Here is a 288,358-nt window from a genome sequence, read left to right as displayed (position 1 = left end):
TTGTGTTGCACTTCCTTCCGTGTGCATGGTGTTTCTCCTCTTCACTATGAAGTGTATCGCTTTTTTACCAAAGGAAGAGCTGAGTCAGGTGGCTCTTGTCTTTCTGGTTGCTGTCCTTTACAGAGAGCATATGCAAAAGCTATGGCAAACAGCCCACAGTTGCTTTGTTTGCACTGTTGCCGGATGTCTGAAATGAAAGAAAATCAAAATACGTTGCTTAGGTCACATCAGCTTTGCTCTTTCATCGAGAGGAGCATGTTTTGTGTCTCTCTTGAGAGGTTGCCATTCTCCTTGTGTGAATGGCAATGTACTCCTTTGCCAGAAGGTAGCTGGCCAGGTCAAGTGCATCACTTGTCAGCCCATAATCCAGTAAGTAAAAAAATATATAAGCCAAAAAAAAAAAAAAGTAGTCTCTGTGCCACCATTTATGGGTCTGCAGAGCCTGTTGAGTGTCATTTCTTGTATACAGAGCCACCTTCACACCAAATGGTTCCTTGACTGTTGTTTTTTTCCCCCCATGGTCGAGGTTGCGCTTTTTGCAGTGAAGGCTTATGTCACTGTGTGTCCAACACCAACACAATCAGAACACTGTACTCCATCACATTGACTATATTCATTTAATATATTGATACATTATTACTATGAATAATACAATCCACATTCAAAATGCAAAAGCTGTGTTGGGATATGATGATGATCCCTTTGTTGCCATGGGTGCTTTCTTTGGATACTGCTCCTGAACACAATAGAAAACAAAGGTGTGATATCCAATGGCTTCACTATCGGATACATCTGCTCTGCCACCCAGCAGAGGGCAACACCTGACAGGACGTGGCCCTTTCTCCTTGCATTTAGTGCAAGTAGGATGGGTGGCAATGACCATAGAGAGCTTCATACGCTTCAGACAACGTGGGTTACATTGGGCTGAGCTACATGGAGGTGGCTTCCCTGGATTCAAGCCCTAAACCGGAAGCTGAGAAATGGAATGTAAGCTTGTAAGGTTAGTGGTCATGTACAATTCTTGTCTCCCGACCACTGCTGCGAAAACCCATGTGGTGCAACATAATTAGCTTAAGTCTGACAGACGAAAGGGACCTGCAGATTGGCTGTATGGTGCACACCGATGGAGCCATGGGGCAACAATGGCTCGCCCTAGAGAAGCAGGAGCCCGCATGACTGGAGGCCGAGGTCAGGCTCCTTGAGATGGTCCACATGGATGTAGGAGTGGCATCCAAACTCACCTCCCGACATCAGCTGATGGGGAGGGTGGACAAATGTTGGGGAAGAGTCAAGGTGAATAGAACTGGACTATATTTTTCAGCATCCCACAGGTTGGACATCACCACAACCAGGACACAGGTTGTGATGATGAACTAGCAAAGTTCACTCACCTAATGATGTTGCAGACTGTACTAGTAGACGGGTGTTTGTCAACTGTACAGGACAGTGTGTGCTGTAGTAAGGCCTTCACTTGCACTGCACCTGCACTACACTACACTACTTTGGCAGGTGTCCGAGATAGGTTACCTTGTTGGCACAAATATAACACTGTGTACAAGTGTGAGAAGAAAAGCGCGTCTGAGAAGGCAAAGATAAATTTACAGAGCGCAAATGAGGTTTGTTTGCTTGAGTAAATTTCTCAAAAATATCAATATAGCAGATAAAAAGTTTCACTTTTCAAGTTTCACTTATTGATGGCATCTGCTTCTCTCAAACGGTGTGTTTTAAATGTTTTTTTTTTGCATGTGAAAGTGAAAGTTTCCGGAATGGTAACATGACAGTGACTGAGAATTCTTCACTGGAGTTCTGGGTCACGAAGACACTTTTCTTTTACTGGTGGATTGCTACATTTTGTTCCATTGCTGACGTGACAGTGTTTTGTTTTATAGCTTTACAATCCAGCCACATGATGAAGCGAAAGATACAACTTTCCAAAATGCTGTCGGAACATCACCCAACACAATGAGAGGAGGAGGACCGCAGGTGAGCTCCAGGCTGCAACTCAACGTCTTCACTTTGCTGAGAAAAGACATCGTGGAGTCTTGCCAAACCCTGGCTGCCCGCCAGCAGAATGAAAACCCAGAAATTAGAAAGCCATTAGCATTTTCACAGTAATTAGATTTGCAGAAATCCTCTTTTTGTGATTTGATGTGCATATTGTTTTATTAAATATAATTACATTTAGCAGCATGCAACCGGGTTGTTGCATTGCAAGACCTACCTTACTGAAAGCTCCAACCAGGAGACTCATGACAAGGTAAAGGTTTCTGTCACGCTGTGCTGCTTTTATTGTGAAGGTCCTACTTCCTGTGTCTTTTCATTATCTACTGTGCACAGGAGGGTATGGCTCCCTCTGATCAGGATTTTCCAGCATGAATTTGCTCTGCTGGTTCCACCGATGCACCTAATGGCTGGTCAGTGAAGCCACTCTTACTGGAGTGGCTGAAGGTACCTGCCGGTGACTCCATTGTTCTGCCACAGTGGAACTTGGAAATGCATGACTGGGAGGAACGTTCTCTGAAAGGGTGTTTGTTTTTGGATAGTTGTGCTTGTCAATTTCACCATAGCAAACACCAAGTTTGTAGTGGCTAAAAAAAAAAGGAATCCAGGTCATGAATTTGAAACTCTGGTCCCGTGCAGACCAGGGTTAGACACCCAACTCTTCAGTGAACTTAAAGTAGGACATGGATGGTTTGTGTTGCCTGTCTGTATTATAGTTGTTTGATGTCAGTGTGAATTTAAATAGCCCCACGGCAGTCGGTAGAAACTCTATTAGAGTTTTAGCATGTTGCTAGGATTCATATTTACTTGCAACTTTTAAAAAACAATTTCCCTCAAAGATATGAATGTCCTAATTAGTAGTAAATTGCAGCAGTTTGTTTTTATTTTGATCAAATGTACCTGAGGCTCTTGTATCAGAAAACAAACATAATAGATCAATTTAATGCTAACATTTAATGAGCTCCACCGAGGAAGGTGCTTTGGTGCTTTCTGACTTGTCTGTCAGCAGAATTTAGAACAAATTTGCCAGGTTTTTTTGTGGCTCCAGGGAAGAATCAATTACATATAAAATGTGGATTCAGTGTTTGTCCATAAGCAAAACTATTCTAAATGCTCATATTGATACATTTTTCACACTCATAGTCCAACCATAACGGTGGGACTGTGAGGAGAATACTAGAAGAAAACGGGTTTAATGCATGTCATAATTTTGAAATGAAGAACTTTCATTGGTTAACTAAAACCCAGAAATAATAAAGGGAAAAAATGCTTAATGCCGCAGCAAAAAAATATATTTTTTGCTAACTTTAAAACCCAGGCGTGAGAACCAGGTCACACACTGAGGAAGACTGTGATGAGAGTTCGAGCCAGGAGAGAAATGCTGATGCAGACATTAGCTGTCTGGGATCATTAGATTTGGGTGTGAGCTCAAGCTTCCCATGAGCTGATGACTGGCTGGTGGGTCAGTGTTGTTCTTGACATGACCGGATTAAATAATTCTAAACTTCTACGTCATCAATACACAATTTGTCAGATCAGGAAAGAGGAGTCTGGTGAGCTGCGTTTGATCATGGCAGAGCTACACAGGGATCAAACTGAACTCTGCTGACCAACTCGGATGTGAGACTTTCAGTGAGTTCCAGCCAATGTCTTGCTTAGCAACTGGGATCAGATTCAGAAACGCAAATGTTTGGAAGTGCACGAGGCCAACCCTGTTTCACACCTCTGAGAGACATCAAGTGATTTGAACTTTTGGTATCCTTTCAATGGCTTCCGGTTTCAAGGTCTGTGATCAGATTCAGGCACAGGTCCCGGACACTAGTTGCCGTCACACAGGAAAACGTTTCCAGTGGTACGTGGTCCTCTATGTCTCAGTGGTGATCAATAGCGCCTGCATCTTGTTTTCAATGGGACTGACGTCAGCTCCTATAGGAGGAGGAATCCACATGCGGCCATTCCTCAGTGAGCTGCAGTGTCCTTCATTTAAGGATGCAGGAAGGATGGCAAAACAGATCTATGATTCACAATTAAATCTGACTCTGAATGTGGTCTGGACTATAATCTCATAGTCGGTGTATAGTTTGACGTGTCGGTTCAGGTTTGTGGGTTTCTGCAAGAGTGCAAGCATGACATGCAGCAGACAAATCCACTTTTGAAATTCAGACAGGAACGAAAGATGGATGGAGAAGATCGAAAGGGTGTTTCATTTTCACTCAGAATCTCTTTCCAAGCTCAAGTGGAGGCTTACACCTGCTCTGTGCCACTTCTGCCGAAATGTCACGATGTTTTCCAATTATAGCTGCTCCTATTTAGTGAAAAATGCATTAAGTGGGGGACAAATCTCCAGCAGTCTGAAGACGCACGTTTGTGTTTCCACAAGCACATTTTTAATTAGCAGTGAGACGTCCGCGGACAGATTAAATGAGGTGATTCTCTGATCTTCGATGTGCCACAGTCTCACAGGTCCAGCTCCTGAGACCGAAGTCGAAGTGAAGGAGGTGAGGAAGTCGAGGGAGGGTGTGGGAGCGATAACACACCAAAGCAAAGTCAGAGATTCTTTTGGTGTTGACTCTTAGTTTAAGCCAAACTACACATATGCTGACGCTGGAGCACAGGTGCCGCCCAGGTACCTGATAACATTTGAAACAAAAGTCAGTCCAGTTGATGTAAGTCAGAACCCTACCAACCTGAAACAGATACTGGTCTGGTGAAGCCAATACTACGCTCAGAATCACAATATATACACTTCAAATCATGTCCTCCTCGTGACGAGTGTGGAGATGATACAGTTGACTGAAAACAGTGCAACATCAATTGTCATTTATCCTTTATTAAATAATAATAATAATAATAACATTACAAAAAGAAATATTTCTGTACAAAGTCTACAAACGACAGTTGAGTTTTCTGGCCAGTGCCGGGTGTGGTCGTCTCTGTCCACTGAAACAGAAGAGGTAATACTATCTGGACTTGCAGCTGTCAAGCAGGAACGAAAAAGTTCACATTTTTGTGTGTAAATCTGTGGTCATCGGTACACAAGTGTGTAATTCCCAATCTTTGAAAAATAAGCATCTGGGAGTAGTGATGCAAGAACCAGATAAAAACTGCAGGAGATTAAGAGAACGTAGACATGATGAGAGCTCCAAGGCACTTGGAAAACATTCCAATGAAAACACAGTTGAACGCACAGAAACTCTTGCGCCTCTTTTTCTCCAATATACACCTGTCCCGTGTCTCTGTTCCCAAAACAGGCCTCTTGGTTTTGACATGCATCTTGTTGAATGGTAAGAAAGGCAAAAAAAAAATCCATATCATATTCCAAGCAGGTTTCCACCCTCATTTTTTGTCCCAGGACGGAGTGGACTGTAGGTTCATGACATCAGTGCCTCTTCGGACTGACGGAGACATCCGTCTACTCTGGTTATGTTTACATGCACAAAGACTTGTGGTTGGTTGAGTAGAACACTGTGTGTTACCATTCCTCCAAAATCAATAATTTGACCCACATACAGAAGTTCCTGTAACGTTCCAAAAAAAGAAATTGTTAGTGACTACATCCTTGAAACTTTGGTTTTATCGATTTTAAAGCTACATCACTTCTGAAGAAACCAGAATATGATTCCTTTTAACCGTGTCTCTAATAACTGAAAGACGGTTTCATTCTGCAGGTTCAGGTTTTCATATTGTGTAAAGAAAGACGACATTATGTGATGTCAACAGACCAAACCGATGCTAATAAACACACTTCTTTGACAAAAACATGTCACCAGACTTCTGCATGTGAACATAACCATTTCCTTCCTCTCACTCTCTTCTCGTGTGTGTGTGTGTGTGTGTGTGTGTGTCCCGGTCCTGAAGCACTGGCCTCTCTCCATGGCTGTCCTCCGATACAGCATTACGCTGCAGTTAGCTTAAGGCTCAATTGTGTGTGTCCAAGAAAGTTGACGGTGCACTTATCCAGTCTCTCACTTCCTCCTCTCCCGTTTCGTCCTCCATGATCTGACTCTCTTTGGCAATCCATAGGTTGCAATAAAACAATCACTGACGTTTTGTTCACACAGTGTCTGTCCATCATTTGGGCATCATACCGTCTGGAAAGCAAAATATATCGATTTATAAATACCAAATACAAACTCTAGAATCTAAAGCACGGCTCCAATAAATCCTGTTAGATTTTCGATCTGATCCGCTCTCTGTCCTTTCTCTGATAATCTGTCGTGTAAAACATTAAGACTATGGAGTCCAACACAATGCTAACAAAAAAGAACCAAAATAGCAGAAAGAACACAAAGCTGGCTTCGTGCTCCGCCCTTCAGCCTCTGGTCTAAAACAGAACTAAAACAGTCACTGATACTCTTCTATGCCACTGGTTTCACAAAGCAGACAAAAACTACCGAAACTCATATGGAAACAAAGCCAAGAAAGAAAGTAAATGTTGTTGTCCCTCTTTAGAAATCTAGACTCGTCTGGGTTTAGTGGGGTGCATTCACTTGATATGTGTTGATCTCCGACTGAAGACCCACTCTGGTGATCCTCGCTGGATCTGCATGCTTCTTCTGAGGTGACTCAGGTCCCACTGCCCAAAGATGAATCCACAGCTGCGCCCCGGACAGTGTTGCGTGGCCTTGATGTTCAGATTGTCATGTCACATCCCACAGCTGGCAGGTTTATGGTCATTGGTTCGTTTCCTCATTCATTCACGTGGTTCTAGCTTCAAGCAGGCTCTCTCCTACAGGCAGAGGAGAAATGGAGTCTGGGAGATGTGACTGAGGATTCCCCAAACTTAGGCCTCGTGGCACATGAGAAGGTGGGGGACCTCCGCTTTGATTGTTACCCCTTTGGACATCAAAACAAGTGCGTAGCAGGATACTAGCTATGGAAACAAGTGCTTCTTTGTCACGAACAGAACTATCTCCCTCACGCCTCTGAGCAGCACCTCTGCTGGTTGATCTTGACTTTATGCTTGATCCCGTCATACAGCTCAAAGTTGTAGTTCTCCAGCGTGGTGGAGGATCGCGAGGAAAGTCCGCTGTAGGAGCACGTGCAGTAGAGCAGCAGTCCAGCACAGACAGCACCCAGCAGGACGCCCAGAGAGCTCATCACAATGATGGTGAGCAGGATGGGGTCCAGCGTGTAGAGCCAGGCGTTGTCCTTGTCCTTTTCTGACACCAGCGTGACAGACGGAGGGTCCATGTCTGACGAGGAAGGAGTGGAGGACGGCCACCCTGGAAGCAGATACCCTGCAGATGAGAGGGAGAGAACTCATGACATCAAAAGTCAAGACCTCCAGCTCTAAAGCATCATGCTAATCCGACCCACTTGAATCTAATAAAAGTGAGGAGTAGACAAACAGGACACAGTCCAGGTACTTGTCAGGCACAGCAACTATGTGTGAAACTTCATCTTCAGAAAAACTGATAGCAGAAATGAGTACTGACGTGTCATGTGGAAGAGGAGGTGAAGAGGTTTCGAGAATGTCGAGAATAAAACATCTGAGATCACTTCAGTGGTGTCAGAACAACGCTGTCATTCCTCTCTGATTTTATTAAGACTGTTGTTATGTTTAGCTGGAGAAGAATTACATGCTGATCTGACGCTGCTGAACCACTGAGCTAATGCGTGAGGAGGGAAGGTATGTTGGCAAGTAGCACGTCTTCTTTGAACTTTAAAAAAATGTGTACATGAAAGAGACCTGAATGTCTGAACTGCAGCCAAATGTACTGTATGTCCAAAATAAAAGCAGCTCAGGTTTGTTTGCAACCAAATAACAGCCATTAAAGAGGAAATCAGAATTCACCTTCAGTCCAAAGTCACAGACCTCCATCACACAAGTGTATTTATTGACAAACCAATCACGCCAAAAAAGGCGATTTTGAAGACATTCATTTGCTTAATGTCCCCATTATTGGAAAGAATGAAGTGTCAAAATGAGGACAGGCATTTCTCAGCACGGCCTGATGAAAGAAAACCCATTTGGTTGCGAAGAAAAACTCTAACCTGAGGGCAGCTGGGCCGATCCATTTGGACAGCACACTGTATTACCTCCTTCTAACAATAGAAATTAATTCTACATTCATTATTTTCCCCCAGAAAAAAAAGATTGTGTTGATAATTGAAGCACAGCACCACTGCACAGCAAAAGTCGGCTGCCTTTTCCGTGGTTTGTCATTCAGTTAATGACAAACATCTTTCAGGCAATGATTAAACACATATTGGAAGCCAGTATATTATGTTGATGTTGTTTTTACAGATTAAACAACACATTTATAAACACATTAGATGAATTCCGAATTCTCCATTCTTGGCATTGCTTTAGTTTGGATGGACCCAACCTCTTTGATTCTGTCAGAACACAGTCATTTATCAAAATAGCTCAACAAAACTCACCTTCGTTCAAAGACGGTTTGTTGAAAACTGGATCTTTTCCAAAATCCATTGGTCTGGGATCTGTGAAAGAGGAGGAAACAACACAAAATGAAACACACATTCAACTCAGAAAAGCAGTTAGCTCAGAGCCACAGGCAGAAACATCACAATCTTGACTACAGTTGCTTCATGGTATATCAACAAGACAATCGAAAACAAGACCAGACAACCAAGTTGATCAGTACAGACAACTAGTCATGTTCCGGTAGAGGCACGAAGGTGAAGAAAATAACCAAGTCTTGAACCGCACTTCACTCAGTAACCCTGAAGACCGCAGCGATGGATGGTGTTGGATGCTTGACTCTTCTCCAATTTCAATATCAGCAACGGGGGCGGGGGAATAACTGAGCGGAAGATAATCATTTATTGCAAAGCCAACGGTCTATTATGCGGAAAAACTGCAATAGATATTTAAATGATAAGAGGTGAAAAAGTAATTTAGGAGCTATGAAAAGTGATACAGAGACTCATTTCCTGAGTAAGATAATGCCATTTTCTTCCTTTCAGACAATTATGACATGTGATTAGACCTCACCGAACAAACTTCCAGGATGACTTCATCAAACATTAGTAAGAAAACGTTCAGAACGTGAAGGAAATGAGAAACCTGAAAACCAGATATCTTCTTTATCGGATTAAACATCAGGTCATTTAAGGGTGATTTGACTCAATCATTTGGCTCATCTTTTTGCTCTTGTTTTTAAATGCTATATTTCAGTGCACTAGTAATAACTTCGTATCACTCTTCTCAATGTTTAACTTCTTGTTTGTTTAGTATCACGAAAAGCCAGTTTATTGCATTGCTTTTACATCTTTATAAGATTCCTCCGCAGCCATGAGGCCAACCATGACGGCTGGTTCAGAGACAGCAGCTCGGACACAAACACAGGAAGCAGGAGTTGGAAGTGACAGAGCTGATGATGGTGACAAGGAAGGACACGATTAGAAACCAGTGCATCAGGGGGACCGCTCACGTTGGAAGGTTTGGAGACCAAGTTAGGGAGGCCAGACTCAGACGGAGAGGAGAGACAGGGAGCCAGTTGGACGAATACTGCCAGGCATTAGAAGGAGATGAAGACAACTATGAAGAGTGAGACTAAGAGGAAAGGGAAGCTATGTTCAGTTGGAGGTGCTGAAAGCAGAAGAACAATTCTGCTGACTTAAAAACAAAGAAACAAAAAACCCTCCAGGATTAGATGTATTATTGTATCATGAACTTCAAGATAGAGATTGGGCCCAATATTCATGAAGTAATTCAAGCTATTTTGCACTTCACATGTCCTCTGTCCTGTTGCTCAACAATCACACTCCAGCCCACTCCAGGTCCTGTTCTCCTCCAAACTTATTCTCACAGACAGGTTTGCCCATGTTTTCTTAACTAACAACATGTAACAAATGTCTTGTTCCGATATACAACTCAGTGCTGTCCATATGAATGACATGTTTGAAGGACATAATTCCCATTAAACCATTAAATTTCTACTTTTTAATGACCCGTCATCACCTTAGACTTTTCAAAGGACACACCTTCAAAGAACAGCGAGACAAAATACATGGGTTTGAATCATTTGTAATGAGCTCACCTGGGGTTGTTGCATTTCTAATAAAGATCTAATCTAATAAAATCAGTGCCAAGCTGTAATTTTTGCGTTTAATCTGCTACAAGAGATTGATCAGTTACAGCTGCACGGTATCAGTTACAGGTAAGGCACCAATTCATGGAAGGACTTTGACAGAAAAATGCCCTTTTTAAGAGAAGGCAGAGAGCAAAAGAGCAGACTGGAATTCCAGACGTTTGCAGGACCTTCACACTTCCCCACTAACTCTTGAGCTACTGTAAGTCACAAAAAGTCAACTGAAATGCCTTCAGTGCATTACAGGCGGTTAATTCACAAACAGAGAGAAAAAGTGGAGTCAGCCAGATGGAAAAAGGAACATATTTTGGGATGAGTGTTGAACACTAATGATCCTGGCTTGGCTCCTGCAGGCCCAGATCCTGAGAAGACTCATCACACTGGTTTGAAAGGAGATTAAATCTCCCTGCAGCCCCATTTTATCTCCACTTTCCAATTAGTAAAGAGAAGAGTAAAGGGCTCAATTTTCGAAGACAGATATGGCTCTCTGGCACTGTACAGTGTTGGGGGCCGCAGGACCTGTTCGAGTGCTTCCACCCGTAATATTTCTCCGGGAAACAGGAGGAGGGAGGGGGAAAAATGAGCTCCAGAAATGCTTACTGCAGGCTTTTGTGAATGCAATGGGCTCCATTAACTAATTAGAAATATTAAATGGCTTCAAAGTAGTCTGTGATGGAGTGGGCCGAGCCGGGCTTGATTTAGAAGCAGCCAGCACTTGCCAGCTTTTTCACCAAATCTTGCAACAAAAAAAAAAGAGAGGTGGTATTAGAGAGATTGTTTGAACAAACTGCTGCAGCAGCACAACATAAATACAGCCGTAGATCAAAAGTACCGTCGGATTTCGGACACACATTGATCGGCTCATGTGGCGCACGGCTGCAAGAAGCAGTCACCAGAGAGATAAATCAGAAAACTATCAATTGTAGCTGATATTGGCGGTCCGGGTGAAGGATGGGAGTGAAGGATGCCTGAAATATTTGTTGAGCAAAGCACGGCGCAGCGTTTTACCAGACTATGTTGAACACCATGAAGTGATGATGAGTGGCTGGCGTGTTGACTGATATTAGAAGAGCGTCCTCACAGAGCCCTTTACAGACCAGTTCACTCATAGAACGCTTTGTCTGCTCATGTGGGCTCACTTATTAACTCTGTCAAGGAGATCAGGAATTGTCTGTCTGTTGGCAAACAGTGACATTTTCAGTGGTAGAGCCAGTTCCAGAGAGTGCAGCCACCAGCTGTTGCCCCGTGGGGCTCAATGGTATTGAATGATGTCATTGATATCAACAGTCAAAAAAGACACGAAATTATCTGTAGCAAGTAAATGTTAGCTAGAGCTGGCAGTGTCCTTGTATTCTGATGGGGTTTTTCACTACTCTAGCACACAGTACCACACCCATTTCAGATGTAAACAAACGGCAAACGCCGAGCCCTACCATGTAACTGTCAATTGAAAAGCAGTCAGCTGCTATGCCAGGCGAAGGCCCTTGGCTCGTGGGTTGGTCTCACGAACAATGAGTGTAACATGCTGCAGTTCCTACTTCATTTCACAAATGGCTTCAGCTACACCAGAAGAAGAGTTGTGGGATTTAATCCCCAAGAGAAATAGTGTTGAGTATTTGGGACAGACTGCGATTCCTTCTTGCACTTAGCCAGGATGGACTTTTTTTTTTTGCAAAGTTCATTTTAGGTCTTCAGTTATATGTAATCCACTTTGTAAAAAATGTCACAGTCCAACATCAGCATTTTTTTTTATTCTAAGGAAAAAAAACAAACAAATTGTTGTTAGACCATTCCTGTTCACCATTCAATAAAAGTGGCTAAACAATACGACCATTTGAATAGCGCCGATCATGATGCAGAGTTAACCATCAAATATATTCACTGAGCAGATGTGTGGGGTCAAAGTATCTTTCAGTCTCGGCAAAATATTCCTTGGGTGCTTCCTCCTAGAGCTCCATCTATCCTCATAGCCAACCTCCCTTGCTCGGAGGCTTTTTCTTGCAGTAATAGTAAACGCTCTATCTTTGGAAAGTACAGAAAATCTTTTTATTCTCTCTTCACTTCTTGCATCTCTCTCAATCTCTGGGTGCTCTCTTTGGCGTGTTTAATGGGCCTTTCTCCAAGGAGAGGATTCAGCCGCCTTTGCTCCTGCTCCTTCTTTTCTCTCTCATGTCTCCATCTGTGTTTTGGTCCCACTGGATGTGCATTTACTCCATGAAGGGAGAGAAGAGAATTATAAACAAAATGGAGGGAAGGCAGCGCACAGCACTCGCTAGTGTTTTTTCCATCATGGACATTGCTCTACTTAAGACTATACAGAATATACAGAAGAACACTAGAATACACAATATTTGTATAGCCTTTGGGCTTCTGAAGGACAGGTAGCTACCTCATGAGGTGAGAGACTGATTTTCTGAGACATAAACCAGATTCAACTGCACCTCAGGAGAGTTTATTAAATAGATATTGACATGCGTTGATGACGTTTGAGAAGCATTTGATTAACTGGGTACAGTAAATTTCAAATATATTTAGATAAAATAGACTAGCTGCTACTCTTTTTCTTGCCGTCTGAAGCCCGCGGCTTAAACAACAACATGTCTAATGGCTAAGATAACACTGTCAAAAAAGCTTTATGCTACCAAGATATTGAGCCTCGTAACATCAGACAATGAAATTCCAAGCGTTTGAGCTACATTGATGCACTAAGTCTGCTGTTATAGCCTTGTGTACTCCCTGCCACTGCTAGGTTGCTCCTGCAGCCCCGACTCCACAGCCCTCGCCTCTACCTCAGTGATGCATCTATCATTGCAAATCTTTAATCCAGTACACTGAATCCACTGGCCTTTCTGTTTCATAGTCAGCACCGACACACCTGCAGCCCCAGTGGGGCTTGTGTACTTTCAAAAATGCTTTTTTCGCCAAAAATGTAGTGGGTGTGGCTTATGTTCAGGTGAGCTCAATAGTCCGGAAACTATGGTATAACTATGGTATTTTCTTATGTTTTATTATGTTGCTTGGATTTAATAAAATGAACATTCCAGAATCAGGTGTGGAAATATTAACTTTAAGTTCATAAAGAATACACATTTCACCCAAGCATTAAGATAATATCATTTCCAGTTCAAGATAGTGAACGTTTGTCAGTGGAAGTACTGCATCTGCATCCCTTCATCAGTGACCTCAAACACGAATGTGCTGTGGCTCAGTGCAGCGTGGCGTGAAACCTCAGTGGCTAATATGAACCAGCCTCAGCAATTGTGTAACTGATAAATCAAAGGTGGATTTACTCGCATGAAACTTGGAAGCAGTAATGAAAGACAAGTATTTGATGTTTGATGGCTTCTATTCAACATTCAAGACAGGATTCACATAAACCAAATTAAGACTATCTCAGTATTTAATCCAGGTGAAAAAGTATTTCCACATTTGTAACAAAGAAAAAAAGGCACAGGTGAATACATAATGGGTGATAATGTTGAGACCCATTGATGCATGAACAGAGTCAGAGACAACTTGGCATATCCAGCATTGAATCAGCATGTTAGGACTTTAAGATTCCTCCAGTGAGGCCATGCTTGGAACATAACTCATGATTATATTCATTCAAGGATGACGTCTTGTACTCTTCCCACTTGTGTTTCAGGAGGTGCAAAGGGATATGTTCTTGCACTTTTCACCACATAACCACACAATGTAATGGTTTTGGAGCAAGCTGTGTAGGACCCCCAAAAAGTGCTGTGTTTTCAACAAAATAAAGGTTACAGTCAGAGAATGTGACAACAACAGTAAGTCATTTTGGCATTTAACTTTCACAGGAAAATTAAGGTGCGACAGCAGTGTGAATTAGTTTTTACGACAGAGCCAGGGGTGTTTGACTGAAGTCAGAATATGAGATTATTATGTTGAGCAAACTCTCATGAAAGGTCCTGGTCCACTCAACGACTTTCCAAGTGTTTTGTGTATGGAGTAGGCACCAACCACGTGGCCGCTGTCCACACATGACCAGTGTCTGAGTCTGATGTGGAGGCGTTCAAGCATCAATCATGAGAACTCTGGGTCTGAGCTTCCTCCTCAGGCTGTTGTTGTGAGATGGGGTGAAGTGTTCACTTAGCTAAGACATGCTCACCGTAGGACCTCTGCTCCGGCACGTGTTAGGACGCCTCCCCCGTGAGATCTTTCACAGTTGGTCACCCCAGGTGCAGGATTCTGGAGGGCATGTGGTCTAGGCCTTTTCACCGCTGCCCCTGTCAACCAACCCCAGTAAATCGGTCTAAAACCAGGGTGCAGAGTCCTGTCCCAACCCAACTAACACACAGCTTCATCAGGTGTTTGAAGACTGTCATCAGCTGACTGTCAGTCCTACTTCAGCTGAGACCTGATTGGTTTAACTGTGAGCACTTGATAGGTAGGAACAAAAACCTCGGACACCCCAGGTCTAAACTGACTGCTGCTCTGTGTGTTCCTCTTTAGGTGCTAAAATGTGATTATGAAAAGGTAAACAAAAAGGTCACTGTATAAATCGAACTTCAAACAAGAAAAAAACCTTCGACGACGAACCAGATATTGTTATGCAGTGCCACAGAAAATGTGTATTTACAGTCAACTAGAGATCTCTGCTTAGCTTCAGACAGCAAGTCTAATGTGTGTTGAACAGACACAGATGTAAAGTTTGAACGCTAACAGACACAATTATTGGATAATGAAGCGGGGCCAGGCAGCGCAACAATTTAACTCTATTTAGACACAGCTGTGCTGTAACTCATTCCGGAGGTCGAGAGGTAACATCTTTGGTCAAAAGAAGAAGGAAAAAAAGGACACATCCGTGTGTTATTTGTTTTCATCTTGACTGTAAATTCAATAAAAAGTCATGAGGAGATTATTTTTAGGAGCAAGGCGAGATGTCTCATCTCCTGTTTCCTTCTGTAAAGCAGACAGTGAACATCACAAGTCTTCACTCAAACCCAGCAAACAACAAACAAGCTGAAGCTCAGCTGCCACTGTAGGACTGGCAGCTGTAATTATTTTTCAAGATGCCTGTCAATCTCAGTGGCTTAGTAGAACAGCTTCTCGCAGTCCTGAATATCCCTATACAAGCAACATCCGACTTATGACCGGGATCGGTTCTGACCATCCGGTCGTGAGTCAGATTGGACGCAAGTCGAATGCCATTCAAAATAGCCGTCGCGAGGGTTATAGGTACCACTGTCGTAGTAGACCACTGTGCGAGAGTGACACGCTGGGATACTGTGCTGCCGTAACTGTCGTACGATGCTGGGCTGCTACGTGCTGCGGTGCCAGACACTGAATGAAAACAAATGTAAGTAGGTACGGGTGGACGTAAGTTGAGCAGGTCGGAAGTCTGATGTTTATTTACTTTAGTCAGGTAAACACACCTGACCGATAGAAATCAGACCATGTCCCACCCACATCTCAGACAAGCACCTCCCACTCCGATGTTTGCTTTCATAGGTCACATCTTTCGTGTATGACTGTTCCAGCATGTAAAGCCAAAGATACTCTGAGTTCCGACAAACACCCCCAGGTTGTGACATTGCCCGGTGCCAATTGTGTGCCAGTTAAAAGGTAGACATCTGAGCTAAACATTTACTCTAATGCTGCTGTCTCAGCTCATCGCAACCAAATACAGTAGGACTCTAATGCTTTTACTGGGTCTGACATGCTGTGACAAAAATAATTTCTTTCACCAAGTCCTCCTACTTACTTACGACAATAGTATCAATGCAACCAGACATAAATAGATTCTTGTGAATTAGCATGTCGAATTTGATTTGTGGTTCAAAAGTAAAATTGACTTCACTGCAGTGAAGTCAACTATAGCACTGAAAACACCTGACAAGAAAGTAGTCCATGTTGGATTTGGTTTCGTGTTGAATTCAGGTAGGTATAAGGCATCTTCTAATCTCTCCAACACATTCTGTCATTTTGGACGTCAGAGACATGTATTTTATCTTTGGTCTTCCAGCTTCACTGTGACTTTGTCAGCCAGAGTCACAGATATCTCATCACCCGTCATCTTTAACTCCTAACCATGCTGTTCTTGGCTCTGCAGTCAGGTTTCCTCAGCCTACAGTACATCACAGTGTCGGACACGAAACATTCACACACTTGCACCACAGTTTTCCATAACCAACTAAAATACAAACAAAAACTGAATCGGAAAATACATTCGCCCGTCAGTTTGATACTTCCTGCCAAAGAAGAAGTTCACTCAAGGTGCATTGGCAACAGTAAGTGCAGGTTCTTGTCAGCATACCAGCCGATCATCTCTGAATGCAAACAAGTTGTGAAAAACATCACCCTTCAACCAGTTTTCAACACGGGGATTCAAAGCCGTCATCTTTCTCCGCTCTGGTGGCGAGCATGGGTTCAAAAAATGGCCCGCTGACGTGGCATGGGGGGTTCTGGTTGGGTTGGTGAATGAGATAAGAGTTTTGGTGAAACTGATGCAGGTTGCGGTGGTAGGTCACTGAATGGTGGCTACTGCTGTTCTTCTTGGAGGTCCGGTGGTACCGGTGGCAGCACATTACCACCACCACAATGACTGAAAGCAGCAAGAAAAGGGCGCCTCCTCCAGCCAACAGATAGTACCAGTAGGTGGGGATGGTCTGCACTGTCACTGTGTCTACTGTAGGTTTCAATCCAGACATGGCACCCCCTGGAGGGCAGGAGGACATGTTACACTCTGGAAAATCGGCAGAGGGAGGGAGGCAGGCATTCAGGCCACACGGAAGCAGTAAAGCGGTTTGTTGTTAATTGACCACTCGCTGAACTGCCAACATGGTCAGACCATTCCATTTCTCTTAATACATCAACTTGACCTTATCCTCTGTTACCGAGACACGTTCATGTCTAATGCAAGCTTTTACCGGCACCATTATTTCTTCATTAAAAGACTTTTTTTTAATGCGGTTACAGAGTGGAGTTGGTTATTGGAGCACTAAATACACACCCTGAAACTTTGGCTAAACATGGGGTGTTACGTGATAACATAATTGCTGCTGTAATTACCGGGGAACTACATTAACAGGGAAGCACGGGACGTTTGTTTGCGTCTATTAAGTGTTTCCATCTGACTGGCTGGCTTCTTGGCAAAGCTTGGAAATACATCATCCACTCAGGAAGCAGCAATACCAGAGCAAATTACACAATTAATTGTCACAAATCTTGGTGGAGTGATGGAAGGTCAGTCAAGCCTCACCGTCAATTGCTGGACTGAACTAATAAGTTCATGATTCAATATTCTGGACAAGATAGTTAAGCCTTCTGAGTGCAGTGAACATGGTCACGACAGCAAGTACAAAAAAAAAGGGGGAAAAGAGTGTCCTGTTTAGTCAGTTATTTAAATCATTATCTTTAAACCTTGCTTTTGGTACCAATGGGCCCTGAAGGAGATTGTGTCAAATGGAAGTAATGCTAAAAGCTAAAACCAGCCAATGAGCAGTAGTAGTGTAGTAGTCGACCAGGGACCAGGAAGTTCACGTAAAAAGTCCACGTAAAAAGACACAGACGATTAAAAAAAGGTCAAAATAAAAACAGATTCTCTGTGACTCCAGGACACATGGAGAATAGCATACATTCAACGACCATATCTTACACTTCCAGTCCTTAAAAATCCAGGAAGCAAAATGGTTAACCAAGACTGATCAAGAATGAATATGGTCAGAAAAACTGTGACAACAGGTCTCGGAGATGGCTCTGGTCATTTTGAACATGTGAAGCTAATTCAGATGAGCTCCATCCAGGACATCCATGTCAACTGGCCTTTTCAGTCCGTTGAAATAGTGTCACGTTTTATCATAATTTGTCATTAAATTTGTCATTTGACACAGAAAGATGTTGGTGGTCGCTCACTTCACTCAACACTGACCTCAGATGACCATTACATCGCATGAGGAAAAAACAATATTCACTCGAGAAATTAAAGTATTAGAAATTTATAATGGCAGTCTACTCAATTTTTAAATTTGATGATGTGATGAGTTATGTTTGTGCCCGTATAAATTTAATTAACTTGAAAAGAAAATGTTTTTCCACATTCTTTTCATGACAATATTTGGGATAAAATTGACTGAATTTATGGGTGCCCAACAACTTTTTTTTCTGCCAGTATGCAACTGATATTTTGCCTCTAATGTTAAGATGACAAAATAAAATCAATCTCAAAGGGAAAAAGACATAACATTTTGTTTTTTTTTAAAATTTGCCTCAACATGGAGTCAGTGAATGGTCAATCAGTGGACAGTGAGCAGGAAAATAACAATCACACATTGAACCAAGGGCCATGCAAACAAATGCAAAGCTTGTGTTAGGGAGCGTTTATGTGCCAAACACTGACATGGGCTCTGGCTTGGTGGACAAATACATAATAATAAAGAATGATATGTGTCTGTACTTGGGCTGACGAGAAAGTGAGGTAGCGGACTACTACTACTGCCATGATGTCCTTAATGCTGCTCTAGTTTAAACTCATGCTGTGACTGAAACCTGCTGACAGAGGAAGATATGCAAAAAGCAAAGAAGGAAAAAGTCAATTTCAGGAAAAAACAAAGAGGAAAAGCAGCAATAGCAAGCAAGAATCTGACGGGCAAGAATAAGAAGAGAGCAGACATGCTGTAAAGACGAGATTCTGGGCTTCAATAAAACCCTATAAGCTTAAATGTGGTCTATTTAAGTGCAGATACACAGTTTAAGGGTATTAATACAGTCTATGAAGTTTCTTTTTAGGTAGCCGACAATGAGCCCTCCCACCAGTGGATTAAGACTTGGATGAATTTCAGAAATGTTCAGCTAAGTTGCTTTTTTTGGGGCATCTAAAAGGGTATAAGGCTGGGAACTTTCAGAAGATCAATGGTTCAAAATTGAACATGAAAGTGTTCAGAGGAAGCTTGTTAAGACTTCCCAAATTAGCAGAGCTATCCCACATATTCCCAGTGCCTCTCATGTTTGTGAGTGTGTTCTATGTTGGTTTTCCTCCACAAGCTCTCTGCCAAGCCGAGATAGATGAAGAGCTACTGCCCTCAATAACTCTTCTAAACAACAGTGCAACGTACAAGTCCAAAAAACTCTGGAAAGTCAAAGCAATGTCAATCACGTAAACAAACATTCATGATATTATTCAACAAATTCTATTCAGTTTTTGCTTGTTAGAGGAGCCCTGACATGTTTACCGTTACCGTTGACTATTTTGAGTCTCATGGCGGTGATGGGCTCATGAAGCAGTGGTGTGATATTGGGAGCTCAGTTGGTGGAGCTCTCGCTTTAGTAATGCTTCATCACAATGGAGGACACTGCTTCATGAAGCTTCTTCGCCCCACCACTAGCTAAAGGTGTGCACTGCATGAGTGAGCCACATCATCTCAGTTAAGGAAGAAAGACAGTCGGGTCCATAATGCATTACCTATACCAGTGGTGCAAGATGGCAAGATGGAGCACATCGTCCTCCATAAATCCATGTTCAACATCACTGTTTCAAAAGATACATGCATCGGGACGATGGTATTGGTCTGGAATACTGCACTTTAAAAGTGAGAGACTATTAAGGAGCCTTCCTCTTTTGTCCTCATAGGAAAGGGAAACAGCTTTTGGGCACAAGCTGAACGCACCATTAAAACCTCAGGGAATGTTATAATTACAGTCGTTGCATCACTTATTTCTATCAGGATCCAGGTCATTATCTCAAAGTCAGGAGACAGATACTTTCTGTGAAATGTTTCATTTGCCAACAACACTATGAGCAATAGTAGAGAAAGATGATGAGAAAATGATTTTGAAAATAGTGAGGGAAAAATCAGGCACGGCCTTTTGTGAGAACTTCAAAACATCACAGTCACCAATAAGGTGTGCTTTCGGTGTGAGAACAGGGTGGATGCATGTAGTGTCATTTCACTCAGCAGGAGTGACAGCAAGCGAAAAAACAATACAACAGAAATATGCTGAAATGACACAAAAATAAATGTGTATTCTCAACCTGTTCTAAATAAATGAAGTGGCCAGCTCACAAAAACATTGGACATGTTTTATATTGTATCAGTGCAGCCTAAAATGATGAGGGACATCGACCAACAAATCACAGTGTACTTTTAAAACATCTTGATATCATAACTATATCCAATCATAACATCATCATTAGTTATATCGTGACAAACTCTCGTAGAAGAGTGATTTTCAAAATATCTAAGGGAAGGTCTTCTCCATGCCTCAATACCACCCCGCTGCGGTTAGATGACAATGTGCCTCTTTAAAGTAGACGTTCAGTGTATTGCTTTTCAGTCAGGCTGATAGATATCTTGAAAGATGGACCAAAGGAAAAAAAAAATGTGCAAAGACTGTCAATATTATTGATGTGATATGGTGGTGGAAAAGCACCGACCTTCTTAACGTGTATTAGCCCGTGACTAATGTATCTGTTCATCTGTTCTCACTCGCACAGAACAGCAAAGACATATTTGAATATATGAAGAGGCCCGGAGCGAAAAAATCCAGCTCATGAATTCAAATATCCTGAGTCACAAACAAAATCAGCGTGCCTGCCAGCACTTCTGGTCTCCACCCCGACTTAAGAGCAACAGATCCAGCAGCCATGCCTGACTACGCTCTTCTATCTGTGTTTGGGCCGTCCTGTTTGTGGATAAAAAGGCTGGACGGTGATCAAGCCTACACTTCATTCAGGTGGGATCAGCAGCTTGCTGAGCAGACTAATGGAGCGAGAAACAGGGAAAAGAAGTGTAGAGCGACAAGAGAGTGAAGGGAGATGAAAGCCGAGCAAAGGAAGGAGGAGAATTTAGACGAGGTCAGAGAGGAGAGGAACCAGTAAGGACACGTTCATTGTATGGTGCTGCACTTATTGGAAAACTTCACCAAAGCTTTATAGTCCCAACCTTCTACTACCAGTGTTGTATTGTATGTATACAGAGCTTCCTTGAATTAAAATGTACACAGCTGATATCATATCCTGCCTGGGCTGATTTTGGATGAAGCTCTTCAGCCTCGCCACTGACTCACAAGTGTGAGGTTTTCTCACTTCAGGGTTCAGCCAAACCCTCCAGTTCAGGGTCACGCTCCTTTTTTTTTTTTTTTTTTTTTTTTGATATGCTACTGACATCAGCGCTGCGCATGAGCTCCTCTGACAAAAAGTAAACGGATCAACATGAAAAAGGACTACAGACAACTGCGTAACAGGGTTGTGAGCCAATGTTTCATCGCAGCCTTGACTCACTTACAATAATAAACCATCTGGGTGCCACACAAATTCTATCAGTTCAGATGAGAAAGAAACAATAGGCCGTGTGGGGTCATCTGTGAGAAAATGAACTGCAAACCGTAGTGTATTTAACACAGAATATACTAGATAGAAAAGCATGCTGTTCAACGCCTACTCAATATCCAGTATCTCCCAGTAACATCAACAGTTTAGTGCAATGGAGGTAGACCTTATACAGTATTAAAGTGTTTGTCAGACTGCGTCATAAATATTGTAACACAAAATTAATTCATTTATTATTTATATATGGCCCCATGGTGAGCAATAATGCAAGAGAAGTATGAAGGTTGGGTGGTGTTTTGGCGACAATAGCTATGACAGTCTTTTAAAAACCTCACTCATGTCGACAGTTTGTGTACCTGTCTCTGCCTGGAGAGGCCAGTGTCACTACTCAGCTTCACACTATAACGTAGAAAGTCCAGAAATGTTATCTGTAACGCGACCATGAGCATCAGCCCAGCATGCAGTCATGCTGGAACAGTGCAGAGCATTCAATTCCCATCAAGGTGCAGTGATATACACACTGCACACACGCAGGTCCTTCCTTTCAAGCCTTTTGTCGGCCCTTTTTTAAATTTCTGCCACTACTGGGTTGGGTAAGAGCTCCAGGGTGAGAGGAGTATGCACAGAGAGGGGTTCACTCAGGGCAGTGCTGTGAGCTGAGCTGAGCCAGAAGCAGGAAGCACAGACATTTGGCACAGGAAGGAGAAGGAGAAGCAGGAAGTAAAACTTACTGGTTATGCCAGGAGTTAAGGCGGGGAAAGGTTCTGGAGAGAGAACAGAGGAAGAGAATGTCAGTGGAGGCGCTTAGGATGAAGACAGCCGCTCTACATATTCTAGTGATGGAAAGCCTTCATTCCAACCTCTGGTATTTTTAAGCTGTTTCTATGCTGTTAAAGTGCTCATTATTTTGAAAAAGAAAACCCAGACATTGACAGGGAAATAATAAAACAATAGCATGCTTAAGGTTGGTGAGGTAAAAAGTTCCATGAATCTTTCAGGATGACAGGTATTTTCACAAAAAGGCGAGGAAATAAAGGCGGCCGACAGGGAAGAGACAGGAAATATGCCCTCGCCTAATATCTTTCTCTCAGTGTGAAACTGTCACTTCTCAATTGCCCTCACTTTGTTCATCGCACATTCTGTCCATCTTTCCTGCGGCTGCTCTTTATTTAGTTGTCTCTTTCCTAGGTGAGACGTACCACGATAATGGAGGCTGACAGATGGGAGAGATAGGATGGAAGACAGACTGATGCATAAAAGAAGAGAAATCCTGCCATTATTTTGATGTTAATAGCTGCAAGCAAAGACCTAAAATAAAACTAGAAAACAAGAGCTAAATGAGTAATAAAAGTAAGTATTCAAGAGAGAAAATGTGGCACATTTCTTGCGCAGGAGAGTTGAAGAGCTGGAAAAAGATATAAGACATACGTGTACACTGCTCCAACTTGACACTGCTGCTCATGTGGATGTTGTCTATTCGGATATGGCCTCTGGTCGGGTGCTCAAAAAAGCCCTCGAAGACCACCTGCAGGGACAGAAGGTGAGCCGCTTTAAACTATGGGAATGATTTCAACAGGCACGCAATTCGTCTTGCAAGCTAGGGTTGTGTAATTCAAGTGTCATATATTAGTGCTATAATATGAAATACCAGTACAACATTGTTTACCTGAAACTCTTTAGGGCTTTGAGGCAGCACGGTGCGACCTTCTCTCCAATGCGGCCCCTGGTCTCCTTTCAAAGTCCAGAGCAGAGCCTCCTCCTGGTCGCTGTCCCTCAGCAGAACCCTCAGGCTCCCCTGAGCCTCCCCTTGAAGCTGGTAGAAGAAGAGAAGGCACAGGGGGCCTTCCTCAGGACCCACTTCTGGACTCAGTAGCCGGGCTCTCTTCCGCTGTGTGTGCACACCTGCGTCCAGGTGGAGGTAGTTCCCTGAGTTGTCTGGGAAGACAGAACCAGACAGAGATGCATAAGACTTCCCCGGTAGTCTGAAAGCCTTATATGAGGACACATTCCACGTGGTCAGTACAAGAACTTTAACAGGATACAGGTGATGTATAGTAGAGTGCAGTGTGACGCAGCGCTGCAGCAGTATGTGAAGTTTAAAGCCTAAGGCATTACCACACTCATACTGTGGATGGAGTCTGGCCACAAATCAGACTGCCATTTCATCATGGTGGCTAATGCTTATGGATTCAAATGAATAAACACACACAAACACACACGCACACACACAGTACTACTTAACAGTGCTAATCTCTCGAAAGGCTGACACCTCAATCTGTTCCTTTCCCCTGTTTTGCAAGTCGTCAGCTAAACCGTCACATTCGTGCAAATAAATGTGTGAGTGCAGGTACGTGCTTGTGTGTGGATGAAAGTTTTCCATGAGATTCAGTTACATATTTGTCCGGAATGTGATGTGTCTCAGCAGCAACAGTAATGTCACTAAATACACACACTAAACAACAAAGCAAGAGCACACATTATAACTTTGATATATTTCAAAAATTCAAAACATAATTGAACAACGAAAACGCTCCATCTGGCAGTGTCAGCATCTTTGTATGTTTACGATTGTGTTTTGACTTCTGCAACACCACAACGTTATAAGCGGCAGTCTGGGTAGACTTTGGACAGGCCATGCCATTAACATCCATGTGCCTGAAGGAGTTTATCAAAACTATGTTTCTCATTCAACCTTCAAGTTTCAGTTCGACTTTTACTCATGTTACTTGTGAACAAGTAAACCAGTGGCATGTTGACATGTAAGATCAACGTTGATTAGGATATCCTATATCTCCACAAAAAGCAACACACAAATGTACAAATGTATGAATATGCAACACAAAATAGGCATGTTTATGAGCAAATGCACTGGCTCCACAGGGAGCCACTATGGTGCACATCTCTCAACTCACCATTACAATCATGACTTCACAGTGATACTGGTAAGTGCTTCCGATGGCAACATAATTCATCCATCTTGGTGTAGAGCACCGTTTCTTTCTACGAGCCGGTCCAGACACGAATAACCTCAGACCTCAGGTCTTCCTGAGAACCGGCCTTCTCTGGATTGACTTGTTTATCTCAGCACCAGCACATCCACCATCTCTTCCCGTCCTCCTCCCTCAACCAAAACCGATCCATCTGATTTCTCAGCACTTCACACGTAATGAATAATGGATTTGGGTTAAGGTAACTGTGTTTCTTCACTTGGAGGCAATGAACCAGGGGAGAACCTAAATCACACTTGCTCATTAAGATCCGTTAGAAAAAGTTGCAGTGTTTTTCCGTCTCTCTGCGTTTGATCTTGGCGAACGTACAAAGGGAGGGAATTAATTAACAACTCTCCATGGGAGGGAGAGGCGGCGATGTGGGATTGGCTCTGAGCGAGAGCGAGAGAGGGAGAGAGAGTGTGTGCCTGTGTGTGGGACGTAGTTATCTGATTATGTTTACAGCTTTCCTTTAGTTCTGATCTGCCGCGATACAATAGATAATTAAGCTTGGCAGAATAAGCACACCTCTCCCTGTCAATGCTCCTGACAAAAGCAGGTGATGCAACGAGGGGGGTTCAGAAATCTTGAGCGCATGCAACATTGGCCACCAACTCCAACCAACAAACTCTGTCGTGCGTTCAAGTGCCATTTGTGTGCATCAAACTTCAACATCCCTCTACATGCCCCTGTTCCTGCTTGATGTGTGGGTCAACAATCTGAGAATAAATGAATAAGATACTGTTCCGTTTGCAGGGCTGGGACCGTCAACACAGCTAGATACGTGTTTCAACAGTAATGGCAAACGTTATTTAGTAGTAGTAGTAGTAATAACAGTAGTAGCAGTAGTAGAGGTGGTGGTAGAGGTTTATTTCAATCCCACACCTAACACACAACAGCAACTCAACTTAATCTGAGGGATTGAAAAGAGCAGAGAGAAGAACAGTTCTTGTCATTCCTGACCCTTTTTATAGGTATTTTATCTTCCCAGACAGATTGTCAGCTGTAGGTGTTTCTTAATAAAGAAACATCATAATAACTTTATCATAATAAAAAGTAAAATTTTTATTAATTTGCACATCTAGTCGGTCAAATGAAGAGATGGACCAGGTGAAGATGGCAGCAGACTGGAGAGATTTTTACTTGTCTTTATTAAAAACTAGCGTTTTTATTGTCACCAATTCCATAAATGTCAAAACTTTGCTTTCCTTCTTGACTGAGTCTGTTTTTTATTTTACTTTTGGGGGGGTTATTTGTGGGGTTCATTCATTTATTCATTCAGTTTATTCAAGACAAAATGATTCCAGATTTTAGTCAACACTTTACCTGTGAAACATATGTCTCTAGAATGAAAAGTATTACCAAAACGTTTTGATAAATCTTGACTAAATTACATCGAGTTTTCATTTGACTAAAACTAGACTGAACTGTTCTGATTTTTAGTGGACTAAAACATGACTGACAAAAATGTGAATGACTACATGTGGCTAAGACGAAGAATTAGCTTTGGCACAAGACTAAGACGAAATAGAAAAATGGGTGGTAAAATTAACACTAGTTGAGAACCTTGAATTTGATCACGTCCTGCTGGAATTTCACCAAAATGGGTCGTGGTCTTGTACCCACATTGGGCCTTTGGCCAAGTGGACAACAAATTGCTTTTTGTACCCCACTTTTCCACGATGAGGTTCTTTGTACAGAGCCTGAGATCATCAGCTTCCATGTCTTCGGGGAATGAATATATCATCATATTCCATGGCTTCCAAGCAGGCAATTCTCTCCTCAGATCAGTTCATTATCTCCAAATTATTCATTCTATTTGTTTGTGGACACATTGATATCAACCAGCCTTCATTGTTGACTCGTTTCAGATTTTCTCTTTTTCCATTTTCCATCCATTTTGTTTCCGTTTTTTGCCTTTGTGTTGGTATTCCCCACCCTTTGTTTCTCCTCTGACCCCTTCAACTTAACATTTCCTCTTGCTGACTTGATCTGAAAGTGCACACCCTTTACTTCCATATTCTTGCTTCTTTTTTCTGGGGTTTCTTCTTTCATTTCCTCATTTGGGCATCAAATCTTCTATTTTTGCCATGATAAACGTATCTCAGACTCCCCTGCTGAACACTCAAAGGGTGCTTCCGGCAGACTTACTTCCGGGTCTGCGTCCGGCACTGCGCTCAGCAGCGCGGTGCTTTTTCAGCATAATTGTGATGATTCCTGATTCTCTGATCAGCCATTTCTTTTCTTCAGAGTTTCAAGCAGTCTCTCTGACCACAGGTTTTAAAAATGGTTGTGTCAGACCTTTGTTTTTAGCGAAGTACACGCTGAATTACATTCAGGGGCTCTGGCTGTGACCATCTCTGGTCTGGTGCCTTTAATGTGCGATGAAAACATTGGTGGTCTTTACTTTGCTTTTACGTCTTATGAACATTAAAACAATGTAAATCAAACAAAACAAGACTGAAATATTCTTGCACTGCAGTACGACAGAGTTAACATACTAAATATGCTATTCCAGTGAATTCACATTTGACAAAAAAAAACTTGCATTCAGATGTGGGAAACTTATGTGAAAATGTGAATCATTGTGGACCACATGGAAGAGTCTGGGAAACATTTATTTTGGGGAGAACATAATTTGGTGTGGTAACCCTTTGTTGGTTGTGCTTGATACATTCTCTCTTCTCTGAGGTTTGTGCTGGTAGAACTTTCCCATTGAGTCAGCCCAAGTACTCTCAGAGCATGCACAGTTTGATCTACATATGCGATTGTCTTGACATGGCGCCATGCTATGTTGTTGTAGAGCTAGTCTTAATGTCATGTCGCTGTCTCACGCAGAGTAGGGAATGCTGCTAAGTCAATTTCACACAAGTACACTTTCATTCTTTACTCCACGCTCACACAAGCTTAATGTTAACACACACATATACACACACACGCAGCGGAAACATGCTTCTTCCTTCCGTCCTGTCTGTTTATATTGGAGCTACTCAACCATAAACCGGTCCACTTCACTAGTTTCATAAGAACCTTGGTATGTAGCAAGGTCGTGTGTGTGTGTGTGTGTGTGTGTGTGCACACGGGCAGACACTCACACCAAAGGTTGTGTGTGTTACTGGGTGTACAAAGCTTCGGATGAAGCTCGGGAGCACAGACAGCAATTCTGTCAAAGCCATCATCCTTCTTTTGTGAGTGCTCTGAGAGTATGTGTTTAGTAGACACGTACAGTAGACCTGTGTGCGAGGTATGAAACAGACAGCGCTCCTCTGGCTGTCTTATTAAGGATGAACAGATGTCGGGGATAAAACAACAGACAGGTCAGCGAGAGAAAAGTGATTACAGTGATGGAGTGGAAGAGTAAAAGGACATGACAATTAAGAAGTACCCACGAGTGGAAGCTAATAAGTCGCCAATCCCTTCATTGAGGGCTATCACAGCGAAAGACAAATCAAAAGTGCCGAAGAACAAAGCAGTGCAGATGCAGCACCCGAGGAAAGACATAATGAATGGGACAGAGGATTCTGTGAAGCGTCCGAGTAGAAACAGTCGAGCCACAATCTAGGTTACAGAAAGTGAGAATGTTCATTAAGATAAAAACTCTATTAAGTCACTGTAGATCCCAGCGAAATCCTTGCATCATGGTTGCTGTCAGTGTTTCCCCGAGCACTGAGAAATGTAAAATGCCACCAACGGAGCATTAACATGGCAGTTTAATCATCCACAAAAATCGGAACTGCCTTGGAAATAAAAACGTAATGGCTTACTTGGGAACCAGATGTTGTTTTCAAGTGAAAGTGGAATATTTTGAAAATAACAGTTGTGTTGACCCCCTGTCTGTGTGGTGCTGGTCACGATACCAATAGTTACTTTAGGTCCCATTAACCTTGACATGGTGTGGAAGTTGGTGAGTGGCAGAGATGGTGAATGACTAGGTGAGTGAGAAGAGCGAGTGTGAGAGGTGAATCCATGTAAAATGATTGAAATCTGCTCTTCACCTTGCAGCTCATCCGCTCCAACCTGCAAGGTTTTAAAGTCAGCCACAGAACAGTCAGAAGCTGAGGAGGTTATGTTGCTCTCCACTCGGACAAAATGAACTTTATTATATGTAGAAGTCTTGGTGAACGCCAACAGCAATTCTTTTACTGCACTTCATGTTAAACTTCTGTAAGTTGCCTGCACTCCTGGGTACAGCAAGACAGCTCTGGGGTTTGTTTATTCTTTCTATTATAAAGAATAAAGTCTCAATCTGTCAAGTGCACTGACTAAAGTTAAGCTTCTGAGCAGACATATGCACAGATCCAATAAAGTCTTAGCAACAAGTGTCAATGTTGAGAGCTTTTTGTATTAAAATACATTTAAAAAGTGATTGAAACAAAGTCCCTCCACAGCAGTCTTCCAGCAAGCTGACTTCTATGGAAGTTCATCATGCAATTCTCATGTCATGTCAAGTGGCTGTGAGGATGTGACACCTGACTGCTGAGAAGATTTCAGACAAAATGGAGCAACCTTGTTCACTTACACATCACGTACAACAAGAATTAAACATTGACGTGTAATTAAACACGAGTCAAACTTCAGGATACATGGGGACCTACACACAGCTATGTTTTTCTGGATCCCTGATACCAGCAGCAATACACACATATGTCAGATGAATGCAAGGAAGTGGGCCAGTGTGAATGATGACAAATGAGTCAGCAATATGGCGAGTGTGTGTAAGTGGGCAGGACAGAATGTGTTTCCACAAAGAGCTGTAGATTGATGATGACAAAGACTGCATGCCTCACCAATAACAAATCCAGTAGTTGTCAGAGGTGGTACTCACTGTCTGATCCCAGAGCCAGATCCAGTCTGGTCTCGTGTGTTCCTGGTCCAGTGGACATGCTGTTGCCTGTGTGCAGGGACCAACTCACACCTGACTGTGGATCCCCGGACCAGCCACACAGACTCTGCTCGAAATCACACACAGCCGACAGCGATGGAGTAGTGGCTGCAACACACAGAGACATGAGTTTGAACACCTTTGCTAGCTTCAAATGTCTCATCATTCCTTCATGGTGAATCAAGGAGCAGCAACTGATTCAGAACGGCATCACTTTGAAGGTTCTACCTGCTTTGGTGCTCACTAATGTTAGACTGAAGAGAGGCAAGCAACAAAACGACAGAGCAGAGTTAAGGACGAAGGAAATGAATGGTCGGGGAAATGAACGGAAAATAGCACAATGTGCAGAACGGAAAATAGAGGGCTACAATGTGCTTTAGATCTGGAGGAGCCATTCCATCCGAGTGATGTAGACACAAATGGATCAGCCTTAAACCACATCACGTCACACCAACTGCTCCAGTGCTTCTTGCCCGTGAGATCATGTTCCCGATATAAATGTGTATATGTGTGAGTAGGTGAGACCCACTGGCTGTGAAAACTCATTTCCACGCCAACAGATCTTCCTGTGGGACTCCTGAATCTCGAGACTTCAAAAAATCGGGGGGCCAGTGACGCCTGATGACATCATGGGTCGCTTCTTTTGAAGGTCAAGACGGGACTGTGCATAGGTTTTGGGAGACAACGGTTTACCAGGATTTTATATGTGCTGGAATAATAGTTGAAGAAAAAAAAAACACTCACCAAGCGCACAATATAATAGAGGATGCATACAGAGGATTGCATTTTCTTCTATGTGGCGCCACAAACACAATTCTTAAACTAAATAGCCCATCTTCCTCAGCATCAACAAGTAGCAGCTGCAGACTATGAACCCCGACAGTGTTCTGAGGTGGGTGTGAGGGTAGAGAGGTTTACCAGGTCTCATTGCAGCAGTGGACTGTTCCATTCTTGGCAGGGTAGGGGTCGCTGTGTCTGGGACTGTGGTGGTTTCTGAAAAGGAGCACAAATTTAAATTCAATGTAAGCTATGAGTAGCAATGATGTCTGAGCAAAATGCTCATCTTGGACTCAGCCAGTGAACGCAGTTGTAGTGCAGGACGTTTGCCAATGAGGAAAGTGAGGAGGTGAGATGGTGCTGCGCCACTCACATGACCAGGCTGACACTCACCTGCCAGCACAAACTCTTTCTAAGGTGATACAAACTGCACTCGCAGTGAGCGTGGAGCAGAGCGGTGTGTGTTCATAGATCCCAGTAGAAGCATTCTGCCTATAAGACAGCAGCATGACTTCCTTGACTGCAGAGGCAGTGAAAAAGTGGTCCACATAATGGAGCAGAAGAGTGTCTGGTTTTCTTGAAACCACAAACTTCTCATCAAATTACCATCAGACTCCATCCAGATGTCTCCATCTACTTCATCTTTTTTGGAACACACGATCTGAGTATCATGCGTTAACTCCACTGGTGCGTGTCTTTCACCACAACACCAAGCCCTTCTTAAAACCCCTATAATCACGTTTCGCTCATGTGTTTACCCGGCCGTCACGGCTGCCGACCTTTCTGCAACAGGCCCTCTGTTGTTTTTCATACTCATCTCTGTTCTGAGCCCCTTACGCGATTTCCTGAAGCGCCAAACCACCAGCGGAGTAAATATGCAGCTACTTGTGAGTTACAGCCCTTTTGGTTGTTCTTGATGTTTCCGCGGCCCAGCGGATGATTTGTGTGGGCGCGTGTGTGGTTTCGTCTGAATTTTTTAACCCCATCTGACCTTTGCTAATCAGCCTCAGGTCACTCCAGCGTTTACGTATTCATCCAGTGTGGATAGTACTGACTTGTTTACACAGTGTATTTTCACCCAGTTGTTCCAGAGTAGCACTCAACTGTGAACAAAAAGCTCACTTACTAACTAGACAAACAAAAAAACACCTGGTAAAAGTGGACAGCTCACTATCTGCTGACTATCATGAGCGTCTTGAATTGAGCTCCTCTACCACCATGGCCAGCCTGCCACGTGGCAGAAAGGAAAGAGAGATGAGAGAGAGGGACAGTGAGTGCGGAACACTGCCTGTTTAGCTGCGCAGAATATTTTCCAAACGTGTTCTTCTCACCTTTCCTGCTTATCCGCTCTGATCCAATTTCATTTTCCATCTCATCTTCTCTCAGGTTCAACACTGATGCCATATAGGTCAAACCTCTTAATGGGTCTTAAAAAGACATAATGGGTATAGCAGTGTAGGCCACAAGCACGCACACGTTTAATATGTAACACAACCAGGAATAAATGAATATTCATTTCAGATCAACAGAATCGGCCTGTCCAAAATATTCCACACTTGAAGACAACTTGTGAGGAAAAATAACAACAAGTATCTGACAAAATCACTGCTGGTTTACATTTCAACACTACACAATGTAGGTGTGGGATGAAAATTAACAACTCTGATGGCCACCCCGCCTGATCCACAGAGAGTATTGTTCAGTCACATAATGGCACTCACAAATACACACACATATCGGCAGTGTAACTGACTGCAGGACTCATTGGAAGCTGCTGACTTAGCAAGATGCAGAGGAAACATCGAGGCGAAAAGTGTTCAATTATGGAAAGAGCTGTGGGTATAAATCTACCTCGGTCAGCCTAAATAATGACTAGTGACAGCGTGTGTGTGTGTGTTTGTGTGCGTCCAGTTAAAAGGAATATTACGGAGAAGATGCGTAATTTTATACCATTACATGAAAAGATCTGCAGACGATTTTAAGTATGAACACTGAGCACTTAAGCTCGACTTCCACTTCAAGTCAGTAGCCTGTATTTTTAAGATAGTTTGGGCATTTAAGTTCAAGTTTAAAAAAAAGATATACTTTCTTTTCTTCCTCAAAAGCTTGATAAAAATGAACTTTGAACTGACATGAAAATTTTCCCATGTCAATTCACTTGACTATGTCCACACAAACTTGTATTGATGTTGATGTTTATGTGAAAAAAACAACAACAAAAACATTTGCGGTGAGTGAAAGACTCAAGCAAGCCAATAAACAATGAGAAAACAGTGGTTGTGATATAGGAGTTGGATGTGTACAGGTGCAGTGTCTCTTTCACATGTGTAAGAGGAAGACATTTCTTGCTAAAGTTGACCTCGATCTATTAGGTGATGCAGAAGGGGAATGGATAATTGGGACCTAAAGAAAATAAAGGCCATTGTACAGAGGGAGCAGATGCCTGTCGTTAAAAAGCAATCCCAGCTGGACGTGTGTGTTCCAGAACAAAGCAGCGAGGGCCACCATCCACTCACTCACAATAAAGACTTCCTTTATAGCAGCTAACTACTGATTGTAATTAGCATAGCACATTACAAAGCAGCACATGCCACGCCGCTCTAATCGTCGCCTCCAGTGTTAAGTCAAGTACGACGACAAGCACAATGGATAAAAAGAGACGCTTGTGTCCCCACGGCACACAACTTCAGCAGTGAGCTCCAACAGGAAAAACAGTCGTGTATGAATCACTAGAGCAGCGGAAGAAGCACTGCTCTCATTGGAGGATTTCAGCCAGCAGATCTCACTCTCAGCACAGACGTACAGACTGATAGAAGGGCACTCTATTCTTCTTTCATCCTACATGTGCACACATACAACAGGTAAAATGGATTTCAGTTGAATAAGAAAAAGAAAGTCTGTAACCCATTACTGACAGCGAACCTGGAAGGTGCCCACCCGCACACAGATGCAAACACACAATTCTTAATGTTTGGCTGGCAGCCCAGAACAGTAGAACACCTTTAGAACGTTCTCGAAGAGTAAACAACGGAATCATTCAGGGTCCCACTGAGACGACAGATGCTTGTGTGTGTTTGTGTTCGCATGTGTCCAGGTAACACACCATCAACTTTGTTTACACACTCCCAAATTACTTACCTCCTGCCATTTATCTTACTATATTACTGCCAACAGGATGTAGGCAGCTTTTTTTTTTTACACTTCACTTAACCAGCCTAGTGGCGGTTTGATCATGAGGACTAAATAGTATTGACAACAAATGTTTGGGAGTGATAAAGGCGAAAAAATGATCTGTGACAACAGATGGTTATGATGATATTATTGTTCTCTTGTATTTAATATACTGAAGTCTCTTTACAATGTCTTCTGTAATAAAGATCAAGATTGCCGGTGCACATGTTTTCCTGCACCAGAGGGTAGCAACACCACAGCGCCTTCTCCATTATCAAGCGTGTGTGTCAGTGTCAAACTCATGATGTAGCCCGGCCCAGGACTCTTGCAGGGAGGCTCGACACCAGCGACCACCACCATGTTGTTCTTAGCAGGTTGTGTGTTGCTTGCATGCATGTGTGTATATGTATATGTGTGTTGTTGGCAGGCAGACACGCACAACCACGGAGGGATAGAGATGAAAGTGAAGCAGATGTTCCCGTGCCTCCATCATTTAAAACACGAACAAAAACATGGCGACTTGGCAGGGCTCACTTCGCGGGATGATTCCAATGAGCCCAGCAATCGTGCTCTGGCTTTTGATAAATGCTCATGCTGTAATTATACGCTAAACTGCATTATTACTGTACGTGCTGCCTATTCAACACCTCATATCGGTCATTCTATATTTTATTAAGAGATTGTTTTTGCCTAATGAGGAAATTGTTTCCCCACTCGGGTCAGAGACATGTATTTTTCTGTGTCTGTAACTACTCTACATGCAATGAGCTGCTGAACTTGCTTTTAGTCACATGCCTGACATGTGCTGCGCTGCCTCTGCTCATACCTCATCTGACCCTTTCTGTTAAAGGTTCAGGCCTAGCAGTGGATTCTCCATGTCTGGTAGAGGTCCTCATCCAAGACTGAGAGGATCCATGACAGCTTCCTTGCTTATGCACATTGACTGATTCTAACCGATTCACCCACAGAAATCAAATCATTGAAAAATCTGCTCCATGTTAGTTATAACCACCTCTATTACACCCCTCTCTGCTTCTGTGCCTCTAACTGGAACCTCACCCTGCTTCACTCATGAAGGAACTACTCATATGGAGATTGCATCAATGTGCCAGGAGATAAAGTGTCATCCCCACCTGTGGTCAGAAGTGAACCTAGCACATGTCACCATGTCTGTCCCCTTACCAGGTTGCCAGGAGAAGAGTAGCACCTGAAGTGGACCCTAGCTTTATCAATTCAGTATCAGTTTTTGTTGATATATTGAAATATATAGTTAATGTAGGCTACGAAAAACAGCCTGAATAACCGACAGTGTTTGATAGTTTCTGCACTTCCCGCTAACTGGACCGTTGATAAATAATGTAGGGTGACTTCACAGAGATCTCGCCCAGTGGAACGCAGCTTAGACATTATTTTAAGGCCGCTGGTTTAGAGAAAGATGGGATTTAGAGAGCGGAACTAAGAAACCTCATAGGATTTAATCCGAATGGAGGTCATAGATGACTGTATCTTCCTATTGCAGTGTGTGTACGAGTGTTGTGGAGGTCTGTTTGAGTTCAGTGTGTGCTTGTTGTCTTGTGTAAACAGCTGTGTTCGGTGGACCAAAACCGATGCGTTCCATTGAATATTTTATCTCCCGTTAAAAACGCAACACTTTCTAGCAGGGGGACACAAACGGCTGTGTATTTGAGAAAGAAATAAAGCACAGTGTCTCTGAATTAAGTGCTTTTCCTGAGCGACAGCACCGTCTTAAGTGGCCAGATGCACAGATTAACTGGCTATGTCAACGTACTCATCTAAACGAAACATGGTGGGGGCTATTGTTTAAAATTAAAATCGTTCTACAGGATACAGGACATGATTTTTTTCTTTTTCGTGTGGGTGCAGGAGCAAGTGCTGGAGTCTTCATGCAAAGAAAGGCTACACAGTTGTCATGGCAAGAGCAGGGATTACACCCAGGAGGCAAACATCTGTCGTGCAGACCTAGACAATTGCTGCGAAAGCCAGGAAGTCGGCCTGCTCCCTCACAGACTGACGGTGCTACTTTCTAATGAGACATTAAGGTAATGCTGGAGGAAGACTTCTGACTGACCACACCGCAAGTCTAAACCTGGCTGTCCAGTGTTTTTCATACCGCAGCCAGATGATGAAACCTTCTTCATTTTCCTGCCCAGTGGTCACCCTTCACCCATGTATTATTTTTGCACTACTTTGCATGTAGTTCAGAGAGACATCTTCATGGTTAAGTCATCATCAGCACCTGTGAGTAAGAGTAACCTCTCTCTAACCCATCAGCACCTTCCTCCTGGCTTGTTCCGACATATTTAGGATACATGGTCCCTTTGGGTTCCCTCGGTCTCTCCACTCCTGCATCATGCAGCCAGAAGCCCAGCCACCCTTGGGATCAGTTCGCCGTCACTTGCAGTTCCTGCCTTCACCTGTCACATCTCTCCATTTAACTTGGGGACTGAGCTCTTGTGGCACCTGAGCAGCTGTGAGCAGTCGCTCATAGTTCCATTTCTAACTCTTCTGCTTTCGTCACAATAAGAGAAACATATCACAAATAATGTGTCACTTATGAGTTTAACCCGTGTCACGACGCGTGTAATCCAGAAAAAAAGTGCCTTTCTTTCGCAGCAGCTGTAGCAGTCGTGCAAACAGCAATACCTTCCACATAACTTCATGATAAAAAGGCAAATTAGTCGGCCATTATGAGTACGTTGAAAGGAGCACTAAAAGAAAGGAGCACCAGCAGAATTCAACTCACATATCAAAACCTAATAAACATGAGTTACAGTGTTTTCTATTTTGCAGACTCGTTATTAAATTAAAGCGTGTGAGGGAAAAAAAGCCCCCAACCTCAATGAGAAAGGTCCCGCTGTTTATTTTTCACACACTTGAGAATTTATGCTTCACATCCTTAGAACTCAACACAAGTCATAAACACGGTCCCATGTTGACAATAGCTCCTTTTATTACTGCACTTATGTGGCAGAGGAGAATAATTTGGTGGCCGCAGCTACCAGACTGAGAGCCATGCTTTAATTAACAAGACCCACATTATTAAGTCTTTATGATAAACAATAATATCGACAAATAACCATGTCAGGGCCCAGAGGAAAGGCGGCTTCTTTTCTTTTTTTTTTTTTTTTTTTTTAGCTCCCGTATGTGCATGCTCCACAACATGCTATACACACACAGATGGTGACTTGTATGAAAAGTCCCATGACCTAGACATGTTAATCCCAATCCAGACAACCTCCTCTAGGGAAAGGTGATTAACTTTAACCCCAGTTTCATGACGGAAAGTGTCATTGCGCTGGGACTGCCCCTGTTGTTCGGGAAAGTAAACAGTCACTGCACAATCCTTAGTATCTTAGTAGCTTGATGTTTCCCACACGGCTTCCTTCCATTCCTCAACTTCCCTCCTTGTCGCAGAGTTTGATATCTGGCCAGATGACCCTGAGGTTATGAGTCTGATTTACTTTGTCCATCCTGACACTCGAGTCCATCCTCACTAAAGCATTTGTTTCAATGGCAAAATGCCTTTGATTTTCTCAAGGCCAAACATTAAAGAGAGCGCTGCAAATTGCCCTTAATTCGTACCTAGTCTAGGAGGTCAAACATTTTTTTCTGCGCTGCCTACAATGTCAGTAGCTCAAACAAGAAAAGCGTCTTTTGGAGAAAGGTATGTAATGGTTGACAAAAGATATATATATATATATATATATATATATATATATATATATATATATATATATATATTTTATTTATTTTTTTTACCATTGTCGTCACAACAAATGCACAATAGCTTCTTGATATAGTTCTGTACAGTCAGTTAAAGAGAAAAAAAGAAAATATCATGACTGAGGTGCTGTACTCATGAGGGAGTTGGGTTGGGACATAAACATAAGCATCTGCGAACATTTTGTTACTGGTTAAAGCTTTACTACTGCCAATGCAATGTACCATGATTGAAATGCATTTATATAGTGTGTGTGTAGAATGCATAGAGTCAAGCAGACACACATCCTCATGAAGTACCTGGTAAGCTGAATGGGGCTCATTCAAACACTACTGTCATGGTAAGTTGCATACAGAAATGTTTGGCTCTTAATCCCAGCCGTGATGATTTTTAACTAAAAGGTGTCTTGGCTGTTTTTCTAGCATGCAGTCCCATGCTTTCATGCTTACCTGGCAGGTCGCAGCCGAGCACTTCCATCCTCATCCCGATCCCAGCTGGGGACCACCTCTCCGGAAAGACTCTGATGAACTGGGTTGTTATCTCGTCGAACCTCCGTACCTCTGGGGTGTCGTAGTGACTGTTGCCTTCAAAGATCTGGAAAGTAGGTGGAGAGAAAGATCAACATTTACATATATGGAGAACAAGCCCCAGGGTTTATCACAAACAACTGCATTGCAAGTTTTGGATGATTTGAGACTAAACTTTTGAATGTGAAAGTACGTATCTTGAATTCTTTTAAAAACACTGCGTCGTGCACATCCTTATATCTCATCTGTGTTAATGTCATCAACATTAACATCATTTTTTGTACTTATTATAAATAAAGGTGCAAGTTTGCAGCCATTGTGGCTGAGGGATGCACAATGCACTCTGCTTTTGTGTTCCTTGTTGCCAAAATCAGACATACGGCATGCTGGGAAAAAATTCCTGCCAACAGGGCAACATCAGTTGGAGGGCCAATTTGCCATATCTAATCTATAATCTGCCATGATATATCTTTATCTATCTTCATTTACATCATTCTCCATGGGGGGTGTGAAGTTAATACGTACTTGGGATTTTGGAGCGCAATGCTATGACAGCGCTGTCCACACGCTGTGCTCCAATTTTATTTGTTGTGTCACTGTTTTACTGCAAATACCCCACATGACGACATCAGTGTTTAACATAGAAAAATGAATTCTCACCGCAGTAAAATATCTGTCAAAATGTCAGGCCTGTCAGCCAAAAGCAAGAAAAGAAATCATACAACAACAGAACCGGCATTGATTCCCAGCACAGCGTGACATGTGTCATAAAAATAACAACACAGAGTGTGTGTTCTTTGATTTCCAAATACATTTGTCAGACTGCTTGAAGCAAAAACAGATGTTTTTGTTTCACAAGCTGAGCAGTGACTAGAGCAGAGGGTGTGGAGAATAATGTGACAGTTGTGAGTATTGGTTTCATTAAGTGAACTGTATGTTTCCCCTCTCTGTTTGGTGAACTTTGGAGTCTGTCGTTTTCCCCTGGATGCTAATTTAAAAAGACACTTGAAGGAGAGAGAGTGGGATTTTGCCATCAGGAGAACAGCCAGGCACTCAACAGTACTATTAGAGCGTTTAAGACACAGTCTCGGAGAGGGGAGTTTGAAGTGGTCCATCTCACAGCGTGTTAGACTGCCGGCCTCAGAGCACTGCTGCTGAGTGGTGGTGCAGGAAAGACGTTTTTAATTAAAACCCATGAGAGACAAGTGGAGGATGACTGAGCGGGAGAGTGAGAGACACAAGACATGGTTGGAGACAGAAGAAGCAAGAATTAGGAGAGGCTTGATTCAAATGAATTATTATCAGAGTGGAGCCGCTAATAAAATGGACCTTTCTCCGGAACACGACATGAGAGAGAAGCGGAGCGAGAGAATGGATGGCTGGAGAGGGAAGTGGTTGAAAGACAGCTATAAATACACTACAAATGAGAGTGCAGAGGCTGAGAGCCTGCGTGTGTCATCACCGATCACACGTGTTCCTACTCACCTTAGCAAGGCCGGTTTTGCTGTCTGTGATGAAGGTCCAGTCTCTGCCTGTCAAGCTGTGTGCCAGTTTGTACTTCCTGACAAAAGCTCTGTTCTCCGCGCTGCTGCTTCCTTCCAGTCCTCGAGCTCCCTGCGTGATGATCCCACGCACCATTTTGGGCACACCAAGATCCACCTGCAACAAGTCAAGTCAAGGATTGAAGATTATTCTGGGTTTTGGCCATCTACCTATTTGCAACGTTGGGGTTTTGCACATCTGACAGTGTTTAAAAATCACCTGCAGCCATTCCTCTCCAGCTATCGGTTGTGTTGGATTAGGGAACCATCCTGAGCGACTGGCCACCAGCCTCGCAGCGCCCATTGAACCATGGATGTCCCTCATAGAGGATGCAGAGATCTGAGAGTCCGGTAGCTGCCCTGACAGCATTCCCTGAAGTTCTGAGCAAGGGGCATCTGAAGTAGGAGAAAAGACGTCAACACTGCAGTCATCCATCCTGCAAAGTTTCACCAGATATTGAACCGTACTATCAAAAATGAGTCTTTCATTGCAATGAACAAAATTATTTGTTGGTCAAAATCATTCACAGTCCTAAGGTGCAATTTTCAACCTGGTGTAGCCTTACATTTTTGGACTCATTTTATCTGTCAGTGTCGCAGTGCATGTCAGAGACCAAACACTTGAAGATACAGAGTCGTCGACGTTTTGTGTGAGGATGAAACAGAAGGATCCTGAGAGAAATATCATCATAACTAAGGACAGACAGATTGGGGTGAGAGTTTTTATACCCATCAATTCAATAGATCTCAAAAATCTACTTGGCTTCCTTGTTTCTCTGTCAGCTCACTTCCCGATTGGCTCCATTCTTTTCCACGTCACACAAGAATTTTTCGGTCGGAAATATTGAACATTTTTAACCATTATCCCAGACGGTTACTTTGATAAAGTCATTCTTAACACACTCCTGGCATGAGGATTCTCTCATCGCATAGTTACAATAAGAGTTACAATAATGAGGAGTTTACCATCCTTGGCTGGGTAGGACCAAATCCGTGACAAAAACAGCCTGATTTTCGTTACGTGTGTCCCCTAGTCAACTAGCCAGAACACTGTCTGCAACCAAGCATGATGGTCACCTCAGATTTGACCAGATTTGAACAGGAAAGAGGCAAGTAAAGGAGGAGCATGAGGCATGCAGTAGATTTGGAATTAAAGGACAAGATGTGGATAGAGAGCGACAAAAGGTCAGAGAAGATCTGCATGAGAATAATACGATTGAGGAAAATAAAAAGGACGGCGAGAAGATTGACAATGAAGGGTGAGGATGATTGATGGCGACATTCTCTCCGTCTCTGGGTGGAGATGAATGTTTAATGCTGCGAAGTTTGCAAGTGCAGCTCGCCGCGGTAAATAATGAATAAACAATAAACAACGACGGCTAGAGACATAGTGGATGAGCTCGACCGGGCCCTGGAACGGGCTTGAAAACCGATTAGACAGAGGAAAATTCTATTATTACGTTGTTCCTTCTTTTTGGTGAATGTGTATTTTCAACATTACAAAGCGCCGCAGAACGCTGTTGGACTTCTAAACACAAGTGCAGCAGTGGTTTCATCGACCAAGATCAAAGTGAAATGGGAAATTGATCCAGCATCTGCTTTGTATGTATGGATATGATGAATAGTCATGGTGTACAACATGCACTTTTTCACATGCTCCCATAGAGATTTTCCCCCCCAACAGTAAGTAGGGCTGTATTCCAGTCTCGTGCTCAACTATCGCTGTTGCAGACACACACAGGCTTCGACACAAACTATGGCTGTGAAAAATGATACTGAGAAAAGAAAGAATGATTGATAGGTCCCGCTGGGCTGAAATAAAAAGAGATTACAGATTGAAGAAAGGTGCAAGAGTGAACAGTTAAATGACACACCAGCGGGAAGATGCAGGAGAAGGAAGGAGAAGTGATGGTCAGAGAGAGAACAAGCACAGTGATGGACGCTTACAGGGAACGAGGACGATGAGGAAAAGAGAAAAAAAAAGAGTAAAAGGAGATTGAATGTGATGCAGAGAGACATAAAATGTGATTTAAGATCATGACATGTCACGAGCTGACTTCTTTATGTTGCCTTTATGGTCTGGTGTTGGGGAATTATCACGTTCCCGTGGGCAGAGTGTTTATGTGTGTGTTTGCCAATATACTTGGCTGCAGGAGAAGAGAGCATGCTGCATCATACATTTCTGGCCTGATGAATTTAAGCTTCACCCTCCTTTACATATTACAGTGTTTTAGGTTGCTAGTTCACAAAATATATGACCTTTATTGGTTTTATTTAATGACATTTACATCACAGGACCACTAAGGTTTCTAACCAGTATGGCGGTGGGCCAAAAACCAAGTGATGTCTCTGTTGTGTGGATATTTTTCAGTGACATAGATTGAACTATGCTTTTAATATTCAGATCTCCGCCAAAGAAATTTATTTTGAGACTGAATTTGAATCCAAAAATCTGTCGCAGCACTCCAGTATGGCGGCGGCATTGAGTCATAACTCGGATGATCTTTCTTTAGTCAAGCAATGCGTTTACTCAGCGTGTTCACTGAGAATCCACCTCAGCATTGCTCGCTCACCAGTTGCTTTAAAGGTTAATAGGTCAGGATGGACTTCAGGACTCACTTGCGCCAGCCATTGCCATGTAAATGACTTAACACAATGACAATCGATTAAACCTTCAGTCGAGCTGACTGACTGTTGCACGCTGGGTTCATCAGTAAAAAGTGATGAACCCACTATGCGTGAGTGAGAAATGCTCGCCTTGTGAACAGCAGAGATTTGAAACTGGCTTTCTCAGGTGACCAAGCTCATGGTTCAAAAACATGGTAGGTTTGCCGAAATAGTTAAGTAGTTAAATGACTCGGCTTTTTGACACCCCTTTCTTTCTACTGCAAATCACAGTGACTTATTTCCCTCCTCACTTACTTTTGTCTCCTCTGTCTTTTCCCCAGCAACTGTGCCCACGAACTCATCCATTGTTTTGGCGCGATTCTAATTTGTTTGCTCACAGAAATAGCTGTCGTAGATAAGAGCATATCTGTCCCTCTCAATGGCCGCTACAGTGGCAGCAGAGAGAGGCTCTAACCTAATAATGGTACAGTGAGGCAGGTGAGGCGGACACACACACACTCACACACACACACAGATTGATTGAAACACTCTCTTTTACCATTTCTGTGACACACAAACAAGCACAAAGACAGACGGTCTAATTAAGTTTTATCTATTTATAGTATTGAGCTGATTATGCGGGTTAAAATCGTGTTTGTTTGCCTGAGCTGCAGATGAAAGCTGAGAGCCAGCTACACACTGATGTAATCACCCACACATCTCACGCCAGTATTATTCTATTAGGATCTGTGTGTGTGGGTGTATGGGAGAGGCTGAGAGGGAGGATATGTATATGAAAGATAGAGGTCAAGGGTCTATGAGGATGGAAGAGTGGGTGTGTTGCATGAACGCAGGATGCAAGTTAGAACAGAAGCTAGTTTGAAAAAGGTCAAAAGCCCAGATGTGATGACATGACATGTCTACTGTATTGGTTAGAGTCACACCTGTTGATCAACTTTAAGCTACATCTGAAATACTGTCTTGGACTGACATGGACTCAAGAAACAATAAGAGAGTCACTCCTGGAATGATGTGAGTAATCCTGACACTGTGGACTTACAGATGGGATCCCTCTAGAACCATCTTTCTTACCTGTAATTTGACAGCCATACAGCTCAAAGCGCAGTGCAATGCCATTCTTCCATGCCTGGGGTCTGATGCGGACGAACCGGGCGAGGACGGGCTGTGGAATGCGATTAAGCACCACCTCTGTGGCATCAGTGTTGGCCAGGAAAATCTGTGAGGGGAGTGAACAGATGAAACTTACATTTCAAATGACAGTGCCAGTCTAGGCTCTATAGTGATCTCCCTTTGATGTCATTCGTGGTCAGGCTTTCAGCTAGGAGGGCGTCTGGGCAAAACATGAAAAAAGTTGACGCCCGATTCCGACAGTAGCTTGGCCACCAGATGCCGCCGTATACCAACGTAATCTGGCAGCCAAGCTACGTCGCAAATCGGGCATCAATTTTTTGATGTCGCTCTACTAGCTAAAAGCCTGGACTCCCGTTCAGGCACCATCAATGAGCAAACTACAGATGTTACACTTATTTTGACAGATCTTCGAAAATGTTTCCTCGCTGTCCAACGGAAGCGGTTTCCATCATTGACAAATCAAATGAAGCATCTCATGGATAGTGTGATACTGAGTGTGTTAACCACACCGACAGAGACCAAGACATTATTGAGACTGGAGAGGAACGAGACAAAACTGAGATGTATGGGGATCAAGACCAAGACAAGACTAGGACAAGACTCTGATAAATATCACAGAAAAAAACAACAAAACTGAGCAACAAGCCAGAATCCAAAATTCCAATTATGCTCACCCATCATGACAGTTTTTACTGGACTGGTCTTGAATAGAGATCCTTAAGTCCGCCCAGTCCAAGACCGAGACAACACAAAGTACATGCACTCCATTCAAGACGAGACAGAGACCCTAAAGTGGTCTTGAGACCGGTCTCGAGACCAAGACCAGTCTCATGTACTGGTGATCGTAAAACTAAATAATAAAACTGATCTAGCCTCAGAAACATGGAGAATATTTATTGGCCTGTATCTGTACAGGCTTTTTGTTTTAGGTCCAGTCAAGACTCAGAGGATAATCATCGCCTCACATGGCTGAGTACTGCTAACTTGCAGTCAGAAAAACACAAACATTTGCAACTATTTATGAATTAGATGCTGATATAGCACACTAAAAATACTGATTCAGTATCATGCTATCAAGTTCTGCAAGTTTCAGCGAATCAACATTTTTCGTTTCTACTAACTGGAAAGTTATAGTTCAAACTCAAGTCAAACAAAGACTGGCAAACCTTATCAAGAGCTTCTGAGAGCCACTTGTAGGGACGAAATGTAGTTCATGTGGCCCAGTTCTCACGCAGGCTAGAAGTGGTTCAAGAACATACATATCGAGTGGAACGAGCTCAAAGGTTGTCAGACGCGGTCCAAGTGCGCAGTAAATTGTGTGAAAGTGTGAAGAAGTGCATCCTTTTCTCACGTTTTCTCAAACCAGCCGCGCACACCGCACTCACTAAGGAAGGCAGAAATCTTTTCCGGCTTGTGTAAAGGGAGCAAAAGAAAACACACCATAGGCCCTGGAATACAGGGACACAGTTCTCACCCACCTTGTGCTCAAATCCATCATGTTCAAATGCAGAATTCAAAAGGGACGAAAGTGTCCTAAGCGTTTTTTGTCTTTCGGCATCTCGACCAAATCTGTCTTTCTGACACGCTGCCTGTCTGTCATGTCTGCAAACACAGATGGGACTTTTTCCTCTTCTGTCAGTGGCTTCTTTAAACGCTCTCTCGCCCTGCCTCTACAGCATAACACACGCCTGTAAATTAAAAAGAAATATCCCTCATTTTGTTTCATCCAACAGCTCAAAGGCAGATTTCCCTTGTTGTCCTCATGCTTTCTATTATGTTCCACCCGCTCTGGAAACACAACGTAGTGTGTCCATTATAGAGAGAAACAAAACTCATTCACCAGCGCCAAAGGCCCCGCAATTACTTGCTTGGGTAATCATTTATAGACATTTGTTTTGGGTGTTTGTGTGTGTGTATCTTCGTGCATGTGTGGTGGCGCAATTTCAGATGTTTTTTTTTTTTTTTTAACTTGTTCCAAACCATTAAATCACAGGAGCCTTTAGGGGTGAAAAAACATGGATGAAGGCTCTTTTTGACCTGCAGGAACAGGAGACAAGCTGGGAATTGAACCCATGTCTCAGAGGGTGTACGGTACAAAGTCAGACCCAGTGAACTTGTGCCCTTTCAACAGCCTCAATCCCAGTTAAATGATCGGATTGCAATTACAAGTCTATGCATGTGTGTGTGTGTGTGAGTGAGAGAGTGTAGCAGTGTAAAAGTGTAATTATGTAGTCTCACTCCAAGGATTTGGGACTGCAATTTGGGACTGCTGGTGGCTTTGTGATTTCCCTGGGTGAGCACTGTAACATTTTCTCAGCATGTGTACATTCAACCTCAGTGTAACCCCACAGCCCACGCCCCCAAACACACATGGAGCAAAAGAATAGCGTAAACAGGGATTTGATGGGCTCAATCTCACTCTATTCAACAAAAACAAGTCGATTGTTGCTCTCCTGCTTGCAAGCAAGGATCACGAGGCATTTTAATATAACCAAATTAAGTCTAGACAGAACAAGCATGAATTCACACTGGTTCTAATGCAGGGATTATCTTGCTTTGATGACAGATAGGAAGCATCAAAACTAAATAAGGCCTGTGTGCTAATGATTGATGGGCTTCACTATCGGCAGCAATGAAATATTTACATCTTTGTTGCTGGTTTCCCAGCATGACACCACTCATGTGGAAATGCGACCCTCAAGGAGGTCTTAAACTACTAAATTTACCTTTAACGGTCGCCTAAAAGTGTCCGGAGCAATCGGCTAATGGACGTGTGAGTTTCATGCTGCATGTGAAAAGATGACACCAGAAGAAGTGAACAGATGCTGGCACCTATAGTCTGAGCTTTTTTTTTTTTTTTTGTCCTTCCTGTTTTTTTATGATGCAAAACTCCCTCAAACAAGGATTCCCCTTCTCAAACTGGCTTGAATCCACAAGTGTAGTGGACTCACGACATGTGCGCTTGTGTGTGGAAGGCCCTCAGCCTGCAAAGACGAGTGCAGACATGCTCAATTATTTAAACGTCCATGATGGTGTGCTTTGTGAGTGTATGTGTGTTCGCGAGGTTATAAAATAGTAAAACACCCCCATCTCCTCTCATTTCATCACAGAGGGGCACACGCTGACCTGCAGAGGTGACTGCCTGCACGTCTGCAGTAAACAGAGTTCATCAACTCAGCAACAACTGTGTCCACTTTTCCTCCAGCATTTCCATCTTCATTTGTAAAATTGTCTTTTGTTGACCTCATTCCCGGTCCTGACAACCTCTCACTTTATTTTCTTTTCCCGCGTCCTCCATCATTTACACGCGTTGCTTTTGGGACCCGTGATTCACCTACAGGGATTAGTGGTTAACACCCGTCTGCTATCCTCATTATTCCTCCTCTCTTCCATTCATCCTTCTTTCTTTTATTCATCGTTTCCCACTGAAAACTCCTTGTCCCCTCTGCCTGTGCCGCTCGCTCTCTTTCTCCCCCTTTGTTGGTTCTCGCATCGCCCACACCCTTGCTATTCTTCAAAATCATCTCAGCTCTCTTCTGTTCCATTTCCATTCCTTTCTGTGTCTCTCCATCTATTATCCTGAAGGCTGGAACAGGGGTTGGGGGCTTTTGGTCTTGGCCACCATCCAGAGTTAAAATGATTGCAGATCTCCTCACCATAATTCAAGTGCGACCTCATTGGGACAACTTGGAACGCAGACTGCTCTGTTGCTGAGGCAGCTCTCAACAAAGTATTTCTTAAATCTAATATACAAACTAGAAAGGCACTCAAGAAAGTGCACTCCACCACCAAGCTGCTCTTTTCAAACAAGAAAACGTTCATGAAAAATCTTAAGTCTTACTGTTTACCAAACTAAGTTAATTGTCTACAGTAAGTTTTCAGTCAAGTGATAGTTCCATGTGTCCATTCGAGGCCAGCGGAAATCTTACATTTTAATATTGTTTGTCATTCACATTATTTCTTTGAAGCCTGTCACTGGTCCACGCCTATCAACAGTATAGCAGTAGTGACAGGATCAAGGCAACCCATGGCTTTGCGTTGCAGTGATGGCCGGCTTGGTGACACCTGGATTTCTAAGGTCGGCTTACACATGGCTTTAAGATCTGTTACCGATGTCCACTGTATATCCCACTTGTGTCACCACTCCCTGATGCAGACATGATTTTATGTTTTCATATTGGTAAAATAAACGGACAGATGCAGCCGACTGACTTATTCTCACCTATCTTCCATAAATATCCATTCAGGTCTTTCACGCCTCAGATATGCAGAAGATGTACAATATTTGGGGCACAGTTTGGGTGACTACAGCTGGCAACAACATCAGGGCATCTGTCTTGCAACAGATAAAGTGACTTCATAAAACAAATCACATATGGCACAAGGCACATAAGCTCACACCCAGATCTTTGTAAGTATTGTTTTAGGACGGGAAAGACACGATAAACATCTGGATTCATGTTGCTGCATCTGTCTAGAAACCAAAAACGGTGTATATTCGGCATTTCCATGAGCAAAAACAGGGTAAACTGACTTTGGTTCAAGTGGATTCGATTAAGTTTTGTCCTCTTAGTACAAAAGACAAATTCACTAACTCCCAAATCTTATAGTCAAGGCCATAAACTGTGCATTTTTTTCTTTCTCAGAAATATATGTGGGGAGGGAGAAATAGACGGATGATGGAGAGTCATGGGAGGATAGAAAGGAGAAACACAGAGTGGAACGATAGGGTGAATGAAGATGTTAAGAGAGTGAGTGAGAGAGAAGACCAGAGGGGAGGATTTGATAGATGAAGAGATTTTGAGGAGACTACTGGAGAAGGAGCGAGTGAATGAAAATGTCAAGAGGAAACATGAGAGTTCAGAGAGGTTCAACTAGTTCCACGACAAAGAATGCACCCATTTCAAATGTTCACGCTGTTAGACAATATCTGAACATAATGACGAGGAAGATGAAGCAGGGCATAAGTAGATTGAATAAAATGAGTATAGGAAGCATCTTTAATGTAGCACAAGAACATAGCCAATTGATCGGTATTGATTTTGAGGGTTGCTGCTATTAGCTTCCCCTCCATCATAAATCACATCAAGATAAACGGAGTCATCCAAGTGACAAGGCCGATGCTGACTGGTGTCGGAGCAATTTCACATGCCAGGATGCTGACACCGCCATAAATTCAATGACCATGTATTCCCCAGTTTGTCTGTTTCTTCTTCCTCTTGATTCTGTTTGTCCTGTTAGGCCTTGAGCTTCATCTCCACTGAAAATGCCCCGTGATGCTGAAGGTTGCGTGTTCAGCATGCCAATATCAGTGACAATATGATGTATGGTTTGGGATCAAACTGACAGACTGAAATCTGATTACTGAGCAGAGGACGGACCAAGGGGCAACAGCATATCAAAGGCTCTGTGCTATTTGGTGAAGTGCTTCATGTGCGGCTGTTTTATTCACAAATAAGCCAGAAATATTACAAACCATCACAAGGGACACTAAATTGCTTTGCTGACATTTTCAAAGTACTGTATTAGACAGCAAATTATATGGTTCTCAGCAAGATATAATTTTCTGTCTATAAAAGACAGAAAATTATAGAATTAGGTCGATAAATGTTGAAATATATTTTACATCTCAGCCCGTCTCATCAAAATAAAGATATTGTAACAAACTCATGTTGCTTAATTCAAGTGTTTATTGTTGCTCTTATTTCAAGCACGATTAGATTCGACCAAGTCCCTTCACCTTCACCTTCACCTTCTTCTGCCGCTTATCCGGGGTCGGGTCGCGGAGGCAGCATTCGGAGCAAGGAAGCCCAAACTTCCCGGTCCGCACAAACCTCCTCCAGCTCCTCCCGGGGGATCCCGAGGCGTTCCCAGGCCAGACCGGAGACATAATCTCTCCAGCGAGTCCTGGGTCTTCCCCGGGGTCTCCTCCCGGTAGGACATGCCCGGAACACCTCCCCAGGGAGGCGTCCAGGGGGCATCCGGATCAGATGTCCGAGCCACCTCAGCTGGTTCCTCTCGATGTGGAGGAGCAGCGGCTCCACCCCGAGCTCCTCCCGGATGACCGAACTCCTCACCCTATCTCTAAGGGTGCGCCCAGCCACCCTGCGGAGGAAACTCATCTCAGCCGCTTGTATCCGCGATCTCATCCTTTCGGTCACTACCCAAAGCTCGTGACCATAGGTGAGGGTGGGAACGTAGATCGATCGGTAAATCGAGAGCTTCGTCTTGTGAGTCAGCTCTCTCTTCACCACGACGGTCCGATACAGCGACCGCATCACTGCTGCCGCTGCACCAACCCGTCTATCAATCTCACGCTCCCCTTTTCCCTCACTCGAGAACAAGACCCCGAGATACTTAAACTCCGCCACTTGAGGCAAGAGCTCTCCACCAACCTGGAGAGAGCAAACCACCGTGTTCCGGTCGAGAACCATGGCCTCAGACTTGGAGGTGCTGATCCTCATCCCGGCCGCTTCACACTCGGCTGCAAACCGACCCAGCGCATGCTGAAGGTGATGTTGTCGGGCGGTGGAAAGAATACTTCGAGGGTCTCCTCAATTCCGTCGTCACGTCTTCCACTCAGGAAGCGGGGACTGAGGACTCGGATGGCTCTCTCATCACCCGGGCCGAAGTCACCGAGGTTGTTCGTAAGCTCCTCGGTGGTAGGGCCCCGGGAGTGGATGAGATCCGTCCGGAGTATCTGAAATCCCTGGATGTTGTAGGGCTGTCGTGGCTGACACGTCTCTGCAACATCGCGTGGCAGTCGAGGACAGTGCCTCTGGATTGGCAGACCGGGGTGGTGGTCCCCCTGTTTAAGAAGGGGGACCGGAGGGTGTGTTCCAACTATAGGGGGATCACACTCCTCAGCCTCCCTGGAAAGGTCTATTCCAGGGTACTAGAGAGGAGACTTCGGCCAATAGTCGAACCTCAGATCCAGGAGGAACAGTGTGGTTTTCGTCCCGGTCGTGGAACACTGGACCAGCTCTATACCCTCCGCCGGGTGCTCGAGGGTTCATGGGAGTTCGACCAAGTCCCATCATACTGAAATGTATTTATTTATTAACGAAAAGATACAATCAAGGCAAAATCATCCAAAAAACATTCTTTTATGATCAAATTTACTATATTACACTCATTGTTGGACTGTCAAAAGTGACATTCAATTTAAAACTTTTGACCAAAATGCCTAGATAATCCAGCCTTAATTCAAGAAAGTCTAGTCAGGTGAAAGTATCTTGCTGCATGGGCAGATAATGTCACTTGTTTCGAATTTGCAGTGCAGTTCATAAGCATACATATCCGGCAGGCCATTTCGTCAACTTTTCCTTGACTCCTTTATTTATTTATTTTAACATTGGTGTTGCAGTTAACACACCATAAATCACCTGTTCACACCATGGGCCCAGGAGCAGACAGGTCTGAGGGTGACTCAGCCCATGCTGTACCACCTGATACCTGCACCCTCCCTGCTCTGCTCTCAGCCCAGCTGGTTCTCCTGACATACACACCCTTCTGCTGGCTGCTCCACTTTACTTCGGTAAGAGCTCCGACCTTTTGAACCAGATTGTCCCTCATATTCACCTGCATCTTTCTTTCTTTAGATTGAGCTCAAACGCTGTGTCATTGTAGGTTGTAGGGGCAGAAGACAATGTAATCATGAGCATCATTAGAAACTATTCTATGATGTGATGTGAATCACATCATTAATTTCTCAGCAGAAATGAATCAAAATCTGTGTCGAAACCTAAATTAAATGACCTGTAACAAGATGCTGCAGTTGAACTTGAACAATGGAAAGTATGATCTACTGCAGGATCTCATCTGGGTGCAGGTTCCATTCCTCCTCCCCATGTAACTCTTGAATATTTGCTGAATCTAAAGCTGTGGTGTCTCTGCCATGAATTATTGTTCAACGCATATTTCCCAGAAGAAATCCAGATGGTTAATCTCCAGCTCATGTGTCACGCCGAAAGCTTTGACAGGCATTTCTACGTCTATATCTGTAGGTGCGCAAATGTTGGTGTACACTAAGTCAGAAGGGTTAACTGCAGAAATCATAGCTCATCATGGAACACATGAGGTCGCTATCGGCGGTAGACCAGATGGAAAAAATAGATCCTGCCACTGGAATGCTCCTCGGCTTTAACTTAAAAAAAAAAACATTTTTATGCCATCTGTTTAATTTCTACACAAACTCAGGTCTGTAGCAAAGTCATTGATAACACATTCCTTCACACCACACAGTGTAGAAATATATCCAAGTAGGTGGAACAATAGCAAGGACCAGAACAGATGTGGAACGCAGCAGTGTAGATGGAGTTTCACGCATGATGTAAGCAGAAGTGAGCTGGTTCTGGCTCACAGTTAAACCCTCAAATTAAGCCAACGGGAAGGCGGCGGACCAGCTGCAAATGCAGACTCAGGTTGGGGTTTGGGCTTGTGGTCAACTCCAGCCGCATATATTCCATCTCATGTTTCCCTCAGATTCTGCCACGTGCATGTGTGTGTGTGTCTGCAAAGTTGGGTATATATGTGTGTGAGCATGTGTCAGAAACTCTACCTTGTGGTTCTTTCCGTGTCTGTAGACCATCCAATCCTCTCCATTGGTGCTAACTTCAAGCTTAAAAGTGGTGACGTAGTAAGACTTCTGAGTTTCCTTGGAAATGGCCCCCTGTGTAGCAATGCCTGTGACCACCTTCAACGTGTAGAGGTCCACCTGGAAGCAGGAAGATGTGCTGTCACCACATGATACAGTCAAATGGAAGTAGATCTACAAACATGCACATTTTGTTTCTATTTGAGGCAAAGCTCTAATGCCACAAGAGCCTTTCATCCTTAGTGCTGATACCTGTATGTCACCCCAGGCAAAAAAACACACTTTGACAGACTGCCATCTTAAAGCCAACAGATATGACAAGAACCCATGTTAACCACAAATTTCTTCATTACACTAGCATACTTTTTTTTCCTTTTTTTCCAAGACCACTGCTGGGCTAAGCGGCCACAATCTCTAACAGTAATGAGATGTTGATGATGGGTTCCAGGAGTTTGGACTGCAAGAGCTTCAAGACAAGACTTTGCAAAATTATGATTTTAAAGGGACAAATAAATTCTACTCCGAGATTATTTTTGGGAAGCACATTCAACCAACATCTTCACGAAGACATTTTCTATTATTTTTCTAATTTTTAATGTCATTTAATTTTAACACAGAAGATTTTTTGTGGAACAAAGTGTGTAAAAACAAATTTGAAAATGTCACATTAAATCACCATGTCTGATCACATACTTCCTTCCTTTCAGTGGATGACAGTATCCATCTTCTAACATTTGTTTTATTGTCCTATCTCCAAATATTTCAAATACATCTTCTAAATGAACACCAGAGATCCACAAGTGTATTTCTGAACCCCGCTCTTCCACAGTCCTTCCCTCCTCTGCTTCTTCTCTGCAGATCGATAGTAATGACCCGGGGCTCATTTTAATTTCCTCCCATACAATAGCAATAATCACCTCTCCAGCCTTATTGTGGTTGCTACACTACGTGTTCAGCATGCTGCAAGCTGTGTGCATCATGTGCTTGGTGGTGGGCTTCAAGAAGAAACACATTGACTGCGGGTTTGAGGCATGGATCATCAGTTACACAAAAAATAATCAGAGAAAAAGGTTTGTAGATGCTAAGTGTTTGTGTGAGCTGGTGCCATCTGAAATACAGGAGCTTCATGCTGTTTGAGATGTAAAACATGTCTGCACTTTGGGAAACCAGATGAAGATGAAAACGATTCTACTGTGGGCCATAACATTTTTATTCTCCTCCAGCAGCGCTGCCGAGCACAGTAGATTAATCAGGACTTGTTGTGTGTGCATTTTCCCCACAGGGTGAATGTGCAGCACACAAGTGGAGGTAAATGCTGCGTTTGTAATCTGTCAGAGAGACAGGTGTTTCAGATTACTTCCAACATACAAAGGCAGGCACACAGACACGCGCATGCTTAGGGCCAGACAGAGATCCACCTAGACAACTAATCGATAGTCCGGAACCGAGCGCAGGAACAGATGAGAGGAGAAGGAGGGGTGCGGCGTGAGGAGGGGGGAGATGGGCGACCGGGGGAACAAATGAGCGAGAGGCGTAGAGAGAGAGAGAACGAGATGGTGGCTAAGTGAACCTTCTCTGCGAAGACTCATCAATCACATGGCTGTTGAAATAGCAGAGCCACCAGCATTCACACTATTAATCCGCACTGCAGCCAGCCGGGCCTCGCTGGACCTCACGACTGCCACTTTTGTCAAAAAAGTTTCTCACTGTACTTGACACTCAGGTAATGTCGCGATATCGAGATAAACAGAAGTTATAGAAGTGTTCTATAAAAAAATATTTTCTTTTCAAAGAGACACATAAAGCTGCCCAGACATGAGAGTCAGATCAGGTTGGTACATGGATGTCAACTTGATCAAAAACAGCATACGCCACCACTCTTGATCCGAACAAAATTTCGTTTCCAACAAGCCACATGGGGTCGTTTCATTCTGAAGGACGTGTTTACATGAAGCATTTTCACACTGAGTGGTCCAGGTAACAGGGACGGAGAAACAAATCTCGCCCAACCCCAACAAAAACAAACTAAAAAAATATTGCAAAGAACACATAAATAAATATAAAGATAGACATTACTGAACAAGACTCATTTAATAAATAACAGCAGACAATAGCAAAAACATTATTTACCAACAAACTAACTACATTTCTATACAGCATAAGCTTCCTCCACACACAAGGAAATAGAAGCAAAATTGTGGGTATGAATTCATAATAACATAGCTGAAGCGAGCCTCATTTGAACGACAGCTAAGTACTAGCTTGAATCTTAAGAGCAGTACCATTTTGTGCATCACAAGACCCTCCCTCCGTTAACACCGTTCCAGGGCTGTGCACAGCCTCGCCGCCCGCTTCCCTTTTTCTTCCCTTTATTTTTTGTTTTATTTAGCTCTTGCCGCCTCCAAAAAATGCTGACCCGCCCACATGCTCTGCTCACCCATAGCTAGAATCACCACTGCGTGAGGGAGGTCAGTGGGGTGGGCGGTGAGATGCCATGAGTGGCTACGGCCACCATTGGCCACCATCACTTTTTCAGAAGTATCTTGTCTTCCTGCTGTGACAATATCTGGATAGATAACATCAATTGAAAAGACATTGGGGCAGTTTCTTTTTCGTCACATTCTGGACCCATTTTCCCCTGGAACCCGATCCAATAACAAAGCAGAAGGCCTTCCAGCAGTTCATCATTTAGCAGAAAGTTATCCAGCGGTTTCTGTCTGATCTGATTCTGTCCTTTTGTATACTGAAATACACTTGGAAGTTACGATATGTCATTTTGGTGAAATAGGTTTTGTCAATAAAATGAGATGTCTTTTTTGAGCACCCCAATATTAAACCATGGCGACCCCCGTTTTCACCACGCGGCTGGGCATAGGTTCCCATTTAAGGAGTAGAGGAGATGACATGATAGTGTACTGTAAATAATAAGTTCATGCGTGTCATTAAAATACTGGTCATTTGGAGTGACGCCAATTTTTTTTTTAACCTGCCCCAAAAAGTGGGCCTGACTGCATGAACTCACAACTACACGTGCGCTAAAGAGAAACCAGTTGGCATTTATGCACGCACACACAACACACACACGCTCCTGTTGAGGTGTTAATACAGGGAAACAGCTGAGGGCCTCTGTGGAACGCAGTGACCGGAGCGCAACACTGGCCTCTGTAGAAAGTAGCTTGATAGAAGTACAGTAAAAGCTGAGTGACATTCGGCTGTGGAGCAAATTTTAAGACAACATTAATCGGGCCACAAAGCTCGAGCTCAAACCGAGCCGATTGCTAAGGATTCAGCAGAATGGATGGAAAACAAACAGGAGAGAAGACTTCTCCGAATTGATTCACATAAATCCATTCCTGAGTGTCAGCAAATTTCGCCTGTCAACTGCAGCGGAGGTAAGAGGGGAAGGAAATGAAACAAGAATGATGGGACTTTGGCTCCGTGCTACCTCTTGGCCACCGTCCCTTCCTGTGTATAATGGGCCAGCTTTCGGACATGGAGTCGCTCTGAAACATCGCAGTTCAGATTGAGTTGCACATCTGCCTTTGTTGTCCGGACCAAGATAAGTGGAGTCAGTGAGATTCCCTGCAGACCGAAACTAATCCAATGTGTCTGGTTCTTGTTTTCCGAGGGTCGTTCTTCAGCTGTTTCTTCCTAAGTACATTTTTATTAAATACATTTCATCTGTTTTTCTTTTTTATGACAACCGCTAATTTTGACATCTGCATCTACCTTCTTTAAGTCTTCTACAGCTGCGGCCGTTAATGGTCCCAACAGCCGCTAATACTAGACCTGCTCGAACAACTGCACTCACATATGCTTTTAACTTCTTAAAAACTGCGGCTAGAACTATTAGCACTACAACTGCAACTGCTTCTACAACAATCCCAGCATGAACTGCTACTCTATGCTACACTTCTACTACCCCAAAACTCAACCTCTGCTTTTTGAGTCATAAACACCAGAGAGAATTAAATGACTCGCCACCACTCACACAAATGCCACCTACTTCTGCTTTCTAGAGAGTGATGAACACTGAATTGCCAGTGCTATTACCTAGATTATGGGGTAGGTGTATCATGTTTGTTTCTTAAAAAAGATTAACACAATGTTTTCCGAAAAACTTCAGTCAGAAATGGGCTTCTCTTCACCTCACGTGTGTGTTGTAGAGGCGCCGTAAAACTTGTCCGATTGAGCTCAACGCAGAAAATAATATTCTAAATTTACATTATATTCATTCAGTAAATGTATGTGTAATTTTGGGTGTAAAAAAAATAGAATATGGGTGAAAATTACTGCACGCTGAGATATGCACTCTCTTCAGTGCCTTTCCACATACTTATCCAAATACTTTAAAAAGAACTGAGGCCACAATACAACTCATTCTAATTAACCTCTTATGGCCATCTTAGAATCCTAACCATGACTAACAGTGAAACATATCATAGATATTGCTGCAAACTTGCATGGAAAAATGTACCACATAGCACTGACAGAGCACATAAAATAGTTACCACTACAAATCCACTTCCTGTCTCCCGGGTGTGTGGACCTCATGTTACCTTTCCCCCAGACAACTTCATAACTCATGCTTGCCAAGCACAAAGTTGGCACAGTGATGGAGTAGAGGAAACAATGCCTTACAGAGGCATCTAGCTGCTAAACCTTGATATCACTTCACCGCCTACTCTCTCCCGAACACACTCCCACTGTATATATACTACCGCTCCACCACACACTGAAACAAAAGTGTCAGCACAAGAAGACACATGCTGTTAGAATAACAATGCAGAGTAGCTGTTCTTTACTTAAGGCACTTGGTATTAAAGGTGCTCTTTAGTTCTATATTCGGACCAACCAACAACACTGCAGGCAAACACTGAGCGCGGCATTGAACATACCTGTATGTACTCTTTCTGGCTGTCATCATTGGGGGTCCAGCCATTGTCGTTGTAGTTGAGCCGCGCCTGCTGAGGCGGCCAGCGTCCGTCATAGAAACTGGATGAAGCCGTGATCTGGTTATCGGTAATCTTCCCTGACTCCATGCCAAATGCATTACTGCAGTGGAAAACTGCAAGATGACAAGATTTCATCCCATCATGAATTAAAATGCAGGTATGTCAAATGCATGTCAAACCTTCTTCAGCAACACTAAGTCGATACTTGCCCTCACTGACTTCCTTGTGCGTCATGTTGTATCTGGCTGAAAAGCCGTCTTTGGCCACAGCCATGTCGGTGTGAAAGGACAGAGACAGGATCCCAGTGGAGGACTGGATCTCCGGAGGGACCATTGTGCCGCAGTATCGCCCGATCAGTGGACCAACTGTAAATGACACACCATCAAACAAAATTACCTTCTGAGTGCAGTTTACTTTTTCATTACTGGCTGATTAAATACACTGTATTAGTGGCAAGTTATATTTCTGTCTCTCATTCACTGCCTCCTCCACATCCTGGAGTGCTCACCTTTCCCCCCCGTGTCATAAATAACTCCGCCTCTGCACTGCTCATCATTTTATACAGCACACTATAGTCGAAGAACACGGATAAATCGAGGGGTCTTTGTGGTTCCTCTGCTGTCTTCTAGACTAATGTGGCAATGTCAACACAAACAGATGAGCGTGATCCAGGGCCCTCCAGTGAGTGAGATGGAGAAAAAGGGAAAAGGTGGGAGCAAAGGCTCATTTTGTAACTCCCTGAATCCACTCGCACGTATAAAAACACACATGTGGAGGAGGCAGAGGATGAGAAGAAGCCAGCAATCGATCAGTGCTATCGATTTTCTTCTCCCCTTTTGGAATGGGTGGGCCTTTGAAATAGGGCACTTGAGCAAGTAACAGTAATAACTCTTTTATGGAAAGTGGCAAGAGAACAGTAGAATGGGAATAGAACAGGATAAAAGAGAACAGAGGCTTTGAAAGTTGCCTTGTTGTCGTGTTTTCTTCTCGTGCAATCAGATTTCATGTCCTCAGAGTAGCTTCATAGCAAAACAATATTTTAAATGTTCTTTCTTATCGAGTTATACTGAGTGAAAGTTTTACAGAGAAGCACCGACGCATTCAGAGCAACAGAATTGTATGGCAATAATATCACAATTGACATTGTTACTGCATTTATTTATTTAGTTTTTGCCACTCCCTTCAGACACACTAATCTGAGGAGCACGGCACTTCTCACCGGTTGTTACAGAGGGAGTCATAATGCGACGAGCACTCAAGAGGTTCAATCCGCAGAATAACTCCTGTATGGAGCGTGACTATCTATCTAAATGCAAGAACATAGATTCTTCACATTTCAATGTACAGAAAGTCCTTTCTCTGCTAACACTGCGTCATTATATCGTGCATCGAAGTCAGGTCAGTGCTCTGTTCTCTTTCTACAAATAGATGCCGTTGTTGTGTTGACTTCATCATGAGATTTATGTTTCCTACGGAGAACGAAGACTAGTTTGTCTACTGAAGCATCACAGTTCCTTAGGCATGGGACATTTGAGGACATATTTGCTTCAAACCACCGCACTAACAGATAAAAGCATGCCAATGCATTTGTCAAATCTTTGTTCCTCTTGTCTTCTTAAAATGTTTTCTGTACTTCCAATGTGATGCTACAGATTTCAGCCACACTGGAAACAGCCCACGGCTTGGTCTCACCCTCAGCTGATATCCACAGCTTCTCTTTTCTTCCTCCATGGAGGTATTTGTAACTCAAATTTATCCTACACTACTGTAGTTTTTCAAGTATCTCAGATATATCGTCACCCTCTGACCTCTTCTTTTTTCCCTCCCTTCTCTTGCCAAGTGCTATTTCACTTTCCCCCATGAACATTTATGTTGTTTCTCCACTGTAAGTGCCAACACTCTGCCTGGAAGCTACACCTTCATCTACCAACGAGGAGCTTCAAAACACCTGCTAGCCCATTTCAGTCAATACAGTGATGACCACGCTGGAGTCAAAAAACACTATTTCGACAGAAAGAAACCAAACAATATTCTGCAAAGACAGCCATATCAGAGTGTTTCGTATCAGCAAGTATTTCACGATATGAGCACAGATGAAATATTCTCTCACCTCCTGGCAGCCCGTCCCAGACTTCCAGCCAATCATACTTGCAGTCTCCTTCAGCACCAGGCAAAGGATCGTTCTCCAGGTCAAAGGTGAGAAAAGTGAGCGTAACATCCATGCTGGAAGGTACGACGATGATGAAGGAGCACTCCAGGTTGTGGGGGTACTTGTCTGGGAAGCCTGGAGACTCGATGAGACCGGTGGAGCTCGTGAAGTTGCGGGAACAGTCTGAACCTGAGAAAGGAAGATGGCGACGAGTGAAGTTATTTATAGTTATTTCAATTTAAAAAGTGTTTCATTTATATCAGACCGCCTTGTCTGTAGCATTTATATTTTCTAAATGATATTTTTGAGGTCACTATTTATTCCATTTTATTATTCTGATGATAAACAAAGGGAATTCATGTGGATTAAATAAAATACTGAATAACAATTGGAACAATGGATCATGAGCTAAGTATTTTTTTCTAATGTCTTGAAACATATACCAGCACAGTTCATAAATGGTAATAAACCTACGATTATGCCAATAAGTGTGATAAAGGAGAGGGCGATTTGCTGAGAGCTTCATCGGAGGATGGGCTAACATTTACGAGGGGCTTTGACTCACACTGGTGTGTATGCACAGTGATCCGTGGGTGAAGTAAAGCTCTCCATTTCTGAACTGTAATGCCATCTCTATTAATACTCTCACACAGATAATGGGGTGTCGTAGCTCCAACTGGACCATTATTCCAGTTCAGTCAGCCATGTGTCGTCAAACTCCAGACTGTCACACACTCACACACACACACAAACGGTCTAAGCCTCTTATGGCTACCCATTTCCCTCCAGTCTGTTTGGGTGCAGACAACTGTGCTTGTGAGACGAAGACAGTCTGTCACACGTTAAGAGAAAGTAACTCAGGCATGCAAAGTGCACTTAAAGTGAGTGTCTCACGACTGAAGACCTGTTTACTGACTGATCAACTGCGTGAACACACTGTATCTTAAACCTTCATGAAATCAATGTGATAAAGGCTACAGTTCAAAGATCATGCTGGAGATGATGTGATGTACTGTGGGACAACATTTCAGTCAAATCAAATGTACAAAACAAAATGACTTCTGTGGCTGTTGGACTGTTACAGACGAGACGTAATCCAGAACGTGTGATCCAACTAGAAATTATAAAATTGCTGCCTTCTATGGAAACTACAGTCAAACACCAGAAGGCTGAGTTGCGCTGCGGCAGTCTGTGTTGCATCTTCATTTCTATTGGATTATTCATAATGAAATGTCTGCAGATTTAGTCGGCAAAAAAAAAAAACATTCTTGTATTTCAGCACTGAGTCTGTAATTCCTGGCTGGAGTTTGGACAAACAATGTCAGAATGACTTTTGTGAAGCACAAAGGATGGGTTATTTTTTTGTTTTGTTTTAGGGACATGATGTGTTTGTGTTTTCTTTGACCCCAACTCTTTACTCACTTTACTCACTACTGATGATGAACCATTTCCTCATGCACTCTCACGCGACACACACACACAAGCACATGCCCACACACTGCTCGCTGAGTCCGGCCCCCTGCTGTTCCAATACCGCGTATCCATGTAACAGTGACAATTGTGTGTGTGCGTGTGCACGACCCGTACAATCGCCTGACCAGTTCTGTTGCCGCCAGCACTTTTATTCCTTTCTCATTACTTCATGTTCATGAACATTGGCAAAACACTTCTGCCCTCCTTTCTCCTGCCCTCTGTCACACATTCCCCCTCACACCCCCTTTCAATGTCTGTTGTCACCCACCAGCTATGTTTTTATTCATTTCCTGACCAAAAATAAAAATATTAATGATTGGATACAACTAAATACCTTTTATCATGTCATGTAAAGGCTAATAAATATTTAGCACTTTGTGACAGCATGTTTATATTTCGATCACAGAAGTAGTGATACACATTCAAAACTAAAGGCATAGTAATACGACACAACAGGAACTAATTCAGAAGTGATACACCTGAATTTCAAGTCTTTAAATCTTAAATACGGTTGTCGTAAATACTGAAGTCAAATGGTTGCATGTTTGATCAAATATTAAAATATTGAGTCAAAAAAACAAAAACATTGTCATTCCAAAATTAAAATAACACTCAAAATAATTCATTCGTCAGTCAAAGTGAGGCAGTAACTCAAAATAAAACAAAATGGAATCACAAAATATTCATCTTAAATCAAAACAGAGGCCCAAAAATTCAGAGGCAAGAAAGTAAAAACAGACAGATTAGGTATCAACATTCAGAGGAGAGATGGCTAACAGGCAAATTTGTGAGTGTCCCGCTGGACTAGCACTCGGTGCCTGACCTGTAATTTGCACTTTTCATTTCATGACTAAACTACACCCCTCGCACACACAGGCGCAGCAGGCACGACACAGAACACCCCAGAGTCACACACGTCAGGCCCACACAGATGGACGCTACACAAAACCACATCACTGTTTTTCCATTTGCGGCGGCAGCGCCTCATGGTCGAGTTATGGTGAAACTCCTACGTCTGAGACTGTTGCTGGCTCACAGCAGGGATTTCCCCTCCTGATGAACTATTCATCCCATTTCCCACTGACAGTGGAAATTAAACCGTGAATAAGATGATGTCATTGAGGGAAATATAGTCACAGGTTTGACAGGAAGGTGAAAATGTGCTGCATTAAGACATCAGATCACACAGTTGAAGGTGTCTTATAGACATTTAAGGGGAATGAAACATGCGCCAGGATTATCAGGCCTTTGTTGATGATAACGCTCTGTAATGTGACATAATATCTAATGTCAGCCAGGAAAAGCCTTGAGGCACCAGTGAGAACGTAAACAACAGAGCTTATTGGACGGACTTCTTCTGCCTAACTTGGTCGTTGTGTAGGGCAAAGATAGATCCAGGAAACGATGAGAGACGGCCCAGACATTAGGGTCAAAGGTCGACAGGAATATGTCTCCAGAAAAACAATCTTGTATTATTCAAAGTGGCAGAAATGGTTTTGTGCGTGAGGCTTTACGTGTCTGGGAGCAACCGTCTAGTCTGCATGAGTGCCCTTACAGTATGAGTGTGTGCGTGTGTGTGTGCGTGTGTGTGTCAGACGGCTGGATTCTGGGTCACAATAACAGCTGGGGGCACCCTGCCTAGACGGCATCATTTGATTGGCGCCCACATTATGATGCCTGCCTTCCTATTGGCTGCTGTTTCATTCAGGATCCATAGTAACAGAGTGATAAACAACAACAAGAGCGGCGTGTTTTTGTTTTCGCTGTAATTATGTCATTCCAACAGGCTTTTTTCACATGGGATGGATGGAACGCTAAAGTAAAATCAGGACGAGCCTGTTGGGCGTTTGTGAAGCTGCTGTTTCCAGACGGACGAGACTGTTAATCTGTGCAGGGCCAGTAGTTAGAAGGGCATGAGGGTAGGGGGTGGCTAGGGTGGTCATCCTGCCCCCCCCCATAGACAAACATACTTACAGCAGACAGGGATTAGGACAGACCCTCAGTGAAAACATTCTGTTGATGGGATCAAACATCAGTGCTTCACTCGGGCTGGGCATCGAGCCAGTGTGAAGGACCATTGTTTTGACTCTGGACTCCCAACAAATCTGGAGTCCGAGTCTTTTAGAGGCAAAATGTTTGTTGCTGTTGATGTTTTAAACCAGATCGCAGACCAGATGACTTCCCCATGAATTTTAATTCAATTTTACTCTTAATAAACTTAGTGTGAATTTCTCACAGGGTTGATTTCAACTAGTGTATAAAGATCAAAGCCATGTAAAGAAAGCCAATCCCAATTTGTGCTCCAACTTCCTGGATAGCATTATACTCTTAGCAGAACACTAACACCCTAAGTGCTACAAATGGGCCTGTTATCAGCACCAGAGATGGGTGAGCACACGTTTACATCCACATATGGTACGCTGCGTGTGGAAGCAGCTGCCTAGAAACCTGCTTACAATTTGATTCAATAATTTAGGGAACGTGTTCGCACCTGGCATTATCACAGCAGTTGTTTCAAGAATCAGAGGCCCTTGTGGACTCAAGTTGAACTTGGATGTCAGTGACTGATTTAAGATGGTTAACAAAAAGAAGAAAATGTCATACTTAAAAGCAGATTCTGATCATTTATTCTACTGTTGTATCAACATATTGAAACAACATATTCTAAGTTCTTAAATCTGGCCATTTGTAATTATTGTAATTATTTGTTTGTTTATTTGCTTCAGTAATTCAGTTAAATTGAAAGATCTGCCTGTGTTTCCTAGGTTTCAGGGAAGAACACAGGCAAATGTTTTCAGTCCTCATGGTTGACCAGCTCTTCCTACGACTGTTACTCAGTTACTTTCAGGTCACTTCCCTCAGTTAGGAACCTTCTGAAGCAAAATAAATTAAAGAGGCAATCTGACTACAACCAATGATTTTGGGATGCAGCGGTGAGTCTCCAGAGAAGAATCTCTATTGGTCCACTTTGTGACCAATGAGATAATGTTTAGCTCGTGCTTGTTACTCATTGCCATCACACCGGGCTGCTGTTGACTGTTGCCACGCAGGACACAACCTAGGCTGGGATGCTAACTGTAGCTTTGTTGTTGAATTTTCAACATTTGCTCTAGGCGGCATGTATGACTGATTCTAAGACAAGTCTCTTATAATCCGTTGTGTCTCACATTGGCTGACAACTCTTCCTCCCTCTCTTCCCTCAAGCTTTGCCTCATGAGGTGTGAACACAGACACCCTTGTTTTTTTTTTTTGTTTTGTTTTTTTTGACTCTGTTGGGTCGAAAGAGTCACACATGCAGGAGTCATCCCAACGGGCCGGTGCCAGAAAGTGAGAACCAGCAACCACGTGTGTTGCGTTAGTAACCTCAGCCCTCTGTGTGTCCGCGTCTGTGTTTGTGTGTTTCAGCGCTTAGGACTCAATTAAGCAGGCATGTATGGAATGCTTTCAGAAGGAATAGAGGGAGATGGCTGAGGGGTCCGACACGCTGTCTCACTCGCCCTTGATCATGATTGGTCTTGCTTTTGGCTGACCCAGAGCGGCGTGACGGCGAGCTGTGTCTAATACACACTCAGACACAAAGTGCCATGAAGAGGAGTGATGTCTCGCATGGACTGTCCAGAGAGGTCTCCGGGGGCCAGTACTGGACTGAGGTCTGGTCACCTCATGAAGCATGCTGAGACCTCTGAGAGGCTTGCACAGATACTAAAGAGAATATAATTACCTTTAACACCTCATACTGTAAGTTCACGGTGAATTTGTCATAATGGACGGATGATTATGAATTATGTATAAGGCTACTGATGAAATTGAGGTCACTGGGTCTGTCATAGTTCAAGAGGCAGACTGGGCTTCAGCGCTGTACTCTAATGTAACTTAAAGAAACACTGTAGGGAATTGTCATTTTCGTGATGAGTACCTCCGGGATTCGCCCCGACATATATTCAAGACACTTACTCCCATTGCCTCTTCTATCACTTGGTATGGCAGGGTCTTTTGACAAGCGTGCAGTACGCCAAGTACCCCGCACTTCATTTTTATCATGTTGATGGGAATACATTCTTCAGGGCAGACCTTTGTTTGGTGAAAAACAAATGGTAAAAATAGCAACATTACTCTACCTGTTTTGAAGATTTCATAGCGCAGCGAGAAACCTGCCCCCTGGTGAGCGTAGTCAGAAACAAACTTGATGTGAAGTGAAGGGCCAGATGATATAATCGGTGCCGGAGCAATGTTGCTGCAGTGCTTCCCCAGTAAGTCAGCTGACTCCGAGTTCCCATCATGGATCTCTACATAGTCGTACCTGGAGTAGGAACAAAAACATTATTCTTCAGACAGTCAGGTTTCTCCACCAGCAGCCACTAGCCACTAAGTATCAGTTGTATCAACATAATGACAAAACAATAGCTTTCATATTCATGTCTGCAACAAGGGTTCAGTTATTATTTTGAAAGCCACTGCAACACATGATTAGATAAAAAAAATATTTCATAACTATCCAACCCAACTGGATAATATCGATATCAGGAGAAATCTGTTTACAAAGTACAGTATGTAAATCATGACCTACAAGGATTAATGGCAGCATGTAGAGCTAATGAATGTAGGTATTTATACTGGGAAATCAGCTTAAATTGCCCATCATAGACTGAGCTGTTTGAAAGTGTGAAATACAATTTTACAGAAGGGCCGTTCTGCCTCTGACATGAGACCAGACTAACATATACGGGTGTTTAAATCTCATATTTTTGTTAGTTTTTAACCTCGGCTGATCTTATTTGTTCCCCATTGCTATCTGTAACTGCGTGATGTTTTTCATAACCTTCAGTAAAGGGACTTAAACTGAACCTATGAATGGCCACTGGTGTACAGAGCAAAGCAAAAGCCTTTGAAGTGCTGGATGAGCTCTTCATTTTGAGGAAAGGTTTAATGAGGGAAAAAGTGAGTCAAGTTCACGTCACTGCTCAGGTCTAATTTAATAATCTTTGCAACAAGACCCGGTTGCCTTTAAAGAGGAATTCCCATTTCCACATTTCAGCACTGATTAATGTCTCTTCTGCATTTCCTCGTTCCTTTTTCCGTTGAACCCGTGTCACTGACTATCAACAAGCTGCTGAGCTGAACACGACCACTGGCATTATTTTCATGCTGTTGTACAAAGCTTCCCAAATACAAAGAGGCCCACGTCTGTTCATGAGCCTGACTTAACCATCTATTTTTATTTCCACTTCTTCTGATGTTTTTGTGACCACACTTCTCTCCATCTGTTTCCTGACCCACAGCAGGACTGTTGCCTCTCTGTCTGGTTACCAAAAAGACACCTGCCCCCTTTAAAAATAGCCTAAAAAAACTAAAACTAACTGAAGCTACCAGGATACCACTCCCAGATTTCTGCAAACCTCTTTGGTCCCTCTGTTCACGTATGTGGAGATTACATTTTAGCCTTTCAGCAACATAGTATTTTGCTTTAGGGACAATGTGCACATCATCCTGTAGTTATCCAGCAACATCAGAGCCATCTCAGTGAGAAAAAAGAAGGAAGGAACACGAGCACATACACAGACACGAGATTCCTCAATGATGGGCTAGAACATTCTGGTCATCTTTTGAGAATGACTCAGTGTACATGCAGTATGACATATGACACGGAAATCTGGCATAAGTTGTAATAGAATTATTATTAATTATTATTATCATTGTGAAGACTAATTGTCCAAAAACAAGATCATTCTTCTTTGCAAAAACAACTTTCCCCACACGACAAGTTTAGTTTTTACTCCTCCTACCACACCAAATTGCAAAAAGCAAAAGTCGGACACAAAACACCCGGGACTGAAGAGGTTCTGATCTGCAACTGACTTGAGCGGTCATCATGGCGTGCTAATCGATCACGTCATGTTCACAGCTGCTGCAAAGCCTTTCATGTGTCTCTGGAGTAATCCAATGAACATTTAACAATCAATTGTAAATTACAGTGGGGTTACTACGCGTAGTAGCTCAGTCAATTCACAACAAGCAGAGCTTAATAGTTTAGGTCAGAATGAAATGACATGCATGATGGGACGTGGGGAAAACAAGCAGTTCACATAAGGAAACTCACATGTCGAGTTCCATCATTTCCAGGAACTCGACAGTTACGAAACTGTCACTCGTGTCAAAGTTTCCCCCCCCAAGTCTTTGTCTGTTTGGCCAGTTTCTTCCTACCTCTTTTGTCGAAATGGCATTAGCTAAACGCAAGACATGAATGGAGTTTCCTGTTTTCTATATGTGACATCCACTCGACATCTGAACTATGATTCTTTCCCCCAAAGACTTCCCTTTAAGCCATGGTGCACCAGTAGATCATAGATGTGACCTTCACATGGTTTCTGATTTTAATGTCATTTGGTTATGGGCGCCAGATCCCACAGGATCATGAGATCTATGTGGTCGCTCCTCGAGCTCAAATGGATTTCTGTACATAATGAAGCAGTCCCTTCACTAGCAAATCAAGTCCTGAAAACTCTCTGGTCTTCAGGAGAACTGAAGGCAGATGGTGTCAACAGGTCATCATGCAAAAAAGCAGGTAATCACGCTTCACCCCAACACCCCGGGAAACGTCCTTAGAACCAAATACAGACATGGAAGCATTTCTTTTACTGCGACACCAACAAATACTTTTGATGGTGGAGGAGGGTTAGAACCAGTCTTCATTGATGTATGTTTTTAGAGCTCATTATGGCAGAAGCCCAAAGTGTGGGGGCAAAATGATGCTCCGGCAGACAGATGATCAGAATTTGGTTGAGATCACATACAGAATATATTAATCTATTCAAGTAAAAGTGCTGATGGGAAACCACAACATCATTTATTTAAGGTTTTCAAAACGCTCCTCAGACATATCATTCCCACGAGGACGGTCTAATTTATGACTTACATCTTCCAGTTCGGTCTTGTCATCATAGATCAAATGTGTTTTGACAGAATATCGCATTCTATGTTGCACAGAAAGTTCCAAACAAACAACTGCAGCTAAGCATCAACAATGTCAGTATCAATTTCCAGAGCTGAGTTGCTGCACTTGAGAATGTTGGTGTGCGGACATGGGGTCAGACCTATGCTAAAGTGACTGCTACACAGAGCGGATGTGGTCAGCTGGGGAACATGACACTGCAGTCGCCGGTCCAGGTCCTCTCTGTGGAGGGACGGTGACAGGTGCTCACCCCTCCGCCCCCCTCCCATGGTTAGAGAGCAGAGAGACCTGCACACTCACACACATTCCCACCGGCCATGCACTGACTAGAGCTAGAGGCGCGTTTGAGGATCAACAATCCGTTTATGTGTGGGAGGTGCAGAGAACCTAACAAACTGTTTAATCCCGTCTCCACTCCCGCCTCATCTCCCTCGTCTCTTCCCCAATATACTTCACACAGCCAATCGGTATGGCAAAGACCTGCCATGGGGAATGACAAGAAGTAGGAGTTTCTCCCACCCTTCCCTCTTAAATCCACTTGTTAACAAGTGGAGTACAAGATTTCTTTTCCATGCTTCCGGGAAGGAAATGATGAAAACACAAGTCTTGGTTAGAGTCTGGGCGATGGGGGTGCCTTTGAAAACAGGATTGTTAGCACAGTCCTGTGTGATTTATGGGTGTTTGGTGTTGTTTTAGGAGCGAGAAAAGTCTCCTGTCTGTCTGACGTGAACCCCGGAGAGGGGCTGACTACGGAGAGCGTGTGCCTCCTCCCCCTTGCACTGCTGTCTTAATTGCCTTTCACACATTTCTCTCTCTCCCCTGTTGACGTCTTACACCTGGACACTTCTTTCAAAGTCGGTGAGCCCACGTGGACGCCTGTGACTCTCTCACACACATGCATGAACCAAAGGATTTTTGACTGGAAATAAAACCTGGTTAGATGGAGAATACTTATAAAACATTATAAATGTCACAATTTTTCCCCTCACAACCATCATTGTTTTCAAGTTGATGACCATTTCCCCCTTTTTGATTAAGAAGGTTATTTCACAAAACTGACCGCAAGTGTGTCTATTTGAATGTCCAACGTAAATATATATACTAGGGTCTACATGCTATTAAAAGAAGCAAGAGGCATGTATATTTTTAAAGAGTGAATTGTCGATTCTCACAGGTTTTAGTGCACTCAAACCACTAGTGATTTTGCCAGTAAACTGATTCTCAGGGTGGAACATGTCTTTCATAGACTGTCAGAGGTCAGGCGGGTCAGGCTTTGGAAGGGTCACCACAAATTTGTCCAAGCACTGCAGGGGGTGTTTTTTAACCCTCCAGCTGGTTGCAGCAGAGAAGCCAGCTCTCTTCCTCTGCATCTGCTTTCAGGTTCAGCCATGGCACTGCACAACTCATGACACCAAACTGAAGCATGATAGAATATTAGAATTAATACTATTATACTATACATATATTATACTATACTATACTATTTTACTCTGTCTGATCTGCCCAGCATCCCGCGTCCAGCCACCTTATCCCCTCGAATTTTATTATCTACAATTCAAATTGTGGCATTTTTATGTCAGATCTTTGGTAAGTTTGACACACACACCTACACACACATTGATGTTTTTATGTTTTGTGGGTGTTTCCCCAGCCTCTCACCCTAAATGTAACCATCCAAAACGAATGGCTAACCTTAACCAGGACTCTGAACCAAACTTAAACCTATTGTGACCCAGTTATTTTGAAGTTTTAATCCACAAACTGAGAACTCACCTCATGGGGACAGGCACATGTTCCCACACAGAGGTGTGTTCCCAAGAATTGGTCCCCACAAGTGCAGCTATAGAACTTGACACACACACGCACACCTACTCAGGAACACACACAATCAGTGCAGAAGCCTTTGGGGAACTGGGGGTGAGCGCATGGAAAAGAGAAAATCAGATACATGTACATCAACCTCAGATTATTAGACCACATATGGAAACTGAAAAGAGGCTGACCAGTTGTATTTTTTGAAGTGATGAATGAAATAGCAGAAAAACGTATTCTTTTACTGTCCAGACACGAAACCACGCGTTTGACCAAAGCAGTCAAAAAGAGCAGGTGGAAATGATAAAAAGCAACAAAAGACATGAGGGCCTCATAGGTGTGGCAGAAGGAGACAATCGCAGATGGAAGAGGGGGACAGTGCACGCACAGAGGACGGGTCATAGATGGGGTCCAGTGGAACTGGAAGGGTGGCATGAATTATGTGGAGAGAAGGGGTAGAGCCTGGAGGACAGAGAGGAAGAGGCAGAGAGAAGGGAAGCTGTCAGGATGATTTCAGCCTGCCCTCAGCAGACCCTGACGCTGCACTTTTCACCAAGCAGCTGTGAAGAGCCAGTATGTGCCTGCGTGTGCACGAGCACATGCATGCTCTTTCCAAAGCCTCCAAATAGAGATCTTGTTTTCACTGGCACAGCAGTGTGCTGCGCGAAGAAGGCAAGGTGAAGTGGACAACACACAGCCCCCCTTGACCTTATCAACGCTCTGAATGACTTGACAGCAGAATGACTTAAACGTGAACACTGGTCGGTGAATAACCAATACTGCCCCGTACTTTCAAAATCACAACTAGTTTGAACCCACTTTGCAGAGCGCTAGATGGAATGAATGAACTATGACACGGTGACATCTTTTCCACTGCAGAAACCAGTTTTTCCTTCAGTACTTTTTTTCAAATTGAAAAAGGTTTCTCAAAGACAACTAAGGAAAGGAAACAATTTGAGTCTCAAAATATCTGTGACTGACTATTCAAAATGAATGAATAGTTAACTGAATGGTTTTGACGACAAATGCCAGTTCAAATGGATGAATCCCACTAAAAGGGCTCATTGAGAACAAGTGAAACATATTAATCCAATTGTATTTTCATCATCAAATGTGTAAATTTCTATGTAGCTTGCTCCACACATCCTTGTCTCAAACCGACATATACAGTACATCTCCTGTTTGCACTTGGCCTGTGCATGTGACAGTAAACAATCTGACAAGTATGACGCGTTAATACCATGAAAATGAAAGGGAAAGTTATGACTGATGTGCTCTTGTTCGTTAGAAGAGAGCAGGACTTGTCTATGTTCCTGTATGACTCTTCATAAAAAACCTTGCTCGCGCTCTCGGCCGCCATCGATTTGGTCCGCACAGCCGGGAAGTGCCCGGCAAACTGTGCTGCATTATAGATTACAGATTACCATCTTAAATAGCAATCAGGGCCCTGATAGATAAGAATTTATCATCCGAGTTACACAATAAACCTCAGCCGGTGTCCTGGGACACAGTGGATGCTGCAGAAAACCTTTCATAAGTTGTTGTTGTCAGGTTTCTCATTTTACGAAAGAGTGACATGTTCTTGTTCTTAACTAATAATGTTTGTCAACGGTGCTCAAAGTCAGGATTCCACTTGTGCATAAAAGGTCCATTTGGCACATTCAGTATGAAAATGTGTACAATTTTTTTTTTATAGTAGTCTCCTCACAATTCATTCATGTACCTTGTTGAGATACAACTCAATGATGATATGTGGATTATTTTGGAATATTCTAGATTTGACATGTGAAACAAAGAAATGCACACAGTGTTTTACTAAACCTAAAAAAAAAAAGCTAAAATATATTGAGATTTTCTTGGGTCATAAACTCAAGAGCCATGACAGGCAGCTGACTGTCTTCAAGCCCAAAAGAGATGCAGTGAGTCTGGCGCGCGGGTGGTTTGAATCAAGTTTGTCGCTGACAATCATGAGGTGACATACGTCTGCCGTCCAAAAACACTCCCACCCTCTGCTCCCTCGCCTTGGCCCCTGTGCCCCCTGACCCAGCAGATCAGTTTCAATCTTCCCTTACACACACACACACACAGACACACACATATCCAGACACACATACTTTCGGCGTTGGGTGGCTACAGACCTAAATAGCTCAATACTTGAGGACACTTGTAAATAACAACCTATTAGCTGGATATGCAGCTAGCATGACACTTACATTGCTCATCAACTCAAAAGGAGGTGGAGGAGGACAGTAGCAGTTGCAATCTAGGATTGAAAAGCATGGGAAAAGGAGCAAAGAAAGATTTTTTTTTCCCCAGCCATACAACTTGTAGACTGGTGAAATATTAATGTTCTGCTAAAGTAATGCCTGTAATTCCAAGGAAACTGAGCAGACACACTGTCACATCTATGATTCATGTGAGCGAAATGTTGCTAACAGGAGAACATGTTGAAAACAGTGTTTCTTTGGTTGGTTTCAGTTTCAGTGTCATTTAAACGGTTTGTTTCAGACATTTAGTATTGAATTTTTTAAACAATATTTTGTAAACTTATCAATTATTAATGTCAGTCACCGGCTCACTAAAACACACCGAACTATTCATTTATTTCTGCTCAACTTATTCCCCAGAGGAGGGACACCCTGGACGGCTGGACAACTGGACAAGTCACACAGGTAGACAACCACACCCGAAACCATTACAACTTGTTTTCCATGTAACTTTTGAAGCATCAAATCCTGCCACTTACACCACGGAGTAGAAGGCATTCATCTCCATTTGAGCCCAAATTGGTCTCCTAGCTCTGGAGCAGCATGATTCCATTACATCCCAGCATGCCTGTTTACCCTTCTGTCTCACTTATCTGTCCCTCCGCGTTCCAATTCACGCAGCTAAAGCTGAATTCCTCTCCACCACCCAAAAGCGTGTGAACCCACTGTCATCCAAGAGTGTGAAAGTATCCTGGAACAGTCAATGTGTTGTAATTAAACTTTGATAATTAGAGATGAGGGACGACAGAAGGTCTCGCTGTGATTATTATGGGCTAGCAAGCGCCAAGGAAACAGACGGAGAGAGGTTTGAGCGAACACAGTCGGGCAGAGACTGGAAGTTGTTTTTCCCAAACTTCTTCTTTCCACTTTACCTGCAGTCCAGTTTTTCGATCTCAAAGTGGGGGTTGAAATTGAGGACGATGCGTTGGGAGGGTTCTGGCGCTGTGATGACCCAGCGACAGTTCTGGTGAGGCGGATACTCCAGCGGGTACCCGGGGGTGGTGATGTAGCCGGCATCACTGGCATCCAATATTCCGCCGCAGGGCTCTGACGCTGAGGTACAAAGAGATAAATTCATATTAGGAATACATTATCATGAAATTAAAATGGTTAGCTGCCAGAATATCAAAAGCAACAGGTGGTCGAGTAGTTTACAGGGTCATCTGTGGACAAACGCAATGTTTTTCATGACTATATGTTGAGTCTTGGTATTTGACTGTTTTTGGCCAGTTTTGTTTAGTATATTCAGTGAGTCTGATTTTCAATGACTGGTTATTCAATTTTTTCTGACATTTATCCACGCTCTTTAAGAACATACTTTACTGAATTTACTGAACAGAATCTATCAATCACAACTCAAATAAAGCTTTGAGCCGTACAGCGGTTATAATTTGACACTCATATTACTACAATGAATGTGAAAAAGTGTCACACTTTTTGTTTTCTGTAAGGCTCTATGTAAGCGACCTGTCCAGTTTCCGAGATGCCACCTCAACTAAAAGGCTGTCTTACTCAAATTGCGCAAGAATAACTGTCAGTGAAAGTGAAATGATTTACATGGCGTCCATGTTTTGGGGCAAACAGAGATAAGAGTGGTGTTTGCAGTTACAGGAAGTCATCAACAAAGAAGTGTGTGTGAGAGAGAGTGGACACGAGGTCAAAGGTCACTGCAGCATCACCACCGTACAATGGCGATTCTGTGTGCGCGTAGCTCCTGTACACACTCACTGGGAGATGGAGCTCTCCAGATGCACAGTTATTGCCAGCGAGCGGATCCACTTGTCAGCAGTCGAATGTCTGTGTCGTGTCATAAACAACGCTGACCATTGAGGGCCGCAGATGGACCAGGACACGGACAGCTAACTCATATTTATCTGTGACACCAGACAGCATAACACGTCCCATGTACTCAACGGCACTGTTTCAGATCCATGGCAGCCATTGTGCAGCATTTGATTGACTGTGTCGAAGATGTGTGTGAACTGAACTTCCTCTTTGTCCAGGATGTGGAAGATATATGTTCAACTTCTTCATGAACAGGCGAGCTGCTTTTGTTAAGCTGCTTTTTTTTTCATTCATTAAAAAGAGCAGCAGTAAGAGCTGAAACCGTCAGGAAAACACAATAGCTTCTTGACTTTTAAATACTTAACAATTCAGTTGAAGTTGAAGCAGTGGCTTGTTTTCCACTCTGGTAAGTGCCAGGTGTCCCGACGTGAATCATAGCTCTGGTGATCAAGACAGACTTTGAAACTGAACAACCGAACTTCAGAGCTCATGCTACTCAAGGATTAATGTAAGAATGTGTGAATCTACTTGTCAACAAACCGCTTGCCAGTTGTGATTTGTTATTTATTGCTGCTCTGCTGAGAAGGGTGACACAGCCAACTCAAACAACTCAGCAAAATACAACATATTTCAATGCTATTAATAGGTTTGCTACTGTAAACTAACACTCTGCAAGTTTCATGTAAGCCTGGCATTAACACTTTTTTTTCTGGACAAGGGCTTTAAAATAAATTCTCACAAAGTGCAGCAGATGTTTGGGCACCTCACCGTGATCCAAACACAGGAATCTTAATCTGGCAACTGCTCCAAACCTGCGATCAGCTCCATCACATGCAGTGTGTCACAAGTAGTCTTGGCCATTGCCTCTCTGTTTCCAGTCTCCCTAGAGACATAAAGTCATCGGGGAGTTGAGTTTCATGGCCTGTGTAACCCAGCCAAACGTATTTCATCTCAGCACCACCTGGATTTGTGTTTAACCACTCAGGAATCTCACAGCAGCATCAGCCAAACCCTGCTTTTAGCACACAACACAGCGAGCTGTAAGTTCAAAATGTGCATGAGCACAGCGGACGTTAACTGGGCATATAAATATGGCTTGCAGAATGGTGTTTAAATATTAGTGAATATCATAGCCGTAAACAAGGAGACAAGAGAATGAATTCTTTTAAAACATAATGAGGGATGGACTGGCCTCCTGGCGTACTGAGGAACTGGCCTGTGGCCCGACCCGTCCTCATGAACATTGGTAATGCAAATGATGAGGACTATATGGAAACATACACTTGGAAGTGTCATGGATATTATTATTACTGCAGAGATTGTTTTTTCATGGAGAATTTTATGCCGTTAGAAATTTACGCAAAAATAGTTGTGACAGTATAATTGAAATCCTCATATGATGCTCAATTATTTTTCATGCATACAGCGTACAGGGACCTTAGTTAGTATTCACCACCAGAGAGATGAAATGCAGAGTACAGGGAACATGTCTGAGCAAATGTCAAGGTTAAGAAACAAGAGAACATAAGACAGAACGTGGCTGAGCCTGAAACACCTAGATGAATGATTTTGAATTCACTCTTTGAACTGGACATACAATGATACTTAACATCAATGTTTCAAAGATTCTACTTCATAAAAACACTTGAGCATTCCGACTAAATGTCCGCTTCTCAATGTCGATCTTGAAGAGGGCCATACATTTTGACTTTGTTACACCACAGCAGCATGTGTGCACTGATCTGCAGCGTCACAACAAAACCACTCTGCTTCCCCCCTCTGGTTTAGACATCACTGGTTTCAGACCACATGCACACAGACACATAGCAGCAGGATAAGCAGCAGTAAATGGTGCTAAGCAGCCAAGCAGGGATTCTAAGACAGGTCACTGCATTATTTATGGCTCTCTGCCACGTTTAGTATTGCATCCTGATAACACCTATTCAGCAACTTTTCCTTCCACGCACAAACGGAAGACAGATGAACTCAGAGAAATGTGGAACCTGCAGAACGCACATACATCTCTTTTTTTTCTTACTTCGCTTCAATGGGAAACCACATAAATCATCAGGGATTTTTTTTTTTTTTGGGCTTGAAATGCAAATTTTCCCACCTCGTTCCTCAGATTTCTGCTAAATTCCTCCTTCTGAATTCATGTCCCAGTCCACAAACATTTTAATAATGTGCTGGACCATACGCTGCCTTCACTTCCACTGGCCACAGTCCATAATGGAATCATTAGTGGTTCACTAAACGTGTGCATGTGTGGAAGTGAGAATGTGCATCTCAGCCTGCGAACCAGAAGGCTTGTAAAGAGTGAGGCTTCTCTGTGGCAGACCGGCATATTAGCCACAGACCTCACTGCTCCAAATGATGCCGTGAAGCACAGGAATATGGCTGTAAGCGGACACTGGCGTTGTCTGCGTATGTGCTTCGCTAACATCATCAGGTATGGTCAGAAAATGAAGGCCTAACCTAGAATGTTTTCCATGTTCAGTTTGACTGAAAGATCACGATTCTCTCGCTCTCACACAGCAGCATAAGCGGCACATGCCGCCCGGATGCTCACCAGGATTAAAGGTTTGTTTTCCTGGTTCTGGAAATGGAGAGGACATTGACCAAACCTGCCCATGGACTATGTGCTCCTAACCAGTGAAGAATGGATGAAGCATTATCAAGAGAAAAACACAATTCTCATCAACAAGCACAAGCTTTGTCAGGAAGAATTTCCCGCCATGTTCTGCTCTTAAAGCCCACTTATTCCCACAACTGATTTCCACCAAACTCTATATCTCAAATGTATCATGGGTGATTTGAAAATTTGCCTGTTTAGATAAATAAACGCATAAAGCATTATTATAATCAAATCACAGCAGCCTCTTATGGAAACATGAGGTGCTTGGATGACACAGCCCTGCTTTACAACTGTTCAAAGTAGGATCAAAGCACTCTCAACAACGCTGCCAAATAAGATCCCATGTATGACCAGATTCAAAGAAAAATGAATTGCCAGTGTGCGATAGCAACATTCATCCATTTTCACCTCATCCCATGAATCATTTGGCGCAGCAAAACTCGACTTAGTGAAGCATGAAAATTGTAACCAGGACGTAACAATAGTGGACCCTGAGGCCTTCAACTAAAAACCATATTTCAGTCTGATATACAGCTCACAATGGCGTAAGGCACCAAAAAATTGGAACCTTGACGCCAACAGTCTAAATGTCAAATCTGGATGAATGTCTTGGATTTAGGTTTTAGTCATAAAACCGTGCAAACCTTATCTTAAAATAGAAATAGAGGAGACTGCAGAAGCGAGCAGAAGAGGGTGGAAAGAAGTGCAAACCTGTGCCAAAACATCTGTCTCTCATCATCTAAAAAGAGAAAGTCAGCAGATTCAGACTGAAAACGCAAACTCAGGTTAGGCTTTGCCTCGCTGCAGGTCTTGAATGTGAAATATACAAAATTAATGGCATCTATTTGTTGAACAGTGGAACCCACTGCAAAAAGAAACTGGCATCTTCATTCCCGTAATCGTGAGAGTAAATCCACTTGAGCTGAAGCTATTCATCCATGTTTGCATAAAGATACCATGAATGGACTCAGACTAACAAGAGGTTTGAATGGAGATGTTGATCTTTTGAAAGCAAGCAAAGGGAAGAAGAAGAAATCATCGGATTGGCAGACAGCAAGGAGAAAACGACAGACAGTAACAAAACAGTGAGTGGCAGAAACAGTAAAGAGATTTCCCACCATAGCCGAGAGGGACGAAAAGAAGGTAAGGGAGGTCTCCCTAATCGGAGCGAGGGAAAACACTGGCTCGGGGAGGTGTGGAGAAAGAAACAGAGCGTGCTATTATAGGAGAGGTGAAGTGCCATGAAAGAGGAAAAACAACAAGATGATTCAGCGTGAACAGAGAGAGAAAGAGGAAAACAACCTGTGGCTCAGCACGGCTCTGCTCAATTCTTGGGGGACTGCTGAGGACACAGAGGGCTGAGACACACACAGACACACACTCGAGGAGGTGATGGCAAAAACACTTCTCCACCAATTCACCCTTCTTCACAGGACACATGCTATAATGCTCCCTTCCTCGTACTGCTGCAGTCATTAGCAGTAGCCAATGACGACGCTATAATACTAACAGTTTTCTAATGGCATGAAAAATGTAATTACAACATCCCAATGGATGGACACTAATTGTCCTTTTACTAAACAAGAAAAAGGGACAGCACTGGAAGAGAGAAAACGTGCTGAAGGTTAATCGGCCAGATGCTTATTTGCTCTCATCAAAACAGTTTGTTGATGTCAGCAATCAATGCAAGTTTTGCATTGGTACCTGAACGACCCACATCTCATGACGGCATCTTACAACTCAGACTTCAATGGCTACACAAAACAGAAAACCTACAAGAATAGAAGAGTCAAGAACGAAAAAAAAAAATGATAAAATGTATGGCTTCATTTGCCATTACTTCAGCATGAACAGCCAAAGGTTTGATTCATATTTCATATAAGTTTGTTTCATTCATATCACTTTCTCTCCAGAGTTCATGTCCATGACTGGCCACCCTTTGATCAGGCACCAGTTCATGGAGGCGCCAGTGAGAAAATCAGTTGGAACCTTGTGGTTTCAATTTTTCTTTTCTTTTTCTGTTTTCATTTTTTCCCAATACAGTTCAAGAAATGTATTGGGCCAAACCACTTGCATCCTGATATCGTGGCTGGCCAACACCCACACCAGACCTTTGGGTAAGACTAATACATATATGACGTTTGGAAACCTGTGATTAGGGCCAATGTTTTTAAAAGCCATTTTTTGTTGGTTCTGAGCTCAACCATTATTTTCAGAAATAATCAATAGGCTGAGCTCATGGCCTATTAATCTTAATGGGTTTTATCTCATATGTTTAACTTATCCTCTCTTCCCTCTTTGACATCATTGTTTCTGAAACGTAAATGGCTCAATTCATTGATGTTGAATTGAATCTGGCACAAAAAAAATGACTTTGACCGCTTCTTTAAAAGACAAAAACCACTTAACATTTTTTCATGATGAAACCTCATTCTACAGATCACGTGAAAGCCATCAATAGCAACAGAACCTCTTGTTTGCACTGTACCCACGGCCACATGAAAGTGAAGCGTCCAGCCCGTCTGTGAATATGTATCACTGAAGGATGAGTTTTCTACAGGTGACTGCACTCAACTGCTCCTTCACACTCTGCTGCCTTGCTCTCATTTCACAAATGCCCTCTCATGATCTCGCTCGCTCTCTCGCTTGCATTCTACTTCTTGAGCTCCATGATCCTTTCATCTGTGATACCATTGCTCACTTTTCTTCTGTTTAATCAAATTATCCAGCTCTTCAATTAAAACAAAGTGCCACAGCACTAAAGTGAAAAGGCATATGTTACTGGAAGTGACACAGGCAGGTACAGACCGTTGACTACATAGATGCCTGCACTCTTAATTTTCTTTATGTACTTGACTTTCAGAATCTAATCACAAACACAAATGAATGGACATAAAACAAGGAGAAATTAAGAATTACTGGGAAAGTGGATTAACTGTTTGTGGTCTGACCAAAATAAATAGATAAATATATTTTTAAAAATAACCATTCTTGGGTCATAATACTGAATCCAGTGGATGTTTACTATGGTATTCTTAGTTTTTATATCCTTTGAAAAATCAGGATCCAATGATAGTGCACACCATAGATTTCTGCAGGAAGTTCAAGTTGAAAAGGGGTTGTAACCCTGTGAATTAAATGTTTCCACCATCATGTCTCCGGAGCGCTGTCGTCCACTGAAGTAGAGACGTGAGATGAGCCACCTGTTTGCATTCCATTTGTTTTTTTAAACCATTGTAGATACATACAGGAGGAGGTTTCATGATGCATTCGCATTATAGTGAAGCTAAGAACTGATCACATCAACAACAATATGATATGGCGCTAGTAGTTATTATTATTAGTTCAGAAGAAAATATGCATACATCAGAAAAATATACATATTTTTTTAAATAAGTTTTGTAATGTACAAACGTTTGAATTTTTTTTTTAAATTTCACTTCACTTCGGTTTTATTTTTTTTCAAGTTTCCCTTTCATATTTTGTCACTTTCTTTTCCTCCCTTCTTTCTTTCTTTTGGCACAACAGCGCCTAAACAGTCACAGCCCTTGCTGACGCTTGTCATTCTCTCTAAGATCACAACACATATCGATGAGACCTTATGTAAATAGAGGCCAAACTTTACAGCCACACCGCATCATGATTGAACTCCGCATTGGGCTGCGTTTCAAAGTTGGTAGCGTCCAAGGCACTTTTAACTGCTGACTTGGCTTTTATTTTGCGAAACAGTGAGTCATGCACTTGTGATACTTTTCTAAGCACTGTTGACTCTTTCCAAAAAAAAGGAAGTAGCACTAAAAGTACTGAGGAGAGGATGGTGCTACAGGAACCCCCTTGTTCCTATACACCTGTGGGCCCACCGGCAGCCCACCTCTGTGTCGCCTTGAAACAGTTTCATCATCAAGCACATAGCGGCAGCGCATCTATAGAGGCAGACAGCCAGTCTTGAGTGGCCAATTATGTCCGTTTATCTCGCTTCCAGGCGCAGCTGTGATCAAACAGAATGAAGAAAGAGGATCAAACAGCGAGGCAGAAAAAAATCATTCTTCCGTTTCGTTTGCTGCTTCTTCTCGCAGCTTCTGTGCCTACTTCTGTCTCGGCAACTTCCTCCTTCCCCCTGCTTCACCCCCTTTCTCTTTCTAAGCAGCCACACATTACCAGCAGAGTTCCTTCCCATTAACCATTCACTGTGAGTAAAAGCCTCATTCTGCTCATACCACATGTAAACTTAGGTGTGTCTTTTTAAGTCCATATTAAAAACAAGAGTTCACATCACCAGTTCAAGCTATTTGAACTTGTTGGTGGGAGAACCAACTTTTTCAGACTGTTTTTCCACGGTTACACAGATGAAAGAAATGTAAAATCCAGCGAAGGAAAAAATAAAATCAACGAGTAATAGAGTGTAGTAAGTGATTAGGGATCAGACTCTGTTGGCACACCGCCGTGACTGATCTGATTTCAATTCAAGTTCGGAATACAAGATCAGTTCTTGCTTGTTCAACAGAAACTGTAGCAATCCTCTGGTGAGGCAGCCCTTTGAAAGTGCACAGTGAATAAGCCTCACACACACAAAAATGGCTTTTACAAAGCACGACAACGCTTCTCTTTATCAGCCTCACCACTCAAATTTTAGGCCGATGACATTGCTCAGAGTTGATGGCTACAGTCATGAGTGCTGCACCTATATTTTCTCTCTCATTTGGGAGATTTAACAGTTCAAGGAATTACTTGAAGAATTTACTTGGCTGACTGCTTATATGAGTGGCTTCAAAATTAAGATAATTTTTAATAAAGCTGCAACTTTTATTTTCTTATTAAAAACTATATATATATATATATATATATATATATATATATATATATATATATATATATATATATATATATATATATATATATATAAAATTTGCCCGACTTGACCGCTCAATCCAAGTCATGAGGACTGTGTTAAAGCCTTTCGCGCACTCCTACTACATACAGTACGAGTGCGCGTTCTGGTCTTGAAAAAATAAAAACTCACCGTCATCCAGGTGAATTTTCCCGGATTTTGGCATCAAACGTACGGTCAGTTCCAAGGTTTGGGCGAGTGACATCTAGAAACTTTTGCTGACAATTATAGCTAAAACGTAATGTTTTAGAATACACAAAGAGTGTGCATTAAAAAGCTTCAATGTGACGAAAAAAAAGTAGAGTAATAGTTTGCGCAACTTTGGAAACGAAAGAGTTGCGAGGACCGGGACAGAGCGCGCGCCTTCCGCCGCGGCAGCGGAGCCCGGAGACGAGGGGCTGCGGAGGTCACTCTCACGGCTGCAACTTCATTCATGCCACCTATTGTGAAGTCGATGTCTTGTGCTAGCGGCGTGTTAGAGAGTCACCACAGTCTTACTCAAATAAAATACGGTTATTCGCACATTTACAAATTGTATTGCAGGTGTCTGATCATTTTGTGCCAACAGTGCACTTTAACTTAACTCCGTGGAGTGTGTAAACAACGACATCGGAGTTGAGCGGGCGTATATTTATTTGTGCTTCTGTTCACACAACATGTTTTATGGCAAGCCGTCTTTGTAAGGACGCATTAGAAAGGCGACTTTGAATGTGCGACTCGGGTGAAAGGAAAAGTTTCACACCCGAGTCTAAACATCACTTTGACACCTAGACGTAAGTGAGAAAGTGTCGGACTCACCTCCTTCCTCCGCTTTGAGGCGAGAGGGTAAAAGAACGAGCAGTAAACATCGACAAAGCCATGATGACAGTAAATCCATCTTCCCCGCTTCGGCCGTGGATCACAGTCGTCTCCTCCTTGTCACGGTTTATTTGGTCTTTTTAGAAATAAACGTTGGCTCCAAAGTCTTTGCCTCTTTCAAACGGGATGCGATTTTGGTACCAAATCCAACCGTGTCCGTGCAGTTGGCAACTTGTGTGCATCGGTTACGTGTCAGCTCTTTTACCTAAAATAAAATGCGATTAAAAAACTACAAACATCCGACAGCCGCGTGAGAGCGCGGAGTCCAACTCGCAAACGAAGGAGAAGTCAAAACCAGTCCGGGATGTCTAGAGACTCAAAGAGGCTGATGCCATCACTTAGAAGTTGCAGCAAATATGGCAAAGGTCTGGGGTGACGCGGGGTCCCCTCGAATGTCTTCATAAATAAAACGCTCTAGAAACACCAGGGTAATATTCCACGCATCTCCGTTATAAAAGTCCTGAGCGCTTCGGCTGTTGCGCTCGCGTGCGTAAAACCACTCCGGAGTACAGAAGCGTGGATGTGCTGCGCTCTCCTCCGGACTGAGTGACCGCACTTCCACGCGCTCCTCTCTCTCTCTCTCTCTCCCTCCGCTGGCTTCAGCAGTCGGCTCCGTCCTCTCAGACCTCCGCCGGGTTTGTGACAAGCAGCACGACCACTCACTCAGTCCTCTGCCGCGCTGAGCGCGCACACAGCTGCGTGCACGTGGATCGGATTACAGTAGGCACCTCGGCCCGCCTCCGCATCACCCCTCATGATTCAACTGCACTTCCATCCTCCGTTCCTTCCCCACTCTCCACTGGCCTCTTCATTTACCCCCTCAAATCGTTATGACATTAAAAAAAAAATCCAAACGTTTGATTCAGTTACTTTTTAAAGCAGTCCCTGTTACTTCCACGTGGTGGCGCCAAAAGAAATCAAGGGGTTTTGAGTCTCGCTAATGACCAGCAGATCGATCATGTCTGGACTAGAGACCGTTGGGTTTTGTTGGTGAACTCAGAGAGACAGCTCTTATTGCACGGGTGTAGTGCATAGTAGCTCCTGGAGACGGGTGTCAGTTCCTGTTGAACTGGTCCACCTCCAGCTGGAGGGTCAGGTTTAGTGTGCATGCATGTGCACAGATATGGAAATCTAACTACAAACCATCCATGGCTAACCATGCTTTAGATGAAATCCAGAAGTCACGTGGAACTTGAGTTATATGTAAGATGGCTCTCCTTATGACAATAAAAAGTCAAATGAGTCATGGTGTGCTTTTGTTGTAGTTTGGTGTTTTGTCCATCTAGCTACTGTTTCCTCTCCTCTCTGTCTCCATGAGCTTCACTAATGACTCACAGCTGGCACCAATCTGCCTGTGCGACACTCGGCTTTTAAATCCACCTGGTTCCTGTGACGTGTGCCAGGTCGTCAAGATTCCAGACTGGTATTGGTGCTCGCCGGTTCCTCCTAGCTGTCACTGAACTTGGCATATTGACCCTTTGGACATGGCTTTGCATTTTGCACTGTGCTGGAGTTGGTTCTTTGTTTAGCTGTGTGTGTTTTGTTTCCAGATTCCAGCAGTTTTCTGCTGCCTCTGTTTGCTTGTTTTCTCCCTGGTTGGATGTCCTTGCATTGGCTTTTGGATATTGAGATGGCAGACTTTGTATTAAATGATGTGTGAACTTTTGAACTGCTTGTCTGTCTGCAGAATACTACCTGGGTTCTGCTTTTGCTTCCTCACCTAATAGACTTGTAGTTTTAGATATTCTGTGTGTTTGGTTGTTCCATTTCTGTGAGAATGAAGAGTTATTCTGTCCAGCAGAACAGTGGGCCGTTTTTTTTTTCACAGACACTCAAAGTGTGCTTTAGTGTAAAGCACAAGGGCTTTGTTTCAAATATTTTTGAGGAAGCCACTGTTCAACATGAGCCACGAACCTGACTAATAATGAATAGTGAGCCAGGTTTAATCCAGAGCTGGTAGCAACCGAGCCTCGCCACCCCAAAGCGATTATGGTACGAGAGACATTTTACTCATGATGAGCAAGTAAGTAATCCGAGTGTTGCTCAAGAACACATCACAGCAGTGATACAACACTGACACCTGAAACAAAATACTCATGGACTGTACATAATAATAATAATATAAATAATAATATAACATTTGCTTGTTCTGCTTGTTTGTGCTGATGCTTCCATACTAATGCAAATACAGAACCATGCTTATTGGCACTTAAAAAGCAACGTGTTACAGTATTGTTGCAACATGCACCACTTTAAATGCACTGCTCAAGGACACTCCGCTGACTCACCCCTAAACCCACCAGGTCCCCAAGTTAGTATTCACGCTATTAAACAGGCATTAAAGAAGCGACCGCAAACAGTTCTAAATTGCTAGAGGACATTCCCAGCACACATCTCTGCATTACTGTATGTCACTGAGACAAAGATTTGTCTTTCTCGAACATAGGCATATATTAAGTTGGCCAGACTTTTGTGGATAAACACAGTGACTTATTGAGCTACTCAGTACATACATGCTCAGAACAAACTGAGGGAAAGTTTTCATCATGTTTCTGTCATTTCTATAGCAGCCTAAAAGCATTAGACTAATCTAGCTAAGAAAATTCTCCACTTCAAATTGAAGGGATAAAAAGGTTTTTCTAAATCTCTGAAATGAGCATGAAGAGCTCTTGGTGTGCGGGTTGATGGCGGAGGGCAGGGGGCGGCAGGCAGCTCAGTGGTGCGCACAAGGCTGTGTCACACATAGAAAGAGGTTGGATGGCAAATAGCCGGGGGATAATGTCAATGGTCATACATTGACCAACGCGTTCTCAGTCCAAACTCATCAATGATGAAGCTGCTGGATCTGTCATAGTTGCTCTGTATGTCATAGGCAGGCAGCAGTGTCGTCAGGCTACAGTTGACCGGCAGTTAATACATGGATTCATGAGCAACAAACTCTTCAAATGGGGATGTTTTTAGACAATTTTAGCATCACAAACGCACAAAAAGAAAAAGTGACACAGCAGGATGTGTCCCAACTGACACATACAATTTGTAGTACGACGTAATGTCCTCTATATAGCATGGACCATTTTGAGCTATTATTTACCCAAAAGTGATGTTGGTACTCTTGGCTCCTGCGCTGCTTCTCAGGACCCACCCAGCACAAACACACACTCACACACAGATGCACAGTCCGACCATAATGACACAGCTCAAGCGGCCACTCAGTAAAAATAATGTTGGACGTCGAGGTATCTTGTGGGAGGAAAACCATTTCAAAAAGTCTCTTTGAAGAAAATCACGAGTGTGTTTTCACGTCAAGTGACAATTTATAGCTCCCTTTGATGTTTTCTGACATGAGCTATCAAAGGAGCAGAAAGTTTGTAAACACTGACATGTGCCTGTTTATTCCGACAAATAGGCAGCGATCGAAATGTTGTGCAATTACCAGCAGGCAGATGACACACTGGGGCAGGGCAGAGAGTATTAAGTTCTTTTTCCGTGACAGGTCTGCATATGTGGGCGGGTTCCTGGGTCACACTAGCTGTAGACCTCTGTAACCTGTCCCCCTCTTGCTCCTCTCTTCTTACCTTTCACTGGCCTGAGCCCACTTTGACACATGTAGAAACACACGTCCAGCAGAGGCTTGTATGAACCATGTCAGCTCAAACTCTACAACAAGTCTTCATCTCGTCATTTGATTTGTCTGTCCTTTGATATTTTGTCCTTATACCAGCCACATAACTGTGTTACGTTCAAAAGCCTTCAAATCATAGTTGCATTTCTTCACAAATATAGATCACTTTTAAAGATGAAAAAACGCTCACTCAAGACTAATCTTCATTGATGCCTTTTAATCTCACATTGTCTGCTTAATTGCAATAGAATAAAGGATTCTTAATGAGGAGGGTCACATGACAACTTTGACCTCTGAGTTAAATAAACCAGGCTCTCGTTCTCTCCTTCATCGTCGTGCGTGTTTTGTGTCCACAGCGATCTGAACTCTGAGCAAATCATAGGGATTTTTAGATTTCCCACTTGAGAGTTGGGAGTCAGCACACATGGAGCGTTATAGCTGGACAGAAACAGGAACTTGAATCTGGTGCCGAATAAAAGCAGGTGGAAAAGTGAGCTTTGCTCTGCGCCAGGGGAAACATGCCTGGCAGCTGCTGACAAGAAGACTCTCTCCTCACCTGCTCTCTACCTGCGCCCACAAATGTTTATGTTTTTCTTCTACAGGAATCCATATCACTGTATGCATTAAACTTATAAGATGTACTGTAGTTCCTGTTCCTTGCACTATTATTACTAGTCTTGTGCATCCGCGTGCACTGTGGAGGCTAAATAATGTCAGTACACCAAAGTAATTAAGGGGTGAAATGTTAGCGTCCCGCAGAGGTTTCTCTCGCTCCCTCTGATCACTGCTTGGTCACAGCTTCCATCCGTCTCAGAAGCTAATGGTACACTGAGAATGTTGCGACCTCAGTGGCTCCAGCAGTGCTGTGTCCATCAATCTCTCCTCACTTCTTTGCATCTGAGCCAAATGTTTGCCAGTGCACTGGCTAAGTGATTTTAAGTGCAAAGTTATCACTACAGAATCAGCTGCCTTGATGCCGCAAAATCTATTCTGTTTCTCCATGTGTTATCTGAGAATTATCTCAAGTGTTGGTGAGAAGAAACGCCACCTGAGCGTAGAAGTGTGAAAGACTGATGTTCTCCCATTTTTGAGTAATTCATTTTAAAAAATAGCTTTGACAAAGATTGCTTTATCCCACAGATCTCTTGAAGTTATTACTCCTGACGTGAAGAGAAGAGAATCCTCACCACAAAGGATTGACGACATAGACACCCTGTGTAAATACAGCCACCGATGGACTTCTAGATACGAGGTTTTGACCAGTAAAAAGAAAAACTCCTCAAAACATTGTGTCAGTCGGAAGTGTAACTTCACGTGGTTTCGACGTTACTCTTATGGAAGTGATGAATCTCAGCAACCATCTTGCCAAGATGACACGTCGGTCAGTTTTTTTTTGTTTTGCCAAAAGGATTGTTTAAGCTGCTTTGAATCCAGTGATTGATATTGGTGATCAAATATGAAATTTTCTCTGGTGGGGTAATTCCACCGACGGCTGATGACATCTGATACGTTTATTTCCTTCATTTAATAAAAAAAAATCATGTCACTCACATTGTTGTCTGGGGTATGATATATACACAATGTCAATGAAATATTTACGAGTTAGCCCGCTGCGTGATGCTTGTCCAGTGATGTCACAATACAGAGACAATGTCATTTTGCTCAACAATTTATGACAAGATTTATATTGTACAGTCAAGCAGCGAATACATATTGGCATTAAAGTGCAAGTGAACATGTTATTTATGTTACGCAAACATAGTTGCAACGTGGAATGCAATACAAGATATACAACAGATAAACAAGCAAATACGACAATAATATATGAACATGACACTAACTGAGTTTCATATTTAGTTACATGCATGTGTTGTGACGGATGAGCGAACCTCTAAATGTTTTATTCACATTTTGTCATACCCCAAACATCAGCGGTGAGCTGCAACAGATGGGTTCTGCAGTTCTAACGTATCGTAACGTATCGTAACGTATCAGTATGGTTGCCATTTTGTAAAGTTTAACTTGTTATAACTTTGAAGCACAAACTTTTCAAATCTTATTTTGATGCAAAGCAACTCTATCAGTGAATGAAAATTCAATAGAGAAAAAATGCTCAATAGCGCCCCTTTAGTAGAGTTGCAATAGGCAGCACGGCTGCTTTGTGACCGCAGGACCACAGATTTGAATGCAGCAACAGCAACTTCAAGCTTGGAGTTATTTTCTGGAGAGGTTTTCTCCTGTGGCAGAAGCGTATCTGCTGTGTAATGTCATTTCTGTGCAAATTGGAAATGAAAGTAAACATTTTAATAGCCACAGTAAAGGGGATATTATGCGTGACACTACATTAATTAAGAGCAATATAGGCGTGTCTGTGTGGTCATGTGATGGTGCTTTTGTTTCCACCAAGCAGGAAGTTAACAGCATCAATGACAAACTGTATTTTCCAAACGTTTACAGCAGCCTGGCAATTCTCCCTTCCACCTCGATCTAAACTTCCACCAGAGAGTGATGGGACCACATTTATACAGGCAGTGGCGCACGCATCACCTGTAGGCTGATCATATTTATCTGGAATGAGGCCGATATTTCAAACCCTCCCTGGCAACACTCAGCGATGCAAATACCCGCACGCTCGCCCGCGGCCCCATCAATAAGCTATATTAGCGAACAGGTCTTGCGGGTCGCTACAGTAAATTAGTGTGTCAACAGCAAACACAGGCTGCAGTGACATCCTCATTTCCAGAGACAGCAGAGCTCAGCGCCACACACATTAGAGCGTACAGATATAGACACACAGCTTTGCTGAGATTTGCACTTGCACACTGACGCAGACGCGCTCCCACGTACATGAAAATGCAAGACAGTGCGTGTCGTTCACCAGTTCAATGTGTGTTCTTTGACACTAGCTTGAGTTATATTTACATTCTTATCACACAAAGTGAATTCACAGCATGTTCAGCGTCCAGCTTGATTAGTGCTGTGTGGGTGAACTACTAAGTGATGGTTATCACAGTACAGCCTGTGGAGTCGGCGGGGAGTCCACTCAGCTATTAGCAAAGAAACACAGGCGATAGAGCAATACGCTCTATGCACACACACACACACACTGAGCACATTGATAGAAGCGGCGCAGAGAGACCACACTGTCAGCGACTCACTTTTCTGTTCTGATTTCTTTCATTTCAGTTTGCTCTATCTAAATCTCAGCTTCCTGTTCATATCGCTCCTCACATTTTCTTTCATTTCTCTTCCTTCCTTGCCCCTCCTCTCCACCAACTCCCCCATGATTCTCTCACGTGCAGCTGAAGATAAGGATGTCCTCTCTGGGTGTTCGACCCAGCTGGTGGCACAGCAGCACCAGCGAGAAGTTTAGGGTTTCTCAGTGGGGAAGCGACAAGAGCCGCAAAGATGTCAACTGGATGATAAGTAACCCTGTAACTGAGCTCTGTTTCTCACTGAGGGAATCCGGCTGGAGTTAGAAGTACGTTTGAAGACTAATGATGATGCTCTTGCACGGAAGGGTGTCGCAGGATACAGTCAAAGGTATCATTCAAATAAAGATGATGCAGAAGCAGGGTTGGCCCTGTCATTGTCATTGACATTGTAGCACATTACATAAGAGGAAAGATGTCACTATCAGGACACATCATCATCGTGCCCCATGAGTAATTTTTGTCATAGTTCGGTTTTTAGGTGCTTTTATTTTGTTACTTCCTGTGTTCCGTGCCTTGTTTTAATGTTTTTCATCTCACTCTTTTTAGCCTAATGGCAGCGCAGCTGGAGCTCATTCCACTGATTACTCCGGCATGGATATCTTCTCCTGAGTTCCAGTCTGCTTTGCCAGATGGTCACTTCCTGTCTGACGGTAAAACTCTCCCTCGCAACCCTCCGATCTCTTGTATTTCCAAATCTGATTCTTGTTAACACGTATGGTGATTTTTAGTTGTTGTTTCTCATTTCATTCTTGGAGTTCCATTGATCGCGTGTGAGTGTTATTTTGTACCCGCCTTTTCTGTTTCTCCACGTTATTGTGTTCCTCGTGTGTGTGTGTGTGTGTGTGTGTAGAACCATTCGGAAGAGGATTAAGGCCAGTGAAGAAATAAAAAAATGGCTTATTCTCACTTTAAAGAGAGAATTCTGACTTTAAACTCTGAATTCTGATTTTAAAGTGAGATTTCTGTCTTTTTCTCAGAATTCTCACTTTATTCTGACTTTAAGAATTCTCACTTTAAAGTAAGAATTCTGAAAAAAAAGTCAGAATTATCATTATTATTATGATATTTTATCACTCTTCCCTACGTGCGTGTCATCCTCGCTCCACTTCTGGTGTCGACATCTTCTTTTGATCCTTATTGTTTTTGTGATTTATTTGTGTTGTTTGTATTAAACTATTGTTGAACTTTACTCTCGCTGTCCGAGTCTTCTGTAAACCAGCATCGATTTGCAATGGGGTCCGACTCCTTTCGCGATCATGACAATTTTACACCTAGTAATTACAGGCTTGTATCTTTCTCCATAATGAGCGGGAAGCTTGACTCAGCAACCCCCTCAGTCTACTCTTGGAAACCATCCACTCAGCTCAGGCCAGGAACATGCAAGTGTTGCATTGGATGTTACTGGACAGCAGTTTATGAAGCTTCAGGAAACGGTGTCCTCATTTTCAGAGGCCAAAGATGGCACTATCTGCTGTTAAATCTTTGGCTTTGAACAACTATTTCAATGTCACATCATTGCTCCGATTACTAGGACACCATTGTGTGAAATCTCATCAATCCATCACTACTGGACGGGCGACAACTGAAGCACGACGCCATCACCGAGCAACATATATTCTGGTTTCACAAGGTTCATCTTGTTGTGGATATAAATCACAAATCACAAAAGTTAATTTGAAGGGTCGTTTAGTTAACAGGAAGTCCCAAGTCAAACTGCACAGTGTAACCTGCACGCTACATGTATAAAAACAGTTGATAACAAGAATGGTGTGGGGATGAAGTACATAAACTGACCAGCGACTTCGATGCAGAAAACATGAACGCTTGCTGCATCCAAGAAAGAGCATGACATTTTAACGTAGTCGTAATAATTCAGTTGATCTGGAAAATCAATGATTGTTCCCAGAATTTCTTATGCAATCGTCCTCTGTGTGTTTCTGCTACAATTGGCTCACAGTTCTGCCATGAAATGCTGCTTGACCTGCTCTGCCTCTCCCTGGAGACTTTCACTTGTAAAATAAATACATTTTGTAATAAATTTTAAACACTTTATTCAGATGTCTAAACAAACCGAGCTGTGTCTGGCTTGCATGTGTAACTTTCCTCTCTGTGACTTCCTTCCTTCATTTTCTTCTTCTTCTGGTGTCCAATATTTCTATGCCCCCCTCTTCCCTCTGCATTATCCTTTGTTAGCAAGCCTTTCTCCTGTGATCTTGCCTGTGAAATAGTTCCAAAATGTGCTCTGAATTCATTTTATTCTCTCATAATCTACTTTGGTTTCTCATCTGGACCCATAAGGAACACACTCTAATGTCAGAGATTCCCTTCCCTTTGAGCTCACTGTAGCGCTTGCTTCTATCATAAACTACTGACCTTATAACAGACATACTTGACAAAAGATTTTCACCATCTCGAAAAGGTTCTGCAAGAAGCAGTCCGTGATTGGCTCAGGTTGATAATGAGCGCATGTCATACGCATGCTGAGTTTTGTTGAAGAGAAACAAAACACAGAGCTGTTTATGTCTCGCTCATTGGCCTGTCCCTGGCTGTACAGAAAGTGAGGGGTCACTGGTCACAAGTACTGTGACATCAACAAAATTCCAGTTCTTGATTCAAAAAACAACTGCTCTCAACACAGTTTTGTTGACCTACCTGATGACAAGGCTACTGACCATAGCTGATGGTCATATGTCATTACAACATATAGACAAGAGACAGTGAGACTTGAGTATCATTCAACATGGATGCTGACAGTGTTTGAAGAATGTGGCAAATGACAATGTCTCCATGAGGTTTGAGCAGCCATGCTGGCTAGTCTTATTTTCAAACATATTAAATGATCAATATCTAAACTCAAGACCAGCCACGTTGCACACTTTAAGTGGGGTTCCAAAGCACACTTCAATATGGAAGTCGAACATGTAGTCGACGTGTGTCTTCCAAGAAGAAAGAAAATGATCCACAGTTGTTCCTTTTGACGTTGTTTATTGAGATCCTTCTTCGTGACAAGATAATTGTGCAGTATTCCAAACAAAACTAGAATGCTTCTCTGGCTTCCATGACACTATAACTTCAACACGCACACGTCACGTCGCGTACGCCTTCTTGAGCCAATGAGAAGAGCAGTCACACCAACCAGTAGACACTCATGTAAGACAAACTTAACATTGCGCACCACTCATTCACTGTGAATAACACAGAGAATGACTCCAACAACAGTAATGAATTGTCAATTGTATCAATCAATTGTAAGAAAACTAAGTTATGCTAAGAAAAAACAAATTAAAAAGCACCTTCTTCCGCACCAGAACATGAAGTAAGTATGGTGGAGAAACCACTGAGGATAAGGCGAGAGTGGAGGAAAGGATATCTGAGAAATGGATAGAATCAGACAGACAGAGTCGATTCTTAATCCTCAATCTGCACTTGCACCTGCAGTAAAAGGGAAGCTTTCTGGAGGACTTCTATACGCACATTCTGATCAGAGGGGAGAAAATCATTTGGAGGAGGCATCGAAGAATGGTGAATGGCTTGGATTTTATGGAGCGTTTCTTTGCTAACTCAGCACCCAAAGTGCTTTACATCCATTCATGCACATTGATGGCTGGAAGCTGCAATGCAGAAGTGTCTCTGGAACCTGAACATACACCTGTTTGTAAAGATCGAGGTGTTTCAGGAACCCACACAAAACCAACGAAAGCAATGCTATAAGAGAGTATGGTGCATTAAAAAGGCTGTGCTGCTGCAACATAAGACAGTGCAGTTGGTTGGAGACATTGAGTGATCCGGCCTCTAGTTCGAACTGCTGTTAAGTACGAGAGTGGTCAGGCACGGGCATTTTCTAAACCCTCACAGAGGCCCTCAGAGTTGTTGGTGAGTGATTTGTCTCACCGTCAACAGCGTTTGCAATGGTTGCTCAATGTGTTCAAAAAGTAGTGACCATTTCCTGGTTCCATTTAACAAACAATGGTGAACATATTATCTTATTGGTGCATCATATTATCATGGGAAAGCTTGTGTTCTTACATCATCTGATGGACTGCATTGTAAACGTGGTTTCTTCAGTAACGCTTTCTTAGGATTGTGTCATCTGTCACTGTCTGACACAACAATGTAGATTACAGTGACAAAGGAGTCGATGATGCATCAGTCCTCCATTGTTCTGACCGCTATTCAATTTCCTAGGAAGACCACTCTCTATTCTGAGGCACCAAGAGAGACATTCCATCATAAGAACTGAGTGTTCTGTGGGAAACGGACGCACAATCACATGAGCTCTTCTCTGCTATGCATGAGCCTTTATCGTTGATAATGAGTACAGTCTTGTGTATGCTGGTATTGTTGAACAGACACAAAAGACAGACCTGTTTATGCTCGAGTCACTCGACTGTAACTCTCAGGGTACAGAAAGCAACGGGTCACGAGCGTTGCCACTCACATGCAACACTTTCGATGACAGGATGCAGGGCATCTTCACATCCTTCTTTGTGTCACAACATTATCAATAAAGAGCCTGAGGCGGGAGTGTGTGACTGGCTCTGTGTGTTGGGGTAGCGCTGCCCACAGGCTGCGGTGACGCTGCTTTTCTTTCCTTGTTGTCTTTCAGATGACACAAACTGATAGGATTATCAGTGTCAGCTCAATCATGAACACACACACACACACCAACACACACATGCTCTGTAATCAGCCTGCTGGGGCGTAAGACGACACTATCAGTGGTCAGTTTCCTGACCCGACCTTATCAGATTCAAAAAGACAAGGCTGTCCCCGCAGATCTGTTTAGATGTTAGTAATATGCCTCCTGTTGCCAATCGCATGGTCGATACCTTTGTGTCTATTATCAGCAGATACACTGGTCTGCAAACTGCTGTAGCATCTGATCTGTGGTCGCTCACGCTCATCTGCCTCACTCTCAGACATTCAGTTCCACAGTATGACATACATTAAATGGGTTTCCTAGTTTATAACAATGACAAATCGGCTAAATCAAACAAATAACGCTATTCTCTCAAACTTTCCATCTGAACGCACTAATAATGCATTATAGAAGAGACCTTACTATGAAGTAAATATAGATGGATATTATTTTTGAACTATTCTACGGACATGTATGTTGAATTAACTTCTAATATTTTGAATTTAGACTGGTCTCCTGTTAACTCGATGGAGTTGGGATGGTGCTGGAGTCCAAGACTGTGAGGAGCGAGACTGAGTCATGACCTAGAGCAAACTGAATCCAGAACCTTTTAGGCTGCTAGTCATTGTAAATCCAAATAAACTGAAATCAGATCCCTTCTAAGTTAGCTCATTTACTAACCACCCTGGACGTCCATTTTAGCATGATGAGACCCCTGTGACATGAGCTCCACACTGGTCATGAAGGGAGCATTCAGGTGGAGATTTTGGTGGAGAAAAGAAACCACAGCAGCAGTGGTCAGAGTCTAGCATGACATGACTGAGTCCGAAAGCTGACTGAAATAAAACAATTCTTCAACATGGGAAAGAAAACATGACTGAGCTGAAACTGCAGGGGACACGGGTTGAAATGGAAACTTGTTAATTCAACTTTGATTCTAGTAATAAATAGCTTAAAGCAAAGCTGTGGCGGTTGCAAGTGGACCACACTACTTGCTATAAAAAAATCAACTAAACTGGTTGCTACTCCTGTCATGTCTTCATGAGCAGAAAGTCACTTTTGATTTCAAGCTGTGCCTCATCCTGTTTTCATGTGATTTCAGATCTAACAGATGCATCCTAAACTTGTTTTTATTCCTCATCCTGGAGCACTCCTTCTCTCCTCCTCCTGTCGGCCTTTATCCACTGACATTTGGGCAGCAGAAAGTCTGTCTTGATCTGCAGCTCTCTCCTTTGACTCTGTGGACGGAAGCTGACTGAGATCAGTTGTTGTGTCATCAGGGGAAAACAATGCACAATTACAGATTGCAAACAGAGCCTGATATCACAGACAATAGAGTTTCATTAGAGAATTAAAGCCGAGATAATGGGGGACAGATAAGACTCATCTAGCCATTTTAGCCCGGAGAGCTTATTGTTTTGTTTCCATTCATTGCCAGGCACAAGTCAGAGACAGGAAATACGCTGTGTGAGTGTATGAAGACCTGAAGCCTAAAACTATGGAGAAATACTTGAAATGTCACAAGGTTGTCAAAGCAACTCTGAATACCATGCTGTTGTTTTGTACAGATGTCTTGGACAGTGGTTGATGCTCTCATATTTTAGTTTCACAGACGTGCTGGTGAGGCGCTTATTAATCTGCGCTTTAGTTCCACAGCTGAAGCAGCCACAGTGATGGGCTGCTACCACCCATCACAAAAATGGTCGGGTGTTAAGAACGCGGTCAGCCATTAGACACATGAACACAGATCTTACCCTGCACAGGCTAAAAAATCCTGTGTCTGGAATATACTGCACACACAAGCACGCACACACGCGGCGCTCCAGATGAGTCTGTTCTGTTCACAAAGCTCATTTCTGAGCTCTCCCATAGTTCACGCCGTATGGCTGACATTTTCGGCTCCTATAGGGGACTGAATTGGAAAAATATTTTGACCTTTATGCAACCATACTTATAGGATTGGGAGGATGGAGTGATGAAGAGAACCAGGAAATGGAAAGAAATTGCCAGAGATTTCATATGAGCAGGAACGGTTCAGGAAGCAGAGCACAGGTGGATGGGATTGAGGGGAATATTGGCTGAGGTTAAGTTAAGATTGAAATATAACGGCAGAGAAGCTCTTCAGGGGTTTACTCCCCTCACTAATGTATAAAACATAAGCAGGATTTTTAACTTCAAAATATAGATGTAGAAAGCAGAAAATATCAGTCAAACATGCTTCAAATGTTTTACTGAGAACACAGACTGGTAAATAGTTCTAGGTCCAGTTGAGTACTGCAGCGATACATGATCAATAAGAACTGCTCTTATCTGTTGTTGAAGATGATTTAGCTCAGTTTAACGTGTTCTGAAATACATGTTTACACCATCAAGAAAAAAGATATTTTGAATATTAGCATTGACGCAAAAACATCAATAAAATGTAACTATACTTCATGTACTATATATATATATATATATATATATATATATATATATATATATATATATATATATATATATATATATATATATATATATAGGGTGTTTTTGCATCAACGCTAAAGTGCATGGATGGAGATGGCTGGACTCATGGGACTTTCATTTTTGTCTGGATCAGAGGCGATTAGCTGTGAGACAACTATTTGCAGTGACTTGTTGCCAACACTTCTAACTCAGTCCCTCATCTGGAGATTTATATAAAGTCCTTTCTATTAGACATGATCATAAAAGCAGTTGTATTTGAATGCACATTTATGGGAGAATACGGAGCAGTGGATCAGAAGAGGAGGGTGATATAATAACCAGAGTGTCTTCCAGGGAAAAATCCTGTCCGGCCTGCCTTGCAGAGATAGAGGCACATGTGACTGGGTTAAGGATTTAGGGAGAAATGGGTTGAAGAAATCCTCCATTCTCACTTTGCGTTTGTGGTGAGGACAGTTGGACGGTCGGGCGGATGTACAGATGGATGGAAGTGCCTCAAGGAAATCATGACTCCCCAAAGCAGGTAGATGGAGCACCTGGAGCCTTCAGATTAGCATAGTCATCTACCTGCAACAAATAATCAGGTTGTGTCAGTGAGGATTCATACAGTGTGTGGGTGTGTGTGTGCACGCGTGTGCCTCTAAAAGGTGTGTGTCAACTGTGTGTGTGTGTGGAAGGGAAATGAGGGGCGGCGACTGAAATTGGATTTGGAGCTGATGTGTCAATAAGATGGTTGACCGCATCCAGCCCCCGCTGCCCAACACACACACACACACACACACACACCCACACACACCCCCACACACACACAACAGAGGATGCTAATTGATTGAGGAACTCTGGCTTCTGGACAGCGTCTGAGATGGGTCGCAGACATGTGGAGGTCAACAGCTGCTTCATTTCCCAGATCGGTTAAAGTGTGTTAACAGACACCAAACACACACACACACGCAGACACGCGATGCTGGTCATGAGTGCGGACAATGCTGAGAAGAAAACATGTGCAATGACCATCCCAGCATATGAAAACACCCCTGTCAGGTCAGTGAATCATTAGGTCACACAAATAAGATGCTGAATTGATTTAGTTAATTCCTGCAAACTACACACGGACTGTGTCGTTCAATGTTCAGCAAAGGCCCATTTATCTGTGCGCCACATTGACAAGGGCATTTTTATTAAACCAGAATGAAAAAAAGCCATCTGATTTGATAAAAATCTAGAAAGGAATTCCTGCTTTTACTCATAATGGACAGATCAAAGAGTCTCCGACATCTTCGTCTCTAAAAAGGTCTTGCTGGAGTCCTTTTGTCTCTATACTGTAACGCCATTCTGCGCTCTCAGAATCCTTTGTGTTTCCATTGTTGAGAAAAACTGAGAATTTATTTGCGTCAGTGGGCATCGGTGCTGATGGAAGGAGTCTAGAGTTGTAACTCATTCTCGAGTGCTTTCTTCTAATCCAGCCTTTCTTTATTGCTGTGGACGGTCTTGAAACAAAGCTCATGATTGATACAAAGGATTTAATGAAGCATCATGCCTCTGACACGCACACACCTTTTGTGTGCTGCTCTGTCTTTTTAGGGCCCTTCTCCCAGCGCTGTGTTTTATGACGCCATCATAAAACCAGACAAGAGGCAAATGGTCATTGAAGAAGTGCCACTGTTGCACATGTTTGCGGTCACAGAGTCATTACAGTGCTCAGTCAGTGAGATGGTTATCAGGCTCAATGCTCTCACACATGCGAGCAAGGTTGGATTTTAAACAAAAGTCAACCATTATTCTGATTGACTGAATTATTTTGGTCAAAATCATTGACTCCTGGTGGGATTGACCAGCGACTGAGCTCGTAAGACGACCTGCGTGCATCTTAAGGTCTTATCTTTTGTTGGAGCCCCCCGCTGCGTCCCCACGCCATTAGGACTAATGGGATGTGACTCCTTGTAACTCTGCATGCATAGAAGCTGAGAGACTCAAACAATGAAAGTGAATTGTTCAACCCTACAGAACTTTGGGTTTACACGGAAAAGAGTAGCTTCAGTTGTGGATGGGCTGGATCCAAAGTGTATTTTGTTGGGGACCAAAAAACACTGTGCTGTTGGATCATTGTGAACAGCACGCGTCAGACCTCTGGACAACACGTATTTGGCAGCTGGTCTTTCCCCTTGTGTCAGGCTTCTGCTGCTGTCCGTTTTGGGGCCCTTTTATCTTTATTCTTAAATCCTTGAGCAAAAGAAGTTACTCACTGATCAAATGCATTTTGATGTCTCTTTATTTGAGTTCCTGTGAGAATCGTACACTGTACTGCACTGTTGGTGCTCACAAACCCCTCCGACTCCTTTTACTGCAGCACGGAGCGGCTCCTCCCACTTGTTGGAGGTAACCCCTTCAAGTATTGATCTGTTTTTTTTTTTTTTTTTTTTAATTGTTATCTGGCTTATTTGTTTAAGTTTTCTAGAAAAACACTCTGATGCCCGTTCCACCATGAAATCACATGCATCAGGAGCTCCAAAGTTTGGGCATGCGTAAGATGCAGTCATGACCTTCCGAGGCAAATCTATAGCTGTGGAAAACAGATTGTGAACAATCCATGCAAACGCTCAGTAAAAGGTGTCCAACAGTGAATGAGGACTCCACTGAGTTAGGAGGTCTGCTCTCGCCTGTAGTTGCACTCTCAACTGGGTTCGACCAAAATGCATTCATCATAATTGAATTGCTTTGAAATAGAATGATTCGGAATGAAATGAGTGAAATGGAAACGGGGGGGTCGGAGGGGAGCAGACCTCCACAGGTGATGAAAAGCGAGCGCGTGGCACTTAATGCATTGTTAAGCTAATTTCCTAAATGCCTCCTGTGGAGACGCATTGTTTCATTTCATTATCAAACAGCAGTGACGCAGGGCTTTTTCAATGACACACTAATTGTTGTAATGGTCTGTTCCCTACCTCGGTCTGCTCTCTCTGCTCCACTTTCATAACCTCTCCTCCTGTATTTTAATGACCCGCTCACATCTTTTGTCTTCTTCCACTCGCACAGGAGCACAGATCTGTGAGTGACAGTTTAATGAGAAGTGCTTTTCCATTAAACAGACGAAAGGAGCGAATGCATCAATTAACACCCACTTACAAACAACGCACACACGTGCACACGCGCACGTCTTTGGATTTTAAGATTCACCGAAACTTAGAAGCACATCAGGAAAACAACGCCATCAATGAAACCAGTCTCGAATTCATCTGCTCATGACAATACCGTCTGCGATTGTATTGCCGCCATGAAAACAAAACACATTGTTTTGTCTCAATAATAACAGGCAGGAGGAGGATAAAAAAATGGACCAAGTCTCATATTTTCAGATTCCAGGAAAACAAGTCATTACCGAAGACACAGGTATGTGGATAGGTATAGATAGCTGTGTACTTTATTGTTGTCCAAGAGACATTCACACTCACTGAACTCCATTAACAACACAACACCCGTCAATCTGAAATATGTGCATCAAATCTCTGTCAAGATGAGCTTTAAATGTTGCTACCAACACAGGGGGCAGAACACACTGTTGTACTGGACATAGTTGGTTAGAGACATCATGGAGCCAACTGCATGAAAACAATTAAATGCATGAGGTTTATGAAGAACACAAACCACGTTCTGAACACATCTCATTTTTGCTGCACTTTCAAAAGTGAACATGTTCAGTAATGCAAAGACTGTGACCAGTGAACCACAAACCTATGGCCTATGATATGTTTCTGGTCGACACATCGATGACTACAAAACATGACAGCAAAATATCCATGATAATTTGAAGCCCTTTTACTAACTTTATTAATTCATTTTACTACGCGGGTCAAGGAGGGGTTGAGGCCCACTCATGGAGGCACATTAAAATCAGCATCCAGATGATACTCTTGACAATAAAGCTTCAATTTCACCAGCATTGACCGTGAACCATGCATAAAAAAAAATTTTGCACAAAATGTAACAGCAGTCAAAAAGTTCATTATTGTAGGAGTCCAACAAGTCAGTTGCTATTGACTTGTACTGGATGTCAGTTGCTATGTATAACCTCATATGTGGCTATCCTTACGGACGATCAGAAAGTCACCATGAATGAAAAGCATGGCCGTTTGAACAATTGTTTTTATCAGCAATCCGGAGTGTCCTGATAAAAGGGATCAACGCTCTGGCAAAAGGTTATGCTCAGACACCATGTTTACCTGTGATGCTGCAGGTGGCAAGAGCAGCTGTTTGACTGCTGCACTGCGTGGCGTGAGGAGGAGGGCTGTTGTACAAACTTGCGAGCTCCGCACGGCTGGTCAGAAAATTATCGCCATAACTCAAATAGATGCATTTGGGCAGTGGGACTATTTTTCTCAAGAATTTAAGAATGAAGAAAGAGAAAGGGCTCCAGAAGGGACACTTTTTCCCTGGCAGGGAGGTGTATGGTATAGTATAGGTGTATCTGTACATGTCCCTGGTCCTCCAACATCATTGCTGTCTTTCAACACCATCGAGACTTGCTCTCATTTCAGCAAGACAATCACACACTTGCATGTTTCCACACGCGTTGTCTCCAGATTCGCTGCCCACTGAACACTTGTGGGAGTACCTCTGACAACGCCTCTCACATCGGCCACAGATTCGCAATCTTGGGGAACTGGAAACTGCCTCACAACGAGAGTGGAATGCAATGCCCCAGAACATTATGCAGACACTGATGGAGAGACCTTGCTGCTGATGGTGGTCGTTTAGACCATATTGTCCTTTGATTGCCAGCTGCTGGAAATCTGTGGCAGGTCGAACAATGCCAGATCGAGAACAATTCAAAATCTCCAGCAACATGGTTCATGATGAAGTGGAATAATGTGCCAGTCCCAAGTCATGTGAAATGGAAAGGGAAGAGGCAGGCAACAACAAACTGGATCAGATGCCCAAACAGAAGAGTAGAAGGAAGAGTCTGGAGACGGTTGGAGAACTGGAAGCGCAGAGCAGTAGATGTGAAGACTGAGGGCTAAATTCCTATCATAAGACTCAAACTCAACCCTCAATCCTCGTAGCCCTCAAAACCAAGTGTTAAGGCCTATTTTCAGACGTAGAAAAGGTATGTCCCTTAAATGCCAAACACTGGCTTCATTAATCTCTGGCTATGCGTAATGTACTGAATATACTGTGGTATATATGAGTGTTGAATAATACTGCTGAGTGCTGTATATGGTTTTCACTGGCAAAAATATCTGGCATGACAGCCATTTTGTTTTGCAAGCACAGTTACACACCTTACGTTATAGATATGTAACTTTTATTATTATTATTATTATTATTATTATTATTATTATTATTATTATTATTATTATTATTTGTCAAAATCTATACTTCAACATACATTTACCACTAATTTGATTTTCTAATAGTTTGTTTTGTAACTTTACCACCTGCTGAGACACCTGTGAAGCAGTGTAGTATAATTACATAAGAACAATTTGGCCCACAGTCTGATAAAACTCAGTTGTTGTTTTTTTTTGAAGAATTAAACCTTTACATTGAAGAAAACTGGAGGCAGAAATGTGGAAAAAAAGTCAAAGAAAATCCAACTTGGGAACGCTGCATGGTTGAAATCCTGAAGAACATGCACTCACATCCTATCATGCTGCTGCTAGCTCTTTAAAAAGCTCTGCTCATTGTTGGCCTTCTATAGCAGTGGTCCGTGGTACCGGGCCGCAAAAGAAATAATTAATTAAACAATTAATTATTTCCATTTTGTGTATTAGCTGAGTATGGAGGATCTTTTATTTTGAAAAACCTTTTATTTTGAAAAATAACCAGATTCTCTCAGTTAGGCCTCGGTCACTTGAGAGCCAAAATGTAACCCACAAGCTCGCCAAGTAGGAAACAGCCATTTCTTTGCGAAGGTAAAGGGCCTCAGACAGAAGAGACAGAAGAGCCTGTGACTTCCAAGAAGAAGAAAGTTTTAAACAAACAATACCGTGAGTCGTACTTGAAATTTGGATTTATCGCGGCTGTCAACTGCCACTCCTCGATGGAACCTTCTCGTTGCATAGAAAAAAGCTCAGGACTCCCGTTGATTTAACAATATGGCGATACATTTTTTTTCACGCACTTTAGATTTGGTTTTGTGGTGTATCTGTATATTGTTTTGAAGGCATGTTTAAATGGTTCAAAGTAACAACTTCCCTGGGCCACATTGTCAAGAGTTGACCGGTCCGCAGTGAAAAGGTTGAGGGCCACTGCTCTCTATAGAGCACTCTATAGAGCCCATGTGTTCAGCCATAAGCCACGAAGGTCCATGCTTTTTGAAACAGTTGTGGAATACATCATGAATTACTATTTTGTTTGCTCAACCTTTGAGGTGTCCTGAAGTCATGATGTCAAAGGTGCCGTCTCAGGTTGAGGTTACACTACAAGAAGCCTGGAAAGATATGAACTGGGATTTACATTCTAGAATCAGTGTAATTACGGAGTGTGCCTGACGTGTGTATGTGGTGTACTCTTGAAGATGGTAGTGATATATGAACTCACAGCTGGGCGTAATTGGTGCACGACCTGCATGAATGAGAGTCTATCACTGTCTTCAGTCTGTCACTGGCTTCTTTCATGAGGACCGCTCAGGGAGCAGGATGCATGTGTAACTGAGACGTGTGCGCGACTGTTGCGGGTGTGAGAAGCTGACAAAGGCATCACTCAAACTGCAGGGCAAGCTAGTGCTCTTCTGTGTGCGGGCCGAGAGGAAGCAATCACGAGGAGCCATGGAGAACTTCCTCTTGAGCAGCCCACGGCCTGTTTATTCAACAGGGCTCTCGTTCTGTGTGTTTGTTGTGTTGGACGCATGTCTGAGTGTTTCGCATCCTGTAACCAAGATCTGTGAGAGAGACAGGCGGAGGTGAGGTGCTGAGGTCACTGAAAACATCTGAGAGAAGAGCAGGAGAGCTGGACGCTGCAGCAGATGTGCAAAGGTCAAGTGGTCGAAAGGAGAAGGAAGTGGGGCGTGACAAACAAGCCACCATCAGTGAGGGGCGCTATCTGCTGTTTCCTCTATTGTGATGATTGACCACGTTGATGTGGAGACAATAGATGACAACTTGATTGAGTCAGAGTGCGGATAACAGGAACAGGATCCCTGCGACTGGATTCTGCATTCGAATCATTTCTCAGCTCAACTGATTTAGAATAGTTTGTTTTGGGGAACTGAGATTTTAAAGACATAAATCTGTGCTAGTGACTAAGTTGTCAGGGCTCTCAGTGATCTCAGCTTGTGGTTTCAGATTGGCAGGTTTGCGACAGGGTGCGTTAACGGTTGGATGATGTAACTGTGTGCAAGGCTTTGGTTTAGTTCATCAAAGTTTATAAATAGTGACAGGGTTTGGCAATTTGCATAACTCTGTGGAGCTGTGAATTTAGTAAAGATAAATAAATAAATAACAATAAAGCAAAAAAAAAGCCTTTTTTAGACTTGTTGAATATATGTTTAACTGAATAACAAAGCTATATATAAAATATATACATAGAATGTTAGGATAATCTTCACATATATCGAGTAAATCGACACTATTCCATCCTGTTATGAAAGTCGAATTGCACATTTGAAGGACATTAAAGAACTTGAAGCCACTTAAAAAAAAATATTCAACCTTTCTCAAGCTATCGACATTGCGAGTCTTGTTTTATGTCCACCTGAGGCCACAGTAGTCTCAGACCACTGGTGGAGCCGTTCACACTGAACACTATTTCTGAGCTACATGAGCAACCTGCATGAACTGACTCAGCCAAAATAGACGTATATTGAGGAATGCGTTTCTTTCACTTTACTTTTAAAATCGCACTCTGTTGCTGCTTTCTCGATGTCTTCATCAGCGTTCTGAACTTGTGGCGCGACGGTTGGTCACTCTGCAAGGAGACATTTAGCTCCATGCTTACTGAAATGGAATGTCAAAAAGTCATCCTAGAATCTGAAAGTTATGCCTTGTTCAATGGCACTGAAACCCAATTGGTTGAAAATTCTCAGCGTTTGAGTTGTTTTGTTTTCTCTGTTTAAGTGTGTGCACACATTAATTCTGACATTCTGCCTGTTTTCAGAGTTATAAAGAAATAAAGACACAGTACTTTGCGCTCTCCCTGAGCCAGTCTGACCAGGTGAGCCCATCTGGTACTCACTACTTGCTCTATGTTCCATTCTACTGAATATACAGCAGTGTCATTCAGTGGACATGCGTAACAAATACCCTGTCTGGCATGTGAATGTGCGGAATGGTTAAAACTCTGAACTAATTCTGCATACTTGCTATGCACTTCAGCTACAGAGCTGAACACAAGCTCCACCGGCCCTGTCATATTGATGTCATCATCTTTAGCTAAACTAGTCACTTCTAGAATCTTGCTGGTAAGAAATAGACCGTTAAAAACTGGACCAGTGTGACGGTGGATCTCAAATTTGTAGAAGAAGAACACAGCGGATGAAGACCAGACGACCAGTGCAGCGTTGAATTATACATTCGCATGACTCCCCTAATATGTATATGACACCATCTTCCATTCTGTGTTTACTCTCAGAGGTCTGTGACCTCAGCAGACGTTTATATTGGGAGGTCTGTAAGTAAAACGCTGTGCCCTGTTCAGTAGCAGGGAAAATTCCTGATGCCCAGGAGCACCACTCCCAAACAATTATATTCAGTTGTGAAATCATTGTTGTGTTTTTGCAGTCATTAATAACCAGTTGTTTTGAACATCAAATTATTATCTATTGCAAAACGCATCACAACAAAAAACAAAATAGCGTCACAGTTTCAGTTTCTAATACCATTATACATAAAGCATTAGATACGAAAATAACTTCTTATGTGAAACCCATTTGAAGGGGACTTTGATGACTCTTTGCTTCAGTTTGCTTGCCTTGTGTATACAGTCAGAGGTCTGAAACACGAGGCCCAGCCATTTGCAGCCTGCCAGCTGCAACTCTGTGGCCCACCACTGTCCAACTGTAGCAGCAGTGCAAACCCAATAGGACCCTATTTTTTATTGTCACCCACAAGTTTGGCAGACGGACTCTTAGCTTTAATGATACTAGTCTGCACTGAGAAAACTAGAAATCACTCAAATGTCATTGGAAGAAGAATAGTAGAAAATTTGTTGAGATTCCATCAATAGAGAGGTGGAAAAAACAAGGACGACATAAATACTGAAGGGTGGTGCGGCCTTGCAGCCCTGCAGCAGGTACCTCAAGACAAGCTTGTTGACCAACACTGTATCCATGACAGGTCTGGCACGATGATCGAGAAGTCAATACATCAGATTAAAAAAAATGAAAAATGAGCTAGATCATTTTGCCAGTCTCGATTAATTGCCATGTGCATGCCTGCATGTTTGATTCCCACGTCTGTGACTCTGAACTGCCGTAGCAGCCTGTGTTAGTGCTCCACCAACGCCCGCTGACATGCTACTGTAAAAATGAGCAAAATAATCACGTGCGCTTCACCAAGAATTTGTCTGTTTGTATGGAGTTCTATGGCCCTGTCCACACGGCCGCTGAGTTGGCTGGGTCCGCAACAGTTCCACGTCAGACCGGCCCTCCATCCACTCACATTCAAAATGCATCTATCTAAGGCAGGGGACAAAAACATGGAGGTGCCATGTCACCATCCAGAGACCTGAACTACAGCTTCCTCAACACTCACTGTCAATGTCCTGTCTGTCGCCCCAAAACGCATCACGTCACGGAGTAGTGCTTGTTTTTTTTTGTTTTTATTTTGCTGTTTACTCATAATCAGTTCTTGTAAAGTTCAGCAGGATAAAAGCGCTTCAACTGACACACAATGCTGCTGACAGGTTCACACATTGAAAGAACCATAATCTGTCATCTGTAATAAATTGTTGAAAACTGTTTTTGTGTAGTGAGTCAGTAGTAGCACACAATGCTTATGGATCACAATTTGCTTCACCCACTGACATCACAGGCAGACAGGTCAAAGATACAGAACATCTCTCTGTCTCTATGTTTGTTCAGGCAGTCTTCAAACACAGAAGCATTCTTTAGTCATTTTGGATAGAGACTCATGAACATTGCTGCTGCCAGCACATGGACTGGCAAAGGACGGTTCTAAGAAGGAAACGAAGAAGGAGAATGCTCTATGAAGTTAAAAGGTTCTTGTGCAGAATGAGTTCTTGGTGTGTTTGCGATCACATCAGCCATATCCCAGTCGCCTCAGTTGGACAGCCCCCGCTGTGCATACAGTCTGTACACTAATTCATTCATCTAAAGACTCCGCTGAAAACAGTCTTGCTTTCTTCATCACATGCGCAAGTGCAGGTGTGGATCTGGCCCGGCTCCATGGAAAAAGCTGTGGATGACATATTAAGCAGATCTGACCTTTTGTTTTATGGGTAATTTCAAAGCCCAGTGCAAGCACCAGCACCTACTGGTGCTTATGAATGTTTGCTGGAAAAATACTTATTGACATCTCTCTGACATCATCCGGGGTATTTTCTGGGATTGGCGATCTTTTTTTTTTTTTTTTTTTTTCCAGAGAAACAGATGTCTTTGTGTCACATTAGCGCTGGTTTCTGCCCGGGAAGTGTCCATAAATCATGAGAATTGCTCATTGTTTTTGTTATTATTATTCATTTTGGGAATTGAAACCTTACTTGTGACGGAAAATGTCAGAGCAGTTTAAGGAAAATGAGCTTTTGTGAACGTAAACGAAGGCTGACAGTAAAGTGAACCTCTGTGTAGATTAGAAACAGCTGAGGGAGATTAGCCATAGTAGCTGGAGGAGAATGGCGTGTTGCTGTGTGCGTGTGTGTGTGTGTGATCAGTATTCTGATTATTAATGTGGAGTTGCTATGATACAGTGAAGCCAGCTGCGGTGCCAGAGCTGCGCTCAACCTTTGTTGCCCTTCCTCATTTGTTAAACACACAGAAATGCATGCAAACAAGACTACACACACACAAACAACACACACACACACACACCAGATCAGACTCAGTGTAATTCATCCCGGCAAGACAAACACAAGCGCATCACCCTTTGCATACCCCGGCTTGTTTAGCATCAGTGCGCTGCAGTGGTCTTTGTAAAGTGGCTTCCTCACCTCCCACGCAGCGCACAAGAGCTCCAAGCATCTAAAGCAAGAGTTCACGCCATGAAACCCAACAAACCGCAAAACAATAATCAGTGTTTATGTCTTACAGAATGTTACTTACACTACGATTCGGACAGATGAAAAGCAAAAAGGAATCTCCCGGTGGCATTGTGTGTTTGGAGCGAACAGGCATATTGCCGTTTTGGTCAAGAGTCTGCCACATCGATGACTGTCAGCACATCATTCTTACCAGACATGGCAGCCAACAGGCTTCACTGTCAGTATGATGTCATTTCATTCACTTACGAAGCCACAAAAATGGGTCAATTCCTTTATTGTAATTTTTCAGCGATGTTGAGTTGCCCTCTAACCCTTGGGTTTAACTGTGGGATGATGTTTTTGAATCACCCGAGTCATGTTCAGAGTCAAACCGGTCTGGGCTGGTACTGTTAACCTGTCATCACGTGAGGCCTCTCTTTCAACTGAGCCTCTCGCTGTCACTCTCACTTCCTGTCCCACTGTGGGACGGTCAATGTGAGCAGCAGGTGAACTGCAGGCATCAGTCCACCCGCCGTTCCTGATATTTACATCAAACGACTAACACTTCCTGCTGAAAGACCGACTGGTCCATCCTCTGCCAGAGCTGTTTACCAGCTCAGGATCCATCGCTGTGACCAGTCAATAAATACCTTCATTATAATGTGGATTTGTTTTTCATCAGCAGCACTTTTCAAACACAGATATTAATGTAGAAAAACACCCGGTGAGTGCAGTCAGTGCAGTCAGAGTAGTGATGCATCAGAGGAGCGAGTTCTTACACTTAAATAGAATTTGTCTGAAAAAAAATGTGTAGTGTCAATAACTTCTTCAATGTTATAAAAGACACCCTGCAGTTGAAGAGTTAATGCAAATTTGAGCAGCTCCCAGTCCAGCTGCTCCGTTTGAAACCGTATCCCTCATTGAAAACAGTTACTTTTAAAGAAAGATGGAGGAACGTCAACCACTCAGGTTATGGGCTAAATCCGGGGTCAGGGACCTTTTGGCTGAGATATATGTTGGATTTTCCCCACTGTGGGACAATAAAGGACACAGACAGATTGCACTAAACAAAGTGCTTTCCTTGCTCTCCAGTGGCACCTACAGGGTTTTCACGATCTGAGCTGCTCATACATCATAGCTAATCGATCGATAACTTAATAATGCTTGACTTTTATGTCAAAAAACGAATCTACATCAGGATTCCTCTTGCCTCCTGTCTTTGGCACTCCATCAATGGGAAAGGTCAAATAAATCTAGTGGCACAGGGATTTGATGCCAGTTAAGTTTTTGGTGTGTAGACTCCTCAACTGGCTCTTGGAAGATTGAACACCATCTCTCTGGCATCTGAACTCTTGTGTGAAGATGTGAAGAACCATAGAGATGCAATTGGACTTACCCTTCAAACACTTCACGCTCAAGAACCCATCTGCTCGAGAGGGCATGGACTCTCGTCCATTCTGAAGTGTCCCAGCATGAAGGCGTGGGCTTGCTAACAACCCCCCGTCCGACTTGGAGGCGGTATATTGAGGCTCTTCTTTGTCCGGGTGGTTAGATTGTGATGAGTCGATGAGTCTCTCAGGGTGTAAGGAGGATGGGGTGTGAGAATGGTGCAGCATCCTCAGTCATGAGACTGTATCCTTCCATCAGGATAAAGAAAATGCTGATTTCCCACATTTCCCTGTCGCTCTATACCTCTCCTCCGCTGCCCTCTTTGGCTTCAGTCACTGTCCACATCAGCGTTGAGACACAGGTACTTGCCTCCTGGGAGATAAATGGATCAGCCTCAGTGCCCATCACTGACAGGATCAGCTCACTCAAGAGATTCACAGCTGTTTACCGACTGGTACAATGAGACCATAAGTCTCAAAATAAGTTCATAGAAGATTTGCCAAATGCACCTAGGTGGACAACAGAAAGTCAACAGTGCTCACAATGTCCATCCCATACGATTGTATAATACCAAAAATGTTTAAAGAACATGTTTGCAAACATGCTTAAACAAATAAAGAGGACTGAAAACAAATAATTCTTCACTGCTCGACACGTTTTAGGTCTGATTCACAGTGGTGCTCTCTGACGTGATGAACAGACTCTGGTTTTCTAAATCTACCCGGGAAGTCTCATCAGCCTCAGAGAAACTTTCCACCAGATATTTCCCATTTAATGAGAATTCCAGACTCCAATTCCACAATTCCATTAGGGGGAATTTCTTTGGCTTCTCTGGCCAGAAGGATCATTTTCCAGCATGACGCTAGTCTTACCACTGCCAAGGAACTTGTAGGCTTACTGTTCGGTTGAAAGTCTCGCTATAAAAGTATTTGTCACGTCTGCAAAAAAAGAAAATGAGCACTCAATAGGAAAAGCCTGAAAAATCGAAGCCTTCTCCGACCCGCAGCAGAGGGTCTAGTGAAGACACCCCATCTGGACACACACAGACCCTCGCACCTTCGTAGTTCATGATCTCTCAGCTCTGGGGTGCAATGTTGACCATCCAGAGACCTGTATGCGCATGAACGCACACACTGCGTCTGGGAATGTTTAGGGTAAATGGTCAGGAGTTGAGCCACATCTCCAGGGTTGTGAGTGTGTGGCCCCTATCTACATATGTGTGTGTGTCCCAATGGATCCACAAAACTTGCTCCTGTTATCGTACACACGCCAGAGTGACCAGCAACAGGAAAGAGGAAATGACAGTATTTGGAGTGTGACATTTAAGCCCACTTGTAGGAGTGTGTGGCTGTATTTCTCTGTCCGTCTGCAAGTTTTCATGGGTCAATGAATTGTCTGAACCAGAAAAAGACCAACTCCTTTCATTGGTTCCTGTGTAGCTTCATTCATTTTATTCAGTGTTGCATGCAATCAGTCAAGAAACAGATTCTTCTCGGACTCTGTTACAATTGGGCACAATCTTAAATGTTAATGTTATGAAACTGGAAACTGTCCGTGTGTAAGTATCTCCGCAGGAGCTCACATCCATACCGTCGAAGAACTCCTTCCACATGCTGACACTCACCTGCACACAATTGGAATGAATGCAACTCATGAGGAAAGAAAAGCAGCTCACAATAAAATGAATCACAGCATCCCAGTCGAGGGACGTCGCTTAGTTTTATCGTCACGTATTGGAAAAACAGACATGCATCAGTTCGGTTCAAAGCTCCTCTAATGTAATTCTTTTTTTTGTTTTTTTGTGAGGCAGAGGATACATATAACTTGATGAATGCACTTATTTAAAATGTTGTGCTGCAGAGCTACTCAATGAGTGAGTGAGATTCAATTACTTAAAAATGTCCATTAGATTTAGATAACCTTCTTTGTATGAGCGTTTTTGTCATTCACATATTTGTGATATTAATATGAAGTGGTAACAAAGAAAGCAATGGCTGCAGCTTTAGCCAAAGATGAATATAATGTCAACGAAAGCAGTTTTCTGGCACAACAACAAAACGTATTGGCTCTGCAGAAGACGAATCCCAAAACAAATACCATGGTATATAAAGTCATGAGTGGGAGCTTGTACAACAAAATCCACCTCTCCAGCATTCAACTTTTGCACTTTTGACTTTAAATGCAAATGATCTGTGGTGTGTAGGCGAGAACCGGCAACTACATAACAAAATGTTTACCCTTACTGAAATCAAGATTTCAAGTTTGACACTAAAATAGTGTATATTTTGGGAATTGCAGACAGAAGAAGAGACATTTTAAGGGAACTGTAAATAAGGGAGCGCGGTCTTGTTTGATGATGTGCAGCCGAAAGTGAACACAGAGCAGAGAAACAAACACGTATTCATCTGCTTCCCCATTGGGTTCAATTATATATGTTAGCATTAGTGACCTGCTTACAGTTCAATAAATGAATTAAAACACTGCTAGAATTGGCTATTATTTTTGAGTTTCTTGCTATTTTTGCTTTTATTCAGGTTGCAATGGGGCGAAATATTCCCTATACATTTCCGGAAAGCTTCCAGTAAATTTCCATGTGAAGTTAAGCTTGGGAATTTTGGGAAATATCCCACATTGGAAACTTTCCATGGGAGTCATAAGAAGACATTCACAAAATATATTTTTGACAGATATTTCAACAGATTTACTTGTAAGTAGAACAGCACATATTCTTCTTACTTATTACATGGATGAACTAAAACAGGAATGTTGGGTTCAATATTCCCCATCTTCCAACCCCACTCACTCAAAAGTGCATCCACCCATCCAAAAACCTCCACCGAAGTCCCATTCAAGGATGAAGAGAGCCACTGTCCCTCCAAAATGTTCCATTACACATGGAAATCTTCCTTAAAGCAATCCTCTGCTCATCCTGGGTCTGATCAACATCCAACAGCATGTTCACTTCCTCACCATCCAACACTGAGTCTGAGTCACGCACAAAGAGACATCGGCTTGCTGGGATGCCAACCAGCTCAAACAGTGACCATTTGCAGTCAGAGGCTGCTGGTGATGGTTTATATTTTTCCACATCATGTACTGAAAAGTTGTTATCATACCTACATTTTGTTTACAAAACTCCCAGTTTATTCTCATAAAACCCTGAAATTCCCGTGGTAAGTTTCCATTTTTGAAAATCCCTGGAATCCTGAAACCTTAGCCTTTATTCTGCAGATGCAAAGAATGATTGTTCCTGTAAAAGAATTAAATCAAAGAGTAAAAACGGGTATAACAAGTAATTACCAGGTATTACCGGGTAGTAAAGTAGGATGACAACAGTGAAGCTCAGAGGCATGCAGTCAATGATGCGTGACCAAGTCCTGATCGGTTCAGGGAGAGCAGACTTACTTTGGCAACTCCATCTTCAACATGCTTCATTCAGTCAAGGTCTCTGTGTTTGTGTTTGGTTTGAGACACTTTGGGCAGACTCACCTCTGGGTCCCATCTTCCTAAAGATTCCGAGAATGCTCTCAGAGAGCTCCTAACTTAACAGCAAATACAGAAGCGTATTGGTACAGACAGACAGCTTGCTGCCATGTTGTTGAGCTGCTTGTCTCTCCACCAAAAGAAACCCTTCAGCAGGATTCTACTCACAAACTTGTTTGCTGTCACACCTTCAGGCTCCGGAACCTTCAAAACGATATGTAAAACTGCTTCTGAACATTTTCTGTTTGTCTTTAGATGTCAGCGTGTGATGTCTTACACGTGTGCAGTTCCAGACCTGCATCACTGGTCTCTGCCGTCCTGCTGCTCCTGCGTGGCAGAGTTTGTCTCAACAGAACAATCTGGAACACTTCGGGAATGTTAACAGGACCATTACACCTACAAATCTCCAAGTGTGTGTGTGTGTGTGTGTGTGTGTGTGTGTGTGTGTGTGTGTTCTCCAGGGGAGGAGAGACAAAACTGCATGTTGAGCAGAGAAAGAGAGACGCGTGTGTGTGTGTGTGCGAGTGGAATGGATGTCACATGTGCAGGGAAACTCCCTCTGTGGAAATGTTTTAGGCAGCTAATAAACTCTGGTGGTTGATAGGACGAAACTCTATCCAGACCAGGTGAAAGCCATTTCTCACGCTTGAGCGTTGTAACGTGTGTGAGCGATGGTGTGTTGCAGATCATCTCTCGGCATAAACACTTGCACACACGTACAGTTTATGAGAGCAAACGCTTGTAAATGTGTCTGGGTAAAAGCTTTGCGTGAACATAGACACTTTCCACGTCGGTACATAGGAGACCTGCTGAAACAATCTCTCAAATACCCAGGTCACTCTTCCCTTCTGCAAATTGTGTAAGTCAATGAAATATTATCCTCCATAATTGGACACATGGCAAAGCGCTCCCCATCCACACGCTGCCTGCTGTCGGAGGCGAGATAAAGCCGGGGATATTGAATACGAAGGGTGGCTCAGTGTTACTTTGACAAATGAAGTTTGGTTAATGAAATTGATTTGAGGCCAGTAAAATGGTGTGATTGTGTTACCGGGAAATGAACTAAAAATAAATCACCAACTTCCACTTCCGTTTCAAAACACTCTTGAGCGAGACTCTTTTCAGTGGAGCATCTGTGTCTGCAGAGTCAAAGGAGTCAGTCTTGGCTGCTGCTGATATTGGGCAACACACAGTATTGATTCTGACTTCATGCACACAAGCATGTACACACTCACACAACACTGGAGAATTCACTGGCTACTGAAAGTAGGAATTCAGATCCCCACACTCTTCCTGCACATCACTGTACAGCAGAGATTTGGAATCAGGTGTGATGTCATTCACCTTCATGAGGTGTGTGCTGGTTGACGTGAGGAAGGATCCAGGGATTTCTTTAAACATCTAAAATGATCCGTTCTGTGCCCTGAGATTGACCCGTTCTGTTCATGTGAGACGATCGTGTTGCCCAGACCGGCAGCTGACTCATAGCTAAAATTCACTTTGGAATATTTTGGAAGATGGAACCTTTCTCACATGCCTTCCTCCGAACTGCCGCAGGTAACAATGGCATGTTCCGACATGCAAATAAAGGTAAAATACACCAAGCTAGATGAATATAATGTCGGCTTTTTGAAGTCATACTGTGTGTGTGTGAGTTCAAAATAAGACTGGATTTAAATGCTATAAAAGGAAAGTCATAGGAGCAAGCTGTGATTGAAGTTTTGTCTGTCCCAGAAATAGGTCGATTTAAAGTATTGCTCCTCATGTAAACACGTTCAGGGGACATGGGTTGTGTTAGTGAGCAAGGATATAGTTCACTTGTCAGTTCTCCTGATTCCCACGTGTCTGGACTGTGTCTTTGCTCAGTGTTTGTGTAACTGTAAGTGTGTTGGTGAAGAGCACTGTGACTTCACAGACACAGTGAAAGAGTGGAAGAGCAGTTAGTGAAGCGCAGCCCACCTTCTCATCATCCTCCTGTCCCACTTCCTCCAGCGGTTTGTCCTGCTGCCCCGTTTGATCCCATTCCCACACAGCACTTACTGCTGACCATCCTCTCACTCAATTCAATGCATCAACCTCATGTTCTTCATCTCTTTCTGTGTCCGGCGACTGACAGGACTCTGGACTTGTTTAACTGAGGCGAGGCCCTGGGGCAAGCCCAGAGCCTGCTGGAGAGACCATGTCTCATGGTTCACTTGTCACACCTCAGCATTCCCCAGTAGGTGGACAATGTTATTCTTTTGGAATCTAAACTCTCATGCTTATAAAGTATCCTTTTGTCATTTCAAAATTATATAAAGATTAAGTGTGCAAAATGGCAGCTTTGCTTGAAACACTTTTACACGTTTACATTAAATGATGCTACAATCCACGGATTTTAGGAATGTCAAACACAGGTTCCTCTCCATCAAACTCTTTGAAGAGTGTAGTTAAACACAGAGAAAATCCATGTGGCAGTGTTTACAGCGTGGTGCGTCCCATGATCCTAAATGCGTCTGGACATCACAAATAGCTCATGGTGTTGCAGATTGTTTCATTTTAATCTGGCAGATTTCAAATACATTTTTGACTTGAATCGACCCTCCAGCGTTGTTGAATTGAAAATGTTGTAGATCTAGTGTGCACGTGCGTGCGTACGTGCATGTGTCCGGTGTATGCAAGATGAATGAGTGTCTAATGCTGTTGGGCCTCGTGGATTAGTTCCATATCAATTTGCATGAGAGAAAAGTCCTACTTGCCCTCCATCTCAACCAGACGTGGCTTGGCAAAGGAGACGAGGCTTTGTTGCTGGTTTTACTTTAATTCACCCAAAAGTCTCCTCACACTGAGGCCCACGCTGAGGGCTTTATTCAAGATCAACATAAAGATTGTCAACACAAACACACTGTCAACTCCAAAACTTGGGTTTTCCATGACGCCAGTACTTTTCTTTGGCGGTGAAGCAAAAGGAGAATTACATGAGAATGAGATGAGATTATTCAAACAGCATTAAGTGAGAGCCCAGACTCCTCATCAGTCCCCATCAAACAAGCCCCTCACTTCAGGCATCACTTTACGGAAAACATAGGTCAAGTTACATTTCAATTTCAGTGCAGGTGCATCTTAAAGCACCTTCTTTGGTGTTAGTGTGGTCCTGGCCACGCTTTGCACACATGGGTTGATGACAGTCAAGGCTGAAATAGGACATTCCAAACCATCCATTTGCAAAAAATGTCATGATTGACTTCCTGTCTGCCCTTATTTTTCATATCTTTCTTGCTTCTGTCAGAGCTCTGCACCTCATTGATCACTGTTTGTTGTTTGAAGAGTCCACCAGACTTTGAGATCAATGCCAAAACGTTTGATGATGTGATCTTATTGTTTCTACTTGCTCATGTCATTCTGGTGTTTCAGATAGCCTTGCATTTTGTCTGCCTTCTGTCCTCATCACCTGTGTGTAGTTTTGTGTTTGTTACACAGAAGCCAAGATTTATGAGCTAATTTGAATGAGCTCTAGTCCATTCATTTTGATCTTACGTTGGTTTCACTTGGGCATCGCCCATTTTAGTTAGGGACTTCTCAGCCTGTCTTCTGTTCAGGATTATTTTACTGTGAGTTTGGACTTTGTCTTTTGTCTTATCGTATCTCTGCTTCTGCTCTGGATGTTCAAAAGCACAAACATAGACTGCTGCTCTATGGCAAATGAAGGTGGACCAGGCAGGAAGGATGAAACTCCCCCAGATTGTTCAGACAAGCCGAGGGCCGAGGTAATGTGCTCAGAAGACGACGAGAGCATCATCCTCATTGAACTTAGCACCAAATACCAAGACCTTCTGGGGAGAAGGGATGGCAGGCATTGGAATGACAGGGAAGGAGAGAAAAGCCTGTGAGAGGCAGCAGAAAGAGCCTCTTGAAATGGAGCAGGAGGGAGGAGTTGAGCTGGAAGCCAGGAGGAGGAGATGGGCAGTGACTTAGCCAACACTGCCAACCCACCACCGGGAGGGTGTTGTAGATAAGGGTCCAAACACCCAGTGAACGATGGCTTCCACCAGATGACATCAAACCCTCCTGGACAGGGCTACGTTCCCTAAGGGTGAATGAAGGTGAAGCATTGCAGGGTGTATTTCTTTGGAATTACAAAGGCAATAAACAAAAAATCTGTTTGGATCTTGGACTTGGTCTCAGCCAATGTTCCCTCTCATTTTTTTTTGTGTCTGCGCAAACACAAACTTGGTCACCATGGAGGTGTGTCGCCCAATACAATAAGCTCAGTTTAGAGGGAAATAACGTCATCACTCAGTACACTCGGACATCTTCCCAGTGAAAGTTAATTCTTGAGTCTTGAGTTGTGACCCTGAAGGAAAAAAACATTACAAAATCACACGTTGCAAATGATGCATCTCCTCTTACTCTGTCACAATGAAAATTCTGGTTTTGGAATTTAACTACTCGTTCCAGTTCATCTTTTCTGGGGCTTTTTTCTTTTCATAAATCAATCAAAACTCAAACAGTCTCTCCTGGTTCATCTGCCAAACCAGGCTTAATGAGCCATTCTGTTCATGGCAGATTCCCACAGAGCAAAAGAACTGCAACACGTTGTTTTGTTTGTTTTTCACTGAAGAATAAAGACGGTAAATGTTCGACCAAAGAGTAATTCGGCCTAAATCATGAATTATTTCCCTTCACTTTGATCATAACATTGATCGTTGTATGGCTTTGAACATAAATGGAAAGCAAAAAGTACACACACGCGCGCACACACAAGAGTCTGGGAACAAACCCAATTGGCCGCAGAGAAAACAACAGCTAATCCTCATCCTGTCGCACTTGTTATCCGTTTAAATTCTTTTATCCATGTTTAACGCTTCCGTAAATCTCACACTCACCCTGTAAATCACCACTGTTCCTGCGCTGATCATCTGACCTCACTCGCACTGGACTCACGTCAAAGAGCTCAGAGCTTCTCAGTGACCACCAGGATCTGAATCGTGGTTGTATATTGTGATGATGACTGAAGGCCCAGGGAGGCAGATGGAGAGTGAGACAGTTGGTGTTTCTGACCTGCTGAACTGCGTCTTAGTCTCTCCACTGTCCTTCCACAGCCACGCTGCCTTCCAGAGGATGAGCAGGACTTTGCAGGGAAGTCTGTCCACCGGCTCAAGATGCCAGCACATGGCACCAGGAGATCAGGCCGTGGATCTGGGAGCCAGACTGGGCCATCTGGGGAGCTGGTGCCTCTAGAAAGTCATCCTGGACTCTTGACCTGCTCTGCCCGGACTGACTCCTCATGTGCCAGCTTTCATCAGCCATTTTCAAATGCTGAAAAAGATGCTACTGTTTATGTCATTTTCCCATCCAATATTTCTAAAGCAACAAATCAGAACAGATCCCACACAGTTACAATCGTATTCATCATTTCAAACTGAAATAAATTGAACTGAATATTTTGAACTGAAATCATATTTTTTTTCAAAATTGAGGTTCAACTTTGATTGATTTTAAACCACGTCAATAATTCTCGTTTTAAAGGTAATGATAAATAAAGCCAGCAATTTTATCTTGTTTTTGCACTATACATTAGTTACCAAACAAACTCATGGTGACTCCCCCGCTTGAGTGGAAGTTTTCTCGCGCACTACTTCTCTGTGCACGTCACATTTGGTTCTTTTTACTTCACCCGGGTTCAACATACACTTTTGCTTCTTCTTAGTTAGTGTGTAATTGTGTAACCATTACAAAGCTTCACTGCTTAAGAAATGTAGCTTTTGTTCTAATGGATTGGAGTTCTACTCAGTTATCTAAAAAGTCTCTTGTTGTCTGTTTGATTGTTCAGCCAGACAGGCAGCAACCTGCAGGACCACTCTTTCTGTCGAGAAAAAAAAAGACTTAGTGTGATATTATGAATTTTTACTGAATCACAAAGTCCAGAATCAGACGTCTCTGTGGAGAAAAGCGCTCACTGACATTTGGGTGATATTGGGAAGTCAAAGTGGCTTCGCCTTTCAACATATGAGTGAGAACCTTGTTAAGTCTGGCAAACACCGAATGAGCTTCAAATGTAAAAACGAACCTTTGCAGCTTCTCGCTGAGAGGTGTCCTCTCGCAAGATACATTGTGGACCTGCATCATTTTTCACCGGGATGTGATGTTTATTATGTGGGAGCGCCACAGCTGGAGCAGCACACGTCCGGGTTATTGTTCATAACAATTCCATTTCAAGTGGAAAGACGACTTTCAAAACTATGAGCCTATTTAAACACAGTTATTGGTTTCTTGGGTTCAATTCCTCACATTAATATGCTTATTCCATCTCACTGAAGTCATGGCCGTTTTTCTCAGTTGCTTTGGTACATTTCTCAGAGCAGAATCAAAACTCTCCAAACTACTTGTACGACCGTCACATCATGAACTGGTTTTGTGCAACCATGCAAATTATTTGATTCAATTTTCACATTATCTTCATTATTATCAGTGTTGGTCAATGCTTTTTTCCCAATTATTTATTTTTATTTCCAAGTATAGTTACAATGGCACAAATGTATATAATAATCATGATGTAAAACAAGGAAGAAATTGGCATCAGTATCCTGAGACATGAGGAATAGAGCTGACGACTGAAACACAATAAACATGTTTATCCCGTCCTGCAGCGTATATCTAAATGCATAGACATTTGTCAAGAGCAAATTCAATTGAATAATAGTAAAATGGAAAAATTGGAAGTATTGATACAATAAATGCTGAATTAAATTTGAGCAAACCAGATTACTGTACAATCAAATGGTGCATAAAAAACAGATCAAACCATGAACCCCGAGCAATAAAAATGTAAAATTAAAAAAAAATTAGAATACAATAGAATACAAATACAGTTACAGCCATATCAAAGTACGTCATAATCTGTCCGTCAGTCAAACAATTTTGCCGTTTATCTTTATATTATTTTGCATTATTATGATTATTATTATTATTATTTTTTTGTAAAATGACTGATTCTGGCTAAAGCTAAATAGAATGTCATTCAGTGTTACAACTCGAGCACTCCACTAATATATGTAGGAACATTAAGTACTGTAGTAATCTGTTAGAATTGGGGAGAAGGGCCTATGTAATTTGTCCAAGAACTATAAGAATCTCTCCCCAGATGCTTGAGATCTGCATGCAATGACATTTGACACATGTCGGTGCAGTCTGGCTGGAGGAACACACTGTCTCCTCAACCACTTGTACTGGAATCATTTACAATGTGTGTTTACTGACTGAGAGCAGACCTCTGTCCACTCCTCCTGAGACATGGTTCCACCCAAGTCAGAATTCCAGCACCTATGTTGACTGAAATGTTGAGTTGCCTCACCATACAGTTCTTTGCATTAGTCACGTCACCAGAGGGAAATGTGGGAAGCACAGACCAGCCAACGATGAAGCAGTTTTCTGTGTTCAAAGGGCATCTTGTGAACTGTTAACTGGCATGTACACAGAGAGTTGACCCTGAACACAACGCAGTGCCACAATGTCAGACAATGCTGGGCTGGTCAGCAGCCAGCGAGAGGAAGAGAGGTGAGGCGGTGTGGTGGAGGAGTGGGGAGACAAAACAGAGGAAGAGAACACAGCATTCCTTCTTGACGTGTGAAGAGCCACACCCGCTGCCCATGCTCCTAGTCATGGGCTTGCAACGTCGCAGGCTGCTTCCTATACTTCATACAACATAACAGTATTCCACTCACAGTTTACAGTGTTCAGGGCGTACACTTTTTCCAGTGATGCTGCTCGATTTTATTCTTTGCATTGCTACATTTTTTTCCGCATACAGGACCACCACACTGGCCGACAAGGACAATAATGACAAAATAAAATTAGTTTTGATGATAGACAAGTCCATCACGTTTGTGCTACAGTACTTGGCTTCAGTACACACAACACTGTAACATGTCACTGCAGTCATTTATAGCCTGGTGGAACAAGCCCTCGTTCACCAAAATAGGCTTGAAACTCAAACCAAAAATTATGGTTTGCTCCCTGTGGTGTCAGTGGTTAGCACCAAATGTCTGCAGCTACTGTGTTTTATCTCAGCTCAGTCGTCATTAAAAAAGTGCTGCCCCACCACTGACACACACACACACCTGCAGCCCCACGAGCATCCGAGGAGACACACTGACACGACAACCACGACCACCACGTACTCTGCACAACCTGCTGAGTGCAGAGGAGGAATGAGGGAAGCAGCTGCCACGGCCGTAGTGAGTACAGCAGACTGGGAAGACAGGAAATGTGTCTTACACACACTTGATAGGATCCACAGGATGTGAACCTTCAATCTGTGAGTCCACTTTTATATTTTCATTTTCAACTCCGTCAGTTTGTGAGACTAAATGGGACAGTGGCAAAAGCATATAGAACTTTGTCAACAACACGCTAGGATGATATGCACAAATGCAAAATAAATATGACAAACGGTGTGAAGCATATGAAAAATGAATACATAAAATGCCATTTCAGGAGTCTAACGTGCCTTAAGTTGGTTTCACCAGGCTGGGACTCTTTGGGAGGGAGTCCAGCATGCTGACAGCTTGGTGGACAAAGCTGTCCCTCAGTCTACTAGTCCTGGCCCAGATGCTCCACAGCAGAGCTGGACAATATTGCAAAACATATATAATAATATAGATTTATGTATATAGCTTTTTAGAATGCTGTTCACAAAGTGCTTTACAGGCAAAACAGCGAAGAACGTCTGTACTTGTTTGACCATGAAAGTGGACAGCTAGGTCAGTGAGCGAGAACTAAGGAAATGTTTGGAGGATATGACATAAATGCATAAATGCAATTGTGTTTGGGATCTACATGGGCAGACTGTTTCAGCGTTGAGGAGCCCTGACAGAAAAGGCTGTCGCCTCTAGAGTTAAGTCTTAGGAACAACTAGTAGAGACCCACCTGAGGATCTGAGGGTCCCGGGTGGCTCGTATGGGGTCAACAGTTCTACAGTTTAGTCGAGGGCCAGTCCAAGACAGTTGACAATAAAATCTTGAAGTAGATTCTAAAGAGGGTATGAAGCCAGTGCAGAGAAACTACTTCTGGAGTGATGCGCTGTTAGAGCCAGTTAGAAGCGTTCTGAACCAGCAGGGGGCGTGATAGAGAAAAGGAAATAACGTATTGTCCCATCCACTTGGTGACATCATCAAGACATGACATAAATTCTATGATTTGAGAAGTCACTATTTTTTAAGTTTAGAGGTGGCTCTGAAGTTACTCAGATCATTGGTCTTGATTGTGTTATTTTTCTTCATATTATTTGATATCAATTATTCTCGATATTTTTTAACAGTGTTTATATAATGATCTAAACTCTATTGAAGCAGCTGTCTTTACAATTATAGAACTTATTTTTAGCTTTACAGATATGTTTTGATCCGCTTGCTTTCAAACCCGCAGCCGTCCTCACCCTGTCCATCCCTTCATGTCGACGGCCAAGATGCTCAACTTTATTTTTGACGTGTATGGCTCATTTGGTCATTATGAGGTGTCTTTCTGGATTTTTCTGTTTAAAAACCCACACATGAGATTTCATCCATAAAAAGCAATTGGAATTGGCATTCTGAAGGCATAGTGGCTTAACATGCCAACTTCTGGAGACCAAAAAATGGCGTGTCCAATTGATAAACTAGCTGACATATTTCTGCGCCCAGCCGCAGCCCCACACCTCGGCCTCTTGGCAGCAAGTGTGGTAGATATCCTGCAGGGAGGGGAGAGAAACCCCCATGATTCTCTCTGCTGCTCTTACTAGTCGCTGGACCTTTTAGCAGCAGGACACAGTGCAGGCACCATACCACAGTGATGCAGTTGTTGAGGATGCTTAGTAGAAGGTGGTCATGCTGGGAGCTGGGGCTCTGGCTCTCTCCAGGTTGTGGAGGAAGTAGACACCCCGTTGGGCTTTGTGAAGCCATGTTCCTTGACCAGGAGAGATGTGCACTGCAACATACAGTGAGGACTGGATATGAAGATCTAAAAAAAGAAGGAAAGAAGAAAAAGTGAGTGAATTAAATTAGTTTAGCAAAATCCTTAATATGAACACTGTTCTGTTTTTCAACAATGACATTTTTATTTCTTTTTTCTTGCCTCAAAATCTTTCAAGAACAAGTGGACCATCAACAGTAGTGCTCACTCTAGCCCTGGTCATGACTCCTGTGCCTCCTGTGAAGTGGACGGTGACGTGGACTGACTGGCAGCTACAGTTGCTGAATGAATATGGCGATGTTTCTCTGGTTTGTTGGCGAGCGTGGTTGTTTGTGACCCACACCTGCATGACAAGCCTAAAACAGTCCAGCTGAGGAGGAGGAAACAATGACCATGACAGTACTGAATGAAGATTGCAGTGATCTGGCAGCAGCCAGGACCATCGTCAAACAACGTGTGCGCGCAGACGAAGCCGAGTCAGACTGTCACACGGCTAATAATAGCGACACACACGTCCCCACTCTGGCTCACACTGCGCATTCCTAATTACAAAGGCAACCATCGCTTATCAAAGCTGCTATTAATAACCGCTAATAATTGCAGAATGACAGGCGATGCAGTTGAGGCCAGAGGCTACACACATCACTCGGCGAGCGCCGGGGCGAGCTAGAAAAACTCTTACAGCACCATGAAGAAAAACCGACTGTCCTCCAAATCCACCGCTGCACCAGAAAAAAGACTGATACATACGTAAAACCTGTCACACAAATAGCTCCATAAAATGTTTAGAGCCAACTCACCTCCTCAGAGAACCGAAATCTCCAACAGTCACTACCAACAGTACCACCATATGTCACATTTGAAAGTTATGCCTTTTTCTAAATGAATGTGTCTGTGTTCAGCAGAAGCTGCGTCTTTTTTTTTTGTTTTGTTTATGAACACCTACTTTTATGTTTTTTTTCTATCTCGCCAAGCTCAACCCTTATTTGTTGAATTACATTGCCCCGCCCCCTGAAATATAAACATTAAAAAGCTATCTTTCATATGATTGAAAACGTTTAAGACTATATAAATGTCATGGCTCTCACCAACGATCGCCCTGGTGGCAGCGGCTCCTCCAAGGCGGTCAGTTTTAACAATATCCATGGTTATCTGCCCTTAATCTTTGGTATTTTTCACCATTTTTGTGAGAGTTTGCCACTTCCTGATTCACATGCCGGAGGTGGTGTTTCATTGATAAAGAACATTGAAGTGGTTTGACTCAAACTGTGGAACTAGTTGGTGCGATTGCACTTTTGATCTGATGTACCTGACTCAATTATGTTTACATTAATTTAGTGGATGCTTTCGTCCAAAATGTTTTACCCCCATTTTCCACTGGGTACATTACTGCCACTGCAGCGCAGTTATTCAAAAACCAATGAATTGTTGTCAGTCAACTTCCACTCCTAACAGAGCTGCACACTGTTGCGCTGCTTCAAATCGGAAAGGATTCTCAGCACACAGCGCCAAGTTCCACCATGTGGTTCGACCCAGCAACATCTTATTACTTACCAGCAGACATGCGGTGCACTGAGAACTGTGATATCAATCATTATTTAATCATTGATCATAGTTTTGAGATCAGAGGACAAATGAGGGGGCTAAGAAAAACCACAGTATTGGGGAAAAAAGTGAAATATAAACTGTTCTTGAAGCTAAATCTCAAAGCAAGTTTGGTCCACTCTAGAAATAAGATCGCTCTAGTACCTTACCTATCAGAGCTCCAGTACACACTGACAAAATCAACATAAAATAGAGATTCAAAAGAAGTGTCATTAATGGAGGGACTAGAGCGACTGGTGGAACAATAATGCCTCTGAAAAAAAGCAAGAGCTGAGACAGTTTTGCAGACAAAACTGAAATGCAGGTAAGGTTCATGCAATGAGATGAAATGAGAAGAGTATTTATTAAAATCTGTCAGGATCACCATGAGAGGAGCGATATGGTGCTGACTGGGAGCAGACTGCCACTAAAGGAGTAAACAAACAACCAAAGGAAGTTGCTGGAGGGAGAAATGGACAGAGTGACTGTACACATGAGCTCTTTATACTGAAACTAAAAGATCAAAAACTGGGGAAAAAAAGAGGCCCCAGAAGCAAAACAAGTGATGGATTCAGTGTACAAAATGGAGTAAACATCAGTGGAGACTAAAAGACTTCAGCAGTTGCAGGAATTAGAAAAATATAGTATATCAGACCATTTGACGTTTTTTTTTTTAAATCTAAAAATGATGTTTCCTGATCAGATGAGGTACGAATCAACTCAAAACCGCTTAAATGTGTTGTAAGTGAATGAACAATGGATTTTAAAGAAACCACAATTTCTAATGAATCTTCTCACACAAATGCTCTGCCAATACCTCGCCTCTAATATCAATTGTAACCTTCTGTGGAACCTCACGAAGAAGAAGTGAGAAACCATTTTCTTAAAATTAGACATTTACCTTTGCTTCACAAGACATAGACTAAACAGCTGTTTATATTTCTTTCATGGGACTTTTTAAAAACTTTTCGATTTCAGTTTTTACAATGATGTGGTCACAGAAGAGCAACCGTCACATCTATCTGTCAGATAGTGAAATACCAAGCCACTGCAAAAGCCTGCCATAAAATAAGCACGAGAGAGAGAAAGCCAAGAGGAGAGGGGCGGGTTTTGATCCACATATCACCTGCCAATTCTTTTGAACAGTACGTTGCAGTACGTTTCACATGAATCCCATTAATTGGTTGCAGTCAGTGACTATAGGGGATTTTCAACAAACCACACCCTTTAGTGACTTTGTGCAATGGTATACAATGGATGACCTCACTGGAAAAGTAGGTCCACAGAGGTTGGTAAATAAATTGCTCTGATCTTTACCAAACCACTCAAAACACCACTCAATTATTATGATTATGATGAAAAAATCCCATGGATGTTTTCTTCTCAGCTCTGAGAGGGAAACCTCGGATAAGTCTGATACCAGAGAAGTCACCAAAAATGTCCTTCTTGCAATCATCATGTTCACACTTGCACGGAACAGTTGGCGATAGCAGGTGCCCTTCATGTGCAACAGTCAGGAGTTAAAAATCCATAAACATCTCCTCTTGCTGTCCTGCCTGCATTAGACGCCAACTGAGGCCCACTGTGGTCCCCATCCAAAAACCTCACTGCTGTACTGCTGCTGGACGCGGAGCAAACCTCGGCAGCGACTCTGGAGAACTTCAGGAGGTGCAGCCGATGCTGGTGCGGGACGTACGAATGAAGTCCTGACAGATAGATCGTCCCGCTGGCCTCCACGTCTCATGATGACCAGCGCCTCCACCAGCCCAGCTTCCAGTTCGGTTCTTATTACAGTGAGCAATTTGACCCAAGTGTCCGACCACGGAGGAACTCAAACTTTAATCAGGGCTCCTCATCTCCTCCCTCTAATTGATAATTAGTCTCCACTAATTTGAGGCCAGCAACTATCTCTTATCACAAAGGTACAATTTATCAGCTTCTTAAATGATGGTTCCAATGAGGTTTGCAAAGTGAACGGTTCACCTTGCAGCTGGGGAGGAAATGATTTCTGCGGCCTCACGTTTAATTAACCTGAGCAGAGGCTCCTGGAAGAAGCAGCAGGCAGACACAGACAAGTTTGAGCTAAAAGACCGTTTTAATGTAAAAACAGGAAAATACAGGAATACAAAAGTTGTTTTTTTCTCCAACAACCTCTCCAATGACTGTGCACGTCTGTCAGCGATCGCACCTGAACTTGTCTGGATGTTTATTGTAACGCAACTCCCACTATTGCTTTGCCTTGTGGTGTCCTCTGTGGTGTCCCGTCCACTCCGCCCAACACATCACCTGCAACTGGCATGATTCAACTATCAACCAGAACTTTACATTTAAAAAACAGTCTGCTATTTGGAGACATTTCAGAGAGTTACTCTACCTGACACCTTACTCCACATTGTTTTTTCGTTTGCCAAGGGCAATTTCCTTTCATACATATCTCCTGCATTGTGGTTCCAAAATTCCAGAAATGTTCACCCATATGTTGGAGATCTATGGCTGCTGGTTGTATACTGCGCAGTTGGCCGGAACAAGGTGTTGCTGACGTATGCTTGATTCAGACGGTATATTCAGGCCAATTGAGTGACACATTATACACAGTAGAAAAGAAAAAAAAAAAGATCATTTCAGTTCATTTGCATTCAAAGTCTTGTCAGATGAAAGGATACAACATTTTCATTGAATCATTTTATATTTGATCGCTTCGAAACAAGTTGTGAGTGTGGAGGTAAATGATAACGCCTCTTTGACAAAACATTTGATTCATGCTCAGATAACTGAGGAATGAATGTGTCTTCAGGTTGGAATACTGACAAACAGATGCCCACACTAAATCACTGCCTCACACTCTTCCTTCATACACTGATCTCCAGAATTGCGCAACTTAAAACTCTGGATACGTACCTTCAGTTTGTGCAACATATAGACAGACAGAACCAAACAGGTCGCCTGAGTAGACAAGTGTGAAATCTCAATACTGTTTTGCAGATTCATGTCCTTGGTATTGTTAAGTGCGATTGTACCTACGTAAGGAGTCTGCCAACAAAAAAGTACATCTAAATGATGAACAGATGTAACATTCATGTGTCACTGTTTGCATCCATGACACCGATGTGTTCATACCTTCAGACACTCTGGTCCATTCACTACATTCCTCAGGCTCTCTTTCAGTCCACACTTGATCGTTCGTTTCCTCACATTTTGTCTGGACGTTTCCAACTAAGGGGGCCTCTCATTTGAAAATACCCAAGCTCAAGTTTAAGGCTTTATTTGTAGGATACTGAAACTGGGTGCAGTTCAATATGCTCTAAGATAGAGTCGACCTAACCACCTATTGTTAAGGTTTTATTTTGAATTTGGCTGATAAAAAAATAAAAAATAAAAAATCTGCTTATGAAGTACTTTAACATAGGAGATTTAATTTGGAGTATCATGAATCTCTTACTACAAAAAAAATCAAAGGTGTATAATAAAAGATCTTCATCGTGAATACCCCTTAATTTACATGTTTCTTTCCATCACTAGTTATTACATTCTGTGCCGCTCATTCATTGTCACAGTCCTTCCTTCCTGTCACGTTCCAGTCTAAATTCTCAATTAACAGTGAAACCCCAGCTAATGTCATTTTTCCAGTCAAATGACTCTCCAGTTCTCTTCAGCTGCTTTTTATCCCCACAAATGATGAGCTCAAACATGAGCAGGACCCTCATGAAAAGTCATCTTCAACCTGGGTGAACGCAATCGGCGGAGCTGCGAGCTGCTGAAGGCGGAAATGCTAAGCTTAACTTTAACTCTGGGTTACTCTCAGCTGGGGCTTCAGTAAGTGGCTAAATGGATGTAGACGGTGGAGTAGATCTGAGGAGAGTACTCCACTCTTCTATCCTGGACACCCACACCAGTGAGGGCGGAGGCTTCTCCATCCCAACTACTGCACATGTCCCACACACAAAGAAGAGGCAGCTACAGCCAGAAATAAAGCAGCGAAAATACCAGAAATCCATCAGGACGAAGCCGAATCCTACACAGTTTCAGCACTTAATCACAGTCAGATTTAAAAATAAAATAAAAGGACATTAACTGCAGTGACAGGTGCAAGAGGGGCTTGAATAAACAGCCCTGGAAAAACCGCATCAGTTTGGATAAATTGAGATATTTGGAAGAAGTAAGTAAAAAACTGTATTAACGTGTATTGTACTCTTAAAAACCTAAAACAGACACCACTCAAACTGATTATAGTTTGGAAAATATACATTCAGGCGTATGATTTCAGATGGAAGAAACAAAAAGCTTGTACAAAGTGAATAAAACACGATCATATAAAAAATGTTAAATGCGGCTCAAGGTAATATTGAAAATAAAAGATACAAAGACACTCAGTCATGTAGGTTTGTGATTCTGAGAAATGCACAGTTTAACTGTACAGTCATTGAATCTAAGCTCAACAAGGCAACTGTTCATGTCACAGGGGGAAAAGTGCAGAAATAGTTTCACCGTTCAGAAGGCTGGAAACTACATTGACCTCACTCAAATCTCTAATAAGTGAAAAGGTAGGATCCTGCGGGGCTGAAGCTCGACGGCAACTTAGCCACTTCACATATATTGCTAAAAACAAAGGCACTCTACAATGATCGGCCACAATATCAAACCACAGGTAAGGCTCCAAATTTGGTCAGGCAAAGGAAGAAGCAGCATGTGAGGAACTGGTTCTTCTATTTCGCTGCAGTCATGGCATTCTTCTGCCGTGGGTTGGTTTGGTGATGCTGCCCCCTCTGCTCGCCACTGTAGACGTAGTGATCCTGATGAGCCATGTGACTGTGAACACAGGAATATGATGCTCACATGAGTCTTTACTCCTCACTTTGTTTTCTTCACTCCTCATTTTACCTGAGGCCAAATCCATCCTACCTGTAACCTCCTCCACCCGCCGCCCCACGTGTCATTGTGTCGTACCGAAGACCGCGGAGGGGCGTGGTGGGAGATGGGGGCACGTCTTGCCGCAGGGGCCCCCGCTGCTGCGAGCTGAGAACAGACAGGCAGAGGTCAAGAAGCGTGAGAGGGCTGGAGGCAATCTCGGCATCAATGCTTTGCTGAAAAATCGGGCTCTTTGGGAAGCTGACCGAAACACTTCTCACCTCTGATGAGGATAATACCCAGGCTCAAGTGCCCGATGCTCCCCAGGTCGAGGATACGGCTGGGTGGGTTGGTAGCTGGGGAATGAAGCAGGCTGGGAGCTTGCTGATGGGTAAGTCGGGGCATTGGTGTATCCTTGAGGAGGCTGTGGAGCGCCAGCGTACAGTCCAGACCACTGCGGCACGGGGTAGTCACTCGGCTCCATCGGGCCTCGTCTGGAAGACAAGTATGTAACATTCATTCATTCATTTAACAGACAATTTTCTTAAATTCTCATTTCATGTCAGGTGATAGAACGAGTCTTCTCTGGATTGGTGAAGGGTGCGGTTTTATTTCACCTTACTTTTCCCTCCAGATGTACAAGGACAGTGAGACATCACTGAGGTGTGCTGCAGGTGTGACCACGGAATTCAAGGTGAGAGCTGGAGTACACCAGGGCTCAGCTCTCCTTCAAGAACACTTGTTTTGCTACAGCCTGACAAAAGGAGCCGGACAGTAGAGATGAGTGGGAGGAAAAGCTGGTGAAGTGAAAGTATGGGCTGGGGAGGAGAAGAATGCAGCACTGCAGAAAAAAAAAGGCAGAGTACATGTGTGTAGAGGTAGAGATCACTGTCACGTGTAATAGCTACAGTGAAAAGGATGCTCTATACCAAGGGTCACCAACCTTTTAGCACCCGCGAGCTACTGCAAGGGCACTGTGCGACCTGAAGGGCTACTATCGGTTCAGTACACACTTCTGAAATCAGCAAATACTTGTCTCATTGCTGAGTTTTTACAATAATGACCAATGGTATGACAAAAAATAAAAAATAAAAAATCAAACATAATAAGATGGTTATTACATGAAAACTGTAATTATTTTTAGTTGTTTCTTTTTTTTTTACGGCCCATGGGCTACTCCCTTGGTCTCGGCACCTGCTCTAAAGGACACAGGTAAGACCTGCCATGATGTATGGATTATACACGAGGTCAGGAAGAGGAGTTGAAAGTTTAAATTGGGAATGACTAGGAAGGATTAGAAACCAGTGCATCCGAGGGACAGCTCACCTAGAAGTTTGGGGACAAAGTTAAGGAGGCCAGACTCAACAGGGTTGGACACAAGGAGTTGAGAGAGATTTTGGACAATGAATGCTCGAAGAGAGAGGTGTGAGTAGGGAGGGTGCACGAGGCAGGTTAAGAGGAAGACTTTTTTGTATGATGATTCATAGTACGGTATATTCTACCAGTTTATTCTGAAGTGTTGTCAGTGCTACTGTGGCTTGCATGTTATATGTTATCATATAAACACCTTCTGTCTCCTTGTAGTGCTGAGTACACAGTCACATCAACAACACCATCAGAGTAAAACATAAAACCCTTGTGTTGATTTGTATACAGCCGAGCAACTTTGTGGATGAACGGTTCAGTGTGAACTGTCTCCCGTTGGGAGGACTGAGGACTGCAAAAGTGGCCCACAGAGCAGCGAGGGCAGAGGTGTGAAGTGGCACGGTGGGGGGGAGAAACGGACTTTGGGCAAACTTTGGTCAACTTCATCATTAGAATGAACCCCTTGATTGTACGCTAGACGTCTTGCAAGAACAGAGATATAATCTGTCATACAGTTTCACACATCACCTCACGATTCTTTTATCTTCTGGCTATTACACTTGCTGAGACACTGTTTCTCTAAGTCACAACACAGTGCAGATGACATCACTAAATCCCTCCCAGGAGTCAAGGTCTTCACCAGGCAAGTTCACACACAATTTGTTAGGATTTATTTCCCCTTCGTGCTGGTTAGAGAGGGTCAGTTGAGCTCCACTTGGCCACAACTTAATGCTTCATCAGAGTCCTATGCACTCAGACACAGCAGAAAACATCGCTCAGCTCTATACAACTCATTTCACCGCTACACTGACCAGGCCCTCCACGTTGAAGGGACAGCACCAGAGTGACAGCGATCACTGTGGTCACATGACAAGAAGGGGTGAATAGACATTGATTTTGCGATGAATGCCAATGAATACTTACTTGAATGGAGACACGACAACGAAATGCTCCGACAAACATATTGATAATGACTCAAAGTGTCTCTAATCTGTGGAACGTATTTCCTCACAACAGAATAACCTGAAGTCACAGTGGCCAACATGGTGTCATGAAATTGAAATCATATAATTCTATCGGTACTCATATGGAAGAAGGCAAACTTATACCGTATTTGAGTAACCAGATCACAGGAGAAAAACCCACAGAACAGGCACAAATTGTTATATCTCCCCCGGCATATGTTGTGGCATAGTAGATCAACATGACAGAAAAGTAAATGAAAATTCCAGAATGCAGCAAACAAACAGTATATCTTTATTTAGAAAGCTGCGCTCTATTATTCTGGTGACTCAGAAGTAAACGGCTAAAATATTCATGAAAAGCTGCTGAAAACAATTTGTTTTGGACGGCAGCGGAGACAGCGCCAAAGATCACACAGCAACAGAACATGAGTGGCGTGTGACTGTTTTTAGATGGCGAGGGGCTTGGTTCACTCACACGCACATCCATGACTGTAAGCATGAGTCATCCACAGCGCACACATGATGAGGTTTTCAATTTTATCTTTGCATTTGATTCCTTCACATTTCCGTCTAAAATAATCGACCTGTCTGCGCGCTATCATTCAAAAGCGACTTCAGACTGGAGAGTGCGGAGCGCCTCATCACAGGGCTTCCTGGCTATAATGTTGATATATACACAATCATGTGGGCAGACGTGAATCAAGTGAGTTTGTTCGTAAACATTCTAGCATGCCTGCTCAGAGTCAGGGCGCTGGTGGTCTGCATGCTGACGTCTGGGCGAGTCAATTTGGGTGGTCAGCTGCGGACTGTCTTCCTAACTACATAGCCGTCATGTTTGGGATGTCTGCTTGTTGCCTTGCTGGCTCAGTGGGAGCACACGCACTTCACTTTCAACTCATCTGTCAACTTCTGTCTGCCGCTTTTGACAGCTTCAGCCAGTCCAATAGAGAGCGGAATCAGCTGCTGATCACTGCGGTTTGTTAGCTTCTCTTCTGCTGGGGACTAGACCTCTCTCACTCCTGAAGTTTTACGAGTCTGGGCTGACTGTTCATGGACAGGCTTGTATTTGTGTGTCCATCAGGGTTGACCCGGCCCTGATTATGTCAGCAGCATGGACAGAGTGTTGGGCATGTGCCAAGAATAGAGACCGAGCGAAGCGCTGCTTGAGGAAGAGCAGCGGGTGCATCAGAAAAAGCAAAGCGTTCCCAGCAAAGTGAGAAAGTGGCAAAAAGAAGAGTGGGGTCATTTACGCTCATCTCATATTTAGTTATTTTTGGACATATAGTTTTGTTTTTGGAAACCGGAGGCCTCAGACCGAAATTTTGTTGCCATAATATAGTGATATGTTTTTGTGCAATGACAATAAAGAAAGTCTAAGTCTAAGATGCTTGTGCTGTAAAAAAAAAAGATCAAATACCACGCCTGGACAAAATGCTCTGTTTCTCTGATTCCTTTTGCTTACAGATATTCCGGTGTGTTGCACTCACTTGTGTGTTGTAACGTTTCGATTGAGGTTTTTCATTTCACCTATATATAACGTTGAATACAAAGTATTGAATTTGAATACAAACAAGCTACTCTCATAATCTGTGCGTGTGTGATATTTGTTTACAGGAAAAAAGAACAAAAAAAGCCCAGTAGACCCCATTTAATATTCACATGCCGGTGGTTTCACAACAAACTACCCTTGATAGCATTGACCATTACCATCAGTCATAACGGAAAATAATAAGAACTGAAAGTGATATTTATTAAATCCTTTCCCTTTTTAATATATATTTGTATATTCAAATATAAGTGTTCACATCAAATATTTCTTTGCCTTACAGTGAGTACTATGACTAAATCAAGTAGAATTTTGTTCAGGGACTGTAATTGTTACTCCACTTTTACAAGATGACTTTCAGTCTTTAGAGTGTATTTATGTGCGATTTATAGAAAATTGATCTTCTCTCATTTAAATAAATCTGGCATAATACACTGAACCGCTGGAGTTTTTGACGGTGAATTGCAGTTTGGACATCCAAGGACATTTCCAACAAAAATCCAGTTCAACAGCTATCTGAATGGACGCCTTATTGGGAATGAAGTGGAAATCTAGTGACAATCTTGTAAATCCGGTGGCAAGTTTGGAATTCCCCCTTCAGGATCCCAGTGAGCGCAGCACAGCAGCTGGGGATTATGGGGTAATGGGGATGGAAGCCATTACTGGCGGACTGTCACACACACACACACACACACGAGCAGAAACCGTTGGCTTAGACGCAACACTAGCCCCTAATCACCCCTTCCCTACCCTGTGTACCCCAGAGGAGGCAAATTGGCACGCAGCTGGAGACAAGTTAAGAACAAATGAAATGTCTGGGTTTGTGAGCGAGTGTGAGTGCTTGAAGACACTTTGCCTTTAAACTGGTGACCCAGGGCAAACAATGACTTATCTACACAACAAAAGGTCTGAAAATGGAACAAATCTGGATCAGTTTCCAAGAGCCGACTATAAAGCTCTGGAACTATGCATAAATATACAGGATGGAATGATCATGTAGCGTCTTCAAATGTCCCCCCCAAACACACACAGATGGTGTCTCACTTCTTTCAGGTAAGCTCACCCTTATTCTACGACCACACTGGTGAAGAAGACCTTCACTGATGTCCTGTTGACTCACATCAATGATATCCTTCCAGCTACTTCACTTTCCACAGCACCGATATTAAAGCTGAGGAAAACACAGATGTTAAACCAACTGCTGCCCAACGTGATTCTACTTCTCACAAATCCATTTAGGCTTTTACAACTTTGTTGCCTAATGGTTTGATGCCTGCAAATGTTGAATTCGGAGTCAATCAACACTTATGGGTAAAAGCTCCAGCGTCAGGAAGTAGAAATGTACTTCAGGTTACGACCACTTCCCAAGTTGTTGCACTATAAACTGAGAATAAGCGACAATCTCTCTGTGGCAATAATGCTGTGGTAATCGACGAATGTATATGAGTAAGAATTGACACACACAAAGAACAAACTTGTTTTACTTTACTACAGTGCAAGTGTGCAGCCCGGCATGTGGAAACACAATTAGCAATACATGCCGTGGTCTGATAGTGATTCGGTGGAACTTGAGCCTTTGTAATTCCATGGTATTACCAAAATATGTGATAGATTTCAGACATAACAAGGAGTTGCTATATTCCCCCTGCACCTGCCCTTCTCCATGCACACACACACACAGACACACACACACTTGCACAAAGCTAATTAATGCGGCCAGAGTGTTGGATACAGCTGTTGTACCAGCAGAATACCCACTGCTCCCTCTCCCACCACTCTCACCCACAACTGACGGTTCCGGGATGTCCAAGTAACATAAACATCCTTTAGAATGACGGAGGGATGACAGCTACACAGCAGATGGACCGACCGAAGAAAAGCACTTAACACAGATGCAAACAACGAACCAGGGTGGGAAACTTGTACTCACACAGAAATGTGGAATTAAATAATTGAACAAAATGTAAACTGTAATCTTCTCCCCAAAAAAACAACTTCCTGACCCTAATCTCAGCCCCAGTGAGATCAAATAAGATTTAAATACCAGCTGTACTGTGTGAGAAACACATTTGAATATATGAGGAGTAATACTAGATCAAGAAGTGTGTGTGTGTGTTTTATCTAGTTCATTTCTGAGGACTTGTCCTGCAGTGGACCACACCACTGCCAGGCCACCGGTTCCACTGCTTGCCTCCTTCCCAGCCCACTGCAGCCATGAGCTTTGGGAGACCACTAGTAAGACTGTGTTACCTTCCACGAATTCAGGTTGTCCACACTTTAAACGGCTTTTAAGACTTTTTTTGGTCTTTACCGCTTCCTCTATAGTCTGTCTCCGGGTGAGCCCTTCTTTTTCTTCTTCTGTGTCATTCACTTCCATTAACTAACTCTGTTTCTGCTTTTCTATCACCAGCAGAAACGTAGCTTGTCGATCAGCCAAAACATAGAAGACTGTAACGTAATGGCTTCTCTCAAATATGCGTCCAGCAGCCAGCCTATTTTGCAGTGTGGCAATAAAAACGACTAATAGCTCAAATTATTCCTTGACTGCCGTTGTAATGACGTTTTTTGCCAGCGACTGTGACAGTGGAGTGGCTGTGATAAAGCGGCCCCACGGCTCAACTAACTTTAACTTAGTTTAATTCTCCTTATGTGAGACTTCATTAAGCAACTTTAATCACAGAGGCAATAAATGCTTGAGTGGGAAATAATGAAGGGAAGAAGAGTATATTTTCAGTCGGGGAAAGAACCGGAATGTTTCAGCACACACACACACACACACGCATACACACACACAGCAGATATACGGCACTATACACTACATTTAAAGCCAAGAAATAGCTCCATTATTACCTATTAGAGTGGTGATCAATTGTTTTCCAATACATTTTCCCTGGATGTGAAACTCATTCATTTGCACAGTCTTGTACGGAAGGTCTCATAAGTTAAATATTTCTCATTTCTTTTTGAGAGGAAAAGCGAGCAATAATTTAGACATATTGAAATTCTGGCTCAAGAATGGACATTTACGTCAAAATTGTTCAATATTTTGCATTCAGTTTCATCAAATGCATTTAGCTGAATGAGTGGTTGTAACAGCATCATCGTCTCAAACATGTGGGATCAGGCTTTTAGCTAGGATTTTGAAACAGGGTGTCCAAAGCCCTTCCCCCAGCCCATAACCCCAGCACATTCCCTTTAACCACGCCAGGTCAACGACTGACTTAACAACTTGCTTTGGAAAAATAAGCTGTAAACATATATTTGTACAAAAATAACTTTTTATAAAAAACATCTGATGACTTTCAGATGGCACCAAGACAGTCACATAGGGGCTTAAACATAGCATAGTGTAATCTCATGAAGAGAGCTTTCCAACTACATTCTGCCATGGGAGTGAGGATGGTTTGGTTTAACCGTGGTGTGATGCATGATGAATCACACTGACATTTCTCTCACCAGGTTACATGAAAGCAGTTTTTTGGACAGAGCACTTTTCGCATGTTCCAAGATGTCGAGGAAACTGTTCCACTAAGTTGTATAAGGTCACAATATTAGCTCAATGTGCTGCGGGCAAGATATTGAGATACCACTATTGAATTCTGACAATTTGTTTTATCGTTCACATGACTATTTTTGTCATCACAGGACACACCATGTCTATGATGTAGCTCACACACACCAGTTGAAAGACAGCATTCTCTACAAGAGAAGGGGACACTAGTGAGGGTTTATGACTAATAAAACGTGGAGCTTCCTTTTTCAAAACACAGCACATTGTAAATACCTGCAGTGTCAGTTGAATCATACATTGGAGCAGGAACATTCAACCATTTGGCAGGAGAAACTACACGAGGATTTTTGAGGGCAGAGCAACTTGAACTTGCACCTAGTATCGGTAAGTATTTCCAGGACCTTGTGTGAGTGAATTGACTATATTCGTGTTCCAAACTGTTACTGTGAAACATTTTCTACTGCAGAGCACAACTCTGTACAGAGGTGACTGACAAGTTTCTCAGAATGTGGAATGTGATCGACAGTAATCCACAATGGGCTTCAGTATTTGGCATCTGGAATCGAAAGTATGTGAAGACAAAAAAGTGAAACAATGTCTTCACTGGGTTTTGGACAAAGCATGCAAAAAAAGCTGAGCTGTTCTCCTGCCTGTGTGTTGGGAGTTATTTTCTGTTAGTTCAGCTGTCAGAGTGGTTAGCGATGATGCATGAGTGCTGGACACCCTAAAATCTTGCCCTGATCTCTGACCCTTACAAGTCACAAGATACCCCATCGGTTCCCACTTAGACGGGTCAAAGACTAAGAAAGGGAATTATGAGCCAGCAGCAGGCAGCATACCAAACTCAGAGACACAACACTTCCACCCAGTGCTTACTAACACACGGGTCATCAATAATCCTGGAATGTGGGCAGCCACATTCTGAACAGAATAAAATATTTGAGGTACACTTGTATGAGGCTTCTGACATTTCATCATGTTCTCAGTCAAAGTCGGAAGGAGAAGAAGGTTTTGGATACAGGATAAACATCCTGTATAGCCTGAATATCCTAATAGCCTCTTCATGATGAGATGCCTGACCCAACAAAAACTGCTCTCATCCCAAAGGATGGCTTTCTGCCTCTCGCATCTGAGTAGTATTTGACGCAACTCAATCTCACTTCAGCTGCATTTACTCTAAATGAAATGGGTCAAACCCATGACTTCATGACAACAGTAGATCTTATAGAATACCAAACATGGCTGGCTTTGCCTTTGTTCAGTGGTCCGCAATAGTCCCAAAGTATCTGAAGCGGGCATTTTTATTCCATTTTTTTCAATAGAACCATATAGCATCACAGATATAGCAAGTTAGGGTGGTTTACTGTGATCACAGACGGACAACGCAGAGTTAATAGTTTCTTTATCATGTGGCATGACCACAACACTAACACCAGCCTGTCGTTGTCACACCTGGAAATAATGAACTACAATTCAACCAGTTGGTGAAAATCTGACTCCCTGATCTGGCCATAGGGATTCATGCAGTTGAGTGAATGTGAACACACAAAGCTAACACAAAAAAACACCTCTGTGCAACTAAGGTAGGAAATGGGCTCACGTTTAAGACGTAGAAGATCAATGTTGTAGGTGAAGAAGAGAAGTGAGAGACAGGAGACATTAGATGGAGCGGGACAGAGGACAAACCCATTACAGGGAAGAGTGAGGAACTGAGGGATGAGGGCCTTCCAGATGGTGGGAGACTGTTGCCTCGGAAACACAGAGAGCGCAGAACAATGGGGATTTGAAGTGCTATTTCCCACAACATCAAAATGCAGGCATGCCATTTGGATAGTAAATGAGGAAGCGAGTATTAGAGCCAAAAAAACCCCTCTAAACTACTAATTCATTACTTCAACAGCAAAAAAAATATTTACAGTACAACACAAAGTGCAGATTTTCAATTAACAGCTGGGTTAATGTACTTTTGATTTACAGAGACAGGATCCCATCTGGAGCCCCGGAACATTTTCAGTGTGTTACCAACATCAGCTCAGTGGTGAGTTTGATTCAAAGGAGGTAATATGCAGGGTGCGACACAGCCCCCGACCCGTTGGCTGGGGTCCAGCAAGTTGACTGGCGAGTCACTGGCCTATTTGGGCCAGTAAGTGGTCCTTCGTGATTGGTCGACATGCACACAGGGGACTCAAAATGCAGCATGGTAATGAGGAAACATTAGTTTGGGAAAATGCCCGGGAGAGAAACTTTTCATGCCCACAATGATTTCTTCATCTCGCGTCTGACAACTGCTGTAGCTGTGAGTGAGCCGGTATAGTTACCAAATGTGTCCTACCTGCTGCGGAGAGATGACGTCGCATCCGGCATGTACGATATCTTTTTTTTAATGTTTTAATGAGCCAGAGGAAATTGAAATAAGGGATTTCAAGGCGATTTCTACCACATGAGTAGCATTTATTTCCACAATCTTTTGCGAACGTAATGTCCGTTCGTCTCCGCAGTCTGCGGAACAACATGTTGTGATTGGCTGACTTGTACGTAGCTTTGTTTTTCTTTAATATTGCGCAAGAAATCACAATAGTCTCCACATTAGGCACTTAACACATCCAGATATATATACAGCAGTCCCATCCCCACCTGCAGACAGGAGGGCTCACTCTGCACGGGTCTCAGATCTGTCTCTGGGTGCATTTGTAACACAGAGCACATGTAACATGTAGCATCTCCCGCTCGGTCAGATGAAGGTCAAACCAGCTAGAAATCCTGGTCGCACCTCACGTTACACTGGCATGAACGAACGTAAACACAGAAGTAATTTAAAAGTTGTTGCTCACATCCATCTCTCATCGAACCCTGTACATTCTAAAACCATGTGTTGGGGGGGAGTTGCAATAGTTCACATCTCAAGCTGGGACACTTTGCTTTACAAATTGCAATTACAATTTGCAGTCCAAATTACAGTTCCTCCCAGGTGCTGTGAAATTGGTGCGCAAAAAAAAGACACTCGCCCTAAAGGCGGATTGTGGAACCAGCCTGTAAACGTTCACATGATCACAAGGGGGATGAAATTAGTTATAATGGTTTTATAAAAGTTACTTTCCTGTAGCTATTACAACGCCTTAATGGGAATGAGTTGGACTAAAGAGGGTAGCGTCCTAAAGTCTCACACTCAAGGAACAACATTGGACTGGACTAGTGACTTGCCCATGGAATACATTTCCATTGTCGTTTGTAAGTAATATGATTTGTATGTTTTATTGTGATAATAAGTAATAGAGCTTGCAAGCCAGCAATATCTATACATGCACATCAAACTGAAATTTAATATTATTTCTAAAAGCTCTAAACTATTGTGTCTAAGTTTTGCAATTGAGTATGTCAAAAGTTCAACTGGAAACTTCCAGAAACCAAAAGGCAAAGGAGGAGGCAAGGAATCCACTGAAAGGTGGGAGAGAGACATTTGCTTGCATAGCTATAATGTATGATGAAATGTATTATTATTGCTACTATTATTACATTCATCTGTGCTTCTAGAAGGAAAACTAGAGTGCTGTTGTGAGTCGGGGTTAGTAGTCAACTACAGGGATTTTAAAAGTGGCCTCCAATAATTAAAAAACAGCTTCAGCTTTTCTTTCTTTTTAAGCATCAGTGGTTTTTTTTTTTGGCTGTTCACGTAATTGAGTTGATTCACTTTAATTAACTTAAGTTAAGCCTCACAAATCGTGATATTGAGGAAGTAAGTAAGTTACACAAGGGAATGTTCCCAATGTTCCCAGGCCAAATATAAGCACAGAAATGACAGTTGACACGAATGAAAGGTTAGAATTATTCATTTATTGACTGACACTATGAAGCCATGTGGTCTGTCTTGGTGAAGGTGACATGTTCCCTGGGTGTGAGGTTCAAGGTGAGCCAAAGTCAAAACAAGCACACAAAGTGTGCCCATTGTGTCAGTTAACGTCACAACATCAAAAGAACACCAGAAACCAGAACACCCGAGGAGGCGACCTAAAAGAAACATTTCCTCCCTCACCACAGGGTCCATCCTCGTGAAAGCGTATCGCACTCTGGTCCTGTGGTTACGACTTGTAACCCGACATTTTAGAGACTATGGTGATCAAAGCTTTTACCAGGACTGTAATGCAACATGAGTGTATGCAACAAATACGAGAAGCTGTGAACAAGCTTGGATGCAGAATGAAAGAAAAGTTGGGGGCTGGGAATGAGGGCCTTTCTTGGGATCGCTACATGGCCAACAAACAACTCGAGTCTTGCTGAGTCTGGAGACGTACTGAAAAAAAATTGATGATTGGACAATGGGCTGGATTGTGGCACAGATTTAAAGTGGTCTGGGAAAAGAATCAGGCCTGGTTGGGAGGTCTTGTGAAGAGGGATGATGGAGAAAAGTGAGGGACATTCCTTCTCCGCTCCCTCTCCAACAAATGAAATTCAACAATGCTCTTTTCATCTTAAGTTCCGAGCAACAGCAGGAGAAAAGAGGGCTGTTGAAGGAGGATTGGAAAGGTGAAAGGTGAAACTCTGTCATGAACATGTGCGTTTACTTACCAATTACAATTTCATCTAATAATGGATGGTTCTAATGAGAAAGTTAGGTGGAAATTCCGACAACAAATCTGAATGTCCAGTTTAATTCTATTGCAGCAATAAGGAAACAGGGTAAAGGTGGCTTGGCTAATCTAATTGGGTCAGGCCTGGGAACAAACAGGTTGCTGCTCCTTAATTCTGATTCAATAACTTGCTTTCAAATCTGCTACTGTTAAACTTCAAGGGAGTTTGATTGAAATGACAAACTACTACATCCAAAACTATTCTCACATTTGATTTATACCTATCTTTAATCCACAATAGACCTTGGTATGAATGAGCCAACCAGAGAGGCATCATTCGTCCATCTCACTGGTTCAAGTAGAATATCAGCTCTCAGAGTGCTATAAAATGCACAAGGAAACAAAACACAACACAAGCGTATTTAACTGTGTGTAAGTGCTTGGGGCCATAATAGCGCACACATGGCCAGGGTGAGACCTGCTATCCACGCTATGTGATAACCATCTTCTGACACTGACATGAGAACACGGGCCGGTGCAGATGGCCTACCTACTTTTGTACGAATAATAATAATCATTATTATTATGCTTTTTTAGCATTCTCAGCCACCACAGAGTAAACATCAAGCTATCCAAAGAACAAGTCATATAATGCTTCACCTAGAAATAATAATAATTTGCACCACATCTAGTTTCCACTGACCAACATTATCAATTACCAATGCAAGCAGGACTGCTTAAACAAAAACTCAGGGCCTCCAGGAAGTAAAAACGACTCTGTCTCTGCACTCTTAGACTCCATATCACTGCACACAAGTTAAAATCCCTCACAGCCCTGTTCCACAGGGCAGAGTCAAGTGCAATGTGATGTAACGCTGGGTTGCACACTCATGACCAAGACCGGGGAGAACTTTATAAAGCAGTACGGAGCATCATCATGCTGTGGGACGCATCATGGAGATGAGGACTTCAACATCTGATCCAACAAGAAGGATGTTTCTCTCTGTTGTTTGACTTCTAGCATTTCACTTCTCTTCTCACAAATTTGAGTAGGATATTTACTGATTTCACACAGTAGGCCTCGGAAATCTGATAGCTTGTCATAGCTTTGAGCTATTTATCAATTTTCTTATTTTTCTAGGCATCACAATCAGCCACTGTAATATGATGTTTGACATCCTCTCTCTCCCACGTACATGTACAAAGCTAGATACATACATTAAGTCCAGGAAAAAAGCCACCCTTAAGCTATTTCTGGACACGCAGGTAATATTACAAACAAACATACGGACACTCAAGCGTGTACACCTATACGCTGGCAGGCACATGATATATACACAGCAGGCTCCCTACTTCTGCACCAGTGAAAAAATAATATGTTTCTGAAGGTCAACAGTCGTCTGACGCTGCGATCCAGCTGCTACGAGTTAATTGCCTGAAGGAAAATGAGTGAAAAATAGAGATGGAGGTCATGAAAGAAACTCAGGTGGCAAATCTTTTTTTTGTTTTTTTTTTGATTCACTGCAGGGTTCGAGAAAGCTCTCTTGGTGAGACCCAAAATCTTCAGGTAACGTTGACAGGGAATTTTGCTGAATGAAATTATAACTAGCAGCTTGTTACAGTATGTCAGGCAGTGAAACTGACTGGATCGAGGAACAGAGAGGTGGAGAAGCCCGCAAACATTTATTAATGACCCTCAGAAGTTGAGATACTTTTGTGGTTTGTGATGAGAGTTCTACTCTTTAGTGGCGATCAGAAGCACAATGTTTAAATATCGGATTTGCAGCTTACGTGCCAGCAAAAGAAAAACAGTATTTCGAGAGCAAAGAAAGGACGTGTTTAAATCAGAAGAAATCACCTTTCATTTTATGAATGTAATAATAACGCCCAGCATGTACAGACTAACGTAAAATGAATGTGGAGTGAGAGAATCTGAGTGTGCGTCAATTTTCCCAAGGCTTTTCATAAACCACAGCCAGACCTCAAAGCTATCATCACTGTTCTCGCTCCATCTGCCAAAGTCGTCACCCACTCGTGCAGTAACTCCACTTCTCTCTCTGTCAACACACACAACAGAGTGTGGTGTGAAACAGCCGCTCTCCAACATTTTAACAGGGCTGGGAACCCGACTATAAACCCCGAACAGTCAAAACTCCAGTCGCTCCGCTCGATGACTTCTTAATGACCACTCTCTTAAAACACACTCTCACTTGTAAATGGCTTGTTGGTCTGTTGGAGTGTTGATTCACAGAAGCAGACAAAATTAAGGTGAGAAGAAACTGCTCCATTGTGTGCATCTCTCCACGTCCAAAGAAGCTCTTGGATTTTCCAGTGCCAACTGAGCACATCAATACGCTTCATCACATTCTATCTTTGCAGATTGTAGAGACAACATTATGGTACTCCTGACCAAGATGCTGAACCGTGTTAAATACTGTTAGATCTCCCAGGTACGAGCCTTGTATACCTCTTCAAACATACCAGTAACATTGAAATCGAGAATAAGATGTTGAATGGAGTAAAAACACTTTTCTGCCAATTGAAGAATTGCGTAGGGCGTGCTAGAATTGTGGGGGAAATTCATTCAAACTTAGCTGTTCATGTGCCTTTATACATCTGTATTTTTAGGAATTAATCATCAAACTGTATCATAAATGCATTCCTAATCTGTTCCTATGACATCAACATATTTTTGTGAGGCGATGCCACCAATGTTAAGCCCAACCCTGCTCACTTGGCTTAGTATCATGTGTAACCTCACGATCACAGAATATTATGGTCTGCTACAGTCATTTTACAAGAGGAATGCAAGACCTCTAAAATTAATTCACATAATCAAGGCATTTTTATTGAACATCTTCTGGTGTTTAGTTCGAATGGAATTTCTCAGATATGAACACATATGTAGGACCAAGAGTGAAACGGTAAAACTATGTCACAGTGGCATCAGTGGTTTCAACAAATATGGAAAAGTCTTTTAAACAAGTAAAGGCTGAGTCATTTCTCAATCATAAATCGATCAAAGTGGAATCCTCCACATGCTGCCGTTCATAGAGCAGTCAATGATCACGGTCCTGAACTCTGACTTCCAGCACCGAAACCCCTTCCCACCTGTTGTTGTTGAACATCGAGGCGCAGACCTTTGATGATTCAATGTTAAATTATCTAGTATCTTCTATGTCTGTTTGCTGGATTTATTAGAGCCAGCTGTTAAAGTTAAAAGCCTAAAGATATTCATGGTTCTTTTTCCCACTATGTAAATCTATTTTCAGACTTTTTGTGCAAAACTACTTTTTCATGAAACATTGAATGAAAGACTGGATGTCATCAACGGTTCCACGGCACAAGGCCAATGGGAACACAGTGGGTTTTTGGAAACAGAAAAAGGTTACCCACGTCACAATCACCTCACTAATTTGGAAAATATTATATATAGCTTTGAAGGTTTCTTTAAAACCAGAAGAATTCCCTTCATTATAAGGTGTCTAATCATGACCCCGGCTTGTGTTGCTGGAGCAGCTCAGGGACCGAAGGGTCACGTTTCCACTGGTGTGTATTAGGATGTTCCCTCGGGAGGGGATAAGGTGAGCTCATGGCTATCGCCAGGTTCTCAAAAGAGACTTGTTGACTATGTAAATGAAATGATCCCCTTTTGAGTTGAAAGCCAACAGAAGTAAAAAAAAATACCTTGGTAAAGACGCGTACTGCCGCTCCACTTCTTCATACCGTGGTGCCATTCGTGGATCAACTGCTCTCATTGGCATCTGGAAGGGAGACAAAGGGATCATGAAGTTTCAGTATGTAAATAGCATGCCCGGTAAAAACCCTCCTAAAAAGTCCAAGTAAAATGGTGTCTTTTGCATAATCCCCTACATTACCTCGTGTGCTTGACTGATACAGAGGGCATTTAGGAGTGACAAAGGCTGCTTATTAGGGATTAGAGTCAGGCACTTGTGAGTTTCTTGCGTGCGGGCTGCCGGGGTCTCCTTCCTAGATTATGTTTCTTGAACAGTCTGCACTCTCTAACACACAAGACCAGAATCTCTATCTTCAACGAGACTATGTCGAGTTGCTGACAGTCCAATCTCCACGTCTCGCCCATTTTCTCACACTAGATAATCCAGCTCTTTTGAGATGGGGGATCACCACTGTCTAATGCTGCTAAAAGACGCTGACTAAAGCCCAAACCTCAGCCACCCGCTCACCATCTATTCTTCCAGTTAAACAATGAAACACAGAGAGAGTACGATGGTTCAGGTGACAGATCAATGCCGAACTCTCATCAAAAATGAAAGCAACAAATGGGTGTGGTTTGATATATTACACGTCCTTCTGTGGTAAATAGACTGAAGAGTGCTCAGTGTTCGGTCCGCTCCAACAGAGGAAGCAGGTAACAATTCTTTATAAAAAATAGGTTCTTCCCCTCTACTTGACTCCTGGTAATACTGTTTTTGAGATTCAGATATCACAGCCCGCCTCCCTCTCAGCTCCCGCCATTCCCTGGAATGAAACCTGCAGGCATATAAAACACATTTGCTGGTCCTGCTCTCCTTTGAACACCTGTCTTTATAGCTCCAATATCTCAGGTAGACAGACAGTGGGATATTAGGAGGGAAAAGAGAGGTGCGGCGAGCGAATAGAAAGGCATTAGAGGGAGAAGAAAGGAGGCAAGAAAGATAGAGTTGAACGCAGAGTAAATGGGTTATCAAGGGAGAGAGTGAGAGGGTAAATGATGGAGGTGGCGGGACATTATGAAGTCACAGAGAAGTCGTGCGGAGGAAGAGAAGAGTGGATGAGAGGTGAATTATAAAGCAAGTGGATGGGGTGAAGGTGGGGCCGTCTATATTACTCATGCAGGTGGAACAAGAAGTGCACCTCTATTGTCACTACGCACCCCAGTCAACCATAACAATACGGTCGCCTGCCATAGGCTTTTGGGGGATCCCATTTTGAATACAAAAATGAATTCATTAATTCAAAATAGAGAAGAATTGCTCCCTCTACAGGTACATCAACAGACCATCACTTTGTTGGACTACATCTGGCAAGCAGAAGAGGAATGACATAAATATATTTAGTGGATCTCTACAAAATCGGTTCTTATTCTTTCAAAAAAAATCTAAGAATTCCGTTTTTTTCCAATTTCACTCATATTCAGGGCCAAATACAGTGATTAGTTTACGTAAACAATTAAAACTATACAACTCAAACAACTCAGAAATGAGCTTAAATGTACTGAGGGCATCGCCATCAAATGGTTCTGATGTACTAGCGTCCCGCACTCCCTGAACCAGACAGTCAAGTTCTCTAACTGACTAAGCAGGAGCTGTGAACAGCCGCTTCAGCATGGTCTGTATAGTGGACATGTAGAGGGTTCCAGACTAGCTTCCCTCAGCACAATTTCCATAAACACACAAACAACTTCAGCACCGTGTTAACAAGTAACTAGAAGTAATAATGAGCACTTAACAGTATGATTGTCACCCCCCGTCATCCACACCCCAATCCCAATCGTTCCCTTTGTATGTGTAGAGGGGGTCAACATTCTCCATCGATATGATATGGGGAAGGCTGACCTCTGCATCAACATTGGATACTACAGTATACATGATGGTCGGCCACAGGGATGAGAAAATGTTGTGTCAACAGTTACCGCCTACACCCTTGGACAGTCACAGTACAGCTCAATGCTGTATTATGAAAAGAAAAATAATATTCATACTAAATAATGCTGAATCATGTGTCATCACATTTTTCTTTTAAATGTAAATAATTCTCCGCCAAATGGCTTTTATTTTTTACCTCACTGTTGTCTTCCTGCTTGAAAGTTCAATGACAGCAAAACATTGAATTGTTGAATAATCGTGATTATGATCTGAATCAAAATAATGGCAATTATCATTTTTGCCATAATCGTCCAGCCTTATATCTAGCAGTGCATTCTTTCCATTCATTGCTCCATTTAGAAGCTTTTTGGAAATTTATCTCTGCAGATATAACAGCTTTCACACCACTTCATCATTTATATTCTACACCTTACACATACATTCTTGAGTCCTGTATATTAAATTTTCCACTCCACAACCTAAAGACACTAAGAACAACACAGCTCATCACATGAGCAGATACTTGAGTCTAAACATTACTGAGGTCAACTGCGAATCACTAAAATGTTTGACTCTACATAACCGATGTAGATACATAAATGAGCAGCAGAATTCAAATTGCCATTGTGGCAACACCATAAACGAATGGTGTTGAATATGGTGTTACAGAGACCATTGAACACATTACTACCCTTTTCAAATGCAAATCTCATGCTGGAAAGACCCTTGTGAAGTGGTGGGCTCAGGAAAAAAAGCCTGGTTTATCCCTTCAATAACCCACCCAGTGTGTCTGATCATATAGTCTGAGGGCAGGCTGAAGCAGACATGAAATTACACTTCTACTTATGCTAAAACTTCACACGTCACATCGCATTTTGTTACCTGTGTTTCCATAATGTTTAATCTTTGTCACATACATATATTTTTCAAAATCACTCCTGTGAACACATGCAGTGTTTGATAAATATATATCTGTCAATAGACACAAAACAAAACAAAACAAAACAAAACAAAACAAAACAGCTGGATGATGATTATTTCTAGATGCAGTTTCAGAAACTCAATTTAAATGATGGCTGAGATGAATATTTGCCTGCCTAGAATACAGTGCTCTTCAATTTGTCTTATGCTACTACTCAATCTTTGATCGACCGATATGGAGTTTCAGAATGAATGATGCTGCATTTCAGTTTGTTCAGGCCATCCTTTTTTGATTTTGTATTCATTTCAGGCAAATGAGTTTTTCCATGTTACATCCATTAATCAAGGTCGGAGCTAAGATGGACTTTACAGGCCAACTCATATCACTTCCTAACAAACTGCAGCATGTGAAACTTCCATCAGCCATGGATGTGTCTGCGACATCACTGATCTCAGCTGACAGAATTCACGCCAGCATCAAGAGTTTAGTCCACACGACGGTAGCATAGCTGGCATGGCACAGATTGTACAGTCATTTCTTCTCCCCTCTGCCGCCCACAACACCTTTCCTGAGTCACAGAGGGCCAGAACGTCGCACACTAGATGGGGTCTGACTAAAGATACATGTCACGGAAACTTGGTCAAAGCAGAGGCAAGAATAGGGCCAGGAAAGTGAAAGTGATGTCACACATGGTGCACTTTTAACACTTCAGTTAAATGTGCACCAGTTCTTCTGTCTTCTTCAACAAACCCTACGATTTACAGATCAAACTCAGTAGTCCACCACTGTTCTGAGATATCCACTCACATGATGTGGTTAACATGCATGGTAATGAGTACTTACTTAATGTACTTACAGTACCTGAATGAGTATAATGCATTGTAAGGATTTCCATGGGAGTGAGACATGAGTTGAGGGTCGTGCATCAATGAGACCACTTAAACTAAATGTCTAGTTCCACTCCCCAACCCTTTAATTTTCGGCAGTCATTCATCATACTGTGTCCACCCACAACCACTTCAGTACTGTTAAATCATGCTTCACCAAAAATATTGATACAGATATAAATCCCTCTGGCTTAAGACTTAGAGACCAGAAATGGACATGTTTCCATGGACCACTTTCATGACTGAAGCCACTTGATGTGATGGCACACATCAAAATAAAAGACTGTTGTTCACCTGATTTGTACATAAAACAGTCAAATAGAAGCTGAAAGTCTGAAGTTGAAATTTCATTTCAAACCCATCAAGGTGCTGCTCAGAGCCAAGAAGCGAAGTGCTGTTGCCAGTGATGCACCCACGAGAAAATGGATCTGATCCACGATGTCATGAGATGGTTGTCAAAAAGCAAGAACTTACAGAAGAGTATTGATCATAACAGCACCTGTTCCTCCTTAGTCTCAAGAGAGGTCAAGTCACCCCCTATTCAGAGCACTCCCTCTTCCGTCCCCCATACTCTCAGCCCATCTGCCTTCTTCAAACTCTGAATGTTCTTTTCTCCTTCTGGAAATCAATACAACATTTTGATCCTGTGCTGTCCTCTGTCCTTTGCACTCCCATTTTCCCTCCCCCCGATTCTCTCCAACTAGCCAGAAGAAATCGATGCATCAGGGAAGGCTGGTTCTAATCCGCATCAGTCATATCATTCTGCTCAACCAGCACTTTTGGCTGACTTAATTAAAAGGCAGCGGCCACTGAGGAGGCTACAATTTTCAGTGTGTGCACATGGATACGTGTGTTGTGTCCAATACATTGTATTCTGTGATTACAGGCTGAGCACTGCGGTGTGTCTGGTGATGTGTGGTCACCTGAGGCAGCACGTGTCGAGCCCAATAGTACAGATGAAAGTATGTGAGGAAAATGACCACATCTCAGAGCTGGTGGATGTTAGTGACCTTGTGCTCCTCCACTTTCCTTATTGGATGCCCCACAGAATGGGGTGCAGGTCTGGCCAGTCCAGCAGTTTAACCTTCAGCTTCTTTAACAAGGCCGGGGTCGTCTTGGAGGAGTGTTTTGTGTCAGTATGTCACAGTGCTTTGCGTCAGTATGTAACATTGAAAGTTGGCATTGTTAGTTCCCGCCACACACTTGACACCATCTTGGACTCATCAGACCATGGGACACGCACCCAGTAATCCAAGTCCTGACTGTGCTGGTCTTTAGTGCTCTCTAGTTGTGGGCTGTCTTGTGCATCATCTTGAGAAGATTTATTTGGGATGACAGCCAGCAGACAGAATGAACCCCTAACTGCTCCAACTTCTGCAGCAATGCTGGCAGCACACATCTATTTTCTGGATATGACGCAGAGCACGTGCTCTCAACTTCATTGGTCTACCATGGGGAGGTCTCTTCTGAGGGAAACCCATCTTCTTAAACCATAGTATGGCTGGGAATCTTCTTATAGCCTCGGCCATCTTTTTGAAGAACAACAATTATTTGTCTCAGATTCAGAGAATTCTTTGGCATCAGGTTTCATGTTAAACTTCCAGTGACCAGTATGAGGGCGTGTGAGATCGATAACCCCAAAGTTAGGCTAGATCCACGCGGAGCAGCACATTTCCGTATTTGAACATTTTCTGTGCCATTTTCAAAAAAGTTCTTCATAAAAATGGAGTCACTGGAAAAAGTCTGAAATGATGTAGTACATACACCAGGACTGTAGAGGCACTGTAATGTTCTAGCAACAATTAAGAACACAACCTGGTGCATGCGCAAAAGAAGCTTGTGAGCCAATTATTAGCACTACATTGCAATGTCGATAAGAGACATTGGTGTGTACAGACGACTCAGTTGAGCTTTGATCCGAGTCAACATTGAACTACAAGTGTTCAGAGGCATGAGCGCGTGGCCGGGGAGCCGTGTTTCTAGTGTTTTTAGCAGCTGTGTGGTCACCTGCTCCATGCTTCATCGACACCACAGGGTGTGATCAGCTTGAATTTCAGCTCCGTAAGTTCTTGTTTTGCTTGTGGTTTGAGAATATCACACTTTGTGACTGGCTTCTCTGTAGAATGTGTGCTGCTCACTCGTCTGTCCAACAAAAAGATGAGGATTTCCTGCAAATATTATGAAGAACCTGAACAGTTGTTGGCGAGTGTATACTACTCCCGCGGGTATCATTGTCACGTGGCGACTTTCAGGGGGAGAGTCGAGGCAGAAGGGGCCATGATGTCATCATTTTCAGAAGTATCCGGATCCAATGTCCACATGGAGAAGCCTTTCCATATCCGTATAGTATTATTCATTCTGGAACCCGCTTTCAAAAAGCATCGGACACAGTGGGTGAAAACCCTGGATTAGATGAAGCAGTAAAGAGGGATGGCTCTTCACTACCTCAGTTTTAAGACCAAGCAAACAGAAGAGATTCTGTTTGGTCACCTCTTCCTGACCCAATGTTGACCTTGACTGATGGCTCCATTTCTAAAACCATCCGTGACCAACCTCTCTGTTTGAATTTGCTTCAAAAAAAAGATGGGATTGGATTCACCAGTGAATGTAAAACAAGGACATCACCCACAACCTCATTTTCATACAGGAGGTTGTCTACAAACAAATAAAACGTTGTGCTAGACTTTGAAAACAGACACTTGCATTGGCAAATCCTCCTCATTTCCACACAACAGACATATTTCTCTCATTACTCAGATTTAAGGTTCCCACTGCAGCTATTTCACCACCAGTCTCATAAGTTTCAATAGATTTTCTGCAGCTCTCAAAGCTGACATGTAGTGTGTTTACTAAAGTAGAAAAGTAATATTGCAAAGTCAGCACTGTAATTCAGACAAATGTTAGTTTCTCTGACATTTGCCTACAAATGTTATTCATCACATGATCACTTTCAGTCCTTTGCCAGTGCAGTTTGCAAGCATTATTGTGAACACAATAAGACATAGACCAGATGTCTCTGGCAAAGTAGTTGCTGAGTCATTGCCATTGATCACCAACACAACAAAATCTCTCAGGTCAAGCAATGTTACAGTCACTTTGTGCTGTTGTGTTGTAAAATGTTTGAGGAAATCCCTGGAGAACAGCATCAGGTCAGTCTGACAAAACAAATGTAATTATTCAAGGCAGGCAAATGCTGAGGTCCACAAGAAGATGGTATATGACTGAATAATCATGGTCACGTTTGATTGTCCATTTACATGACGTCAAATGTGGAAAATGTCACTGAAGCACGTGCATAAAGGGCTGAGAATTAAGACTTGACCACAGCCAAATGTCACAGTTATTTAGAGCCTCTGGAACAATTAGAATCACAAAACACTGAGTTCCTACGGGAAGGAATAATCTCCACTGCTCAGTGGTAAAGCAAATATAGCTGTCATTCCTCTTTGGAGATGCTCCTAACTACACACACACACTTTTGTATTTCTATCCTTTTACAGCATCACAACTCAAAGAACTATTCTTTGTCAGAACAAAACAGACAACAGTGTAAGTAGCAGTATGTATAGTACGAACATCTATCTTCATCTGCTTTGACCAACTCAGAGTGTTGGAAGAACGAATGGATAATATTTTTGTCTGTTGTTAGTTCAAGAAGTTAATACTGTGTGAGCTTGCGGTCGTGAAGTGTAACTGCCAGTGAAAAAGAAAACTTTTCAGCCTATATACACAGAGAAAAGAGTTGTTTGAGCTCTATATCTGCATTTTAGGGCCATTTGACTTGAGTGGTGTCATAAACAGGATGTGGTTGACTTTTAGACTGGATCCATCTTGATGAACTGATATCAAATGAGTTTATTCACATGATTTGTATAGAAAGTAAGCTGTCAGTGTATTCTTTCAGACAAAACTGCAGCTGTCAGCTATTTGCAGTCAGACGTAGAAAAGGAACCAGAAGTAGCACATGAGATTCTGAGAGGGAAAATAAGCAACGGTAAGAGGGCGAGGCACCAGAGAGTATATAGTAAAGGATTATTCTGGGCTGAAAATCCTGTAGTGAACTACACTGCACACATGCACACCACCATGTACACACCTTCAGCATTTCCTCGCATGAGCAAAGCATCAAATGTATTTATGCAGTCACAGAATACTTACACTATTATTTTTAAACAAATTGCAAATTACCCAAAAGGCAAAAACGTAAAGGAGATTTACTGGACCGAAGTTCACAGCGATTCAGCCTGACTGTGCAAGGTGGTGAGATGATAAGTGGGCAGCCAGAAAAAAAAAAGTGCGGAGTGATAGCATATAGAGTGGGACTGGCAGACGAGAGGAAATGAGTGGCGTTAAGCAAAGGAGGATAAAATTGTTGCCTTTAAGCTTCTTCTCTGCTACATGGATACTATATCCTCCAGCCCTCATCTTCTATCTGTGGCTCTCACGCATTTTCACTCCCAAACTCACCTGACTTCAAAAAGTTCCCATTTTAAGGATTATTGGGAACAAAGAAAGGTGAAGTCAAAGGAAAGAGAGAGCGAAAGTGTGAAAAGTTAGAGTTGGGGGCTGGGGGGACAATTCTTTAACAGTTTTTGAATGTCAGCATATCTTGGTTGGGTTTTTTATTTAGGGCCTCAGATTCTTTTTTAATCATTTTAATACATATGAGGAACCAGCACACACTGTATCCAGGATGCAGGAGGCTGTACAGGAAAGGTAGTAGATTGCATGAGAAGTCCACACTAGAAAAGAAAGGAATATCTCAGCCAGTAGATTAGTCATCTACACTCGAACTCCAGACATGATTGTGACCACATTGAACCACGTAGCAAAGTTATAGAAGCAGGATATATGTTCATTTCCTGTTTTTGAACTTGAATTTATTGTGCCTTTCCTAAAACACTGAGTTTCTCATGAAATAGACTGGGGCGACCGGCAGCTGGTCTCAGTGACTGAGTATTTGAAATGCGTCCTCTCCTGCATATAAAACTGTTACTACTTACTACTTACTACAAAACCACATCATGAGTGCCACATCACAATGTCGCTTTGTTCTGAAATTACCTTCACCTTCTTCTGTCGCGGAGGCAGCATTCAGAGCAAGGAAGCCCAAACTTCCCGATCCGCACAAACCTCCTCCAGCTCTTCCCGGGGGATCCCGAGGCGTTCCCAGGCCAGACCGGAGACATAATCTCTCCAGCGAGTCCAGGGTCTTCCCCGGGGTCTCCTCCCGGTAGGACATGCCCGGAACACCTCCCCAGGGAGGCGTCCAGGGGGCATCTGGATCAGATGCCCGAGCCACCTCAGTTGGTTCCTCTCCTTCTGTGGAGGAGCAGCAGCTCCACCCGAGCTCCACCCGGATGACCGAACTCATCCTGCATGATCTGAAATGAATGCCACTATATAATTTGGTGGCTAAATGTGGCAAATGGTGAGGGGGTGAACTGAATTTGTGATGACTGCATGAAGCATGAATACCTGTATTGCAGCCAGCCATGCTGCTCAGTCAGTACCAACTAAGGATGAACTAGAATTGGGACTATGCAGGACTTGAACGAATGCCAGATTGTAATGAAAACGAATAGACATACATGTATTTTTCAATACATCGCAGAACCAAAAGACCCAATATACTGCTACAGACAGCTGAGTTTGAAGACACAAATCTCTTTCCGCACACAATACTCAACTCAAAATACAACTGCCTTAATAACATACATCTATGAAGCAGCTTGCTGATGTATAAAGCGATGAGAGAAATAAGAGCAGGGTGTGGGTCAGTAAGGAAGGGTTCTGTTGCTTATTTAAGATGTTTATTTAAGAGCGTGCAAGAAATGTAGGATTTTTTAATATGATAAAGTACGTATGATGCTGTGATGAGGCAAAGCTGGAGTGCATCATCAACCATGGCTGTGCCTGGGCATTAATCATTCCACAAATGATCGAAGACTTGCAGTGTATTTAATTTTCTCTCATTAAGGAGCATTTAAAAAAGCTTAATGAAATCGAATACAGCTCACTTTCTTTACACAATGTGAAGTTCAACTCACCAAATGTCCAGTTTGTGGCCAGTGTACAAGACCTGCACATGATAAATTAATAAAAAAAACATAAATAAAACTTTAGCACAGCATCAACATATGACTAGTGGTGTATGGACACCTTTGAAGACTCTCTCATGTGTCTCTGAGCGACCCAACGTTCTTATCTTTCAGGCAGGATGAAGCCTTTGCATTGGCCCAGGTGGGATAGAGGGGGATGGGAAAGAATGACAGAAAGCAGGACGGGTGGGAACCAAGCAGAAACGTAAGGAGAGAGCAAGATGGGATTAGAGAGACTCAGAAAGGCAGTCACTTAATTTCCTGGCTAACCTGGCTATGATTATCTCCTGGGTGGGGATTGACTGTTTGAAGTCCAGGGACCAGACTAATCCCTGGTGACTAACCTCCACCTCTCATTTCCTCTAGATTAGCTCACTCTGCTCCTTAATCAAAAGATTACGGTTGGTCAAAATTATCTTATAAGGCAATTAAAAGAGACTTAAGAGAAGTTGAAGTGACACTTTCAATATGAAGACTGCTACTATTCAACGTGTATGGCATTTCAACCTTTAGATCCACGCATTCTAGGCAGGTTATGAAACAATGTTGTCTTAATAAGCAAAGGTGGGAATGACTTGATGTTATCACAGAAATGCTAAACCTCCAACGTGGGAGGTTCACACACTCATAAGCATTAGGACTGGTGACTCAGGTCTGCAGGAGCGGTGTTTAGCTTAGAAGGATTTTTTTGGTCAAATAGAGTCAAAACATTTTGCAGATCCCAATAAAAAGTAGCCAAATACAGTGAGGAGGGCTGACACGAAGAAAGGCCACATGTTCAACTTTCTTTTATTTGCTTGAATATGGTCAAATAAAGAACATCCAGAAAGCCATTGCTTCTTTCATCTTAATGTGTTGTGGGTGACACAACAGAGCATGATATGGGAAAGTCAATTGCTGCAGAAAGCCTGACCAACCACAGCAGAGCAGGAGGGGTCCTGGACAAGACGGCCACCAATATTGCAGGGCTGCAGAACCAGGGGGCACATAGTTATTCATAATAACTTAACTAAAACCACTGGAGTTCAATATGAGTGATCAACTTAAAACCCTTCAATCTTCTCTTCAATCGACTTGGGAGTTTATTTGTTCATTTGTAAACTGAATGATGGTTCATAACTCTTTCGCTGGCAGTCATGTGACTAGCTATGGTTAAAAAAATGTAAATGCAACTGAGCCAATGTCAGGGTGGCGCCTTAGCTGTTGGCTCTCAGCAAAAGTTCAGTTCACGGACACAGACTCAAATTGGCAGCTTATCCATCCCAGCGTCAGGTAGCCAGGACAGTGCCGAGTTGAGACATGCACGCAATGCCAATATCATATTGTATCGACAATACAAGTAGTGTCATAATGTAGGATTAGAATAAATATAAAAATGTAGGTGCAAATGAATGGCTTGGCCGAGGTATGTGCTCCTTCGAAGGCCTTTCTGAAGTGAAGGGTCATGATCCTTTTCCAAGCAAGTGGTTATGTTGCTTTCATTTCCCAGTTCCAGTTGAGAATAAGTGATATACCCTCACATTGCTGGTGAATGTGTTGCCTTAGACAAGGTGATAGTGAAAAGATTTTGCACCATGTATTTCTTTATTGAAGGGATTTGTAAGAACCAACAAATGATGTAGCCAGTAAAATGCTTTTTGCATGGTAATGAAGCTTTTGGCCCTCAAAACAGAGAGTAATTTGCAAATCTCCAGGACCTACTGTACAAATCCACCTGTTCCACTCTCTGAACATTTTCCCCCTTTCTTTCTCTCACACAAACAGTTGTTTGTAAGACTTCAAAATGTCTTGCCTCATTTTTGCTATACACCAGTTTCTCAAGAGGCTAAACCTGAGCTTTGCCAGGTTACGAGCCAGCCTGACCAATGACACGTCACTTGACCCGTCACTCGGCCGATGCCCTGTCTCTAACAACCGGCTGGGCCCCAGCTGGCCAATTAGCTCGTCTCTTAGGATGGACCTTCGCCAATGAAAAGCCCTGTGAGACTTCAGTTCATCTGAACTCACAGATGGGAGGAGAGAGCGAGAAAGAGGGAAATGAAGGCGCGCGTGTGTGTGTGTGCCTGTGTGTGTGAGTGTGTGACGGGCTTGGCACGAATTCCCAAACACTAGTGAGACATCTTTACTGAAGAAGCAGCTAGTTTTAAATAAGGAAGTTATATCTCAGTTTAAAGTAACTCTGATGAACAACATGACTTTCAATTTATTTCACTCATATTTTGGACTCTACATATTTTAAAGATGAATCGAAAATGTTGACGCTGATACTTGCCAGTGAAATCTAGCTCAATGCTGAGTCCTCAAAAGTAAAGTTGGCCAACTGTGAAACTGGATGATGAATCAGAGAGGCTTAATGGTACTTAGTATGAATATACTACATCGAAGAGTACAAGTACATTCAATTGACCCAAGTTCTTTCTTGTTTCCTTTTACTATTCCCGTGACTTGAATTCCCTCCTGATTTCTGTTAAATTGAATTACTCTCCCGAGGACCATTTTTCCTCCTGAAACATGAGACTCCTTCAAGGCATCCTTTTGTCGGCTCAAAGCAATTGAAATCCAAAACATTACAGATGAACAAAAACTCGGACCCAGTGACTTTCAAGTGTTTTAAACATTGCTGACGTCAACAATTAGAATATGAAAAAAAGACCTCTCTAGGAATTATTTTTTCAGCCCTAGTAGCAGACAACTAGGGAAGCTCAGAACTACCAGTGTGATTGAAACATTCTTGACTGGGCAGTCTCGTTTTAACGTTGTGCAAAACTCGTACAAATGACAACCTTTCCCAGAATGCCTCAGTAACGGGCAACTGTGCTCACCAAGCATGAGGATGCTGTGCTGGCGGAGACCAAAGTGCTACCAACATCAATATCAACATTCTGTAACAAATGTTTTATTTTCTTTCATTTCATAGCCATTTCCTATTAAATTTGTTGAATTATATTGAAATTTGCTGGTTGTTTTCCCGTTGTGGTCTCTTGATGCTATAGTGGTTTTTGGGTGAAATCGCATGGTGATCGATGTTTCGTGAGTCCGTTTTAAGACCTGCATGGAAGAGCACTGCTATTGGTGGGTTGTCACAAGGCCTTATGCCCTCTTCTCACTGGACTGAGAAAGTGAACACTCAGATCCAGACCTAACAGACGCACTTATAGTTCGATAGGAAAACTAGGAACGGAACAGTAGTGTTTGGGTTAACTGTGATTGTCCAGTGACACCAGCTGAGAAAGTGGCCTCACCTCAATGCTAGTTACATACTGACTGTGTGTGTAAGTGTTGCTTGCTCGGATCACCTGGTGCAGAGACATGATCAAGACCATCTTTTAATGATGGCAGGGTCTTAAATCTGCTGTCACAGGCAGTGAAAGACATGTGCTGGAGGAGCGCTTCATTGAGAGCACAGTCATATGGGTCAAATTTCTGGGATAGCACATGCTTTCCCAGGTTCAGCCTGCACTTTCGACACGGTCCAGTGGGAAACAATCCCAACTTAAACCCTGAAATTAAGCATCATTATTAAAATTATTCTGCTGTAAAAACAATTCACTCCAACAGACGAAGGTAATTGTCTCAATTCCTGGGAGAGAAATACCCCAGAACTCCTTGGTACTCTTCATGTAAGGCTAGATCACTACAGACATTAAACATCAATCGAAGCTTGACCAACATTTACGATGTGAGCTCCAGCTGCACAATGAAATTGTATTAATTCATTAGCGGCACTTTCTTCTCTGGTTTCAGAATGCGTGAAGATTGTTTTGTTTCACATTTAACTACTACGTGTCACTGTTTCTTCTACTCGCACCATTTCTACCAGGAAGTATACCATTGCCATGTGCAGCAGCATCAACTGCAGAAACAATGTTTCTTTGACCAATGACAGTTCAGAGTCGAATCCCAGGTGTAGAAGGACATCTTTTTCTGCCCTCTGCTTGATGAATCAGTGTTTACCAACCGCTCGCATACATAAGGTAGTAAACAGTATACATTTGGCACATGCCACAGGTTTGAAATCTACCACGGTAAAGCTGGAGTGCGGTCAGGCAGTGGGGCAAATTAATCTGAATCAGTTGGATCGCAAAAAAAAATGTCTCCAGTATGTATAGACCTTTAGTGCAGCAAATGTATACAGCATAGCAGAGGTTTCAAGTTCTCAGATACACTACTGGTGTCAACAAACAGTGACATACATATTGTTGAGAAAACAAACTGTGCATGTGAGGCTCCGTTTATTAGCATTTGAACGACGTTCATTTCATTGGCCTGTGTGTACTTGGAGATTGTCCCTGTCGCAGGCAACAAAGGAGACTTTCCGTTATTATAGAATAATCTTGAAATTCATTTTGAATGTCCACAATAGTAGAGATATCTTTAACACACACTAAGGAGAGCCACATATTGGTAAGAGGGAGGGTAAATCATCAGATATGAGGGCAGGGAATGAAGGATGGATGGGAGGTTATCATACCTTTATGCACAAAAATGTAAAAACCATGCAAACTCAAAAGCAGTGAACAACCATCCCACTCATCTACTGTCATGATTTACGCGACAATCTGCACGATTCTGAAGGTTCAGACCACATTTTTCGAAACCTTGAGAATGTCAGGTGCTCTGGTCCTCCTCTGTCCATGTACACTCAGCCTTTCTCTTGTAGTAAATCTCTCCAACTCCTCCAACTACTGTGCAACCCAACCTGACTCCTCTCCCCTCCATCTCTCAGGACTCCTTATCTTTCAGATGACTCGCCATATTTTAACGTCAGATTTCTCTCCCTCACAATGTAAAGAGCTGCATGCTACTCTGAGAATCGCTGACAATCTGAAAACACACTCAGAAACACACACTTTTATCAATGTTTGCTCACTCTATTTTGAGTGTGCACTCACACAAAAACAAATCTGACACTTCAAGGTGTGCATGTCCTCGGCAATATAGCTGAACCAACAGTCTGTGCATACATGGAAAAAAAAAAACACAGTTGCTCTCACCTAAACAGGCACAGCGGTTGGCTATCTATCCTCCACAGAGCAGTGCCCAGCGGTGATAACACACTCCTACGGACCAAAACCCATCACTCACACACATACCTGAACAAGACGCCACGTTTCAGGGCATGTGTGTGACTTCTGTTCACCCACTGCCCGACTACTTTATGTTTTCCTTGGCAGGTACTTCCATGGACAGACTTCTTCCCCACATGTCACCACTGATGATGTCAATTTGAACTTTTCTTTAGGTAGAAACTTCAGCTCATTTTGGGACATCTCAGATCAACAGATGTAGATCTAAATAATACAGATCATATGTCTAATAATCATTGTTCTTATGTCATGAAAGCCACAGTTTATTTTGATGGCAAATTATGTGGACACATGATAAAACATTCTCTTTAAAGCCTGGTATTATATGGCATTAGAAGGAGTCACAAGCCCTCAACAAAACCCGAATCATTCCAAAGGTTCGACCATGACTTTCTAAGAGCTGTGTGGAAAGAATAATGAGCATTACACACTGATAATAGATCATGACATGTTGACTCATTCTGCCCCCGCTGCCGCTGAGAGTACACACAGCACATGTGTCAGGCCAGGAGACTGTTTTAATAGAAAATATGTCTCAATCTGCTGGTGCTAATGTGAGAGTGTGTTCATCCCTTCATGATATGTTTGCTCAAACGCATATGAAATGAATGCTTTCATCCATTATTTCTGGCTGTGTGTGTGTGTGAGTTATAGGCGCTCAGTGGTCATCAGACCAGTGCGGCACCAGTCTGAGACATGGAGGTCAGAGTCACTCACTAATTATATTAACATTCTTCCGTAATGACACAACGCCGCACTCTTTTTTCCTCTCTCCCTCCATCATCTGCCTCACTGGTGTGCTTCATTTCAACCCCGGCTAGATTTCTTTTTCAACTCCATGTACGTCACCACATCATTCCTCCTGTTTTCGTTCATTAGTTCACTTAACTACTGTGCGCTTTTTCCACATTTCCCATGATCACGAGTGCAACTTGAAACTTTTAATGGCTGCAATTTGGGCTAAACTTCTCGGAAAAACATCACATCCATAATCACAATGTTGAATATTAGTACGGTCGTGACACACACAGTAGTTGTGAGGCTTAATCATGTTTCAGAGAACGCTGATTGATAAAAAAAAATATATATATATATCAAATATCTCTCTAGAGCTTGGATAACCAAAAATAAAATGAAAAGTTCTCTGCACATTGAAAACAATAGCATCTGTCTTAAAGCAGAGCAACATAATATACAGAGACCAACTTCATTAACAGTGTTAAAGCAACGTCTGGTTTGCACAAGTGCAATATCTCCGAGCACAACTGTCGCTGCAGATACTGCACACACTTCGGCACGGAGCTGCTGAGAAACGAGACCAGCATGGTCTTCATTATTGTTCCGGTTGAACTCATCTTCAGTTAGTTTGTGAACAGCTCTCCGAATACCTTAAATAAAACTTTATTATCTTGGTCAATCTGTCTTATTTTCCCGTCTTCAGTTGTTCACTGGGTTCAGGCATTCCTCGCTGGCTGAACTAGTTGGCAGAGTTTGATTCCTGATGTTGAACGACAGAAAAAAACACTTCTAGAATGCAATTTCCAAGTATTTTGTAGTATTGTACTCTGGTGCATATATTGCCACCTGTGACGCCATTGTGATGTGGGATGGGAGGCAGGAACAGAAAACCAGTCTTACCATAGTTTGCAATTGCACTCTACTTCCATCTTCAATACTCTTTGATACTTCAATTGAGGCTACTGCGTTCCAACTGATACTGTGGTGCATCTATCTAGAAACCGCCACCCACCAACACCTAGTAGTGACGGTCATCGGTTGGATTTTGACCCAACAAAGGATGACAATGCTAACATAGACTAATATACAAACATTAGTATGAAACAAAGTTTGACCCGCAGCGAACAAACACTATGACAAATAAGAAACTTTGAGAACACAAAATGTGTCAACAAAGCCGACACTGACTTTCTTTGGTTTCTTAGTCCACGTTGCAGTCGATCTCTGTCAACACAGCGTCTGGTTCAATCTGCACACAGTCCATCTGTTAACATTGGAAATGGTGAGGGGAATTTTCTTCTCTTTCTTTTCTTTCGCAGCATTAAAATGAACCACATGTTGATACATGATGAATCACATATCGCTCCTGATGCTGCTACAACATTAGCGATCAGACTGTTCTTTAATTACAGCTATCAAAACACAGGAGCGTGGACACTATTGGGACAGTGTGATTGATTAAATGGTTAAATGGCTCCAAACTGTCCACCATGACTCCATCCATAATTGCTCCGTGGTGTCGGAAGTGTGGAACCCGGCTGGAGATGAGCTCATAGTGTGTATCTGTGTGGAGGAGCGTTGGTTCAACACTGCAGTGGTCGAGGGAGGTCAGAGATACAAAAAAGGAGAAGATGAGAGAGACAGAGGGACGCAAATGTCTAGCCTTGTAGACTGAACCTGTGAGTGATGCTTAGGTAAGTGCATCAGTGCGTGTGTGTGTGTGTGCGCATGGAAAACTGGTCCCAGAGGACCCAAGAATGTGTCTGAGCCCATTGAGTCGGCACTGATCCCATTTCATCTGACACGGGGAGGATAACCTTCCGACGGTTGGACGCACACAGGAACGCACACAAACATGACGGTCTGGGTTCTACTTTTAGTCATCAAAAACCTCACATTTGCAAAACCTTGAATTTGTAGTTTTTCAGAAGAAGAAATGAATCCAATGGAAATTATGATAAAGCAAGACCCATTATGGGTGATTATTGATCAGGAATTTGCAATGCAGAAGATACCTTCTGTATTGATGTTCCAAATTTGACACTCATGTTTTTCCTGCAGATATGCCCCTTTGTACACACAAAGATGGGTCGATGTGACGAGACTGCAGCAATGCATTACATTTTGCTACTACTTCTCATGTAAGTAAAGCCTGTCATACTGGAAAAACACTGTAAGATATCGATTTAAAGAATTATAATTTATTTCAATGCGCAATTACAAACTTGAATTGATGCAACGGGGCTGTTGCATCTTATGTTGATTTGGCTGACTTCTTACTGTGTATACATTTAGTATAATTATGACCAGTTCACATTTAAACTCCTTAGTAGACATTCAAATGAAATGATCAGGATAATCTAAATAAAATATTTATTTGCTTGAAATATTTAGTGATATGGAACATACATGTGGCTAAGAATGTTTGTGTATTCTAAATATGCAGAATACCGAAGTTAAAATAATACACTTAATTTTGAACTAGACTATTAGCGCTCTAGTCTCATTCTCATTTGCAACGGCAGATTGCTGAAAATAAACAAAATGAAGAATATCGGAGGTGACATTTCCAGATTCATTCTCACATGATATTTATTGGATCCAACGTTTTTGAAGTTAACAATGATGAGTATTTCAAAAGCCGTGAAGAGCCTCGACCACTCGCTTATTATACCACATTTGATGTGTTTTGAAGGGGACTGGGGGAACACCCACTGAAGACGGATCAAACCTCTGCTCAGAAAACAAGATCACACAAATGGTCAGTTTTTGAGATCTTTGCAAAAGAAATGAGCAAATGAGTGCTTCAGTAATTGGAGCGAAGATGAGGAATGCATTAGCAATTGAAGGAGAAACAGTGACCACATTTTATGTTTTTATTTGACCTCAGCATTGGATGTGTGAATTGTGTTTTGACCTCATATTTACTGTTGGATAGCTTTTTTTGTGAAAGCATTATACATGAACTCCGCACTCATTTGCTTGTCCAACATCTTCATCCTTCAGTGTGTCACTAAAAGGATAGTCTGTCAATATTGACGGAGAAATGAATTCAAACAAGCTGTCATTTCATTTTTCAGTATAAAAATATAACCTCATGTACGAGCGGACAAACTGATAAGAGAACATGGTGCATTCATTCGGTAACAGGAAACATTGTAAAAAGAAAAGAATTGAGGGACAGAGTGTTCAGCATAAACAACACACTTGACCAAGTGTGTGACAACAAAGAACCTCACTCCACTACAAGGTTTAGTGCTGTCCTTTTCACTGGAGTAGAAGCGGGTTCGATCCCCTGCCAGCGCACCAATAAAACACCCAAGGTAGCGGGGCTATTTCGGTTTCATAATGGCTGAAATCACATGAACAGTGTGGAGGTCACAAAGAAATGGATTATGTGGGTCTATATGTGCGCAGAGAGTGGGTGGGTGTGTGGGGGTTGTCTGGTCTGTCTTGGTCATAAAACTCAGAAATACATAAGTCTGCCAAGAGTGTCCATTTTGAACGCCTTTGTGGCACTTTAATAACCCACATTTATAGCACTTTTCTATTCTTTTCATACTTGCGTCGAAGAGAACCTGCAATTAGAATTATTACCTATGGTGGTTGTTTTATGAGCGCAAGCACAGTCACCAGCAGTCACAGTACTGCAGTGTTTTGTAGTCAACGTTTCCAAAGATAAATGTCCAGGCTAATTTTGGCGTCTCATTACTCGGAGTGGAATTCCTGATTTGGAACCTACAGAGTGTCACTATTCCGACTGGCTCTCTCACAAGCTTTCAAAATGAAATATATTATATCTGATGAACAAATGATTCAAATTTTGTTGCCTGCCACACTGATCTGTATAAACAAACGTGGCATGTATTTTTCATGAAACATTAGTGTCATTCAGTAGATGGCTGGTGGGTTGTTAAAGCAACACACATCATCATTACTGAACCTCTATGATGTCCAAAAACCTGTGAAATAACAGCGAACCACTCTCTATGTGAGTCTGACTACCTACTACTAAGGTGAGTTTCACAGTCACACAATACTTAATGAAGTAATTCAGCAGAAGATTTCACCCTATAGTCACCTGCTGCCACACGCTGCAGAAAGAGTTTCATTAGCTCCAGCATAACAGGAGGAAAAAAAAAACTGTTCACTGTTAGTCAGAGGTCTCTGTGGGCCACACTCATGACTAATGTAGCGATACACACTGAGATGAGGTTATCACCGAGAATGGGCTCTCTGTCTTGGCCTGGGTCAGTTCTGTGTGTCAGCGTCCAGATATTAATGAGCTATTTCAGCTTTAGGTCTGAGCCATTAGATCAAGATCACTGCCAAGTAACGGAACTGTGAACCACCAGTCCAGGGCAAAGCAAAACAGGGAGGTAGGAAGGTGGTGAAACAATGACAGATGTATAATCTTACCCGAGTTGGCTTAGACATGTTACCCATACCATTTAGTGCGTGGCATGAAAGAGAATGGCTGAATTAGTTGACAGAGTTTGATTCATAAAGGATGACCATATAGAATGATGCCTATCTATCTATCTATCTATCTATCTATCTATCTATCTATCTATCTATCTATCTATCTATCTATCTATCTATCTATCTATCTATCTATCTATCTATCTATCTATCTATCTACCTATCTACCTACCTGTCTATCTATCTATCTACCTACCTACCTACCTACCTATCTATCTATCTATTTCTATGGCAAAAACCTGTGGGAAAAGTTCGGTGACACCATGGGAAGCCTCAAAGTGACTCAACACCACCTGCTGATGACTCAGGAGCAAGACTATGTAGGTCTGTGGAAAGGGATATTTTGAGGAATCCACGTGGAGGTGAAGAAGTCAGAGGTGGGCTCAAAGAAATGATCAATGTGACCATCTTTCATCAAAACTGCGAACGAGAAAAAAAGGTGCATGCTAGGAAAAGGAAGGGACATTATCTTTTCGGGTTAACAATAAGTTAACGATAGGAATATGTCGGGCTTTCCCAAAACTCTTTTGTGTGACTCATGCACAATGATATGCACGTCCCCAGACAGTAGAAGTGCAAGGTTAAGAGACTGTGCGGCGCACTTCAGAGGACTCAAACCTTGAAATGAAATGATACACAATGGCAGGAACACATAAAATGGCAGAATGACAGTAAGAACACAACAGAGAGACAGCCGGACACTCGGTGGCACTATGGAGAGCCGAGTCGGTAAACAGGATGTGATACCAGCTCCTACGACGGGAAGTGGAAAACATCTGGACCTAAACACACCCTTGGTCCAACACTCGTTGGCTTAAAGTGTTCCCATGGCAAACAAGTGAATCCACACAAACATGATTTCATTGTTCCGGGAGCTGGTGTGTGAATATTATTGCTATTATTGTCACAGCCAATAGTGTTTAGGATTGCAAATTGAAGTCGTGCTGAGTTTGCTCTTGTTGTTGCTTCGCGAAATGTTTAAAGATTAAGTGTTGCTTGCTGTGTGATACAGTACTTCAAAACTTGGTTGTTGTTTTAATTGTGTTAACTTATTTGCGCTTTATCTAAACTAATAATGTCAGTCATAATTAGTTTGTAGTGGTGCTTAACAACACAAGATTGTTTATTTAGTGTTGCTTTGCTGTGAGTTTTGTGAGCAATTAAATGTTTAATGCAGTAATATCTTTGGCTTACTGATCTGTTCTATTTAGTGCTGCCATGTTGGAGAAGGCCTGGATATGTTTTTGAATTTGCTGTCTTTTTGTTCTATTTTTGTTTCTGTTTATCAAGTTATGAGGGAAGGGATGAAACCATTGCAATCTGTTCCGAAAAAAGCGCCGGAACCAGGCTGCCACCACAGACATCAAAACATCAAAACCAAAACAGACATCCGCCTATCAGACTGTTTACCACTTAAAATGACAACCTTGACTGTTAAAATAGTATATACTTTTAAATAAAAAATCATGTTCAACAGTGAGAGCTTTGACAGTGCCGCCAACACGTTTCTTTTCTTTTTTTATATCCTGTTAATGATACCACAAGCACGCTTGTTTTACTTTGGTTCGGCTGGGGTGTAAAATCTGTTGGACACACACCCACACAAGACTGTGATCACTTGCATACCAACCTGGAGTGTAGATCTTGTTGCTTGATAATTATTTTCAGACAAACATAATTCTGCAAGAGGTGACAGCAAACCAATAACCATGAATCAATGCGCTGGTAATGAAGCTACACACACAAAATACAACACCATTCTCTCGCTCCCTCTGTTATAGCTTGCTCTCTCTTCTACAGACGTATTAACAATTTATTCATACAGCTAAAGTAAAACATTTCACAGCAAAGCAAACAAACCAATAAAAGTGAAATTGAATCTTGCAGGCCCACTCGGAGAACCATTACTCCCACCTCAGTACTTGCACAGGAAACACGTTGGATAAGTGATGGCCTTCTGATTAACAAATGCATCCTCTTGAGATTTTGTTTTGTTTTCTTCTTCTTTTCTTAATGTTAAAGATAATAAAGATAGTCATTGCTGCATCAGGACATGATACTTGTGTCGCCTCACGACTCAAACCCTTTCTCATTCCGAGAAAAAAAAGACACTCAGCCTGATCCCAAAAACATCAACAGTGTGGTCTGAATTAAAGTGAAGCATGGGGAGATGCCTGGACTCTAGGATGGACATGCTGCTCTTCCAAATCCTCAGTGTTCAGCTCAAGATTATAGCAGTGAAACCACCGTTCTTTGGCTAACAGAGGTCTTCATTAATAAAAAGTAAAATTGAAATATCAGACAATCACATCACTTGATCTCTTCATATCAGCTGCCAGCTCAGAACTTTACACCTTATTTTCCCACCTCCAGAAGAAGAATGTCAGTGTACTACACAATCCAGATCCTTCATCTGAAGCTGACAACAGCATACAAAGCAGGTACACACTGGTGTCAAGACCAAGATCAAGGAGGGGCGATACCAAGAGTGAATTCCTTAATCCCCTCCCTGAGTCCTCAACCTCAAAAACACACACTCCTGCACAGTGCAAGGACTCTCCCGATTCTCAGGAAGTTGAGGAGCAAAATTGAGGAAAGTATCTTCCTCATTCAACCATAACAGCTCAAATTCTAGTGCTAGCTTCAACAATATGTGTGTGTGTGACTTAGCAACAGCGCGTGACTGAGCGTGGGTTTTTGAGACTACCGATCCAACACGTACTTTTTTCACAATGGTAATGCGACTATGTGACTGGACAAACAGAACCAGACAAATGAATAAAACTTCAAGTCTATTCCACACTGAGAATGTATGGTTTCAGCCGAAAGAGCTAGACACCCGGGGCTGCTCTTACGTTCGATTACTATTGAGATTCTTGTATGCTCTCATTGCTGACTGAGAGAATTAGAAGTGACTTAACAATGCTGGTGATTCAGCGTTTCCTCAGTGGTCGTGTCGAAGAGTGGACAGACTGTGGTCAACTTTAGCTTGTAATGCAAGAGAAGCAGAGGTGAAAACCTACCCTGTCATTGTCGTGCGCTCGTCTCCGCTGATCCAAGTCATCATAGGGTGGCACCATTCCCTCTCTCATGGCCTGCTGATATTCTCGTCTCAGCTGCTGGATTCTGTCCATGCTGACAGACACAGAGATGACAAGCAGTATCATTAGCTTGGGCGAACATCAACTAGCAATACATGCCATAAATCTGCGTCCCACTTCTACCCCCTAGCCCTTTGTCTTGACTTTGCTCGTGCCCATAAGTCTGCATCTTTGAGGGAACAAACATGAGCTCAACATTAGTCTGGTCTCACACATTTTGTTCATTCATTTCATTTTGCCAGTTCCAATTATTGTGTTCTTCTGGTATGGCTGTGTAACCTGGCCTCAGCTGCTCCCATGTATCAATCATTCATTATTTATTTACCCAATGTTATGAGAAATGTATTGCTAAAAGCAGCTATAGAATTTTTTATTTCCATTTTCTACTTTGATGTGTGTGTGTGTGTGTTTCTTATATAGACATTATATAGACATGTAGACAAAATAAACAAGGCTATGTGTACCTGTCTTGGCAGAATGACCCACTAACTGAAAACAAATGATCCTCCAACTGAGTAGCCCTAATATCTTGTATAATCTATGTATTACAGGTGAGGCAATGGGTCATAATTATATGACTGACTGATGATTGTTTGAATTGTAAAAAATCCACAGCACTTCATAAAGCGATAACTTGATACTGAAACACTTTCAAAACCAAAATCAATGGAGTAGAAACCAGCACAAAGTACGGACAAACATAATCATAGTTATGTCATGATGCACTTTTACTTTAGTAATAGTTGGGACCCTTGTAGGGCTACAACAATAAATAAAAAAAATGGTTATTAAATGTGTTAAATAATGAAATAATTTTGAGCTTGATTATTTGTGTTGAGTGATTGTTATGCAGTACTTGACATACTTGAAGAGCTTGTGATGTCAGCGGACCGCAGGGCTTGATGTATACATCATTAGAGACGTATTCCCTTTTACATGAATGGTCATTTATTCACCTATATCACCGACAAATATCGCAGTAGTTCTGATGATGATGACGCTCCACTGAACTTGTTACGCTGACCGTGTGTGTGCGACAGACAAAGGTGAATACATCAAACAACCATCGCACAAATAAAGCCTTTCAGTAATCTTAAATCACAACCTAATATCTGTCACCTTCAAGCCACTGCACACTTGGTGAGGCACACTGCCGCAGATCAGTTTGACTCTGGTCATTGACAGACACACGCCTCGATATTATGGAACAAGATCTTAAATTGATAATAAAAACACATTTCTGTATATCTCTCTCTGTGTAAATTTACACCTAAATGAGCAACTTGTTATTGCACTTGGTGATGAGCAAACACAGATTTGTTTGCACACTTTTATGCTTTTTGACTTCTGAAATCTGATTCATTGATTAATCCCCCAAATAAATAAATTGATACTAATAGTAATACTAGTAATAACACATACATTGCCGTATACATTGCTGCAGCAGCCCGTAGTCAGTAATAACCTGATTCTCTAGAACACCTTTTAGGTGCTTTAAAGACAGTGGTTTGGTCCATTCACTTGTCCTCTGCTCTCTTGGATGAACTTTTTCCTACTGCCACGTTAAGTGAATATGTTTTGGCCCACACTTGAGTTTGTGTCTGTCCCGTTTTCCTAGTTTATGCCAATGTGATTTGTTTTGGCGTTAGTTATATGTAGGACGTATGTATGTTTGCAGGATATTGAACCAAAGTGTTCAGTTTACCTTAGTATTCTATTGGTACTGGACACCTTTTGCCCAGTCTCTGGCTCCACACTTCAATACTCGCTCAGAATTTCTTAACAATGCAACACAATGTGGTTCATGGCTGTGATGCATTGTGCTTTCATGTTTTCAGCTGTTCAGAATGAAGTTTGTGTTTGTGATAAATAGACTACAGCAACAGACATAAGAACGAAATAAAGAAGCATGTTATTTCTCACAGAAAGCAATAACACTGGAATCATTGACAAAACTTAAACACAATCAAAACCATCAGGGATGTACATAATGTTTTATCAATGCTAAAACGTAATGGAATAAATACAGTTCAGGCAGGCCGAAAGAAGCCCACTTATTCACACACACACACACACACACACACACGGGCCAAATCAATCTTTTGACAGCATCTCTGTCTTACTCCATCGTTCTCTCCGGCAAATGCAAGAAAACAAACACATCACTCATTCTATGAATATTCCTTGTTTTTGTCAGCAGAGGAAATATACAACGTATCAGCAGTGAACCCTCTACTCCCTTCACACGCATGCACACACACACACACACACACACACACACACACACGGCACATAATGGAAATGTAGAAAGCCAAATCACATGCACACGTCTTGATACACACCATTAGCAGTGTACAATTTCGTGACCCAAGTAGAAAAATGCAGCACAGCAGCAGTGTAAGGGAAGTTGCAACAACATTGACACAGTGAGGAGTGCAAAATGACTCCTGGTGAGAGGTTCATAAAGTCTCAAGATGAGTTGATGTAACAAGTATCATTCATTCTTTTGATGGCCAGTACAGCAGATGCTGAGAGAGTTCACTGCATCTGAGGCCAAACACATATAGTAAAATAACTGTCTCTCTCTACTCTGTGTGTTTGGAGGAGGACTGCGCTCATATCACTTTGCCCCTGACATGAAACTTAACCAACTGAGGACTTCAGTTCATCTATTATTTTACTTAGAATTAGCTCAGTCGAGGACTGGTTCTCATTTATCTGATTCACTAAACTTCTCATAGCTGCAGCAGACTGTATTTCCCTCTGTATTACATTTCACAGCACATTTTGCCTTGATTATTGTTTCTTTCTTTCAAACACAACAGACACCTGTGATATGAACACTGTCTTTTGTGAAAAAGAGTCGCTGAAGTGGAACATATATTGTCTTCTGAAGGTGAAACTATCGTAACTAGTTTCCAGTTTGATAGTGTGATTGTATGCTCCTGAGAGCGTGATGAAGTCCCTTTGGAAACCAGTGGTTCCAATGAATAAAACGTGGGAGATCATCCAACTATATGGTAATCAAACTTTACAATTCATCTCTTTTTTTCCACTGTTAACTATGGTGTGTTGGCCTGGGAGTTGAGCTACACAAGGGCACAAATGTGGACTTGTGTAGCTCAAATGTGGCTCAGCTGCTTAAACACTGTTATTACACTGAGCAATGTTTAATCATAAAACTTCATGTTGTTACCGTGGGATATGAATGAATCGTAAAAATCTCCAATAAAACAGCCCAGATTGGGGTTTTAAAATTTAAAATTCCCCCTCACACACCCATTCAGAGAAGCACTGGGAAATCAATCTTTTGCTCAGGCTCTGACACACCAATAATAATTCTATAAATGTTTAAAGTCACTATCAGCAACTCGGCATAGGCCTTAATAATGTTGTTATTAATAATTTAGGCTTCTGTTCCATTAATAACACCATGACATTTTCCATGAATATATCCGTGTCGACAATTAGGATCATTCATCCTTGTCATTAAAGGCCATATTTACAGGGCGGCTGATAAAAATGCCTGTTTTGTTTCAACAAATTGCAAATGGCACATTTGAACCTCATTATTTCTGTCTGTCAGGAGAGGCTGCAGGATAAATTGTTTCATACAGGCGCTAACCACCACACCACTGAAAGACATATTGAAGAACTTATCTACTCTTACAAAAGATTTACATACTGAGCTACTCATACTACTTTACCTGAAGGTTCAACTATCAGCTTAAGTTGTTGACAGCCAGAAGACATGTCACACCCTTCACTCTGTTGACTGCATCACACAAATCACCTGACTGCAACAACAGATCATGAAATGGAAAAAACAAACAAACAATACAATACAAAAATACTAATTGTGGTTATCTGTATAATGCTACTGTGAGGTATTATTTTTCGTTTTATTTTTTGCAATTTGCTGCAGACAAGACATGCTGTATTTAAAACCAAAACCTTGTTATAGAGAAATGAAGTTTTGGTTTATCAGTGCTTTAAACAGACAAGGTTCCTTAACTGTTTTGACAGTGGAGTGGAAAGCCGAGGCAAAGAATGGTGGAAAGTGGCTTGGTGTGGGAGCTCTATCCTATATTATATTTTATTACTATATTATTATTATTCATGTTCAACATGAATAAACACATTCAACAACAACAACAACATTGCCTGAATCCTGAAAAGCTCTTTTATTTTCATCTTTAGGCCTTTTATTCTGACTCAAATGTGAGCTCATAAGCGCTGCCATCTTACTAGGCAAAAAATATATAACACAAATTCATATTTATGTCATTGTTAGGACTTTGTCAGAACACTCACTGCCATAATGCTTACCTCAGCATCTTACCCTAAACCAGAGGTCTCAAATCGGCCCACATCTTTGTTACAATGTAACAAGCTGCACCAGACTCACAAACAACTGATTACAGTCAGTAGACACCTGACTGGTGCATAGATGACTGACTGGAACAAAAACCTGCACCCACTGTGGCCCTTTGAGGACCGGTTTGACTCTGAACCAAACTTAAACCCAATAACAATAATGAATTAATAACAATTATGAGAAAGTCTCTGTCCTCAAATTGAGGCTTAAACTTGTAAGGACCGACCAAATGGTCCAAACTAAGCAATAAAAAAAATTGAACAGCTTCTTCTCAAACTAGGGCTAGGACTGAGTATTTTTATCTCATTTTCTGGCAGAAGTTAGGCAAAACAAGAAGCACATCATTGGCAAAAAGTTGTGTCACAGTCATTAATCCTGTTCTGAGTGTTGTAACGTGAACATTTAGTCGGCAAAAAAGAGAACCATCAAGATTATTACAATTCCTCTTCTGCAAAAGAAGTAGGGCACATGAACGGAATAGAAAGACGCATTCATAACGCAGACTGATGTGAATAGGCTTTCACACTAATGGATGCCCACAACAGGTACATAATGTATCGAACATATATTCAGACTTTGCTCATTCCTCTCATAGTCTGTAGAAAACAATACAAATGACCATCCTGAGCATCACTACACCAACACCCTCAGGGATGCCGTGTGAATGTAGTTTGTAGTTTACAGTTTGAGCAACTTTTTTTTTAAATGCGTGCTCGACAGTCTGCAGCTGTGGACACAAAGGACCTCCTAAACTTCTGTTCCGATCACTATGATTTGGCAGGCTTCAACAGCCCTCTCCACTGACTCATTCAATCTCTGCAATGACACGTTTTAAAAAAGACAAATATGCTTGGGTGAACGGCAGAGTCTTGCGCTTTGTTGTCTGACTGAGACGATCTGTTAGAAATGATGGAATACAAACCACAGTCAATAACAGAAACAACAGAGGAGACTAATACTGACAGATGATGACACCAGGGAATTGGTTTTCACACATCCACCACTGTGTTGTGGTGCTGGTGTCATCCCTGGTGTCTAGTTGTGGAGGCGAGGATCATTATCAGTCGAGACTTACAAACAACAAGTCGACCACAATGAACAGCAGTCGATGCATTATCCTCTGGTATCGTTTATCACTCAGTGTGCGAGTGTGGCTCAGACCCAAGGACACATCTTCAGCTTTCATCTGCGTTCCCCTGGTCTCTTCACTTGCCACCCAAGTTTGCTCAGGCAATCTTCTCCGCTGTCATTTCTGTCCCTACCTGGATAAGATCCAATCTGCCGCTCCCTCCCACCGCTCCCCTAATATCTTCATCTGCTTATCTCCATCTCTTCTGCCCTGTCTCGCTCATCTTGCCCTTAATCATCTTCCTCCCCTTAATCTCCGATGCTTGTGCTTTGCTCTAATTAGCTGACATCCACGCTAATGAAGTTTGACAACAAAGGCCATCAGTGATGGCAGGTGGATGAGGAGCGCAGGAGCGGGAGAGAGGGAGAGATGGCGAATGGTGTGAGGGAAAGAGACGGTTGTGCTCACGGGCTGCCAGGTGCCGGAGACTCTCGCTTTTTCTCGGCAGGCTAACAGGAAGTGACATGTGTTTTTCAAATGCAGCTGACAGGATATGACACTGCTCCTTACACGGCACCGTCTGAGCATGAGGAGTAATTACCGTTCTATCCACTGCCATGACATCAGTCAGATGAGCTGTCTGAGCGCCGCCGAGTGACACACACACAATGCCACAAAAGAATCTGGCATCCATCTGTCATACAAGTCCTGGGGTGTGTTGCTGTGTGTGAGGGTGTGTGACTGTGACTACTAGCAAGTGTGCAAAAACGGTAAATAGAAACCATCCCAAACCAGATGTTTACACTCAACTCTGTCAGGACCTGTTCTTCATCATCAACGTGCCGAGCTACTCGTATTCAGTTGCTCAAGGATTTATCACCTTTTTTAAAATGGATTGTTGCAGCCAACAATGCCTGATTTTGTGGAAGATTTAAAAAATAATGGAATCATAATGGGACCATAAGGACCAAATCACTTTGTTAAAAAAAAAAAACGGCATCAGTTTTTAGCATACAAAACCTGGAGCCTGCAAAGATTTCAACAAAACATGCTTGATTTGCAAAAAGCAATGAGCAAGTGCAAAGAACATTTAAGGACAGGACAGTATGGCGTCGCACATGACTTCATCTCAACAAGGTGGTGGTGAATATAAAGACGCACATGCTGTGTAGAGGGATGGGCGAAAGGAGAGTAGAGTGAGTGGTGGAATTTTCCGGAAAGTTGTGGTTATTAGAGAAAAATGCAGCACCTTGTTGAACTTATAGGGATGGGTTAGTTGAAATTGTGTTGATAGTTATGTTGGCAACAGACTTAGACTTAGACTTAGACTTAGACTTAGACTTTCTTTATTGTCATTGCACAAAACATATTACTATATGATGGCAACGAAATTTCGGTCTGAGGCCTCCGGTTTCCAAAAACGAAACGAAATGTCCAAAAATAAATAGATAGATAAATAATAATAAAATAACAGATAAGTGCCAGTCCAGAGGATGTACAATTGAACAAATAAACAGTATTGCAGCTATTGTCCAATGTTCAGCAACCTGACAGCACCAGGAACAAAACTGTTCCTGAATCTGGTGGTTCTGCATCGGATGCTGCGGAACCGTCTGCCAGATGGCAGGAGGGAGAACAGTGCATAGTTTGGATGAGTAGAGTCCGCGATGATCCTTTGTGCCCTGGATAAGCAGCGAACATCTGCTATATCCTTGATGGCAGGATATAATTAATTAATTAATTAAATGTTCACCAAACTCATTTGGCATTCAGTATTAACTTCAGTTGAGTATAAAGTACAGAAAGCCTTCTTGATGAAACTGTCAGCACTTGAGTGACTGCATTCTTACATGAATTATTTAAAGAGCAACTAAAATACTAAATTTGGGCGTATAACGATATTGGACATTTATTGAACACATCAGTACGTGGCTGTGTGTGCAAAGCTCATTGATTTGAAAATTTTAAATTTGAATTTAAAGTCCACTCATCAAAACACTTTGCTTTGCAGGAGCTTGAAGTCTCATCCGCCCCAGCCACACCCACTCTGCAATGATGGATCAGGAAGAAAGCTTCAGCTCACTCTGCTGACAGCCGCCATCAGGAGCGCCTCCCACATGAAACAGGAGCTTGTCGGTTCACTATTGGACTCCATACAACCACACACTAGCATTAAGTTAAAATAACTGGCAGCCAAAGCGCCCATCACTGGAGTGTCTCTGGACTCAAAACAAACTTATTACCATGAGCGAGGGAGCAGAAAACAGCTTTTGATTCTCTTTCAACTACTGGAAGCTGTCCCCAAAATCTATAAAGGCATCTTGCTTTTGAGTTCAATACTGGTTACATCATTGAGACATGGCTCGGTTCTGTCTCTTTTTCATTTCCGAGTCACTACTGATCAGTTTTGCTCTGTAAAAGTGAGTTTTTTTACACACTTTTACACTGTCTTGTGTGTTCATGTGCACACAAGACAGATGTGAAGATCGCAACAATGAGAATTACTGAACTACCTACATCTGATTTGATGCTAAGCAAACGCGTCTCTGTCGCAATAAGGAAGTAGGTGGGTTTAGAGTTGCATTGAGCTGGGCTTGACTCCCCTAGCCTCCTGATCGCCAAGATTTTAGACAGGGGAGAACTACATAAATACTGTAGCTTAGCAATAACTTCAAAACAGAGCATCATGATGATGAGGGACTCACTGCATCATGGAGAGGAGGACTTCAACATCTGAAACACACCAGTGAGTAAGGAAAGTATTGTTTAAGTTTTTCTTCTTTTTCCATTTTGAACATTGGTGCGCTCCATCTAGTCTCTTGAACAACAGGTTTGATTCACACTGAGGTGAGACTAGTATAGCAGTTCATCGCTCATTATCACTATCATCTTTTACGTCAGCTGTACATAATAAACCACCTAAAGGTTCATGAACAGAATTTTACACGGCATTGGAAGCAAAGCTACTTTCATCTTGTTCACCTGCATAGTGTCCAGAAACCACGCATGCAGGTGAACACATTATTTTTTCAAAATACTGCCTGTCTTTGCAGCCAAGGCCATGGGGAAAGCCTTCCCGCCCTGAGATGCCTCTACAACTACCGATACCAATAACTGGGTTCGTCTCTTCTGAGCTGATGTAAATGTAACCCCAATGATGACCAGGGTAGTTCTGCCTGTATTTAAGAAGGGATGTTTGCTGTTCTAAAGAGAACTACTGGCTTGACAACAAGAGGAAATTGTTGTGCCTGTATGACAATGTAGAACTTCCCGTTCTTTTCATTACATTTTCATTAAATGCAACTTCACACAGATAGAGAAAGAAATGATATTTAGCTGGTCAATCCCAATTGCAACAGCAGAGTCAGAAAATGTCCTCGGTCTCAAGTCAATCATTCGCCTTTTTCCAGTCCCACTTTCAAAGAAGGCAGGGATCATAATGAGCCATTAGGCTTTCAAATGACCATTTATACTTTCTAATTGATTATTAATTTACTCCTCCCACATCTTTCTGCCCACTTACTTTGCCTCGCAGTATTTCAGGCTAATATTTCTGTGTTCATGTAGAATTGGCTGGATCCCATAACTGGTTTTAATGGGACTGTAATAGATTGACTATTCTCAAATGGGCTTTATGTGCTTATAATGAGCCAGTGGACGTAATGACACTGAGTTAAGCAGCGCAGCAAATGACAACATGTAGATGAGGGTGACTGTTCCACCGCGATTATTGTAAGGTCAATGATATTCAAAAGTCTCATGCGTTAAATGACAGCAATGGGCAACAACTTCTTCACCCAAGGGACAGAACCCAAACAGATATATTGTGCATTGCATTAAAAAAAAGTGTATTTTGAGATGAAGTCATATTTTTCTACTTTACTATTTCAGATCATTTCACTTGAATGTGCACAAGTGGGTGGAACAATCAATCTTAGGTGAAGGTTCGTAGCAGAACCACCCTCTCTCTCTTTAACTGGTGACATGAAAGTCCAAATTCTGATTTAAATAGTGCTTTAATGACATTTACTGCCGATTAGATGAAGTCTGGAGAATAACAAGGCAGAGTGATGCAAGTGCATATTAGAAATATAAGATCAAACAATGGGTATGAGCCAAATTCAGTTGTTTGAGTCTGCAGATAGTTCGTACTGTACAGTTTTTAACAGACTATAAATGCACTGCTAATCACCATGCAATTAAGATTATCCCATAAAAAAGGAACAGAACCATCGCAGATATGAGTCTCGCATCTGCTACAGGGAAACAAGATGAATAATAATAGTAAAAAGCTTATTTGACCACGAGGACACAGACGTAATCTCTGTGTCATTTACTCCGTCCTTCTTCGAGTGCACTGTAACTACAAGTCCTTTTATCGTCCACGTGGTCTTTCCTTTGCATAGACTATTTCCATGGAGTACTGGTTGTACAAATTGAAGCGGGGGAAATCATAAATGAGAGGAAGAGCGCACAGTAGGGTGAATAGAGACCTAGAAAGGCTCTATTGAAGAGAGGAGAACAAGGGGGAGGAAGGATGGGGCCGACGAGTGCCTCTTGAAAGCTTTTCCTTATTAGCCGAACTGAATCGTCTGCTTTTCACTCTGCAAAACACACATGCAGGCCCCGCTTTTTTTTTTTTTTTTTCAACAAATTGCTCCCCACCACTTGCTCCCAAACCACTTCTCATTCCTCTCTCTTAAGTCCACTTCAAATTCTCTACTTCCTGTGTTGTTTCATCTCGCACTTCCATTCCACAGTTGTTGCTTGTCTCTATGGCCTCAACCCTAAAACATGACTCCATTTTTGTCGCGAAATTATTTCGGAGCGCTTGTTTCATAATGAGATAGTTGTAGCTGGGACACTTGTCTTATTTAAATACACTTGTTTTTAAATTTAAATGATCTTTAAATATTTACCTGTTATTCAACATATGTATATATTTTTTTGTTTTTGAGCCCCAAAACTTTTCCCTGCAGAGGAGTATCAATCGGGAACGTTTCCCTTTCACTCATAGCCGCTGAACTTCGGTGTGTCAGATGCATGGGGTGGCTACTTGGTAGAAGAAGAAGTTCAATTTTGAAATGGTTATCATGACTGGCCTATCCACATCAACACTGGACACAAAAGAACACTTGAAGATACAGCAGTCGATATGTGACATGGTGTCTGTGCCACTGGTTTTATTTCAGGGAAATAACAGTGTGTTGTCTTATTTTGAAAATTGACTGGACCCACTTTGCTTTTCATCGACCGACTTCCTGCCAGACCAATCCACTCTGCCCCAGATTGACGAGGCTTCCAAGTGGCAAAAACAGAACGGCCATTTATTTTAGGGGAAGCAGAGTGCGGCATGCCGGGTAGCAGCAATCTCATTGACTAGAGCCAGAACTCTGTGGCTCAGTAATGCTGCACAGACACTGTGCCAAGACACAGTGTAGAACTCGGTGTGATTTTTCTGACATAAATGTCCTGTCTTCCGATGGAATGTTTCGCTCCATAATCATGAACATCTTATCAGGTTTTTGGCCACACGATCATGTCAGTAAGTGACTCTGACTAGGAAGCTGAACCTTGCTTGAGGAATATTCTGGAGGTCAGTCCAGTCAATCAGGCGAGGTGACATTGTCCTGCATACTGTAAACTGGTCTTGTTTGAACTGGTGTAAAGGTTAGACAAGGAGTCTATCCTCCTCCTTCATGCTGAATACCAGCTGTTTCCTCTGGGGGACTCCTTTGACCACACTCTCCCATTGTCTCTGACTCAACCCTTGCCTCATCAGTTGGATCTTCATCTTTTTACTCTTCTATCAATCTTTTGAGATTGCAGTGGTCACATACGTCTGCACTCCAGGCTCACCCTGATGTCTTGGTGACTAGGATAAATGAGTGCCAGCACTTCCCAAGCACACTTGCAGATGCACTTGTAAACTATGCCATTCAGTTTGGCAACTAGCTCCGGTAACCTGGGCACTTCTAGCATAGGATATTACCTTATTGCACTTATACGTATCTGCATTGTTTGGTACATTTTACTGAAATTATTTTAATATTAACATGCAGAAATATCACCGTTGATGTGGGCAGCTCAGCTTAATAAGTTATGTGCTAGTCCAGGTTCCCCAGTCCCCTGAGCAAGGACCGGCACTGGGCTGGGGTCTGCATTCTACAGGGCTAGACTAGATATTGTACTGGCACACTGCTAATCTTCGGAACCTGGGAGGGAGCTAAATGTTAAAGATGCATCCAGTTGAGTCACAAACCCTGATTTAGGATGAAATTCACATTCATAATATACTGGCACAAAAGAGTGTGAAAGATCGGAACTAACAGTAGACCATGTTGAACCTGTAGCGCGTGACTGGATGCCTTGCCACGTGATCCTGAGTCAAACAACATAACAGTTACAGCAAATAATATCGTCCTTCATTCATCCAACCATGGTGACATTTGGTACTGGCGTATGTGTTGCGTGAACATGACTTTTGAGGTTGTTGTTCTTCATGCAGTCGTTTATAACCTTTGTTAAATACTGCCACCAAATAGCACGATAAATGTGACGTGTGAGGAAAAGGTGCATTCCTTTTTTGTTAAAATGAAGTGAATATTTATAATTGACTATAAACTGAATATTCTGACGTACGTGTTTTATACATGGACAAATAAGTGGGCAGAATGAACTGTTCATACTGTTTATACTGCACAAAGCCAGTCCTTCACCCATCAAAATTATAGAAGAATAGAAGCTAAAGAGACAGAGAAAAAAAATGCAACATATCAGTTTGAAGCTCCCGGTAACCTGTGAGTTCCAGCAGTAAAACACTAGGCATGTCACATCAGTGTCTACTTGAGAAAGTAGAGCCCAGCGTGATCCATGTAGCATGGGGGGAGAAACACCTTTCATATTATGGGCTGTTTTTCTCTCATATGCTACAGTAACTCAGGCCCGCCACACTCCAGTCTCTCCAGAATGATTGTTTTATAATTGGTCAAGTGCAAGAGGTGGTAGTTGTTATAGTAACCTGTTTCGGGCACTTGGAGATGGGGGTGTTGATGGTAGTGGCAGTGGTTGGTGGGCAAGGAGGGGGGGGGACAAGCACTCAAGACAACTACGGCCAGCACTCATCCAGGGCTTGGGTGGTCACTTCAGAAAATTGCCTGTGCATGTGGTTTTATGTGTGGCAGCGTGTGTTTGTGAGATGACTGACAGTGGAGAACAAATGCATTTATACAGTCCAATCGTGGGGTAAAAACAAGAATGAAGGCAGGTTATGCAAAAAACATCTCAGATGCAGTCTTTCACTGGGTTACGTCTCAGATCTTGAATGAGTATGCTTGTATAAGTATTCTTTAAAGTTGAATTAACTGCATTAGTGACTTCATTTGCCTCAAAAGACAAGTAACCCTAACTGGCCCCAGAATAACACACAATGTGTTTCAACTATGGGTGCTTCTGAGGTGGAGGCGTAATAGACTTCAGCAGCGTGATTCAGATCACATGAAAAGAATACATCAAGGGTCAGAGGTAGTAATGGCATACAAATAGTTTGTTGTCTTCTTAGCCCAATTGAGGCCATTCCCCAATTATTATGTTCACAAGAACAAATGCATGTTCAAGGAGAAAAATTGTAAAATAATTTGTGTTATGTCTGAAAGCAATTTTGTGGGTAGAAATTGCGAGTTGTTCACAATTACACTGTATGTTTCATAGATAAATATTGTGACTTTAAAGACTGACAGTACTTCAGTCCACATATGTAGTCCACTTAAATTCGAACAAGCAACATCCACAGAATAGGACAAAGGATAATAAAAGATGACATTGATGATATTGCCTGTGATCTACAGTGCTTCAGCACAATCCCAAGACACCTGGGTGGCTGTCCTGTATGTCCATCTGGTGACAAAGGGGGTGTGAAGATAGAGCACAGCCAAGTCACATGTGAGAGCCTGAGAACCACACCTGGACAGAGGTGGAACTCAGAGTGCAAGGATGTGTCTGTCTTTTGATGGGAGGGGTCATTGACACGCGGCAGTATTTCATTCCCACCCAGCTTCGGCTGTATAGCTGAAAGTAATCTGATTTCAAATCATTTCTGCCTACTTGAGAAGGTAGGCTTAACAAGTCAAACGGCAACACTACTAATCCAATCGGATCGATTTCAAATACACTCAACCTGGGCCATGGCTAAATCTTCCCTATAATGTAATCACAAGCAGCGATTCTGCACACTCGACTATGTTTTAGGTGGAAACAAATGGGAAAATGGAGAAAAAAAGCTCCATGCTTGATGCAAATGTTTTGACAAATTTGAGGGATTATGGAGACTATATGAGCCAAACCAAGTGCATCTTTGTCCTGGCAGACGTCTGCGGGTTTAGTGTTGAGTTTTTGTCCGGGAAACAAAGCACAGCTCAGCAAAGAAACGCGGCGCACTGCAACACAGTGAGGGAGATAGAGCAACTTTGAAGAAGAGCCGACATACTTAGAGAGCTCCAGCCTTTTAATAACTTCTACTTTGAAGTTCAGAATACATTTGAGAAAGACCCAGGCTTGGGAATTATATCCGTCATCACTTACAGTGGAGTGAAGTTTGGAAGCGATTACAAACCCAGTAAAGTTAGAAGGAAAATACACTTGTGTACTTCCAAGTAAATGCACTCACTATTTTGGATGCTACAGAACAAAAAGCTTTAATTCTTTGATAGTGACGTCAATGGTAAATTCATCGATAGCCAACGGGAAATTAATTTGAGATGATCTTGATGAGATGAAGGTTTTATTTCATAGCCCATGTTAATGAATGTATCATCCAAAGAACACCAAAACTCACAGAGTGGCTTCTGCATCTGATTGGATCCCACAGGTCAGATTTCATACAACTTATTTTATACTGTATGTAAAATAAGAATGTAATACAACTTAAACCCATATCAACTCTGTAATGAACGCATTATATTGCGTCTCATGTTTTTGTCCCAAATACCTCATTCACAAATGTAAGGCCAAACACTCCTGACTTCACATATTCCAGGACTATTTATATGTAAGAAACAGCAAATTTGAAGCAGAGAGAAAATGTCTGTATGAGACCTGGAACTGTCCATCAAGTCGCATCATCTTCTGCCGTTACATGCTCAGACACGGTGTGCAAAAGCGCTGTGGCTGCACACAAGCACAAACAATTCCACCTTTCCTTTGTTTGTCTCAGCGTGTATCTGCGCGTGTTTTCGGGAGACAGACACACACAAGCTGCTCTATGGCATGAAAAGCCTGATTTAGGCAGCAGCATGATCCCACGGAAGAAAAGGAAAACACAGCGCCTCAGCAAGAAACATGTTGAGCTATTAGCGGGAAGGGTGTGCAGCTGCAGCAAGGTGTAACATACATTTAGTTAGTTAGTAAAGCGACAAAGGCAGGATTTATGGGTATGGTACACAGAAGTTATTAAGTACAATTACACTGTAGATTAATGCTAACAGTGCTTCAGGCTCAACCTTGCTGGTAAGAATAAGTCGAGTGGTAGGGTGGGGGCAGGGCTATCACAGATGCTCTCGTAGTACTGTACTGTATCATTTGCTGTTTATTCTAAGAGACATAGATGCTCCGCAAAGCCGAACAATGACATGAACAGACAGTGGGCCTCCTCACCTCTCATTGGAAGCAGCAGGCACCGGAGGAGACGTGGTCCCAGCTGCTCTGGGTTTGTTGACTTTGGCGTAAAGCCGGTCTAAGTGGTCTTCTGCTGCGGTGGCATCATTAGCATGAAGTGGATGAAAATTTGAAGGGCCTTGGGGGGAGGGGTTCTGAGGACGCTGGACTGTACTGTAGGGGGGAGAGTGAGGTGACAGTGGCGCAGGCGGGGCCGTGCTGCGGCCCTTAAAGGACTGTATCCGGGCATAGTTTGGATCACTTTCATCGTCCTCCACGTCAGGAAATGGCGGAGCAGCGCCTCCACCCTGCAGGTGATCTTGAAGCTCAGGATGTCCCAGTTCGATTCTGCCAGAGGGTGTTAAGAGAATAAACATCTTTAAATAGACTTTCACAAGCGCAAAAGTGTTTGTCTAAATTGCGGTGGCACACAAAGAACACCAGAACAAGCACAAGATTGTAGAAGAATGAACCTGAAGAGCTATCATGGAATGACAAAGACGTTAATGAAGTGTTTCCCATCTGATTCCTTTTTTTACCATTGTCTGCAATCAAGAAATCTATTGAGCAAAAGAAAAAAAACTTGATGGCGTAAAATCTTGTTAATTTTTTAAGCAAACTTGGCCACCTCTCTCTCTCCTCTTTCATCTTCTCCAGATCCACATCGCTGAGAACGTCTGACTTTTGTCTCTGCAAAGCTGCCTTCTTCTCCTCTTTTCTTTTGCCAAATCTGCAGAAAAAGTCCCAAATAGACAGACGGGTATTAGATGAGAGAGAGAGAATGCTATGAAAAAGTGCAGACATCACAAATTTACAAAGACACTTCACTGTTTTTGTTAGAACAAATCTCGAACCAAAACCTCCTTACATCAGCCACACATAGATTTATCGAAAATTGAATTGAAGCATTTTTTTCTTAAAAAAAACAAAAAAAACCATATCATATACATACACATCATCAATAAACCACCGCTTAGTCCTGTTCATATATATATAAACACAAACACACACACAAGTAACTGTCACACAGACAGACTGATACGTGGAGCATAAAGTTGATGACAGACGAGTCTCTTAATAAACAATCCAAAATTGAAAGACCTTGCTTTCATCACCACAACAAATACACTTTAAGCTGTCCTACAGTGGAGAGAAGAGAAAAAAATGTGCATGAAGTGGCAAGATAAGTAAATATTCTGACAGGCCAGATGTCAATAAATGGATATCGAGCACTTAATTGAATGAGAGGCCTCTTTTTAAAAATGGACTCATATCAATAACCGCGTAAGTCGATACTCTGGTCAGCATCAAGTGCATTCAGCAAAACAGGACGCAGTAATGGACACCGACATCAGGTCATTATGCTGAGGGGGAGACAGCCAAGCATACACACATGCAGGCAGATGTACACATGTACACATTCCGTTGTGGTGACGAAGTTTATTACGCCTTGTGAAAATGTTTATTCACAAGGGAGTCTTCACATCGAGTATTGTCACTTTGTGTTTTGAAATATAGCTACTTTTAAGGGAATATTTGGGAGCTGTGTTGTGTCTTGTGTCGGATCGCAAGAGAAATAGTATGCAAAATGCAAAAAATGTGGCGAGTAAAGTGATCGGGCCATATATAAACGATTCTTGTGTGTTGACCATTTAGTCCAAAGCATTTTTCAATCATTTCACTTTGTATGCAGTATTCATGCAACTGATTAAATACTACGTTATACTATCTTTCATTTCCAAAATGCTTCAATACATTTGATGATGTTAAACATTGTCTCTCACTTTTGCAAAACACATAAAAAAAACATTTTTTTTAATGTAATACATTTCCTTCTTTCTTTCCCTTTGCTCAAGACCTTCATGAAATGTTGATATTGGGGCAAGGATCACATGACAACTTATCGGTGGTGTTCCGGATCCAGAAAGATATTGTAGCAAAGGGACAAGTTTTGTGGACTACTATTATATATATTATATATATATAATAATAATGATAAATCATTTTGGTACTTAGTTATATGGTACATATGCATGGATGTATTATTTGTCATCACACTGATGCTTCCTAGATTACGCATCTTTTCCTTCAAAGGCAAACAAACAACAAAAAACGTGACTCCATTGACAGCCGTAAAACAGTACATACTGCACACCATCTAAAGTGGCCTCGTTGTGGCCTTCCTTAACCTTGCGTCACCTAAAATGACATTGGTTTTACAGAAAATGCACACGCAGAGAACAGCGACAGCAACAATCTATAAATACAAACCATTAAATGTGGGTTTCTCAACATATTCAAAATCAAAATCCTGGACACATGTCTGGTCACACAAGCATATCGTGAAAGATTTGCCTCGTGACTTGATGCACATTTGTCGTGGAGGGCCACATTTGAACTCAAAGGTTTGTGTGAAAGGATCATCAATTTCTGATGTATTCCTCCCACCGCTTCCCTTCAGAGCATGTCTGTGTTTTCTCTGCAGGGGACAGATTCTCAGAATGACTACGATTACATTGAGAACAGCTTCCCACTGTGACGCTGGTCACATACATCTGCCAACACAGACATTCAACATGTCTCCACAGTCCAGTGAGCTCAATGAATGTGATCTTGAGGCACAGACCTGTGTCTAAAAAAATGCACAGACCTGTGTCCAAATATCTGAGAAACATCACCAGAACGTTCATAACAACCCTCATGACTCCCAGGTTGGCCCTTGCTTCATCAGCAGTGGAACATCTGATTAGCTGCCAGTTTGGATTCTCATTAGTGGGAACAGAACAACCTGTGAATATTCATGACCTCACACCATGTTGTGTAGAGAAGCGTGGGGCTAGTCATTTACAAGTGACGGCAATCTAATGAGGAATATGCGAGCAGGATGGTTATTGCTTAGGTCTAGTTAAAAATAAATAACTAAATGGTTCAGAATGACGGCCCAGTGTCACCCCTTAAACCAACGGTAGGCTTGTAACTGACAGCAAAAATTGATAGCAAAAAAGTAGTTAAAAAACACATTTGTATGTTACGTGATCAATGTTTGTTTTAATAGTGGGGAAATTTCTCCCCAAAAAACCAAGATGAAGGTATAGATCCAATACCTTCATTTGCCCCTTACAAGACAGATTTCAATATCACGAGTGCCTGGTTCATGTGGTTAGCATCCATGGTTCTGCTCTGTCCCGTGAGGATTAAAACAACAAATTAGCAGGAAAAAGGCGGCAACATCTGTGACTCGCACGTCACCTATTCACTCTATTGTAGCTGCTGTCCGTCCCACAAGTTTGAAACACACCTCCATTCGCTATGGTTGGCAAACGGTCCCCAGTGGGAGTGGGTGATTGACAGCAATAACCACGCAAACACAGTGAAGCACATGCACACTGCCGCAGACACACAAGTGGGACGTGTTGATTGGCAGGCGTATCATCAGTCAGTGACACCCTCCTGCCTTCCTGTCACCATGTTTGATCGGCAGCCGGCGAGTTCACCATCACTTTCATGCCTGTGCTCTCTAATTATCAAACAATAACAGACAATGTCCGGTCAGAGGAAGCTATGTATTATTATCTCTGAGTTAACCCCTCATTCCTGTCAATAAGACACAACACTGCAAATAGCAACAAAGCCGACAGCAAGAAGAGAACAGCGTCCCGAGAATACTTGCCATGTTAAGAGCACATTTTCACATCCATGGAATGTGAAACACCAGACCATATTGCACAATATCTTTCAGTCTTTTCTTGATACAAAAAACATTTAAAGAAGCCTGATCTGTTCTTCTAGTCGAGCGAAAGTGACATTTCAGTCGCCAAGAGTGGCGAAATGAGACTGTGGAAAAGATGAAGGAAAATGAGTTCCTCCGACTAAATCCGAATGAGACAGTTATAGCCACAACACGAATGAAAGAAGTGGTAGTCTGAATCGATGTTTAATTTGGAAACATTTTGTAAATGATTGATTTGAGTCAGTGCAACCCAGGCTTCAGTCGTTACTGCTGCAGACAGGCCAGAATGTCCAACAATAATAGACCTCAGCAGGGAGCCACTGAGTCCTGACGGGCCCCACCGAGATAATGGTCCTGACAATAAAACATTTAAATTTTGAAAAGGGTGACTGTCGAGTGCATGCGGGCGGGAAGACAGCGGAGTGCAGAGACACATGCGGATGATTTGCAGTAACCATGTGGCAGCTTTACAACAACCATCTGACTCTGAGACCGTTCCTGTTTGATCTCATCAATATTAATGACATTGTGATGCCATCTTTCACCCTCCGTTACTCACTCACACACACACGCTGCTGCCCCAAAACATATAACCACTCAGATACACGTGACATTATTTTGAAATCATTCCAATGCCAGAGACCCCTCTGGATTACAAAGTCAAAGTCATATCAGCTCCGCGGTCGGTGTTGTGAAGGCATTGTGCATGAACAGACGTGTTTCCTTGTGGCTCCCACTGTAGCTGCCCACCTTCTCAGAATATACTGCGAGAGCCCACATGTATATGTTTTTCACCAAGTAAAATTACAGCATTCCAAAAACGCACTAGACTCAATTTGAGTTTACAAGAGAGGTGTGTCACAGACATAATCTGGGAGTGAAAATAAACCTTGCCTCACAGTAGTAGAACAATAACCCCATGTTCATCAAATCAAACTCCCAACCAAGACCAACAAGGGGGCGAGACCAAGGCTGAGACCAAACTGAATACAGACGCATAAGCCGATTAGATTTTTCAAACAGGGTAATAGATTACAAGATTTATATTTTAGCATTTATTTTAAGTGTATTAAAGCATTAACTACAACGTGCAGATGTGCAGAGCATGAAGCCGCCTGTATGCCACTGAAACTCCAATTTTACAACAACCACTGTGTACGACAAGGCTTTACTTTTGGTACAGATGAGGGTAGAAGGCAGAAATTGTTGCGGAAAACACTCGCCGTCTTTCACACATCGCAGAACCTATGACCCCTTCAAGCTGGAATATGTCGCATTTAAGTTAATCACACCAAATAGTTCCCACAGATCATTTTAAGCCCCTCTTAACAAAATTGGGCCAACACTCTCAGAGGCGTCTTTGTGTGTCAAAGAGCACATGATTGTACTCCGTGAGGATAAAATAAACTTGGACGCGAACACAGTGAGGTGAATTCCAGATAAGCAGATGAATGCAGGCACTTATTTCTCTGTGATATTTTGGGAACTTTCAACAAAAGTACTCAGTATTTTGCACGTTTTTACACTTCCAACAAAGAGTTTTTCCAGAGTTAAAACTTAATGTTAGATGTTCATTATGGACTACCACTTGAAGGTTTGGACACACCTCCTCATTAAATGGTTTCTCTTTATTTTTATGATTTCATGACTATTTACACTGAAGGTTCTCACTGAATGCATTAAAGCCAAGGTCTCCACTACATGATAACAAGCCTGGTGGACGCCGGATCTCTCTTTAAAGATTCACTCTTATGTGTAAAAACCTACTGAAACAAAGTGGAAACATCATCAACACAATGCACCACGCACGTTTTCAAAGAAAAAGAAAAAAACATCATAATGACTGAAGTCCATTGCTTGCGGAACTCAAGTCACACATTCTGGCCGGCCAGATGATTAGAAACATTTTCCTTTTCACCAATTCAGTGAACGTCAAAACTGTCCACTCTGAGTTATTGTTTCTCTATCATACCTTTATTGGCTGCTTTCAATTTCATTGGGTTTTTTTGGCTGTGCCACCACTGATTAAAAAAATAAACAAGTGTGAAATTACTCAAAACATGTTTGATATTTTAGATACTTCTAACTAGAAACTCTTTACTTTGATTTCTGTTTTGCACACCTTTGGCATTCCTGAGCTTCATGCAGTAGTCATCCTAAATGGTGTTCCAGCAGGCGATTACATCATAAAGGGAGCAGGGGGACATTCCGCAACTCTCTTTAGTGATTTACATTGGTCGCCACCTCTGATGGTGCCATGCAGGATGTCACCGTGACTGAAATACACGACCATTTGAGTGTTTTTAAAAAGCAATTGACGCTTTGTTACAGGCAGAACGAGTGCCATCCCATGGTGTCAGGATATACAGAGGAAGGCCAAACATGTGCTTCAATGGAAAACCTAATGCATCAACATGCAACGCTGAAGGCAGCCGTCAGTACTGGACGAAAAAGTTCACTTTCCCCAGGCCAATATATTACGCCATAGGAGTGAGGATGGGTTTTTTCTTTCTTTTATTTTCCTTTGCTACATATTCCCATATATACTGCTTCATATCTGTGATGTCTTCAGTATATATCCTTAATTTAGGAAGTAGTGAAGTTTCAAAAAAAGACACTGAATCAGACGGTGAGTCCAAACTTTTGACTTGTTTAGGTTTGTGTCGTATACACTTGCACTTAGCAAATGCAACAAAAATGAATGTGCGACAGTAACATGTCTCACCTACATGTTTATTTCATTTCATCACAATCTAATCTAATCCGATCTATTTTGCACAGAGTAGAGATGGTTTCGAAGGTAGGTGAATAAATGATTCATAATTAGTAAACCAGTTTAATATACGTTGCCCCCCTCCACAATGGAAGAGCAGGAGTCTCTTATGTTGACCATGACATGAACCTGTGAGGAGCTCCACCTAAGACCCACCTTAACAGGCCGAAGCCAATTTTCTTGCTCTTCTTTTCATTGTCTTCCAAGTCGTCTGCTTTCTTCTTCTCCTTCTCTTTCGCTTTCACTTTGTTCTTGTCCTTCTTCTTTGTTTTGGCTTTCTTCTTCATGTCTTTTTTGCTCTTCTCATCCCTGTGTTCTCCCGCGCCCTGGCGGGATGAGCCGCTTGCAGGCGTGTCCCGGCCCGAGCTGTGCTCTGAACCTTCATCTGGAGGGAGGAGATGGAGGAAAATTAAGCTTCCTCTGATGTCACTGCTGTGATAAGACAAAACATGACAGGAGCTTTGGCTTCTTTCACCCTCTGCCATATTTAATACAGCTCGTCTCTGTCCAATTAACAGGGCCATTGTGGCTTAAGGTATGCAGAGATTGTTCATCATCATCTTCCAGAGAGACACACACAACAAATCAGGATACAGATTGAGATAGACTCTATTTCATATATTAGCTCAGGTAGGGTAGAGAGTGTGCCTCTGGTCTAGTCTACACTGGGCTTATAAACTTTAAAGGGATTTAATTAACTGGAAGCCAAAAGGAACATTTTCAAAGTGTAACAGTGACGCTTCATTACCTCCCGACAGACTGCAGACCTGCTACAGAATAACAATGAAACTGAGCACAAGCCACTTGTCATATTATATTATCCAATAAAATCAAATTAGTTCCTATAATGAAGATTGTACTTGGTGTGGAGATTCACTTCAACATTAATTACAAAGTTTCCTAGAAGATCGAGCTCCATTTATTCGTACTTGTGTTCACAGCTGGACGTGTCCTAAAAAGTGATGCCACCTAGATAGGAGGACGGACTGTTTTCCTCATGCGTTTGTTTGTCAAGTTAAATCATGTCATCAAAATTATAGTAAAATTCAGGCCTCACCATAAAATGATGACACCCATCTGACACAACACTTTACAGACACTCATTTTAAAATCAAAGCCAGACAAATACTGACTCGCCACTTGACACTGGAAGGAAGAACTGGAGGGCATTTCAAAGTGCACTCCGTCAATTAACAGCTGCGATCTCAGTGTTTAACATTCGACGTGATTTTGACAGATGAGGCCAGTGGATGCGTGTGAGTGGTGTTGACGTGTCTTATTAGTCCTCGCCAGCGTGTACTGTGGTGATCTGAAGCAGCCCGACTCATTACTCTGGTGGTGACTGATAAGAGTTTGCTGCTAATAACACAGCTGGGAATTGCACTGCACCTCGCAGGGAAACAAACTGAGAGTCGACCATTTAGCTCCTGTATTAATATTTAAAGCAACATCACGACTCAAGACGGATCATATATTGCAGCGGAGGGCTGCCTGCCACGCTGGCTCCTAAACCCCACTGGAGGGAAAATGGTAATATGATGTGTCAACAGTGTTATTAAGTTTGCTTTGGAATTAGAGGTCATGTTGGCAGACTATTTTCTATCTCAAATGTGGTATCCACATAAAATGACTCACAATGTGATGCAGCTGAGCTTGGGAAATGGGCGTGTTTTACAGCAGAGAATCAATGAACAGAGACGCGTCACTTACCATCATCGTCCTCAGGCGGGCCATCATAGGATTTGTCAATGGCGGCCCTGAAACTCTCGTTGCATCCTCTTCCTCTGACCATGTTAGGACGAGGGCGGTGGAAGGGAAGGACTTCGTTTATTTTGTTCACCTCTGAAATGGCAGTCTGCAGACTCTCCAGTGAACAAGACTTCTTCAGACCAAGAGTGGGACCAATTCCCTCTGGAGACAATAGAGCTGGCAGAGATTGAAGCAAAACTTGGTGACTATGAAAAGACAGAAGCAACAATGGGACAGACACATTTAAAATAAGTAAATACATAAAAGAATGACTTACAGTTACTAAAATAATACTCATGGAAATGTGATGTGGGTTTAATTTTGCGATCGATGGAGGTTGATTTAAAGTTAACGCCATGGAGCTTAAGAGCAAAACGTCTCTACTCTTTATGAACATACACATGCATATCGAGTTGCAGTGAAAAGTTTTTTATTTTTCCTATGGAGAGGAAAAGTTTCCACATTAGATGAAAACAAAACACAAGCAAAAACACAAAAACAAAAAGCCTTTCCGAAGTTCATCGATGAGAAGTCTGTCTCGTCACATGAGTAAGATCAGCAGAGCTAACTATGGTATTGTTTTGTCTGATGGGGTGCTACCAGTTGTCCATCCATCATTTCAAGTATTCTGTAGAAGATATTACTGAGGGAAGGAGGGCTGCAGTGGAAGGGATGATGAATGATGACTGTATGAAAGCAACAACCGGAGCATTCCAGAGAGAGAATATCAGACTTGCTGTAGTGGGACCCATTACCTCCAGTAAACACCGTTAGCAAGTGTATATATAGCCAGCCATAACCTTGCATGTCATGTACAACTAGTACTGTTCTACGTACACTGTTGCTGCTACACTGCTGCAAAGCTACTGATTTGCTGGCGGGTGTTGGTCCAGGTTCAGTTTGGAGCCCAGAGAGATTTATGGTACTTACAGTAGAGTGACTGTGAAAATAAAACAGTAGGCATACGAAGGTGTGTGGCCTCCTAGTTTGGTTTAGCACCATTTGGCATCTTCATCATGATGGCGGGTAAAACAGGGACACAAGGGACGACAGCAGGGAGGGAGCAAATCAAGTTTCCCCCCGGGGGAGAGCATAGTGGAGAAAAGGGAAGAAGGGAGGATGCTGGGCTTCATGCCAGCACAAAATACATCACACATACGCAGATGCACACACACACTCAAACGCACACGCTCACGTATTTTGGATTCCTTGCTGGCTCTTTCTTGTCAATACGATGCCACTGTGATTCATGATAGCTAAAGCAGAATCACTTTAGCTAATGATTCCCAATACACATGGCTGCTCCAACTTTGTGTGTGTGCGTACGTGTGAGTGTGTGTGTGTTGTCATCGGAGCAGAGATGAGATGGCTGATGTGACTTCCACATCTATTTAAACAACCATTAAGCAAACACACACACACAGACGTGCACCTGAAGAGTAATAGCACACTGGGGATGTATGCACATGCATAATGTAAGTGTTCTGCAGGGTGAGAAGACGGACAGAGGCCAGAGTGAGCCGTGCTTCAAACAAAAACTGCCAAGCATACATTCACTTCTATACTGAAGCAGTTTCAGTAATACCAAGCAAATTTAGTATGGACACTGTAGTACACTGTAAGTAGCACTCCAGGACATTTCATCGACAAAGGACCTTAGAATAGATCAGGGATAGGATTGAAGTGGCTAAGAAATTGAAGTGGTGACTTTCAATTTCTTAGAAACGTGATGCACGTAATAAAGAAACCGTATTGGATCAGTGCGTTCAAGATCAACAGGCTTCTACTTCTTGTCATGATAACTCCAATGGTGTAGTCGTGACCACCTCACGCAACAGTCATCATGTGACTAGTGGCAACACTCCTTAGTGTTTGTCTTCATAAGACCGCTGTCCACCAAAGCACAACCACTACAGGCACAAGGTGTTTCACGATCACACTCTTCCTCTGGGAAATTGACAACACCAGCCAGAGGTGACCACAGAAACCTTTCCAATCTGGACTGACTGCATCATGATACTGTAGGAACACGTTTGATTTGCTGAAAGGTGGAACACTCATCAACCTAGATGGTCATTGAATTTACCTGTTTTAACACCTCTCCTTTACAGGTCAGGATGTAGTCTGAATAGGGCCCATTCTGTGTTTGCAACTTGGTCACCTCAGAGATCAAATAACACATGAGTTCTAGAGAGCGACATCCGGATCTGGCCTCCTTTGTCCTCCTCATCAACCCTGCACATTCCTTAGGGAGCTGGTTTTGTACTGAACTATGTCTTAAGGTCCCTTCCAGTGGCTGTCCACTGCACAACTTTACCAACAAGCACCACACACCAGCACAAGTCAACCAACGTGGCTACATAGTATGGCACCCTACCCAGGATCTTCCTATGCATTGGACAGGCAACTTCCTTGATCTATGCACATTCATTCCACTTTCCAAGAGTCCAAGATGAAGCCTTGGGTTTTGGTCCATATAGTATGGATCTTTTTCATATGGCACTTAAAAGAATCAAGTATTAAGAGGGTTTTGTGAAAGATCTTCCTCACACTGGTGAGCATATGCATATCAATATGAGCAAGAAAGAAAATTAGAAAGAACCATAGACCACGTCTCTGACCTCTAAATCAAAGCTAGTTTTTCTGCAAAGGGTTGAATGAAATAAGAAAATAAACACGATTATGAAGTTTAATGGTGTCAGGCTCACAGGGACTTAACACGGAGCATGCGCCTATAAAAGCACACACAAGCCCACTTTTGGTTCTGCCAATAAAGTATAATGCTGTGGGAAGCAGGATTTGTGTCACAAATGTAATTACTGCTGTCCAACTTCAAGATGATGGAATTAAGCTGCTTTTAGGGAGCGAGGGAGAAAGAAAGAGGGATGACGATGATGACAAGTGACAAAGTGGTTTGCTGAAAATGATATGAGCAAACAGGATTGGCGCAGAGAACACACTTAGATGATGCACAAACACAACGACGGGGACAACACCTCACACAACAGTGAAGTGAGTAAAAAAATAAAGCTTTTTTGCCCATGCATTATGATGTAGACACAGTAAATGAGAGGAATTTAATACCTTAATCAATTGGGTCTATATAGATGTTTTTTTGGCCACTGCAATTTTATGGCACGGAAAACAGAAAAGATAAAACCACTGCTCATTTCTCTCGTTCATGAAATTAAAACAAAATAACAAAAAAATCTCCTGCTTTGGCCCTGTGTGTCCAGGCCATCTACATGATCACAGTTTCGTTTTCTTCATGGCAGCAACAAACCAGCAGCTCAGGTCAAAGCGTTGGTTTAAGACAGATGCAGGGGAGTTGATCGGAAGACCTGGTGACTGGTCACTTGGATAGATGTCATTGAAGATGACACCACCCATTACAAATTATCTGAGCTGGCAAAGAACCAAATTCATGAGCCCAAAGAAAAAAAGACATTCCAATGTTAACTGACCACTTTACATTTGTGTAGACTCCAATGACACCACTCCCCATCTCAGGCACCTTTGTGAAAATAGCATGGTTCCACAAAAGTACAAAAGTACAATGACTGATCCAGGCAGACTTGCCACTGCTGGCCTTCCAAGCACTGGACCTCCTCAGTTGCAGAGTTTGCACGGAAGCTGTGCAGAGTGAAAGAAGCAAATTTACAGGAGGGCAGTCCTGTACCATCCCCTGGGCTCCTAGGCAGAACCTCAGAAGAGAGACTGATGGCAAAGCCTGTGTGAGCGGTAATCTAACTCATCAGTCACATACATACAGGTAACGATTTTCTGCACTTTCCTGGATGTCTTCTGTGGCCATCACCAAAGCAAAATCCTTGCATTGACACATACATGGGAATTAGGATTCTCACAATAATGGAAGCTGCATGTATCCTGTCATAATGCTGATTTTGTGGCAGTCATGTCAGAAACACATTGGTCAAAAATAGGGTTGCAAAGGAGTGTAATAATTTCTGAAAAGTTTCTGGACCACCAAAAAAAATAGAAGGCCTTCTTTGTGTTTGTAATATTGTACATATTGAAGCGCAAAATAAGGCACGACACGTTGTTTAAACATGTTTATGATCTTCCACTCAGCCTCTGCCAGATCCAGTCAGGCCTGCCTTCAAGGTACTGTTGACTTTGAAGTCTGTAGTGTGTGTGTGCAGAGTGCTACCTCTACACTGAGGAATATCCACTGCTCCTCACAGTGTCAAGACACCATTTGAATATGGACCTCAGTGTTTATCAATGAACTTCACTTGGAATGCGTGATAGCTCTAGCGCAGTTGAATTCTCCGGCAAAAGGCGGCTTAACTGCCGCAGTGATGATGGTTGTTGGGCACCCTCCATCTTGGCTGTCACAGTCCTGTCGCTGAAACACCACAGCGTGCGGCTTCAAATGGATGGTCAATCTATTTCCACTGTCGTGCAGTCTTTACAAGAACACACACAACTTGATGTGCGTGGAGAGCCGTCCATAAGGATCATGGATTAGTGGTGATCCATTGCATCACTACTATTTAAACATTTAACACATATGTTTCCCTATTCTATCATTACCCTTTTTTTTAGTTGACAAACTAAGACAATCTGTGCCTTCAATGTTGTTTCTGCTTCAGGCATGAGAGTGTTGTCCAGTGTTGCATAAAGCCTCGGTGCATGTGATGGAGGTATGTACAGTATCTGTCGGGGTGTGGAGGAAATAGCCTGGCAGGAAGCAATGTACTCTGTGCATGTGATTGAGGAATGCCATGAAGAGTCAAGTGTATCTTAATAGCATCAGTTTGTTTTAGTCATGATTATGCTAAAATATACTTTCCTTAACTATATTTAAGTTCCCGATGAAGAGCCAAACCTCAACTTTGAAAATTTTGATGTAACTCCTGTTAATCGCCTGTAAACAAAATGTATTACCATGAATTCCCAAGTTCTTGGAATTAATTGAAAAACAAAAAGTGTTGTGATATACCGTTGTGAAATTGCGATACATCAAAAAGGAAAAGCAAAAAAGTTTTCCACTGGCCTCACCCACAGCACTCCAACTGTCTGAAACTAAAAGAAGGATATACAAGAAGCTGTGGCTCCTCAGCGGTATTTATTTACAGATCTATATCTGGCCGAGACAGATGCCTCACTTTCAAAAGCAAGACTGCAAACTCTCTTAAATGAATCCATCATATCGAATATAACTGATTATCTTAAGACAAGAACAAATGGTCCCCGTCTTGTTCTGCCTCTGCCTTAAGCGTCATATAATCTCCCATGCAGCACATGTCATTGATAAGAGTGCAAAGTCTGATTGAGATAAATGGCCACAGCAGCAGGGAAAGACAGCGCTGACCATCTACTGATTACTGCTCACTTTCAGTGGCTCATGAGGAACGATGGGACCAGGTCAAAGGGCTTTCAATACACAAAGGCTTACCGGTAAACACAAACACACATAAAAAGAAATACTATTCTCCCCGTGACAAATCCAAACATCAATCCATGTCAGCCTAACAAGGTGGCTTTCAGGTTAAATCCGCTGTAAAGTCTGCAAAGCTGGAAAGGCAAGGAAACAATGGAGAACAAGGGAAAGTCGAGGAAAAAACAGAGATAAGAAGAAAAGAGGGAAACAATCGCGGCAGCAGAGAGGGATACACAGAGACGAGGCTCTCAATAGACTCGCTGCTGGCAGTGTTGGCTGTGTGTGACTGTCATCAAAGTCAGAGTTGCACTGGGGAGTGATTCAGACAATAGTGCACCACTCTCCCTCAGCAACACATGCACACACATTCTCAGAGAGATGATGTTCCTTCTAAGCTGCTGTGTCTGTTTGTCAGTCTCTAAGCTTGAATGGTGTTGGCAGGAAGACCAAGAGTGAGTGACGAAAGAATGAGCCAGAAAGAAAGGAGTGGAGGAAAACAATGTGGCACTGTATGCCAGATCAGGTCAACCTAACACTAATATACAAATTGTGAAATATAACATACAAAAAGACACATTTGTTGCACAATATAAAGTGGTTTTTAAAAGACGAAAATCTTTGACAAATGCCATTCCATGACTTTTTGGTGGGTGATTTTTAATTTGAGTCAAATTTGTAGATGAACTAAAAAGCAGCAGTTTTCTGACCCAGTGTTTATTGTTATGTTTTTGGGGTTTTTTTTTCGCTCCAATTAATATTTGGGGGTAAACGACTTCAGCATAAGGACATAATTCAACATTCTTACAACACACATATATCATCAATAGAGATATTACAATATAGAGAGAGTGCCCATCCTTTTGCAATATTGAAATAATAATAATAACAACAACAACAACAACAATAATAGTAATAATAATAATAATAGTAATAATAATAATATTTTGGTGTTGTTTATGAATAATTCTAATATAATTTGAAATTAGATTAGACCACATTAGATTAGATAGCCTTCATTCAAGTGATCTGTTAAAATAGGCCTCTGCCCATCATCAAGTTTGAAAAATGTTAACCAAAAACAGGCCTGCTCAGTGAGGGGGCGTGGCTTAGATGCCTGTAGGCATAGCAAGAAAAAGGATGCAAGCCATTAAACAGGAAGAAGCTTTTCCAGCAGATTGTATGGTTAAGCATATGCAGAAAGCAAATGGGACTTTCTCAGTCTTAAGCTGCCCTCCCAGGTAGGTGCGCAACCAAATTAATAATTTTTTGTGGGAAGAGACCCAGCCTTACTGTCAAGTCAATCATTTCCCAAAGCTACCTACAGCACCTTTAAAGATGAAGGTGTACGTAGTCTTTCAGATCAGTAACAGTAACTCTGACCTTTGAACTGGCTATGGTCTGTACAGGCTCTCTTTTAGTGTTTGTGTGACAGAGCAAATCATCAGAAAACAAATGATGCGACTGAGCTGCTGCCTGTTTTGGTGGGATAAGTTTTGCAGAGAACGTTTTCTATACATACCTTATACCTTCAGACAAAGCAGGGTCACAATTCCCCCTCCTTCCAGAGAGTTTTAAGAGAGTTTAATTATTCCTTTTTAATGCAGTGCTGGCTCCTGTTCTTAAGAGGGGAAACAACTTTGATATAGTGATACAGATTCCCTCACAGAGAGCTCTGGGCAGTCCCTGGCAACAAAGGGAAAAAGATGGGGAAAGAAACACAGCTGCAACCATTTGCTTTATGTCCCATCAGCAATTTTCCTTCAGTGCAAGTGTTTGATTGTAGTGTCCTACTTTATATTGCTTGAGGAAAGAATCAGTCTGCAGTTGCAAATAATATGGACCGTTGAATTCTGTTTGGTCCCCGTTGCTACACTGCTAACTGGTGGAGCCAGGAAAAGATTCACTTTATTAAAACAATAAAGTGTGACAGTACGCACACATTTCTCTTGTTTCCGTGCGCTGCATGATAGTATTACACTGCGTTTCCCACTAAATGATTAAGACTTTCTGTGGTAAAGCCGCGCCAGGATTTTTGTGGGCTCCGGAGGGAAAATAACATGTGACTCAAAATTTAAATAAAGAATTCTCAGAACTGTTTTTTTTCTGACCTCCCACACTTAAGGCCTCACCCATCCTTGACATCACTCACGCAGTTCAGACTGTGTCTAAGGTAGAAGTGTGTCAAATATCAAATTATACAAAACTGGGATGGTAACAAAGTCACTCACACTGTTACAGTGTTGTTATAACCAGGCTTATCATAAGATAAATATCTATTTAATATGAAAGGCCACTGGTCAATTTTCCAATTTCTAAGGATGAATTTCTAGTCATCAGTTGATGATGGGTGGAAGCACATTCTCGATTAGGAACTGTGCTCAATCCCAGTAGAAAGTATTCAAGTATCTTGGGTTCTTCAATACCAGGTAGGCCAAGTGGTCAACAGAAAGAAAACATGGTCCATCCTTGCCAAGAAAGTGCACAGAAGAAAGGCAAAACTCTTGAATAACAGGGCAGAGTCCATTTCAATTCTCACTTGCAGTTGACAACCTTACATAGTCATCAAAAGATAGAGCTCGGATCCAAGTGGCCACTATGAGCTTGTCGTCACAGGACTCTCGTACTTGTTAGATATAGGAATGGTTATTGGATTGATATACTCAGGATCCTTCCACAGTCTCTCACTGGTGAAGAATTCTGGGTATGTTCAACTGGAAGGAAGCCAAGGAGCACCTCCACCTCTGGAATTCTCAAGGAGGGATGGAGAATATTTTGAGGCGAGGAAAGTCCTCTTGGCTGTTCCCCAGCTCCAATGTTGGGTGGATGGATGGATAGTCATTGGAAAGAAACGAGCAGATTTAACTTGGAATTGACCTGTTCCATTTTTTAAAATTGTGTTTGGCACTCCTTTCTGACAATCCAAACCATAAAGAGTGATCTGACATGTGCGTATGTAAGTAAGGGTCAACGTTTTTCAACCGGTGTGGCGTGAGAAATGATCCAGTTCCACTTCATTTGTCCGGAGATAAAGGGGGGCGATATGACTACATTAAATCATGAACAATTAGAACATGTTTCAATAAATAAATACATCATGATATATTTTGCCACATTGCCCACCCATGTCTGGAGACAATTGAAACAAATACTGTACATTTTCTGCAATTTGTTTCTGCAAATAGCATGGCAAAATAACAACAAGTGTCAGTAGCTGCAGTTTATCACAATTAATAGGGATTTTCTATAGGAGTTTAAGCACAAGTGCACTTGGGCCGAGGTTCCTTTGGTGGTGCGCGTCGGGATTTTTTCAATGAACCAAGTGCGCCGTGGCTAAAAAAAAAAAGGTTGAAAAACACTGCCATAGACCACCATCTGAAGACCATTAGAAATAAAATGTCTCAAACATGTTTTCCGGCTGTACACACCACATATAAAATTCTTTTTGCACAGACTACCTGCATGACAGTTGACACGACTGTGGAACTGGTCAGGAGAATAAAATGAACACAGTGCATCAGATGTGTGGTGGACTGCACTTTTAGATTCAAGTAGCTGCAAATGAAATGTGGGGGACTTGAAAGCACAAAGAGGGGATATTAAAAAGGAAAAAAAAGCTATGATGTGGGCAGCAACTTAGGTGAGAGATTTTTAAGTATAATGCATTTCCTCCATCTCTGACCCTGAAGGGCACTTTTCCGGTGGCTACACAGGCTACAACATTCTGTTCATGATTCATTTGCTCTACAACTTTGGATCATGTTCACATTTCTATCAGACTTTTTGATGTATCTTTTCTGTTAGTATTCTGTCACTTCAGGGAGAATAGTGTTACTGTATAAGACAAGGTACAATTGCTGACAGGAATGTGGTATATACAGTACATTTTTAACATCTCTCCTTGTTTTATCAAACACTATTAATTTCCTCATTAATTTCCATATTCCGCAAAATTGAAATAAAAGTTGGGTCTCTTTTTTTGTTTGAGGGAAGTGAGTCTAAATAACTCCAATAGTTAAGATATCGTATGTTCCTACAAAAAGTCATACTGTAATTATTGTTCATTGTTTTTAAAAATGGCAGCACAAAAACAGTATAAAATGGTTAACATGACCTGATGCTTGAAATGTGCATGATCCAACTGTGCATTTAATAAATGTCTCGAGAGCAAATATTATCAAACCTTTTTTCTGACTTATAACTTGTACGTAGTAAAACTTGACCTGTTTTTGATGAATATTCTGACCAGCTCTCGCTGATCTATTTAAACAACTCTGCTGTTGTTGCTCTCTTTTGTGTAGTCACAACACAAAACAGATGATGCAGCAACTCTATCAAAACTGTCTTTTTTTCCTCTTATTTAATCGATAGTGTGTAATTTTGGTACCTGAGTTGTTTCCAACCAAAGCTCCGATGTTGCTCTCATCAGCCACTGAAAGGAAAAACAAAAATGAATATTTTCAAGCACAGTGAAGAAACTAATATTTGTTTGTCGCCTCCTGTGTCTGCAAGTGCAGACCAACGCTCACGTTACTGATCTTTGTCTGGTTTTAATAGATTACTCATTTCTCATTCATCGGAGGAGCAGCAGCGTCCTCCCAGTGATGTTTATTCAGCTTCTCTGCTACTGAAGCAATTTCCTTCCCTCCGCTTCTCTCTCACTTCATTTGTCACCAGACCTCCCTGTGCTCTTTCAATCTTTCACCCTCTCTCCTTCTCACCACTACATCTCAGTCAGTGCTTTCATCTGTGGCTCCATCACCTTTTGCTCCCTGATTGTTATTGTTTCTGGAGTTACGTTCATTCCCTCCTTTCTCCCTTCTCCCTCCTTTAAGCACGGCTGCTACCAACACGTCCCTCCTTTCTCTCCATACCTCTTTGTAGTTCTTCGCGTCTCAAAAGCCACAAAATTGCTCAACGCCATCAAGGAATGGCGGTCGACAGCCAAGACACACAGGCATTACGATCCGAAAAACCAAATGGTAATATGATTTCTATCTGAAAATATGCTTTCAGGCAAGAACAAAGTCTGAAGTGTAATTCTAACTGAGTGTGTGTGTGACAGCATCTGTCTGCGGAAAATTATTATGAGTCATTAAGAAACAGCGATTCAGGGAATATTTGTGAATAGTGTATGAACCCACATTCAGCGCATTCGCAGCTGCCACGAATGCAAGAGAAAAGGTTTCAAAGGCTTGCATGTCTAACATCCAGAGATCTTCATCATGTAAATGTGCAGCTTCAGTGATTTTTTTAAATTGATTTCTTATATATATAATCATGCCACGTTTGTGTAGCAGTACAGCAGGTTATTTGAACCACTCTATCCAGAGTATTAAATAAAATTTAATGAATGAAACAGCTGCTAAAACACTGCACAACAGAATGATTGTTTCATTATTAGCATCCATGTGGATTCAAGCAGCAATCTTAAACTATTGAAGCTTTTTCTTGACTTTCTATTGATCATGCAAAATGGAAAATATTAGAACTGACAAAAAAATGGCCTTTTCCACACTCACTGCATCAACAGCTGTTCATTTCAATGAAAAAAAACAGCATCTCCGAAGTCACTTTTGGTTTGTCCTTTTACTTTTTACTAGTTTTTTTCCTATGGAAGATCATACCCTTCAATACCGTGGAAGCATATTTAAGTCAGTCATGACAGTGTTAATGTACTGCTTGAGCTGACAATGTTGAGCCAATGGTTGCATCTTTCTGGACACAATAACAAACCATTTCTCAAAGAAAAAACATGGACTACAATAGTTTACAGTTAAACATTCCAAAATAATTTGACATTGTAAAGTATAAAAAGGCTGATTCATTAAAGTCAACAATAATTTTATCGCCTCACAGGGGGAAAGGACTGAATGACCTACAGTACATTCATACTTACTATTCAACCAATGGCTGCTTTTGGGGCATAGAAGTGAAAAAACTGGAGACAGGTAGTATTATATATATGGACATGTCAATCATTTCAAAGCCCTCCCAGGAGACGTTGATGAAACAAAAGTTATATGTAACCACTATAAAGCTTACTTATCACCGTAGTACATCTAGTCTCAAATAACTGACTACAAGACATCCAAGCAGAAGTCAGGGAAACTAACAAATGCTATAGCAAAGTGACCCGCTAAATATGATTACTAAAGCATATGCATGTCGCAAGGAATGAGAGCAGAGTATCAAGTCAAGTGGAAGCAAGATGACTGGAGAACTGGAGACTATTTCACATTGTGAGCGAGTAAAATCACCTCAAAGTTGCAGTGCATTATACTGATGAATAGTGGAAGCGCTGGTGTTTATTGTCACTATGATGCATGTTTAATTCTTTATTTCGTTATTGCAAAAATAGTATACTATAACAGCGAATGAATAGCTATTTTCAAAAGTTTCAGAATTGTTTGCAAGTTGAGAAAAACAAAAGCTATGTCTTGCAGTTAGACACTGCTGCACCATGAAGGTTTTTGCCCTTTGATAAATGTGTCAGTGGTATACCTGTTTAAATGAAATACAAAAAAAGTCACTTCTTTTAGGATTCATTATTCTCTACTTTTTAATTTGTAACTGCATATACAAAAGTGTTATTAATCACAATTAATGATGGAGCATGATGCGTTTAATTACAAATTTAAAAATTAATAATTGCCGAACACTAAAAAAAACACAAGAGCAGCATCCACGGAAGATTGTATTAGACCAAATTGAGGGGGTATGTTTTTCATGTAAACTGTGAGCCATTGTTTAAATGTTAAATCTGATTTTCTGAACATTCCAGATTGAAATCCTTCATGCCTCTTGAAGTGCTGGGACAATGCAAATCTATCACCACATTCCATGTAAAGAGCCTCCAGAGCTAAAACAATATGGATTTACAAATACTGTATTTAGTTCCAAGCAGAATCTACCTTAGAACAGTACTGTGGTGCTGATCACATGAAAGCCAAAATGCATACATTTCATTTGATTAAAAAATAGCCCCGTCAAGAGTTGAAGTTTCGTTTTGAACTGAAATTAAAAAAAATAAAACGTTTGTCGTAGCCATCTTCATTGTAATCTGATTCATCTGAGTGATGTGAATAAAAACTGATTTCTGATACATTTGAAATCATAGGAGCAGAAAGACACTCAGTTAAGCATGTGGTCATTTGCGTAAAGTGGTATTGAGGTGTGTTGGAGAGACATTGTCACACAAACGTTAGTAAACCAAGCGATTAGTCCCAACAGCAAGTTGTGCCACCATGCACTGTTTCATCTGCATTTCACGCTCTCTGTCTTTGTGTTTGTGTTCAGTATTTGTTAATGTTCATCAGAATGGTGTGTGCACATGATGCACTTGCATTTCAGAACTGCATGCAGCTGTCATGCAAAGCAGCCACAAAAATCGAAATTTGTTCCCACCAGTGTGTTGCTGGCTCTGAGTCGTACCCAAGTCCATGCTTTTGGAAGCCTTCACATGCTGGAAGTGGCGCTTGTCTTGACTCGGGTTCTGGTTGGGTGACTGTGGCTGCGCTGAACTCGAGGCTTCCCTGAAACAAAGACAAAAATGTGGACAAAAAGCTTCTGAATCCAAAATCCAGAAAAAAATCTTTGTAGTTTAGAAGTCATGGTTTGCTTTCATGTTCCTCTCTTGCCTGAGTTAGTTTCTTCTTCTTGGTTAGGTTAGTTTCTCCTGAGTGTGCAGTGACAACATGGTATCTCTCCACAGGCACCACATGTTGGCATGTGGACTTTTTTGTCCAACGGTGATTCAAAAGTCAGAATTCTGCGCTGCATGTTGACCCACTACACTTTCCATTGAATGAAATGTTTCCCCTCGCACGTCCAAGAATGAATGAGAAAACAAGCCACATTGAATTTAGTGTTAAAAGATCGCAACCTTAAGTGGCGCCACCCCATGTCTTAATCCTTGTCTACTTGACAACCCTGCATATGTGATGCCTTGAGAACGTGCTGGCGATGACAAACATATGTCTTTTGTTCATGAGTATCCCAGATTCAGTGACGCTTCAGACACTCCTGGGGTCCACTGTACAACCCACCTCTCCTTATGGTGGGAATACTGTTTTGAGTTCCGAAACTCCTGGTGTTGGTAGAGGTCTGCATCGGCATCCTCACCCGAGTGATGGAAGCTGCCATTTATCCCTGTGAAACAAATCATATGTCAGTACATGATGTACTTCACATTTTATATTTTAAATGCCTATGCTTATTACATTTCTGATATTTATTTCATAACAAATAAAACAAAGAATCAACAGTAGAAAAAATGGTAATCAGTGTAAGTAGCAGATTAGTACTATTGTAAATGCTGTGAAAACGTGACACTGAGTGGCTCAAAACTACATAACAGTCTTTTTAAACACAGCTCATGAAATGAGTTAGTTATTATTTGGTTATTTGGTTGCTGCAAGATTAGCCATTAGCCAAGTTGCAACAGAGGACATTTGTGCCAGATCCTGTGGACAAGATGCACAAATCTTTTGATTGTCTACTGCTTTTATTTTGTTATTTCCTGAGTTCCGGTGTGTGGTTTCAACTGGGTCTGATCTCACAGACAACCATGACAAACACTACACAGTGGCTGACACAAAGTTTTAAAAGTTGCGCATAAATTGTAGGCTTTTTAGGCTACAGATAAGCAAACTTTGCACTTCAGCAGCACTTCATCGCACAAACTAGTTGGAGTTATTTTTGTTTCTGTCGAAGAATAGATGCCAACAAAGGAATCAAGTCCTCTCTCTAGGATGTGAGTGAACATCCCGCCGCTCAGTTTACTTCAACAGCAGAACTTGCACAAAGCTTGAAAACAATTGGGTGTCAAGCTGATGACAAAGAAAATCCACCCAAGCACAATTTACCTTGGGTCATCACTTCTTCAAGCACACATGGTGATCAGTGATTGCACAGGTGTCGTCTCCACAGCGACTGGCAGGAAGTACAAGATCTAAAGATGTCACCTCTTCTCGTCTCCATTCCTCTGCACTAATCACCTACTTTGTTTTGCACCCGTTCGCTTTCCTGCAAAATGGTATTTGGACTGTCATTTATCTCTCCTCTCAGATCTCTCATAAATCACTTTATCGCCACACTCTTTCTCTAAACTTCCTCTCCCCCTCTCATCTCCTTCACTGCAAGCACCTTAATCAACTAAGCTGTCAAAAACACATTCTTCTTTCACCTTACACGCAATTTTGCGCTCCCTGTCTCTGACTATTTGGTGAGGAAAAAAGCACTTCTCTGTCAAAGAAAAGATCAATGGCAGTTTGCTTCAGTATCAGATGGATGGATTTTATTCCTTTGCACCTGATACTTGCTGCCTTCCCTCTGTTTTGAGCTGCAGCCGCATCATCTCTATCTTGCCGTGCCAGACTCAGCCATCCATACAATGCAACGGTTAAACATAATCATATGAAGCATCAGAGAGTAACCACATGGTGAAAAATATGGTAATTCATATAGAAGTTAGTCTGTTGTTTGGTTTAGTTTATTTTTCAGCAGTACAGAATCATGAAGACCAAACATGAAGATACAGGAAAAAAGCACAGTTTTGCACACCTCAAGAATTGATCCAAACTCTTTTTAGGAAACTTGCTGGTTCTCTTCATGGCTAAGCTCAGGTTTAAAAAAAAAAATGCACTCTGCACAAGGATTTCATTCACACACAGGCTTGCTTGGTCGACGCACGACACGGACCAATCACAACAGAAAAACTGGAATGAGAATTTGCTACAGTGAAAACAATGAAAACTTCTAATTATCTCCTGCAAATAAAGAGATTTATATCTCTACTATTAAAAGAATCATCGAGCAGTGTAAAACAGGAGTTCAATATTATGGCTAGCAAGAAATATACGTGCAATAAATGTGGGCACACCAGCCCTAAAATGACTATTTATTTGTCTCAATATGTCCAACAATATGCAAAGAGTTCTAAAAATGACCTAATGCAATGGGCAGGTGGCGCTCTGGCACAGTGGGGAAACCTAAAATGTCTGTATCATCTGCCAATGTAAACACATGTAGAGTCCGCTTGCAAATTGAAGGCGACAAGCATCTGTGTTCAGTCAGAACAGCAGCGGAGAGAGGCAGTGTCCCTGAGGAGCATCTGGTTTGACAAAATTTCACAAAATTCAGAAATGTTCCATCTGAATTTCCAGATGGAACAAATCCAATTTGATATATCACATTATGGTTCATGCATATTTATTATTGATTTGTTTATATATTCACATTAATGATCTAGTGCACTTTCAACGATCAAAATGCATCTCAGAAACGTGAAAGACCAGATAGGCTCAAAAACTTTGTCAAGAGTGCGAACTACATATCGTAACTTTGAAAGCATTTTGAAAAGGATTAGCCAAAGAGATCACACGCATGGCTGGAAACACCTTAGACGCAGAAGAACGCAATAGAATGAGAGCAGAAATAACATGATTTGGAAATGAATAATAACACAAAAAGCATATAAATAAATAAATAAAGACAATTACATCAGACCTAAAGTGAGGCTCAATCTCATTTATACTAGCTCATCTAATCTGGAGCCTTATTGCAACCCCCCTGAAGAGAGAGAAGCAACGGGTGAGAAAGATAATACGAAAAGACAAAGTGCATGGAAAGGGGAAAAGTGAGATTTGGTTGCAGTTAAATGAGATGCAAAAAAAAATGGATTGGGAGATGAAAGGAGAGTTCTATAAATGTAATCACATTTGCATAAATACATATGTAGAGAGTCATTAAATTCAAATTATTCTGCAAATGCACTCATTACTGCAGGAAGTAATGAAGAAAAAATACTTTAATTTGGAATTCAATGCCACATTAGCTAAATTCAACATGTGAAGTAGTTAATTGGGAGAGTATACTAGGGGACAATAACACACATACAGTACATGGACGGAGAGGGGTTGATTCCTTTGAGTGTGTCGCGGTGTGCCCCAAGTTTGGAAGCAGAACATTTGAGCTTCTAGAATTGAGGACTCAGTCACTATGGCAACTAAATGTTAAACCACAACAAAGCTTGACTCGGGAGTGTTACTGGGGCTAGAGAGTGAGAACTCCATTCTCACTGTAACATTTGTCATTCAAACTCTGGATTGCAACCTTGTGGTTGCATCATGAAATATGATAATAGTCATATTTCGATAATAGTCATACTTATTTACTGGCAAAGTAGTGAGTAATAAAAGCATTATTGGCATCATAAGGCATCATTTTCAAATGTGCATATTAAGAAATTCCTATGCAGTACTCAATGCAAGAATTATGTCATTTAAATTTAAATACACTTTGTCATAAGCAGTTTTTCCAAAGTCTGATTGAAAACATCTGATATGTATTTGACATGACAAGGGTCAGAAAAAAGTACAAATTATGCCATTAATTTTTGAAGGTAGAAACATGCATCAGTAAAGTGGCACGAACACATGCTCAGGGTGAAGTCATCTGAGGTCATCCTGATGCTAAGGAAAATGTTGCCTGCCCACTTTAGCTTCACAGGATTTCAAGGTGCATGAGACTCAGAATAGCTAACAAGGAAGCGCAGAAATACATTATCCACACTGGAGCCAACTTGGTTTCCTTCAGTTGGAATCAGAAAAAGATGAATTTAGGTCTCCACTCCATTTAAAGTCTTTTACACAAACAAGGACGGGACACAACACATGCAGCATAACAGCAATGCGACATTAAAATGACAATCCCAGCAGACTCACCATTAGACACATGCAGACTGTTGTTCAATGTGGATGGGGACATGTGACCATTTGCCTGGCTGATGAATCCTGCTGGATCCGTCATGTGGTTCAGCAGTCCTGGCAGATGTGAGGAGCCGTCGAATGAACAGTTGGGTGACAGCCCATGTTGGTCCTAAAAGATCCGCAGATTGAATGTCAAATTTTGGGACAGAAATGGGACATATTTGTTTAGAGCTAATGTCCAATTTTGGGAAAAAAAATAACAAAAATATTATTTTTTAAAGGCAGAAAACTTAAAAATTAAATGGCATCTGAAATATATCGTAATACCATAAAATATACGATAATAATATCATGAACAAATAACAAAAATAAATGCGATTTGTGGAATTAAGAAACTAAACATTGACTGTACTTTGACAGGCCTGTTTTAATCTGAATATTTCATGGACGTGTAGTAAACCCTCTCAAGGAGTGACATGCACACAAACATGCACTCACTGTGACAGGAATGAAGTTCAGACCTGGAAATGGGTTATGGACATCAGTCCAACCTACCACACCAGTGACACATGCAAGCTGAGCAGACACGTCGGCTTTGGCATGCATGGGTTCATTAAGTCGTGCATCAAAACATGTAACTTAAGATCTGTGTCAGAGCAGAGAGCACAGAGAAGTGATTCAGTGTTCTTTTATGTGCATTACTGCCTTCTGAATTTCATTTGCATACATTTGTCTGAGTCAGCAGAAATTATGGATTCATTAATATCTTAGTATATGCACAACATTCTGGCTGAAAATGGAAAATGTTGGGACTTTCATTTCTGCCAGCCGCTGTGTTCTGGAGAAGTAAGAAAGCAAGCAGACTTGACAATAGTGTGTCAATGCTTTTCTGTCCCCCGTTGAACTCCCTTCCCTTCCACTACGCCCAGCATTTCCCTGATGTCCTGCCAGGAAACATCACTTTTCACTGGGTCCACCCTGACTGTCTCCACGCACACAATCTGGGAATCATTAGAGGAAAATAATGGTGTCAGACCATTTATATTTGTGCTGCCTTTGAGTGACAGAGAGTGTGGTTTGGGGGTGATTCACTTGACAAAACACTGTGTCTTTCACTGCAGACGAGATGCAAAGAAGTGGATTAACCTTGTCGGAGATTATTTACCGTGCTGTCGTTCTGGAAATATGTTTGAATAATTCCATTATCAGATCTGATACTAATCACGACATTAGAAATTCTGCTGAGAGAGTTGATCATCTGTAGTGCATCACTTCACTGCAGCATACATTTCACCAATGAGCACGTTGTTCTGAGCAGCAATAGCGATACTAAAAGCTAAGATAGCAGTATTATCCAGAAAAAGTAATCTGATTACTAAACACAGATTACACCCTTCAATAGGTAACTTATCTGATGAGTCTATCTGCTTTTGGACGTTCCTTTCAGCAGCTGCTGCCAACATCCCCCTCCACCTCATCTTAAAGAGGCCACTGGGGTTTTTTTTGCCAGTACTGACTTTAATGGATGTGGATGTTAAACAGCGATCTCCTGATAGCTTTCATATTTGAGGTGGTGTTTTTGAAGCTTGGTAAAATATAACAGATACTTCAATACCCTGTGGGTCCAGACTCTAAATGTCCATCTTTGATTTGATATGGACTTTTTATCTCAGCTTGTGTTCACCTGGACTTGTTGGGTATTATAATTTTCAGCGCAATATCAGCTGTGTGTCATTTTCATTTTGACATGCCATATAAACTGGGACTGGGAGACATACATATACAGTATATATCATCTGCTTGATGTTAAGAGCTTGATTTGCCATCATACATTGGCAGTCATATTTTTTCTCCATATGTAGACAGCGAAAACACAAATAGATGAGAGGAAGATAAAGGAACATAGACCTGTTGGAACATTCTTGAGAATAACCTCAGAGGCACAGAAAGGGAAAATCAGGATGAATGAAGATTGGACCAATTCATTATTTCTGTCATGAATCTAAATCAATTTCTAGTCCTAGCACTGATATTAACACAATGGACTTCAAATTGCAAAATAAAAAACACATCAAGGAGCCAAAACTTGAAACTATGGGGTAAAAAACAGGTAAAGTCTATGTTCCTTTCTATCTCCCTCTCATCTAATCTTGTCTTCACTCTCTACATATGGAGAAGAAATATGACTGCCAATGCTTGATGGCAAATCAAGCTTTGTTTTCAAGCCAACATGAAGCAGATGACAGGATCCCCAGTCTCAAGCAGCTATTTTAATTTACAAATTAACCTCAATTGATTGACTTCACTTGATCACTACAGGGTGTGAAAAATATATAGTTCTTCCTTTAACCCAATAAAGGCAGCTATAATACACATGATATATAAAAGCAAATTAATTTATTGACATTCAATTCTGAACAGTCGGATGATTCAGTACAAACACTCCTGAAAGGAAAATGGTAACAGTATTTTCTCTTCAGCAGGGAAGGACATGCAGCCACAGTGCTCACTCACACACCGTGTAAATACAGACAAAAAGCCCCAAACACAAAACCACAAATCTTAAGTGTGAAGGCTTTTTTCTACTTCTGATAAGAGCGGTGGAAAAAAGCATGGCGTGTAGAATGGATAGGTGGGTTAGAAAAGCCAGCCTGTGCTGAAAGAGGCAGAGTCAATAGACGCTTGTGAGAAAGAAGGAGCGTTAAAGCCAAAAAGATTTGGCGCAGAGATAAAAAGAGAATAAATGTTTGCTCCTTTGTCATAGATTTTCAGAGCAAGCGTCTGACTCTTGATCCTGGTTTTCCATAAAAATAAGCCAAAGTGCTTCATAAATAATATGGATGAGCTGGTGCTCCTCTCTGTCCAGGTTTTAATTAATACAGCTTTTAAATACCCCAAAACTTCAGCACAGTGAAGCTACAAATCCACTCAGATCCAAACGTGCGGGCCAATAGACGTGTGTGTATACTGTACCTTGAGAGCCCGCAACACCACCAGCTGGATCATCCCTCTCACGTTCCCTTCGTGAGACATGGAGCGTCTGAGAGTTTCCATGGCCTCGTGATTGGAATGTCCGAGCAGCGACTCTCCATTGACTGCGACAAGCTGATCATTGATACGCAGCCGGCCATCCTGTGGAACACATATAGATGCAAGTGGCAACCAACAGATACCAGTTGAAGAATATTGAGTGGTCTTTACCATAGCGACGTAAAAAATGTTGGGTAACTTCAGTGATGTTTCCTGGTCTCAAATATACGAATTAACCATCGCAACGCTGCTAGAGAATGAGTTATGTGCAGGCTGCTTCTGTTTTTTTTTTTACTTTTTATATATATTTATTGTTTCTTCAGACCTCAAATAATGGCAGAAAAATAAGTCTGTAATCATGCTGCAGATATTTTAACCAGGAAAGTCTCCCACCAGATCAGTGCTTGGCATAATACGATTGGAATTCTTCAACATCAGTTGGTCCCACTGCTGTTTGTCAGCTTCCTTTGACTGTTCAACTGTTTGTCAAATTCCTGGTATAGGATTCAAAGCACTGAGAATCATTTGATGGTTAGTGACCCATCCATCTTTCACCAGATCGCATTCCAGAGGGGAATTCTCAAAGGGGTTCAAGTCTGCTGGATACCCTGGCTATGCCAAGTCTGGTGCGCATTAGCATTTATTTCTCTTGTAAGACCTGAGAACCACATTCTGGCATGGACATTTAATGGAATCATCATGTCTCACAAGATCATCAGCCGATTTCACAGTGGGTCAGGTCTGCCTCCAACCAAGACAAGCAGGTACTTTAGTCTATGGCTTTAGTCTTAGGCTCTTCTTTCCTTATTGAGGGGTGTACGATAGAGCCACAGATCAAGACCTGACCACAGCCAGCCCACGCGCCATACCTGGACCTCACTGAAATCTCATGGGACGTGATCGAGTGCAGATACAGTCACCATCCCTTAAACAAAGTTGAGCAGCTTGAGTTGTTGAGCTGTTAGTGGGGACTGTGTGAAAGGGAGATGGATGCGTTCATGTTAATGATGACAAAAGCTTGGGCTCCAAACAAATGAAGAAGGCGCCATCATTTAGTAGGAAACTGAAAAATCTGACATAGTATAATTAACAATCATATTTCAAATGTATCAATGATTGGCGCTTAATTCAGGCTCACAGTTAATTCAGATTATTTTAGACTTTCCCACTTGTGTTGTTCAGTTTCCTTCACATCATGGTGGCAATGTGCATCCTTTGTTAAGTCTATTGTAACTGTTGTTTAATTCCTGTCCATCCTGTGAGCTAACTATCAACTTCACCTCGAGCCACACAACTGTACATTGAACATTCTTGTCACCTTGTATGCAGCCCCTCCGTGAATTATGGACTTGATGAAGATTCCCAGGTCTTCTCCAGTCTCTCGTGACTTGTTTCCTTTGAGACTGATGCCCAGTCCTGCAGAGCCAGTGTCGTTGAGCGGAACCTCAAACATCAACTGCTCCTTGCCACTCTCCACAATGAAGTTAGGCCCGGAGGGGACCTCGTCCTTCTTAGAGAAAGGTGGAATGAAGAAGACAGAAGAGAGAGATGATGATCAGGAAGGCAACTTTCAAACAGCTTAGGGTTCCCAACTGAAGACTGGACATTATTTAAATGAGCCATTTGCTGAGGTAGATGGCGAGTATTTAATGGACAGATGTTTAATAAATCTTACACAGATGACCTGAGTTGCCTGCAATGATGGCAACTGTCATAATTATTTGTACTGAAAAGACACTATCATACTTCAACATGGCCAACACATGGAAGGTCAAGCAACACACAAGAAAAGACAATACTAAGTGTCTAGTTAGATGAAAGATGTAGTCACCTTGTGCATATTTTTTCATCACTTGAATAGGTTGCTGGTGTAATTCTGATTTCGCAGTTCGCAACAATAAGCAGCCATTTATCTCACAGTACTTTTATTACTGTTTAAATAGGCCGCAATAGAAGAACACACCATTTAAAAGACCACTGGTTGTCTACTGCCTGACTGAATTTGGTTCAATTCGAGGAAATCTGAGGAGCGTCTGCTCCTGGATGACGACCAGTCAGCAGAGACACAAACTCGCCTCATCTTGAGAGACCAAATAAAAAGTCAGCTCCACGTTCTAAAGTAGAGCTGATTAAAAGTTTCCAGTAAATTGACAGCTTGAGTAAAAAAAAAAAAAAAAAACAACAGTGACTGAACACAATTTTAAATGAGTGTTCTCACGATTGAAGCTCAGTCTGCACCTCATCACATTTGATAAAACACTGCTCAAAATATGAAGGCAAAAATAATATTCATATATTAATTTATGTAAGATGAAATGTATATGATGCATGCATTTCTGCATTCATACCCTGCAATGAAGGAAAAGGGACAAGCGACTTCTCTGGTACTAGTCATGTGGTCAGTCTTCTTTACTGATGGCCTATTGACAGCGCTAATATTTGATGATCCATCCTTTATGAGAATTTGCTGCGTGGTAATCATTGTCTCGCAATTCTTCTGTCATTTATTTTCTACTGGCAGATGTCATCAGTTAGAAAACAATATACCTTTTACAATGAGATCTTTAAGATGCCAGAGAGCTCTGCTGCCCGCTGGCCTACACAAACATCTGGTGACTATTGATGGATACACAACATCAAACATTTCAGTTTAAACTGATCGATTCATGAATCACAACAAGCATGACCAAGTTTATGGGTATGAAAGCACTTCTTCAGAGCTTTATGAAGATATTTACTGTAGAGAGGAGGAAAAAAGATGGAGGGAATCACTGACACACAAGCATGAAGAACAGTCAGATGTATGGACGACAGCCCCCCGTGTGTATGAATACAGAGGTCTCAGAGCGTGCAGCAGATGGGGCGGGGGATCTACTCTGGTGAGTTTGTGAGGTCACACCGAGGATGAACACTCTGTCAAATACCCACAATGTCAGCAGAGGAGATAGATGAAGAGGAACCAGACTGAAGAAAGTGTTGTATAAATGTGTTGTTTCCTGTCACCAGCTGCCAACTAATCACTGCTGTTATGTGAGTCCTGGTGAGGGAGAGAAGCATCTGGCGCTAAAAACAATGTCTTTGTTTGTCTGAAAATGATCAAAGGGCACAGTCAAGAGTAAAACAGCTTTGTCGCTGCTGGTTAAGAAAATATGTTGTGAAAAAAGCTCTCCCGAGTGATGACTCCGGCATGTCAGGCTGCTGGGGTTTGTCGTAAAACACCATTTCATTTTGTGTCAACAGAGGTAACACGGCATCTATGGTTCTCTACATCATACCACGAGATAAATAATTGGCTTCCTAAATAAACTTGTCACTAAAGCTACATATAAGAGAACAAATAATGAACAAAGTACTTTGTAAATCATCTCAAATTGAGCTTTTTGATTGGTTCAGTTGTTGGATTATACAGCACGATGGCCAAACTTGTAGAGATATCTTTGGGGGAAAGTCAAACATGTCGAGCCAATTTGCGATAACAATAATACACCACCAATATAGTCACAATCCTGAGAAGAGCAAAATGTATTTCTTGCGTCTTTTTTCAATTTTGAGACATACAGTGAGAGCTGTCTAGTTTTTCAAGTGTTGTCTTATAATAATAATAATAAGAAGAAGAGGAACAAGGCATTTCCACTTTGATCAATAACACAACTGCATATTCAGTTGCATAAATATGGATTTGGTTTGTTATTTTTTATTTTCATTAACACCATCACTAAGGCTAGAGTCTCCTAGAAAGGGTCAAAGGCCTCATGCGGACATTTAAGGAAATCTGATGAAATAAAAACTGAGAAATTCTGACATCCATCATTATATTCAGTATTAGATTGTTTGGCTAATATTACAGGTGTAATTCTGCAGAACAAATGGTACAAGTCATCAAACAGTACCAACTAACTTAACATTTCCTGGGTCAAAATGGTGTGATTAAAGTTGTGCAAAATCATATAATAAGACATTCGCTTAAGATCACTTGAAGACTATTCCCAGTGGGTTATAACACAGCTCTGTCACACACCCGTTTCCGAAGCCATCGTGATCGTATTAGCTAACACAGCAGGTGTGCTCCTGTTATTGCGTAAACATGATGACATTTAATATCTTCCAGGTTTGAGTGATTGTGTAGCAGGTTGCAGCAGCTGGATGTAAACATGTTCGATTGGAGTTTATGGATATGACGGCACGTCATAATCCAGTCTGACTAACAGTGTATGCCAATGTGTGTGCAGGGGTGGTGTTATGTGATTGTTCTCCAGCAAGCCCAGACATCAGCAGTTAACACCAGATGGCAGGCTGGTAAGACAACAGCAGAGGGGGAGGAGAAGATAGACGAGACCCTTCTATCCTTTTATCATCATCTGTTCTTCTGCATGGATGCTAGCAGGCTGTCAATTTTAATGAAGAAACTGAGGACAGTCTAGCTGAACATAACGGTCTACCTGACATGACCACTTTGGTAAGTAGCATTATAAACTACCTGGCTGAAGTCAGCACAAAAAACTAAATGAATAAATAAAACACACAAAAAAAACACTTTTTGTTAAATGAAAAGTTTCAGTCAGTAATGTCGCGATTTATTTGCAGTCTATTGATGATGGGAAAATCCAAAGATTTGAAGGGGTAAAAACCTGGACTCAGTGTATTTAAGTAATAGGTCAACCTTATTCCTTGGACACCCATTATTTCTGCACCCTAAATCAATTCGTCATTACTTAGAGTGGTGACTTGTTTTTTTTGTTTTTTTGTCCGTCACGTGTGTGCACCCCTGAACGCAACTCAGAGTCAGTATTAATTATACTGGAACGTTCTTAGACTTTGGGAGAGTCAGAATAAAACTCAACCAAGTAAATAAATTCAAGGTCAAATAAGTGAAACAAAAATAGTAATACAACTGAGCTCACTTGGAACACAGCTCTTCCAGACAAAACAAACTGTGTCTCAAGGACTTCTACACTTATTTGTGTTGTTGACTTCCTGACAACCACTTGGGAAATGATATGAGCAGAAGGACAGAGACAGAACTGTACAAGATAAAGATTTCCTGACAGATGGAAAAATGGCCCCAAGAAGACGATGTGATGACAAGAAGGAAGTGAAAAGCAGATTGCTAAAAATATGTCAGTGGTTTGCCATATTCCTGTGGACGGCAAAGGAGAAGTATCTGCAAATGTGAAAGGACGGTGGCAGTATAGATGTGAAAACAGATTTTTATAAAAATGATGATGATCCACATTTGATTTATGAAATACGATGCAGGAGCTATGCATATACAGATCATGCACTTTAAGATGTTAAGAAAGAGAAGAAAGAAGAGCAAGGCTGAGTAAAAAGTCTTTATTCATCATTAAAGCCAAAGAGTGACAGGCATGCAAAGAGTGTTGTCAAAAATGATACTGAGTCAGATTGTGAGAATGAGTCTCATTAGCACTGGTTACGAAATTCAGAACTGAAAATCTTCCTACAGGCTGCAGAGCTGGGCATTGTCCAGGAGGGTCTGTTGAGTGGACCAAAGATGGCAGTTAAAAAATTGTAAATCAGGAAGTCACTTTGTGTGCGCCTCTAGATTCTCCATGACCTTGTACTTCGATGTGTCCTGTGTTGGACAACTATACTATTTTAAGGAAACACAATTGGTTTCTGCTGAACCTCCTAGGAGCAACATTGGGTCCGAAGGGGTTCTACTTTGATGCACGTATACTGTAGTTCTTATGGTCGAATCTTGCTGGCAGGTTCATGTTCAAGCAATTACACTTTTGTAGATGTGTCAAAAACCATGGTCTCATACTTGAAGGAGATAAGCCATTAGATTACCAACCCCCAAAAACAAACTGGTGTCACCCCGGATTTAAAGGAGCTGGGCGTCCCATCTCTGGTGTTTCACTGCAGCTCATTCCGCACTGTAGGGCCATCAGGTCAGGTGTAACCCATGGCAGATATGTATGGATTTAAATTAATTTATCAGCTTTTAGTTAGAAAATAAAAAGCAAACATCAAGGTCAGTGGGAATGACCTACTGTCAGAGACACAGTGACATATGGTGCAAAAGTACAAGTTCATTAGGAGTAAATCAGAACCTTCAACAACACATGTCCATCAAAACCATCTCTTACCATCTCACGAGGCAGGAACATGTCTTCCTGTCGTAGGACTACAAGTGAGACGCTCTCTCCGTGACGAGTGCTCCGCAGCATACACACCAAATCTTCCTGGCCAACACCCGAAATATCAGCGCCGTTGACCTACACAGACATTCCACCGTCGCATCAGCAGGAAGCTCTGTAGAGAGACAGTGTATCTGAGCGACCACTGCACCTCCAGTATTCGGTCTCCAGACTGCAGGCGTCCATCGCGGATCGCAGCTCCTCTGGGCAGAATGTTTTTGACGAGAATTGGACCTGGACCATGAACTGTCGAGTCTCTGGTAACGACAGTGAAACCGAGACCATCAGAACCTGGGAACACAATCGGACACACAAACAAATGTTGGTTAGAGTGACTTAGTGTTTATAAATAGTGTGTACAGTCCTCAGATATAGATATAGACATGAAAGGGAAAAAAGCAATTGAACAGAAGATTAAAAAGAAATAATCATTACCAATAATAATACTTAAGATGAAAATCAAAAGAGTACTAACAAGATAAATCGTTACATAGCTTGAGCAATTGTTTCAAAAGTGGGTGATTCAGAGTTTGTTTTAGCATATTGAATGAAAGGATGCCAACATAGTCGATGTGTTTTAAGATTGTAAGAGATTTTAAGATTCTTTCTCATGAATCTTGTCTCCTGAACATATAGACAAGATGTCATATTAGGTATAGGTTCACTTCACCATTCTCCAGGAATTATCCTCTTAGCCACAAACAGACCAAGAGCCAAAACCAGCTGGAAGACCTCTGGAAGCTTTTTAGAAGCAGTAGAGCAACCCATAATAATCAATTAACCATGTGGAACGTAAAATGTAAGGCATACAAAGAATTCAAAATAAAGGAGCAAGAGCACCTGTAGTAGTACAACTACTGTAGTAAAAACAGTAGTTGTTTTTCGGAAATGTCAGCTCTGCAGGATGATCAAAATACATACCTCAATTTCATGACATTTAACATAAACATTGATAGGAGTAAGCTCACTTATTAGTGGCAGTCGTCCCATGATGTGAAGCTTAAACTGACGTGTGTTAATGTGTACATGGCTATGCATTTGTATTAGAGTAAATACCTTAGGGGCACTTCGACAGAGTTTATGTTTGTTAAGTGCTAGCATATTACAGTGCTTCGCCCACCTCTACTAACATTATGTAGGGTTAAGACCAGGATTTGCAGTTTTGACAGTGAAGGAGGACCTTCACTTTATGACAGGGTATTATGTACTCATGTCATAATGTTATGGCTCAGTGTTCCAGTGTTCTTAAATGGATTAAGAATTAGAGAAGAAAAAGGGAGAAAACACATGACAACCAGTCAAAACACTCACCAAACTGCAATATAACAGCAGCTTAAGACATGAATTTGAACCAAAACCTTGCAGGATTCAAACCAGGTAAGATGGCAGCACCACATGCACTTGTGAGAGCATTAAAAGAGCATGCTTCAAAATGTATCTTTTGATATAGCTGCTGCTGCTACTGCTGCTGCTACGGCTGCTGACACACTTTCAGGTGTAAAAGCTTTAAACTGGGTTTAGGTAATGGACAAGAAAAGAGAAGCACCAGAGCAGCAACCTAGATAGAGTCATGGAGAATCAACACTACCGTAATATAGAAGTCACTGATCTGGAAGGTGATGTGTGGAGGATTAAAATACTGATCAGGTGTACGAAAGCGCTCACGATCATAAGCGCATGCGACAAAAACACATAAAGCAATTCTGCGCCAGTGTGTTTTATAGACCTCATTTGGTCTGGTCTCTTTAGCACGGCCGAGTCAGCACTTTGGCCCACTATGAATTCATATCAGCAGAAATGAACAGATCAATAAAGACTTAATAGACCCCGAAGAGAGGGAATCAGGAAGATGGAGAGCAGCGGAAGGAGAGTAAGCCACGGAGCTGAACGTGTGAAGAAATCCGCTGAGATCTATGGTGGGGAAATGTCACCGCTTTCATTAATAATAGAAGGTTATTTTCCTCTATTAATCTGTCTGATTAGCTATACCATTCTAAACTATCTTCACTGGGTTCACTGATTAAGAACCTGTGAAAATCGTCAGAAGTGCAGAGATTCATTGGAAAGATCCTTCTCACCTTTCTTGAGGTCAATCCTCAGTCGCCGCCCGGCTTTCTTCGTGAGCAGCAGACTGGAGAGGGCACGGTCTTTACCAGGGCAAGCAGGGCTAGCACTCCTTGACCTCTGAATACACAGAAATACTCATGTCAAGCAGATCTTCCAAACAAGCTTTTTATCAAACAACACCTGAAGATGGAGTAGGCGCTGCAATGACCAGCAGGGAAACACTTTGAAACTAGGACAAGTTCATCAACAACTAGTTCCTGCAGGTGTGAATCACCAGGTCTTTATTTTCAGGGGCTCAACAGCAAATGAGCCCCAGAAGTCATTTCAGCAGTTGCTTGGAAACCGTCGTGATTTCGACAAGAACACATTAGAATATGAACAGCCAACCTGACTGTTTCCAAAGTGGAATCAGCACCGAGGTGCCAAGACATAAGTGCACAGGTGGCAAACATGTCAGTGCTCCCGATTGCAGTGATGAAATAAACTTAGGTGACTATTTGTTGTTTTCTTCATTTAGCATTTTGATTAGGCACTCAGATGCCTAATTAAAAGTTCATGAAAAATCACACAACCAGAATGATTGAAATTACACAATGTAGCTGAACAGGATATTTATGAAACAGCCATTGTTGTCTTTCACAATTTCAGTTTTAGAGTGGCCAGATGGAATTATTTTCAAAGTCACCACAAGTACTGTCATAGTCGACTCAGAAGTAACTGAGGAAACAGTTAAAAAGTATAAAAATAAGCAAAAACATCTCTTTATCTTGAGCAGTTGCCAGTGATATTTGCTCAATATGATATTCCTTAACAAAAAATGAGATACTTCCCCGATCATTGAGTAAGTATTCTTTCATTCAAGGTACACACACAAGGCATTGAAGTGAGCAATATATGAGTTGTCAAGTGAATATAATTTCACTTGTGGAGAAAACTTTAGACGGACACGAGTTACAAAAAGAATTTACCAGTATGATTCAAACGGACATCGCTTGTACTTTGAAAAACATTTTCACCACATCGAGCAGATCCCATCAGATTTCTACAGTCAAAATCTCTTCAGAGCAGAGCTGGTACTTACATCAGCCTCTGGGGGGTTCACATCAATCGCCAATTGCGTTGCTGCAATCTCTGGAGGCTTGAAGACAGGTTTGGCTTTGACAGGAGGCGGTGGATCTTTGGCTTTTGGGTAAGTTCTAGGGCTGCCATCAGAGATGCTGCTGTTGCTGACCAGCTGACCTATCAGACTCTTCTCATAGTTTTCCTTGTGACAGGAGGGAACCACTTCCAGGCGGACAGTGGACGAGTGCATGGCATGGCGGAACACTTCCTGGGCTCTGTGAGAGAAAAGGACGTGGGAGATGTCAACTGAAAACGTCCATCACTCTAAATACCTTATGAGTGGAACATTCAAGAGAATTAGTGGAATGAACCATCACTGTCAGTCACAAAACATAATTACCAAATGAAATAATCATGACATTAGACTTAAAAAAAAATGAAGTACTGACTTCTGTAATCTCATTTTGTTTTAAATGCGCAGCATGAGAGCTGCTGATGGACACTACAATCAATACTCGAGATGATCATCACTGACATATGGACAAAAATAGAGCTAATCTGACTGTAATTTTAGAAGAGGGCCTTTTTTGTTGCGAGACTATATTATTAGATAAAAACATTTGCATAAGACTATTTACAAATCAATTTAGGAACAATATGCAAATGTTAATGTACTGTTAATCGATTTACTCTCCCTAAGTTAAAACATAAATAAAGAATCCCAGGGTATTGTGAGTGCTGCCAAACAACTGGAGAAGAAAGACATTTAGAGAATTTAAACAACAGTAACAAGAGAGGCTTGGAAACTAATGCAATTCTAATGTGAGCCTCATTTAGCGGCATGAACAAGGTATATCCCTCAAAATCACTTGTGTTTGTGTGTCTGGGTTGAGGAACTCCCTGAGGATATAATCCATTTACCCAGAGCAGAAACACAAACCTCCACATAAGATCTCATTACCACACTAAATACTGGACAAGAAACACTGTTTCTAAGTGTAATGTGCTGCAATCAATCACAGAACCATCTGGTCCCAAATGGATCTTCTGCAGTACCATTGCAAGAGGGGAGAAAAACATAAACCTCTCACACAGCTCCTCCAACATGCGGTGTCTGACTTGAATTGTCTTTTTAGGAGTAGAGATGACGTTGATAAAGATACCTTCAACGTTCATCAATTACTTTGCCACATGAACAACCTGGTGACAATACATCAGAGTCTCATCTTACAGTCGACAAGAATGTGCTTTTCCTTCTATACAAGGGGTTTCAATGCTGCTGACCATGCGACGGCCAGGTTGCCACAGTTCCAGTGATTGACACACTCATACCACCATTAACTCCTCAGCATCAGTCCACTGGTCCCATGAAGTGTAGGACTTTTATAACACCTGTATAGGCAACTCTCAGGCTCATTGTTTTCTTTGTTCAGAAACGAGGAAAAACTAATTGTTCTTCATATTGAACTGAGGTTGTACGATGTTAAATTGTCCATGAAAAGAGTAAACAGAAAAACAATGAAAATGTATAAATAACTGAGTCCAACTTCCCAGGCAGTCTTGCTATTTATTCATGAAGACAAAATTATAGTTTGATAAAGTAAAGCAATGATTTTGGGTTCATGAATTTACTGACTTTTAAAACTTTTTTCAGGATCCGTGGGAACCCTGTCTTAAAGATGTTCCTTCCGCGTGTATTTATTTGTTTATTTATTATTATTCTAAATGGTAGCAATGTCCACTGACTGGGACTTGAGATACAGATTTGATAACTTATTCATAATTTCATAACTCAATAATTTGCAACTTGACTTCAGCTTGAGCAGCACCTTCTCAACTTCCTTTTGTCTTCATCCTTTTGATTCAAAATACATAGGTAATCCATTGATTCATTAATATTTCATGATTACACAAAGAAATCTTAAGACTTATCTGACGTGCAACAATACACGGCTTCCGCCACATATGAACTCGGGTGGCGCACAGCCACGGCTTAAATGAGAGCTGCTACGCCATTCGAAAAATTATCTCTTTTAATAGGTGAACTCTCACATGATCAAGTATTTTAAAATAAAGTTGAAACATTGAAACAAACGGACAACACCTCATGGACGCATCATGGAGGTGGACATTGACAATGACGGTTTTTGTTTGCCATGTTATTCACAGAAAGATCCTGAAAGAAACATCATAGTGACTGAAGTCACGTTGCTCGCAGAACTCAAGTTGCGCATTGGGCCGGACACATGAAGAGACAGATAGCGTCAGGACGGCTGCAGACTGAAGAAAGGTCTTTTTCTCAATATTGAAAACTGGTGTTTTCAATTGTCACCAACTCAGTAAATGTCGAAACATTCCCCTCCACCACTGGGGAGGGTTTCTGTCGGGATAGCCCCTGAACCTGGTGTGTTTCTGGAAACCCTCAATAGTGTCTCTGAACTGGCGACTTCCCTGAATGGATGGGATTTTAATATAGACACAAGAGAATAACTTATTTACACGTATAGCTGACCATACTGAACAAATTACCACTTTCAGGTTACTGACTTATAGATGGATCCATCCGGGCAAAAAAGAATCTTTGTTTTGTTTTCACCAAAATACTGGATGTAACTCTGATGTCATTAAGTACATTTTCAAATGGCTGCAGGACACACAAATGCACCACCTGCCTTAAATTCCAATTTAAAAGCAGAACATTACAAACAAACAGTAATATTCTCAAAACAATTCAGATGACTGAGGTGCAGTTTCAGTGAACAGAATTAATGAGACAATTTGCGATTAGAAAATACTGACATATATGTGGATCACCGCAATTTTTTACTGAAAGTGAATTATTGCTTGCAAGCCTCATTAGGTACAGAGAAAGGGGAAATGTTAAAGAAAATATAAAGAACCAATGATCCACAAACTTGGGTTGAGGGACCTCCCTTCACTTTTAACTTAGTGCTGTGGGATTTTATAGTGCAATCCTAGGGATGTACTACGGTACAGGAATTCACTCTCTGGGGTTCAACAAATGAACAGGGACTTCTGCACTCACTGGCTGAAGGTCTTGTCCATGAGGTCAGTGCTGTTGATTTTGACGATACATTCTTCCTCTTGGAACAGTCCCTCTTTCCTTGAGCGGCTTTCCTCCTCCACTCCACGGATGTACAGACCCAGAGACCTGCAGAAGTAGCATACAATCAAGTATGGCAGATGCTCTACCTGCTGGTAAAATACAAGTTTTGTCTTGTTATTCTTCTAAAGTGGGTCAATGGACAATAGACGTGGTAAATCCATGACCCCATGACCACAGGAAAAGAAGTGGTAGCCAACACAAATGTCATAAAAAGCATAGCGAGGTAAGCTCATTCAAATTTACACTCTAGGAAATAGCAGGGATGCTGGGAAGACAATGTAGCTGGAGCTCAGGAAAAGCAACAGACTTGACTAAACATAACAGTTTCCTTTCTCCACTCACAGATTAACATAAGAATATGTAGCAGTATTAGCTCGAAGGACTTCAGCTGCATGAATAAAAAAAGATTAAGGGGTGAAAGATACAGGAAAACTTTGGCAGAAATGGATGCAGTGTTTGAGGATGATAGGGGAAGGAAAGGGGTGCAAAGGGAATTTTATGCAGAGATTGGCAGGGTCAGGTGAGTCAAGAGAAGAGCTCGAAAAATTCATCCTGCTTTGCATGGGGAAATCCCCGTCCACTGTTTGGCTGTCACACACCCAGAGAAAAGCCCAGAGTAGCGATGCTGCTTTTCTTCTCCATTTTGATTCCATTGTAAGAAAGTGTGTCAGAGAGAAAGCATTTGTTCGAGAGAGCTGTGTGTGCCAAGCTGCCAGAGGTCTGAATGTGGTTCAAGGAAGGAAAATGCAATGTAATAATAGGAGTGAAAGCACTAGTGAGTGGACTCACCGTCCACTGAGTGAAGAGCAGTAGGGGACCACATGGATGCCCAGGGGGCTGTCTTCTCCCAGAATCTCCACTGTTCTTGTCAGGCTTCTCCAAAAATAAATGAATAATTTTAAAAAATCAGATATTGTCATTCATTGAAATTTGTTGTGTGCATGTTTATGATTCCATAACATTTTTGCCTTTCTTCTTAAAAATTAAAAATTAAAAAATGGGAACTCGCTCAATCACTTCTGGAAGCGAAATATGCAGTCAAGCCTTGTTGATCACTGTTTTACATTCCAGAAGCTCTTCAGCACTACAACGGAGAGAAACCATTTCTATAAAAGCATCGGGCGCAGGATGTAGGAGCACAGTGTGTCAGCCAAGACACAAACCTGAACACAACCACCGAAAGTGAAAGGAGAGTGACTAAACCAAAGGATATGGACATTATTTCATTGTGCTGTGTAACAACAAAGTGTATTACTATGGTATTAAGTATTACTATTGACTTTTATAACTCTGTACCAATATTTATAGATTTTTGTTTTTGCTTCTTTTACTGTACACTGCTGCCACACAGTAGTGTCCCTCTACTACCTTAAAGGATGGAGATACAAGCAAAATGCAAACAAGACAAAAACTTTTTTTGTCACCTAGCCTTTAGCTAGGTGCTCCAAATGTAGCTGAGGGTTTCCCCCTTCAAATCTTCTATTAAAGGCGATATTGCACATGTTAGCTGCAAGCTGCAATCCTACTCTCACCAATGGCCACAAGCGCTTGGTAATGATCAAAAGATTTTGGTCTGACTACAGATTAGGTGAGGCGCTCAGTCATCCAGGAGAGACACAAAGTAGAACCACTGATCCTCCACAGAAGACAGATGTGGCGGGTGTCTTTTTAGGCTGCTTCCAGTGATCTTCCTATCCAGATCCAAGATCAGATAACCTGATCTGCTTCTAGTGGGGACACTGTGGGCCTCAGTCCTTTTTTTACATGAAGTGTCTGGGCACTCCTGTTTCCTCCTACAGTCCAAATATATGCAGATGTTGATGCACTCTAAAACTGTCCATAGGTGTGAGTGTTTGTGTGGCACATGTGTGCGCAAGCGGTAGTTTGTCTCTGTGTGCACAGTGATAGGCTACCGACCTGTTCCTCACACCCACGGGCAAATAAGGGAATAAGTGATAGAAAGCAAAAGGTGACAGAAAGGAGATTTGCTTCTGGCTCAGAATATTACCAACAACATCAGTTCCTCCCAAAGAAACTTTAGCAGACATGAGAACAGAGGCAGATTGCGTGACCCTTCACTTAACTTAATGATTTGCAAGATTGTTTGCAAAGGGAACAGGACTGATGTCACTTTGGTTACTTCATACTTTGACACAATAGATAAAATATAAATATAAAACAACAGTATTTCAGAAAGGCATAAGAAATCTTATGTATGCTGTTTCCCTCATGTGAGGAGAGAGTAGGCATGTTGGAATAGGTGCTGTATGAGAGCGTGGCAGCTAGAAGGAGAAAGGACATAAGTGAGACCTGCCATGATGTATGGTTCAGAGACAGTAGCTCTGACACAAAAAACATGGAGCAGAGTTAGAAGTGACAGAGTGTCAGATTCAGGTGGTTTTGGGCACTGTCCAGTCTCAGTCTGGATCACAAAAAGCATGATCTTGACTTGATCTGTCTTAGGTCTCGGCTCAGGTGGTCTTGACTGCCAGTCCAATTGCGGAATCCTGTTTTGTCTCCTCCCTCATCTCTAGCCTCGTCATAGGCGAGGATGGCCGAACTTAACATTTCACTTCCTCTCTATGTCCTATTTTACTATTAAAAAAATAATTCCAAGTGTGCTTCATTTGCCTGGGTACTGAATAGTAAAAAAAAAACTCTTATACTCTGAGTTTCAAATAAAATTGTACTTGTTTGCAGACCATGTTTGACTACAGACCAATAGAAGTAACACTTCAGTTAAAAAACATAAGCCTTTTAAAAACTTTCACTGAGATAAAAATACCTTCTCACTGCAGTCTTGCTGTGTGTTGCAGGGCCAGGGAGACCAGTGTATTAATAACTGGCAAATCTGCATTTGCTCTGTGGAATGTTGTGTATGTAGGAGCGCATGCACTAATCATCTCGATGGGATTCCCTTTTTCCACTTCTTCAATGTGTCACTCTAGTTTGGATTATTTAAGTTTGTGTCTACTTTACATTCGGGGCGCGTCTAAATGTGTGTGCATGTTAGAGCTTTTGTTTGTTTGATTAGTTAATCTATCACAGCGCAGCCATTAATCCTGCTCTGACCTTCTCTCTGCTCCACGGAGAGTTTTTTTTTCCTCAACTTCATTTTCTACTTTCACCCTCATCTCAGAGTCTGTCGTTGTCTGCTCATTCCGTGACTCTCTTTAGTGCATGCGTCCATTGCCAGCTCCCATGCATTCATCACAGCACAGATGCTGATGAACTCCAGACAGAGCAGCAGTTGATGGTGTAAGGCAACGAGAGAGTACAAATAGCAATTGTCGCCTTATTTAAATAACTGTCTCTTTCAAACATCCGCAATGAAGATGCAAAGCTGATCCAACCACGAAGATGACATTAGGAAAAAAGACAACGGTCAATCGAGTGAGGGGGCAAAGAAAATGAAGAGGTTGAAAGTTTAGAAGAAAAGTAGAGCGGAAATGTCAAGCAACACAATCTCAGTTATACAACAAGCAAAATACTATTTAAGGCAGGCGTCCCCAACCTACTTTAACTGTGAGCTGTGTCTCTCTCTGGAGGAGTTTCTGCTGGTTCTGTGAAAATTGACTTTTATGATTAAATAAAATTGTTAAATAAGTGTAGAGATTGTTATTTCCATTTTTCACAACTCTAATAGAACCGTGTTGCATTTGAAACATCACCAAATGTGTTCTGCCCATTTTCTTTTGGAGTTACTCTGTGGCCATGTGAGACAGTGAATGCTGCAAGATGTTTGAAGCTCAGTTGCGGCCAGTGAAAGATGTGATGGTCGGAGTAGTTGAGTTAATATATCCAGCAAGATCTCAGTTCTTTACATTGTGTAACGTGATTTTTTTTTTTTTTTTGGGTCAGAATCAAGGTGGGCAGCAGTTTTAGTCTGGGTGGAAGCACTGCGGCATGACAAAAGAAGCACTGAGTCAGTGTCTCAGGATCACAAAAAATATCACTGTGTTTAAGACCTTGATCATGCACCAAAGTTCTCCGGAGTCTTCGCACTGCGTTGTTTGGTCAGTGTTCAAAGTCACATGCAGCAGGTTGTTTTCAGCAGTAAATTGTGTGCGGTGAGTTATCACCTATCCCTTCTCACAACAACATAGTAATTGTGATCCTTTGTTGCATCCTAGCATGTAGTGGTTCCATCACATTTCTGAATGGTGATGTGAATGGAAACAATTTTTGAAATGACTTGCATGACTTCCTGTAGATTTGATGGGCCTTAAGTTATTTAAGCGCATCATACAAATTTTTGGCGTGAATAATAAATATAGGACGATGCAAGCTGTTGTGATTTAGGTCTAATATACAGCTTGGAATAAAAATAGTGCTTCAACCATCAAATTCCAGATCAAATCAGACATCATGGAATGAATTTTTAAACCCTGTCATGTTGTAAACACCACAATAGGAACTTGTTTTTAGATGCATATTGGTTAACAGATCCGCTACATTATTGTTTAAATCTTCAAAAGCACCAGACATTTAGGAAACCACTGTTTGATGGCAAGTATTGCAGGGGCCCGGATGTGTGACCTCCCAATTAACCCCCACCGGGCTCCCAGAATTGGGCTACTATGGAGAGAATGGGGACAGAAAAGAAGAAAACGACACACAAAATGAGGAAAAAAAGGGGCGGAATGGAGTCTGGAGCCCTGACAGCAGGAGGAGGCCCTGAATTAATTATGCAATGAATAACATCAATGTGTGAGGGGTAATAGAGGAAACCCTCCCTCTTGTCTCCGGCACCAGCTCTGTGTCTGATCTCTAAACCCCCCCACCACCACAGCACATGCACTTGAGATCTATTTACATTTCTTTCAAGATGTGTGATGGGTAGCAACATCAAGGCAATAACTATTGAAGTGGCCGAGATTTCGGGGAAAAAAAGGTGGGTAGGGAGAAAAAGACAAAGAAATAGAGCCTCATACACCCAACATGGGAGAAGATGAAGAGAGCAGGTGTTCTCTTTATCCACCTGCCACTTCACTGATCCACATTTATGAGAGACACAGAGGAGAAATTACACCCTAAAAGGATGCACTTTGGAGAACTATTCTTCTTCCCTATCCATTCTCACCTAGTCATCAAAATGGCACGGAAATGTTGAACATCTGCTGCGAAAATGAATTGACAAAATGGATCGTGTCTAAACTATGAAAGCTAGATCAAACAGGTACCAAACACCAAAGGGGGTTGTTATATACGTAAAGTTAGGGAACTGAGCCAGAATCTGTTCCTGTATGTGTTCCGAATGGAATCACCTTTGTGCAGCCAAATGAACGATCTTCAAAACACTTTCCAAAGATCCATTTCCTGATCATGTCCCCTTTTAAGAGGGCAGCAACCACTGCCAGCCCTGACTGAAGGTTTAAAGACTCCTTTTCTATAGGCTACCTGTCATCCACGCTCCTTTGTGATGCCCGGACAATGAGATCTATGATCTTATCTGATGAATTGGACTGGTTCAATACACAAAGGCAGAGAGAGAAGAAATTAAAAGAAGTAAATAACATTGCATGACTTTGAACACAAACGTTCTACTAACACAGAACCCATTTCACTTCCCGGTGATGCTGGACACTCGACGAAACCTATTTACTTTAACTGATGAGATCTACAACCCCACAGAGACAAAGACATGTTTCTAAAGAAAAATAATAAGCTTGCGAAACCATCGCAATAAACCAATTTACAGTAAATCTCTCCCTGTATAGAGAAGGCATGGCGATTCAATGGTAATGAGCTTTCTGGTGAGGTCTAAGTTATGGTCACCATTTAATAGACTTATAGGTTTGGTTACACATTCTCACAAGCACTCTAAAGGAGGATTGCATTCTCCTCCCTTTTTTAAATTTATAAACAGCAACAGACACTCAAATAAAACAGTACTTGGCTTGTTTTTTTTTTTCTTTACAATTTATGACTGCCATCCTGTACTCATTTTACTTTTTTTGCAATTTCAAGGATCGTTTCACAGATGAATATAAAAACCATTTACATCACTGTTCCATTACTTATTTTAGATAGAGAGAATGAGAGAGAGAGAGTGCATGTATCAGTGTGTGTGCATGCACTTGTTTATCCTGCCTTGTGGGGACCAATTCGTGACAAAAAACTATCCTTGCTGGGACCTTGTGCCTTCGCGGGGACCTTTCGCCAGTGCCCACAGGTCACGATAATTGGGTGTTAATTTGGTTCTGAGTCCTGGATAGGGTTAGCAATTAGTTTCGGATGGTGAGAGGCTAGGGAAAGCATTATGGCAATGAGAGGTCCTCAAAATGTCCCCACAAGGGTAGCAATACAAACATGCGAGTCTGTGCGTGTGAGTGCTTGAAAATATACGCTGCGTGCGTTTTGTTTTAAATTAATGCAGAATGTGGATAAAAACAATTTCTTCTTTGTTAGATAATGTAGAGGCCAGGGTGAACTAACTAGTGAGTACTATTTGAGTAGACTTTCATAAGTCATTTCTCAGTTCCCACATCATTGTGACGCTTCTGAAACGAACTTGTGCACACTGGAACGGCCCAGGGGAAACTGAGGGAATTCTAGAGCCAGATCGACTTAATTATGCAGATCTCATTAGTGTTTGTGTGGTTGCTGTGTATTCACCGTAAAAAAAATAAAAATATAAGTGTGACTAACTGTTTATTTTTGTATTTCCAGCGTGTGTATGTGTGGGCTTGGGAGATAGAGAACCTGACCCTGTTTTGGTCTTTTGTAGCTGGCTAATGATGGACTCTTTATGCTCACAGCATCTGTAGGGGCCTTGATCTAGATTTAAAATCCAGCATTAATGATGAGAATGTAGGACACAAACATAGACAAAAACATCAATAAATATGGATGTTGACAATTAAGCACAGATGAACAATCTCAGTTGGATGCACCACGATGACAGATCCTTGTTGTCTTTGGTTTAGGAGAAATAGCACACAAAACTCTCGACATTAAGGTCAGTGCTACCTTCTCCCACATACACTGACCTGCTGTTGAAGGTGTGTTTACTTTGGTGTCTCTCCACCCCCACTGGCTTCTCCACAGTGGGATGGGCAGCCTGTAGATAACACACAGAAAACACCCTTCCTGTCATTCCAAGTCATTTTTCAACAAATACAGCAGATATGTGACAAAAACAATGTCAAATATGGAAAGAGCATGGGGGTAAAGGGAAATGAGTCAGGCTGGGAATGCATTTTTGATTTTGGCTCCAAGAACAACTGCCATTTAACATTTGCTACACTAGATAATGTGATACATATTTATGAGCTTAATTTTCTGCTCCTTGATTATTTACACACCCAAGTAAGTGAGTTGGACCAATTAACTACTTTTTGGTCAGACCCTTCTCAACAATGCGGCTGGTACCCTATATATGAGTTATTTTTTTTCATCATTAAGTTCATGTTAATCATGTCTTCTGAAAAAGCACTATAACACTGACAGCATGGCCAGTGGACACACAACAACATTTTTGTGGCCTGGTGCAACAAACAGAATTGGATGAATTTAACACATTTTTCTGCAAACAAAGAAACAGAGAAACAATTCTGACTCACTTATGGCACTAAGGAATAAAAGTTAGAGCCATAAATATAAACAATTTTTGTTTTTGTGCTACGCTCATTGCTTTTTGTTTCGTCCAAGTCCAGTCCAACAGCCTGCAATGTTTTTTAAATGAAACAGGTAAAATCACACGTGATGACAATAATCACAAATAGTAAAAATAATAATAAATCAGCTGAGCAATGATGAAAATATCAATCACAATGTTGGCAAGTGGGTGGAACATGAGCCAAGGCATGTTTGTGTGTATCTCACAAGGACAGATGCCCATGAAAACAGTTCAATGGTGTTCAATATTAGTCATGGACAATAATGGCCCCTCTATATGACCCTTCACCTCTGACCTCTTGGGCCACAGATGAATGACCTGTACCACATGTCAGATGAGAGATACAAACGTGGGGCTCGGCGTGAAAGGTTTGACATGATTTTGGAGTAAAGCTTTTTGATTAAAAAAACAAGACATTTCAGATAAATAACGTTGGAAGAAATTATATTTTGTGAACTCAAGTGGTGCACAGAGTGGGTTTTACTGAGTGGCTCTTCAAATGACCAGGGTTGCCAACCTTAAAATAAAAGTGCTGCAATCCACCTCCGATGTCCTCAGCCTTACTTACCTATCACTGGTTTTCTAGCACAGAAAACATTCCTACCTGTCTCAAACATTCAACATCTTTGCCCTCAGGACTGCACTGCTCACTCATTTCTCCCTGCCTTCCTCTTGTGATCTGTGACCTCGAACAGTTGCCCAAACTCTGCAGCCAGCTTACATTCATTGTAAACCATTGTTGAAAATACATTGTACATTTTTAAAAAGATTTAAAGAGAGTGTGTAATTAAAATAACTAACTAAACATAACTAAGGCAACATAATGCTTAACTGTTTGGATTGGAAACAATACATATCACCAATATGTATTAGAATTAGAATTGTAACAGTGGTTACAATAATATTTCATACAATCATTGGTTAACTGTGCTTGGACAGCTGTGTCGATAGAAGTGTGCATTAGTGGCATAACAAAAATTGGAAAATGGAGACACTGAAGACATGATCGATAAGCTTACATTGACGAGTTGGCGCTTATTGGAGATGGGCTGCAATCATTTGTTTTCTCAGCCCAACCAAATAATTACAGCAAGGGTATTAAAGAAGAGTGAACTTTTAGTGATATTACCAATTAGGGAATCAACCCAAGCGTTCCTCCCATGGTGTGTATGATAGATTAATAGGGGCAAAAGCCGCAAAGTTTCCATAGCCGTCTCACTTATTCACATGGCCTGCTTACTTCTAACTACTGACACTTAAAACTAAGACTGCTCATACTCCACAGCACAGAACAGATAGAGTGCAGACCACAGCCAAACAAGGGCATGGCTTTCTGGAAATGGCTCTAGAAATTGTTGGGCCGAGTCGGAAGGGTTGGAATACCTTCCGGTTTCCTCATTGCCATCATGGCACATTCTTGCACTTCTGCGTGCACATGTAATACAAAGGAGAGATCCTTCATTTGAAGGATGGGACATTGGTTGGGACAGAAAAATAGGTTGGCAGTCTGTATAAATTAATAATAAGAGGTTCCCTCCAGTTAGAGTGTCCATTTCTCCGCTATTAGCTGACATTTGTTTCTGAGGATCCCAATCCTTGTATCGGGTATCGACCTGATCCAGCCTCTTCAAGTATGATCAGGCATCAGTGAAAAATTACCGCTCCCGAAGTCTGGCATTTAAACTCTATGTTTAGAGTTCACATTGATGTCAGTTGCGGCACCAATCATATTGATAATATGGCACCAGCTAACAGCAGGTACAGCTGAGTTTTCAATTTCCACCCGTAGCTGAGCGGTTCTCCACTTATAACGCGAGGATGGCTGGATCACGAGTAACCCGATGCATTTAAAGAAACCAGTAATAAGTAGGATGAGATCGCTTATTAAATCAGAGATCAGTTGACCCATATATATTTGAGCTCACCATACAATTGTGGTTCACTATTTGTCGACAACAACACAACACAAGTTTAGTTAAGAATATAATCAGGTGAAACACTGAACTAACAAACTTAGATCACATGTCACTGTGCCATCCAACTAAGATCCGCGGATCATCAAATAAAATCAGTACTGTGTGTCTGTAACAATGGATATCATTGTTAAACGTTTTCTTGAATTAAACATGCGCTACGATCATAAACAGAACATACGCCTGAATCTCCTCATGATGTTTCACTTGGGTCGCAGCACTGAAAGAGCGGGTCTGATCAGATGACCGTGTCAGACAGACACAAAGGTGGATCTTATCAAATTTCAACTGTTGAGAGTTTCTTGTGTGAAAAGTACAATTAAAACCACGATCATGAAATCAACACATCATGTTTTATTACAAAATATTCTCAGATTCACATCACTTTTCCTCTCCATTCCATGTACTTTCCTCTCCATTCCATCCAACTTGAAGCGGTGCAGAGCGTAGCTCCGCTATAAATAGAACACTCGCCGATTTCATTCAGTGCAGTAACGCAGGCAACATTTGGCAAACACTTTGTTTAAATAAATATCAAGTTTCTAATTCCATATGAATTTTTTTTTCCATTTTACTTAAAGCATGACCAGTGTTATCCACACTGTAACGCTGGTATTGGAACGGTGTCGGTATCGATAAAGCCCAGGAATTGGTATCAGTATCGGGACCATAACAGTCGGATCGGTGCATACCTAGGTGTTTCTGGTTTGAAAGTGACAAGAAAGAGAGCGGACCAGGGAATTAAAGGCATGACAGGCAGAGAAGGAAGAAGCAAAGAATTACTGCTGGAACAGTAAAGTACTCTCGTCTACTCACCGCTCTCAGCAAAAGGCCAAGTGACAATTTGAACAATTACCTTGAGCCATTACCTCCATCGGACCCAAGCTAGTCAAGAAGAGATGGACAACTGACAGTGTATGTGCTGCACGAAGATAAAGAGAGGTAGCATGGGAAAACCTGACATGTGCAGGAAGAAATAAGGCAGGCGCAGAGATGTCAGTATGGAAATACCTTCAAGCACAGTAACAGAAACATTAACTGATGCAGACGAATGATGAAAACATATTCAACAGGGTTTCTAATGTATTCATGGACATAATTTAAATAGAAGCTAGTTTGAGGGGTATAAGTACTACAGTTTTTTAACCGCATACCAGACCTTGACTTGAAAGCTATGTAAAAACAAACACTGTCAATCTTTTGTCTCCACGGCCTGATTTTTGTACACAAGTTGCACAATCAACTCCCATATAAATGTTTCTCAGTAGTAACCAGTAGGAACATTTAACAAGACTCCCTTGACGATAAGATCCATAGAAACAAGTTATCCACAGAGACTAAAAAAGTACATATAAATATGTTTGTCCGAAGTGAATCTCAGGAGATGGAGGCTCACCACTCAAGAGTCCAATCAACCTATCTAACCTGGGAACTGTTTCTCTTTGGCCACTATAACAAAGCCAGCCTCTAATAGCTAAAGGCTGTACCTTAATAATACATTCAATTTGCAGTTTATATATATATATATATATATATATATACACTGTTCCTGTCCTGAAGAAACGCTGGGTTTGGATCAGTCTTTCTGACACACTAACAGTTATATAATAACTATTAGAAAGTAAACAAAGATCTTGTTGGGAAAACAGTTTCAAAAGCATACCAGTGTTGTATCTTCAGTAAGTGAGGATTCAGAGTCTGCGATCTGAGGTCCCAGGGCAGAGTCACTACTGCTCCTCACCAGCAGGGGGGTGCCTAAGAAAACACACAAGAGGATAATGTGGGTAAAGAAAACTGTCATCCCAAGTTCAAATGTGATTCAGAGCAAAACCTTGGGGCTGAACTTGTCATGATACACTGTATGAGCAGATATTTTCCAGGCTCTGTACACATGAAAATGGAAATGGGAGTGAAAATCTGAAACTGCCCCCATGTGTTCAACTCAATTCATTTAACGGACGCATCACCTTATGTGTTATTGAATTTGAATAATTACAAAACAAGGAAGAGATGAAAAACGTACTGATAATATTATCAGCCATCTAAAACATATGAAATGTTCTGGTCCAAAATGCCTATTACTCATGCAACACTGACAACATAATGGTGGTCTTGGAAGTTCCCAGTTTTAGGCTCAAACATTAGTTGCAGGAAATGAAAAAAAAAAAACATGTGGTAAGGTGTTAGAAGTTATAGCAAATGTAGTTACTGAAAATGTACCGTCAAATATGAATTCAGTTCCAGAGTTGGATAGCAAACAACAAGTAATTTTTTTGTACACTACTGCCACCTGGTGAACCATTTAGTTCATTTGAATATGACAAATACATCAATCAATGAAATTTCAAATGCTTGAGAATTTCCATTTACTTAGACAAAGTCATGGATAATAATATTGGGTATAAAACAATAACAAAGAAACAGGGCAATATGGGGGAAAATGAACCGTTTTGGGGTCTGTTTGAACTGTGAGGTCTGCAATCTCTTATGCTCTCTCATGCACAGTCTTTTTGAAAATGTACAACCAAGTATTAGTTTTGTGTAACGCATTAACAGTGGAACAGTCTCAATATAATCGCTTTTGAACTGTAAATTACACAATATGTGACAGAGAGATGAAGAGATGCTGTGTTACAAAGGCACAGCAGGACCCTGATTTCACGTCCAAAAATGCTCTGAAATATTAACAATATTGGCATACAACCCAGCACATGCTCACCTTCAATGTCTAAAAATGAGTTGTTCTATTTTCATAGAGTCACAGTTCAACACAAAACATGTCTAATAATAATATTGCAGATGTGAAGATTCGTGTCTAGTGACAGTCATGTCACAGTATGGAGGAAGGTTTTCGGTGTTGCTTAATCAGTGACAAGAGAGACAGAGGGAGATAAACATTAATTTAATTTCAACACATCAAATTTAACTCTTTCTTCAAATAGAAAACTGTGCCATCATACAAAATCAATAAACATTCATTTTGGTTTTAGGCATCTACAGTATGGAGTTAAAATTGTGTATTCAAAAACCATGCTTTATTCTGAGAGTATTCTTCAGTCAGTTGCTATTGTGAAATGAACATGTTGGCTGCAGAAACAGGGGCTGTTAAAGCCCACTGGTTGAAGCCTGAGCTCTACGCTTGATATATTTTTAGTGAACACAATAGAGCCAGTGTGTCTCAACTGTCTGATTTACAGACCTTTGAATGCTTGTTGGTGACATGCGATCTGTTTCTTTGTTCACATCTCATCAGCAACTGCATAGAATCACCATTAACCAAAAGCTGATGGATGAAGGACCGTCCCTGTTCTACTGGGATGAAATTAAAATTCAGCTTTGCAGAAAATAAATTGCACTTGAAACGGTATGTAACATGATAATGTGTCTAATAGAAAGCACATCTTCACAACGATTTGGGTGCCATCAATCTATATACACATTAGGAGCCTTGTCATGTTAGACTCAATAGTTCTGTTGGGAATCGACTGATCAAACAGCTGGTGAAGGCGCAGAGCACTATACATGACCAATGTGAAAGACAATTGATATTCCTTGGGTCATTTATTGATTGACAAAATGAGTCAGTGGTGGTGTGGTTGAGCGTGTATGGGCTTTTGGGTTTACATCGAACCCAATTATTCACCCTTATAAAGCAGTTCAGGAAAGATAAAGGATAGTGATATCAGAGGATAAAAAAGACAGAGGCAGTCTTTAGACAAAAGGGAGGTTGAGACAAGAGACAGACAATAATTACATAAAGTCAGTAGCACAGATGACATGAACAAAAAAGAAAGATAAGAGAAAGACAAAATGTTCTCTATGCAGTGTATGCCAACTAAATACGACAAGGTGTAAAATTCAAAGTTGTCAGATTGACCGACAGCACATATTCATATTGTTCCATTTTTCTTTTATTCAGAACGTCCCACCTGGTTTTTCCCAGCAATGCCTCTCTGAATGTGATCACTCAGACCCCCTTGGGCTGTGTAACAGGTTTGCATGTGTGTGTGTGTGTGTGTGCGCGCGTGTAGGAGGGCTGCTAATCAGAGCACAGAAGTCAGAGGGGGGTAGACAGGTTGCCGGTTTTAACAGGTTGTAGCTGGAGGCTGCTGATGAGGACATGATGAGGCTACAGAGGCTGACGGCTTGTACATAAGCCTTCCTGCTGCCGCTACTGTACAGAACAAAAAGAAGGAAAAAATATTCCATGTGTACTATAAATTATTTACAATCCGGTATTACAGAAACACATATGGATCGGTTTCTTCTCCTAAAAATGTACTCTCTTATGGAAAACAATGACTTTAAATGATGGAGATAAATATTCTACCTTCTTTCCCACAGCCAGACGCTATGCTCTGTCAGCTGTTTTGTCGCGCAATTTAATATTTATGTATATTTAATATACAAAGTGTGTTGTGGCAATGGTCAGACTTAGCAAGATGTAAATCAGTACTTTATTATGACTAATTACAGGCTAATATGTGGCTAATACACACATGAATAAGTAGTTTATTAACAGTAATATATGTTCCCTAATGTAAAGCCAAACTTAGAATTATAATCATTATATATTAGCTAAACGAATAAAGTGCACCATCATCCAAGACAAATATTTATGTAATTCTATTGTCATGGTTCGTGCTTTTACTTTGTCACTTCCTGTGTTCCAGTTCCTTGTTGTCTTGTTTGCTTTCTCACCCCCTCCAGCTTCATGGCAGCGCAGCTGGTTCTCATTCCACTGATTGCCTCTGCAGTCTCTGAGATTTATACACCTGGAGAACCAGCATGTGCTGCCAGATGATCGTCTTTCATTCTCATGGTACGTTCTCTCTTGATTGCTATATCTCTCTGTTTTGCTCTGCGTTCATCTCCTCGTTCTGTCACCTTTGTCTCTCTTCTCGCTCTATCTAGCTCTCCTATCGCTTGCTCCCTGTCATTAGCTCCCTGTTAGCTTCCTCGAGTGTTTGTTACTCATTACTTTAGTTCAGCCTGTGTGCTAGTCATTTCCTCCATTAGTGTTTGTTTTCACCTTTACTGAGCGTCTTTAGTTTTGTACTCGCCTTGACAGAGTTATATCCTAGTGCATAGTTTTCTGTTGTCCCTGTTGTGTATCCCTGTGTATCTCACGCCTGTTTTCTGTCTTAGGTTTTTCCCTCTCCCTTCGTGTGTTGTCCTCCACGCTCCGCTTCTGGTGTCTTCGCCTTCAGTTTAGATTGCTGTCTGTGTATTATTTTGTGTTTATTGTAATAAATCTTAACGGAACTCTCGCTTTGTCTGAGTCCTCTGAGTTTTAAGTCATCTGGTCTTGGGTCACCTTAGCTTAGCAGTCATGGCGTCTATATGGCTATCCGGTGTCCCGAATTTAAAATGACCAGGTGAGCAACTCATCGTTGTTTCCAAACGTCCAATAATGATTGCAATAACCTTACATAGAATTTAATGTAAAACTTGAAAAAATGTATTAGGAAATGTGTGTGAAATAGAAGTTTTAGATGAAAGCATTTTCAGCAAATTGACAACCTTTTGATTCAAAGGAAGCTACTTTGCTCACTCCTGCCTTATGACTGCCTTTAAAAGTGAACAGGGTGAACTGTTAGTCAGGGGTAGCAGGAGGACCACAACATTCCTTCGTCATCCCTGAACGAAACATTCAGGAGAGACGAGGTCAAGAACATATTTTGAGTCTTGTTCATGTGACGGTAACCATACACTGACACACTGAGGCAAAACATTAGACACACTCACTAGCCGCCTTCATGTTCCTTCTGCCTTTCTTCAGTTGTCATTTTGTTTTCACTCTAACGGTTAGCAAGGCCAACTATCAGGTTCAATTGCGAGTCTTCTGTTTCAACATCCAAATGTGAACGTGTGGCATGTTGTCCACTCACCTACACAAGTAACATCAGAGACCTCTGGAATATGGCAAAGTTTGGACTGAAGTGTCACACTAGTCAAGTAGGTGAGTATTATCAGACTTGTCTGCAACCAACACAAATTAATTTAACAGTACTCATTATGAGAAAGTGTTGAGTATATAATTTGTGAATAAATCCTACTACGGTTGCTGTGAGGTAGGTAGAACCCAAACCAACCATCTCTCCCGATTGCTGTTGTATGTGGTCATCACCGCACTCATTGTGAAGTCTGATTTTGAAGACAGAGACAGGTGGATGTGACGGTCTACTTTTGCACCCAAGTGTGTGACCACATATTTATTGGATGTCAGTGTGGTCACCGAAGACACACATTAGAGCTGGGTGTAAATACATGTGGAATGAAGCACATTGAAGTGAGTTAAATGACATGTTTTAATCCACACATCAGCCATGAGGTTAGGATAAAGTTGCTTAATCTGTGCCATGCAGCAAGGGTTAGGGCATTGTCCTGAGTGCAAAAGAGATGAACCCTTCTCAACAGCTCTAGGCATTTTCAATATCTAACGAAAAAGTGCCTGCTTCCGTGTCAGGCGAGGAGGGGTATTTTGTCAGCGAACATCCGATCAAGTGACCCTCATGAGCTTTTTTTTAAAAAACTTAAAATCTGTCATTAAAAGAAAACTCAAAACTCATAATAGGTCATTTTAAAAAAAGGAACAAAGAAGAATCATTCAAAAGAAATCATCTCTCAGATATTGAAGGGGCAGAAGCCACAGCACGGACAGTCTTCTGAGCACAATGTGGACCCTTAGATCCAGTGGAACTCAACATAGAACAGTTGCAGTTGCCAATTAACCTTCCTGAACCCTCCTTCAAGGATATCACTTTAGCTACGTTGTGACAAATCCCAGAACTGAATACAAGGTCATCTTTGCCATGAAATGGGTTTTGATTCATTTGTGACAGCAGACACACTTTGATCTTGACAAAAAAGAAAAGCACTAGTTCTGGTGCAGAAAGATAATGTATTTACACAAACAGCTTAACGATTCTGTCGTGCTACCAAATACATTAGTATATTAGTATAATTACTAGAGCTCTGTTCTGCAATTGGATTTCACCTGTGCATTTGAAAGAGATATGACTTAGTGAAAATGTATTCTATCTAGAAAACCTGTAACCTGTAAGAAGAGAACTAGAGCTTAAGATGGACTTAGTTTGTTGGGTCAGAAAGCCTCAGAAGAAGTTGGGAAAAATGCTTAAATTACTGTTCATTGTTTTGTTTCACTGTTTAATGTGAGTCTCACTGAAAACCTAGCAGTGCGGGTAGAGCTTGGTTGATTGACGTCCACACTTGACCGCCACACTTTGGTGTCACTCTGAATCTTGACAGGATGATTACATCAAGAATGACGTCCATGTGCGAGTGTCTCATGAGAAGACGCAACTTCACCTGGGTTATTTTATCTCAGTCTGTGCATGGTGAACATCCAACTATTTCCTAACATCTCTGGCAGTCATGCTGACTTCATAGAACCCTAGTTACAATCCCTCATTTTATGATGTCTGTCAGTTGTAGTGTAATAAAATGTTGAATCAATGAATCAAGTGCTCATCACGACTCCACTCTCCTGGCGTTTTTGTTTGGCAAATGGTATTCTCTGCTGTTTGCATTCTTCCAGGAAGTAAGCATGAAACATGTCTGAAGAGAGTGAATGAAGGTGGTGGTGCCAAAAATGGAAATAAGGAAAGACAATTTAAATACTTGTTTGTAACCATGCTTCTCTATTTAGATGTTTATATGAATTATATAACATCTAAAGTCAAAATACTTTTTCAGTTTTAGGCTTTACAATTGCACCATACAGGGTATATTACTTCAAAGTAAAAGGGAATTAATAAAACTCACTGGACTTCAGTGCGGACGAGTTCACTTCAATCTCCCCTCCAGGAATTGGCTGGAAGGCAGAGAGCTCAGAGTGGTAAAGGTCAGGGCTGGGGGCAAGGCTCGGGGAAGTTGCGCCCCTCTGCTGGGCCTCCTGCTCCTCATACACAGCCATCAGCTGGAGACACAAAAGAAATACAATGTACCATCAACTATTAACTTGAATGAATTTCTCCCATATGCCATTGACTTATCTGTTGAAATGGAAATGAAATAATGTGCAATTTCTTGTTTTTTCTATGAAGCAAAATAGACATCACGTGGACAAACAATATCACAAAAACACATCTTAGCCCTATGTGAGTGAAAAAAACAAAATTCTAAATAGTTATTTTTCCCCATATTTGGTTGCTCATCATCCGAACAATACCTTGTGAATGAGGATGTGGTAGAGGACATCCAAGGAGCCCAGCATTCCTGTCCAAGCGTGTCTACGGATTGACCACCCACCCCATTTGTCCCACTTCACGTGTGAGCAGTGGTTTACCACTGTGTTATATAGCGGGATTCCCATCTATTGACTGTTGCCCTGAGTGTGCGTTTAGCTTAACATAGCAGAGAGCCTGTCAAAACAGTTCTAGGGGCCTCCACACAAAGGCTGAATAGACAGGTGAGTGTCGGTGCACGAGTATGTTTACTGGTCAAGAGTAGAGAAAAAGGACTGTGCCAGTAAAGCCAGAGGATTCCCTACAATAGGGCAATAAAGAAGTACAGAATATTGTTATTGTATTGATTTGTATTCATCATATTTACAGTTAGTATGCATGTAGCTTATGCCAGATTTTGGGGCAACTGGTTTTCCATTCCGTTATCTGGTATAATATTTCAGTTTTTGCATTTAATGCACCTAAAAAAAGAATACCATCTGTCTTTTGGCAGCTTGACGCATTGAAAAAGTTGGACAGATCAAAACTTGTAACAGAAAAATAAATCGACATAAATTCATAAATCAACAAATTATTCTTATATTATTCATGTTTCTTCTGTTGTTATTAATGTATAGATAGGGGCTCAGAATGAAAAAAACAAACATGGATTTTTATTTGTTTTTAAAGATAGCGAAGGAAATGAGGATCAGCAGAGGTGCATGCTCACGATGGAATTGTGTGAATTAGCCTATTCTCCCAGACAATAACCAGGCGGACGTTTTTGTGCAACTCAGAAGACTCATCAAACAATGTTATGCAGATACAAAAATGACCACTTGATTTTACGTAGTTTGATGTTTGAATGTAGGCATATATAGGAGGAATCTGGAGTATATATATATATATATATAGATATATATCTATATATATAGATATATATATAGATATATATATATATGAGTATATATGAGTGTGTGTGTATATATATATATATATATATATATATATATATATATATAAACCCCATCACCACTTTGACACACAGGCAATAGACTAATAGCACCACCTAGCTCCACAGTACAGACACTGCATTTAAGGAACCCTCCTGATCTTGCAACTAACACTCATCAAGAGGTCATCTCTGAAGGCACTAGGTATACACTTTCAAATTACCACTTATTTTAAGCTGGTGACATAGATGTCTGGTGACATAGATTACATGAGATTACATAATTGATATGAAGCTTTCAGATGGATGCATATAAACCAGTAGATATTGCAGCCAAAGAGGGTGACAGAGACAAGCGAAGGGTCACTATATGCAAGTGGGATGAGTAATGCAAGGAAAAAGCCATTCCCTTAAGCTGTCATAAAAATAAGTGTGGATCACAGTAGCAGTCTTAATCAAATGGAAGGCAGGTTAGGTCTCAGTTTTGTTTTCCCCTTTGGCTTCAGTAATCCTCTCCTTTGCATTGCTTCACTCCTCTTCCTGTCTGGCTGTTTCTCGCCTCCATTTGGCAGGAGTTATCACCTGTTTGATATATGCTGCCTGCTTTGGCTTCGTTTCTCCCCTCACTTTACCTTCCTGACCTCATGCAGCATCGCTCTCAGCTTGTGGGGCCACCAATCAATAATGTATTGTCTGCGTTATCAGTTTTAACAAAAGATGTAACTATTGTGGTTAGTAGCAATCCATAATAACAATACAGAGCACAGAATGTAAGTGCAGTTGTTGATATCAGTCGCCCTCACATAGTCCCTGTATCTTTAGTTTCAGATGAAATACACAGCAGTGTGCATTTTGCAAGAAAACAGACACTCAGACTTATAGATTGTCACAGTGACAATAACATATCACAGCAGGTTGCTCTTCAGTAGGAATATAGATCAAGAAACTTGCATGCTCAGCTGTTTCAGATGTGTGTATATGTGTGTGCTTATGTGTCTAGCTTTGTGACCGGTGTCTATTGATCTCCTCTGACCTTAGCTGTCAGCTGAGGAGGACAGTTCTACTACAGTGAGCAAGCAGAGCAATGAAGAGGGCCAAAAACTATCGAGAGGGTGGCTATGATCACTAGCATTCTCAGTTCACTCTGAAAATAGAAATTACTTTTTAATTCACTCTGATGAATTCCACTATTCAGTTGGCAACTTGTAGCTTACTTTTGAGACAATTTTAGAAATGGTTTCAGGACTTCAATCCTAAACAGATTTTGATCCCTGGCAAATTGTAATCAAATCATTAGCTATCTGTCTTTTTCATTCTTTTAACAAGCATCTGTCCATGCTTTTCAGATAGAAGGTAGGCGAGAACAGTTGTGGTCAGTTAAAGACAGAGTCCTAAACACAGATGTTACAAGATGTGTCCATTTATTTAATAAACCATGGAACTAAACACTGTGCCCAGTGTCAATTTAACTCTTAGTTGATACAAACATGTAAGATGTTGTGAATTAAAATAAAACACTATCTTATAAGTCAAACAATTGTGCGCATTAAAATGGACAATAAAAATCAAACTGCAACACTGCCATTGGTGACATCTGTAAATGACGAAGAGTATAACCAAGAAGATACATTTCAAAGGTGAATTTGTTCAGTCCTTAGTAACTCAAAGTGCATACATTCCAAAAACAATAAAACAGCACGAAGGAGACTTTTTATTTTGTCCCAGTCCTCATCACTACTTGCTGGTATGAAAGTACCAACTGTCAAGCTGTCCACTGTTCAAAATATTGGAAATATTATTAAAATTAGCAAGGTAGCCTATGTTCATAAAATGAAATCAAAATATAACCTATTCATTTCATTCCATAGAGTTGAAATAAAATAATTTACCATGCAACGGTTGGCGGCAATTATGATGAAAAATTGAAGAGCCAGAACAAAAGAAAATGACAGCATTAAAAACAAGTTCATAATAGAGTAGCCAGCAGTGAGAGCATCGATTTACTTTATAAAAGTCAAACAGCAAGAGAGTGTTAGTCAAAATATCATGATAACTTCTGTTTCACCAGTCATGCAGATGGTGTGCGTACTTCATTACATCCTGCTTGAAGTCTGTTCCTGAATTCCTGAATACTTTAATGACAGCAAATTTGTCTTTTGGGCCTGTACGTGGGCGTTAACAATTTCTCACAGATTTCCTGCGGCTGAATGAAGACCACACATGCCCATACGGAGCAGAAAAGACACACAGAGGAGCACAGATGGGAACATTCTGTGCAGCTCATAGTCTTAGCCATCCACCCGTCGTAGACTCAAAGGTGGCATGAAACAGATAAAATCGAGAAAAAAAAATCTTAGCAGGTCCTTGCCATGAAGAGGAAGTGTGTCACTGAATGCCAAAATAGAAACCCCTTTAATTTGAAGAACAAAACGCCCTTCATAAAGTGTTTGCCTGGGTTACACATTCACATTGAGAATCGACAGGCAGAAAAGATAAATAGGTAATGAGTCATGTGAGCTCCAGAAGCTGCAGCCCAGAAAGATTTCGCAATCGGGAAACAGGAATTCCTCGTGCTTGGTTCATATGCACATTTCCAAACTCAAACCCCCAGGAAAAAAAACCTGATCCATCCCAAAATTGACAGTAAGATTCAACTCTTTGAGTCTTTGGTGGGATCGAATAATTTGAAAATATTAATCAGAATAAAACTATATTTCAACTTCTATGTAACAGTTGCTACATTCAGATGTATGCATGACCAGTATTTCCTTATAATAATAAATCACCTCCAAACAAAGAGGGCTCAAATGCTCTGGTCGGAAATGAATCCATTCTCAAAAATCAACTGAAGCACAGATGTGCTTGCTTGGGGTCTAAGAATGAGTTTGAGTTTGAGTTTGAAAAAGCAGGATTAAGGATTAAGGTTATTGAAAACAAATGACTGTTCCAACACACATTACATGACAAGGGCGGGGTGCTGACCGTAAATCAGCTGTGTGACTCAAAAACGCCAGCAGACTGAGGTCAAACACAGTGCACCACTTCATGGAAACCAAAATGAAGCTACACTTTTGGTTTGTGAGAAACATTGCAACTCTCAGTGCTCTCTTGAGCAGAGCGTAAACAGCTGGACGACGACATGCCCCATACAATAGTGGGCACACAACGTGCGTATATGCACATATAGTCTTCATTCTTTCTCAGACTTTAAATGAGCCATCACTTGTGATTCAGCGGTGCTTTTTTTCAGCGTTGGCATCACACTGCAGTGATTAAGCTGATAGCTGCTAAAGAAAAAGGCAATGACATTGTGGCATTCAATGGCTTTGCGTAAAGCCTGTGAAGGTTTTCAGAGCCCAGATATCTTCAAGGTCTAGCCTGCCACTCTGACATCCATTTCTAGCTCATCGATACAGCTGTCCTTCATCTTTTCTTCCACCGTCTTATCTCATTTATTTCTCTCTCCACATAACAATGAATGTCTGAGTGGCTTTTGAATTTGGATTTGTGGTCTGTCAGATGAGATAGATTAAAACACCAACACACACAACACATTAACAGAGAGAGAAAATGTTGTTATCAGAGGATTAAAATGTCAAAATGTCAGGCAACAACATTTTTCCACTGACTCTGAAGGGAGGATACGATTATGTGTCTGCACATGAATACACATCCTTAAAAACATTATAGAGTTGATCACAATTACGACAACAATAGCCAACTGCATCAACAAAAATAATCAAATTTCCCTGTATGTGATCTGAAGCTGCACTGGGAAATTAACATTAATTGTCAAATGGTTGTCTACTGATCTTCAGACAATGCATCAGCTACGTGGTAGAGGAAGGACAACAATTTAACAAATCCCCTTAAGGGTCATGCAGGGGAAAGGTCAACCAGTCTGTATTTGACTAGATTTGTTCAACAGGGAATTTGTTGAATAAATCTTGTCAGTACAGGAAATACAACTGAGATATATGTTTGTAGGTTGTAGATACAGTATAGGAGTTGTAGATGAGTTTAATAAATGAACTATTATCATTCAGTGACAAATCATTCTGACAACATCATTATTCACAGAGTATATTTTGGACTGGCACATTTTCCAGTCTTGGTCAGATTCAGAACAGAGCAACCTCTGGAGCTCAAGGAGGAGCAGTCCATCCAAGAGCCCACGTTTAGTCTACAAACAGGGTGACAGGCATTAATCGACCACAAATTCCCATGATTATTTTCTTTGATCAGTTCATTGTCCTGCCATACATCAATGTTGTGGGTGTTGTTCTTATATTTGCCATCATGCCAAAGAACATATTCAGACGTGAATGGCTAAAAGAAAAAAAATAATTTAATTAAATTTTTAAAAAATCATCATTGCTTTCTCTTCATGTGAGATAAATGAAATGTTGGGAGAAGATCATGGGAGAAGCTTGAGAAAATAATGTAAAAAAAGACAACACGAGGGATGTCAATAGATAATAATTTTACAATGGGAATAATCACAGAAAAACCATAGTTAACATACAATTAATTGCAAACAAATCACACTTTCTGAATCTCTTTTGAATGTAACTTAAAGGAAGATGTTATCACCACCATGGACAGTAATGCAAACATTCTTCAGAATAACCACTGAGGCACTGAATCCTCAACAACATGCGTAAAGCACACCATTGGAAACGCATGCCCTACTGCAGTGTTTTTCAACCGGTGTGCTGAGGCACACTAGTGTCTCTAGGGAGACTGTCAGGTGTTCTGTGGGAAATTATCCAGTTTCAACTCATTTGCCCGAAGATAGAGGTGGGCAATATGATGATATTAAATCATGAACAATTCAAACGCGTAGGCAATCTACCAACGTGAGGAGATTACGTGGATTTGGTCACACTTTCTATACAGTATAGATCTATGTGGATGTATTGCTTCATTCATCACTCATAGCTGAGCTGTGCATGGTGTTCTTCCTCTCACACAAACATTCTCAGGATAGAAGCGAGTCAAATGAGTTGTTTTTAAACAAGGTGTAACTCTAACTTGACCACACAGCTTCACGACAGAACGATGGAGTGCTCTTTGTAGGAACCGCAACACCAAAGACTGTCTGCACCGCAGAGCTACCAGAGCTAACGGCTAACATGTCTCACTTCAAAACTTTATTGACACTCGTAGACTATCAAAGTTTGCCTTGTGGTTTAAAAGTGGGATTAAAACTAAATGCAGAACCAAACAAATTTGCTCCAAAATATGAAAGAACAACTGTAGATATGAAGCTCAGGCAAAGAATGTAAATTTGTCAAAACTAGAATAAAGTTAATTGACAGATTTTTTTTCCCCTTTGGGATGAACACTGATCATAAACTTGTCTGTCAGTCTCAAAAACAAGTGAGAATAAATATTTAATAAATAAATAAATATTTAAACTGTGAATGATTAAATCATTTTCTGGATACATTTTTCAACAGATGCAAATAGCATGGCAAAATAGCCGAGAGTCAGTAGCTAAATATGTTGACAAATTAAAAGGGATTTTTTACAAGACTTTTGACTAAGCACAATTGTGCTTTGGCCGAGGTTCCGTTGGTGGTGTGCCGCTGGATTTTTTTCAATGAAACAATTGTGCCGTGGCTTAAAAAAGGTAGAAAAGCACCTCCGTAATGAACATCAGGCTAAAAGGCTCCCCATGTTTGGATTGACAAGGAAGTGACTCTTCCACTGCAGGTTATATAAACTGCGCAATTACAAGACTTAAATCATGCATCAAGGTATGTGCAACCTTAGTTTTCACGCAGGTTTACTGGGTTGTTTTATACGTGTGTTAATTAAAAATAGAAAGTCATTTTCTCTCTTTATTGAACTGAAAGTAACAGTATAAAACATAAGTGTTTTATAAAGATCAGCGATGAGCATAAAAGACTCCTGAGGTGGTGAATGAAAGGACAAACATCCTGCTACAGTGCTTCAGTATAATTCATTCATTCTTGCACATGGTGCCAGCGCTGCTTGAATCCAACAAATTATGTTAACAGGGTCCACCAAGTTCATGTCAAGAGTAACTGCAAGTAACATGTCACTACCGCTCCCTGCTTCCTGAACTACATTCTCTGGGTAGACAAGCAGATGGGCATACAAACACATGTGCGCGTGGATTGCAAAAAATATTCGTGACATTAAGATTGACTTACTAAAATTGACAGTATTTTTTTAACGTGAAAACTTTGACATCCTTATTCAAAACTGTGACGAACAACTCAGTAGTCACATTAGTAATTACCAAGGCTCAGATGTGTTTTTTTACATGCAGAGTTTTTTTTTTCAGACTTAAAAAATACGGATCAAATCAGTGAGCAAAACAAATGTCAGTTTAGTCTTTAAAAACCTGTACAATGTCCAACACACAATAAAAGCAAGTCTCATTCATGTGTTTCCCCTGCTTCTGTTCCTTCTGCACACAACAACATACACGTGACCTTTGTTGCCTGACGACGTACCAGATAGAAAATGCATGGCTTTTCAGAATCAGAATCAGAATCAAATTTATTGCCATGATTTGTGGGGATCCCACCAACTAGGAGAGTGTTTTGGAATAAAGTGCTGACAAAAAATAAATAATAAAATAAACAACAAAGGCTGTTCATGAATTCAACAGTCGGACGACCGAGGGAAAGAAGCTGTTCCTGTGACGGGAGGTTCTGGTCTGGATCGACCGTAGCCAAATGCACTGACTATGAATCTTGTCTAAATAATTTGAACCAACTCACAACAGAATGTTAAATCCAATCTTAAATTAGCTTCTTTTAAGTAATGGTTACACAATCCTTATTAAAAAAAAAAAAAAAACAGCAAAACATTGTTAATGGCAATGATCTGCCATTTACTAAGTACTAAGTATAAGTACTAAGTGAAATGAATCCAGGACAAGTCATTAAGTTCTTATCGGTTTATCTTAGGGAGTCAGCTCAAGGGTTTTAGTTCTGTAAAATTCTATGAGTCTGCATCATGTTTACATGGGAAAAAAAAGATAATTTACTCAGTGATAAACATCTGAGCAGACAGATGGACAGGCAACATGGATGGAGGAGTGCCAGTCAGAAAGAGAGTAGTAGTTGGACGCAGTTGGGGAAGGGTGTAAAAGAATGTAAAGAACATTCTGAATTCATTTCAAGGCAGTGTAGGTTCACTAAACTGGTTCATTGTTGTCCACAAACACTTTCAAGTGAGCGACATCGAGGGAAATAATCAGTGAAAAAAAAGGACACAAAGCCTATCTTGTAATCAAAAATACTTTCCATGTTTTATTGTTCAATTCTGCAACTATTTGTGGCACGCCCAAATCGCTGTCTCTGACATATCAAACATATCAACAGCAGAAGGATGTAGAGTAACAAACTAACTTTAAGTTTGCAGCAAAAGCATCACATTCACTTCGGCTTCTGACAAACATAAAAGTTGACTTCCTAGACAAACCTGCAATCTAGGTCATGTTGGTGAAACTGTCCACTAGTAAACACAGGCTTTCGCCAGGTTTTGTAAAACTGTGGCAGAGCCCTTCACCCCTCCCCTGCCAAAATATAAATAAATAAAAGAACAGAACAAAAGGCAGCCAATCTAAACGCGATGAACATTGAAGCAGAGGGGGACGTTTTGACACTTACTGAATTGGTGACAATAAAAGCTCAAGTACTGCTTTTTTTTAATCATGAGAAGTAAATCTCTTTCCAATGTGCAGGTCCGTCTCTTCATATATTATATATATTCATATGTCCGGCCAGAATGTGCGACTTGAGTTCCGCATGCAATAGATAGTTAGTTTCTTTGAGGATTTTTCTGTGAATAACACTGTAAAAACCGTCATGTCGATGTCCACCTGCGTGATGTTCTATCCATTTGTTCCAATCTTTCCACCTTGTTTTAATAAGTTTGATGACGTGAGATTTCATCTTTAAAAAGAGATCATTTTCCTGAATATAAGCAACAATAACAGCATGTACTGAACCACCGTGCTGTATGTGAGACCATGATGGGGATGGACCCCAGGTGCTGCAGTGTTTCCTTCATCAAGAGTAATGTTCCATCAAGGCTGCTGCCGTCAGTTATATGAAATTCATAATTAACCCCTTTACTTACACCTTATCTGACTCTGTTTCCAGAAGTCCCTATCAGGCACAGTTAAAAAGTCTTTCTATGAAGTTCATCAGTTATGTTATTTAGTGTGTCCTGTCTCAAGTTTTGGTATGTCAGATGCACTCAGAACTATAGGCAAGGATTTGTTGAAACATAAGTATAATTCTAAGAAATGGATGAACATCATTCTTTCACACATCGGTATATGCTAAGGTGATATTCCATCTTGCTACCACTGAGGGAAAGCTAAACAGCGTCCCTCTAACCCCACAGTGGCACTACCTCATTTCTGTCTTCCACCATCTTCTTTGATCATATTCGTCTTTATTTCCCAAAAACAGGATGAAAAACCACTGCACTGTCCCGTCCTCAACATATTCACCACTCATGCATCACCGCAATGATTGCATTTCCCTGTTTAAATGGACAGCTAAGTGCGGTCACCAACCCTCATGACCGCATCAGGGGAGATGAGTCAATCAAACGATGCAGTTATAGGTCACACATCGAGGGACGGGTTCACTCTTAATAAAGCTCTAACTGTCCACTGCATTACCAAGTCAACGTATGGACATGTGTCAACTGTGGGGTGCAAGAGTGTGTGTGATGCCACCGCTGAAGACTGAATTGTTGATTTGCAGCAAGCTTTGTTCAAGAGAAGAGTAATGTCAAGCTCAATTCAAAACTACATCTGCAGTAATTACTGTCTCACGATTCGATTACGATTTTTGGGGCTACGATTCCATTCCAAATCGAGTTTTGCGGATTTCCTATAATGATCTACTCTCAAATGCTTTGACATTAAACTGTCTTTCACACATTTATTAAGCTGAAAATTAAGTAAAAAATGTTTGATAATGGAATTGTTGCCACTGTTGCATCAAAGTTTTAAACTTTTTTAATACAGGGAACCTTTGATAATTACATTGGTCGACTTTGAGTCTCTGGATCGGTGTTTATTTTATTATGAGTAGTCCTCATAGGTGTCTGAAGCAGTCGCCTGCCTTGGTTCATAGCAACACATAGCGCCTCTGCGAAACATCGTGGTGAAAATAGTTGGATGTTGGACGGACCTCTGCTCCAGTATTGGCAGCGGCATCATCTTCTGCGTCCCCATTAGCGTTCACTGATCTCGGACACACTCACACAGGCAGAACTAATGCTGGGACCGGGCATCAACAAATTCTAAAGGGGTCAAAGTATTAGTGACATCTTCAATAAGGCAATGAAAAACAACCATTCTAGAAGATAGAATTGTGAAATGGTTTTTCATCACACAACAGAAAGGACTAACAGTTTGTATAATGATTTCCAAAATAGAATTTGACTAAATGATCATTTACTCACATTATTTCTAATATTTCTTTAATAACATCTAGGAAAAGTGCCCAGACTGGTCCATAGTTAAAGTCAACTGTTAAGAGACATGAGATACAGCAGACAGACAGCTAAATTTGACCCCTAAATAAAGCTGGCAGAGCAGTCTGTCAGACAGCAGCGGCTTCTACCAGAGACCTGAAACATTGAATTTCTCATCTCTACACTTAGTTAACCATTATATTTAATCATAAACAAATAATGATGTTGGAGACAAACTCCACTAATAAGTTTCATCATTTTTCAACAGTTTCAAGAGAGACTGTAGTGTGTCCAACACATGGAATAGAATGAAAACGTATTTATCATGATAATTATCGTTATCTCTGAAATTACAACATTTACCGGCTTGACCACCTTATTTCTATGTCAATTCTGAGCACTACGAGTCATCGTCACCTCAGATATTGACTAATGATGGACCTCCGCCACGGCTCTACCAGAATGTAAGCATGAGAGAGTATCATGTTGATTTTACAAGGAAAATAGCGGAAACAAGCTGCGTAATATGCGTCTTGATTGAACCACGCCGCTCTCACAACACGTTGAACACAGTGAGAGAGACAATTTTAATCAGTGAAATGATTAAAGAATAGATCAATGAATAGTCTGGTGATCTTCGGTGAAAAGAGTTTCTGAAGAGCGTAGCATTATTCATTTAAGCAAATGTGTCTGTCAATAAAATTAGATCTTTATCAGCCTAATAAAGGCGAACCCAGGTGAGTTATCAAACACCCGCACACATCGCGAGTCCCAGACCGCTGCGCTCTTTGTCTCGAGACAGAGTGCACAGCGTGAAACCGCCCTTGGTCACTTGGTAAAGCTGTGGCACAGCTGTTTTCAGTGAAAAATGTACAGGCTATGTTCTTATTATGCCTCGCAATATCTACCGGCTCCTTTGTAATGTTCTCAAAGTGTTTGATGTTAATTATCTTTGCACATAGTTAACATCATCCATTTTGGTGTTTCCGAACATCCAGGAAAGCCTGAAATGATGCCAAACTCAACCCTCTTGCGGAGACAGGGTTGGAAGCATCTCCATCCTTGCCATATTTGTTTTCAGATTTTCTCTGTGTGCGTCCAGAAGAGGCTGCACAGACCACCAGCAGATTTTTTTTAATATATATCGAAATCAAATTTAAATGCTGAATTGTACCAACTGAGAATCGTCATGCATATTTGAATCAGTTTTTGGCACACCCCTAATGGACCTTGACAAAAAAATCTCTTATCATTCCACCAAACTTCCTCAAATGTATGTACCTTTTTGTTGAGCCAAAGATCAAAACAGATAAATGAGGGCAGGGGGGACAGTTTCTCTGAATCCAGGTTTCAGGTTCTTCTCAGAGATGTCCGGACAATCAAACAACATAGCTGAATATCCTACTTCCAACATATCAGCTTCTGAATTGCAATGTAAAATTGTCTTTGATGATTTTTGTGTATATCTTCATATATCCCAATTCTTTGTTTCTCTATGTCACAAACAGAATCACATAAAACAAAGCAATGGATATTGGCCAATGCAACTCAAACCGTGGCAGATATGCTAACACCAGCAAAAGAGAATAATAGCTAGTGACTAACCATCTTCAAGGACTTCATGAGGATAACGCATCATCATAACAAGTCCACGAGGGTTGAACTAAAGCAACAATAACAGCATGTACTCAACCACCGTGCTGTATGTGAGACCATGATGGGGATGGACCCCAGGTGCTGCAGTGTTTCCTTCATCAAGAGTAATGTTCCATTAAGGCTGCTGCCGTCAGTTATATGAAATTCATAATTAACCCCTTTACTTACACCTTATCTGACCCCGTCTCTCACACTTAAAATCAATCTTCCATACCCTGATGGCGCACGACTTCATGCTGTTACCACATGGCCGTGTTCGACACCACTGAGCCCACATTTGTCTTAATTCCACCGGCCGCTACACATTTCTGGAATGAACGTCGTCCCTCTGTTGTACATCTTATTCACGCCAGCAATTAACCCCTTTTTATCTTTGGCTCCCCGGCTCTGCCTCTGCAAATTGCACCTGTTCCTTTTTACACTCGCTTAATGCCATCTCCCCGAGACTGCCCATCCTTCTAAGTATCCGCTGTGTCTCCTGAACTCCATTACTCAATTAACCCCCTCTGGCTCCTGGCTAAAGGTCAACATATGTATTAAGACTGGATCATGTGCATCCTCACTAAAGTGTGACTCCAAAATGATTGAATTCATTAGAGGACATGGAGAGACGGGGGCCACAATGGCAGAGGCAGGGGGCCGAAGTATAACTAAATATGGGCAGAGGAGAGGAGGGCACGCAGAGAGTGGGAAGACAAGTTCAATGAAGTCATGAACGATTGGAGACAAAAAGAGATGACTGAGTGTAAACGGTGATGACGTGTTTCAGCCTCAAGGACACTGTTATCACCACTTCAACCCCTCATGATGAACAATTATTCCGTTAACTGTAACAGTGTAGTTTATAGTGTGAGGTGACAATAAAACCTTGACCAATTTAAAGCAGACCATAATAAAAAAAATATTTACAATTGAACTATGCTCGCCCTGAACCACTAAGAAAGTTGTTTCAGTTCGACCACACAATAGCCCATGAGGCTCAGATGCCATCCACTGAGGCTTATTCTCATTAATTCATTCACTTAAATGTCATTCTTGTTGTGCTGATATTCACAGTGAAACTGGAGCACATGTAACTAGGCACACTTAAAACGTACCAAGAGTCAAAACAAGTGTAAAATTTGCTGTAACCATTCCATTGCAATTGATGTTCCTTTGAGACACAAAACTATGAAACTCACCCATCTAGAACAGAGTAAAACTGCACACACAAGCAGACGTCAGGAGAGAGGAATGCATGCATTAAGCAGATGGCTGGTGTTTAAGAGGGTGTGAATGATAAAATCTGATCACTCTTCCATGGCCTTGTCCATTATTCCACTTCAGTGCTTGTGAACAGTGCGCGAGGTTATCACCGACAGTGTGCGTTTGTGTGTTCTTTTTCTTCTGCTTGGGTCTACTTCATTATGCCATGAACACAAATAAACCATTAAATGAAGATATTCTTTAAAAAAAAAATAAAAATGACATTTGGTTATGCTGAAGTCTGAGTCTTTATCATGGGTGATGGTTTGTAGGCAATCAAACTAATGGAACATTACAGGCCACGCAAGTAACATTTCATCACTCACAGGCTGTATAAATGTGTCAAATGATTCATACAAAGTGCCGCATTTCTTGGAGCAATAAATATACATGAAATATAAATATGTGCTCTAACAATGAGGCCTGCAAGATTTAGGATTGCAATCGCTGACATCACACACACGCTAATGTACGCACGCACGTGCAGAGTCCTAAAGCTAAGTGAAAGGGGGGAAGAGGAAACATATATACATACATCTTCTATTAATCCCAGCTTAGTCCTTTTCAGGGTTGCAGGGAGTGCTGGAGCATATTCCAGCGGTCACTGGGCCAGTGGCAGGAACCTATTCCTGCGCCGTCAGTCCATCACAGTGCAAAGAAAATATTATTTTCTGTATTCATTATAATTTATTCATTTTATTTTTTTAATTATTCTTCCAGGAAACGTTGTGTTTTTCTGAATTATGTCCCTGTTCATTTTTTTTACAAAGCAATATCAATTTAAAACCCCATTTCACATCAAATAAATTAATATTCATAAAAATGGATTCAAGATATTTTTAGTGTATTAACGTTATTCCCTATGAACCATTTCAAACTTCACGTTTGGTCCCAAAATTCAAAATGAAATGAAAAAATTAATTAAAATGGGACAAATTATCCAATTTTTCATTGTCATTAGTCATATATCACAGTCTGCTAGGCATCCTCATAAGTTACTAAAATCACCTGGGCTGTGTCCTTTGAATGCAGAAAGTAGAGGTTGGTTGGGTTTGGTTTGCATTTGGGGTTTCAAGGCGATACCATACCACATATTTCAAGACAATCGGCTTGGTGAATCCCAAGATAATTATATGACCCAATAATATGATTATTAAGATCAACACCAATGCACCAAAACTGTGGAGGATATACTGTATTTAGCTTTCAAGGTTGAAATGTTTTTGCCTCTAGTTTTGACTGTGGCCACTCACAGCACATCACGTCTGACGACGAGATGAGCGAAACGTTGAAGAAAAGTCTGAAGATTAGCAGCCTTAAAACAAGGTACAGAACTGTTTTGACTCACTTGTGACTTGACAAAAAAACTAAATAAAATTAAAGACTCGGAGCTTGAATTGAGTTGAGACAGGACTTAATTGGCCTGAGTGTTGTTGGTCGGCCACTGACAGGAGTGTTTACTCGATTTACAGTATCACAACCATGTTTTGTACCACAGCGGAAAGACAAGTCAATCATCTAGCGAGCATGCGCACTCAGCGAGACTTTTGAGGAGCAACATTGCTGAAGGTCTTGCAGTTTTTATTGTAGTTTATAGAACATATATATTTTTGTTGTTTTATTTTGTTGTCCTGCTTCCTGTCTGCCCATTTGTCACTGTGATCTTAACAGAACTGCACATTGCTTGAAGAACTGGGAATTTCCCAGTTGCGAGCCCAACTGAAATGCGCCATAAGACCCTCTTTGTTGTTGTGCTCCTCAGCTTGCTCAGTAATTTTGTTTTTCCCCAGAGTCTGAGATCGACTTTTGCTTTTGCTTGCTACATGTTCTGACCCTCACTTTTGTTTTCAGATTCCTTCCTCCAGCTCTTGTTCATGCTTGACTCTGGTTTTGGGGCGGCTACAGAGTATCGCAGCTAGCTTCCACTGTGCTATAGCTTTATCGATAATTCTGATTCTGATATTGCTCCAAAGTCTCCCAGGTTCTTCCTTCACTGGAAAATACTAAAGCACAGCTCAGACTTCGGCAGGTATTCTTATCGTCAAGTGACCCTCATTATTTTTAATAAAGAAGGCATAACCAGGAGCTAAATGGTTGAAAGTGGGATGAAATTATCAGAAGCTAAATGAGAATTACACACATTCAGACACCTGCCATTCTGTAACCTTCAGCTAAGCTCAATTATCGTCCTGATTAAAAACCAAGCCGTGAGAATTATGAGTCACCATCGTGCGTTTCACGCTTCATCCTTTAGATTCCTCGCACATCTGTTTAAGATTAACCAAATCGGTTAATATACATCTACAGCGCATTTCACATTGAACCTCTAATGTCCCCATTCGAGAATCCTAAAAAGTACAATCAATCTTGTGTGGGGCAAATATTTGTAGTCGATCAGTTTATCAATTAATAAAAGGGCAAAAAAGTCATTAATTGAATTCAACAAATGATCAAATTAATTGGGCTATAAACTCATACACCACCAGTGATGTCAGTAATGCGTTACACACTTGAATAACCTAGTTTTTCAATAACGCGTTATTATTTCAAAACCAGTAATCAGTTGGAAGTTATTTATCCAAAGTCACTCTCCGTTACTATTTTTCACCAAAAAGAAAGCCATAATTGTTGTTGCCTTGCATCTCGGGTAGTGACGTCACGCATGGAATTAGTCATTAGTCAATAACAATGGCGGGAGGAGGGAGTTCGGCTTTTGCCGGGTGGATATACAGCCACTACTTCGAGGAATGGCGGCAGGAATATTTATCCTTTGGTGTACACTCTGTGCTGGAGTTCGTGCTGAGGGTGCGAAAAAGAGAGCTACGACGACTGCAGATGGTCCGATGCCACTGAAAACTGAACTGAAATCATTAAGTGGAGGGGAGTTGAAGAGGTTGGTTGCACGGTACGTCATAGAGAAAATGCTGCCACTTGACAAAGTCATTTTGTGCAATTGTACAGAAGATCACCGCTACTATTAATGCTGAGCTTCCCCACAGAACACCATTTTTGGAATGTAATACCGTGATGTAAGATTGTGATGAATGAGGTCGACTATATAATATAGTATTTGCATGGTGATGCCAACACAAATACTATACTATATGTATATGTATATGTACACAGTGTTACATACATACATGTATGTATACATATACATATCTGTATGTATATGTATACATACATATATGTATGTATGTACATATATAGATACACTACACTTATACTCTATGTATACACATATTTATATGTATACATATGTGTGTTGATGTGAAGTGAGCCTTTATTTTTTTATATTTCAAAAAAGTTTTGTTTTTTTTTACTTCAATTTAATATACATGATCAATGTTGCACCAAATAGAATATGTGTTAATAAGACCTGTTGTGAGTGTTGCAGGCAGCCGTTGTAAGTAACTGAAAAAGTAACTCCTAATGTGACTTGGTTACTTTGAAAATCAAGTAATCTGTCAAGTAACTAAGTTACTTTTACTTTCAGTGATAGGAGTTAGTAATTGGATTACTTTTTCTTATCAACTGGGGCATCACTGTATGCCACCACTTCAGCTCAACAGGATGTGTCTAATACACATATTAAAGCAGTAAATAGTGCAGTCAGTATGATCAACAAGAAGAAAATCTACTCATCAGTACCTATGTCTGTCCTGTGTTCTTCCTCCAGTCACAACATTTGGTGTTCAATTTTACAAGCATGGTGAAGAAGTGAATATATTTTCAAACACCCAGCATGTTTTTGCTGCTTGCACTGATTTTATTTATTTTGTTCTATAGTACCAAGCAAATGAGAAATACAATGCAATAAAGTGTATGGAATAATATTGTGTGATCAATTCAGAAATTCTAAAAAAAAAAAGGGTGAAAAACTACAGATACTGTAAGTACATTAGGCTCATGTGTGTTAAAAACAGATTTAAGACTCAGCAAGATATGAAAGCATTGCGTGTTTTTTTGTTTTTTTTCTTTTTTCCTCTATTTTGGTGCTTTCTTTGTGTTCCCAAACCTTAAGTCGTAATGCCTTCCTCCAGTGAAGCACTCATGTGGTATTAGGAGCCATTTATTCATAGCGCAATAATAACACTAGCAGAGGCTCACTCCAGAATCCTATGAATATTTCACAATTTCATTTCATATGCAATCTCTGACGCTCAGAAGTGCATATTGCACGAGATCATTCGTGTGTATGTGGTTGGTTTTCAAGGACTCATATTGTGGTCTGTTATTTGATCTCAGTCTTTAAATGTCTACTTGGGTGTTTGTATGGACCTACTTGGGGATATAGTGATAGAAAGGAATGTTTTGTATTTTCACCTCTAAGAAGTAGCAGCTGCAACCTTAAAATGACTGGGAAAGACAGGCAGGGACCCTCTATCAATATTGCTGCTTTTTCGTTTTGGTTTTTCTGTTTGTTCTTCATCTTCAGTGTTTTACAGTTTCCTGCATAAGAATACTGAAGACAGGCAGGCAAGAAAAATGCTTCCCCACGCTGCACCAAGGACAGAGGAACTGCATGACTTTGAAACCACTCATCAATATTGCGAAAAAATAATTATTTATTATTATTTCTATTATTATCATTATTATCCTTCCAAAATAAAGTTATTTGCAGTTGCACAAGCAGGCAAATTTCACGCTATCCGATCATTGCAGAGGAAAGCGTTTGTGTGGTCGTGTGCATGTGTCTTTTTTGTGGTGACCAGAATCAGAATCAGAATCAGGTCAGTGGGGGTTCCACCAACTAGGAAAGTGCTTCGAAATAAAGTGCTGCGTATAAAATAAGATAAAATAAAATGGCCAAGAAGACCAAGCAGTAGGACGGGTTCCTCCTCTCCACCTCCCACCATTACAAGACCAGGGGGCGCCAATGACTCAGAGACAATGGGTTTGCTTGTTTTCAACATCATATCAAACTCCATAACTGCTCTAGAGGTAAACCCTTTCCTCCTCACAGGGAGGACTGGTTTTATTGCTGAAGTTTTAGAGATGAAAGTAAGAATAGATAAACAAAGATGCCACTGAATCAATTGCTGGAAAATAGTAGCAGTTCCAAAAAATGTACTAAAATGCTTTTAAAAAGTAAGATCAATTGCTCCTGGTGAAATCGATAGTTGGCATGCATGTCAGCTGCTCCAATTTCATTCATATCTTCAATGCAAATTTCCTGATTATGCAGGTCAGGAATGAAACCCAGTAAAGAACCAAGAGAGAATGCACGTGTGAGAATAGCGAAGATGAGGTATTTGTGATCAGTCATACACAGTAGTGGTCAGAGATGAAGAGAGATGAGATAAGAGTGCTAGCAGGGTGTATAGGCTCAAAATGTCAAACTGAAGGACCCGCTGTGTCAAAAGTTGAAAAATAGAGGGGTAAAACATGATCTGAAACGCTGTGTGTTTGGGAGGACAGCATACACAACATTACATCATCAATAATTTTGGTATAACAAGAAACAGGAGCACGTGATGGTTCCACCTCATCGAGTCAGAGTAGCAGCATAGAAGAAGAGAGTCTTTTGACTCGGCTGTCTCAATGACTTCTTGTGGTCGACCAAGAATTGGTCCACCATCTAGAAGTAACAGTTGAAGACACTCTGGTTTTATTTGGACATGAAACAGAAGGAAAGGATTAGAAATAACAATATGAAAGGGATGGTTCATGGAGAAAGGTTTGGGATAAATTTGAATGGAGTCCAGACTCCAGGCACCATGTTGAACACGAACAATGCTAGAAATGGAAATACTTGGCTTTTAAAAGAAGAAGAGGAAGACAACCATTGAGATTGATGGATGTGGTAAAGGAAGACATAAAGGGAAGATGCACAAAATTATTTCAGGGAATAGCACCCCCACAGACTGGGCAGGAGACATTAGGTACTGCATCCAGTTCATGCATCCAATAATAAGAATAACTCATTTAAATACTGATGAGCAGTTTGTTAGGTTTTTACCAGGTGCAATATCAGAGTTTTTCTGATTTTTTTATTGTTTTATTGTTGATATATGTTTTATATCTGGTGTTGTCAAACATCAGAAAATCAAAGGAAATTTAAATTCACTATGAAGGACAGTAGGCCACTCGGAAGTACAAAGAAGGAAATGAGAAACATGGTAACAGGACTGAGAGAGTTAAACACTTCACGGTGTTATATTTCCAGAGGAGAACCTGCTAACTCATGTAACGTTTTTCTTAATTAGAGAACAGAACCTTCAGAATAGCCTGCAGTATTTATATCACCTTAGAGGCAAACCTCGAGGAGCAGACAGAGAAATATTCTATAAGTGCATTTGTATCTTTTTTTCAATCGTCAATGCAGATGAAATATTCAGCCCACGGCCTTTTTCGGGCTCATTAAAACACATTGGCACTGCTTTAATGTGCTGATCACAAAAGAGAACCATTGAAGGACCAACGATGAGTCTTTAATCGAAGTCCATTACTATGTCCGAATACCGCCAGAGTCAATGAGGGTCTCTTAAAAAAGACTCATCAAAGGATGGAAATTAAACATGACACAATCCCTGGAGGAGTAATAACGCTCAGGAATATGGGGATTAAGTATGAAAAAGTAGCAAAAAGTGAATTGCTAATGATGCTTGCAATGCTGAAGGGTAGTCGTGACCTGGCCTATTAGAATTTTGCTTAAAAGGCAATATTCACAGAGGGAAAACAGTTTTTAGGGCTGAGTAGCTCAGCTCAATATAGTAAGGCACACTGGAATTCATATATTTTGTGTAGCAGTCATCCAAACATAGGCTAACAGCATCATGCATGAACTTCTTCCCGTATTCCGGTGCAAATATTTAATTTTCAAACATGCCACCTGTATCAAGTGTGTCGGTTATCAAATTCAGAGAGCCATCATGTCAAGAGCATCCAACACTGACTCAACAAACCTGAAGGGATAGAATGATGTGCAACATAAAATTACCAGATGCAGAGAAGAACCATTTATATTCAGGCTCTTACCTTGTCCTTGTCTTCGACAAGGTCACTAAGTATGTCGTCAGGGTCCAAAATTCCACCGTCACAGTATTCAATATGGTGAGTCTGGACCAGGTACTGTCCTTGCTGTGGCACACAAAAGAGTAACAAACTTGATATGATGTTGCGTTAGGTTTGAATTCATGAACATGCTGCAGACAATGTTGAAGTCCATAAAAACGACATGAGGAAAAATTGGCTCTGTCCTTAGAAATGCTGTAAAAATACATTTTCATTGAACAGGGAATTAATGAAGGCTGCACAATTAACCGCAACAAACTATACATCGATACCGTAATAAACTACACTGATCGTCTGGGGATATCTCCATGTACAGCAAACAATGTTGTGTATATTTTAAACCAGCACTTGTATGTTTGAACTGTACAACTGTAAAGAGTACATACATTAAACATCAGAAAACAAATGTTGCTTTCCCAAACATCATGAAAAATTGAGATTAATCAAGTTTAATTTAAATTTTTTATTTTGTTTATTTTTTATTCTTATTTTTTTAGTTGTTTTTTTTTTTTTCTCTGTGTGGTGCTCTTCCTGACTGCATGCCCTTTCTTGCCTCTATTGCTGCTGGAAATGTAAACTTCGTGGAGGGAGTCATTCCAAAGGGATCAATAAAGTCTAAGTCTAATAAATTGATAACAATATTGTTCAGAATAATAATGGTTATTTTGCCTTGCCAAACTGGAGCTTCCGAACCTCTTTCAACATTTTCCTTGCCCAGTGATCTCACACATCTCCTGCACATCTTCCACATCCAGCCCCACTGTGCCACGAACAGATTACAACTCACGCCAAGTCCATTTCTCTCGCTTTCTAAACTCTCTTTCTGGCTGTGTTGTGTCCGTGATTAATGACATCAATGTTCCACGGGACATCTGACTGCATTGAGCTTGGTGTTGAACAAGAATGTAAGATTCCAAACACATAGGCATATACAAGTACCTGGGAACAAATAGCCAAAGCAAAGGAATGCTCAAAACATTACAGCGCGCTACTGTCTCTAATAACTCTCTCAGGTCCAGGATCCTGTCAATGCCTTTGAGACAACTCCTACCATTTCATTATGAAATCTGACAGTGTGTTTTACATATCATTCACACATTAAGAAATCTGTTAAATAAGGGTTCATGATATCACAGCAAAGGGAAAAAGCACCCTTGCACCAGACTTGGACAGACCATCTCACCTACCTGTTACTTCACTTTTCATTATATTCAAATTGATTAATCGAATGAGCTAAGTCAAATGTGAGTGGTAAATTAGGAATTGCTATTTATAGGAATAATGTATAGGTGATATAAAGTCATAATGAATAGGTACCCTTAGTAAAATAAGAATTGAGCAATAATTAGAAAAGATCTCTAAGTTGTATGTTTATGTAAGCGCATAACAAGCCACAGTAAATGAAATGAAATCTCAACAGTAAGTCCTCACAATCCAACAGAAATTGTTTCATGAGAAGATAAATATCAAATGCTGAATTATAGCAGTTTTTTTAGGTCAACAGAAACTTTTACTTATTTATTTATTTTTGGGAGCAGGCATTCAACCGTGAAGGAAAGATAATGAAGCAGCAAGATAAAAGTATGTTTATCTCTGCAAAAATGCAGGTGAGCCCGGATAAAACCTTGAGATTAAAGTTCAGTGAAAAGGTTGAGATAAGAGCAGTAGTCAAATGGAACTAGCAGGCAAATCAGATGCAAAATTCCACCAAATGTTATTACCTCATATTATCTTAGCTTACTTTCGATAAAAAGGGAGATACTGTGTTTGACAACTGTGAAAGTATCCTAAAAATATCACAAGGTTGCACTCAGACGCAAATGACAATTTCGACCACACAGATAAAATGTTTTTACTTTCAATGAATGGCAAGCGTACAAAATGGGGAGTCCACCACGGGCTTCCCTGAATCACTCACCAAGAGTAGAAGACCAAAGTGGAGACAGAAAGACTAAAAAACAACATGTTTTGGGGGCTTGAATGTTAGAAGCATTGCACAGTACAATGAGATAATAGGCTCTAAGAAAACAGTATTTTTTTATCTCACATTTACTAAATATACTATTTTATACTATTTTTTTGATTGTCCTACGATGAAAGATTGCCTGTTCGTGCTAATATATTTGTCTTCCACACTTTGCTTTGAGCTGGAATTTACATGAGACAGTCAGATTTAGCAGTTCACTTTTATTTATTTATTTACTTTTTAAACCATGACTCTGTTGAATCAAACCGCTAAAGCATTTTATCAAAATAAATGACGGAGCCAAATAAATAAGAAAATAATCATTTCTGCATATTTTAAACACATCAGTGTTTCCCCGACAATGCTCCAGAGGGGGTGGGCGTTACGCCTTGCCCAATGGCACGGCCCAACACCCCGGAGGATTGCACCAATTTCATTTTAAACATTGCGCAAAACTACAATGGACATGGTAGAAAGTTCCCTTTCCTGTAGAACAGTTCTTTAAGTTGTTCTTTGGTTAAATCAGCACAAAAACCTTTACATGCATTTTCCATTTACATGTGAGCATGTCATTTCTCTCCGCTCTCTGTGCGCATTTTAACAGGCTCTTAAGTCTCTAGGATTCAGCATGTAACATACATTTTAGCCACTTATATCTGTAAAAGTCGCTTGTGATGGGTGTAAAATGCACGTATACACTCAGCAACTTAGGGATGGAGGAGTAGTGACACATATATGCGTGTGCACAGGAGAGAGAAACAAGAGAGACAGACTGTGGTTTCTTCTACGACGGGGATCGGTTCCAACCAACCGGTCGTAAGTTGGATTGGATGTAAATCGAATGCCATTCAAAATAGGCGACGCGAGGGTTATACAGTAGGTACTGTAGTGGTAGATCGCCGTGTGAGAGTGAGATGCTGGGATACAGTGCTGCCGTAACTGTCGTACGCGTTGTCGGGCTGCTACGTGCTGCAGTGGCAGACATTGAATAAAAAGAACACTGCAAACACTGCACATATTACTGATTTTTTTCATTTACAGAAACTTTTCCAAGATTCATTTCCTTTTGCCTTGCTACGGTTTTGACGAACTATAGCACATATAAAGCATTTTCTTATCTCCAACAGGCGAAAGGTCCATCAATAACTTAACTAGACGAGGACTGAGATAGCTCATCCCACACCATGGAGCTCAAGTAACCACAATGACGGTCATTTTACATACCCACTTCAAACAACACTCTCCTTGAAAACTAAAATTTCTAACATTAAAATATTCCACAAAAATATTGGAGGACAGAAAACACACAAAAACCTTTTTTCTGAGAGCAAAACTTACTGACATTGTGTTTCTGACCTAAGAGCACATGTACAGGCCTCTGTAAACAGTCACTTGTCTATTTGAACAGTCATTAAGGAGTCTGTCAACAAGCTGATGACTTCCTGACAATACACCCTCCCTCCTGTTTACCTCTCCCCAGTTGCCTATCTCAGCCATCTCCTCTTTACATTCATTATCTTTGCTCTAATTCCTCGGAATGTTTACACATTTCCTCCCTGCTGCTTGTCCTTGCCAACCTGGCGCATCATGTTCTTCATCACACTTGTTTGCATATACACCCTCAGTGACTTCGATCAGGGTTAAAATTTTGGTTGGTGGCTCAGTGGAAATCAGTGCTTTCTGATATCAAGTTGTTTTATGTATATTTGTGATGGACAAATTAGTATTAATGTATTGCATCACAAAACAAAAAAGTTTATGTGATTAAAAATAATGGTTATTTCAAATCTCAGTTTGTCTTTTCCTCCAAAATCAACATTGATCATCACAGCTTACAGTGACTTTATATATCAACAGCAACACACCCAAAATACTGATTTTAATACATCAACATGCAATAATAATTCTCATAATAACACAGTGGTACCTTGACAAACAAGTGTCCTAACTCGAGATCCAAACTGTCTCAGCTGTTTTCATGCTTTGCGTTGAGGTTAAAAAAAAAGAATGTGGGTTGCCAGCCAGCTTCAGACACAACACTAAAACATCCACCCAGCGTCACAAGCTCATCACCCTGCTGACCACACAGCATTTGAAGCTGGTACAGCTAACGCTAAAGGTTGGAGGAGTATCCAGCCAGTCTGTGTTTTGCTGGTTCTCATGAGAGAGACTCTACTTGTCATGTCCCATCATTCGTGTTGTTTTGTTAGTTTGTTCTGTGCATTGTAATTTTATTTGCTACTCATATTCTATTCCTGTAAAATGCTGCTGTAATTTCCAATAAAACAAATTGCAAATATTGAAGGTGTGTGATGTCAGTCAAAGTAATAATTAAGGTCCACAGACATCTTTCATCCAAACGCAGTTTTCAGTTTTTTATGTAACAGACCAGTTTTTATTGCCACATTTAAGGTTGTTCAGGAGGAAGAAAGTTTGAGATGCATGACCACATAAAAAACCGAAAGTCATAAAAAGGAGGCAAGCAGCGCACATAAAACCCAAAAGAAGCAAAGAACATAGCAAAAGAACACTCCCTTGAGCAAGGCTGAGGGGAAATGCTGGAGGAGGTGGCCGAGAAATGAAAACAAACAAAAGTGGAATGTTAATAACAGTGAAGAACAGGAGACAAAGGTGCACGAGAGAAAATGAATGTCTAATTGCAGGGGTTATGGAGGACAAAGAAAAGCAAGCAGAGCGAAAAGACAGAAAACAAAGGCACAAAATATGATCAGGTGGAAAGGGAAGTATTTCATTCTAAGTGTCAAAAGAACTGGGAGGTTTATCGTTATTAATTCTGGATTGGAATTAACCTCATAGAAACAATAAATACCTTGAATTGGTTTTAGTTTTGTAAATATTGTGAGGTCTCTATGAAACAAGAGACTAACTTATTGTACATTTCAATTTACAGTATATATAGCAGGACAATATTGGGCAATATGGCAAAAATATCGCATCATGAGTTTCTTTTACTATAAAAATCACAATTTCGATATTATCATGGTTTTCTTCTCTTTTTTCTTAACAAAAGAATGTACACTCTGACAGCCAGCAAACTTGCATACAGATATATATATATGCCCCTGCTGTGCAGCATCGCACTTCTGCGCCTCAGGCAATGTCCTTTTTGTTACGACAGTCTTGAATTATCCTCGCTCACACAAGTTGAACAAAGATTTGAATTTGATTTGAATCAGTGAATTTGATTTGAATCAGTGTAGTACAAGTACAGATCCAGACGAAAAAAAAAAAAAAGATAAACAAATAGTCTGGTAATCATCAGTAACTTCTGAAAAATACGTTTCTTCGCAGTACTCATGCAGGCAGCTGCGCAGGTGCGAGATCACGGAAGTAAAAACAGTTACTGTAGAGAGGGTAAATCTGTCTGTCAATAAAATCAGATGTTTATTGGCCTAATACAGGCAAAAACACCCGTAGACAGGTGCAGGTTTTTAACCAATCACGTGTCAGCTGAAACAAGCAACACTAGAAATGAACCAATGAACCGATTAGTTTAGTACATTCATAAAGTAGAGGAGGTTATGAGATTTTAAATGTGCATGACACATCCACTCAGCTATGGAAAGATATTAAAAATAATTATCAAAGGTGGTATTTTGCACATTTCTTTTTGTTAACTAATCGAATCAAAAATTGAAATGCTTGTTTTTAGCAAGTAACAAGCTCCATTTTTCAGTGTAGGCACCACAAAAATGGCTCAATTCCAGTTTCCACTGATCAAATATATCAATCACAAAGCAGCCAGCAAACAAACCCCTTTGTCGATAAAAACAAAACTGACTCAACCAAAGGAATGCGCACTGCATAACTGATTCCCATTGGTCTGATCTGCTTCTACTCTAGTCAATGAAAGTGTGTCCACCAGACAAGCAGTGCTGCTCGGAGGCCCACAAGTGGCCTGGCACTCTGTGTCACTGAAAACAGTTGGTGGCACCGTTATTGTTTCCTCAGACCACCGCGGTTGCACGTCAAACTTGAATAGAGCTGGGCATTCAGTTTGAGGCAAACGGCCACAGCAAGTCAAACCCCTCCTCTTCAACCTGTGCAGTGCGCAGTCCCTCTGATATACGTGTTTCTAATCTTGTCCTACCTAGTCTGCCCCAAAGAAAACGTAAGCATCTTCATCGCCGCTTCTTGGCATCTCTGCCTTTTGGTGTGCCTCAAAAATTAGAGCAATCTGAAATGAGCCACAGAGACCATGTGGCAATCTGATGAGGTTATCTGCCTGTGTGCTGAGAGGAAACCATTTGCATAATTTTACAATCACAAATAAAGTGACCATTTTGACTGACCAAGCTCTCTGGACCTATTCAACTCATATGAGATATGCTTTAGATTTTTCAAAAGCAAGTAATGAAGAGCTGGGCCTCGACAGCGTTCTTCAATTTCGCCTGACTTTGGACAAGAAAATCATAACCGTGTCTCATGATTAAACAAAAAGACAGAGCATTGATTTGGATGGCTTTGAAGAAAACTCAAAATGTTGATGCTGCTCCTTTGACTCACTTTTACACTTAATGTTAAAATTAGACTGGGCATATCACATCGGACACCAGTACAGACCGTTGGTCTAATACTCAACCTTAAGCTTCAGCATTCAGAGGTCAGAGTTTGTCGTAGCCAATCCTAGTAAATATGTTCACTGGAAACTAGACTTTTCTTATTTTTGACAATGTTTAAATGTTGTCTGCTAACAGTGCACCCTGTTGGTAATAATGTATTGTAAAATAATCCGGGAAAATGAAGAACCATAACAATAAAAAGGGAACAAAAATCTCCTATTCATAACTTTTTTCCTGAAACAGAACACAAATGTGGGTGACTTTAAATCACTTGCACTCAAAATAAAAGATTAAAAAAATAATAACTGTACACGTAACTTTTTAAAGAAAGGACATTTTTAATAAGTTACTTTTCGTTCTCACTGGAGAATTGGAATGAGTGTGTTTGGCCATTACACTAACAGTACACATCAAAGCATATTTAAAAACAATTACTGAAGCGATTAAAACAGCTAAACATAGAAGTCAACAGTACCTGCTCCAGGAGTTTTCTGTATCGTTGTGTGGCTTGTTGGATGAGGTCCCGCACAGTCCAACCCTCTTTGCAGGGCACAACCACCCCCGTTGGGCCAAAGCTCACTGTCACTTTCATGATAGTTTCTTGAATACTTTCGACGATTCACGAGTCATAAGAGGGATGCTCCTGAACCTATGTGCTTATTAAAGACAGGCAAGGAATCTGTCCACGATACAAATCGCTTTAAGAATTAAGGAAGTAAAGGAAAGCCTTATTTCAAAATGAAACAAAAACTTTTGAACGAAGTGCTTACAGCAACTGCAGCTACGCCTCTCAAGCATCCAGCGGTCACGGAGCGATTCCACTTCCTCCAGCTCCGAGCATCTGGGTCACCGCATGCTTTCCCATCCCTCAACAAGTTGTTACTCAGTTATGAATGTGCCGCCTTGAAAAACACCAGCGATTACTTACTGCTAAACTGGTAGTTGATATAACGATTGTGCTGCTGTGAAGTCCAATCTCAACCTGAAGGGTGCAAGTTTTTGTCAACAGGACTAGCATCACAGTGTCACATTAACTTGCTCCGGTGGAACTAAATCACAAAATGCTGCCCCACAACTCCAGAACGCCCATCTCTCGAATCTCTTATTTGTCTATCACGTGTATGTACGTGCCAGCTTAGCGTCCGAGAATGATATCGACAGTTTTAGTACTTCTACTCCAGTTAGCCGCTATGCTCCCCGCTAACTAGCATTAGCCACCTTAGCTGAACTTCGGAGGAAGGGATGCGGTCGCTCGGGTATCATTCCTCAAGTTTTTACTCGAATGGAAGGAAATGAGCTCCGCCTTTAAAACGACAGTGTCAACTGGCAAGCCGTTATATTTGCACGTAGATCCACAAGGTCGGGATAAAGTGGAAATGAAAATAACGAGGACAAAAAGAGTTGGGAAAAGTTTGGGGATTCCTCCGGTGTCGCCCAATCCCGACCAGCTCCTCCACCGCCGCTGGGTCCGTCGCCTCTGACACTGTCTTAAAGCGAAAGACTTGCGCTCCACAACGGAGTAAATCACCGGGGATATGACCGTGAACTACAAACAACTGACAGGCACGAGAGAGCACATATGAGTCGTTTAAAAAAAACAATCATAATGAGTTGTCTACTTCCACAAGGCGAAGGGAAGTCATTAATAGTAATAACGGAACTTAAGTCTTTTTTAACATCAACTCGATTGTTTACACTGCTACAAGAAAATAACACATTTTAATCTGTCGCAAAAAATACTAGTTTTAAACGAGTAAAATCTTATACAGCTAAAACATAATTTTGATTGTTATTGAATAATGATTATATGGCCTTGAACGTCATTCAGGTCAATTTGTCCACGGAGAGACATTTAATGCCTTTTTGCGGTGCAAATATTTGTGACTGTTCAGTAAAGAAGTTGAGTTTAGTGATTGTTTCACACTTTGCTGAGGTTAGAGTTTGCATTTGCCAATCTGAGTATTTACAGTCACTGCATGTGTTGACGGATGGCTAGAAAGCTCTCTGGTTTGTTTTGAACCATCTTGTATATTTAGTTAACACTGCATATCGTTGGTTTATATTCGCTTCCTCTTTATGTTAAAATAATAGCAGAAAATGAAGTAGAAACAGTAGGACTGACAGACCAGACTGAGGTAAACCCTCTCTTCACTGCCTCACTGGGAAGTCATCGGCTTTATCTCGATATACAAAGACAGTGAGCTCCGTCTATGTACTTGTGTGCATCAACAGCACAAACCATGGAGCTGAGTACACACTGCTCTGTCTGGGGTAGAAAAGATTCTGCTGCTCACTGATGCAGACATCTCCTCTAAGCCAGGACCTAACCACAGTTTCACACACCTTCACTGTGTGACTCATCAACTCGATCAACAGTTCTGACTTTGTTCTTAAAAATTGCCAACACGACACTTCTACAGGCCAGTTGTCAACCTCTTGGCCTGCAAGATTGTATTGAACACTAAGTCGAATCTGCCAACTTGATCGTCTGGTCTCTTGAGGGTGATGTACCTGAAAACGTGGAGCAGACACACACAAAGGGCTGGGATGGCGCTGGTCTCCCCTTTGGATCACAGGTCTCAGCTCCACTTCAAGCAGATTTTAAAAGTTATTGTTATTGATATTTAACAGCTGCCAACTCTTTTTTGTCTTATGTTTTCATTTTGAAATCATTACAGGCCTTAAAGTTTCTTGGTAAGTCATCATAATATGACTTTGTTTGACTACAAAAAACCACCAAGGACACTCGGAAGAACTTGTGAACAGACTCTGGACCTTTGACATCAACCTTGGTTTTCAAAACAGAATAATCCATGAGTAATAACCCGGACAGCCACTAACCTGAAAGCTCAATTATATGATCTAATTTCTGCTGCTCTCAATCAATTCGGCCGCAGTGACAGTGACTTTGAGCGAAAAATGGATGGTTTTATAATTGAGGCATTTACGTTGATGAAGTGGCCACCGTCACTGAGCTTTGAAACCTTTCAAACTCCTAAGTCACTTCACATGAACTCTCTAGCAGCCTTAGTGGTGTTTTGTTGATGCCAAGATCATTTGCATAACATTTTACCTTTGCTCAGATTTCTGCAGCATCAAAGACAAAACCTCCACGTTGAGGTGGAGCTTGTCTTTGTAATCAGCTGTTGAAATGTGGGTTTGGTATGTCTGCTAATTGATTTGGGCTTCGTGGAGTTTCTGGGTCACTGAATTTCATTGCAGCTAATGAATCCCGGGGGGGAAACCACAGCGAATGCAAACGTGTTTACTTCTTATTTTTGTAAGGGGTGGGAGGGCTTTCATACAAGGTTGCATGAAAACTAGTTAAAATGTCAAGTTAAACATGCAGCATCAGAGTTTCCCCATCAATGTTAACTCAGTTGCCAGACCCTTTATTTATTTATTTTTTATTAGAATATTTTTTTCAAACACCATGTTTACCCTTTAAAGTAACTTTGCTTGTGTGTGAAAGCTGAAACACGGAACCATAGCAAAGTTCCTATTATGCAAGTTAAACATTACAGGAATGCTCTGAAAAAAATGGGAACAAAGTTTTAATCTTAACTCAGGTAAAGAAAACATAGCAGATAAAACAAACCCAGGAGTTGCAAGTGAAAAAGAGTACTGTTCTAAGATGAATGTGAACATATAACCTTGTCTTAGTTATTAAACGGGATGATGGAGGAAAGCCAATACCTGAGGACAAGATGGGTGATGAGGATGGAAGCATTGTTATTCAACTTGTGATTTAATCATTATTATTATTATAAGCATAATTGTAATTTTAGGTCATCAAATTGTTGTTCTGAAAACACAACAAATAATAACAAGTTTGTTTTTTCCCTGTTAGGTACAGGAAGTGCTGTGAGCTGTTTAGTATTGAACCAATGACTATACAGCATTGTGAAAAAGAATAAATCACACCATCAAAGTTATGAAGGTTTTCTAGGGCATAACACTCCCACAATTCTAATTCAGTGTGTTTTTCCCACATGTGTGTATGTTGTGTTTGCAGCAGGTCACTAAGTTTATCAGTGTACAGACGCAGAACTCGATCAGTTACTGTATATTGAAAAGAAGCCAGGGAGCCTAACACCCCAAATGGAAGTGTCTGGAATTGGTCGAAAAAACAAAATCAGGGTTTTGCCACTGTTGTTTAAACCGTTTAAAGTGTTGTGGAGACTCCAACCACACTAGTTTTTAATCATGAGAAGTAAATCTCTGTCCAATATAAAGTCGCCCTCAGCTGGTCAGATGTGCAGCCAGAATGTTTGTACTCAGTTCTTCTTTCCATTACGCACGCAGAAAACCACTATAATCGTGTCCACATCCATATGCTCTTGTTTCAGTGTTTACAAATTGTTTTAATTCGTTTGATCGCATGACAGTTCATCTTTAAAAAAGTGATATCTTTTTCGTTACATGTAGCACATGGCTGTTTTCCCCTTTGTACTCTGGAGGCAACAGAGTTTGTGATTTATCTCACATTGGTGTGTATCTGAATAAACTGTGGTCCATGGGAGCCATGATCTATTGACCAATCCATTGGCCATCTCCAAGGCTGGTTGCTTCTCTGCAGCAGTGATTTAATTCATATTCAGACTGTAACTATAAATGTTGAGATTAAGAAGCAGTGACATCCGCGGCAAATATATGTTTGGGCAATGGTGGTTAATGTTGCGCTCTTCCCGCCTCATTGATAATGTGCATTGATTTATGTTCTCTTTGTCTACTTGTTTGAAATAAATATACATTGATAGAACTCACTTACATGTTTATTATCTCTCAAAACACGCCCCCAACCATCCCTCCCAGCTTTAAACCTTCTAGCATTATATTGAGCTAATTTTCAAACCACTCTATTGAAGTCAGTGGTAGTTTGTGAGCACCCTTGCTGGCATTGGCGGATAAATCAGTTTGTCATGATGTAACAGCATGTTGTTCCCTTTTTAGGAAAGGAAATTGAGCACTGCAGGTATTGAGTGCCATTGACACTTGCTTCATTGGCACATCCAAGTGCCAGCACCTGCAAACATTTTCAATTGATTTTAATTTGTTTAATTAATTTTTTGGTTAAATCACTGTGGGACGGAAATAAATGTGATCGTGAAATTAAAGCTTGAAAACACACAAATACAGATAAGGCAAGAAAAAGAATTGCCGCACTTCTACAGCAACCATTTTGTTTAAAAGGGCTAGAATCTCAAAATGTCCTCTTAATAAATGCGTTTTCATTGAGAATGAATGGAAAAGATACTCCAGCTTAATGAATGGTGATCTAAATCATCATTGGACAGACAGTACAAACGCCCCCATTTTGACCTGCAGAGGATAAAAATGTGAATAATGAGTGCATTTTATGTAACATGGAGAGTAGACTGTATGTTTTCATCCCCATACACACCTCCAGTTGATATCTCAATTAACACTACCGCATCAGGAGAGATGGGGCACCTGCCTCCAAAGACAACCTGAACTGAGTGGAAGTAATTGATACTATTCACAGAGAGCAGCTTTAAAAAGTAATTATGTGTGTAAAACAAGCATGAAATTGTTCTGCCAACCCTGAAACCTCTCAATTGTGTCAGTCTGGGAGGCATGTGCGTGTGTGAGAGAGAGCGAGTTTTCATTTTCAGGTGTGAGGCTGTTATTTGTTTTCAGTTGTGGCTTTGTGTGTTGTTCTGTCTTTTGTCCTGCAGACTGTAGGGCAGCCTGCGGTCAAATATCATACTAACCTATGAGAATCCACCCCATTTTGGAAGCAGTAGGCCCATTAGTTATTACATAATTCATGTTCTTTGTTGTGTGAGGACAGCAAATCTCTGCCAGAACATGGTTTCTTCATCTTCGTCTCTAATTCTTTCCTTTGCAATTTCATGCTCGATGTTTCTTGATATATACAGCATCAAGATGATGTCAAAGGTGTTAATAAATCGTAAATGTGGTTGGAATGGTGTGAAAGGGTTACAGGGATAATACTCCTTATTGAGTGAATCCTGTAAGCACACATGCACAGGTTTGGTTCAAAAATTGCTCATGTGTACTTTTGAATGATATTTCGCTGAAGTTACATTTTGGCGACACTCACAGGTATTGAAAAAATTTGGTTGTCACCACATGTCAAGATCATTTCCCCATCGTTGGAATTGACAATGAACTGCAAGCAATAGGCCACACATCACTGCAGAACTGTACATGAAGTTGTTTGAGGAAGCAGAAGTCAGCATTGGTGTCTCCTCATGGTGAGTTGTTCCTCCACTTGTGCGTTGGGTGTGATAATGTGGGCTTGAAACACTGTGTCATTCACCTTACTCCTGGGCCAGCATCCCTAAGGACAACCACCTCTGTGTGAAATGCACTGCAAGTGAAGCTGACCTCAGTCATGCACTTGCTGACTCCAAAGACAGTGTGATTTTTATGGTTTTTACTCAGTACATGTGAGAAAAGCCTTTTAATCCTCTAACATTTTAGTACATATTGGGCAGACAGACACAGTTTGTAATCCTCATTGATTCAGGTATAATAGTTCTTAATGCAACTGAGAGAACCACTGAACATTCTAAGTGTAAATGCTTCACCCCACTGATTCGATTGACTGTGGGATCTAAGTTTGACTCAGAAATCAAATGCTTCTCAGAGTATCGCTTTTTCATTGTGATATTTTTTGACAGCATCAAAGAGCATTAAATGTCACCCGCCTCAACATTATAACACTTGGTGGTACAGCCAATTTCATGTGAGCTGATGAATAGAGCTGTGGAATGAGAATCAGCCTGACACTGAATTGGATTCAGAGAAAGTGTGGACAAAAAGACCAGCAGGATCATGCCCTCCATCTCCTTCTTCTGTCCTTAACAAAAAATATGACATTTCCAATGCATGAAGCAATTTAATCTCTTGCTCCTCTATGAAAATGCCTGTAAATGAACATCTGTGAAATTAAAAAGATAGCCCAGACACCGCCCAATCCATCCATCCTCTCCCTCTTCAGCACCATTCTTTTTCATTCTCATGCCAAAGACGCGGTATTATCAATGCATGAATCAATTTAATCTATTTCCCCTCGCTGCCTCTTCCTTATGAATATGTCTGTAAATGAATGTGTGTGAAATTAAGTAGGAGATCTTAGGTCGGCCTCTTCCTCTCTCTCCGGCTGCATCTGCCGTCGGTCTATTCAGAGGTCAGAAATGTTTCCCATCTGGGAACAACACTCTGCCTTTCTGAAAGTTCCCATTACTGTATGTAAATTCATTAATTGCAACTCTACGATGGCATTGTTCCTGGACCTTTAGCCTCTGATCCTTCATACAGAGAGCTAAAACTTTTTTAACTGAGGTTCTTTCCATGTAAGCTTTTCACTATTACTGTTATGCCTCAGGCTATATAGGTAGAAAAAAATAATTTTGATAAAAAAAGATAACGTGCAAAAAAAATTGCATGAAAAATGTGTGTCTAATGTAGAATGACCTCTATACAGGTATGTATTGCTGCACCTCTGACTACACACACACACACACACATATACATACTATATATATATATATATATATATATATATATATATATATATATACATTGGCTGCTTTGTTGAGCAGGACACGTGCTTGAGTTCTACTTCCCAAATGTTTACCAGGAAACAGATCTGACGTCACGTCTTGCCAGCATCATTATGTGGGGAAAAAATGATTCTGCACAGAAATATCGATATTTGACATTGTCACGAAAAAAGTGGGATATATTTGAGATTTTTTTTTTTCCCCAGCCCTAACATATTTTCCCAAAAATGGTCTCACAGATGTTGCAGTTGAATGTGAGTTTAAAAAACGATTGATTAGAATCAATAACTAATTGCCAAAACACAAAATCTAGCAGTTCCACATTCAGAGAGCTTTGGGGGGAAGCAGTTGTGTGCTTCTGCCTTTCTTCTGCCCAACCATCTTCCAGATAGTAGCAGTGCAAGGAAACTGTAGAGAGGGCAGGAGGTGTCCTTCACAATCTTCAGTGCTCTGGAAGAGGTCATGAACGGAAAGGAGAGAAACTGTTTGTTTTCATTGCTCCTCTGACTGTCTTTTGGTACAGCATGTAGCTGGCTGAACTTGGCACTGAGACATGTTTTTTTTTTTTAATGCATTATAATTTTTTAAATTCTAATGTTGTACAAGCCACAGAAAACACCAGCAATCAGGTTAATAAAATAATGGCATTGCATAGTCAATGAATCAAGACAGAAGCCATTCTGACTGCTTGTAACCTTAACCCTAATGTCAAGGGGATTTTTTAATTTACTAAACTGAATCATACTATTACCGTTGATTTAAAGACAAGAGAAGAGGATTCTGTTGTCTGTCTGAGACCATGGTTCTGTGTTGGTAAAGGGGGTGCTGGTTGGACATGGTGGAGGTTTTAGGATCCTGATGTCACCTGGTAGTTTAAAGATCTTTGAAACGATATTGATTCTCTTCTCTTCTGTAAGTATTGCAAGATGATTAAATAGGTGCATCTGTGTGGTTAGAAGTTGAACAGACTTGAGTTTAAAAACATCATATAATGAAGTTTTCTGATTCTTATTCTGATAGAGTATTTGACTTAATGACAGCAGAACTGCATTTGAAAAGATGGCAGTGGCATTGTCTGGCTGTGGTGTGGAGCATGTATGATTCTGATATTTTTGTTGAACATCCGGACCTGAGCAGGACACTTTTGTTTCCTATAATTTTAAGGCACTCGACTCATAATTGGCATTTTTGGCCGAAGCTTGTTTTTTGATGCAAATGATTAAACCAAAAACTGTGTTGAATGTCATGGCCCCCTAAATAAACAGAAGCTTTACGATATGCTATGACTTCCACCACGGAGCCTACCGCTGACATAATAATAACAGCTTAAATCACTCCTCTAGTGATGCACAAAACACATATTTGGATAAGCACACCTTCCTGAGGTGAGTCAGGCACAGAACAATAACACAGCAAATAAGAGATCAGAGACTGCAAAGGAAAAGAGGATATGTTGAGAAGGCTAAAGAAACATTCGAGGCTTAACGGAAAACAGGAAGTCAAGCGATATGAGCAAAGGAGCCAGGTGTGATGGGAAAAGTGTTTTTGTTATGTAAAACATCTGAATGGAAATGTTCCTGTCAGCCTTATTTACAACAGTGAATAGAGAGCCGATTGACATAAACCTTCTCTATGGATAAACCCCGAGGCAGTTCCGAATCATGGCTGAATGCAGCATGCTGATGCTCCTAAGCTGCAAACTGATATTATTGTGCTCTTGAAGAGCTTCACCAACTGTGCAAGTGCAAAAGTGCGGCAATGACACAGAATGGTCCTTTGTCTGTTTCGCTCCTGTATTCAAATGTTTCACCACCTTTGTTGCCGAGAAGGTGCTTCCCTACAGTCAGACACAGAGCTCTGCTGTCTTTGAGAGAGCAGGAATGATCTGCGCCTGAGTCTGAACCCACATATTGTTGGTGTACTGTATCAGCCCCTGTAAGTCATATAACCTTGTGACCTGTGCCACGCATGATATCATTAAACATCAAGTCCTAGGAGGTTGGAAAAGGAGGCTGGCTAGAACAACTCTCACCCACAGTGGCCCTTTGAGAACCGGTTTGAGACCACTGCTCTGAAATGTCATTCTGAATTAAATGACTCGATTTGGCTTGTTTTGGATGAAATTTTGCTTCACCGCGCGTCTACTCCACGTGACATGACCCGTAAATTCATTCTTAAGAAAGACGAGTCCTCCGCCATCTTCTGCCTCTGTGGCTGAAGCAGGATGTGCTGCAGCACAGCATGCCCAACAAACAACAGCTCACAGCAGAGAGTGAACTTTTTAATATCAAAATAATCCAACACAAATGCATTGAACTAAATACAGGAAGAATATTCTTAGGGCTGGTGGTGCCTTTACAAATGGAGTGAGGGACTAGTGCTACAGAAGGCTCTCTCTTTGTCGCTTCCAGCAAATTATGCTCCGTCTTACGATATTAGTAGTTCAGAGCAGTTCAGATGGAATGCTTGCAAGTGTTTGATTGTGTTTGTATCTTTTCGCATCATATAAACAGAAGATTTTATCTCTGATCCAAAAACATTCATTTTGAAACTCAACTGTAAGTGGTGAAGAGAATGTGTTCATCTGCTGTTAATCCCAGACCATCATTCTTAGTTCCACTTGTTCCTTTTGATCTAATGTAATGGGTTTGTTGGAGAGTGACGCATGATCTTCATTTCTTCGATAGATTCCACTCATTGTTTATAGACTAGTTCCTTTAATGTGTCAATCTGTTCCTTTGTTTCTGCCTTCATCAGCATAATTTATTTTCCGCCACTTTTGTACATATCTCTGCCATTTCTTATGGAATTAATTGAATTGTTTTCTCTTCCTTCCTTTGTCTTTGCATGAGTTTGCTCATCCACTGGTATGTTCCTGGTTCTCATCTGATCGGTGGGCCGTATCTTCAAAAAGAAGTCAATTTTATACGAGTTAATTCCCACTTCTGTTGGTGCCATTGTCGTTTCACTCATCGTCCCAGTCCTTCCTGCTAGCCATCTGTTGTTGACGATGGAAAAACATTTGTTTTAAATCTCCATTTAGCGTCAATTTCATTGACAATCTTGTGTAGCTCCAACTTTTCCCAGTGCTCTCATTTGGTGCCTTTGATCCTATAAAATGCTGTATATAACAAGAGGCCTTCAGAAAAATACTATGTTAAAATATGTTACTAAAGCATGCTGATATCTTATGAACCTGAAAGTCTATTAAACTGCTGCATGTGTCAGAATTTTGTTGCCTCATATATTGGTGTGAGAAAATGTTGTTGGGCAGGTCACAATGTTTTGACTGCTCTAGTGGGACACATTCGAAGGACTCCATTATAAACACCCACTGCACCCAAGTATAATTCCTTTAATACTTAACATATTTACCTGAGCCATGTCGTCAAGGCCTACTAAGTCTGCTCCACTCATTTGGTGTTATCCATACTGCTGCCCAAAATTCCAAGTAACCCTAGTGCATCCAGCCACCCAAGCATCAAGGGCCCTTTTTTTCGGTTCATTTATTTTACACAGTTTTTTCATGACATTGATCTTTAGAACCATCAGTGTACAACTACAGCTACCTGTAAAATGAGATATAAAGTTGCATGAAAAAGAGAAAGAGAGTAAAATAATACCTTCACCTTCTTCTACCGCTTATCCGGGGTCGGGTCCCGGAGGCAGCATTCGGAGCAGGGAAGCCCAAACTTCCCGGTCCGCACAAACCTCCTCCAGCTCCTCCCGGGGGATCCCGAGGCGTTCCCAGGCCAGACCGGAGACATAATCTCTCCAGCGAGTCCTGGGTCTTCCCCAGGGTCTACTCCCGATAGGATATGCCCGGAACACCTCCCCAGTGAGGCGTCCAGGGGGCATCCGGATCAGATGCCCAAGCCACCTCAATTGGTTCCTCTCGAGGTGGAGGAGCAGCGGCTCCACCCCGAGCTCCTCCCGGATGACCGAACTCCTCACCCTATCTCTAAGGGTGCGCCCAGCCACCCTGCGGAGGAAACTCATCTCAGCCGCTTGTATCCACGATCTCATCCTTTCGGTCATTACCCAAAGCTCGTGACCATAGCTGAGGGTGGGAACATAGATCGATCGGTAAATCCAGAGCTTCATCTTGTGACTCAGCTCCCTCTTCACCACGACGGTCCGATACAGCGACCGCATCACTGCTGCCACCACCAACCCGTCTATCAATCTCACGCTCCCCTTTTCCCTCACTCGAGAACAAGACCCCGAGATACTTAAACTCCACCACTTGGGGCAAGAACTCTCCACCGACCTGGAGAGAGCAAACCACCTTATTCCGGTCGAGAACCATGGCCTCAGACTTGGAGGTGCTGATCCTCATCCTGGCCGCTTCACACTCGGCTGCAAACCGCCCCAGCGCATGCTGAAGGTCCCGGTCCGATGAGGCCAGCAGAACAACATCGTCCGCAAATAGCAGAGATGAAATTCCGTGGTTCCCGAACCGGATCCCCTCTGACCCCTGGCTACTCCTAGAAATTCTGTCCATAAAAGTGATGAACAGAACCGGTGACAAAGGGCAGCCCTGGCGGAGACCAACATGCACCGGGAACAGGTCTGATTTACTGCCGGCAATGCGAACTATGCTCCTGCTCCGGTCATACAGGGACCGGACAGCCCCTAGCAGAGGGCCCCGTACCCCATATTCCCGGAGCACCCCCCACAGGACATCGCGAGGGACACGGTCGAACGCCTTCTCCAAATCCACAAAGCACATGTGGACTGGTTGGGCGAACTCCCATGAACCCTTGAGCACCCGATGGAGGGTATAAAACTGGTCCAGTGTTCCACGACCGGGACGAAAACCACACTGTTCCTCCTGGATCTGAGGTTCGACTATTGGCCGAAGTCTCCTCTCTAGTACCCGGGAATAGACCTTTCCAGGGAGGCTGAGGAGTGTGATCCCTCTGTAGTTGGAACACACCCTCCGGTCCCCCTTCTTAAACAGGGGGACCACCACCCCGGTCTGCCAATCCAGAGGCACTGTCCTCGACTGCCACGCGATGTTGCAGAGACGTGTCAGCCACGACAGCCCTAAAACATCCAGGGATTTCAGATACTCAGGACGGATCTCATCCAACCCCGGGGCCCTACCACCGAGGAGCTTACGAACAACCTCGGTGACTTCGGCCCGGGTGATGAAAGAGTCGTCTGAGTCCTCAGTCCCCGCTTCCTGAATGGAAGTCGTGACGGCGGGATTGAGGAGACCCTCGAAGTATTCTTTCCACCGCCCGACAACATCACCAGTCGAGGTCAGCAGTCTCCCCCCCGCACTGTAAACAGTACTGGTGAGGCACTGCTTCCCCCTTCTGAGGCGACGGAGGGTTTGCCAGAATTTCTTTGAGGCTGACCAATAGTCCTCCTCCATGGCCTCTCCGAACTCCTCCCAGACCCGAGTTTTTGCCTCCAAGACTGCACAGGAAGCGGCACGCTTGGCCTGCCGGTACACGTCTGCTGCCTCAGGAGTCCCACAGGCCATCAAGACCCGATAGGACTCCTTCTTCAGCCTGACGGCATCCCTTACTTTCGGTGTCCAACACCGGGTTCAGGGATTGCCGCCACGACAGGCACCGGAGACCTTGCGACCGCAACTACGTGCAGCTGCACTGACAATTGAGGAGGAGAACATGGCCCACTCAGACTTCATGTCACCTACCTCCCTCGGGATCTGGGAGAAACTCTCACGGAGGTGGGAGGTAAAGACGCCGCTGACAGCGGGTTCTGCCAGGCGTTCCCAGCTGACCCTCACAATACGTTTGGGCCTGCCCGGTCTGACCGGTTTTCTCCCCTGCCAGCGGATCACACTCACCACCATGTGGTGATCGGTTGACAGCTCTGCCCCTCTTTTCACCCGAGTGTCCGAGACACGTGGCCAAAGGTGTCCTGGTGCCATGAGCACTTATGGACACCCTTGTGCTCAAACATGGTGTTCGTTATGGACAAACTGGGTGGCACAGAAATCCAGTAGTAGAACTCAGGTTCAGATCGGGTAGGCCGTTCTTCCCAATCACGCCCCTCCAAGTCTTGCTGTCATTGCCTACGTGGGCGTCTAAGTCTCCCAGTAGAACAATGGAGTCCCTGGTTGGGGCACTGTCAAGTACCCCTCCCGGTGACTCCAAGAAAGCTGGGTAGTCTGCACTGCTGTTTGGCCCATAAGCCGCGACCGCCGTGAGACACCTGTCCCCAACCCGTAGGCATAGGGATGCGACCCTCTCGTTCACCGGGGTAAACCCCAACACGTAGCTGCAGAGCTGCAGGGCTATGAGCAAGCCTACGCCAGCCCGCCGCCTCTCCCCACTGACAACTCCAGAAAAGTAGAGGGTCCAGCCTTTCTCGAGGAGTTGGGTTCCAGAGCCCAGGCTGTGCGTGGAGGAGAGACCGACTATATCTAGCCGGTACCTCTCAACCTCCTGCACAAGCTCAGGCTCTTTCCCCCCCAGCGAAGTGACATTCCATGTTCCAAGAGCCAGAGAATGTCCACACGAACCAGGTCGTCGGGTCCCCCGCCCTCAACTGCCACCTAGTTCTCTTTGCACCCAACCCCTATGACTCCCTCTGTGGGTGGTGGGTCCGCAGGAGGGATGGCCCACGTCGTTCATTCGGGCTTGGCCACCAGGCACTCGCATTCAAGCCCCAACCCCAGGCCTGGCTCCAGGGTGGTGCCCCGGCTGCGCCATGCCTGGTGACGTCACAGTCCTTGTTGTTATTATTTTCATCGGGGCTTCTGAACTGCTCTTAGTCTGACCCGTCACCTAGGACCTGTTTGCCATTGGAGACCCTACCAGGGGCATAACGCCCCCGACAACATAGCTCCTAGGATCATTCAGGGTACACAAACTTCCCCACCACGATAAGGTTGCAGTTCCAGGGGGAGAGTAAAATAATGTATCAATAATAATAATAATGTTAGGCAATACTAGTTTTCATAGGGCAATGTCCAATTGAAAATACTGCCATTGAAAGTCTGAAGTCAATCTAAAGTCATTTAGAACTTCAAAAGCATCTCGCTCCTATAAAACAGCATCAGATCCATTTATAAGAAACAATATTTTCATACTCCCCTCATATAAAATTCCATTTCTTTGTTCACTTTGGCAAAATGAAAGCCAGACGTCCACAGGATGAGATATTATTGTGAGCCTTGTGAAAATGAATTATATATGATTGGCCTGAGACTACGCGGCTGTTGAAAACACTCTCTCAAAACAAAACATTTGCTTCTTCCCTCATGAAAATCCCTTGGTCATGTTTTTCTTCCTTTTGTGTTCTCACTGTTGGTGTGTGTGGAGTTGTGGGTGGGGTCAGTAGGCGTTTCAGACGGTAATAAGGGGCAGGGTCAGAGGGATACATCACTCCACTCCAAAATTGAATTTTCATGGTGCAGACAGGGTCACGGGTGCCGGAGGAGGGAGAAGTTAAAAGGAAATTGTGCACATGGTATGGAGAGAAAATAAAATAAGAAGTCTTTTCATTTGGCATTCAGGTGAGCGTGAGCTTAGGCAATCACAGGAACACACCCACACAAACACATACACACGTGTGACCTTTAAAAGTTTCTCTGCTCCTTCCTCTTCATTAAAGTTGTGATGAGTTTCCTATAGGAAATCTGTAGATAAATCAGTGAGAGGAAACTACCTGTATGCACACACAAGACCTGGTAAAAAAACTTTCTGACTGTTTCCTCTCATTGACAAACACAGACGAGAGATTATGGTTAGGCATAGTTATTCTCTGTCCATCAGCCAGCATTTTCACCATGGCCTTCTGTATAGCTCACTGACAGACTCTCTATTTTTTTTAAAAATCTGCATAAATTTTAATACAATCTATTGTGCTTCGTGGGCTTTGACAGTATAAACATGTTTGTGGCGAAGCCTTCACCTCAAAATGGCCTCCTGCATGTCTGCCTTGGAAAGTTATGTGTACAGATACGATTGGATATCAGAAATACTTTAACCTTAACCATAAGAATGAAAAGAGGTGTGAGGACACATAAGAGGCCTCGTTGTACAGCATCATACAGTACAACAATTAAAAGACGGTAGCTTGAGAAATCATTTCATTATTTCAAGCAGCTATATTAATAGTATCATTGTTCGATATTCCATTGTTTGTATTTGTTCTGAGCTAAAAAAAAAACGAGAGACCCAACAAATTTTTCAATGGATTTGTGTAAAAACTTTACATTTTGTTCTCCTTATTTTGAAAGCTCACAGTTACATTTGAGATCCAATGTTGACACAAAAACGGCTTCCTTCTGCGTTGCGTGTTCACTCCTGTTTCATTGGAATCCTTCAACCTCTGTCTTTCTGTTATGACTGTTATGACATGCTGCCCACAACGTCAGGATATGCCACGGACCATTTGAAAATTGTCATATCACAGATCGACTTTTGTAGGTCTTGTGCCGTTGTAATTGTATGAGATGCAATCTGTCCTTCCTCCGACTGACATGGAGGGTTCTACCAGGTCAGGTTTTAGGAGACCACTTGTGGAATTCTTGAGGGAGTATTATCCGTCTTGTGTCTTCCTTTTTTTTTCTTCTGTTTCTCTCATGACAGCAACATCCAAAGCCAATCACACTGAGGCAAATGAAAATAAGGTGCTATTTGAGATGAATTGTAAAAACCATAATTGTTTTTATTAAAGGAAAAATAAGTTTTAGTTAATGATGTGCAAAAGATTTTAAGGCGACAGCTTTGTGACAAAGCCGCAAGAGAAAGTCTGTCTTTAGTAACAAGTTTATGTTTTGTTTCCATGGCTGCGCAGTGACACCCACTTTTCACATCTGGATGTGATGCTAACAATGAACAGGTGTGTGTGTGTGTCTTCTTGTACTTCTATCTTTGCGAGAACCTTTATGTGTTTTTACTCAACAGAGAGAGGACATTTTTGCAAAGTGAGGACATTTTGGCCAGTACTCACTTGTCAAGCCTCAGTTTGATTAGTTGAACAGGATTTATTTATTTTAAGAACCTTTTCCAGTGCAATACGCTATGGTGTGCATCATTGTAACACAATAAAATAAAAGTACTCTGCTACTGTTCTCCACTGCGTTAATTTCTTTTTGTAAATTTCGCTTTTTACACGACTACATTTCCTCTAGAAATTATGTATTTTGATTGTGTTAACAACACCACTGACAGTGGCCGTATTTGTAGGTGATGTTTTCATGCAATGGTTTATGTTTAACCAGAAGAAGTGCCTATTAAACCTTACCAAAATAACAGAGATATTTCCATTCAAAACTCTCCTGCTGTATTGAAGAATCACGGCAATGTAAGTTAAATAATTTTTCATTCAATAAAGGCATTATGTCAATGTTATGTAATGTTCATTGGTTATCATAAACAGATGTTTGGCTACGAAGATTACCGGGTCAAAGTGTCCCAGCTGACGGAGCAGAGTTGTGAGCCGCGCTGCGCCGAAGTTTAGTCCTTTATTCATCACTGTCACAGCAGGACCGTGGACACTACTGCTGCATTCATCATTATTTGTGCTGTATTTTCTCCTGTGGATTGTACAGCGTCTGCCGCTGTTTTGTTCTTACATTCACGTTACCTCCATCACAGTGTTTTGACCACGAATCAGCTCCCGAATGTGCTCCTTATGGAGCTGTCATAGCGGCGGACGTGGCAACACTGCTAACCATCACTTTCTGACACACTGTATGTATGAGCTCCATCATCCATCCATTTTCTACCGTTTCATCCGGGGTCATCGTGTAGGGGCAGCATTCGGAGCAGAGATGCCCTAACTTCCTGATCCATGCACACTTCTCCGGCCACAGAACTTTCCTAGGAGGCGTCCAGGTAGCATCAGGCACTCAATCTGACGCCAGCTAATTCAACTTGCTCTCTGTTTTGCTCCTACTGTGTAACTACGAACACCTGTGTCTCCTTGACCTGGGGGCCATCAAAAAACTCTATTTACCCCAAAACTGATGTAAACACCCCCTTAAACGTTGCTCTGATTAAAGTTACAGGTGCAGGCTCTTTTTTTACTTTTTACTTATTTACAGTTTGACTTAAATGCTGCGATGCTGCCTGTCGCAATTTTGCAACATCGACACCCAAAGGGTTAACTCCATAATATTAGTATATTCAACTTCATACACCTCATCATAAATTGCCATTCATGATTATGAACATTCATAACATCATCTATGAATCCTCATGAAAGCATTGTAATGCATTGTTTTATAAATGTACTGATAGACAAAATTAGGCCACAGCTGCTGCTGCTAATACCTCAATGCAGTGTTTTAATGTAAGGACATCAAAGTAATTTGCAACCATACATGAAATCATTTTACACCATACAATTACTTCTCATACCGAAGTACAGTTAATTTCCATCACTTCAGATTCAACTTTCATACATTCATACATTGCTGTAGTAAAGCCATTTTCTGGAGAGATATGTGTACTTTCACATGAGTATTTCTTTCAAGTCCAGTGGTACCTCGGTTTTCGACCATCCCGGAATTCGAACAAATTGGAGTTTGAACAAAAATTTCGGGATTTTTTTGCTTCGAAATTCACACAAAAATCCAGCCCAGACCGATCAGCTGACCCACGACGCGCTTTGTTATTGTGTATAACGCAGCCTCTGTATGCAGACGTGTCCCGTTAGCTACATTTACTGACTGTTTCTTCTGCATATTGAGGTGTAAAACCTTTCCTGTCTCCGCTCTGGACCGTGGTAGAGTGTCACAGGGGAGACCTTCGAGGCTGGAGCGCGCACTCCAGGGTTTGATGTCCTGTTGTCGGCTGGAGCTCGGACAAGGATGAGGCGAGTCTGGGACAGAGCGTTACTTGGTTTATGACTTTGTCACAGCCAAACTGCACAAAAGCGCACATTCAGAGCTGGACACGCACCGGGCACCTCTTCACTTCTGGAGAGACGTCACTCACTCGGCAACCCCTCCCACATGCAGCGGCCACACACATAGAGGAACAGCGCACCTGCAGCCGACACTCTACATTCACTCCTACAAAAGACTATTTTAAGGCTTGGAACACATTATTTCTTTTTCCATTCATTGTAATGGGAAAAATCGATTCAGATTTCGAACAATTCGCTCCCCGAACGGTCGTCTGGAACGGATTGCAGTCAAGAACCGAGGTTCCACTGTACTTTATACAAGACTGATGGTGTGTGCCAGCAGCTCCACTGAGGGTGGATGGGTTTGGCATCTGGTCAGCTGCAGACAGCACCATTCTCAGGAGCTTGTTTTTAAAATGTATTTGTTTTTAACAAAACCGCAAAGTCTCAACTTCAAGTCTTCGATTAAGCCTGAGCAATACAATATTAAATCCTGTTTACAATATTAAATCATGAAGAATGGTGAAGTGGAACTGAGGTCCAAGCCCCATTCTCAGTTGTAACAGGTGGGGCGAGCTGCATTATGCATCAGCTGGATGGCGGTAAAACAGACTTAAACTTTGCCATCAAGCTGTGATTGGTGCAGAGACACAACTAATGATCGCTAAGTGAGGAATGATAGCCCGAAGCTAAGTTTTCTCACTCCATAAGGAAATAATCCATAATTCATGGCAGCAGCTGAGCAAATGAGGACAAACCAGAGAATGAAAGAACAAGAGATGAAAATGACAGACGATGGAGAAGCAGGCAGAAGAATGTAGACTTCTGTTTGTGTGTGCGTGCGTGTGTGAATGACAGATGTATGTGTTGTGTGTTCATGTGTGGCTGTGCGTATGTATGTTAAATCATATGCATATGTATATGTGTGCGTGCGCGTGCGTGTGTGTGTGTGCGCGCGCACAACCTGGCATGCATGTTCTGTGCAAGTGTGATTGAGGAACCGGGTGAGGATCATCAGCGTTCACCCAAAAACACACTCGCACACAAATATCAACATGCACAAGAACGCACACTAATGCACACTCGTACACAGAAACAACAGCTGTTGCTAATTAAAGATTCATGCTTAAATTCCTGTGAAAACTCAATGTGGCAACCAACACTGGGGACAGGAAGGAGGAGGAGGCGGAAGAACGGGAGGGGGAGCAGGAATGATGAAGAGAGGACAGACAGTGAAATTGACGGAAATGGTTGAGTTATCCTGCTTATGTTTTTTATATGTTATTGAGAAGGTTTGTTATGATTCCTCATCAAATGTTTCATGGACGTGCCGCATTTTGTTTAAGGCGATGAAGTCGTCCTTCATTTTCTCTTACATCTATGTTTTAACTAAAGATACTAACAAAAAACAAACATTTTGACTCATCATCATACATTTTATGGGTCACACTTTCGATTAGGAAACATACACTGTATTACCAAAGGTATTTGCTCACCCATCCAAATGATGGGAATAAGGTGTCCTAGTCACTTGGCCTGGCCACAGGTGTATAAACCCAAGCAGCTAGGCCTGCAGACTATTTTGACATTTGGCATTTGTGTAAGAATGGGCCGCTGTGAGGAGCTCAGTGAATTCCATTGTGAAACTGTCATAGGATGCCACCTTCAAACAACAAATCCAATCGTGAAATTTCCATGCTCCTAAATATTCCCCAGTCAACTGTCAGCTTTATTATTAGAACATGGAAGAGTTTGGGAACAACAGCAACTTAGCCACCAAGTGGTACTGTAGGCTATGTAAAATGAATGAGAGGAGTCAGCGGACGCCGAGGCACATAGTGCAAAGACGTCTCAAGTTTCTGCACAGTCAATCGCTACAGAGCTCCAAACTTCATGTGGCCTTCAGATTAGCACAGTATGCAGAGAGTTTCATGGAATGGCCGAGCAGCTGCATCCAAGCCGTACATCACCAAATGCAATGCAAAGTCTGGGTTTGGAGGTTGACAGGAGAATTTCATTTCAGACAGCATTGTGCCAAGTGTCAAGCAGGAATTATGGCGTGGGGTTGTTTTCCAGGAGTTGGGCTTGGCCCCATAGTTCCAGTGAAAGGATCTTTGAATGCTTCAGGATACCATTTCAGACAGTTCCATGCTCCCAACCTTGTGGGGACAGTTTGGAGGGGGCCCCTTCCTCTTCCAACATGACTGTGCACAAAGCAAGGTCCATAGAGACATGGATGACACAGTCTGGTGTGGATGAACTTCACTGGCCTGCACAGAGTCCTGACCTGAAGCCGATAGAACACCTTTGGGATGGATTAGAGCAGAGACTGAGAGACAGGCCTTCTCCACCATCAGTGTGACCTCACCAATGTGCTTTTGGAAGAATGGTCAAAAATTCCTATAAACACACTACTCAACCTTGTGGACAGGCTTCCCAGAGGAGTTGAAGTTGTCTTAGCTGCAAAAGGTGGACTGACATCATATTGAACCCTATGGGTTAGGAATGGGATGGCACTTGAGTTCAAGATTCAAGAGCTTTATTTGTCACACATGCAGTTATACACAGTATATGATATCATATGTGAGGCAAGGCAGGTGAGCAAACACTTTTGGTAATACTGTCTATATTAACATATGGACACGACAAATAATTATTCATATGTGTATTATCAGCATATTATTTTTCTGAGTAATGGCCCCCAGACGTTCACTTTAAACAGCATCTTAATTACTGATTGTTGACTGTAATAAACAAGTAATACATTTATCAATAGCTGATATGTGTTCCCCATCTGAAGTGTTCCCATTTTCTGATTCACTGTCATTATTTATACAACAAACCCTGGGCTTCCCTCACATCGTCTCCCAATGACGGTCAATTTGAACGTCAATTTGTTCCTTTTCAAAAATAAGATTTATGACTGATCCTCCAGTTCACTTAGTTGCATGCAGCCTGAGTGGGAATAGGAGATGAACGGGAAATACGTTCTTTTCTCAGTCAAACGTATCCATGTACAAAGAGTTAGTAAAATGAAGCATCACCTCAACATATTCTGAAGTGTGACATGATGTGCATCCATTTTCCACCTG

The 288,358-nt window shown here is 41.8% G+C and overlaps 2 protein-coding genes across 11 annotated transcripts; both read right to left on the bottom strand.

The window, feature by feature from the left end:
• Positions 1 to 4,846: 4,846 nt before the first annotated feature.
• On the bottom strand, positions 4,847 to 81,752 carry LOC128765639 (neuropilin-2-like). 3 transcript variants are annotated; one of them, XM_053876524.1, is made up of 18 exons: positions 81,042 to 81,752; positions 71,808 to 71,988; positions 64,026 to 64,207; positions 58,396 to 58,623; positions 56,495 to 56,650; positions 56,229 to 56,398; positions 51,295 to 51,450; positions 42,675 to 42,819; positions 39,196 to 39,371; positions 38,920 to 39,093; positions 37,357 to 37,501; positions 30,136 to 30,210; positions 29,161 to 29,325; positions 23,015 to 23,283; positions 22,777 to 22,873; positions 22,080 to 22,112; positions 8,389 to 8,448; positions 4,847 to 7,241 (listed from the first exon to the last, which is right to left on the bottom strand). In XM_053876524.1, the coding sequence occupies exons 1-18, from the start codon at positions 81,118 to 81,120 to the stop codon at positions 6,919 to 6,921; spliced, it is 2,814 nt and encodes a 937-aa protein (XP_053732499.1). In that variant the 5' UTR covers positions 81,121 to 81,752; the 3' UTR covers positions 4,847 to 6,918. The 3 variants fall into 3 exon arrangements, with proteins under 3 accessions (XP_053732499.1, XP_053732500.1, XP_053732501.1); XM_053876525.1 differs by lacking the exon at positions 22,080 to 22,112; XM_053876526.1 differs by lacking the exons at positions 4,847 to 7,241; positions 8,389 to 8,448 and adding an exon at positions 12,846 to 16,740.
• A 42,875-nt stretch (positions 81,753 to 124,627) lies between these two features.
• On the bottom strand, positions 124,628 to 268,410 carry pard3bb (par-3 family cell polarity regulator beta b). 8 transcript variants are annotated; one of them, XM_053876822.1, is made up of 28 exons: positions 267,797 to 268,409; positions 267,639 to 267,735; positions 267,344 to 267,547; positions 260,284 to 260,385; positions 239,569 to 239,722; positions 233,444 to 233,535; positions 229,179 to 229,249; positions 222,976 to 223,062; positions 222,106 to 222,231; positions 219,079 to 219,334; positions 218,009 to 218,114; positions 216,082 to 216,221; positions 215,880 to 216,008; positions 211,088 to 211,279; positions 209,713 to 209,871; positions 206,755 to 206,908; positions 203,077 to 203,179; positions 202,436 to 202,563; positions 199,416 to 199,460; positions 189,586 to 189,801; positions 188,032 to 188,260; positions 182,001 to 182,102; positions 181,373 to 181,720; positions 166,197 to 166,308; positions 143,038 to 143,114; positions 127,680 to 127,892; positions 127,453 to 127,566; positions 124,628 to 127,359 (listed from the first exon to the last, which is right to left on the bottom strand). In XM_053876822.1, exons 3-28 carry the CDS (start codon positions 267,458 to 267,460, stop codon positions 127,257 to 127,259), a joined length of 3,675 nt encoding a protein of 1,224 aa, XP_053732797.1. In that variant the 5' UTR covers positions 267,461 to 267,547; positions 267,639 to 267,735; positions 267,797 to 268,409; the 3' UTR covers positions 124,628 to 127,256. The 8 variants fall into 8 exon arrangements, with proteins under 8 accessions (XP_053732797.1, XP_053732796.1, XP_053732802.1 ...); XM_053876821.1 differs by having other exon boundaries at positions 267,639 to 268,409; XM_053876827.1 differs by having other exon boundaries at positions 127,432 to 127,566; positions 267,344 to 268,409.
• Between the last annotated feature and the right edge of the window lie 19,948 nt (positions 268,411 to 288,358).

The sequence above is a fragment of the Synchiropus splendidus genome, chromosome 10 (assembly GCF_027744825.2).
Source record: "Synchiropus splendidus isolate RoL2022-P1 chromosome 10, RoL_Sspl_1.0, whole genome shotgun sequence".
Lineage (NCBI taxonomy): Eukaryota > Metazoa > Chordata > Actinopteri > Syngnathiformes > Callionymidae > Synchiropus > Synchiropus splendidus.
This window is presented reverse-complemented; position numbering and strand designations above follow the sequence as displayed.

What these genes read in the sequence shown, in the direction of transcription:
- pard3bb (XM_053876821.1), bottom strand. Translation starts at nt 267,460, where the DNA reads ATGAAAGTGACAGTGAGCTTTGGCCCAACGGGGGTGGTTGTGCCCTGC. An exon ending in TTACTGAAGATACAACACTG is followed by an intron (nt 229,250 to 233,443) that starts GTATGCTTTTGA and finishes TGTTATCTACAG; the next exon opens with GCTGCCCATCCCACTGTGGA. An exon ending in GAGCGCACGACAATGACAGG is followed by an intron (nt 143,115 to 166,196) that starts GTAGGTTTTCAC and finishes TCTCCCTTCCAG; the next exon opens with ATGCCAATGAGAGCAGTTGA.
- LOC128765639 (XM_053876524.1), bottom strand. Translation starts at nt 81,120, where the DNA reads ATGGATTTACTGTCATCATGGCTTTGTCGATGTTTACTGCTCGTTCTT. An exon ending in CCTCAAAGCGGAGGAAGGAG is followed by an intron (nt 71,989 to 81,041) that starts GTGAGTCCGACA and finishes TTTGTACCTCAG; the next exon opens with CGTCAGAGCCCTGCGGCGGA. An exon ending in CTTAACTCCTGGCATAACCA is followed by an intron (nt 8,449 to 22,079) that starts GTAAGTTTTACT and finishes CCTCTTTCACAG; the next exon opens with ATCCCAGACCAATGGATTTT.